General features: G+C 43.2%; 2 protein-coding genes across 3 annotated transcripts; both read right to left on the bottom strand.

Annotated features, from left to right (window-relative positions):
• Positions 1-19114: 19114 nt before the first annotated feature.
• On the bottom strand, positions 19115-155583 carry ADAMTS14 (ADAM metallopeptidase with thrombospondin type 1 motif 14). Of its 2 annotated transcripts, none has more exons than XM_075610750.1 (22): positions 155022-155583; positions 153460-153857; positions 123845-124004; positions 119572-119768; positions 98841-98924; positions 91091-91247; positions 81382-81487; positions 72686-72829; positions 69483-69615; positions 67187-67300; positions 65502-65650; positions 49760-49935; positions 48500-48633; positions 44718-44841; positions 36428-36511; positions 35343-35506; positions 32117-32282; positions 29647-29779; positions 28067-28274; positions 25425-25554; positions 21695-21808; positions 19115-19829 (listed from the first exon to the last, which is right to left on the bottom strand). In XM_075610750.1, the coding sequence occupies exons 1-22, from the start codon at positions 155104-155106 to the stop codon at positions 19240-19242; spliced, it is 3750 nt and encodes a 1249-aa protein (XP_075466865.1). In that variant the 5' UTR covers positions 155107-155583; the 3' UTR covers positions 19115-19239. The 2 variants fall into 2 exon arrangements, with proteins under 2 accessions (XP_075466865.1, XP_075466866.1); XM_075610751.1 differs by having other exon boundaries at positions 91100-91247.
• Positions 155584-223341: 67758 nt separating this feature from the next.
• LOC142501201 (paladin-like) lies at positions 223342-245869 on the bottom strand. The gene is made up of 2 exons (XM_075610749.1): positions 245648-245869; positions 223342-223674 (listed from the first exon to the last, which is right to left on the bottom strand). Exons 1-2 carry the CDS (start codon positions 245852-245854, stop codon positions 223522-223524), a joined length of 360 nt encoding a protein of 119 aa, XP_075466864.1. The 5' UTR covers positions 245855-245869; the 3' UTR covers positions 223342-223521.
• Between the last annotated feature and the right edge of the window lie 2133 nt (positions 245870-248002).

Genomic DNA, 248002 nt, shown 5'->3' with positions numbered 1-248002 from the left:
CCCCCCTCAGCACCCTTGATTCTCCCCTCCCCCTCAGCACCCTTGATTCCCCCTCCACCCCCCCTCAGCACCCTTGATTCCCCCTCCACCCCCCCTCGGCACCTTGATTCTCCCCCCCCCCTCGGCACCCTTGATTCTCCCCCCAGGACCCTTGATTCTCTTCCCAGCACCCTTTCTGCAGTCGCCCTCATCAAGCACCCCATCCCCAATGCCTACCAGATTGCGGCACGCTGCCGATGGAAGAAGCGGTGGCGGCAGTGGTGGCGGGCTGGCATTTTTGGATGGCGGGCGGCGCGGGTGGCTGGCTGGCAGGCGTGCAGCACATCACGCAGGAGCGAGCTGTAGGGGGTGTGTGCATCAGCGCGTCACGCTGGAGGAGCGAGCTCAGAGGGGAGGGAGCACAGATTGGAGCAGGCGGGGGTGTGGGAGGGAGGAGAGCGTGTTACACAGCGGGAGCGCGCTCCTTCCCTACCAAGGAAGGGGAGAGGGGGCTGAGGGGGCCGTCGCGGGCCGCAGAGAGAGTCAAGGCAGCCCCATTCGCCACACTTTCCCTGCCAATTCGCCACAAGTGGCGAATGGCGATAGGGTTGCCCACCCTGGGCATAGACGATCTGGAGAAGAGGGAGCGGAAGGCAGAATCTCCAAATCCGTCATGTCCCCTGAGTCGGTGTCAGCAGAAGCCCTCCAGTCATATCTTAAGAGACTGTTTACGTCAATTGACCCCCAGCTACAAGATGGCGATCTTTTGATGGATAGAGCTTATAGGGCCTTGGGACCGAGATTTGATGACCCTAAAAGAAGCAGATACTGTATGTGGTTCTAACACTCCACCAATATGCAACCAAGGAAAGGATTATAAAAGGCTGCAGAAACAGAGGCTCCATTCAATTTGAAAACAACTCCATCCAGATCTTCCAGGATCTGTCCAGGGTGACAATTGAGAGGAGAGAGTTGCGACCTGTGACGGCGGTACTCCAAGAAAAGGGTATTCGCTACCGGTGGGCCTTTCCATTCCGCCTGGTGGTGAACCATGATGGCAGAAGGCTCTCGCTCCGCTACCCAGAGGAATCAGCATCTTTTGTGTTGGCATTGGGTGTGACCCCCAGAGATGGATCGAGCCAGCACCGAAGACCCCGAGAAGACAACACAGATGACGATCGATCAGCTGAGGGTGCGGTTGCCCGGAGATAAAAGATTCAAGACCGACTGTGACTTTGATGGACTCTCATCGGGTTCTCCTTGACCGGCGATTCGGCAACCCAGGGAAAGATATCCCGGATGTGTAGCTACATTTATTTTCTCTTTCCTCTCCGCCTTTCCCTCTCTCCCTCTGTACTTTTTCCAATCTATTATAGGGTCTGTCGACTACAGCTGATCGGTGGATGAAACCGGTGAACACACGGATAGCACGCCCTGGCGACGGGTGAGGGTGCCTTGACCCAAAGACTTAGAAAGGCTGGGTTTTTTGTTTACAGATATAAGGGACACTAAGCCTCATGGAGAAGCAAAGAGCAATTACTGCACAAAAATGTAATGTTAATAGACATTGAACCCTGTCACGGTAGCTTATGACAAGATATAATGAACACCAAATATCTGGGTTGAACTGAACGAGGCTTAGATATAATAAAATATATTTATTCCTTAAAAAAGGTGAACACAGCAATATAGTACAATTAACAGACACGAAGGTAACACTTACTTAGGGTTGGGGGATGGAGAAGTATCAGCTAGCAATTCTCCAGCAATCCGGTGACATTCAAGATGGTATCAGAAGAAGAACTAAAAACTGTAGGGTTGACACAGTTTATATACCTGTGCAACCCTATTCTTAACATTGAATACAGACCATTGGTGAACAATTATCTGTATCCAATCCCTAACGTGGAGACACAGATTAACCCATGCCCCCCAGCTAATTAGCCCATGTGTACTGGGACTCTATGGGTAGCCCCATAATTAAATCAGGGGCTAAGACCAGTCTACCAAATGAAGTATCTGCATTATTTGTAGGTGTAGACATAACACTTACAAACCACTCCAGTTTGATGATTCTCCACCCTCAGGTAACAATTAGAGTGGCAGAGTTTGTTGATTAATACTTAGTCTCTAGACATTGGGTCGCCCCTCTGACCATCTGCTTCCCTTTGGGCAAAGGAATCTCTGCAGGATTTTATCCCTGCCTTGGGAAACGACATTAAAGGTGAAACATGGGAACAGGGGAACATACATTTTCAAGGTATAACAAGGTGCAAACCACATTCCTGAACCGCAGTCCAGTTAACCCCTTGCCTCCCTGGTGTGGTCAGGGGGTGGCCATATGGGGTGCAACCCCTTTAATACCGGGCCAACCCCCTCTCCCTCTACAAACCCTTAAAGAAAAAATAGGAAACGGAGTATATATATATATATATATATATATATATATATATATATATATATACACACACACATATATATATATATATATATATATATATATATATATATATATATATATATATATATATATATATATATATTTAATATATATATATATATCCCTATCCGGGAAGCCTATCCCTATAACTGCACGCTAACACGAAAAGTTTTATATGTTTATAATTTTCAAAAAGACTGGTCGCTATGGTTGACAGAGACAAACATCCAGGGTGTGAGCAATGCCACGGTTTGGCTCTGATAGGTTTAGGTGCGTTCTCGTTTGATGGTTAGCAGTAAACCTAGGAATCGGATGGAATGTCTCGTCTAAAAATCACGCAGAAACGAGTGATTGGTCACCCCACAGAGTTAGATAATGGATAATCAAATTTCATGATGCGCAGAGGAACTGCTGGTCTGAAGTTGGCACATAGCAGAGTCCTTATGGAGACCAAGATCTAAATTCAGCGGCTCATCTCCTCCCCCCTCCTCGTCTCCCTTTCTCCCCACACGTGGTGTTGTTTTGTGTGTTTTGTGTGTCATGAGGTATGGTGTTGACACTTATGCTATGAGAACTCAGGAGACAAAATGTATAATTGTCTGTTATGCCTTATGAAAAACTCAATAAAATTCTAAGTTGAAAAAAAAAGAAAGAATAATAATAAAAATAAACAAATCATGTATGATATGTAATGTGATTGTTGTCAATTGTAAGAATTCTGATACAAAATGGTTGTTTCCCTCCCATCACACTTATGTTTGAAAATCTTAATAAAAGTATAAGTTTAAAAAAAGTGTATGTTTGAATTTTTATATATATATATATATATATAAAATAAATTACAGCTAGTGATATATATATATATATATATATATATATATATATATCACTAGTGTAATTTATTTACTTTAAACCATTACGCTATTGGTATGACACCACGACTAGCAAGTTATATATTTATCCTAATCACACATCACATTGGGGAGGGCACTGAAGGAGGAATTGATTTTTCTTTTCAGCAACTTATGTAAATATGCATCCTGCAGGTGGTTCCTCACTCGTGATATTACAGGCACTATCACCAACTCAAAATAGCTTCCAATACTCTTTTTATTAAAGGTGGTTTTTAGTATGAGTAATTAATACATAATATTGAAGGCGTTTAACATCATGTGATGTATGTTACGATAAAGAGCAGTTCTAGAAAACATTATCTTACAGTGGTAAAACTGCTTGTCATTCTTTAGACCAGGGCTGGGCAACTCCAGTCCTCACGGGCCACCAACAGGTCAGGTTTTCAGGATATCCCTGCTTTGGCACAGGTGGCTCAATCAGTGGCTCAGTTACTGATTGAGCCACCTGTGCTGAAGGGATATCCTAAAACCTGACCTGTTGGTGGCTCATGAAGACTGGAGTTGCCCACCCCTGCCTTAGATATTTAAACACAACTATATTAAAATGTTTGTGAATAAACTACACTAGTATGTCAAAAGGATGCAGCTGAGTTTGTGCAGTTCAGCATTTGGTTATTTGCAGAATGCTTCTGCCACCTGCTGGCCAATGTGATAATAGCAGCCATGAAATACACATTAAACTCAGCTAAAATGTGAGCAAATGTTACCACCAGACACACAGAAAGTTATGGTGAGTTAGAAAGTGACAAAACCGTGCAGCGTACACTGGCGACACACTTTATTCGAGAATGGCTAGTCCCACGAATTCGGGTATACCCGGGTGTATTGAGGTTTGTGACTGTTTTCTGCCCGAGTGCATTGAGGTATTTTCCAAGCAGGGATTGAAGCATTTTATTCCCGCTGGCTGCAATAATGCACAGTATATATATATATACTGCATTACAATTCATGAATTTATGCCATCTGGTAGACACGCGAAGCATTGCAGCCTATTAAATCCTAATCATTATCATTTAACAGATCAGCCGCCCATCAGCCAGGCATGAACCCAGGCTGGGAAGGCAAATGCAACGGGGCTTGTCAGAGGTGAGGAGTGGCGCATTCCAGGTATCTGCCAGGTACATACCGGGTATTTGCTCGAATAAAGTGTGTCGGTGCAGTACAGTCAATAAAAATACCACAGCGAGCAAATTCACATGTCTCAGACAGGTCCACAAATCTGCCTTTCCCCATTATCTCTTAGAATACAATTTTTCAACTGCAGGTAGGGATTCTGGGTAATGACATGCAAATGAGCACTCACTGTGTGCTCCTTTTTGATTCTAATCCATTTTAACATGGATCCCAATAAGCCTATGCCTGCCACATTACACAGCTTTTTCAGCAGAGCCTGGGTTAAAGAAGATTAGATTGTAAGCTCTTCGGGCCAGGGACTCCTCTTCCGAAATGTTACTTTTAGGTCTGAAGCCCTTATTCCCATGATCTATTATTTGTTATTGATATGATTGTCACGTGTATTACTGCTGTGAAACGCTATGTACACTAATGGCGCTATATAAATAAAGACATACACACAGGACATACATACAAGTGCATAGCCCATTTCCAACTGATGCGATCGAAAAGGTCAAAACAGCTTTCTGTGGGTAGGTGTCCTCGCTTTGCACTTTTTTTAACCCATGCTGTGCAGGAAAAGCTGTGTAATATGAATAAATATAAATATTCATCCCTTTTGCGCTGAGGGAGTTCTCTAGTTATTAAAGGTGTGAGCTAATGTTCCTGTAAGTAAATGCTGCAGGATTTACAAGTTGCAGGCTGACCCGGTTAGGGCTCGGTTAGAATGAGAAGGGGGAAGTTACATATGTGACTAAGAACAGCATTATTGTCCTAATAACTGGTCTAGGATATTTGGTCGTGGCCATTTCGCAGAGACCAAGTCGCCGCTGGTTTTTAGCCACCAATCACCTCCTCACAGAGACATCTTGCCGCCGGCCGTGTCGCCGCCAAGGTATGTCCCTAACCTTAGCCCTTACCTAAAAAACGTACCCTGGTCCCTACCCTAAAAAGCCCTCAGCCTATAAATCTTACCCGACCCATTACCCTAAAAAAACCCTTACCCTAATGACCCACCTTGGGGCCGAAATGGCCAGCGGCGAAAGGCGGCGGTGAAGTGTCCCTTGTTGGCTATACAGCAATGGCTAAAAGTCTGCGGCAAAACAGCCATGTCTACTTGTCCTATCCCCCCTAATAAACTCCCTGCCGGAGGAGTTTGAGGACAACAAATGAGGTATGCCTGAAATCTAACGGGCACTGCCAGTGTGCATAAGCTTGTTATCCACTGTCCCCCAGAGGAAATAGTGCCCCCTCTGGTTTGAGGTCTGGAGAATAACAAAAGAAGAAGATAATGATATTGACATTGCCTGTGTTGAAGAACGCCCTGTTTGTTTCATCTAAAGCAGGGGGCTCAAACTCCATCCTCACGGGTCAGTCTGATTGAGCTACCTGTGCTGAAACAGGGATATCCATAAAACCTGGCCTGTTGGTGGCCGTTGAGGAATGAGTTTCAGGCCCCTCATCTAAAGACTATTTAATAAATGTTATTAATTTCTAATGAAAAAAAGCTGGCTCCCAATATGTTTGGTTCTCTGTGTTCTCACTGGCCCCTGCCTCCACAGAACCCAAGGTAGAGTCAGATAGCATCCCTGAGGTACACATGCAGGGCACCTGATATTACCACCAGTGTTTGGATCCTTGGCCGGGAGAAAGTGGGCTACCCCCCAACCACCCCAAGCTCATAAACTGTCCTGAATGGACATGCCAGAGTGATCAGGTAACAGCTAGCAAACAGTAATGTAACATTCAGGGAATAAATTAACTTTAGTGTAAAAAAAATGACAGTTAAAATAAAAAGTCATCATACATGTATCTCACTTGGAAAGGTTCAGATTTACCATTGGCTATATATGGCACCTGTATGACATCTCTAGTGCCTTGTACAAACGAATAACATTTCCAGCGTGTGTAGAGGTTGCTAATTCATGGCATATCTCGTATGTGGATAGTGCAAACATTGTGTTAAAAATGATCAACTGCGCTAGATTATGGATCAAAACATTATTTGTTGAAAGGTTTCAATGTCAAATAGCGCTATGATAAATTCAATTATCCAGGACCTGACATCAGCAGAGCAGTGGTTCTCAAACATTTCTGTGTAGCAGACCACGTCAAATGTTAATAATTGTTTGGGGGGGCCGCCGTACTTAAACTTTGCTCGGTTTATCAACATCTTTATATATAATCCTAAAACATACTAAGGAAATACTGGACATGCATCACAAAGACGGCCTTAGTGGCGATTCTTCAGGGACCACAAGTAGTCCACAGGCCACAGTTTAAGAACTAATGCAGAAGAGCAGGGGTGGGCAACTTCAGTTCCCCAGGGACGCCAACAGGTCAGGTTTTCAGGTGGCACAGTCAGTGGCACAATCGAAAAAAGACCTGTTGTTAACCCTTGAGGAGTAGCGTTGCCCACCCTTGCAGTAGAGGGTCCTTTAAAATAATTTGTTGTGCTAGATACCAAAAGTGAAAGAAATAAAATATGCAGGGGGTGTAGAAATCTTTTAGTGAATTTTGTGCATATCATTGAATTTGGAACCTTGTGCTGTTTTTGACTAGCAACTTTTACAATAAAATAACCTATTCTGTATTTTAATTTGGTTAGTGTAACTCACCTCTTCTGTGATCCGAGTATTTCAGGCGGGATTCCTGCGTGTTGGGAGGCTGGAGTAAAGACATGCTGTTAGCATGCACTATCAAAAGTTATTTTAAAACCGCAGATGTAGTGAAGGAAAAATAAAATAAACACCTGACAAACTAAGTATATCTGTGACATGTAACATGAACTTCCGGATTGTTTGTGGGCGAATGTAATGTTGTATGATATGTTGGCAGTAAGAATAGAGGTTCAGTGTATCTATGACAACAGGCTGTGCCAATCAGAATGCTCCATGTCTCATGATACTATGGAACTCCGGAGTTGGCTACTGTGAGGCAATAATATTCTGAAAAACCAAATGTACTGTTGTTAAAGCCAGTCTATCCAATACGTTTACTGTCCACTGAGAGTGACAAGCATGGTCACCACGTGAATCACACAGACATGTTATATCCGCCAAGTTTTAACATTGGAACCAGCAGTTAAAGATGCTGGAAATAAAAATACCACTTGTGGTGCATTCCCATGTCTCAGACAGGTCTGCAACCCTGTCTTCCCCCATTATCGCTTTGCAAACAGTGCTTTCAGAAGTGGCAGCCCCTTTAACGGACCTCACAAAAAAGTGTGCCCCTACACAGGTGGTATGGTCAAGGGATTGTCAGAGAGCCTTTGAGGACATAAAAAGGTGTCTATCAGAGGGTCCCATCCTTAGAAGCCCGGACTTCAACTGCCCTTTTATAGTGCAAACAGATGCATCAGAGATAGGGCTAGGGGCAGTGTTGTCACAACAGTTTGAGGGAGTTGAACACCCTATCCTTTTCCTGAGTAGGAAATTGTTCCCGAGGGAAAAAAACTACTCAGTGATTGAAAAAGAGTGCCTCGCAGTAAAGTGGGCAATCGAGGCTTTGAGGCATTACCTGGCAGGAGTCCATTTCTTTGGTGACGGATCATGCTCCACTGAAGTGGTTAGATAGTATGAAGGATTCCAATGCTAGGTTGACTAGGTGGTATATGGCCCTCCAACCCTTCTCATTTGAGATTCAGCACAGGCCGGGAAAAGAGAACGCAAATGCTAATTTCTTTTCTAGAGAAGGGGTGGATGGTCGGGCTTCAGCCGTGCGTAGCCCCAGCCACACACTAACAGGGGAGGAATGTGACAGGGTAAATAAAAGTCACCAGCTATATGCCTGGAAAACCTATGTCTAGTCTGCAGTGCAGCACTGACTAGGTTAACTTCAGCTGGAAACCTCAGGACAATTAGTGGATCCCAGCTGCCTAATCAAGGTGTGTTAAATACCCAGGCTGTAGACACATGGTGCTGGCTGTTGAGGAGAGAGGAGCTGCTGGAGAGATTACTGAAACAAGGTCTGTTATCAAAGTACATGAATTATGAACTGTCTGTCTCCTGCATAGAAGAGGGTAGCTGCCTGATGTTTACACTGTCTGCTAAAGAGAAACTGTATGGTTTTGTCTGCTGAAGAAAAAGCCAGTTTTCTTTTTGTTTGCTGATGAAAAGCTATTTTTGTTTTTGTGTGCTGTATATCTTTTAAGGCTGAATAAATAAGCCTTGTCAAGAAACCCACGTGTGTCGTTACATGTACCCTGCAACATGGCCATTTCACAGAGACCAAGTCGCCGCTGGTTTTTAGCCACCAATCACCTCCTCACAGAGACATCTTGCCGCCGGCCATGACGCCGCCAAGGTATGTCCCTAACCTTAGCCCTAACCTAAAAACCTTACCCTGTTCCCTACCCTAAAAAGCCCTCAGCCTATAAATCTTACCCGACCCCTTACCCTAAAAAAACCCTTACCCTAATGACCCACCTTGGGGCCGAAATGGCCAGCGGCGAAAAGGCGGCGGTGAAGTGTCCCTTGTTGGCTAAACAGCAGTGGCTAAAAGTCTGTGGCAAAACAGCCATGTCTACTTGTCCTATTCCCCCTAATAAACTCCCTGCCGGAGGAGTTTGAGGACAACAAATGAGGTATGCCTGAAATCTAACGGGCACTGCCAGTGTGCATAAGCTTGTTATCCACTGTCCCCCAGAGGAAATAGTGCCCCCTCTGGTTTGAGGTCTGGAGAATAACAAAGGAAGAAGATAATGATATTGACATTGCCTGTGTTGAAGAACGCCCTGTTTGTTTCATCTAAAGCAGGGGGCTCAAACTCCATCCTCACGGGTCAGTCTGATTGAGCCACCTGTGCTGAAACAGGGATATCCATAAAACCTGGCCTGTTGGTGGCCGTGGGGGATTAAGTTTCAGGCCCCTCATCTAAAGACTATTTAATAAATGTTATTAATTTCTAATGAAAAAAAGCTGGCTCCCAATATGTTTGGTTCTCTGTGTTCTCACTGGCCCCTGCCTCCACAGAACCCAAGGTAGAGTCAGATAGCATCCCTGAGGTACACATGCAGGGCACCTGATATTACCACCAGTGTTTGGATCCTTGGCCGGGAGAAAGTGGGCTACCCCCCAACCACCCCAAGCTCATAAACTGTCCTGAATGGACATGTCAGAGTGATCAGGTAACAGCTAGCAAACAGTAATGTAACATTCAGGGAATAAATTAACTTTAGTGTAAAAAAAATGACAGTTAAAATAAAAAGTCATCATACATGTATCTCACTTGGAAACGTTCAGATTTACCATTGGCTATATATGGCACCTGTATGACATCTCTAGTGCCTTGTACAAACGAATAACATTTCCAGCGTGTGTAGAGGTTGCTAATTCATGGCATATCTCGTATTTGGATAGTGCAAACATTGTGTTAAAAATGATCAACTGCGCTAGATTATGGATCAAAACATTATTTGTTGAAAGGTTTCAATGTCTAACAAGCGCTATGATAAATTCAATTATCCAGGACCTGACATCAGCAGAGCAGTGGTTCTCAAACATTTCTGTGTAGCAGACCACGTCAAATGTTAATAATTGTTTGGGGGGGCCGCCGTACTTAAACTTTGCTCGGTTTATCAACATCTTTATATATAATCTCTGTATAATAAGCAGGTACAGTAAGTATAATATATATAATCCTAAAACATACTAAGGAAATACTGGACATACATCACAAAAACGGCCATTAGTGGCGATTCTTCAGGGACCACAAGTAGTCCACAGGCCACAGTTTAAGAACTAATGCAGAAGAGCAGGGGTGGGTAACTTCAGTTCCCCAGGGACGCCAACAGGTCAGGTTTTCAGGTGGCCCAGTCAGTGGCACAGTCGAAAAAAGAGCTGTTGTTAACCCTTGAGGAGTAGAGTTGCCCACCCTTGCAGTAGAGGGTCCTTTAAAATAATTTGTAGTGCTAGATACCAAAAGTGAAAGAAATAAAATATGCAGGGGGTGTAGAAATCTTTTTGTGCATATCATTGAATTTGGAACCCTGTGCTGTTTTTGACTTGCAACTTTTACAATAAAATAACCTATTCTGTATTTTAATTTGGTTAGTGTAACTCACCTCTTCTGTGATCCGAGTATTTCAGGCGCGGGATTCCTGCGTGTTGGGAGGCTGGAGTAAAGACATGCTGTTAGTATGCACTATCAAAAGTTATTTTAAAACCGCAGATGTAGTGAAGGAAAAATAAAATAAACACCTGACAAACTAAGTATATCTGTGACCTGTAACATGAACTTCCGGATTGTTTGTGGGCGAATGTAATGTTGTATGATATGTTGGCAGTAAGAATAGAGGTTCAGTGTATCTATGACAACAGGCTGTGCCAATCAGAATGCTCCATGTCTCATGACACTATGGAACTCCGGAGTTGGCTACTGTGAGGCAATAATATTCTGAAAAGCCAAATGTACTGTTGTTAAAGCCAGTCTAACCAATACGTTTACTGTCCACTGAGAGTGACAAGCATGGTCACCACGTGAATCACACAGACATGTTATATTAGCCAAGTTTTAACATTGGAATCAGCAGTTAAAGATGCTGGAAATAAAAATACCCCTTGTGGTGCATTCCCATGTCTCAGACAGGTCTGCAACTCTGTCTTTCCCCATTATCGCTTTGCAAACAGTGCTTTCACTGCAGCCAGGGATTCTGGGTAATGACATGCAAATGAGCACAGTGTCTCTCTCTGTACTTCTTATCTATTTTAACATGGACCCCTATACGCTTATGCCTGCCGTATTACACAGCTTTTCAGCACAGCAAGGGGAAAAGAAGTGCAGAGCCTGTAACCCTACTCACAGATAGCTGGTACATGGGTATAACCAGACAAAAAGATACTGAACGTTTGGGTTTTTACATGAATCAACCCAATTTGAGAACCTGGTGTGGATAGACCTCTTAGGATATTATTCAACACAACTTTGGACTTTACTGAATAAGGCACGTAGGAAGGGGGTTCACAAAGCTCCAATAACAGTTATTGAAACCCGATCGGCATTAACTGGCCTTGATTTGAATGGCAGTTATAGGCCGATCAATACACGTTTCCGTACCTGCGTGAGAATCTCCTTAGGAGGGATTAAGAGTGAACTGGGGGCAAACTAAATGGAAGAATTAAGGAGTTACGTTACCTTTAACAACAAAATGTAAATGTCACGGTAGACCAGGTCTCTTTATATTCATATATATTCATTTATATTTTTGGGATCAGTCAACAGGCAAAACAAGGCAGTGAAATAAAATGGGGGTTATTTGGATAAAACCTTGGAAATACCACAAAATACAGAAATATACATACTTACTGGGCTCATGTGCAAATGAGCACACCGTGTCACCTTTTGCCTGAAAAACCATTGTTACATGGAGCCCATATGATGATTCACGAACCGCCGTACCATCATCCACAGCATTATCTTATTGCCCAAGCAAGTCATTTTGGCATCATTTATTAGTCCTCTTTGAAAGTTGAACATCTAGTAGTAGTAGTGTCCCAAACAAGCCAGCCCCTGTCACAGTAGCCCAGGTCTTTTAACATATTTATAATTTAGGGATCATTCAATAGGCAAAATAAGGCAGTGAAATAAAATGGGGTTTATTTGGATAAAAACTCAGAAATACAACAAAACACAAAATACAGGAATATACACACTTACTGGGGTCTGGGGGTTCAGATCTAGCCTTTCCTAAGTGCAGAGCGCCCGCTTGCAAGGGCTTAGCCTGACCGGAACCTTGTTCCGGACGTCTTGGACTGAGATTCCGCAGAAACTCCTGACCGGGACCTAGCACGACCACTACGTTCTCAGGTGAGAACTTGGTCCTCGCGCCTGACTTAGTCTCTGCAGGGCAGACCTTCCTAGTTTCAAAACTAAGCCGGTTGCTCTGCTATTTGGAACAGACCAACTTTGAAAAGCCCGCCCAAGCTTCATCGACTCAAGCCACAAAAATCATCTGGTTCTCTGACTGGGGCTTCTCCTTACATACCCTCCGCTGAGCTATGTTCAGCATGGAGGAAGGAGGAGCGACCAATCAGAGCGTGGGAATTACTCCCAGCAAGCCAATAGAAACACGGGCTCATCTCTAGGTTGATGTCAGAGGAGGAGGCGTGCCAAGCCGGCTCGAAAAGCCAGGTGGGCGGGAAATATGGATTAGCCAATGAGGAAAGCGCCTACGCTCGCCATCTTTCCCCAGCTAACCCAATGCCACCCACTGGGCAGGCTCCACCAAGCCTGGCAGACACAAAAGGTGTCCCCACAGGGTGCCCTTTATTCCCCGGACTTGGCAATCCATCCTTCCTCGCCCAACAACCGGTTTTCTGACCTCTGGACATCCTCTCCTCTTTGAACTGCGGACTCTATACAGACATGCCGGCGTCTATGCTGATGCCCTGGCTGACGGTATAGAGCCTTATAGTAATTGTAAAACATCTTATAAAGTACACTTTAATAAAGAATATACTTTGGAGAACCTTATACTTATAAGGGAAATGGATTGGGAATATTTGGGCTCGAAATCCAGGAGTCTGGGGGACACTGGGTAGCCCCGGTGTAATTCACTCCGCGTACCGGCAAATCATGCCTGCTCACCGGGGAGAATTAAACGACTACCGGTAACTTCGGCCCCCGAACTCCTGCAAACAAAATAATTGCATTTCCACCCAAATATCCCACCTAAAACTGACACACAAGAAATCTCACAGTTCTAGGGCTAAGGGAACATGAAAACAGAAAAAAGCCGGGGTCACTTTATTTTCCACGTGTATTATCCCTGGTCCCTGGCTTATGGATCTACCAGGGACCCCACGGTGTCAGGAGTAACCAGAGGGGTTAACTTTTATTGTATAGACTGGTTACCCCCTATTGTCACAGTAAACAATGCACGTCTCCTCTCTATGCAATAGATTCATATATCAGCCATATATGGATGCAGGTGAGTCATTCCTAGCACCAATATATCTATGGCCTGTACGATAACAGATATAGATTGTGACAACAGCTGAAAAATGGTAATGTTCTTCTGTCCGAATACCTTTGTGATGAGCACACCTTAAATGCTCATGAGCACACCTTAAATGCTCATGAACACTTCACTGACGCTCACAGGAGCTCTAGCCAAGCATGACATGTCATTCAAAGGTGCAAATGATTCAGCACTTTTCTCTTACATAAAGTGGACATGTTTTGTTTTGTTAATGAAGTGGATAATATTTAATTAACATGAGCTTTAATAAGTGGAATTTATGCTGTCACTTTGTTTTATTTCACTTGTTTCTAGTTCACAGGCAATAGATTAAAAAAAAAAAAAAAACACTAAAAAAAACGGTGGCTTCTATTTAATATGCAGTGAAACCATCCTCCCCAGGCTGGAAAAGATTTCAGTCCTATTTATTTAAACGGAGATGCAGTCTTCTCTAGCAGTATGCTTCACCGTATTCTCACAGTATTTTTGAATAGTGGACTTATAACTTCAAGCAGTTTTGTGGCATCATGATATAAGAACTTGATATCATCAAAGTGCAAAGTGCAGTCACTAATTCATCATTAGACGTTGGGAAAGTTCTATGTCAGCAGCCAGGAGAACGCATTACCCCAGAGGTTCTCAACTCCAGTCCTCAGGAATCCCCCCCTTCCCTCCTACAGGTCAGGTTTTCAGGATATCCCTGCTTCAGCACAGGTGGCTCAATCGGTGGCCCAGACTTTTTGACTGAGCCACTGATTTAGCCACCTGTGCTGAAGCAGGGACATCCTTAAAACCGGACCTGTTGGTGACCCTTGAGGACTGGAGTTGCCCACCCCTGGCAACATGAGAACTGAGGTGAGAACCCCTGCATTACCCAATTTTGATAAATACATTTCTATATGTCAATATTATCGTGGGGTAACACAAACAGCAACATTCTAATAATTATAAATGTATAGAGACATAACCGCCCAAATGCAGACAGGGACACCATGCTACTTACTGTACCTGCTTATTATACAGAGATTATACAGAACAGTTCGTTTGCTGTCGCATATGTAAAAAATGCATTAGGAAGTCTTCAATAACACAACACTTGACAAATTCTTTATTTGGGATGATTGAGAGATGTGCCAGAGATGAGGTGTATTCACTTTCAATAGCAATAATGACAACATACAATAACTACGACAATAGTATTAACATTAACAAACATCGGTTCCATTACTCATATGATAAATTCTTGTTTTGTTGTTTTTTCACACAAAAAAATTAACAGAAAAAAAGCTTTTTACATGGTTAAGTTTAAAAAAAAAAAAACCCATCAAAATTAATAAATATTACAAATTAAAAACTCTGAATTTTGTATGTACAAAACTATACAATCCATAACACTGGACACGGCTAATGCACAGGAATGAGTAATTATATGAGTAACATAAGGGCAGATTTAGATTTACTCCAGAGCTTCAATGAGCCTTTTTCTTTACATGCTGCTATAATAGCCAAAGTGATACTGAGGGCATTTGCTTTAGTAAAGATGGAACAAGAACTGACCTTCCCAAAAGATAGAAACCTATTGTATAATTACTAACAATCTAGGATGCTTGTATCTTCTTACATTTGAAACTATTGCTATACAGAACATGATTAGTTTCTGGCATTAGAGGCAGTTTAGAACAGGGGTGGGCAACTCCAGTCCTCAAGGGCCACAAACAGGTCAGGTGTTCACGATATCCCTGCTTCAGCACAGGTGGCTAAATCAGTGGCTCAGTCAAAGCCTGGGCCACTGATTGAGCCACCTGTGCTGAAGCAGGGATATCCTGAAAACCTGACTTGTTGGTGGCCTTTCAGGACTGGAGGTTGCCACCCCTGAACATGCTGTATCAAAACAAATTGCTAGCTACTTTTTTTCTAGATGGTTCACATTTGTTTAATCATGAAAAACTTGGGCTATAACTAAAATGATGTATAGAATCAAATGTCTGACGTATAATTGTACAGAATACCACTGCTTGTTTGCTTTCTAACCTACAACTTGACTTCGAAATGTACATGTATTAAAAAAAGGCTTTTTCTTCTTCAATAGTCGGTTCTAATTGTGTGTGAACTGTCATTTAGCGTTTGTCTGTATACTGGACTCGCAATAAAGTGAAACAATGTAACACCTTTTAAAGTTTTTTTTTTTAAATACAATTTAGGATATTTTTAATAGGTCAGTGCTACAAAAGTGCTACTATTTAATGGCAAAAATACAGTATAATTTCCATTATCAGTGCTATAAAGTCACCGGAAGAATTCTATCTGAATTCTAAAAAAAAAAAAAAAATAAACAAATATGTTAAAAAAGGATGTAAGTAGGATTTGGAATGCCAGCTTTGTAGCAGAAATAAACTGTTATACTTTTGAAAAATTCTGTTTTTATAGACGTTTTCGGCTCATTTTGCTGTCACTATTAGCTCTACCTTATTCTGCACAGTGATAATCTTCTGCTTTTTTCATCAACACATTAAAATACATACAGATACAACGAATCTCATTTTAGTTGCTTTGCAGGATGTACATATTGAACTTACAGTTTGTATTCATTTTCAAAGTTACAACATAGGCAACTATAAAAAAAAAAAACATTTAAATATAATGTGTGATGATAGCACCCTAGACACATTTTCATCAACTCAAAGTCATACCTAAACGTTTCACCTTGTCTTCTGTATACAAAAGAATAATGGTGTTTTATTTAGTCATTATACTATAAGTATATAGCAATACATTGTCATCAGCAATAATGGCAGAAAGATTGGAAATTTCATACGCTTGTGGGTCACTTTGACACCTATTCAATATGCTGTGAAACCGCTTCCCTGTGCAAGAGAACAGTCCCCCTCCATTCAAATGAGTGAAACAAAATTCTTCTCCAGCCCGGGGAAGACGGCTTCAATACATATGGGACAAGAGCCTTTGATATCAAGAAAACTGCAGGAACACCCTGCACTTTGCCAGTAATTTACTACCCCTGGCCATAACTGGAGGAATAATAAACTAATACAAAATGAGGGAAACTGTGGCGACACGCTAAAATTGGTAATAGCATAATAACACGTGCGTCAATGAATCAACCCAACTCATAAAACACTCTGACACGAGCACGGTATAATCCGTGCAAAACATCTTGCTGGTGGTGAGAGATGCATATTCCAAATGCCTCGCTTAAGGTCATTTCAAAACCGAAAAGCCCATCCTGGGAGCTCAATACATAGCACCCATTTGCCCTGCTGTACACAGGAGGTAGCGAGTAGGGCCATGTGTAATACCAAACTAAGCACGCATACATTGTTCTGCAGACTGAGAATCCCTGGTATTAGATATTCCACATCAGCTCACTTACTACCGAGTTTAAGATAAATGGTTTAAATGCCCATCTAAATAGCTCTCTGATGACTTGGTTCCCATAGCTATTAAATCAGTGTTTGTATATTTGTAAATCAGTGATCTATCGCAGGGGTGCTGAACTCCAGTCCTCAAGACACCCCCCCTAACAGGTTGGGTTTTAAGGATAGCCCAACTTCAGCACAGGTGGCTCAAGTCGAAGACTGAGCTGCTGATTGAGCCACCTGTGCTGGAGCAGGGATATCCTGAAAACCTGACCAGTTGGTAGCTCTTGAGGACTGAAGTTGCCCAGCCCTGGTCTAGTCATACAGTACATAAAGATCTCTCTACAAGTAGAATCGTAACGCTATGCAACAAGAATGATTAATCATTTCAATTCACTCGTGTGAACAAAAATGGCCGCCCTCCCGTTACTATTCCCTGGTAATACTACATAGATTATACAAGTGCTTTGACCCAGTTACCCCTTTTGCTGCCAAGGTTTAAAGTTTAATAAAAAATGATTGAAAAATAAAAGGCGTTAAATTGATTCAAAGGGGAACACAGTCTTGCATACATATGCTAAACGTCATTTTGAAACATTCTACCCACCTTATAAAAACTTGTTCTTCGCTTTTGCTTCCTAATATGTAGGACCATCCATATCAGGGGGCTCAACTCCAGCCCTCAAGATTCCCAAACAGGTCAAGTTTTCAGGATATCCCAGCTTCTTCGACTGAGCCACTGATTGAGCCTCCTGTGCTGAAGCAGGGATATCCTGAAAACCTGACCTGTTGGGGGGCCAGGAGGACTGGAATTGAGAACCACTGAACCATATACATTTTGCAAGCCTATTCACATAAGGTGTCTTATGGCTTAACACTTTTTAGTCAATCTGGGACAGAGGGCTCTGTGAATCAAAGGGCAAAGTTAGGCGCAAAATCATAATTTTGCACCATTTTTGGGTATGTCTGCGACCAGATGAGGGATTTATGGAGTAAGAGGGAGGAGTTAGGGCGGAGTCACAGTTCCAAAATGGCGCAGGTCTACGTAATAAAAAAATGTGCGGCTTGCGTTACTTTTCGGGATGGGTTTCTGCATTGGTTTAATTGTCTGTTTAGCGTAGAATACTAGCGCAGAACGCGCCAAATTCTAAAACCAACAAAATACAATTCATAAGTGTGTCACGTTTCAGACACAAAAAGGGCGATTTTCTTTTCACGCAAGTGTGTCAGCGCACACTCACCTCCTGATACATACAGCCCAGAGTCTTTCAGAACAGGTTCCTAACCTTTCAATGAAGGCATCTTTGGATGCAGCCCCATAATCCATTCCATCCCTCTCATGCATGGTAGTGTTTATTTTCATGATCACATGACACTACGGTCTATCTGTTTGTCTGCATCACATTCATCATGCAGGCGGCCATCATAAATGTGACTCAGAAAATGCAGCTTGTTTACTTGACATAACATCAACCCTTTTTCTTAAAGGGACAGTAACGCATCTAATACAATGGAAATGTTCTCCACGCATTCTTTTTTTACAACAAGACATAATGAATGACCCTTTCAAACTCTTCAGTAAGGCTGTAAGGGGTTAATCTACTAGCAGCAGCAGATATACTATGCTTGGTAAGGCCACCAATATAAGGCTCGAATGTGTGGAATACTGCTAAAGCAATGAAAGAGGTCATTCTATATCTGCAGAATTGGCCATTTGAGCTGTTTTCAGACACAAATACTCCTAGATTGGAGATTTGCAGCTGAATACAGCCCGAATGGCCGCTTTGACAGATAAAAGTAAGATAAAGTGAATTAAACCCGATGGTTGGGCACAGGTTGAAATATCTAGCATGTGCTAATGGATTGATCCTTAGGAGAGCTGTCTTACAGCGTGGAGAGTTGGAAAAGGCTTTGCAGGCCTCGGCCTTTCAAAACCAAAATATTTCACTGCAAAATGAGCGGACTTCATTGAGGTACGGAAAACTAAAAAAAGGTACAAAATACAGCACCACTTGCATCTAGAATTAAGCCAATTCTAAACTCGAGAAAGCACCACGTTTTACGTTCTTCATTGTCTTTTATAGCTCAAATAAAGGCCTAGTTGGTTAGAAGAACTGAGGTGAGATGTACAGAAATATTTTCCTTTTTTTGTTATAAATCCAGTTGGTAGCACCCTTATGACAACATAAAGTGCATTCAAGAGGCACTGTGAGGTAACGGTCCCTGGGCTATATTGTCTTAATGCCCAGAAGTTTTGTAATTATTTTAGCATTTTAAACTTATGTCATATATTTCTTAATGACTGAAAAAGTGCTACAGGCAAAATGCAAAAAGCCTTTCTTTCTTTCTTTCTTTCTTTCTTTCTTTCTTTCTTTCTTTCTTTCTTTCAACAGAAAATTGTCTCTTCCCAGAGATGCCACACAGCTCCTCTAAATCTTGACTGTTACTGTATCTTAGGACTCATGTAGCCACAGGAGTGGTTTGCGTGCTGGAGTCAGCCGGGGGATTCTCATCACCTTCCCTTCTTCGCCTTATTGCATCAGAAGATGCCAATGAACTGACCCTGCTTTGTCTGCCAACGGAAGTTTTATTCCACCGTATAGCAGGCTTATCCACAAGTCCGCTGTGATTTTGCCCAGCTTCCCCCGGCAATCTTTGGTTCCCTAGATCTGTTGCAGAAGTACTATTGTCTGGCAAATGCATGGTGGACTCCCTCACAGTGGTATCATTGGCTTCTGGTGCCTCAATGGCATGTTGGGATCCATGAGCAGACAAGGGGACATCCATCTGGGTATTACCTGCTGCTGCTTCAGTCAACTTGATCATAGCTGTTGGAACAAAGGTTACTGGTGGAATGAGACTGGGTAGGACTGCTCCTTCAGGGGTTCGGAGCTCCAATGCTGCATGCTCTGAATTTGGGGTCAGGCTGGTAGTGGCAACCTTTTTACCACACGACTCACAACACAGCTTATTGTACCCAGGTATGGAACAGTAACGTGCTAGGACTTCCATCTGACAGAATATGGATTTGTCTCCTTGGCACGACTCCTCTGTGGAAGGAAATGTGCAAACATAAGATGTTTTAATTAATCTTCCTGTGAGAAACTCATTCTGAAGATGCCTACTTCAAGAATGGCTAATTCCTGAGCTAGGATGCCATAATGACTCATGGGTGTCTATGTATCAAGGCAATCTAGTTGTTGAATTGATACTAAGAAAGTATGTCTTGTCATGAATGTACAGTATTGTGCTCCTATCACCTTGAAATGTGAGTGTCTGTGGCAGAATTGTAGTGAAGCTACATTTTATGATGAGACGCATCAAACTTCAATCACATTAGATAAAAATATATAATATCATAAAGTATGTATCCCACCACATGCCACCAAAAGGGAACAATGAAGCCTTATAAAGCCGTGTGAAACTTGATGAAGAATCTTCTTACATATGATGTAGCCATAAGCAGAGCATTCAAGAAACAATTCCCGTACACCAAAGCAAACGTTTCTTTGCTCGCATGTACAGCTTGAAATGCCATAAGGGCCTCTTGTCATATTTCAATTAAACAAAGAGATGTGGCTTAAATACAACTTCAAACTTTCAATACGAAAAGGATCAGCATTGAAAATCATAAGGTTTGCCAACTACTAGGAGTTGCTTCCCAAAGAGAGCTCAGATAGGACACTTTAGCAACTCAAGGTGTGTTATGGCTCCATTAATTGTTTCATGGTTTATCAATGTGGCCCTTAATCTCTTCAATGCTGTGTAGAGCAGTGTTTTTCAACCAGGGTTTCTAGGAACCCCTGGGTTCCCCGGGCAGCCCTTAAGGGTTCCCTGCAATTCTCTGCTCATTTGAACATTGTATCGAATGCAGAAGAATGTACAATGCATCTGATCACAGAGTTGCTATTAGAGCTGGTTGGGGGTTCCTCAGAATGTCACCTAGGGTTCCTTAACCAAAAACGGTTGAAACCACTGGTGTAGAGGCTAAATATGTATGACAAGTGTGCGGCCACCAGGTGGCAGTGTAGCAGCAATTCTAGAAAACTTATACAGTAGTTCACATTTCTAGCAGCCAAGCAGTTCCTGTAGATTCTAGAAGGTTTATCATTTATATATTTGCATAGCTTTCTGGAACTTCACAAGTCTCTTCTTCGTATGTACTGTGTTTTCACCATCACAAATGTTGATCTTTCATGTAATCAATCCTAACAAAAATACCTATACTTCAATTTTCTCATCACACTTGCTCTGAAAACATGATTTTAAAATATGAGCATGCGATGTATAAAAACAGAAATTCTGTTACTCGGGTGTTGGAACAACAGCCCATATAATGGGGGGTATTAATTGTATTTTCTTTGTTGTCTTTGCGTATAAGGCCCATCAAAAATAGCTATCCTATAGAAATTACAAAGCTCCTCATTGCTGAATATATATTTAAGGTTATCAACTTACAGAGGTGGGGTAGGGACACTTCAGATCGCCTGGGTTAACCCAGTGGTAGTAGGTGACTAGCAAACCTTTTGTATACAGCAGGGGCGGCAACTCCAATCCTCAAGGGTAACCAACAGGTCTTAGATAGAGCCATTGATTGAGCCACCTGTGCTGAAGCAGGGATATCCTGAAAACCTGACCTGTTGGTGGCCCTTGAGGACAATTTTGCAACCTCTCTGTGTAGAACTGACCAGGCAATTTGCTTTTCCCGCCTGTTGTTTCCCTCTTCTTACTATCTCTGTACATCTCACATTCCCACCTGCTCATTACTAAATCCAGTTAAAAGCGTAGAACAACACGCAGTCTACAAATTCATAACCCTTTGCTGCTCTCACCACCTTGAGTTGGGATAGCAGGCGGCTGGCACACTGTGTATATTGGCTGTGATTAGCAAGCTATGGATTTTTGTACAACTTACTTGAAGATATCTTGTTGACTGGGTTCCTAGGTGAATTTTGAGGCAGGCTCCATGGTACCTTAGGGGTTATTGGGTCACTGTTTTCTGCATGTGGTGTGAGTCCTGGTGATTTTCCTGGAAATGAATGGAAACAAGATGGTAACATTCTGTCAACTGAGGACAAGCTGGCACGTTCATGGCAAAGTTCCAAAGTGCGGGGAAACAGGGTTCAGGCAAGGAGAGTCCTGCTTGTGCAGCCAACACAACATAGACAAACAGATTCTTCAATGTGCAGGTCTCCTCTGGGACAGAGGTACAAAGTAGAGCTCTACTCACAAGTTCATAAGGCAATTCTCCATTTAATGTGACAGCCAAGAACAGAGGAGAAACAACATTTCAGGTCCCATATGGACCTTTCACCTGATGAAAGGTCCATCAAGGACCTGAAACGTCTTTTCACTGTTCTTAGCTGTCACATTAAATGGAGATTTGCATTATGAACTTGTGAGTAGAGCTCTACTTTGTACCTCTGTCTCAGAGGAGACCTGCACATTCATGGCCAAAACAGAAAAATGTGGGATGTCAAAATTGCAGCTCAACATAATGTAGGAATCGAAAATTACTCGGCCATATAATATTTTCTCTGCTTTTTAAACATTTGCATAATTGAAGTCCTTTGTTGCTAGATGAGATTGCATTGCGGGCTTCACTCGTGAAGAAGTTAAAATACAGTATCTTGCTAATGTAGACGTGGGTCATACTTAATATACTTCTTGTGTTTCCTTTACAGTAGACAAATGTTAAGAAGTGTGAAACTCAATACTTAATAGCTGTACACATGATATTTCTACCCAGAAGCTCAAAACACTTTCCTTTTTTGAAGAATCCCTAACAATGAAGAGGTTACTGTTATTTTTCTTTTTGTTTAGCATCTGTGATTTTCACAACAATACCAAGCAGCCTTTTTAATCCATTTTGGAGCCCTGATTTTTTTCTGGGCTCAGTATCACAGGCATGGCACACATAGAAACATAGAAATTGAAGACAGATAAAGGATTGACCACTAAGTGTGCCCATTGCCATATCTATTGTGAATCCACAAACTCTATTAGATCCTCCCCTTTCTCTCATATTTAGGAGGCATAAGACATTTTGGAGAGAATCCCCACAACGCATCAAGACAAAAAGGTAAGTAAACGATGTTGCTTTAAAAAATTGATAGCTATGTAGACTGTGTTACAATGTTATATTATCTACGGATATTACATATGGACATTATATTTTTGGGGACTCCTTGCTATGCTCTGTGAGTTCCCATTACTGCTATTTTTGGAGCTGAGAGTAGTTTTTTGTTTTTTTGTGTTACAATGTATCTGCACTGTGAATGCTGGTACAAAGTATCCCAGTGAATACAAAAAAGAATGGGGGAGCACAGTTATAGGAAACGGGCAGTGTAATATATCTAGTGATTGATATGGATAGAGCAGTTAACACATCTATTAAAGTGATGGTTCACGGGGCGGATACCAAACTCAAAAGGTATACATACATTGATGTGTATGTGTGGGTGAAAAGGTAAAAGAATATGTAACTTACACGGCCTTGTGTAAGTTCAGTCACATCAAGGTTTCTTTGGGTTTCCCGTCGCCTTGGAGTGATGAGTTCTTCTGCGATTTAGACTTTTCTTCTTGGTGTGTATTCAGCTTTCTTCGTTCATTCGGTGTACCCCTCCAGGGGGATTTCCTCTCATGTAAACAAAAAAGAGGGTTAGATTAAGTCACATATATATAGAGGCGACAATATGGGGAAGGATGGTATAGTGGTAGACCATTAAAATGTAATGGTATGATCAAGCACTCACACGGGCTAATGTGAGTCTTCTCCTATCTTGGTATCTTATTGTTGCCCGTTAGGGATAACTTTCAATTGGTTGTAGGTGGTGATGAAGGGGGGAATAATAAGATATAACACAATACTCACACGGGCCAGTGTGAGTACACACTCCTAGTGGTTTCTTTACACTTTTGTTCCTGGTCTCTATGTGCCCCTAAAGCTGATGATGGGGTGAACACAGATTAAATGATACTATGGTCTGCAGGATAAAAACTTTATTTTAAATAAAAAACATGAATATAAAAACATGAATATATAAAAAAACACAGAAACCAAAGGCTTCTATGGGGAAATAAAAAAGCAAGGGGAGTAGTGTGGTGTATAGTGGTAGGGGGTCTCTCCTTCCGCGTCCGGATGGGGAGCTACGACTGCACCTCTGCCTCCTCTGAGATATGCTAAAAAATGTCCCAACTACTCCCCTTGCTTTTTTATTTCCCCATAGAAGCCTTTGGTTTCTGTGTTTTTTTATATATTCATGTTTTTATATTCATGTTTTTTATTTAAAATAAAGTTTTTATCCTGCAGACCATAGTGTCATTTAATCTGTGTTCACCCCATCATCAGCTTTAGGGGCACATAAAGACCAGGAACAAAAGTGTAAAGAAACCACTAGGAGTGTGTACTCACACTGGCCCGTGTGAGTATTGTGTTATATCTTATTATTCCCCCCTTCATCACCACCTACAACCAATTGAAAGTTATCCCTAACGGGCTACAATAAGATACCAAGATAGGAGAAGACTCACATTAGCCCGTGTGAGTGCTTGATCATACCATTACATTTTAATGGTCTACCACTATACCATCCTTCCCCATATTGTCGCCTCTATATATATATGTGACTTAATCTAACCCTCTTTTTTGTTTACATGAGAGGAAATCCCCCTGGAGGGGTACACCGAATGAACGAAGAAAGCTGAATATACACCAGGAAGAAAAGTCTAAATCGCAGAAGAACTCATCACTCCAAGGCGACGGGAAACCCAAAGAAACCTTGATGTGACTGAACTTACACAAGGCCGTGTAAGTTACATATTCTTTTACCTTTTCACCCACACATACACATCAATGTATGTATACCTTTTGAGTTTGGTATCCGCCCCGTGAACCATCACTTTAATAGATGTGTTAACTGCTCTATCCAGATCAATCACTAGATATATTACACTGCCCGTTTCCTATAACTGTGCTCCCCCATTCTTTTTTGTATTCATTGCCAACAAGGGTCCTGGATAGATCCTGCTGGGGTTCCGAGTCACAGGAGGACATCAAACGAATACTATTTTCAGGCAGTATCACCCCCCCCCCCCTTTTTTACATCTCTACATTTGTAACAAGCCATATAGAGATAGCGCCCGGGTACCTTTTCAAACAAACAAAGTATCCCAGTGTCCGTATTGAAATAGGATCATTTCTACGGAGTGAATCCTTGTGAACTAGATATAAAATGTTAGCTGTAAGCTGCTTTCAGGGCTGCTATCAGAGCAACAAGTTTCATGCATCGAGGTTTTACCTGTCATATTTAGGAGGCACTCAATATACCCCAAAGCACCCTGACCTAAGTAGTTTTTGCCACGATAGGCCACTTTGGACTATATTGAATTACCATCTGAGGATAACCTTGAGTCCACCCCAAACATTTTTGAATTTCCACCTCTGTTGGGAGACGTCTCCCGTGACAATGGAGCAGAGACACTAATTACGAGGCCACAAAGACTAGGACAGGCAATGTCAAACGATAACCAAAAAGAAATAAAGAAAATCTACTCGTCAGTCAAGAAGGCCGATTGCAGCTTTAATAAAGCAATGGTGTAAGTCCCATTCTCCTGCCTCCGGGGGAGAGGTTTCATTTACACACCTGGGCAGGCCGCCATCTTGCAGACCTGAATGGTTTCCGGCTTCTCGCCATCGCACTGCCCGATGACATTATCACTCGCCTTGCACACCACTTGGCGCTGTTGAATGCCCTCACTGCAGCTGGATGAGCACTGCGTAAGCCAACGAGACACATCAATCAACGCAGCGATACATAACACGCAACGTAAGTGGATGCTATGTGGAAGTGTAGCTCACAGTGAGATTTCCTTATTTGAATGCAGGATATAAGTATCTTCCAAGTCATTATTTTGTTGCAAACAGATAACAGATGCACACAAGTTCCTTTGAGTCTCATAAATAAAAACAGATATAAGTGAAAAAGCATGTCCTTACAGCACGCCATTTTTCCAATTTACTTCTGGCAGTGCATGTTAAGCAAAGTATTTACACGTTGTTGCACTTAAATGCATTAGAACAGCTGTGAGGGCAGAGAAAATCCCCAATCTGTAATTGACAGTAAGGAGGAATCTGTCTTTTAATTCTTTATCATTAAAATGAGCTTTATAATGAATGAAAGGTTTTGCTTGGGGACTGTACCAGGCCTGGCATATATATGAAACATGAGTTCAATGATAGTCTGTCACTGAGAAAAGCCAGCAAACTGAAGGTGTAGCTTAGTGCAGGGGTGCTCAACTACAGTCCTCAAGGCACACCATCAGGTCAGGGTTTAAGGATATCCCTGCTTCAGCACAGGTGGCTCAATCCGTCCCTGCTTCAGCACAGGTGGCTCAATCCGTCCCTGCTTCAGCACAGGTGGCTCAATCCGTCCCTGCTTCAGCACAGGTGGCTCAAACAGTGGCTCAGTCTTTGACACTTAATATACTTCTTGTGTTTCCTTTACAGTAGACAAATGTTAAGAAGTGTGAAACTCAATACAGTACTTAATAGCTGTACACATGATATTTCTACCCAGAAGCTCAAAACACTTTCCTTTTTTGTAAGAATCCCTAACAATGAAGAGGTTACTGTTATTTTCTTTTTGTTTAGCATCTGTGATTTTCAAAACAATACCAAGCAGCCTTTTGAATCCATTTTGGAGCCCTGTTTTTTCTGGGCTCAGTATCACAGGCATGGCTCTTTGACTGAGCCACTGATTGAGTCACCTGTGCTGAAGCTGGGATATCCTTAAAACCTGACCTGATGGTGGGTCTTGAGGACTGGAGTTGAGCACCCCCTGGCTTAGAGGTAAGAAGAACATGGTCTATGAAGCAGGTGAACCCGGTTTGCATGCCAGTGTCACCTTTTCTTTGTGACCTTGGCCAAGTCACTTTATCTCCCTGTGCCAAAAGCACCACAATGAGATATTCGGGCCAGGGACTGCCTGTGCCTGCAAAATTCTATATCAGCAAAATATTACTGCGCTACTTTTTCTTTATTAATTAGACAGCCTCAAAATGCAAGTGAGACGATCCCTCTCTGCCTTTAGCACTAACACTGGATTGTAAGCTCTGCGGAGAAAGGATTTGTGGACATGTGTACGAAGCAGTGCTACTTACTTGAATCCATACACAGGGCTTTGTCAATGCAAATTCTTATATATTCGTGGCAGAAAAAAAGATAAGGGGAAAAAAACTTCAATAGGGGAAAAAAAATGTTTGGTCAACACAGTATGTATACAAAAATAGCAAAGATAGGCAATTCTCACCCAAAATATCACATGATGAAAGGTCCTGTGTGGACCTGAAACTATTTTGCCCTCCTTCGTTCCCAAAATAAATTGAAACTGATGTCTAATGAACTGCAAGAAAAGCTTTAGGAATTGCCTATCTTCCCTATTTTTGTATGTATTCGTGGAAAAATCACATTGTGGTGATAATTAGTGTAAAGCGCTAGTTAGCACATACTGTATAAAAATGATCAATACCAAAAGATAATCATTCAATGTCCAGTGACAAAAGATAGGTCCTTGAGCTGCCTAAAAAGTGAACCGATTTTCTAGGAATATAAGAAAATAATGAACGGGAGAAAAACGACTTTTTATGGCGCTATACAAATGATGTATCACAAAACTGATGTGTGAATTGAAACCCAACGTGAGCTGGTATTCTTGGAAATCTGCTCTGCTGTGGGGATCTCCTCCCATGGATCGTGATGGAGTCACACAGGCAGGGAAACAGACAAAAGGGCAGACATAGTGCATTATCCCAGATGATTACACATTTACATTACTTGGGATGATAGTATCCAATTTGGGAAATTTTTGTGTGGACTAGAATTCCCTGAAATTCCCCAAATTGGATACTACAACAATGGATAATAGTAACAATAGACCAGCAAGTAGTTGATATGTTGCAAGCGTTCAAACCTCTCAGTTTCCTTCATGTGGGTCCTTTCTGTGTAGTGCATTTTAAATAGTGTTCCTTTGCCCTCTTCCAAGATGGCAGCTTTGCAGTTTCCTGCTGTCAAACCAATCAGCAAAGGCAATTATTATTTGCCCTTACTGATTTCCTTGCCAGCAGCTTCCTGTATATCAAACTTGGGGATGCCCAAATGGCAAATTTAGTTTCTGAAGCTTCTTGTGTAGGATCCTTCACTTGTACTTTAAGTGCATGGCTATAACACAACATTGTAGTGTATCCAGCAGCAGACCACTGATTTGTGCACATCCATGTAATCACTAACCTGTGACCAGGCCCCTGTTCTCCACTGCGCTGGGCATGGCGATCGGTTGCATGGCCTCCGTGTCTCTGGGCGCTCGGCAGGGCAGTATTTAGTGTGAACAGTCCTGTTTGTGCCATTTTGCAGGTGCTGGATACACTGCACCAGCCTTGTGTGCACACCCAACTTGCCACAGGTTTTGCTGCAAGATCCCCACTCCTCAGCCACCCAACTGCAAGCAACAAAAGGCAAACACACAAAAAAAACCTCAGAGACTCTTAGCTACAATATAAGTATATTCTTAAAGGCGACAGGTATCAGGAGGTAGCAGTCTTTGATTTGTGATTAGGCTGCAAGTAGCAAAGATAATGTACTGTAGTACAACCAGAGCTATAACTAATCCTTCTGTCTTCTGCTTCTTCTGGAACAGCACAAACATCTCCTTAGCCCCAGATATTCTTTACCAGGTGGTTTGTGCCTTCTTTCCAGGAAAAAAACATAAATCTGGAGGATTAGTAAAGATATCCGACTCCTGCAAAGGAATTAAGAAAATCTAAACCATGTTATAAATCGATTTCAGTATTTACAGCTCCAATAGTAATATGGAAGGCTGATAAAAAATAAAAATTCTGCGCAAGGTCCATTTTCTGAGCAAAAGGAACATATCACAATGCATTTTTTCCTAAGAAGGTGATATATATATATATATATATAGAGAGTGTTCGACAAACCTATACATTTGCTCGCCCCGGGCGAGTGGATTTAACCCCCGGGCGAGTAAATATTGGCCCAAGCAGCACACGTTTGGTACTAGGTGGCGAGTAGATTTTTCTGTGTGGCGAGTAGATTTTATGGTGATTTGTCAACCACTGTATATAGATATAGATATATATCTATATATCTATATAGATATATAGATATATATCTATATATATATACCACAATTATTAAGGTTATGGTGGGTAAAAAAAGTGACAAAAACCCTCCACAGTAAAGCATAAAACAACTGTAAATATTACTGTATGTTCATTTGCATGTCTTAGACATGTCTGCAACCCTGTCTTTCCCCATTATTGCCCAGCATAGAGCGCTTCCACTGCAGCAAGGGATTCTGGGAAATGACATGCAAATGAGCACTCAGTGCCACCTTTTGTCTCAAGCTCGTATTACACAAGCAAATCCTCAAGCCAATGCATGCTGTTTTAAACACAGCTTTTAGACAGAGGCTGGGATGAGATGCAAAGCCATAAAACCCACTCACAGACATGTTTCAACCTTCATGGGTATCATCAGTGTGAGGTTGGTCTTAATGGCTAAGCAGGTTTGAGACTAGACTAGGTAATCACCACAGTTATTAAGGTTATGGTGTGTAAAAAAAGTGACAAAAACCCTCCACAGTAAAGCATAAAGCAACTGTAAATATTACTGTATGTTCATTTGCATGTCTTAGACAGGTCTGCAACATACAGTAATATATACATAAAAGCACAGCTAACTGCATTCAAATATTATGATTACACTGTCGCATACTTGGCAGCCAGAATTGGGAACAGCAGCCTTTACATCTTACAGTAATGAAATAGCAGAATGTCACTGCCTCATACCCTGGCAGGGAGCATTCCTGTAGGTTACAGCGTCTACGGATGGGCTTCGGTTTTTTGCTGTTGTCGCAAAAGTTGCGGTGTACCATTCTGTTATCGCCTTTTCGACGGCAGCCATACTTGGTGTACTGAATGCCTGCATTGGAATAAAGGATAGTTAAATGAACCAAGGATAACAATCTATAATTCTGAGCTGCAGGAAAGGGAAGAACTCAAAATGTTACTGATACCCAATGTGGTAAGAGGTAATCGCCAGGATTCACTGACCTCCGGTACGGGTCATCGCATTGAATGGCAGTGAATGTGGAATGGCAGTGCGATAACCCGTATCGGAGGTTGGTTAACCCTCACTGAAAGTCATATGACCAAGCCTTTAGCAGAAATTTATAAAGCGTATGGTGCTCATGTTAATTGCAGCACATATGGCACTGTACAGCACAGTACTTTGTCAGCTCTATGTGTAAGGGGGGAAACGTGTTTGTATTCAGGTGGCTGGTTCTGTACCCCCCTTACACAGAGCAAAAATAATGATTTCATTTTACTTTTTAATCAGTTACATTTTGAAAATGTAAAAAAAAATTCATTTTCTTTTAATAAGTAATCTGCTATTAAATATAGTACAACATATAACTTAACTTTCTCTTACCCTATTGCTCCCATCAAGGTAAATTATCTCACGCAGTGTTAGTCGGTGACAGTCCTGCTGTTTCTATCCTTTACTTGTCCATATAACTCTGCCTCTGTGTGTAGGACTCTCTCTGTGTCCTTATAACTTTGCCTCTATACGCAGGACTCTCTCTCTGTCTCTATAAATCTGCGTCTGTGCGCAGACTCTCTGTGTCCATATAACTGCGTCTGTGCGCAGGACTCTCTGTGCCCATATAACTCTGCTGTCATGATAATATCATGAGATATTATGTATTTTAATCAATCTGGTGCTTCAGGGGTTAATGTAGGTACAGTTTGGGTTTACAAATACAATATATTGGGTTTATGTCAGGTCAAGACTTTTCCTGGGTTTGTGCTGGTCTTCAAAGAGGACTTAATTGGGGGGGGGGTCTATCATGGTAACACTTGTTGTTTAGAATGTCATAAACGCTAACCAGAGATGACTGTCAGCCTCAAAGAAAACTAAACGTTAATGAATAATTGCTGGTGCATTCCAGAGAGAGGTGACACACAGGTTATGCTTTTGTTGGAGGACTTTATTAAAAATGAGAATATCATGTGACGTCATCTACTGTACATACTAGTTACATGTGTGTAATCATGGCAAAGAGTGGCACGAAATGAGAGGACACACGGCATGGGTAAGAGGTGCCAAGGACAGATATCCATTTGTATCTCAAAGTTAGGATCAACACGGTCTTGATTAGTCTCGTTGCGTCCGTTATGACCGTCTTAATCTATTGATGCAACTCATGTGTGTCTAGGTATTAGAAAGGGTTAGTTAAGGTTAGTTAAAAAAACATGTTTTTTCTTGTTTTAGTTATGACTGCATTTATATACTGAGGCAAAACTTAATCGTCGTTTGGTAGAAGTTTTTTTGGTCATAAAACCATCAATTTCACAGCTGATTTAGGACAGGGGTGGGCTTATGTTGTTTCAATGGGGAAAGAATAGTACATAAGACTTAGCAAGGTATTGTGAAAATCAGATTTCAACAGAGGTGTGTTTTGGACCAAACACGTGACGTCTTATTTCTGCGCCAATGACCTCTCTGGGAAAAAATCCTGATATATGGTAACGTAATATATAGGGATTTATGTTTTATGTTTTATCCTGTTATTTTAATAAACTGTCCTGCATTTACTGTAATTGTATGTTCTTGTAATCCTTTTTTCTGTAATCGAAGCACTGTGTTTTTATGTATATTAAAACATTTAATACGTGATACTTTGGGCTCTGAATGAACTGTTACATGCTCTGGAGAGAGTATTTACATTTCAGGACACATGTTGCTACATCAGATTTTTGTATGTTGTGCATAGTTTTTCTATTATAAACAGGGATCTGAGACCTTACCAGATATTAATTTTACATATGTTTATTTGCATACTTCTTGGGTGATGGCAGTGGATAGATTTTGTTGCAATTGAGTAAGGGGTTAATAGTAACTCCCGTCGCAAACGTTCCCTCAGACCGCAGTGTAGCGCTGTGCATGCGCCGCCCCCCTCCCGCCGGGCGCGCGTGCCACAGTGCTGACTGGGGACTCAACCTAACTCCTCCTATTGTTTTCCTCTCTAAATTGCAAGAAAATACAAGATCAGCTTTAGAGGAACGCTGGGCTTCATACATAGCCCCAGCATCTTGGAAAACTGATCCCTGTCTACTACACAGCGCGACTCAAGACAAACACTGTTGGACCTACATCACTTTCATAATTTGACACATACTACATCACTTTCAGTCATTTTGATTGAGCCACCAGGTCTGAGTTTGGCCACCACTGGACTAGGAGAAAGAGACATACCTCCTCCACATGCTTTGGAGCACTGGGACCAGCTTTTTAAAGCCCACTCATAGGAATCCATCTCCTCCAGAAGAACATTATTGTTGCCAATCATTGGTAAGAGGTCTTCATGGATGATATATTTGTACATCAGGCTGCTCTTTCCTTCCTCCTCCTGGGGGACAACCTGCAACACAGCAAAATGAAACCACAAGATCAGATGGACTACAAGAAACCCCAGAGCAAAATAACTATATTACTAGAAAAAATAATGCAACATCTTAAAAGCTCATGTATAGAGATGTGCGAAACATTCGCATTAGGTCATGAACCATGCAAAATGTGCCTTTTTGATGCACAAAAAAAGCCGTGGCTAAGTCAGAGTTCGCAAGCAATTGACACACAAAGCGAATGTATATTCTTTGAATATACTAATTTTCTACAATCGCAAGATTTGCTTAATGAGACTGTAAAACGAGAACACGTCATGTTCCGCTCACTGTCTGGCGGTATTTTGCTTAAAGTTTGCGAAATTCCAACATTATTAGCCCACTGAGGCTTGGCAAAATGATTCATAAAGGAATAGAACGTGGGGGGACGGGATGCAAGAGTTTGCCAATGCGTTTTGGATACTTGCGCACACCTCTATGCATATATAACTACATCAATAAAGTCTCGTATTCATATGATTAAATTAGTAATAGTGTTACTAGTGGACACAACCTGTGCCATCCCATTATAACTACAGAGCATTATTTCCTGCCGTAAAGAACCCACAGTCCAGATTTGGTTCCTAAGTCACAAGTAGGTGAACGTTGCTAGAAATCTATAGCAAAGGCATACAAACCCCAACATCCCAGCCAAAGATATAACACAAAAGTACAGAACAGTCACAGAGATACAAACTTCCTGCAGCACTGTTATCAAGATAGTTTGTCTGCAAAGGTACTTAATTGCAGATATTGATTGCATGACATGATAATTACAAGAGTTGGTCTGTGCCAGATGCTTTTTGTAACGTTACGTCACCTCTGATTTAAACAAGATTGCATTTTTGTGAATATAACTGGATATGCCTCAGGCATCCTGAAAGATTCAATAGTAGGAAGCAACACAATTCACCTATGCTGTAGAAAGCAGGGAACTGGATTTATATGTACAACAACTATAGTAGGTGAACGATTTCTGTCCCTTTTGTGGTTAAGATGGTAGTGATCAAAAGACATCAGCATGCAACAGCCTATAAAAAAATATGCCTATTGTTGGGGACCGATACTGAGCTGTGCCAAGTTCTGAGAACACCAATGTATTACAATGGGTCAATAAGGCCAAATAAATACCAAGCACCATTTTTGGGTACAATGCTTCCAGCAACCTCGATAAATTCAAGCTAATACCTCATCCCTAAGGTGTAGCAATATAGGAAAGAAATAATGCAGCAAGATTTAACACATCTGAAATGAACAAAAAATGGGATTTCTGAAGCAGTATAATGGATGGCACCTTTAAGTGAATACCAATTGATTCAGGTAACAGTAGATTATACATCAAGATACCTTTAAAGGACCAACAAGAGAGTTCTGGTTTGATGAAATAATGTCCAGAGTTTTTGAAGCCTCACAGGAGTGTTCTTAATGAGATCGTTTCATCTATGACGAGCTCCCACGGTTGGTCCTCTAAAGGTACAATTAGTCTACACGTCTTCAGGACTAAAACAGCTACTAGAACTAGGCACACACATGAAAAGTAAAACCGAAACCAACATGATATCCAAAATCCTATATAGGGAATTCTAGAATTTTTATTTCACGGGAATTACATTTTGACTCCACGCACATGTTAGCTCACAGGTCACACATTGTGAAGCAGAGGTGCAAGTTGGTCTTAGGCTGCAATTATAATGGGCATGTGTGTGTGACGGAGCGCATGGCATCGCGTGCGCCTGTCGCCCGAGCGATGGGTGAACTAAGCTGGAGGCGAATGGGAAGGCGCGGCGGACACGTCACCAGGCTCTCTGCCCTTATTGGCTGAACCGCTTACATGACATGGCGGCCACACAAAAAACCCTAAATATTTTGTCTTATGAAAAATCTGTCGCGCGGTCGCTCTGCATCACGCCCGCGCTCGCGTGCACTATGGCTGGCCCATAACAGCTGCTGCGCTTTGTTCTCGCAGCACGTGAAATCGCACGCACCGTCGCGTCTACTATAATCGCAGCCTTACAGAGACCCCTTCCATCTGCAGATTGTGCAGGGCACAAAATACTATAAATTCACACATTTATGTGTGGGTTATATTTACCAATCTTGGCTGGATGTATTCCAAATAATTTTGTCATATGACCTAATGGTTTAAGAACTGAGCTGGTCTGCATGTTTCTTTGACATTGCAAACATTGAGTGATGAATGATCTACAATGTTCAGAAAGGTGTGAATCTAACGAGAGGCAAAAGATATCACGTGTGATTTACCTTTCAGTGATCATTTTCAGAATTCCCTATATTTTTTCTCTCCATGGATTCTAACGTGTGTTTAAAATTCAGTATAAATGCCAATAGACACCAGCATTATACTGATTTTGTAGCTACCAAAATTAGATTGTAAGCTCTTCGGAGCAGGGACTCCTTTTCCTAAATGTTACTTTTATGTCTGAAGCACTTATTCCCATGATCTGTTATTTGTATTATTTGTTATTTATATGATTGTCACGTGTATTACTGCTGTGAAGCGCTATGTACATTAATGGCGCTATATAACTAAAGACATACATACAGTACATACAGTACATACATAAAGATGGTTAAGGAGGAAAAGATGTTGAAACTGACAGTACATTAAAGGTGCATTCACTCTTCAATCAAAATATTATTTTTAAACAAAACAAGTGCTGATTTGTGTAAATCTGTAAAATAGCTATATTCGCTTGATGCAATATAGGGCCCATACACCATGTTTCACCCATGTTTATGAAAAATTCCAGAAATGCAAAATCCAAAATCCAAAATCCAAGACTAATTTCACAAGATTATTAACACTTTGCGGATTGGCTAAACGTTTGCAAGAAGTAAAATTAGAAATAAAAAATGGTAACGCTAAAACAAAACGGTAAAAAAAGAGACTGCATTTAGCTATTGTGTTCCGGTTGTACACAATAGCGACGACTTTTACCTTAATTTTGATCTAAAAGTAAATACAGCTTGAAAAGTGAAACAATTACTGCATCAATGTGAGAAGAGACCCAGCTTACCAAAATGACCACAGACTCATGCAGAGGACCACATGTCTTCACACTCTCCTTGCCATCTTCAATGATGTACTCCCATTCTAGACCCAATTCTATAAAGGTTTTCGATTTGGTTTCCTTGCCCTTTACATTCAGGATAAAGTTCCCACTGACTTGATTTTTAATAGCTGCAAAGATATAACAAGGAAAAATATATTATTCTTAACTTCATTTAAAAATATAACAGTGTAAACACCGTACAAATCTCAGACACATCTGTGGTGAGGTATAATGCTTACTGTATCTCTGTGCTTTCTGCTCATTTAAAAAAATCACAATTTTACATGGGCGATGCGTGGTGGAGCAGGAAGCACAATGGTTGGATTCCACTTCAACCATTAAATAACGTCAAGTATCCGGCCAAGGAGCACAGAAAGATGTCCAACCATCAGGCTTCGATCAAAATACACAACCAAATAACTCCTTTGTTACACAAACTTACGTTCTAAATGTAAAAAAGTCACTAGTATACAGTATTTTAGCCTAATTGGAAGGAGTGCAGGAATTGTTCTTTGTTTTCCATAAATGTGAGGCCAATCCTTTTACCCGCTGCATGCTTCACAAAGGGAGGAGTGCAGGTAATATGCACCGTATTTGTTTTCCATCTCTGTATTATGGCAAATCACAACATTCTCTGTATTAAGCTTCCAAGTGGGTTTTTACGTGGAGCCGTATCCTAATACGATGTACAGTACCAAATTCTCCAACTCACCTTTTATTTTCTATATCCACATATCAACAATCTGTGTCAAATATCAAAACCTTGTTAACAAGCTTCTTACATTTGAAGCAGGTGTAAATAAAACCAGATTGTATATCGGGATCTTTATAAATCCACATTTGTATTTATGTAATCGTCTTCTATTCGGGGGTGAGGGGGACGGGGTTTACAATAATATAGAAGTGACATTACAGGATGTAAATGCATGTTCCTGATTGATCAATAGATTGTTTTTCAATTCCGGAAGCTGTAAGTTGCACCACATGTAGTATTTTTAATTCAAACTATTCTGCATCTGTTGTCCTGCGTATTCTTTATTTGGTCTTACCAAGGTTGTTAGTGGATGGCTCTGTTTCCTCTATATGAATGTGTCTGGCTCCTGCTGGAATCTCGAACATTTTCAGAACCCCGGCTGAAAAATCGAATGAAAATGTCATCAAGCCTCTATTGGATAGATCAGCAGTGCACAATGTGATACTTCGAGAGCTTCAAAGTGACTTCAGGAAGAGAATTCCCCTCTCACATTCAATATACCGTGAAACTGCTTCCCTGTGCTGGGGAAGAGTTCATCCCCATTCATAAGAATGGGACTGAAATCTTCTCCAAAGGACCACAGCCTAATGAGTAGGGTACATTGCTTCCATGTACAGTATGAGTGTATTATCGTTGCACACCCTCAGATAAGTAATATTTTGTTACATTTTGAAAAGCACTCAGTAGTGCCCACGCTATGTACAAATAAAGGATAATAATACATATTCCTGCAAGAAGCTGAGAAGAAAGAGATAACAGGGAAAAAAAGAAAGCAGTAAGAAGGAGCTTTAGTATCTCTGGGAGCAGGGGGTCCCAGAGCTGAAATTAACACAGTTCAGCTCTGGAGACCCCCTGCTTCAATCCTGTACTAATAATAATAATAATATATAATGAGCATACAGTAATATTTCCATTTGCTATGGAGGGTTTTTGTCACTTTTTTTACCCACTATATATATATATATATATATATATATATATAGTGGGTAAAAAAAGTGACAAAAACCCTCCATAGCAAATGGAAATATTACTGTATGCTCATTATATATTATTATTATTATTAGTACAGGATTGAAGCAGGGGGTCTCCAGAGCTGAACTGTGTTAATTTCAGCTCTGGGACCCCCTGCTCCCAGAGATACTAAAGCTCTATACTATACTATATATATATACTTAGTTATACCCTTAGTTATACCCTTAGTTTTTTACCCATATATATAAATATATATATATACTTAGTTATAAGTTATGGTGGGTAAAAAAAGTGACAAAAAACCTCCACAGCAAAGCATATAGCAAATGGAAATATTACTGTATGCTCATTTCCATGTCTTAGACAGGTCTGCAACCATGCCTTTCACCATTATCACCCAGCACACAGCAATTCCACTGCAGCAAGGGATTCTGGGAAATGACATGCAAATAGACACACAGTGTCACCTTTTGCTTCAAAACCATTTTTAACATGGTTCCCTATAGGCTTAAGCTTGCTGCATGGTCACAGCTTTGAGCACAGCCAGGGTTAAGATGCATACCCAGAAAACCCACCCACAGACAGCCAACCGTTTCGACCTTAATGGGTCTCATCAGTGTGGGGTTGGTTAACTGGCTATGCAATAAAGCAATGAGGATGGAGTTTACCATACTTAGTTAAGTTATGGTGGGTACAAAAAGTGACAAAAACCCTCCACAGCAAAGCATATAGCAAATGGAAATATTACTGTATGCTCATCTGCATGTCTTAGGCAGGTCTGCAACCCCGCCTTTCACTATTATCACCCAGCACAAATAATGGTGCAGTGTGACGGAGTGATGGGAATTACAGACACACACAGCACTATCATTATTCCAATAATGTGAAGCGCTATGTACACTAATGGCGCTATATAAATAAAGACATACATACATACATACAATGATAGGTCACAATATGGAAGAGAGCCTAGTGGGTGTGCGAGATATACAGACCAGGGCACACAACAGAAGCATCACTGACGTGATAGGGACACTAGATCACCTAGGAGAGAACAGGGGGAAAGATATAGATACCAATCAGATAGATTTAGATCAAGAGAGAACAGTCCAGTTCCCCACAGGAGTCCGACATGGGAGATGACAGGCGGGAATAGATCCACTGCCACTTTTTTAGACCGTGCCTACCCCCCCACTCTCTCCCCCCCTGCCCCATGTCCAGATGCACAACAGATTTTTCAGTTTAGGGGATCCAAGGGAAATCAGAGGTGAAAGGAAAACCAAGACAACTAGAGGACAGAGAGGAAGAATAAAGTCTGCGGCCAAAAAGACAAATGCAGTGAAAAGTGTTTTTAATATAAGCAAACAAGAACTAACACCCATTCAAAATCAATTGATAACAAGGGGATCAAACTTTTCTCCGACAGTTGGACCGAGTGGTTTCAGCTTATTTATTGATGCCAATAAATTTATTAGGCAACTGACCCTCAAAAGGTTCTTCTTGAGCAAAGATGCAGTCAGCAGAGAAAGTACAATTTCCCCGAATGTATCAAGCGGCCCATAGGGTTTAGAAGAAGCTCAGAATAGGACAATATCAGATACCTTTTTACACACAGATCTGAAAGAGAAGTCAAAGTTTTATCCTGGTGGGAGCAAGGGACACTTTTTAGAAGATTTTAACCAATCAGTAATAGAGGACTTTGATAAACTTATCAAAAACACAAATGAGGTTCACAGATAACCTTACCAAACTTGAAAAATTGGCTTTGGAAGCATTAATGGAAGATAATAACATAACGATAAAACAAGCAGATAAGGGGGTGGAGTAGTAGTTATGGACACCGAATACTACCACAAGGAGGCCGACAGAATCCCAAGTGATCAAGTGACTTATGAAAGACTGATTAATGACCCCACAACTAAATTCAAAAGTGAGCTGTCACTTATACTTAATAGAGGGAATTCGCTAGGGATACTAAGAGATAAGGAATATGACTATTTAATGAGACACAAACCAAGCATGGCGGTACAGTAATTTATTTCTTACCCAAGGTTCCCAAGAACCTAGAGAAACCGCCCGGAATACCAATCATCTTAGGGATACGGTCACTGACAAAATATTTGGATACATCGATTTTTATTTACAGAAGTATGTAGTCGAGTCCAGATCGCACTTGCCTGACACTACACAAGTACTAAACTTACTCTCAGGTACCAAATATCAGGAAGAATATTTTTTAGTGACATTCTGGATCTATAAGCTTAAGACTCTTGTCCCCAATAGACTCAATGTAGACATTGACATTGGGGCTTTCATCTGAATAGACTCCACTATGAGATTATTACATTTTATCGAGAAGATCTCTTGGTCTGGCCACAAACTCAACAGATTATTTTAGGATTTTTTTCAATCATTTAAAATCAGCGGGGTCCTTTAGAATGGCCATTTTATTAATACCTGTATAGCGTGTCTATAACGAGGATTCATTAGTATCTATTGATGCCTACCCTTATGAAACGTCTTGCATTATGATCAATGATGCAGTTTTTTTAATTTTGCACATTTTATCTTGTAAAATGTATATTATATGATTCTTGATCTTTCACAGATCACCACCACCATAGTCAGGAGCTACGTCTCCCTGTATATTGTTTTAATGCCATATATGAAATACTTTGGACATATTGACGTACATTTTATTAATTTAGACGATGCTACAGTATGGGACAAAATTGGCTATTGTTTCCGCCAGTGCTCAGTAAGTTTATTTATTTATTTATAAAATATTTTACCAGGAAGTAATACATTGAGAGTTACCTCTCCTTTTCAAGTATGTCCTGGGCACAGAGTAAAACAAAATACATGGTTACAAATACAGTTACATAAATGAACAAGGTATACATTATATACAAGACATTGCATGCACAGTTAAAGAAAATATATATTATGAGCGTATGAAACAGTTACAGACCAGATTAAAGTGTGAGACAGCCTTAGATTTGAAAGAACTTAAGCTGGTGGTGGATATGAGAGTCTCTGGTAGGTTGTTCCAGTTTTGGGGTGCACGGAAGGAGAAGGAGGAACGTCCGGATACTTTGTTGAGTCTTGGGACCATGAATAGTCTTTTGGAGTCTGATCTCAGGTGATAGGTACTGCATGTGGTAGGGGTGAGGAGCTTGTTCAGGTAGCTGGGTAGCTTGCCCAGAAAGTATTTGAGGGTGAGACTGGAAAGGTTAAATTTTGCGCCTAGACTCTAGTGATTACCAATCTAGTTCTTTGAGCATTTCGCAGTGATGTGTGTTGTAGTTGGAGAACAAAACGACAAATTGAATTGTAGAGGGTGTCAAGTTTGCTAAGGTGGGTTTGAGGAGCCGAGCCATATACTATGTCTCCATAGTCAATAATTGGCATTAGCATCTGCTGTGCAATACGCTTTCTGACCAGGAGACTTAGGGAGGATTTGTTCCTGTAAAGTACCCCTAGTTTGGCATAGGTCTTGGTTGTCAGGGTATCAATGTGCATCCCGAATGTTAAGTGGGAGTCAAACCATAAGCCCAGGTATTTAAAACTAGTGACAGGTGTTAGGGTGGTTTTAGCATTGGTTCTAATCAGGAGCTCAGTCACTGGAAGCTTTACAAATTTAGTCTTGGTCCCAAATACCATTGTTACAGTCTTGTCAGTGTTTAAAAACAGTTTGTTTTGGGAAATCCAGTTTTCGAGTCTCAAAAAGTCAGACTGAAGTATGTGTTGAAGGTCAGAGAGGCTATGGCTGTGTGCATACAGGATTGTGTCATCTGCATACATGTGTATTGAGGCTTCCTTACAAGCTGTGGGAAGATCATTAATGAACACTGAGAAGAGTAGGGCCCCCAGAACAGAGCCTTGCGGGACACCACAGGTGATATCCAGGGGGTTGGAGTTAGAGCCTGAGATGGACACATGTTGGGATCTTCCTGATAGGTAGGACTGAAACCAGTTTAAAGCATGTTTCCCTATTCCAGAGCTCTGGAGTTTGTTAAGCAGGATAACATGATCAACTGTGTCAAAAGCCTTTGCAAAATCTAGGAATACTGCACCAGTGAGTTGTCCCAGTTCCATTCCACACTGAATTCCATTGCAAACTTTTAGCAGGGTAGTTACGGTGGAGTGTTTGGGACGAAACCCAGACTGGAATTGGCTAGGGAAGTGCTGAATAATAGGTCTTAATTTTGTGAAGATAGAGGGCCCCCAAAGCATATTCTTGCTTTCCCCCTTTCCCCTCTATATATTCAAATGAGTATATATTTTATGATTTTTAACGAGTTATGTAGTTTAATATGTTTTAATACTGTATAAATGGTGCATCACGCTTTTAATTTTATTAACACTTTTAATCTTATGAACATGGTACAGTTTTAAAGAGTTACTATTATTTAGAACCAAGTAAGGTTGCAATTATGGGTCCACTATAGTCCACTGCTGTTTTATGGACATCTGTGTCATTTATTCCACTTTGAAAACGGATCCAATAACTGACAGAGCGGAAACGCTTTGGACAGCAGCTAAACAGCATTAGCTAATTTTGCACAGCAATGTAGCTTGCCAGCAATCAACTTGGAGGTATTTAAACCTCAAGAGGGACCACATGCAGATTCATTGAGCCTGAGGAAACAGAGAATTCTGGGAAACGCGTTGCTCTCATCTGCGTGGACTTTTGATACCTGACGGCCACCGTAGCTCTCTGGTTGAGCTGCGTTCCAGCTGCGTTCCGCCATTCAATACCGGACGCGGTATTGGGGACCCATCTGCGCCGCAGTGATCCTGGATTCTACTGTCGCCGCCGGGAATAAGCTTTTACAGTATGTGAGTTCTTGAATACTTTTGTGCAATAAATATATCTGCTTTTTCTTAAAAAAAACAAAAAAAAAAAACGTATTCTCTGTGCACATTGCCTGGTTCTGTGGGACTTCCCCCGTGACTGGGAGAACTTACAGCCTTCATATACGGAAGCTACCAGCTGCAGACTTATCTGAGGACTCAGCTGTTAGAGGAACACTGTAAAGATACCATTTAGGATTTCCATGCTTACACATGGCCGTGTAAGTAGCAACAATATAACTATTATTTATACTATCACCATCATCTGAATCATAGCACTGTTGCTTTCATAGCATATGTGTGTTCATCTCACTATCTGTGATTGTTTCCTGATTCTTATCTAACCGATTAATCATTGGTTATATATTCTATTCTGCGCTCCCCTTATCTCTTCTCTCTTTTTCGAGATATATTTAAGTAAGTATTATTTATACAAAAATATGCTACCAATATACAATAAATATACAATAAATATACAGTATGCGACAATATACTAATATATGCCTACATGATTCTTATTTCAATAATACCTCACCTTTCTCTCTCCTCCTATACCCCATTTAACTTGTGAAGAAATCCCATTACCGTATCATTAGGAAGAAACTTTCAAAAATGATGCACAAATACTTATGCTGGTCTAATATTTTTTTTTTTTTTTTTAGGCAACAATCACCTAATTTCATTAGCTTCATTTGGTCCTACTCTGTTATAGTATCACAACAACACTAAATTAGGCAAAAATTGTCATGGCAGCACGTTGCCATGGCATGCCGCTGTGTCATGTGATGTGTCGCCATGACAACGCAGCATCACATGATGCCGCAACGTCAATGGAGCAGGTCTGCTCTCTTAGGCTGAGTCCCCGCTGGCGCTGAGCGCGCTCATGCTCGGAGAGCGCTCCAAGCATGAGCGCCGGGTATCCTGTCATTTTCGTGCGCTCGGGGTGGGGGGGGGGGGGCATTGAGCGCATTGGAAAGTTAGATTTTTTTGTTTACATAAGCGCCAAGCACCGGTGAGCGTGTGCGCCCACGCACGAGCGCACCGCGTGAGCGGGGACTTACATATATCTATATATGTAAGTAACCGCGGCCAGCACCGCCCACTCAGCGCTAGCGGGGACGCAGCCTTACAGAGGCCCAGTTTTCTCCCCCAGCAATGAGTTTAATTGCTGTGGGGGAGAGCGCAGGGCCTCTGTAACTGCATGGGGGGTTCATCACAAGTCAGGAGGGAAGGTCCCGACTCCAGTTACCCCCCCACTCCACGAGCTGGGATCCCCTTGGACGTGCCCAGGCATCCCGGGCGACAGTAACGCTGCTGCTTTGTAGAAAGATGGCATCTGTAACCCATGGTTTGCTCAGCAAGATACTTAGTGGCCTTCCCTGTGCTGCTTCTCAACTTCAGTTTCAAAGGCCCAGTCTCCTATTAGTTGCTTCTTAACAGCTAACCTGGAAGGCATCGTATGTGTTCAGCATCTGGAGCTCCGTTGAATTCCCCCGTTGCAGATTGCTCATGGAAGTGCCATTATTGGCTCAGAGCTGCAACTACTGAACCTTAAACATCAGCCAAAAAGCAGTGGAGCCCATAATGCACTGGGAAATATCACTGGCGATATATATTGCAGTATACTGAAGTATAAGTTGGGGTTAAAAGCATGCAGTGTTAGCATTATAGGGTAATTATCCTCAATCATTAATAATGTGACTACGGCTTGATTAGATTCAGGTTAAAAAAAATCTTTTCAATATCTTCTATTTACATACAATCATCTGTCATGTGTTTGACACAAAAAATAGTGGAACTAGAGGAGGTATTTGCTGACAAACAAATGGAACAAAAAAAAAGCAAAGAAGCCGGTTATTATACTAAGCTTTTTGTTTGTCTAGTGACTTATTAGAAATGTTTTTAAATGCGAGCCCACTTTCACAGTACTATTTTTGTGGTTGTGTGCAAGGAACGTTATTTTGCTTATTATTGGTGGAGTAAAGGGTTGCTTTCTCTTCACTGAGCATCTATAATATTTTCGTTTCTGGATTAGTATTTTTTATTGCTTTAGGTTTAGATATCACATGGTTTGCTGCAGTTTGGCTGAAGGATCAGTGCACTTTCCTCACACCCAGCAGGCCAACGAGAAGCCGTGATGTCATCAGGTGCGGCTTCCTATTGGCCCGCGTGACGCAGGGGGTTTAAACGTTGCCGAAATACCGGCACCCCCTTTGGAAGTCTGTATGTCGGGAAGCAGGGGGTCCCTGCAGCTGAAATACATGGGGTTCAGATCCGGAAAGCCCCTGCTGCAAACCTATATTAAAAAATAATACATGAAAAAAGCTCATGAATTGCTCCTTTAAGAACACTAAATCCCAGAGTCCCAGTGTCACCTCCTTGTGATCATGGGCCAGTTACATTATTCTGCCTCCAGGGACTTATTGTAAATTGCCAGAGCTACATAAGAAAAATATATTATTGTAGTTTACGCCAGTCTCAGGACTACATAGAAGTGGCTATGTTCCATCTCTTTTCGTAGTTTCCCCTTTTCAGCGCTTCCGTCTTCAATCTGTTTATAACCTATGCCCCTCTTCTTTCTCTACCTTTCATTTCTGGGAATTAACAACCCTAATTGTCACCCACAATCATAGCACACTGCTGCAACCACCATAGAGTATTCTAACCCCACGGACTCTGTCCTTTGTGTATCTTCTTACAGGAGAACCACAACATGTAAAGATTCCCCGGGATAACTCGTATATCATTGTTCTCACCGGACTGTTTTGGAGACTTGATTAGCGTTCCTTTCACTGTTCGACAGTGAGAATTATCTCCACCGCAAACTCCACACTTGTCGTCTTCTTTTAGAGAGCTGATTTCCTTGTCACAGCCGATGTGCTATCGTGCAGGGAACAAAAGAAAGAGTTACATGATACATTCATGTTAGAGTAGGGGGTGGCCAACTCCATTCCTCAAGGGCCACCAAGAGGTCTGGTTTTAAGGATATCCCTGCTTCAGCATAGATGGCTCAATCAGTGGCTCAGTCAAAGACCTGTGCTGAAGCAGGGACATCCTTAAAACCTGACCTGTTGGTGGCCCTTGAGGACTGGAGTTGGTTATTCTTGTGTTAGAGAGAAGGGAAGCTCTCTAAATATACATCAACCAATACATTGTAGAGTGGAATATGTATTCAATAGGGCAGATGTATCGATGCAAAGAAAAGTGTAGTTTGGGGCAATTGCTTCCCTTTTATGCTGTCTGTCGCATCCTATGTAAGCATGTTAATGCAGATTTTTGAACATAGAGGCTCCACAAAAAATCAAAAGGAACAAAATGGATAGGTGCAAAACGTAATAAATAGTTTTATAACGTGTGCACCAGGAAACTCTTCCATTTTGCCCACCCCAAATTGCACAACTGGAGCAAACTGCTATGCTCAACCGCAAAATGAAGATTTCTCTCTTTACCCCCTTTTCATCACCGAAATCTCCGCCAATGGGTTCGAATCAAATGGTTATGGACGGACGGAGGATGTCTCATTTTGCTGAATTGTCACACAACTGGGCCATTTTTGGAGATGCCCAGACAGTCCTAATGGAACATCTAAATCTCGAAATAGGGTAGTTGGATTGAGCTGTGTTTGTTATATATTTGTTTAATATGTGCTGACATGTTATGGAATTTTACTGGAATAATTCAATACTGGGTCATTGGTAAACACACAAATAAAATGGTAACATAAGGTATTATCAGCTAATAAGATACTGCATAGGTCTCTGTAACTGAAAATCCTATCAATAATACATTGAACACTTTGACCCATTTACTGCTTAGGTTCTCGTGCAATTAGGATTTAAGTATACATATATCTCAATAAGGTATTTCTTTGTAAATTGTGAAATTTAGTTTGGTGACTTGTCCAAGGTCTCAGGGACCCAGTACTGGCAGTTAAACCAGCTTCACCCACTCCAAAGATTGTGTTTTTCTCAATAGCGCAAATTATAGGTACAGCTGAAGGAACCTTGTTTATGATATGTTACACTCTACAGCTGTCATGATCATAAGAGATAATCTGGTTCCAATAATTCTGTAAGAAGTGTATGTGCCCATACACTGCACCATTATTTATACACCTCTCTCCCAACAAATTCTTTACCCCCCAATAAAAAGCCCCCACACAATTCCTCTATTCACACTCTATCTACTCCTTCCTGCTGCTGGGGATCTCCCCTAAGCCTGAACCCAGACACACACACCTGCTCCCACCCAGGCCTCCCTGCCATCTCTTCCCCTATAAATTGTGTTAGCCTTCTGATTTAATACTGACTAACCTTAAAACTTGCCCCACAAATCAAGCATCCCAATAGCCTGCACTCATGGCTATTGTCCCACACCCACAGTAACTCCTACCTCCCATTGTGGCCAAGCACTGCCATCTACAGCACTCATTCCCTCACCTGCTGTAAATCTCCCATCATACCACTTAGATAGTAAGCGTTTCAAGGCAGGGATTTCCTTTCCTATTGTCTGATTTTTCTGCGCTTATTGTATTATTATACTATATTTCTTGTTCTGTATTCTTTGTGAAGCGCTGAGTACACTTTTGGCGCTATTTAAATAAAGACATACAATACGTAGCACTTTCACCATATCTGTTAAAAATATAATTTGAAGCCTGTTGTTGTAGAACCTGAGTCAAAAGATGCATTAGATGTTTCCACTGACAGTCCTGTAATAATTATTGTATTCATTAGAACAATTGTGTTAAGAAAAGTCTGTAACCTTAATATGACCCATAATTCTGCTGTCCCTTTTTGCACTGTTAATTGTTTCGACCCTTAGACTCTACTAAAATATTCATGTATACATAATTAAACAATGACACTGAGTTAGGCTTTGGCCCCGCTGTCTGCGCTGCACGCGTGCCTGCCAGCCTGGCGATGTGTGCAGCCGAGTTCCCCGGTGTGCAGAGAGCTGCAGGGGGAAAGACAGGGGGCATGATGGGGGCGCGGCCATGACGTCACCCGGCAGGTTCGCCCTCATTGGCTGAACCGCCGGGGGCGTGGCCTAGCGCTCCGTCGCTACAACTGATCACAATTTTCCTGTCTACCCGAAAAACTCGCAGCGCGGCAGCTCCCCCTCGCAGTGGGCCCGGCCCCATTGAGGGGCGGCTCTTGTCCCTGCAGCGCCCGCCATAGCGAGCGCTGCAGCAGCCAGCGGGGACCAAGCCTTAGAAACAGGGGAAACTGGTTCATAATCCCTGTGTGAGCTCCTTGTGACCTTGGGCGAGTTACTTTATCTCCCTGTGCCTCTGGCACCAAAATCCTAGATTGTAAACTCATCTGAGCAGGAACTGTGTCTGTAAAAGTTCCTATTTGCTGCACACCATGTGCTATACCGTAACTGTGAAGTGCTTTGAGTTCTATTGGGAGAAAAGCCCTATATGAAATAAAATTATTATTTTATTATTATTATTCCATTAGGCTTCAGTTTGGCAACAATTATTTAGGCACTAGGTGTCACTGTTGAGTTAAAAAAGGATGCTGCTGGGATTATGATTAGGGGTCATATCTATATACATAATATGGATAATGAAATGAGACATTGTCTGTGCAGAACATAAGCACAAGAATAAATGCACATCATGCAAAACTGTTCAAAGAAAGGTTCCTGCTGGAAATAGGATATACCCTTTTAACCCAGAGTTTTACGGAGTTGACTGCAGATGAAATTGCATAGGTCACCTAATTAAAGGCACATGTGTGGTTATTTGAATATTTAACAATATGTTACCAATCGCTAGCAATGAATAACTTATCATGAGTTACAGCAAAGAGATTTATTACAGCTGCGTTATTTTCACGTCACTGTCCTACCTTGTGTTTATATCTGGTGACCAGGACGCAGTGTGATGGGCCAAAACCTCAAGCATAATAAAGAATGGCTCATCGTTAGCTTCCGGTGCTTAAATACAACACTTCAATCTACATGCAAACTAAAGAAAGCCCTCAACCTGTAAGGGGAGGTGCGGCATGATTTAAGGCTGAGACTCAAGAAAAAAGGCTTTCCCACAAAAATAGCACTGAATGTTTGTATATTTATAGTGTTTTGAAGGGCCGTGTAATGTGCCCGGACTTCAAACAATGGTAAACCATGACCATACATACCAAACAGAAGCAATGTTGCCTTGAAACATGGAGGAACTAATAGTATAGATTTACTAAAGAGCAATTGTTAATGGCCATTAATTAATGTATGGCTGAAGTGCAGGGAAGGTCAACTCTCAGGGGCCACCAACAGGCCAGGTTTTCAGGATATCTCTGCTTCAGCACAGGTGGCTAAATCAGTGGCTCGGTCATCATGACTGAGTCAGTGATTGAACCACCTGTGCTGAAGCAGGGATATCCTGAAAACCTGGCCTGCTGGTGGCCCTTGAGGACTGGAGTTGACCACCCCTGCTCTAGTGATTCTACTGATGGAGCCCAATATCTTTGTGTGTGTTAGTTCATTGCTCTTAGTAACAAGGTTGCTACATTTCTAAGATCTGAGCTCTTACCACACAGTCCCCTCTGGCACAGACGCTGTAATGATCTTTGTAGCTGCATCTTGTGCCATCATGTACCACCTGGTTCATGAAAACCACATCTCCTGTTTCCTTGGACTGGCAAATAAGTTCACACTTCTGGGCATCTGCAGTGGAAAACAAACTTGTAGTCAGGGAAATAAAATCAGCTAGAAACCTGCATGAATTCACGATACACTGCACAGTACGTATATTCTGTGCAGAAGTGTTGGGCACAGTAGGAATGGGATTTTTCTAAATGTTCCTCTTTACGCTCATGTATATACATATTAATATGGAAAGGGCTTCAGCCACGAGGCTTACTAGTCCTACTAAGGGAATGACGTATGCATTGTAAATTGCCAAAGGGGCTGAATGCAAAGCATCAAAGGGTTAAGTGCACATATCGCTCACACTGATCACTCATACAACTATGGCAAAGCCACAAATATCTTCCCAGGAACTACCCCTTCTTCTTATGGATGCACCATTGATGCTTATAAGGACATGTAAGAAAATCCCGTCTGACACATCCCAAGGTTTCTTTTCACAGCAATAAGCAATTCTCGGCTATTATTTCAAACTGGTTTCACAGGCATGATCCCTATCCAGCTTTAAATGACCTCTCACTGTGTTGTAAAGTACAGTACATGGAGCCCAGAGGTATGTTGCTTCAAAAAGCTTTTAGTGGTGGCAGAGAATGCACAATGAAAGGAAATATCCTTTTGCTATTCCACACGTTCTGATTGAACTTTTTAACAGGATAAAGCAGGTAAGGGGTACAGTAGATAAAGTAAAATTTTACAGAAAAGGATACAAAATTACAATGCCATTTACAGTACAGTGGGCACATTTTCATTCTGCTTCTATATAGCAATGCTGCACACTGTACCTACTGTGTCTTGATTATAATCAGCTCACTATCAAATCCACCTGTTTAGCAATGAAACGTATCTGGTACTGAGGTGTCTAATATTGTGCATCACGTGCAAAAACAAAACATAACAAACGAGTGTATTACATTTCACGCAGCCACAAAGAAATGAAAATAAATTGCATTGCACACAGCACACTTTTCTTTGAATGGATGCACATACCCCTGTGTGTTTATGTGTATGGTTGGTGGATGAACCCATTTACTGCTGGTAACACTGGTTTGATGCTTTGCAATACATCACTAAACCCTGCAGCAGCAAAGCGGTTGAAGCAACTATGTTGGTAACAAAGAACTCTGCCAGGTAAACTAGTCTGTACCATCATGATGCTCATAAGGAAGCCAGGTGTGCTTGGCATTCTGGTGCGTGTAGTATGAGTTGCGCTGTGAACACTGCTGGGCATGGAAGTCTTCAAACGGTCCTCTGCACTCCTCGCTGTTGCAGATCTGATATTCATAGGTAGCCCCATGGCACTCACGACCGCCATACGCTGGTCTGCAACAACCAAAAAAATCACACAGGCATAAAAAGATTTGGACTGGGTAACTGGAGCGCTCCCTAAATAATACAAAGTGCATTGTGTTGCCAGAAAACTGATAACAATACAATAATGGACAAATCAGGCTAAAAATAACAGAAAATAGGGAAGATATACTAGCCCTTATTGTCGCACTGCTGCTCGACCAAAAAAAGAGGATAGAAAGATGTGGGGATCCTAATACCAAAGCAACTTTGAATTTAAATGAATGCCAAGTGAGGCAATTTCTTCAGGTGTCTCCAAGTGTCAATGTATCAAGGTACTTTGCACTGATGTGTGATTTGAGGAGTACATACAGAAGGAGTTGGGTAGGAGTTAATGGACACATGCAATATTATCAGCAGCTGTTTTAAATTCTGCCTCTGTCCATAATTGTCCCCTTTTAGCATCCCGCTCTGCCAGATATCAGCTGGGCTAACGCCCTTTGTTGATGTGCGTTAAACATAGGAAAATCCATCAACAAACATTTCAGATTTGTTGCATCTGCCGGCAGAAACTATTTTCTTTTCACTGATATCGATACTGTATTTTCTAGTAAAGGGGTTGTGTAGCTGGAGGCATTAAAGCATCATTCAGACTCTTTCTTGTTACTTGATTTTCCAGTCTATATTTGCAGTTTATCTACCTGTTAGTTAACTTTCGTAAAAGGTTGTTACTTTTGTGTTTCAGTAAAGGCTACAGATAAGGCTTCTTCTCAGGCATACTGTATCACTGTTTCATTTTTGATTGGGCAGATGAGCTAAACCAGGAGTGGCCAACTGCAGTTCTCAAGGGTCACCAACAGGACAGGTTTCCAGGATATCCCTGCTTCCGCACAGGTGGCTCAGTCAGAAAGAGCCACCTGTGCTGAAGTAGATATATCCCTAATACCTGGCCTGTTGGTGGCCCTTGAGGACTGGAGTCAGCCACCCCTGAGCTATACCTTACATTCTGTTTCTTATGCCAACATTTTGCTTCCTATGCAGCAAGTAAATATCGGAAAAGAACTGACTGAATGAAAGGGATTTGCATCTCGGGTCTCTGAATCAATGTACTTTGCTTAAACACTTCCCCATGTGCAACATCTTGTACTTTGGCGAACGTGAATAGGAGACAGACAGGAGTTAAATGATGTGAACATTATAATGGGGTGTATCAAATTCTGCATCCCCGTGCACCATTTTCTCATTTTTTCTATATCAAAAAGCTTTTTAAGCTAACAACCTGAGGCAGGTGTAAAAATACCTTAATTAACAAATCTCTTATATTTGAGGCACCTGTGACCACAAATGAGTTCAGGGCAACTAAACATCATTTTATTGGTCTGAAAACATACACCACTAAGAGCCTCATGCAGAGAGCAGCGCTATTTAAAATCTCGCCATTTTCCGGAGAAAATCGCGCAAAAAACAGCTGAAAATGGAGAGGTAGGAAAAACACGCCATTTTTTTTTTCTATTTGAAAATCTCGCTGCGCGGCTGGCGAGAAACTACATCTCGCCAGTCTGAAAAATATCCGAATTCAGAAAGGCGCGCTCGCCATCTAGCGGCTGTTTTTGGCACGATTTTCTTCAATTTTCTCCGCCAATTAAAGTTGGCAAGAAGCAGGAGCTCGCCGGCTATAGGGAAAAAAAAAATAATGCGCGATTTTTTTTTTTTTCCCTTTCAGCTGCGCGCATCTCCTCATTTACAATTCTCCACATGCAGTAATGCTACAAATAGCGGATTTCGCCCATTTCTGCATATGGAGAATAAAACTCTCCATTAAACCTACTTTTATTCCCCTCTCCAATTTTAAATAGCGCTGCTCTCTGCATGAGGCCCTAAATCTCATGATGGCTTTTGACTAGAGATGGGCAAATGTTTGGGGCGAATTTGGATCCGCAGCGGATCGTCCGGTTCCTTTGTTCCGCGGATTTCAGCGGCTCAATCTCACAAAAAGCGGTTCACGTTTTGCGGATTTCAATTTTTTATTTTTATTACCAATTCACTCTGCGGATTCCGCAACCCGTGGACGGATTTGTAGAATACAATCCGTGGATTCAGCAAATCTGGTGCCGGATTCTTAAGAGCTCACCAACGGATTGCTGAATCCGCGGATTGGATTCTACAAATCCGTCCACGGGTTGTATCCATCGGTCTTTTTTTTAATGAATCCACGAGGATTAAAACTGACCAAATCCGTTGGCGGGTTTTTATACCGCGAAACAGATTTGGGGGGCAAATGGCGAGAAAATCCGAGAATCGGATTTGGGCAGATTCGGCCATCTCTCCTTTTCACACAAAAAAATGGTTTACCAATCAAATATAGACTGGGAAAGCATTGGCAAATTCAGCAGCAACTGAAAGCCTTGAGCAATATTCACATTTGACTTAAATAAGTCCAAACCTCTGCAACTTTATTGTTTTGCTACTTCCCCTGTGCCAAGTCTGTGTTTACGTAATACTGCTATGTGGTGGAGAAAGAACTGAAGGAGCACACAGCTGTGGAGCATGTAGACAAGAAAGAGCCACCAGAAGCATAACACGTGTTTACATTTCCAGGAGTCAGAATTTGAAGGATTGCTCACAAGTGTCGGGGATACAAGGCAGAGATCTGACTCTTTGCAATTCCTGCGCACACAAATATGGACTCCCCCTGCTGCCAACTAGACTCCATTAATTTAATATGGTTAATGCTTACTTCATATTTGTTTGCAGTATTCATGGCTCACTTTTATGTCCTTAGTGTCTCACTGAATGTGCCTGGAAATGTTGGCATAGCAACGGAACGCAACAAATAAGGAGTTGGATAAGATTTGATGCAAAAACTCTTGTTATGATGATATGGGGACAAATGGTATGCTTAAAAGAAATATACGGTGCCTCTCCGCAGAATGGATATATAAATGTGTGTCATTGCCAAACACGGCTTAATATGCAATAAATCATTCTTGATATATTGATACTCATGCAGATTCCGGTATGCGCTTGAACTGGTTGATGTTGCTGGCTGGCTATTCAACAACTGGCTTATCTTCAGCCATTGACATGCTGAAGTGTTTACCAATGGCAGTCAGAACTGCTTCACCGAATCCTCTGTCAGTGTTCTACTTCTTAAATAGCACGAGACCTTGGCGAGGGGAAGGGTGCAAATTCTAAGCATGGCACATAGTTCATAAAGCACAGGTCTAAGTGCTGACTGGTTATACAACAAAAAGTCACAACAGGTGCACAGCCTCACATGTAGTCTAGACACAGAATACACCACACATGAGCAGTATCAGCAGGTGGTAGTTAGTGAAAAGTTTACTTTATAAACATCTGTAGATCTTAAACCATTAAACAGACACCGATGCTACTGACATAAATAATTTCACAGGTCAACATGTGATATCTGCTATTTCCTCCAATCCTAAAGTTTACTGGGAATGCTATCGGTGTAGCATTTTCAAAAGCAGTTCATTCTTCTTGTGAATTCCATAGCAAAACCTATGGAGGATAAATGGAATCTAGCATTATCCCACTCATAGTACTTTGGGGCTGTCGATGTTAAACATCACAATTGTTTTGGCTCCAGAGTGATGTGGTAGCTATTACAGAGACCATACGACCTTGGGCCCCCTTTGCCCTGAGAGTGATGTACTTCTCTTCCATTCAGATGACTGTGGCTACTTTGTCAGTGACAATAATTCTATACTATGCCCAGAATGGCACAGAGGCAATGTGAGTGCTACCTTTAGTGCCATTATAGGAAAAGCACAAGGTTATAGTCGTCATGATGATCATTGCTGACTTCCCAATGCCAATTCACAACGTGAGACCCTACTTAAAATTTCCCACATCCAAATTGGCCATTGGCGGTATTCTGTTGAACACCACGGGGCTACAGTATATTTTGTACGATCAGGCTCAATACCGGCGTAATACTGAAAGCAGATTTAGTTCAATATCAAGATGCAAAATCAGAAAGGAAACATAGGGGATTATGTAGCAAACCAACTTTGGAGCTGAATTGACACAGAGACACATGGGTACTATTCATCAATGTATCAAGAGACAATTTTGCTGTGCATGTGTCAGCTTGCAACTTGTAAGGTGTAACAGGAGATAGATGATACATACATTATAAAGGACTGCATTAAATTCTGTATTTAAAGAGGCAGTCCTGGTGACACTTCTATTTTTGTGGGGGAGGGGCTTACATTAGGGTTGAAGCAGGGGGTCTCTGAAGCTGAACCATATTAATTTCAGCTCGGGGGACCCCTGCTTTATGAGATACAGCTCAACCCCATTATAGCGCGATATGCTACAATGTGGATCCGCTTTTAACGCGGTCTGAGCATGGCTCCCGATTTAGAACATCTCCAAGGATTTTTTTTTTAACATATCTATTCAATGCTTTATTGGTAACAGACACACATGGACACAAACACACACACACACACACACACACACACACACACAAGCAAATTGTGTAATTTTGGCTGAGTCACTTCACGTCATTATATCAAGGGTGTTTGGGAAGGGCATAATCAGCGCCATATTATAATGAGTTGCATCAAAATTGGACCTGGTGCAGTTTTTCTGTCCCCTTTGCATAAAAGAAACACTAACCAGCTCTGAGGCGCTGTTACCCTCTGCTCCTGTGCAATGCAAATGTAGTAAAGGGGATTGACCCGCCTCATGCATGTGTGTCATGGGAGACTCCTGTGGCGGGTAGGATCTCGGTGGCCGGAACAGCAGGAAGCGTAGTAGGGGTCACAAGCAGGGGTCCAAGGCAGGCGGCAGACAGCGCAGTCAGGAAACAAGCAGAGGTCCAAGGCAGGCGGCAGGTAGCGACGTCAGGTAACAAGCAGAGGTCCGAGGCAGGCGGCAGGTAGCGAAGTCAGGTAACAAGCAGAGGTCAGCAACGAGGAGACTGGAACAGGACAGGGGAGCAAGGACAGGTCTGGGGCAGGGACTGAGAACAGGAACAAACAGGGACAAGCCAGATTACCAGCAAGGGCTTTTACTGTGAACAGACTTCTATGGTACAGGTACAGAAAACAGATCAGGATATCAGAAGCATGTGCATCAGGAATCTGACTTCAAGCAAAGGCAAAACCAACAGACACGAAGCAAGCTATAAGGACAGAGACAGGAGCAACAAGAAGACAGACAGACAGAGGAACCCAGAGCCAACAGAAGGCAGCAGCACACCCAGTGGACAAGGAAGCTATGGCTAGGCAGGAGGTCTAGGCGACCCTGACATTACTCCCCCCCTCTCGAGAGTGTTCTCCGGACAATCCTCCAGGCTCTTCCCGGAGGCCTTGATGAAAAGTGGACTCAAGGTTACCCACCTCTGGTGGTTTGTCAGCAGGCAGAGGGTACTCCACAGGTACATTGTGTGCTGCAAGGAACCTCCGAATGGGTGCGTTCAACCCAAATGCAGGGGCAGAGACATCAGAAACGTGGGCATCAAAGACGGGTGCAGCCTTTCTACATGAGTCAGTGGGGACACAGAGTTCACTCTCCATGGTCTCTTTTTGTGACCAATATATCTCTTTTAGTTTTGGAATCTGGAACTTCCCAATGGATACGTTCAAATCCATTGCAGAGGCATGGACATCAGGAATGTGGGCATCAAGGACGGGTGCAGACTTTTCACATGGGTAAGTGGGAACGTAGAATTCACGCTCCATGGTCTCCTTTTGTGACTGCCGTTTCGTGGTATCACCTAAAATCTCATTAAGACAAGCTATTTGATTTTTCAGCTCTTGAAGCCGTCCTTCTGCACTTCTTTTCACACTCAATGCAGTTGTCAGTTCGGCTTCTTTGGAGTTGAGTCGCGACTCCATATCTCCCAGCTGACTCAGAGTAAAGCTTAAATCTTCTTCATTTCTGATCTGCAGCTGCCGGTACTCCTCCCGGGCATTGTCCAGCTCCAGCTGCAGCCGGACCTTATCACGGGCTGTGTGGTCCAATAATTTGCAGGCATCGGCCATTTTGACCTCATAGCGCTGTGTCAGGCCAGCCACTTGACAGACGGACACCTTCTCTCTCTCCTCCTTTTTGGCAAGCTGTGTCTTAAGCTCAGCGATCTGCGCCTGCAGCGCTGTGAGTTGCTGAGATGTGTGTTCAGCTGCTAGCTTTAGCTCTTCCTCAAGCGAGGCTCTGGTTATGCTCAGTGTGGCCTTCAGCTCCTCATGCTGTTCTGTGGGGACACACTGGGTACTCAAATAATCTTGCAGCATCTTTATTTTGTAGGCAGTCTGGAAACTTTCTTCCTGCAGAACTCGCTGCTTTTCTTCAGCATTCACCCATTTCTCATTGGTGTCCTGCAGATGTGTACGCAGTTCTCGCAGCTGACTGCAGCATATTTTATGCTTGTGTGCGCCGCTCCAGGGAGACACGTTCTTCTTGCAGCACTTTCTCTTCATTCTGCAGTGCTGTATGCACATCTAACTTTTCCTGGGCCAACTTTTTCTTCTCCTCTCCTAATTTATGGAGTTTCTTATCTCCTTCACTGACTTGGACATAGAGATTCTTGCACTCTTGGGTTACAGTTTCAAAACTGATATTTAACCCTTCGAAGATTTCTCTCAATGAACATAGTTCTGTGTTGAAGTGGCAACTATTCTCCTTAGAGGCTTCCAGCTCTGTAGTAAGCGTGTGAACCTCTTTCTGAGATGCTTCCAGTGCTGCGTCAACTTGAGCCATGAAAGTCTGGTACTGGGCAGAATCAGCGTAGGCCTTCTCCAGCTTACTTGACAAGATCAACCTGTCATTCTCCAACTGATATTTTTCTCTTTCCCAGTCACCCTCTGCTTTTTCCAGCGCTAATTGCATCCTTGACTTTTCTTCTATCAATAGTCTGTTCTCCTCTTCTGATTCATGGAGTCTTTTATCTCCTTCACTGGCTTGGACAGAGAAGTTCTTACTCATTTGGTTTATAGTTTCAAACCTACTATTTAACTCTTCGGAGGCGTCCCTCATTGAACGTATCTCTGTTTTCAAGTAGCATCTCTCCTCCCGATCGACTTCCATCTCTTTTTTGAAGTAACAAATGTCCTCCTGGGAGACTTTAAGCTCTGTATTTAGCCTGTCAATTTCCTTCATAGAACTTTCCAGGAATTCGTTACTTTTAGAAGCGAGGCGCCGATTTTCAGCAGCATCAGCATATGCCTTCTCCAGCTCACCTGACATGACATCCAGGTCACTCTCCAACTGGTGCTTTTCTTTTTCCTGGAGAACACACTTAGCAATTGCTGAGGATAGACAGCTCTGTAGTGCAGAATTAGTTTCTTGTTCCTTATCTAAACGTCCATAAAGACAATCAATCGCTTTCTGTGCAGCTTGAAGCGTCTGAGTAGGGGCATCTTTCTTCTCTTCCACTATTCTTGGGATACGTCTGTGAGTTGCCTTAAGCTGCAGCATATCTCTTTCATCAAATGCAGACTCTGAGGTTAAATGTTCATTCTTAATTCCTTCTGCAACTTTCACAGTAATGCCTCCCTTCTTTTTCTTCTTCTTCCTTGCTTTGAGAAGTTCTGAAGAATCAGTGGTACTGTGTTCACATTTACTGCTCAAGACTGTTTGCGTGGGAGCCATCATTTCAGACATGGGGAAACCACACTTCCCAAGAAACCAGTAAAGAGGAAATGTGTTTTTAAAACAGAAGCATTAGAATGAACAACAGGAATATTAGACACAGAGAGACACAAGATAGGAAAGCTGATTTTTTGACACTTTAGCATCAGTCACAGAGATTTATAAATGCAAGGAAAAAACATAGACAGAGAAACCTGTAGTTATATCTGAAACTTTAGAAATCAGGCGTAGGGATATCATACAGACAGAGAGAACCTGCAGTTACATCTGAATCTTTAGGCATCAGGCGTAGGGATATCATATAGACAAAGAAAACCTGCAGTTGAATCTGAAACTTTAGATATCAGGCATAGAAATATCATAGACAGCAGGAAACTAATACAGAGAAAACTTGTAGTTAGATCTGAAACTTTTGACATCGGACATAGGAATATCAGACAGAGAACCCTGCAGTCAAATCTGAAACCTTTGATATCAGGCGTAGGGATATCATATGTTGCAGAGAAACAAACTTTAGGGGAACTTGCAGGTAAACCTGAAACCTTAGAACCAATCATATGAAAAACTATAGATGCAAGAAAATCAAAGCATGCAGCAACAAAGTAATGGGAGCACTTTTGTCTTTTGAAATGGGGACCCTGTGAACAGCAGTGGTCCAACCAGGGAAAGCAGTAAATCAAGGTAACCGTCTTAAATAGAAATGTGAGTCTGAAAATCTGCAGTGGCCCACCCACAATGCAGAGACAATTCTTGTCCAGGTAATGAAAGTCTGATAATGGCAAAAACAGGTACTGCAGGGAGTGTTTTTTTTTTTTTTTTGTAAAAGGGAATTCTTCTCAGGGAGAAAGTGGCACAAAAAACCCTGCAGAAACCTTTGCAGCAACAAAACCTTCAGGATCCCAACGGGGATTTCAAAAAACAAAAACAAGTACTTATCTTCAACCATGCGGATGTGGTCTGCTGCAGCAGGCAGGAAAGGGTGCAGGCAGAAGAAGAATCTGTTCCAGCGAGATCCAGAAGTGGCCTTTGCTTTCTGTCACGGGAGACTCCTGTGGCGGGTAGGATCTCGGTGGCCGGAACAGCAGGAAGCGTAGTAGGGGTCACAAGCAGGGGTCCAAGGCAGGCGGCAGACAGCGCAGTCAGGAAACAAGCAGAGGTCCGAGGCAGGCGGCAGGTAGCGACGTCAGGTAACAAGCAGAGGTCCGAGGCAGGCGGCAGGTAGCGAAGTCAGGTAACAAGCAGAGGTGAGCAACGAGGAGACTGGAACAGGACAGGGGAGCAAGGACAGGTCTGGGGGCAGGGACTGAGAACAGGAACAAACAGGGACAAGCCAGATTACCAGCAAGGGCTTTTACTGTGAACAGACTTCTATGGTACAGGTACAGAAAACAGATCAGGATATCAGAAGCATGTGCATCAGGAATCTGACTTCAAGCAAAGGCAAAACCAACAGACAGGAAGCAAGCTATAAGGACAGAGACAGGAGCAACAAGAAGACAGACAGACAGAGTAACCCAGAGCCAACAGAAGGCAGCAGCACACCCAGTGGTCAAGGAAGCTATGGCTAGGCAGGAGGTCTAGGCGACCCTGACAATGTGCTGCTGGCGCAGATAACAGTGTGAGCTCCGTGTTGTGGGGGATGATATAGATCCCTGTGTGTGTCCTGTCACTCTGCTCCCCGCTGTGTGACCCTTCTCTGCTCTCTCCCACCTACTGTTACTACAGACTCTATTGCACAGCGAGGACCCACCGCACTGCAACGAGGGCCCCTGATTGGCCAACTCACGCTACCTAGCAACCGCAGACACAGTGATGTCTCTGGCCACGCCTCTCTGTCTGTCAATGTGGTCCCTGCAGCGTGTTGAAACAGGGAGTCGCTAAGGAGCCTGTGGCAAATGGTGGACATCTTTGATTTGGGCAGAAGGCCGCCAGAACACCGTGGAGAAAAATACAGGAGCTGTGATTCAATTTAAAAAAATGACGCATCCGAAGTCCTAGTGGAGTGTCAGTATGGCAGTGATGCTTGATCCACGGGATCCTCTTGGGAGGCGCCTTGTCTGTCAGTCCATGGGAGATGGTGGAGGTGAATGTGAAGCAGGAGGGTGAGGAGCCGACGGAGACAGAGAACAGGTGTGCGGTGGTACCTTAATTAATACGTGTAGACCGACTTCAATAGGTGCAGTTCTTTACATGTTATATACACAAACAGGGAATAGTGTCACTACCTCAGAAAAAGTTGCCCAGTTATAGTGGGCATCACTCAAAAAAAGTAATAGACAATATACGTCACCCAGAACACAGGTTGTGAGGGATGGATGGAGGGACACACACACCCAGTTATCCCAGCTCTCCCCCTCCGGCGGACACGGAACCCCTGATCGCGGTGGCCATTTAAAAAAAAATTATTAAGTCGCAATCTCGGTTATAACGCAGTCTCATTATGTGGACCCCAAGCACCGCGTTATAACGGGGTTTAGCTGTACTTATCTCAGAAAGGGGTGCCAACAGCAGCCGAGACAGGGCTAGTAGGAGCTTTCGAAATGGCGGCTTTAAATGTCCTGCTTTCTGCCAGCTAATAAGAAGCTGTGACGTCATCCCTTGTGACTTCCTATTGGCCTACGTGACACAGGACATTTAAACTATGGAGGGATACCGGCACCTCCTTCCGAGCTAAGTATCCTGGGAAGCAGCGTTTCTTCGGAGCTGAAATCAATGTGGTTCAGTTTCGGAAAACCCCTGCTTCAAACTTTTTTTTTTTTAAACAAAAAACATAATAACTTCTTTAAGTGCATAATTGAGCTAGGCACAATCACCCCTAGCTAACAATTTAAAACCTAAGAATGTTGATTAAAACATTTTACTTTAGATACAGCTGCAAGTAGCAAAATAGTGCAGTTCATCAAACTTTTCTTAGCTTAATACAAAGACCCTAAAGTTTGATGAAAGAATGAGATCTAAACACATACCGTATGTACTTCATGCAGCCACTGCTGATACGTGATCAACAGCTACATTAAACAACGCTGAAAACTATAGATGCAGGGAAATAAGGTATGGATAGCGGAAAATAGAACATATGAAATCAATCTAAGTGATCATAAGGAGGGAAATTTAAACTTCATAGAGACCCCTGTCTCCCAAAAACACCAGGTCTTACAATGTGGATTGGATTATGTTACTAGCTGTAATGTTAATCTTTTTAAACTTTAAACAGAGTTTTGTTAGGAAACAAACTTATTGAAGTTGTATTTGTTGGATCCCAATGTATTAACTATGTGTGCGTCTTGTGGATATAACAGAAAAAGGCATTGATGGGTGAGGAACGCATAGGAGGTCTCAGTAACTATGTGTGCGTCTTGTGGATATAACAAAAAAAGACTGAAGAGTGAGGAATGCATAGGATATCTCTGTAACTGTGTGTGCGACTTGTGGATAGTTACATAGTTACATAGTAGATGAGGTTGAAAAAAGACTTCTGTCCATCAAGTTCAACCTATGCTAAATTTAGACAACAGATATTTTATCATATATCTATTCTTATTGATCCAAAGGAAGGCAAAAAAAAACCCCAGAGTCATATCATCCAATGATATCTCATAAGGGGAAAAATAAATTTCCTTCCTGATTCTAAGAATTGTCAATCGGATTAATCCCTGGATCAACATCCTTCCCATGTACACTTATTTGGTATATCCCTGTATACCTTTCCTATCTAAGAAGACGTCCAACCTTTTTTTGAACAAATCTATTGTATCTGCCATCACAGTCTCCATGGGTAATGAATTCCACATTTTAACTGCACTTACTGTAAAGAACCCTTTCCTTTGTTGCTGGTGAAATCTCCTTTCCTCCAACCTTAAGGGATGCCCCCGAGTCCTTTGTACTGCCCTTGGGATGAATAGTTCTTTTAAAAGCTCATTGTATTGTCCCCGAATATATTTGTATATAGTGATCATATAAAGGCACAGAAAGGTGAGAAACGCATAAGAGGTCTCTGTAACTATGTGTGTGTCTTGTGGCTATAACAGTAAAAGGCAACAAAGGGTGAGGAACGCGAACGAGGTCTCGGTAACTATGTGTGCATCTTGTAGATATACAGTAACAGAAAAAGGCACCGAAGAGTGAGGAACAAGTAGGAGGTCTCTGTAACTATGTGTGTGTCTTGTGGATATAACAGAAAAAGGCACTGAAGGGTGAGAAACGCGTAGGAGAACTCTGTAATTATTTTTGACCTTGTTGTTGTTCTTGTAATAAATCTGAACTTGGGTCTCTTCAAGTTTTATTGAAGTGCAATCCCGCTGGGAACTTTCACTTTTGTGATTATCTTGGAAGCACGTACCAGGAAACCGCTGACTGGAGGCACTGAACCACACTACTGAACAAACAGAAGCATGGATGTCCGGAGCCCACAATCTGAGCAGGTAATCAGATAAAAGTATGTTTATATACTATATGACAGGGGTGGCCAACTCCAGTTCTCAAGGGCCCTCGACGGGTCAGGTTTTCAGGATATCCCTGCTTCGGCTCAATTAGAGGCTCAGTCAAAGACTGCACCACCTGTGCTGAAGCAGGGATAGAGTACGGTGAAAGGTCACAGCAGTGACCTAAAAGATTCCTATTTGCACTCGCTAGACCAGAAATGCTAGGCTAGGAAAAATTCAATCCTCGGAGTTACCTCCATAGCCTTACATAAACAATTTAAAATCATATTTATTGAACATATATACAACAACTTATATATAAAATACCACTATGTGGCTTATAAGAGAAAGCAAAGGGGTGTAGGGGATAAGTATTGGTGTAGTTTCTGGAGCAGAATGAGACTCAAATATGTGATCAGGACAGTATATATCGTGTAATTCTCAGAGAGTTTCCCCTAGCGAGTGCAAATAGGAATCTTTTAGGTCACTGCTGTGACCTTTCACCGTACTCTAGAATATATTCTTCCCGTATGCACCCTATTTAAAAGTGTACACCAGCACATGTACAGTATACTATAGGTGAGTGGCAGCCATCTCTCTTACCCTACTGAAGCAGGGATATCCTGAAAACCTGGGGTGTCGTGGCTCTTGAAGACTGTAGTTATCCAGCCCTGCTATATGAGATAAGAGACTGACCTCACAAGAGACCTGGGTATAATTGCTCTATATAATTGAAGATGAAGAACACAGTATTCAGTGCCCAGCATTATTTTTGATGAATTTCTAACATATTTGAAATGACCCAGTACCACTATTTTTTCTTTTTACTTACAACAGAAAAGCCTTTTTAAACGATGAAGGTAAAACACCTATAAACATTCAGGAGATTGAATAGAAACATTTTGGGGGAAGTGGTACAAAGCACAATGTCTCAGACAGGTCGGCAGCCCTGCCTTTCCCCATTATCTCTTAGCATACAATGCTTGCACTGCAACCAGGGATTCTGGGTAATAACATGCAAATGAGCACTCAGTGTGCCACCTTTTGCTTCTTATCCATTTTAACATGGAACTCTATAAGCCTGCTGTATTACACAGCGTTTCAGCACACTTTGGATTAAAGAAGTGCATAGTCAGTCAGACAGCTGTTTCGACCTTTTGGGTCTTATCAGTGTGAAGATGGGTATACTGGCCTTGCAATATGAAGTGACCAAAACAAAGTACTATGGAAGTTAGTAATATGATAAGAAAAAGGAACAAGATGGATTACATCAACTGATCTGCATTCTGCAATAAATGTTGATCGCCAGTTGCATGAATTGGATGGGGCAGAGACTGCTGTAATGTAGTACAGTGCTGACAGTAATAGGAGACCTCGTGACCAGCGCTGTTTTCATGGGCTGGATTCACTAAGCTCTGTTAGCCTTCTTAACCTGACCCTAACCTAAGTAAATGCATGTTAATAGTAGCACTGTAATCTCACCAGGTTTTACTTCTGTAAAAAGGTTGGTGTTATTTTTAACAACCGTTATTCCAGATAACATGAAAATGAGCTCATTACAGGTTAAAGTGTATTCATCCAAGATTCACTGAGCTCCGTTAAGGTTGAGTCATAACTAATTCTGGCCGTACACCCAGCCACACAGACTGAAGGGCTTTCGCTGGAGAGTAGAGAGAGGGCACCTCCTCTATTTGCAGGTATATAAGTCAATATGCCTGCTCCTAAATTAGTTTCTCTCACCTATCTTCCAAAATCTCCTACGTCCCAGTCTGGCTGGTAGTAATGCGAAGACTTCCAAAAACAGTGCGCTATTTGAAGATAATACCGCGTTATTTCGAGAGAGAAAAAAACCATTGCGTGAATCCTATGCTAATGAGCTGAATCACGGTTATTTGTGCAAATTATAACTTTAGTGAATACGGCATTAACTCAGGGAAAACGAGGTCTGGTTCTGTTTTAGGTAATGTCATGTTATTTTCCCTGATTTAGCGGTGCTTAGAGAATCTAGGTCATAAGTCTACTTAAAGCGACCTTCTTTTTCTCCTAACTATACATTGTGGGCTGACCGATTGCTAACGTTTTTAATAAAGCAATTGGGTGAACAGGGAAGGACAACGTAAGAAGCCATTCCCCCTTTCAGGCTTTGCATCTCGATTTCTTAGCTCTAAAAGAAGGCAGATGAAAGAATTAGTTTAACCTTTTCACTCCCAAAGGGGCCCCCAACATTCCATCCTGTTTGTGGTCTGCTCTTTGACACGTGGCATTTGGTATTATTCTCAATATATAAACACATTCTAAAATCTGGTAATTTAGCAACAGTGGAGAAAAAAAAGAAATGCTGTTTCTTTATGATATTATTGTGTAAATCTTTCCTATACCTGGTCTGTGGACTTTTCCCACGTTGCTAAATGGTGCCTAGCTGAATTCAAGCTAAGTAGCGCTACTGTTTTCTGATACTTTGAGAACTGGTCATGTATTGGGTTGTTCTAAAACAGGGGTGCTCAACTCCAGTCCTCATGCCCCCCCAACAGGTAAGGTTTTCAGGATATCACAGCGGTGGCTCAGTCGAAGACTCTGATTGAGCTGCCTGTGCTGAAGCAGGGACTCATTGAGCCACCTGTGCTGAAGCTAGGACTGATTGAGCCACCTGTACTGACACAGGGATATACTGAACACCTGACATGTTGTGGGGCTTGAGGACTGGACTTCCGCACTCCTGCTCTAACAGACACTTATTTCAATGGTACATAATATACATATCAAGACATGTGACAGGGAAAGACACTCTGTCCCACCCTCAGACTGCCTCTGTCTGAGCCGTTCTGGGTTTCCGGTGTATCTGGAGCTGCAAAGCTCATTTCTCAGCTCCAGGTGCACTGGATTAATTAACAAGACTGGTAGCTCTATACCATGGCTGAGCGGGAGAGAGCTCAGGCGGATTGCAGTATAAGGGGGTAGCTGCACTATGTGTGTGTCTGCTGGATTGCCTGTTTGTAAGCTGACTTACTGTGAGCCTTAGACCGCATCCATACTCCCTGTGACGGTCGAGCGCGACGCGTGAACAAAAGGCTAAACCTCTATAAGGCCTGCCATAGAGCGCGCGACCGCACGCGCAATGAAACGCGACTGCGCGCAATTCAGCGCAACCGCGCGCGTTTCCCGGGCAGACAAAATAATTTGATTTTGTCACTTGACCCACTTGACGTCACGGGTACGCCTCCAACACGCCTCCCTGTCGCGTCCCACCCTCCCCATCCCATAAACCACGGATCATCTCTGGGGCAGGTGCGTGCGACGGCACGCGCTCAGTCTCGGGCACCTACTATATCCACGGCTTTAGAACCTGGTTGCTGAAAGACTGCTCTGTGCATCATGTGACTGGGAGTAAAAGACTGTGATGCTAACAGTCTGGATATACTGTATAAGGACCAGAGACTGCCTATCTCTGTACTGTATGGACTGTTTGTTGTTTTCCTTATTGCAGTAAAGCTCTTCTGATTTGATCCAAGCATGGTGTCCAGCCTCTGATTACCCTCCTATAATAACACTCACGGGGGGTTATTGCACTGTCTGCTACGGGAACGCACTCCTCCTCCACATGTCCGCGAACAAGACCCAAATCTTGACCAGGAGCTCCAGCCTCCGTCCTGGCTGTAAGATTGCTCGGGAGTTTTCCAAATGCAGTGACCTTTAAAACACCACTTGGGATAAAAACAAAAAGATAAATAAGACGACCATCTAGGGAAAAAGTAACAACAAAGTATCATGAATGCACGGTGCATTGAAGTAAGTAACCAATAACACAACAAAGCTAAATCATGTCAAGTCATCAGGAAGGCTGAATTATTAAACCATGTTCGTAGTCCAAGCAATATCCTACAGCTGTATTCTTTTAAAATAAATAAGTTCTGTAGTATTGGCTAATACTTACTACTTTTTTAAAACTTTTTATTCAACTATTAATGCCATTTTTAATGAGTTTTAAAATACCGATAATCAGTTGATTCCTATAGGTTTTAAACCCTTTCCCAGCAGATCCTGTGTGTGATAATTTGTTGCCAATATTCCCAGCAGTTTGAGCTGCAAACTGTAACAATAGATAATGTTACCGTAGTAATATAAGAACACGTTGTAGCTGCTGAGTTACACTGACTGAATGATTGATTTGAAACTGTAAGGCAGCCATTTAGTGAATCCTGGGAAGCAGGATTTGGCTGACCGATCACGGGAGAATGAATTGATCGGCACCGGATGATGTCACGGCTTCCTATTGGCCCGGGTGACGCGGGACATTTAAAGCTGCCATTAGATTAGGGAACACAGTTTCTCTACCTGCAGTGATAACAACAATACTATAGAGGTAAGTATCTCTGGAAGAAGGGGTTCCCCAGAGATGAAATAAACACAGTTCAGCTCTGGAGACTCCTTGCTTCAAACCTGTAATAATACACACACACACACACACACACACAGACACACACACACACACACACACACACACACATATATATTGTTTTTGAAGTTAACTGTATTGCTGCTTTAATTATATGGAATAATATCCATTAGCATTATCATGGTGCATTAGGTCATTTAAATAATTGTATTTGTAATAAGTGAAGACATTTTCATACAGTATTACAGTGGTGTTCATTATTCACCACAAACTGCAATCCCTACAGTTTAAACCTTATTTGGCGGAGTGTACAATGCAGTTATTGCTTCACATAGTCAGTGAGAACTGTCAAATACATGTAACTGAATGTATTATAATATTGTTAAAGATGCAGATCCACATACCCCCCCCTTCCCCCCCACCCCCACCTTTTTTAAATCGATGAGGGTCTGAGGGTCTCCGAAGCTAATCCGTGTTAATTTCAGCTAATTCCCAGGGATACTTACTGGGTTAGCTTCTGGCTGTCGGAGCAAGCCTGATCCCACAGTCATTTTGTGTGCACAGTGAAAGTATTCTTGCCTTGAGATCAGAACCCTTTACAGTTCAGGAATGAGGGGTTCCCCACAGGTCGGGGCACCATGGATCAGCTCATGGGAACGCCTCAGTCCAGGTATGTAAAATACATTTTCCCCAAAAAGGTGGGACTGCTGCTTTAATGTCAGTGTTCCAGCCAAACAAAGCAGGTCACCTAATCTCCGTGTGAAGTGTGATGAGTACTGTAGTTTAAAAATGAATATAAACGTATATAACATAAAGGCAAGGTTAATATTAAGAGCTGAAGTACCTTTCCAGGAGAACACTCTGTCCCATCAAGTGGAGGGCCCTTTTTAGTTTTGCAGAAGTAGGGATTATCTGGATGGCTGCACCACAGCTGCTTGCACGGATCAAATGTCCTAAACTAAATGTAATGAGTATGGCAGAAATTATTAAGTATTTTAATCAATCTGACACACGAGAGGTTAAAGTTGGTTCAAAATTGTCTTAAAAATACAACGATTGTTGTTTTATGGCCATTTCAACCCCGGCCAGGCCTGTGTTTTATAGGACTGGTGATATTTCAAGTCAGCACCTGGTTTTGCAAGTGGTGGGATTGAAATATGGTTTCCCTAAGACCAGAATAAACAGGACCCTTTTAAATGTACCTTAAAAGGCATTCTTTGGGAAGCTCTGCAGAGTATCAGGAGGTGTGGCTAAGAAGGTATTCCAAAATGAGTAAATGTATTAAATACTGCACCGACACACTTTATTCGAGCAAATACCCAGTATGTACCTGGCAGATACCTGGAATGCGCCGCTCCCCACCTCTGACAAGCCCCGTTGCGTTTGCCTTCCCAGCCTGGGTTCATGCCTGGCTGACGGGCGGCTGATCTGTTAAATGATAATGATTAGGATTTAATAGGCTGCAATGCTTCGCGTGTCTACCAGATGGCATAAATTCATGAATTGTAATGCAGCATATATATATATACTGTGCAGTATTGCAGCCAGCAGGAATAAAATGCTTCAATCCCTGCTTGGAAAATACCTCAATGCACTCGGGCAGAAAACAGTTACAAACCTCAATACACCCGGGTATACCCGAATTCGTGGGACTAGCCGAGCTCGAATAAAGTGTGTCGCCAGTGTATGAAGATATCACGGGTCTGACACCTATTCTTAAGAATAACAAATAGATATTTGTAACAGTTGCAATGAGACGGGTCAAAAAAGGGCAAGCCCTTCATGTTTATGAGGTGGCATGGGGCAGATATCCATTTGTCACCCAAACTTAGGAGCAAGACGGTCAAAATAAGTCTGGTTACATTCAGCAAACTCACCCGAACCTATTGATATGAATCACGTTATTACAAGTATTATAGAAATAAAGTTAGGAGCGTGTTTCTATATTCAGCCAACATTTACAGAGTCAAAGGAACGTTTTTTTTTCTTTCAAGTCGTAAAACCGTCAAGCTGTTTGCTGTAATCGGTGAGTTACCTGAGTATTTTTATTTATAAAAATGTTTTACCAGGAAGTAATACAATGAGAGTTACCTCTTGTTTTCAAGTATGTCCTGGGCACAGAGTGATAACAATACATGGTTACTGTAACAGGGACATATCCCTGTTTAAATAAAGCAGCCTCAGAGCTCTGAGAATCCAGCAGAGAGACAGTTAATTGAAGCCACTCAATTAACTAGTCTCCATCTGGACTAATGAGAGCTCTATAAAAAGCCTCATATGAGACACAGGAGAGAGATTCCTTATCTCACATTTGGGCTGACAGAAGGAGAGCAGAGAAGCCTGCACACAGAAACTGTCTTGAGCACAAAGGCAGTGCTTTGATCAAGACATCCAGACACCCAGAGCCCTACTGTATATTTCCTGGACACAGATGACCCAGGAATCTGCCAGAGACTGACATGGAGGGCCATCTGCTTAAGGTACCTCCTGAGACTTTGGGGTGATAGACTGGTAATGGGAATATCCCTACAGTCCTGCAGATGGGGTCTGGGGAAGTAAGTTAGCCCTTACAAAAGGATAGGGGTTTGTTATTTTGTTGTTTTTGTATGTTTTGCCTGGATAAAGGAACAGGCTCAATAAAGCCAAGATATAATTGCACTCAAATCGGTCTCCATTATATGTACCTCTGCACACGTCTCTTACAGTTACATTAAAAGAACAGAGGTTATACAGTCAATTCACAGAAATTTCATGGATAGTTAGAGTTGGAAAATTGGGCACAGGGGATAAAAGGACTGGTGAATTTCAGATTGAAATAGAGAAGCTTTAACATCAGCGTACGGCAGCAAACGACTCACACCCTTTAGCTTCTTAAGTAGACTTCTTAATAGATTCAATAGATAAAATATTCTTTCATTTATCAGAGCTCACTGATTCAACAAAGACTGGAATATGAGACAGAGTTGCTACTGCAAAGCAAATGTCAAAATAGACCTTTTTTATATTGGATGTGAAAAAATTGTTTTTAAACTTAAACCATAACATGTGATGGAGATGACTAACAAGTACTATCGCCCTCTTGTAATGTCTTCAACACATGATACATGTAATATTCTGAGCCATGCTGGATTCATACTTACAGCGGTGCACATTTTGTAGCCTACTCCAAAATCAAATCTGCATTGTTCATCCATAGAGTAGTTGATTCCTGGAAGTTCAGGGAGTTTTGGCCACTTGTGCTCAAAAGGGTCATCCAGCAGACAGTCGTAGGAGCTACATCAGCACGAAACAAAAAGGACACAGGTGGATGTGGGTTAAAATCATTAAATGTTTTAACATTTCTAAGGTTTACTATATTCTGGGGAAACAAAGACTTATGTGCCAAATAATTAAGATTATTGGTATTCTGCAGAGGAAATAAAAATGTCCCCATATGGTAAAACCATTAAAGAAGCTCTGCAGAGAATGCACTCCTTCGGTAATATGGTTTATACAGTGTTGCATGGTGTTGAGTCCGTCTTTTTAAAAATAACTTTCAACCTAATTGTTTTAGGAATGAGCCGCATCATCATCACTTTAAAAGGATTCTTCAAGATTAGGACAACGGAAGGTTACCACTATTTAGTTCAACAATACTACCTTGTCCTAGAATGTCTTCTTCCTCCTACATACATTTAGGGGATCATGTACTATGGTCACTTTGGAACAAAAGTGAGGCAAAGATACATTATCATTATGTGCCTCTGCATCAATGTATCAAGTGCTTCAACGTTGGCTCTCGTACATCAGTGAGGATTAGGGGGTTAGTTTACCTGGCACACATGTTATTGAACTATATAAAATGTTGCCTCTAATCTTGCTCCATTTATTCCCTTTTATGTGTTCCATAAAAATCTGCCAGGTCTGTGGTAGCATAAATCTCTGTACACAACAATGTGTACCCAGTGTGAGACGTTTTGCAAACAAGCTTTGTACATATGTATGAAACACCAAGAGCACACAATGGAGCAAGTGCGCAGAACACACTTTTCCTTGCGTTGATGCATCTCCCATATATACACAATAAGAATTTCAGACTATACAAACTTTACACACACAATATGTGTGAGAAACAAAAAGAAGCTTGATCTTAAGTTTATTAAAAAATGTCTACAGGATTTATATATTGCAAAAGCAGGTAACACATTGCATAACAATATTGCATTTTACGTGACTCTCCTCGTGAAGTATTTAGGATACTGATGGAGTACACTGATGTGAAGATATACATAACACAGAAACACGTTCTCAGGGATCCACAAGGTTCCAAATAGGGATTGTACCAAGAACATGTTTAATAAATTGTGGCCACACTACAAAAGGCCATGTCTAGACTTACACTGTGGCAAATGACTCATTATTATTCCCAGGTTATATAAACAGATGTCCAGATTACGCTGTTGGGAATACAGTCTTTAGTGCAGTGCAAACATAGTTCAGCATAAAGAAGTGCAACTTCTCTAGCTGATTAAACACCCTATCCGTGTGAATCTGGCTGCAAATTCCTCCTTCAAGGGGAAGTCTAAGTGGGTTACTTTTACTTGGTCATGCTCCTGTGCTCTACTTGCTTATGGAGAGACACTGCTCGTTGAACAAATTATCCACTGTAGGGCCGATCCACTGCAATCTTATACAGTTTTCTTGTTTTTGAATCTCCTATTCTGGTAACCCTTATACAAACAGATATGGAGAGGTAATAGTTAATATTAACAGATTGATCCCAAAGGATCAAAAGAAGACCCTCCAAAGATGCACTCTATGATAAGTGTACTGATATATGGTTTGATCAGCCAACTATTGTATTCTCCTAGGAATAGGGTCTGTATAAAATCCAAAAATAATAACATTTTATTACATCAAAAATAATGTGACATAATGAAAAAAATATAAAATAACTTAAAATCCCCGTAGCGGAGTAGTAGAAATTCTCTTTGATACAGAGAATTAGGGGCAAATATGGAAATGTTTTAACCTTATAGGTTTTCAGCCCAATTTCTTCAACGACATCCAGATAAATATACAAATATATTTACCATCAAGCATATACACTGTAGTTGATTAACTGTTAGTGACACTAGGTATCTTTCTCCGATTGTAAGTCCAGAAACCATAAGTTTTCTATTTTGACACACAAAAACTGCTTTCATAGATAAGACATATTAGTACAATATATTAGCCCATCATGCTTGTACATATGTGTCTGAATAAATGGTTAAAATAAGGACATATAGGGTCACTAGTGTCTAGGCTGATGGTACATAGATTCTACCACAATGTGTAAAAATGAACCTAGTACAGATTAGCCTATTTATAGCAAGCAGTGTCTCTATTTTGAGGACTACTGAGAGATATAACAATGTTTACGTTTGCAAGTAAATATTTGTGACATTTAGACCTGTTAAAACATATCATGTATTCTATGTGTCTAGTTCCAAGGCACAGAATTCTAATCATAATACATGTTGTGAACAGATCCTTTAGTCTCTTAAGTAAGAGTATTCTGCCTCGGCGGGTCAGAATAAGCAAAGGCTAATAATACAATGTTAAATGCACAATGTTAAAGTATAAATATCTTACCCGTAGGGTCTGATTGCCAGACTCCTCCCCACCTGAAGAAGCGAGTTGATCTCGCGAAACGTGCGTCGATGAAGTAGCACGTCACAATGTGTGACGTAATCGGAGAGCGACACCGACCCCTGGACTCCCGGAGACACGGCTTGTTATATCTCTCATTAGTCCTCAAAATAGAGACGCTGCTTGCTATAAATAGGCTAATCTGTACTTACAATCAGAGAAAGATACCTAGTGTCACTAACAGTTAATCAACTATATGCTTCATGGTAAATATATTTGTATATTTATCTGGATGTCGCAGTAGAAATTGGGCTGAAAACCTATAAGGTTAAAACATTTCCATATTTGCCCCTAATTCTCTATATCAAAGAGAATTTCTACTACTCCGCTACGGGGATTTTAAGTTATTTTATATTTTTTTCACTATGTCACATTATTTTTGATGTAGTAAAATTTTATTATTTTTGGATTTTATACAGACCCTATTCCTAGGAGAATACAATAGTTGGCTGATCAAACCATATATCAGTACACTTATCATAGAGTGCATCTTTGGAGGGTCTTCTTTTGATCCTTTGGGATCAATCTGTTAATATATGCTATTTACCTCTATTGCACCATGATTACCATTTACTAACAAACTTAATAGGAGAGCAGAATAGAACGCAACCTTTGAGGTAATAGTTAACCCAGCATTTTGGATGCATATGACACTATGCCAATAACCTACTGTATGTATCTGTTAAGCTCTTGCTTGCTGCATCTGGACCAGTGATATCGGTGGAAGGCAGCCTGCACCAAAGGTGCCATGATGCTCCCCATGCTGGTTTCATCTGCACACCGATTTCCTTGTCCATCGTGTTCCATACCTAAGCTGGAAAAGAAGAATATAAATGTAAAATTTCGATAACAAAAGCCTCTTTTTATGTGGTTATTTACCAATGTCCCCTGGCTTCTAAACATTTCTGTTGCTCTGTTTTCCTTGATTGGAATATATGTGGATATTAAATACTAATATAATAATATAATATAATATATATATATATATTTATATATCACCAACTTTATTCTATAGTAAACTTTTACGGTTCCTCTGGTACTGCAATTTGTTTAGGTAGCAATGTATTTATTTATTTCTCATGGTTACTGCATGCACTGTTTATTTTTGGTCACTTAATTCATGTATAATAAGACTTGTCAAGCTACATTAGGAATTTGTTTGCGTGTTTGCGTGTTTGCGTGTTTCCGTGGACGGCATCAAATTGAGAGGTGTAAAAGTAGAATAAAAGTAGTTGAAATGTCAGCATAAAAATATTTGATCCTTCAAACGGTTTCGTCCCCCCCCCCCCCCCCACACACACACACAGTTTGCAGATGTAAACACTTATCATGAAACACGCAATACTTCTGAATGTCCCAAACCTAATACACAATGGTAATAGTGCCATTAAAGTGTTGCCATTAAAAAGTAGTGGTTCTTTGCCTGGGTTCTAGAGAGCTGAAATCAGTTAAATAACAGGACAATGCTTGTTTTGGTTTCCAAAAGACTTCTGCTATCTAGCAAAGATATTAAAGGGCAAATTCACAAGAATAGCCATTAATGATTGATAATAACTACCATACTTTAGTTAATATATCCCTTAGAGAAATCACTTTTAATACTGTGTGTATATATATATATATATATATATATATATATATATATACACACAGTATTAAAAGTGATTTCTCTAAGGGATATATTAACTAAAGTATGGTAGTTATTATCAATCACATATATATAGTGAATAGATGAGAACAAGGCACTCCGTCAGGTAGATATAGGTGGGTGCTAATCCTATATAAATCAAATAGGCTATACGATACCGTGTAAGCAGATATCAGAGGCAGCACTCCAGTAGATAGTCAAAAAAAAAGGTGTTTAATGTGACATATAAACCAACGTTTCGGTCCTCCACACGGGACCTTTCTCAAGGTGATGAACGTTCATCACCTTGAGAAAGGTCCCGTGTGGAGGACCGAAACGTTGGTTTATATGTCACATTAAACACCTTTTTTTTGACTATCTACTGGAGTGCTGCCTCTGATATCTGCTTACACGGTATCGTATAGCCTATATATATATATATATATATATACACACACACATGTAGAGGTATCAGTACCGTGTTAGCCGAGCTTCAATAATCAAAAAATAAATAGATCTCTCTTTCGGTGTTTTAAGATTACCTTTGAGTATGGCAACCCTCAGATCATTCATCTTATGGCCAGAGTCAGAGAAATGTTCGCCGACAGGACTGTCTCTTGTTCCGCGTGTGATGCTGTGGCAATGCAGGTTCATTCTCTTGTTTAGCCTCTGCCCCGTCTCACCAATGTAGTAGCAGCCTCCTGGGCATTTCATGCACATGATGAGGTACACGACATTGCTGGAGGAACAGGTGAACCTTCCTCTGATTTTATACTCCCGATTCCTGTGTGGTATTTGTATTGTGTCCGCTGTGTAGAGCATTGCGCAGGTTTTGCATCTTGGGTCCTGGCATGGTTTCGTCCCGCATTCAGTTGTACTGCTGAATACTTTACTCCTCACCATAATATTCTTGAGATTATGAGGTTGTCTGTATGATAATAAGGGTGCTTCAGGGAAGACCTGTTGCAGTCTTGTATCTTCCTGGAGGATGGGTTGTAGTTCCCTGGCGATCTTGCGTAGGGCTCCTAGGTGTGGGTTATATGTGAGCACCAAAGGTACCCTGTCGCTTGTCTCCTTCTGTTTTTATTCAAGGAGATTACTTCTTGGTATTCTGGTGGCTTTGTGAATTTGCTGGTCTACAATTCTGTGGTTATATCCATGGTTTATGAAATCTGATCTCAAGGCTTTAATCCGCTGGTCTCTGTCTGCTGTGTCGGAGCATATCCGGTTGTAGCGTATGGCTTGACTGTAGATGGTTGCATGTTTGGTGTGTGTCGGGTGGAAGCTGTTGTCCCTCAAATAGCTGGCTCTGTCTGTAGGTTTGCGGTATACAGAAGTCTGTAGTTGGTTGAGCTTTATAGTAATGGTGGTGTCAGGAAATGTACTTCATCCGGGGAATGGGTGAGTTTGAGGTTGATGGTCGGGTGGAACGTATTGAAGTTGTCATAGAACTGTAGGAGGTCCTGTTTGCCAGAGGTCCAAATCAGGAGGATGTCATCGATGTAGCGAAGGTATGTAAGGGGTTTCAAGTGACAGGTGGAAAGAAAGTCACTTTCCAGTTTTGCGCAGAACAGATTGGCATACTGTGGCGCCATCTAAGTACCCATAGCGGTCCCGGTTGTCTGGAGGTATGTGTCATTTCCAAATGTGAAGTAGTTATGGGTCAGAATAAATTCGATGCATTTAGTCACTGTCTCTGTGAGTGGTTCCTGCGGTCCCAGAAAGTATCTGCAGGCTGAAATCCCATCCTCGTGGGGGATGTTTGTATAAAGTGACTCTGCATCCATGGTTGCTAGTAGTGTTCCTGTTGGGAGGGGGCCAATGGCATTCAGTTTGTTTAGCAGGTCGGTGGTATCCTGGATATAGCTGGGTGTGTTCCTGACAAGTGGTTTTAGAATGCCCTCAACCCAGCCAGAAATATTCTCGGTAAGTGTGCCAGATCCAGAGATAATAGGGCGACCAGGGTACCACACAGGAATCGGGAATACAAAATCAGAGGAAGGTTCACCTGTTCCTCCAGCAATGTCGTGTACCTCATCATGGGCATGAAATGCCCAGAAGGCTGCTACTACATAGGTGAGACGGGGCAGGGGCTAAACAAGAGAATGAACCTGCATCGCCACAGCATCACACGTGGAACAAGAGACAGTCCTGTCGGCGAACATTTCTCTGACTCTGGCCATAAGATGAACGATCTGAGGGTTGCCATACTCAAAGGTAATCTTAAAACACCGAAAGAGAGATGGTTGCATGAATACAAATTTATGCAACTGTTCGGGACACTTAACGGTGACCTAAACAGAGATCGAAATTTTATGAGTCATTACTGACACAAGTGAACTCTCTCCCCATGAGCGCTTAAGACCATGTCTGTACATACTGTGCTATATGTATGCACACACAGCTGTCTCTTACACAGAGTGGGAGTCTTGCTGAGGGGGGCCCCTACCTTTCCTATCTACAACATGGAGTATTGACTATTTTATTTGTGACAATCACCTGCTGAGTGGTAACGTATCTTTGCAACCTGTTACCTTTTATTCCTGTGTACCCTTATCATGTAATTACTGCACCAAATTATATGGCAAATACTCTTTACATGTGGTCACAAGGTCTCAGTATAGGTAGATTGTCACGCAGGTGTGCTTAGATATAGCCACCTACACCCTGTATGTGTCTTGATTTTTTATCTTTACTTGACTCTTGCCTCTATGCCTCATATGCTTAGGTAGTGCTGAGCCCCCCTCTCCTTTTAATTTTCATCCCCTGTTTTAAATCACTTGAATAAAAACCATTTTTGTTACACCTTCATTTATGTCCGTGTGATATTTAAAGGTTGCTTTTCCCTTGTTGTTTGCATATATATATATATATATATATATGCAAATACAACTGTATGCTCATCTGCATGTCTTAGGCAGGTCTGCAACCCCGCCTTTCCCCATCATCACCCAGCATACAGCACTTCCACTGCAGCAAGGGATTCTGGGAAATGACATGCAAATGAGCACACAGTGTCACTTTTTGCCTCAAAAACCATTTTTAACATGGTTCCCTATAGGCTTAAGCTTGCTGCATGGTCACAGCTTTGAGCACAGCCAGGGTTAAGGTGCATACCCAGAAAACCACCCACAGACAGCTGTTTCGACCTTGATGGATCTCATCAGTGTGGGGTTGATTTTAACTGGGTATGCATGAGAGGCTATGGGATAGGCTATACCATAATACTGAGTTAAGTTATGGTGAGTAAAAAAAGTGACAAAAACCCTCCACAGGAAAGCAAATATGCAAATACAACTGTATGCTCATCTGCATGTCTTAGGCAGGTCTGCAACCCCGCCTTTCCCCATCATCACCCAGCATACAGCACTTCCACTGCAGCAAGGGATTCTGGGAAATGACATGCAAACGAGCACACAGTGTCACCTTTTGCCTCAAAAACCATTTTTAACATGGTTCCCTATAGGCTTAAGCTTTCTGCATGGTCACAGCTTTGAGCACAGCCAGGGTTAAGGTGCATACCCAGAATCCCTTGCTGCAGTGGAAGTGCTGTATGCTGGGTGATGATGGGGAAAGGCGGGGTTGCAGACCTGCCTAAGACATGCAGATGAGCATACAGTTGTATTTGCATATTTGCTTTCCTGTGGAGGGTTTTTGTCACTTTTTTTACTCACCATAACTTAACTCAGTATTATGGTATATATATATATATATATATATATATATATATATATATATATATATATATATAAATAAAATCCCTTATCTTAAACTTGGAGGTGGCAAGATCAAGGCGAGATGAGTGCTCCTCTCGACCTGCACAGCTATGACCAAATGCAGTACTATCCTACATGGGGCTCCAGTAGGAAAGGTCTGTGGCAAGCATTTGGCCCTTTAGCTCGTTGAGAGGTGGTGTCCAGGCCCCGGACCACAGAACCCCTGAGCCTTCGGGCTAAGGGGGGATGGCATTCGAACAACCAGCCCTTCGGGGCTGGGGTGCACCCGCACAACCCTCGAAAGAGGGGATATGATGTGAACTCCCTTGCGGGCCTCGGGCCAGAGGGAGGAAGAGACGGATGTCCTGAATCCTAACGGAGGAAGGCATCAATGTCCCTGGAGACCTAGGCTTTCGGGCTGAAACCTCCAGGGAAACTGGGCACTGAGGGCGGGTCTGACTTCGGTTGGACAGTCCAAGGGCAAGCTCCCTATCCACTGAAGTGGACTGGGATCCGATGAGCGAGAGAATGTACCCTCTCGTGAGGAAAAAAAAAAAAAAAAGTAGTATAAAGTGGTATTCTGTACTCCCTAGCAGTATCACACCTTGGACACTGAATTGTTCCATAGATAGTACACCTTTTTGGATGTTTTTCCATGTAGGTAAGGAAAACAAAAGGGTAACAACCTTGAATTGCATGCTTTGTTAGCCCTCAGCTCCGAGTTCTAACATGATAGATTAAGTCAACTTGTGAAATCAGCATCCTAAATCAACACCCTTCTCCAGTCACTCAAAACCACCTGAATTCATTGTAAATAACGTAATGTGGACTGACGTGTAACAAGAAAAAGCCACAGTTACTAAAATATTAAAGAGAAGATGCATGAGCTGACTCTTCCAAAACCTACACAATATTCATTAGAGGGTGCCGTAAAGTGAAACACAGCTTTGCTTATTCGAGCAACAGCCAGGACTTTTTTCTAAGACATTTGTCTTTTCACATACTTTGTTTTATTCCAATCTAACAGTTTTGTTGATATCATTTAAGTCTTAAATAACCAAACTGAAAATTGATTGTGTCTAGTGCACTGTATAAGTTAGTGTATATAATACAGAGAATACTATTATTTGCAAGTTGTGATAATTAATATAAAAGATTTCGTTAGAGGTTGCTGAATTTAGTTTCAAATGCCGTGTTGGTCTCTTCTCTACATGTAACTTCAGATGTTGAATAAATAGTATTGTGTTTAATCACACTTTTATAAATCATCTTTGTTTGTGTGGTTGCGGGTGAGCTAATGTCTCAGGCTAACCTCACTATTTATCAAAGGTAGACTAGTTGTTTAAGTCAAAAGAAATAAAGAAATATTATACATACTCTAAAAATGCTACACAAAACCAAAGGTCAAACCATTTAATTCCCCAAATATGTTTCTAATTGCAAACTCCAGGTGGCCATAGAAATTCAGTTCAATATGTCATCACATGCTCTTTGTTCCCTTTTCTTCCAGATGTGTATAGAATCTAGTTATCCTCAGCATTGCTCTGCAATAAGTTGCCTGCACTTCCAACATTAAATCGGTTTGCTTCCCCTCTTCCCCCCCCCCCACCCCCGCCCTACTCACAAAGGGTAATGTAGGTGAAATTCTTGAATATTTAGTCCTGGCCAAGATCGCATCCCAATAGAGAGAAAAACAAGGGGTCAATGTAGAGTTGGCTACTGGCATGGGAGTCACAGCGCAAACTGTCATTTTGCAACTCATATCAATAAGACCCCAATTTATCAATTGAGCAAAAGACCGTTTGCGTGGGGGTCATCAGTATACCGACTCAACAGGTGGAGCACAGGCGCGTATATTATTATTGTTAAATAGCACCTGTCTTTTTTTAGCTTCCTATTTAAAGTTGCATTAGACCAAGACCCTGGACAAAAAAGGGAAAGAATTCATAGGGCTAGAGTTAATGTATTTGGCATGCCTGATTAGGGACTCCAGAGGTACCGCCTATCACCTCACATTATCGTGGACATTTTAGAGTTTAATCAGGCTGATCTAGACCCCAAAATACATATTAGAACAGCTACCGCTCCAATAATCAAACTTTTGCTGGCAAAGCTTCCTTCTGCTAGGCTCAGTTGTTGCACACTGAATCCGCCAAAAGTCCCATTTGTTTCCGGGCATGTGCCGAAAATAAGTGAAAACGTTACACAGAAGTACATTTTCCGTACAATTGCGCTAGACGTAAAAAGGATGCGTAGACCAGTGGTGCTCAACTCCAGTCCTCAAGACTCCCCTACAGGTCAGGTTTTAAGTCGAAGACTGAGCCACTGATTGAGCCACCTGTGCTGAAGCTGGGATATCCGGAAAACCTTACCTGTTGAGGGGTCTTGAGGGCTGGAGTTGAGAACCCCTGGCATAGCCAATGGCGCTATTCTAAGACCTCATTCAAATAATTTAAGACCGGTTGCTTGAGCCCAACTCCAAACCAGGGTCTTATTTCAGAGATAGTTATGGTGCAGGGATAGCTTCATTATGTCAGCGCTAGTTTTGCAATTATGGCTAAACTCTACATCCAACCCTCAGTGTCAGTCAAACATGTCGTTTGTGCTCTTGAGTTGGATTATCTAGCACCGTGGCTGAGTACTGAAATAACAGAGGCAGTGGAAAGACTGACGTTTTGTACTAAGAAGGAGTGTTTTGAATAATGTCCCAAATTCAGCCACCTACTATATTACTTATATTAAAATAGCCACGCAAATAGCTGTGCTCCTTTAATCACGGATATTATTTTGTCAGAGAAAGTGACTGAGAGGGCTGTGTGTCATAGTTGGCAAAACTGGCACAAAGAAACTAAATGTACCAAACCAAAACAAAATGATATCGCTTCACATGCGATTTATTATTTGATAATTCTGGTGCTGTTTTTTTGTCCCAGTTTTTCCCTGGTTTTGCAACTGGGAGACTTTGATCCATAGGGGTATATTCTCTAAGCTGCGAGATCGCCGATCCCTGCGACCTGACTCGGAAACCTCATTGACTTCAATGGGGCTTCTGGGTCAGATCGCACGGATCAGCGATCTCGAAGCTTAGAGAATATACCCCAAATCCCTGTAATTGTTTAAAGAACAGACTACTAGATTTTTTTGTTTTGTAGCACAAACATGGTAGTAGCCTGTGCTTCATTTTGACTGCATATATGATAATAGTTACAAACAATAGACAAAGGCTATTTCTCAACGCACACGCTTTTTCATGTTTCCTACAGGTTTGCTAAACCTGGAAATTTCCGCCCCACCTTAGAACTGGCTGAATTTATGACCCAGGGAAAGTGGGGAAAAAAAACTGACGCCCAAAGGCGCAGAATTGAATACATCACATTGTAATCTGTGCATCATTTAAACTCAAAACACATGGGTTACGTCAAAAAGAACACTTCCTATAAACAGAAATCTCTTTACTGGTGCACAACAGACCACACAGTGTGTAAGTCTTGTGATGCAGACAAGAGGACTTTTAAAACATAAACTTTAGTAAGATATAATATTAAAAAGTGAATAAAAATGAATCCCTCAACCACACAGTATTCACTACCATACAAACTATAGAAACTATAGAACCATATAAATATAAACCACGAATGACCCGGCTGGGTTCTTAAGTGGATATACAAGTATATGGCTTCTGTGGGATGGGGGGGGGGGGGGGGGGGGGAGGGTGCATCATTTAAACTCCCCTTATAGACATTCCTAAAATTGCAAGATGGTGGCACAGAGGCACCAATTGGAGCGAAGACCTTATTACATTGAAGCACAGTGGAGCAAAATTAAAATGACGCCTTTAACGCCTGTTTTGCTCAAAAATGAACCCCAAATGTTTTCCAACACATAACAAAATATTCGATGTACCATACTTTCATTTCATTCTGTTCATTAATATGAATAATTGTATGTGTCCAGCCCTGTTTCCTCATGTCAAGTCCTACAAAACCTCCAGTGCACTCAGACAATGAACAGATGCATACTTACACGTGACCTGTTTCATGGGCAACCACGAATGCGGAGGAGAATCCGTCTTCGTGGTTCAGGGTGCAGCTGCGTAGTGGGTGGCACATGCCCGTCACAGGAGCGTAACCTAATGGGTATAAAGAGAAGTGGGAAAATGAAAGCGTCCATGGGGAAAATATTGTTGCTGTCTCAATCATATTACAGTACATGTCCAGATCCCTTAATGAAGGAAGTGTGGGCGTCACAGAGATGTGCGAAAGTATCCAAAATCAGTCGCAACATTGTTAGCATTTTCTCCCCCAATGTTGCTTCCTTGCAAAACGTTTTTGAGTCCCCTGTGCCGCTGACCGCGCTGACCGTGCGGTGCTTGGCGAGATTGCTTCTGGGTATTTATATTTTGATGTCCCTGCTCATGCGGATCGCTTGTGCACAGACGCTCACCCACGCTTGTCACAAAAAAAACTGTCTTTGAACCACACCCAGCTTGCCTGCAACGCCCCCCCCTCCACCCCTCCCCCCGCGCACACTTGTGAAATAGCGCGGACACCCGTCGCTCATGCTTGGAGAGTTGGTGACATCACCGCTCTCCAAGCATGAGCGCGGTGGTCAGCGGCACAGGGGACTCAGACTAATAATGCTGCAAAATTAGTCTTAGGTTCTGCAATTTCACAAGCTTTCCGCAAAGTAGTCTGGTAAAACATAGAATAACCAGCAGTAATTTAACCAATAGCATGACTAGCTCAAAAACAAAGCCAGATAAGTATTTCTTGTTAACCACTTAAGAAAAAAATATTATATTAGGATAACAATACAGGCAATAATGATACCCAGCAGGGGTCAAGAAAGTCCCTAATGAATTGCACACTTGGAAGCTACAGAGAGTAGATTAATGTCTGTCTAGGGATACCGATATTCCCGTGGCCATCACTATTGATTACACCCCAGTAACACATTACTGGGGAGACCCCTGGCAAGCGGTCTCTAAGAGCACAAGGTAGAAAATAAAAAATATTTATTACATCAAAAATACTTAGGCATGAACAGTAGTGAAAGTTATATACAGTGAAAAAGATAATACTATTAAAACCCCTGGTGGGGAGGTGGCTATCTGGCTGATATAAGGAGCGTAAATCATACTGTATGTTCCATATGCTGAAATTGTACTATCACCTTATAATCATAACACTCCTCTATTGGAATTGTATCAATAATTGGGAGCGGGTCATCCCAAATACAGGTATTGTGCTCAGCTATGTGTCGTTTCCATTAGGATAACAACTAATTTATTTACTCAGGTGGTTTCTTCATTTTAATCCAAGGAGCTATTTGTATTATGCACAAATAAATATGGTTACATTATCCATTTATGGGATTTTACTGTGAGCACCAGTACTGAATTGAATCACGCCCCAAGTATATTTAATTGAGTGAAAACACCATACAGGATGAGGGATCGGCGTTTGAAGATGCAGGAAATTGCCTGTTTAGATTTAAACAGTCCAGTATGTTACTTCCTTGTATTGTGCCGGCACTAGATTAGTATTGAGCTTCACACCAATGACTAACAGGCGATCACTTAAAAACAGTACATGCTGGCATTTTCATTTAACTAAATCTAAATGAAAAAGTCCACACTAAACAAAAACAAGTCTACGTCGGGTGTCAACCATTGTGAAAAGATGTTCTTCACGCAGCAGTTCTTACCATGATTATTAATATCATGTAATATAGTCACCTTACCATCAGAGTGAGAAAACATATAGCAGGCTGTCACCCTAGTAAGTGTGACTAGATGTGTCGAGCTACAAAAACGCCCTTCATCAAGACTTTTGATAAATAATATTTTTGCTTACTCTGATGGTAAGGTGATTATGTTGTATTTGGCTCTAAACTCAATTGGCCCTGAGGAAGCTGGACACCGGTGAAACGTGTAGCGTGAGCTGCGTTTTCTGTTTGATGAGCCATTGGAGAGCCCGTCCAGCCTGAAGCCTGCATCCTTGGAGATCCACATAATCCATTCTTCTCACCTGGAGGACGCTAAGCAGAAGGACTGCCTGGACATGGATTGTTGGAGCCAGTGAGCTCACAACACTTTTGTTCAATGCACAATATGAGTGCATTGATTTTATCTCCTTCACCATTAAATGTTTTAACAATATTACACTATGTTGGCATTCTATCTCTTTTCATACCTAACTCACTCTGGAATCATTGCCTGATCCTTGCATATATCATCTCCTGGATATCCTTAATTGGTTGCTGACCTACTTGTTTTCCAGATCATTTTTTATGTACCGTGTTGCACGATTTTTTGTTATTTTTTCTTCACAGGTCCCATGAGAGCTGCACTCCTTTTCTGTGTATATCGCAATATGAATGTGCTTGACCAAGGGAACTACTATGGAGAAATGTATTAACACACATATTCCCAGCAAGCTCAAACCCCAACACCCACCACATCATTTATAGCTATATATATGTGTGTGTGTGTGTGTCAAAAGGAGTGCTACTGAGTGTGGCAAATGTATACAACAAAAGACCGGGGAGCCCAATGGTACATCCAATTGGCATAACATATATGCCAGTCTAACTGGCAACAGTTGTTTGGAGGTAGGATGCCCCTCCTCCCAGAGTTCACCCCTCCCCACCTTTTTAACTTGGGAGTTTTTTTCATTTTGCTGTATGGACAGGACCTACTATGGTTGTTCCCCCTCACACAGAGGTAAAAGGAAAGGTTCACAGTGTAGTGTTAGGACCTGCAAATTTGGTTATGCCTTGACGTTGATATGCAAGCTTATGACACTTTGGCCAAAGGGTATAACTAAATGACCAAGAAAATATTATTGAAGTATTTAACTTTATACTTATTACCATATATGTTTTGTCAATTGGATGTAGCATTGGGTTCCCCTGTCTTTTGCTGTATGGAGAAATGTAACCTTGCAAAAAAGCTAAACTGGTAGCATACGGAGGTTGGGTGGTTGCCAATACGACATGGACTTCCTCACCGGTTAGATCATCATGCTCTCATATGCCAAGAATCTGTCACACAGGAAAAGACTCCTGACTAAATATTTTTCTAATTGTAGCAGCTTCTGGGTCTTGTGCATTGTATGAGACATGGCAATATCTCAGCCTAAAATGTTAATTGGCAAACAGAGAAACTGAGAATCCAGATTATGTCTTGGAGGCTTGTGATTTCTTTCTAATGAGCTCATCCCCTACCCTCACATGAGCTGCTTCTTTACTTATTTGGTCTTTGAAGGAGCAGCTCAGTGAGTAAAGACACTGACTGGCACTGAGGTTGAAGCAGGGGAACCTGGTTCAATTACTGATGCCAGCTCCTTGTGACCTTGGGCAAGTTACTTTATCTCCCTGTGCCTCTGGCACCAAAAATATAGATTGTAAGCTCCACGGGGCAGGGTCCCGTGCCTGCAAAATGTCTCTGTAAAGCGCTACGTAAAACTAGCAGCTATAGAAAAACAAACAATTATTATTATTAATTATTTGACATATACTATATACTTTAAGGATTACTCTTAGGGATGTGTAGAAGGCTTAACATCCTTCTCCCTGTAGCAAATATGTTCTATGCTGGTCTGCCTAAATGTTCCTTCAGACAAAACACACCATAGAGAACAAGATGAGTGGCACTGAATATCGGTTGAGAGGCTAAACTCTGATTATCATCAGTTATAGCTGATGAGTGCAATAAGGTCAGAACTCAAAACCACCACACCATATATGTGTGTGTCAAATATTGTATCTCAGTAGCACTCCTTTCTGACACAAATATATATTTAATGTGCGGGTTTGGGTTCTGAGTTTACAGGGTTTGTGTGTGTCTGTACATTTCTATTGGTAAACAATTTGGAGGTCAGTGACCCCTCCTCCCTGGTATCAAGCTCGCCCTTCCCACCTTTTAATGGCCGTTCTTGCTCTCCACCTGTGAGTGACCAGTCTACTAAGACAGTTCTCCTTCCATTAGAGAGATTATTATAGCTTTTTGCTGGTACAGTAGTATTAGGACTTGCCTTGGCGTGGTTTGCAAGCTTAACATGTTTTGGCCACAGAATGTCACTAAATGACCCTCACTTGTGCAAATAAAAACAGATAAGTATTTAACTACTGTATATCATTTGTCATATTGGATGTAGCACCGAGGCTTTCTGTCTCTTGTTATACTGTATCTCCTATTGGTAGTCCCAACATTACAAGTTGATGCAACCAGGGCAAAAATTGACGTTGATACTGTATTCCCACCAGGTGGCTTAATATACTTCAATAAAGTACAACATTAGAAGTTTAAAAGTGCCTAAATACATTAAAGGACTTTTCCATTTACAAAACAAATGTTTACCTAATAATATTGATGCAAAAATATTTTTGCAAGCCCCACCCTAATCACTACAACTTTTAAATGCAGCCCTTTTTAACTCTGTAAAGAAACTTTCAACCAGAATAAGCCTATTTCTCAATATATGCGGTTATGCACAGCAAAACGAAGCTTTTGGGAATTCACCTTACAAGCTTCGTAAAAGATCTTGCATTATGGACACCTAATTAAACTGCAGAGAAGCCGCAGGCTAGTGCTGGAAAAGTGTTCAGCTCTAATCATTTTAATGGGACTGAAATATTTTTAACAATGGGAAGCAGTTTAACAGCATATTGAATAAGGGCTAAGAAGAGGAGTAGGTTTAATACAGTTTATTACAATTCCAATGCATATTGCTCCTTTGCAGTAGGCAAATTACAAAGGCTGGTAGAATTAGATTAATTCACCATCCTGTTATGAAACAAACTTGGTAACCCTCTCTGCTATGTTGTACTGCCCACTCTGCGTGCCAGCCAAATCCATATCTCCCAATTATAACGAGGGGGCTACTTTGATCCCCTATTTCTCTTGGCGTGCTGGAACATTTTAGTCACAGAAAGAAAGGAGGAATAAAGAGATAGTTTCAGAGAAGTGAGTGAGATCAGAGGGTGTCTTTGTATATACTGTAGAGGTGTAGCATAGCAGGGCAAAGTCAGGTGGCTTAGTGGCAAAGAACTCAATACATTCTGAATGGTGCTAATCCATGACTCCCGTGGGATGGCTAAAAGTACAGCAATGACACACTATAAAAATATTCTCTTTGTCTACTGATGAAAGGAAAAAGCACATCCAGCTACATGTATGGCAAGCTTCAGGCCCTGCTGTTCTGAATACTACCCCTATGGAAAACAAGCTATATTGTATTTTCTCTACGTTTCATCCTTTTTAATATCTTAAACATATGAGATAAAAGTAGGTTGTGTTGGTGAATCACTTACATCAGCTACACATTAAACATCAGATCAATTACAATACAGTTTTTTACATCCGTAATTATTTATCTATCTAATAAATAAGGTTTTTTTTATTAGACTGCACATTAATAAGTCTTTCTTTCCCTCTCCTCTCTTTCTCTAGTCCAGTTGTGATAGTGCAGAGTACATGAGTAACACAGCTGATGTATATATGGTCCTACATGCTCCCCACATTTCTCAGTAACCCTTTCATCCATTTATTGCCCTGTATGTTTATTTACAATCCCCCTTTGCAATTAATTCTCCACATCCCCTGTTTTAGACAATCTTGTTTTTTTACAGCTGTGTTCTACTCACGGAATCTCTGTAAATCAGTATTGTTTGACCTGAGGAACAGGGAGAACCCTCGAAAACTTGTCTTATAATATCTATTGTTAGTCCAAATAAAAAATAATACTGAAGTACTTATGAGAAAACTGTAATTTTCCCATGGAAATGTCATAATCACACTGTAATGAATACACATACTTTAAATGACAAAGCTTTTTTTTTGTACACTGTACTATACCAAACATATAAAACTTCTAATTCAATTAACATTTCTAATGTGCATGGCAAGGGTGCTCAACTCCAGTCCTCAAGCCCTCCCAAAAAGTCAGGTTTTTAGGATATCCCAGCTTCAGCACAGGTGGCTCAATCAGTCCCTGCTTCAGCACAGGTGTCTGAGCTTCTGATTGAGCTACCTGTGCTGAAGCTGAGATATCCTGAAAACCTGACCTGTTGGGGGGTGGGGGGGGGGGTGGTGGCTTGAGGACTGGAGTTGAGATCCTCTGTTCTAAGACACTCAAACAGTTTTGTGTTCACAATCACTGAGTAAATGGCTTTTTTTTAATCAACCGACTAGTCAAAGAATGTTTCCCCATATTTATTTCACGGAGATTCCTCATCCAAGTAAAACATCACTGGGATTAAAATCAGAGACCACTTTGAAATGCTGATTTTCCTAATGACACAAACAATGCAAATCATGGCCTATGACCCATGAACCAATGTGGGATTTTTGGAATGTGTAAAGATTTCCATTCAAGACAATCACAGCAGCCCATAAGTCAAAGGTTAAGCACACCACTGCAGTGTGTTTGGGAAGTGGCAGCTATACTGTATTGTCTTTAGGAAGATGTTATGTCTTACTTCTGTCTCATCATCGTTATTCTCACCATGTGGCTACAGCCAAAGTAAGTGTTTGGGTCTGGCACTTAATCCTCTCACATTCAACCCCACATTTTTCACCACGCTGCACTTGTGTATTTGCTGCAGAGCTGGGACACATGTTCCTGTGAGTTCCATGTCAGTTTGTTTTTGTATTTAGACTGTATTAATATCGTACTCCCCCGAACGGCAGAATACTACAACATAGATTGTTGCTCATAGATTGTAAGGTTTTGGGAGCTATACGGAGATTGGAATAGGACATTTGGTTGGGGACGTTCCTGCCCAGACCAAGTCACCATCGGTGTTTTGCCACAGGGGGACCCTCCATCACAGCCGCTCCGACGCTGGACCCTCTGCCGCTTGCCGCTTCTACGATAAGGTAACTTTTAGGGTAGGGGGTTAACTTTAGGGGTTTTAGCAGTTAGGGCAGGGGGTTAACTTTAGGGGTTTTAGCGGTTAGGGTAGGGGGTTAACTTTAGGGGTTTTAGCGGTTAGGGTAGGGGGTTCACTTTAAGTGTTTTAGCGGGTAGGAGGTTAACTTTAGGCGTTTTAGTGGTTAAGGCGTTTTTGGGTAAGGGGTTAACATTTTTAGGATAGGGGTAGCGTTAGTATTAGGGGTTAAGATTAGGGGGGTTTAGGGTAAAGGCTAAGGTTAGGGACTTACCTTGGTGGCAAAGTGGCCGGCGGGTGAGTGTCCCTGCGATGAGGCCACTTGTGGCTAAAAGCCAATGGTCACGGCGAAACAGCCGCAACCAAAATGTCCTAGACATACGGAGATATGTTTGGTATTTGACTAAAAGGCTCTCCTATGGTGTGATGTGCTGCAGTGAGAGGGGGAGACAGATAAGCAAGAGGTGGTAGCATTGGAAGGATTGTGGAGCAGACAGGACAGCTGTTTTTCTTCTACTAAAATTGGGCGTGATTGTCACGTTATCTCTCTGCAGTTCAGTTTAACCCAACTTTAATAGAGTGAGAAGCATAATAGGTACCAGAAATATGCTATTAGGTTTCCATCTGAGATATCTAACCAAACAATTTACTTTGTGCTCACTTGCATGTCATTACCCAGAACCCCCGGCGGCAGTGGAAGCACTGTTTAGCGATAATAGGGAAAGGCAGGGTGGCAGACCTTTCTGAGACATGCTAATGCCCCACAAGTGATATTTTTATTTGCTGTACTTTGTGTTCTTGGAATGTACTATACAAATGCAATATATTATTATTGACATCTTGGTTGTTTTTTTTAATCTCACGGCATGTGGACATTTTTACTACCATTTTTCCCAAAATGAAACATGGACTTTCACACAACGGGGGTGAGACAAGGAAGGAGAGCATTTAGTTAAGGGTCATTAGGAGATTCTTTACAGACACAGCTCCTTTGATTGAGGTGCCTGAACATCTGTATAACATGCCTGCTTTAACATACAGAAAACCATAACCAAATGTCTCAAAGTTTTTTTTTTTTAGGATCCCAGCTAATTAAACAAGCCTGCAGCAACATCATGAGTGACTGGACAAAGAGTTTAGCCTATGGGTATTTCATAACATGGAGTGTTTGGAACAATTCAACAGCAATAGGTGATGCATTTTTGTTTTGACTAACTCAATGTAGTTTTAGTACAAGCTTTCAGGAGCAATGCCACCCAGTCTACGTTCATCTCTATATGGTTTACAACACGTATACCGCTATAAGATATCAAGATCCACCCTATTCAATATGCTGGGATACTGCTTAACCATGCTGGAGATGAGACCAGTTCCATTCAAATGGATGAGACCAGTTCCATTCAAATGAATGGGACTAACGCTCTGAAATGGGGAGTGGCTTTACAGTATATTGAATAAGATTTCAGACTTGTCAGCCGCTGGTAAGGGTCAGCGACCCCGATCTGACGTTAACTCCTCTTCAAGTCAATGGAAGGCAACGCAGGAATTGGATGCGCTAACCCATATGATGAATTTGCTCCTAAGAGGAGCTTTTGGGGATATGAACAACATCATTGTATCCGGATCCTTTGTTCTACTTTTGCTCCGCATCAATAAGTGAACGGCTTAAATTGGTGGGTGAATGGAAATGTGGAACTTGAGAAGGGGGAGTTATTAAACACACAAAAGATAAAAGGTGTATGGATGTCTGCATCTCTTGGTCCCTGTTTCTACTTCGAGGGCATTATTTAAACTGCCAGTTCTCGTGGAATCCTCATCGAAGAAACTTGTGTCAAGTGTTAAAAAAAAAAGGGATTCTCATGCAAGTTATTTAGCATTTATGATGATATGAGCCTTTAAACCTAAATAATCTAAGTTATCACATATTGAAGATGTTTTATTTGATGCAATCCAGGTGAGTACAGTGTATATTTTACTATATATTTCCACTCTACAAATTCAATATCACTAAATACGTTTTGACTATTTATTTTTTTATAATTTTGAATAGCTACAACCTGAACAGATGCAGAAACCAGGAATAATGCAATCGCAAAAAGGATGCATAACTTGAAAGTGTATCCATTCTTAGGCCGAGTCCATAGCAGGGGAGGCCGCGCTGAGCCGTGCGGACGCTCCGCGCTGAGCCCCTGCATCCTCCATGAGGATGTCTTTAGTGGGGGCTCACGCGAGCGTCCACAGGCGTGCTGAGGCGCTGGATTTTTCAGCCGACAGCCAAGCTGTTTTTCAGAGCACTGTCGGCTGAAAACATCCAATCAGCGCGGAGCAGCGTTAACGTCACGGCGCCGTGACATCGGCACCGTGACGTTGACGTCGGTGCGTCGCGGGCGATTGGCCCAGCGACGTCCCTGCCCCGCCTCCCGATCGCCCCCGCTGGCTCGCCTGCATGGGCATGAAATCGCGCAGATTTCAGCAGGTGAGCCTCAGCGTCAGCGCGCCTCAGCGTCAGCGTGCCTCAGCCCTGCTACCCATTCTATGGCCCCAGCCTTAGGCTACCACTTTTAAGAGGCAACATTTGCACATTAAGGGGTGTGTATTGACTCCTCACCCATTCTTCATAACTTCTGTCCTTCCCTTGCTATCTTCTTACTTACTATAAAACCCTACAACTTATTTTTTTCTCTCTAACGCCTCCAATCTCTGTTACCAAATAACAATGCTGGAACCACGTGAGTAATATGAGATTGTTTGGAAATGATTGATGCTCTTTCCTTTGCCCATGTCTACTCCCAACCAGCATGCTGCACATACCTGGTTGTTATTATACATAATACAGTACCTTGCATACCTGCAGGACCAAAATCTTGCCTGGTGAGGAACACGGCATGGTCATGGTGCTCCGCGTGGTCTGGGTCGGAACGCTGCTGGGAATGGGCCCAGCGGCACACTTGCTCAAGGCTCCTCGACGGGTTTCCTCGTTCTATCAGACTGATTGACTACAACAGAAACATAAGAACATGTCTGTAATGTGCATCCATACAATGGCTACTCATAAAGTCACTCTTCATTGTATTGTGTGTGTGTGTGTGTGTGTGTGTGTGTGTGTGTGTACGTGTGTGTGTGTGGGTATATATCACTTATGAGCACATTCACATGTCTTAGACAGGTCTGCAATCCTGCCTTTCAACCATTATCACCTTGCATACAGTGCTTCCACTGCAGCAAGGGATTCTGGGAAATTGCATTCTCCTTGAGAAAGAGCAGTTGTTGCTTGAAACGCGTGGGAGGAGGTTTCTTTTTTGTCTGTGGATCAGTATCGGTTTTATGTAGTCCAATAAAGGTTTTTTTTTTTATCAATTTTTGCTGGTGAGTTTTAGTTTTTGTCAGATGTAGTCTGTTTAATCTTCCCCACTACCTCGGCAGAGAAAGTGTTCTGAGGCAGTTCTGCAATCGTAACACAACGTTAGGCCACTTCATGTTCCCAAGGCTTGCCGGAAAATCAGGGCCGAAGTTGAATGTGAATTCAGGAGAAGCTAAACTGGCTGCACCAGTAGGTATCTATTTATGAAGATGCACAAATAACCATTGTGTTGCTAAAATGACACTAATCCAGCATTTGAAGTTGGTATAGTGCGTGCTTACTGTATGTCAGCAAGTCTAGTAGTGTCAATAGGAGCAGTTAGCCAATGCAGAAAAATACAGTTGCATGTATCAATATCTGTGCAGTGGGCCATTCTTTTCTGAAACTGTTTAGCACGAAACATTTGCTGCATAAATAGAGTTATAGGGGGTTACTCATTAAACGGTGATAGTGCTGAATGCAGATCATGGCTCTATTGCATGGAAATTCCTATCGACTTCAATAGGATTTGCATAAGTATCCAAGCGGCACTATTGCAGTTCCATTAATTACCCCTTTAAAAGGTAGACAGACACCTTAAAGTTTCCAGATGTGATCTCTGGCTCAGGTAGACTTTAAGATGAATGGTATAAATGCTGAAGGTCTTGCTTGGGGGCATCATGTGTCCATAGCTAAGGATACATTTAATAAAAAGTCTCATGATTGCAAAACTGGGGGAAAACCTGTGCAAAAAAAACGCACCGTATTTATCAAAGAAAAGGAATCCCCAAAAAGTGAGTACAGTTTTTCCTTTGATAAATCTGGTGCAATTTTTTTTGCACTAGATGTGACCCACTTTTGTAGCCAGGAAACGTTAGCAAATAACCCCTTATGTGTCAAGAGGAACTCAAAATGTACAGTACAGATGTAGACGATATTACTGTTTCCAACGCCACAACCGAAACTCTGGAAAAAAAAACTGCGGCGTTGGGGGAGGTGGCTGCCGCTACAGCACTGGGCGGATTCATTCCTTTCAGTGGGACTTCCTGCAGCGTTAGGCCCCGCTCACACAGTGCGCTACACGACGTGCGCGCGTTCGTCACAGATGCTTGGCAGCCAATGGTAGTGTTCAGTATTGAAACTACCATTGGCTGCAAAGTACGGCGTTGACGCTGCTGTAGCAGCTGGAGTCTTTTGAAACTGCGATCTCCGGCTGCAGCAGCGTGACGTCAATTTCAGCAGCCAATCAATGTTGTTAACATTGATAGACCCAACCCACGTCTGGGTAAATATTTCATTTTTCTACTTAATAAAATGATAGAAATAAAGAAAATAAGAAAATAATCATTAAAGTGCTGCTATGTAATAACGTAAGCACAAATGAGTTTACATTTTGAACGAAACTTGTGCACATGTGATTAGACAACATTACCAGGGCACTAGGAATTTTGGATACAAGGCACATAAAGTTGATTCAAGTCGACTCTGGACGTACAAATGGGTTTTTCTTTTAGAATGTTATCGGCTGTATTGGATCGGGAGGTCGCCCTGGGTCGGATCATTCCGTCTGCTGGGGATGATCACACATCGCCCAGCAGACGGAGGCCCGCGCTCGCAGCGTCGCGAAGCCCCCCGTGTGAACGCAGCCTTGATCTTCCCAGGCTGCCATCGGCGAAGTCACGGGATAGCATGTGATGGTGGCACCGGGAACAATAAGATCGGCTACACTGGTACATTCTACATCTACAGTGAGGATTCCAACTGCTCGGTGATTATATCAGCCAGAGGATCCTACTCTCAAATCTGCACTGGACTTTTTTGTTGTTCTTGTAAACCTTTGTTTCTCTTTGAACCGTGCAATTTCACGCCCTCTTAGAGTTTCCATAGAACACCAGTGTTCTCTATGGAGTGGGCTTGCCACGGCTGAAAAGACATCCGTAATGTATTGTCCAGGTTTTTTATTTTTTATTTCTATTTATCTACATTTTTCTCATTTTATATGGAACATAACCTCTTAACTGGAATGTAATTTGGAATGATATGAGGCTTTTAATGGTGTTTTGAACATAAAATAAAAACAACTACAATTTCTGAACGTTTCTGACCTTTCCATCTGTTAGAGATAACCGAGCAGTGTTAATCCACGCATCGTTTCTGAACCCACTTGTTGGCTTTAAAAATGGAAAAATCAATATAGCTAATTTAATTTAAGACTTGCAAGATGGACACATTAATCATTCCAAAAACCAGCAAGCCGAGCTCAAGCGGCAGACAGAAGATATGAAACACATGACTGTCTAACCCTCATGGGGTATTTGTATCATGCGCCATAATCACTAACTGCTAACCCCAGATTCATCCCGCTCCGTTGTGGGTTAACACACCTGAATGGGAGTTAAAGCTTGTTGGTGTGTGTTACACTGTAACGGAACTTGATGAATCTGGGGGCTAGAGCAGGGGTGCTCAACTCCAGTCCTCAAGGCCCCCTGCCCCCCACAACAGGTCAGGTTTTCAGGATATCCCTGCTTCAGCATAGGTGGCTCAATCAGTCCCTGCTTCAGCACAGGAGGCTCAGTCAAAGACTGAGACTCTGATTGAGTCACCTGTGCTGAAGCTGGGATAAACCTGACCTGTTGGGGGCTTGAGGATTGCAAATTGAGCAAATGATTATAGAAGAACACCTTTAAAAGGTTTTTGCTAAAAAAAAAAAAATTATTATTAAGAAAATACATAAAATCGAAGAACTCTAAAAAGGATAATTCCAGATTGCATTTATTTTTTGTAGCTGCCAATCGATCCGTTCTCCTGTGATCAATCGGCAAATATCAGTTTCCCTGGGTTCACATTATGGCTGACTTTGAATATATCCTGCAGTCAGTGGAACGCAACAACTACAATATAACCTTTTATAACTATGGGTAACATTGTGGCTGAGTTGAAAGCTGTAACAATAGACAGCCTGCAATAGACAGTGCAGGGAACGCGTCGTAAGAGATCTGTTTGTGATCATTTGTTGCCAAAGCTCTTCCATTGATGGGGAATGGGCAGGGCCCCAAAAGAGGTGTGCTACAGCCAGCTATAGCAACCAGAGGATGCTCACTACATTAAAACGCGTAGGAAATTCGTAAAAGAAAATGCAGTAAGTATTATTTAATACTACAGAATTGATGCTGTGGTGATCAGATCAAAGCAATTTTCATCTTGTGTCTCTTCACATGAATATATCGAGACACTTTGTTCCACATTTTCCATCACGCGTGTCCGCTTGTGAATTGGGGAATGGAAATAGTGAGTAAGGTAGTGTGTGCATGAAGCCTGTATTTTAATAGGATGCAATAAAAATGCTTCTGTTTTTTTTAACCTTTACCACAAATTGCAATATGTAAACTGCACTGGTTATCAATATGAGCATCAAGTATGAGAATCTTTCTTACTTTTGATGCAGAGAAACATACTGTATGCAGAGCATAAAAAATACATGGAATTCACTAGGCTGTTACGGGCTAATTTTATAATATAAGAGGAAAAGCAGCAGTTATTTTATGCACGCCTCAAAAACCTACAAATGAAAACAATGTATCCCACATATGAAACAAATCAAGATAAATAATAATTAAATAGAATACAATAATCCCAGTGCTTTGTCTGCTTGTACTGCTAATAGCTGTCCAAGTAATACTTATGCTTTGTCTTGGTCAGGAAGTAAAGTGGGATTTGTGCAATTGTATTGTATGTCTTTATTTATATAGCACCATAAATGTACATAGCCCTTTGACCTTCACCTCACAGAGGGGACCATACAGTTTGTTGTAAGTAGCTCTGTGAGCTTTCAACAAATGTAGAAATAGATAGGAGAAAAACAAACCACTTGTCAAGTCCCTTTTTGTGATGGCAGCTTTCATCGGGCTGTGCCCATATACTGTGCAAAGTGAGATTTAAGCCAGGGGTTCTCAATACCCCCCCCACCCAACAGGTCAGGTTTTAAGGATATCCTTGCTTCAGCACAGGTGGCTCAATCAGGAGTCACTGATTGAGCCACCTGTACTGAACCAGGGTTGTCCTGAAAACCTGAACGGTTAGGGGAGACTTGACAACTGGAGTTACGAACCCCTGATTTAAGCAGTAATGCGAAAACTGGAGTAGCAATTGTACAGCTTTTGTCTGGAAGCCTAAAAGCAAAAGACACAAGCTACTGTAACACAAATGGCAAACTATATACAGATTGTACTGTTTGCATTGTGGATTAATTCGGAGCTCATCTCATCTAATTGGGGGGGGGGGGGGAAATACAGAATTGATTCCAAATAGAGATGAGCGAGTTCGGATTCTTGGAATCAGACACACCCAAAACTCAGGAATCTGAGCAAAGTTTGGGGCAGAGGTGGGGGGGGGGGGGGGGGGGATTCAGCTCATCTTGTATAGTGTAATATGTCACCCCCCTTTCTTATAACATTGCCAGTTTGTAGCGGCATTGGCAGGTGAAGGTGGGAGACAGCAGAGAGAGGTAGAAGGCATGAAATAATAAAAAAATTATAATTTCATTATATATACAAATAAAAAATAATTTGACTGGTTAGATTACTGGACTTAGTGTTAGGCAGAAACAAGTCTCCCACCATCAGACTTGTCTCTGTCAATACGTCCAGACTAGTAATAAAATATATATACATACAATATTCAGATTCTATTATTTATTTCTGTTCTCAACACCATCTCACAACCATCTCACCTGTCTATCTGTAAACCGTTCAGTCAGTTCCAGCTAGAAGAACAGCAACTGAACTAATGACTAGCTCATCCTGATCTGTGTTGGTAGTTTTATAAAATATATATATATATATATATATTTTAACATGTCTTTCACTCTAGGCATAGAAAGCGGAACTGCCATAGGCCTATCTTCTACTTCCTCAGAAATCAGAAGAATACATATACTGTAGTTAGCTTGTCTCACAGTGCCGTAAGTAAGTTAATAGTTATTACTTGAAAACAACCTTATCAGTTAGCTTATAATATTATATATTAATTATACTACCATAGTCCATCATTTTACCTGTCTCTACTCTACCATTATAGACCAGTCAGTATACAGAATATATATATTTATTTATCAATCATCTTCAGCCTTTATTGACCCACTGCTGGATGAAAGTCTCCCCAATGATATTCCAGGTGTTGCAGTTACAAGCCTCTCTTCTTACATTGCTGACACACATTTTCTGATTTCAACCTCCCATCTTACTTTTGGTCTTCTAGTCGAGTAACGTCTTTGTCTCAGAACAGTAATTTCCTCTTGTGATATGTCCAGCCCAATGTCATTTTAATTTCTTCAACCTTGTTATGATGTCACATACTTTGGCTTGGTTTCTTAAACACATTCATTCTTTTCCCTGTCTCTTCGTGTAATACCCAGCATGCATTTCTCCATACTGTTAGGAGCTGTCTGAAGCTTTTGAATTATCTTTGCATTTAGGGTCCAAGTTTCACATCCATACGTGAGCACTGGAAGAATACATTATTCAAAAACGTTCCTCTTGAGGCACAGTGGTAGGCTCCCTTGAAAGATTGTCTTGTTTCTTCCCATTGCGCTCCATCCCATCTTCATTCTCCTGTTGATTTCATTCCAAAGGTTCCCACCCATTGTTACTTGCCGCCCAAGGTAGACATAGTCTTCGATTTCTTCTAGTTCTATTTCATTTCTTTCAATCTTTGCAGACTTGACATGTTTGTTGAACATCACTTTGGTCTTGCAGAGATATATGGAGGCCCACTTTCTAACTTGCTTTGGCAAGTTCTCTGATTTGTTGCTAGAGGTCTTCTGAACCGTGGCAAAAATAACAATTGTCATCTGCAAATCATAGTATTCACTGCTGAGTTTATTTATTTATTTATAAAATATTTTACCAGGAAGTAATACATTGAGAGTTACCTCTCGTTTTCAAGTATGTCCTGGGCACAGAGTAAAACAAATAATACATGGTTACAAGTACAGTTACATAAATGAACAAGGTATACATTATATACAAGACATTGCGTGCACAGTTAAAGAAAATATATATTATGAGCGTATGAATCAGTTACAGACCAGATTAAAGTGTGAGACAGCCTTAGATTTGAAAGAACTTAAGCTGGTGGTGGATATGAGAGTCTCTGGTAGGTTGTTCCAGTTTTGGTTTGATTCCTTATATCTTCATGTAATCTAATGGCTGATGTGGCATTGTTGTAAATATTCTTTATAATATCAATGAACGCTTCTTCAACACTTTATCTTCTTAATGCATTTAGAACCGCTGAGGTGTAGACAGAATCAAATGCTCTACCATAATCAAGAAATCCTAAACTGAGAGGCAGATCGTATCCATTACTTCGGAAAATCACTTCTTGTACAGTACAAACTGGATGTGGTCCATTGTGTTGTATCCACTGCTAAATCCCACTTGTTCTGTAGGTTGGGCAAAGTCCAGCGTCTATTGCAGCCGATTAGTGTGTATCTGTGTAAAAATCTTGTAAGTGATTGGAAGTAGACTGATTGGTCTGTAGTTCTTAAGGTTTTCTTTGTCTCCTTTCTTGTGGATGAGGATAACTATGGCATTGCTCCTTTGCGCTGACATTTTCATGTTCTTCAAGCAGCATGTAAAGAGTTTTGCAAGAAATATATATACATTTATTATTATTATTATTATTATTATTAGTCAACCATTTGCAGTTGGGTTAACTAGAAGTACAAATACATCCTTCCTTAGTCAACCTGTAGTTACTCAATAAGTAACCAACAGGTGATCAGAAATATACCACCCTCTGTCCTATCTCCAGTCCTATAAGAATATATAACTTAACTGTACCAGTCAGCCAATGATTTCCAGTTGCGTTAAACTTACCACCCTTATCTGTTGACTTAAATAATAGATATAAATGTGCTTATCTATATTTTATATAGGCAGGCTTAGAGAATGAGATACACTAGCACCACCTGACCTGTCTCTACTCTACCAGTATACACCAGTCAATCAGTTCCATTTTTTTGTTTAATACCCTTTTCTGTTTGTTATATTTTCATTTTTAAGCAGTTTTACCACAGTTCACCATCTTACCTATCTCTACTCGCTCTACCAATATACAGAATATATATATATGTGTGTGTGTGTGTGTGTGTGTGTGTGTGTGTGTGTATATGTGCATTCATTTAATAGCTTGATACATTGACATATACACACATGTGACCATCAATTCTGCTTGCTCTTTCCTTTACCTGTCTGTATCCCACCATAATCATTCGGACGAGCACTATGTTGATATGTATTCCCAATGACTCATCATGGTAAATTTCATCCACCTGAAACGAAAATACAAAATATACAACATTTGAGAAGAGTCCGAAGATTCCTATAGAAACCTGAGAAATTAAGAAACTGCATTCAACCAAAACCAATTGAACTACAGTACATCAACTCAACACCATCTTCTCAATAAAATGGAGTATGCTTGAAGTATGCTTTTTACAGTATTAGCAAAAGTAGGGATATATATACACACACATTAAATATGCGCCATATTAAAAAAAGTCTACAATCAAAGAAAACAACTTAATGTAAATGTAACTTAAATGCAATATTTAAGTCCATAGGTGTGAGATATTATATTTATATATCATAACCCTGAAGTATTTAGAAGCAGTGTTACATTATGGTTTTTTGTCGGTCATACTTAAAGATGAAAAAATGTAAAAAGCTAGCAAATGGATATTTTTCTTTTTTTATTAAAGCAGTACATTGCACCGGCAGAGAAAGAGTTAATCAAAACGAAGCTGGCCGTGAGCTTTGAAGACTGAAGGCAAAGCAGTGAAAGAAAAGAGAGCTAGCGACTGGAACCCCCTGTCCTTCCGGATTCTGGTATCACATATCCCTATGACTCTGCCTTTTCATTGCTAGAACATAGTGCCAATTGTGCTCTTGGTGGATGGGAGATGAAGTCGCCTTGAAAGATGTTAACGCCAAATAAAGAAACATATATCAGAAGTTGGACTGTTTGAAGAGTCTCCATAGAAACACACACACATACAAACCTACAGTCGCCTTACTTTTCTCTGACTTGTTGTAACAGAGCCCTGCTAACTTTCTGCAGTCCTTACTTGCAGGAAAGTCAAAAAGAAATGAAACAGAAAAGCCCGGTGAAATATAAAGCCAGAGAGGGCTTAAGGTAAGTGCCAGCGGAAAGGAGAAGACACAATATTCTGTATATTGAAAAAAGACTTTTCAGTTCATTGGGGGCGAGGAGGGATGGGGGGGGGGGAATACAGCAACCCAGCATATTAAATAATCTTTGGCTTTTACTGTATGCCAATCATTTGCCAGTGCTATTAAGAAGGCCACAATATACATTACAAAAAGAAGGTACTACAGTATTAAAGGAGAAATTCATGCACTTTTTAAAAATAATTGTGTAACGTGTTTGAAGCAGGAGGTCTCCGGAGCTGATCCCCATTCATTTCAGCTCCAGGGACCCCCCGTTTCCCAAAATACTCACCTCCAAAGGGGGCGCCGGTATCTCGGTAAAGTTTAAAGCTCCCGCGTCACACGGGTCATTGGGAAGCCAAATCTGATGACATCACGGCTTCCCATTGGCCGCGGGAGCTTTGAAACTCTGCCAGTACGTGATCCCTGATGGCCGCGCGGAGAAGCTACCGGCACCCCCTACAGAGGTAAGTATCTCCGGAAGCTGGGGGTCGCAGAAGCTGAAATGAATGGGGTTCAGCTCCAGAAAACCCCGGGGGAAGACCGCGGGGCCAGGGGGTGGGGGGGTCGCACCCCCCAGTTTGCGCACCCATGCTCTATACAAGCGGTGTGCAAACTGGGGGGCGTGATCCCCAGGGGGGCGTGAGACTGACTGCGGGTGGAGCGGGGTTTACAAATTAAGTGCCGGGGAAGCGGCAAAGGCCTCTGTAAACCTCACTTACCTTGGCTCTGGCAGCTTCTTAGACGTGTCGCCATGGCAACGCGGCATCCAATGACGCCGCAAGCTCATGTGACATCACGTTGCCATGGCAACGTGACGTTATGATGCAGACACCGGAGCCGAGGTAAGAGGGGGGGGGGGCGAAGAGAGGGGGACTGCCGGCAGGGGTGGGCAGGGAAAAAAGTTTGCGCTGGGGGGGCTCCTGGCGCTAAGATGAGCAATGTGTATTGCTGGCTTTATATAGTCAGCTTTTGACATAATATAGGCCCCACAGTGCCAAGAACAACTGCAGATTGAAGTGCCTTCTGTCAACAGTTAAAATGTATGGGAGCAGTAGCTAAGAAAAATAGGAAATATATCACTGTAACAGACACGCCACTGTTCATTTCTCCTCCTCTTCTTATCTGCTTAGCTGAGGCATTTGTAAAGTTTCCCTGCAAGGACCTCTATCCAGCAAAACCCCCCGAAATAAAACAACCTTTGTATCTTGATGAGAAAAACACCTGCAGGTTCCAGTTTCCCAGAGGGAATATCAAATATAAGGAATAATAAAAATGTTCTTATTCCTGCTCCAGAGCACAACAGTGATGGGTTATTGCTTTCCCTTGTAACCGAGCCCAAATCCCTGCGAGAAGGTCTATCACAAGTCGGTACTAACACAATAAACATACCAGCTCCCACACTGGAGCCACGCTGCAGAAATTACTGGCACCGTTTCAAGTGCAGACGGAGCCAGCTGTTGTGGAACCTGACACGGTTCTGACCTGAAACGCCTTAAGAACCCTTTGTTACCTCTATCCAATCACAGTATGTGGGAGATGAAACAAAAGGAGAATGAGAGGAACAGAAACAAAATGGGCTGTGCCCACCAAATTAGAGGTATCAAAAGATTTATGAAGGTGAAGTATAAATGGAAAGGGAAAAATGACAATCGTTATGCTCGTTTAACAGAAATAATCCATCATTCAGTAGCCTTGCAGTTATCCCCTGACAGTAATCCTTAGATTTGCCTCCACAAACCAGAGGGATTATTCTTTCCACACTCAACTCCTCATTTTTTTAAACATTTTTATTTAGTCAGAGGTGCAAAGGAAAGAGAAAGCTACAGAAACTTGGCTTTGTTCCCTTTGCTCGACATCTCAGATACTTTCTAAGAAAAAGCTGCAGGATGAGATATTATGAGAACTTCAACCATATAATAGCAAGTCGGCTGACGCGAGCCAAGCTTCATTCTAGGGATCCTTACGTTATACCGTTTTAAATTTCTTTGGCTTTTCGAATCCGAAATAGATACAAGTAACACGTGGAAATGCCCTGTTTTGGGTCTCTAATTAATAAACCTGGCTTCTCAGTTGGTTGCAAGTAACATTGTTCAATAGTTACTATACTATAGAGCAGGGTGGCCAACTGCAGTCTCCAAGAGCTACCAACAGGGGAGGTTTTCAGGCTATTCTTGCTGCAGTTCAGGTGGCTCAATCAGTGGCTAAGCCGAAGACTGCATCACCAGTGCTGGAGCAGGGATATCCTGACAACCTGACCTGTTGGTAGCCCTTGATGACTAGAGTTGGCTACCCCTGGTATAGTGTATACTGTATGTGGAAATACAATGTATAGGATTACAATGGTGAAACATATGGGCATTTTCCATATAAAGATCTGAGAGAAGTTTTGTAATATTTGTGACTTTATATGTAACACAAGAGAGTTTTGCTACATAATGTAGAAGTCCCACAACAGAATGTGTGTGTGATATTCTGAGGCCTGCATGGGTATATTGCGGTATCTGGGGAACACACTCTATATCTAATGGAGGTGACTCTTACTGGTTTTATGTGCCATTAAAGCATTTTTGTACGTGAAGAGAGCAGTCAGGTTCACACTTCTTCCCAAGGCAGCTGCTCCGCCTCATTACTCCGTTCCTCTGTTGATTTCGTTTGGTAGGAGCACGCCGACAGTACCCGAATACCCACGGCATATTAAGTGAGTAATCTTCTCTTTTGCATATACTCACTGCATCATTCAAACACCGGTTACAACGTTCATTATTGCAGGCTCATACAAGACCATACAAGGCTATTGAGCATGCATACATGTTTGTGTTTTTAAAAGTTGGTTAGACTACAGATCCAGTGTAAATCACTGACTATGTGGGACAATCTCAACGGGCTTATTACACTTACAGAACCCAGTGTTACCCTCAATCGGCGCTTAGATCAAATATGTGCTTAGTATGCTTAGTATCCTGAGGAAACCGGGGGCTCTGGTGAAATGCATAGAGTGGTACTATCCTGACTGAACGTAGGACGCAATACGCAGCGCTACCTACCTAATCGCCCACCCCAGATCAAGCCAGGAGATTCAAACCGGAAGTGCGGGACGCGAGACCGAGCAGAGCAGAGGGAGGCAGAGAGAACGCCAAGAGACCTCAAGCGGCTGTGCTCCAGATATTACTTAAACGCTGTTTTGTCTTTGAAACCATGTGAGTGCATTCCTACCACTTTTTTTTTGTTTCAAAATTTTTATTAGGGTCAAGGATAGACACTTTTCACATAATACACTGAAGCATACAGGAGCACCTCTATACATGCAGTTACTTTAAACATTCCAAATGTACATAAGACATTGAGTATCCATCCAAAGCTCCCCCGTTTTGTAGAGGGAACAGTTCAAGGTCTCTTACTTTGTAGGTGGGTATTTGATCTATCTGTAATCCCCCCTTTTTTTTCCCAATTCATTTGACCAGTAAGAAAGTGGGGAGATGAAGGGAACAGATAGCGAGTCCAATAGGAGGACAAGAAGAGGAGAAAAGGGAGAAGGAAGAGGAAGAGACAGGGTGGGGGGAAGGTAGGGGAGACACTAGGAGTGGGGGGGGGGGTTGGGGTTTGCGTGGGGGGTGAACCGAGGCAGAAGGACTTGAACACATCGAGATTTTCCTAGTTCAGTTATCTGTTCGCTTCCTTTGGCTTTCTCTGGGGCTTTTCTTTTAGGAGTCCAGGCTCCAACGTATTTCTAGTCGTAGGGCCAAGGCTCTCAAATCTTATAGAAATGTTCCAGTTTCTGGTTTATTTGGGCTGTTAATCTCTCCATTAATTTAACCTCATTCATTCTTTTTATAACTGTGCGCTTAAAAGGGGCCTTTACCTTCTTCCAGGCTGCCGCAGTGGAGCAGCGTGCGGCTGTTAAAAGGGAAGAGATCAGCGTTTTCATAGGTGTCTGAAGCTCCTCAATTGGTTTAGCGAGGAGATACAGTAGGTCAGAGCGTCTATCGGGACTCTCAGTTCCGTTATTTCCTCGATCATGGATTGTACCATGGTCCAATATCTTTGGACCTCTGGACACGTCCACCATATATGGGACATATCCCCCTTCATGCCACATCCTCTCCAGCATAGATCTGATGAGCCTGGGAAGATTTGGCTCAGTCTACTCGGGGTTAAGTACCATTGAAATAAAATTTTGTATATATTCTCCTTTGTGGTTGTGGGAGATCTGATCCAGGAGCAGAGGGAACAATGAATTGACCACTAAACCATCTTTGCTAACCCCGATAGTGAACAATCCAGTGTTCCCAGTAGGCTAAGGCCCCGCTCCCTCAGTCAGCGCGCCCACACTGCAGACAGGCGGCGTGCTGACAGGCAATTGACCGCGATATGCGGTCTGTAGGGAGCCGGGAGCGGGAGGGGGGCGGGAGTGGGAGGGGGGGGGCGTGGTAAAACTTTGCCAGGTCTGAGATCGTGGTGCCGTCCACCCCCCCACCACCACAACACACACACACACACACACATACACACACACATACATACACACATACATATACACTCACACATTTTTCCCCGCAGCTCCTTCCCTGCTCCCCTCCCAAGCCGCCTCCCATCCGTAGCTCCTTCCCTCCCCTCCTTCCCTCATTGGCTGACTGCCGCACCACGTGACGCGTCAGAGCTGCAAATCACTAGGAGCTTGCAGCATCGGCCGGCTGACGCGTCACAGCACGCAGTCAGCCACATCGGAAGGAGCCAGCAGGGACCTCCACACTAGAGGAAAGAGGCTGGTGGTCCGCAGCCGCGCGGGCCGCCGGACGCAGCGGGACCAAAGCCTTAGGCTGCTCACAAAAATACGCTAAGAAACTTAGACAAATGGGCATAACAAGAGCAGAGGATCTAGTAGCTAAGGGTACAATTATTTCGTTCCAAGAAGCAACCCAAAAAGAACAAATGCAGGACCTTCACATTTTTGGGTACCTCCAGATTAGACACCTACTGCAGACAATCTCGAAAAATGTAGATTTTCAGAGTTTAACAAAATTTGCGAGACTGTGTGGGGAGGGCAGATGCCAAAGGGGACTCATTTCAGGAATATACACGGGATTAGCATCTCATGCAACTACCCAAGAACACAATTATATGCTGAAGTGGGCTGAAGATCTCAATTTAGAAATAGACATGGACGACTGGAGGGATATCTGGGAATCAGAAGCCAAAACCTCAATTCCTACCACTTTTAATAGTAAAAATTATTTTATATACAAGTACTGTACACACTATGTTGGGTCCTTTACTTATACAGCTGAAGTGACCAGACCTGGGGGGCTCAAGAGATCACCTGAGACAGACAGATTCCACCAATTACCACTGTTGTGAAAACACATATAAAGAATGAGTAATTTGTGAGTACACATCTCGTAGGATACAGACTGAATGATCACACTATTGTTTATACATATTGCACTATATTTTGTATTTTTATTTTATATATACACATGTGCTCCCCAAACAACTTGGACTACGGGCTTATTACACTGTCTGGGAGTTCATATATTTTATATATTGAATGCGCATCTGACTAGCATCACTGGGGGGAGGGAGGTTTACTCCCATCACCTCTCTCACTATATCTATACAGTCAGTACACTTATATATATTATGATAAGATAGCATCTCTCCAACTACATCAGTTTGCTTGGTGCACAGGTAATAAAGGACATACGCGCACGCACACTAATAATAGTTTGTTCTTGTATAGCGCTGCTAGTTTTATGTAGCGCTTTACACAGGGACACAGTCCCTGCCCCCATAGAGTTTATAATCTATGTTTTAATGTTTTTTAATAATGTGACTTGCCCACGGTCTCAAGGAGATGACACCAGGAATTGAACCAGGTTCCCCTGCTTCAAACTCAGTGCCAGTCAGGGTCTTTACTCACTGAGCTGCTCCTTCTCTGTATATATATACACACATTCTATAGAAACAAAAAGAAAACAGAGAGCGCACGCCCAATATTGTGATCCTGTACATTTAATGATAGGAAGGGGTTGGTGGGGGGGGGGGATTAAAAACACTTACAAAGTATAAGTGATAAACAAACAATTTGTGACAAAATTATCACCACCGATGCAGGAACCGTCCCGTGACGTGTTAGCAGTCCAACTGGAACCCTTAGGCAATGCATCCGACAGTGTCCGTCCTTTGCGCGATCAAATGAAGTCCTCCACGCAATGTGACATCAGAGTAGGCCTCAATACAGCTCCTGCACGCTCCGGCCGTAAAGCATGCAGACAACGTAATGTCGTAATTTACGTCCCTGACGCGTTTCGTCACAATAATGCAACTTTATCAAAGGGATTTTTTTTTTTTTATTATATTTATAATTTTTATGCATATGGAATAGTGTGTGTATTTTAGTTTTTCGGTATTCATTTTACATTTTACTCACTATAGGATTGTTTTGTATTTTGAATAGAGCACTTTGTAGGGTTTTTTTATTTTTCACTGGTTTATGAGTGGCGCTACTATAATCACTTCTTTTTTTGATATATACACATGTATAAACTTAGGATTGTCTATGTGTGTACATCAAATTTAATACAGATACATGTGAGGTTATACATTTGGGAAACAAGAATAAACAAGCAATTTACAAATTAAATGGGATACATTAGGAGAGTCATTGATGGAGAAGGATTTAGGAGTGGTTGTAGACAGCAGGCTTAGCAATAGTGCCCAAAGTCATGCAGTACCAGCAAAGGCAAACAAGATCTTATCTTGCATTAAACAGGGAATGGATGGAAGGGAAGTAAACATAATTAGCTGAATTTATAAAGCATTAGTAAGACCACACCTTGAATATGGAGTACAATTTTGGGCACCACTCCTTAGAAAATACATTATGGAGCTATAGAGAGTGCAGAGAAGAGCCACCAAATAAATAAAGGGGATCAATCTAACTTATGAGGAGAGGCTAGCTAAATTAGATTTATTTACATTAGAAAGAGGCGTGTAAGAGGGAATATGATAACTATATACAAATATATTCGGGGACAGTACAAGGAGCTTTCAAAAGAAATATTCATCCCAAGGCAGTGGGGGATTTCCCATTAGACCTGGGCGACAACATTTTGGGGCGGCAAAAATGTCCACCCTCATATACATTTGCCGCGCTTTCGGGTCAATCGGGCCTAATGGGAAGGCACTTACGGTAGCTGTGGTGGATGCCTCCTTGCTGCCGCCCTCCTTCTCCTTTCAAATCGCAACATCAAATGATGCCGCGAATGCACCGACGGGACGTCATACCTCATTGACATGGCAGCGCGGCATCAAATGACGTCATGTCGTTACGTTACCATGGCAAAGCGACCTCGTGCAACGTCAATTTGGTGAGTTTGCGGCATCATTTGACACTGAAATTCAGAAGGAGAAGGAGGGCAGCAGCAAGGAGGCGCCTGCCACAGCTAAGTGCCCCTGTCCCAAGGGCAGTGCAAAGGACTCGGGTCATCCCTTAAGGTTGGCGGAAAGGACATTTAACCAGAAGGAAAGCAATCTTTACAGTAAGGGCAGTTACAATGTGGAATTCATTACCCATGGAGACTGTGATGGCAGATACAATAGATATCTCCAAAAAAAAGGTTGGGCATCTTTTTAGAAAGGAAAGGTATACATGGATATTATATACCAAATAAATAACCATGGGAAGGATGTTGATCCAGGGAGTAATATTTGGAGTCTGGAAGGAATTTCTTTTCCCCCTTATGAGATATCTTTAGATGATGTATCACTGGGGTTTTTTGTTTGCCTTCCTCTGGATCAATATATTGTGAGTACAAATATAGGATAAAGTATCTGTCGTCTAAATTTAGCATAGATTGAATTTGATGACACATGTCTTTTTTCAACCTCATCTACTATGTAACTATGTATATATACGCACATATATGACTATATTTTTACACACATACAAAGCCACTTACTACTGTATATCACACAGTACATAAAGCTCATTTACTTTAATGGTGTTTAATTTACATTATTGGAATCTGAACAAAAATTCTCATCTACTAGATTTATCCCCTGAAATGCAGATGGTAGTGCGCTACGCGGCTTTTATTTAGCCACATAAAAGGAAATAAGCTATAAAACTGACATTGCGACGTTGTGGCTCACTGAAGGTAATGAAGCAATTATCTGTCTCCCTGCTCAGTGATGAGTTACAGGAGCATATCCACGGTAATCATAGTATTAGAGAGAATACTATCCCTGGCTGGTTTCCCCTCCATGACTAGTGATGTGTGAAACTCTCCACAATGCAAACATTTCTAGCATTTGTTTTTTTTCTAATTTCGCTTCCTTGCAAAACGTTGCCCCAAGCTTCACAGGGCTGCGAAAATTAGTCTTAGACTTTGCAAGCTTTTAGCGAAATATCGCCAGGCAGCGAGTGAAATAGGGCGTGTATGCCCTATTTATAGTCTCAGCCTTAAACTCCTTGAGGAAGCGCCTGAGTGGTGTGAAAAACGTGGGCGATTTTGGAGACTTTTTTGTTTTTGCTTTTGGTTATGTGATTTAATAAAATATTTGTTCTTTTTTTATCGGGTTCCCATGTCACTTTCCCTCAGCAGTTGCTCCGCATTTTCCAGTTCCTTCTTTTTTTCAGTTTTAAACTAATTTGGAGATTTAAGAGGATTTCACAAATTAAATGGCAATGCACGTTGACAATGTTTGGCGAATCGCTTGCAAACTCACACGGTCGCTAATTTTTTTAGATGGCCGAAAAGGGCAAATTTTGCCTCGGTCATGACCTCGGGTGAAACTTTTGCACATCGAATTACTCCCATTCAAAGAAACAGTAAATGTAGCTACAATTACAAAGTAATTACAATAACTCAAGAGACTTCTCAAAAACTTCAAAAGTGATCTCATATTTTAATGGAACTGGTATGTATATAATTTGTATATGGCAAATTATCTGTCTGCACAGAAAGTAACAATCCCACTACCAGAAAAAACGGTATAATAATAGCAAGTTCTTGTATAGCGCTGCTAGTTTTACTTAGTGCTTTACAGAGACATTTTACAGGCACAGTCCCTGCCCAGTGGAGCTTCCAATCTATGTTTTGGAGCCCGAGGCACAGGGAGATAAAATGACTTGCCCAAGGTCACCAGGAGACAAAACCAGGAATTGAACCAGGTGCCCCTGCTACAAACTCTGTGCCAGTCAGTGTCTTTACTCACTGGGCCACTCCTTATCCCTAGTATAGTGTCTTATCTGCACAACATACAGTGTAGGCTAATATCAACAACTATATAACAACTACCCTGCTAAAAGTTTGCAATGAAATCGAGTGTGGAATGGAACGGGGACAACTCACTGGTGCAGTATTCCTAGATTTTGCAAAGGCTTTTGACACAGTTGATCATGCTATCCTGCTTGACAAGCTCCAGAGCTCTGGAATAGGGAAGCATGCTTTAAACTGGTTTCAGTCCTACCTATCAGGAAGATCCCAACATGTGTCCATCTCAGGCTCTAACTCCAACCCCCTGGATATCACCTGTGGTGTCCCGCAAGGCTCTGTTCTGGGGCCCCTACTGTTCTCAGTGTTCATTAATGATCTTCCCACAGCTTGTAAGGAAGCCTCAATACACATGTATGCAGATGACACAATCCTATATGCACACAGCCATAGCCTCTCTGACCTTCAACACATATTTCAGTCTGACTTTTTGAGACTCGAAAACTGGATTTCCCAAAACAAACTGTTTTTAAACATTGACAAGACTGTAACAATGGTATTTGGGACCAAGACTAAATTTTTAAAGCTTCCAGCGACTGAGCTCCATATTAGAACCAACGCTAACACCACCCTAACCGCTGTCACTAGTTTTAAATACCTGGGCTTATGGTTTGACTCCCACTTAACATTCGGAATGCACATTGATACCCTGACAACCAAGACCTATGCCAAACTAGGGGTACTTTACAGGAACAAATCCTCCCTAAGTCTCCTGGTCAGAAAGCGTATCGCACAGCAGATGCTAATGCCAATTATTGACTATGGAGACATAGTATATGGCACGGCAGCTCAAACCCACCTTAGCAAACTTGACACCCTCTACAATTCAATTTGTCGTTTTGTTCTCCAATGCAACTACAACACACATCACTGCGAAATGCTCAAAGAACTAGATTGGTCATCACTAGAGTCTAGGCGCAAAGTTCACCTTTCCTGTCTTGCCTTTAAATTCTTTATGGGCAAGCTACCCAGCTACCTGAAAAAGCTCCTCACCCCTACCACATGCAGCACTTATCATCTGAGATGTGACTCCAAAAGACTGTTCATGGTCCCAAGGCTCAACAAAGTATCCGGCCGTTCCTCCTTCTCTTACCGTGCACCCCAAAACTGGAACAACCTACCAGAGACTCTCACATCCACCACCAGTTTAAGTTCTTTCAAATCCAAGGCTGTCTCACATTTTAATCTGGTCTGTAACTGTTTCATTCGCCCATAACATATATTTTCTTTAACTGTGCATGCAATGTCTTGTATGTAATGTATACCCTGTTCATTTATGTAACTGTATTTGTAACCATGTATTATTTGTCTTAACTCTGTGCCCAGGACATACTTGAAAACGAGAGGTAACTCTCAATGTATTACTTCCTGGTAAAATATTTTATAAATAAATAAATATACTCATCAGAATAGTCACTCTTCCTACTTTCATTGATGTGATAAAAATACAGAAATATATAATACACTGCGAACTGACCCAGGATTAGACATATTACTTAATTAAAAGTATTTTCCTGTCTAGAGACAAAGATGTATCTAGCTGTGTACAAAGATTGTGCTGATACTCGTTCAAGTAACACTTCTCAATAATAAGTTTTAGCACATACATAAAACATATTTTGACCATTACACACATTCTTGCACCTATCTATAAGAAGGAACATTTCTGAGTGTTTATTACATTTGAAGAAGCAACCTACATGTATGTGGTCTTTCAAGCTAATTTCGGCATACCTTTCATGTTGTTTGAACAAATAGGTATCACAAACTTCAAAGAATTATTGAGAGGGCTCTCAAGATGACCTAACTCAGTGTTACTATAGCAACTCAGTCACCATGTCTCACTTGTAATAAGGCTACAGGAGATTTTTCAGCTTTATTATACAGCTCAACCCCGTTATAACACGATCCGTTACAACGCGAATCCGCTTATATCGCGATGCAAGCGTGGCTCCCAATTTTCGTATGTATGAATACTTTGCAACACGATTATTGGTGTCTTAAATACTTTATTGTACAATGCATACAATTGCACATTATTTCTAATGCGATCCGCTTATAGCGCGATGTGATTCTTTGGACCCCAAGTGCAGCGTTATATGGGGTTGAGCTGTACTTATATGCAGGGCAAATATGCTCGACAAATTCTAAAAAAAAAAAAAAACACTCGCCCAAAACAAAAAGTCACTCGCCCCCCAAAAAACTCACCCCCCCCTCACAAGTTTTACCTGTGGCAGGGTGCGGTGGCGGCATGGTGCGGCGTCTCCCGCCATTTTCCTATTTCTCCCTTGCAACCAGCAGCTCCTGTGAAAATGGTCAAATGACGCCGCGTTGATATAACATCAGGAAGCTACGTGACGTCAAGTTGTCATGGCAACTTGACGCCACGTGATGTCGTGACATCATGTAGCGTTCCATTGTCATGGCAACGCTGCACAATTTGACGCCGCACAGCCATTTTCACAGGAGCTGCAGGGGAGAAAGTCGCAAGTTGCAGGGGAGAAGCAGGAGAATGCCGAGAGACGCCGCCACCCGCCGCACCCCGCTGCAGGTAACATACGGCAGCGAGCAAAATGCACTTGCCCCAGGCAAGTGGGCCAGTGCATTTGTCGAGCCCTGCTTATATTACCCTATCGCTGCGCTACAACTACTTGGTAGAGCTATACTGAGCTATACTGGAATAGACGCAGATTAAAACAGCAATCCCCCTACTCATCTTTTTTTAACCATTTTTATTTTACACAATAGGAAACGAAGGGTCGCCAGTGCTGAGATATTCACCGGAGGGGTCACCAGAGGTGTTATTTAGCTCCGACGAACCCCCTCGGTTCCCGAGATAATTACCAGTAAAGTTACTGGGTTTAAATCTCCCTCCAGGGGAAACAAAATAAAACTGCCAAATCTTGGGCCAATAGGAAGCTGCAACATCATCAGTTGCATCTTCCTATTGGACTGCTATTTAAATCCCCTTTAAATACCAGGAAGTAATACAGGTAACTTCAATGGTATTTCATGTACTAATGGGATCCAGGGATCTGAAAAAAACACAGTTTAGCTTTAAAGGCCCCCCAGGTCCAAACTTGTAGGGAAAAAAGGGGATGAAGGGCATAGTTTGCAGGGGGTTGCTGCATTATTATATATACACATGCACTCATTAATATATAAATATATTTTTTCACTGAGTGAGACTCAGTATGCAGGAACAGAGCGGGGCTGACCGGGCATTAGCAGACATACTTGAAAACGAGAAGTAACTCTCAATGTATTACTTCCTAGTAAAACATTTTTATAAATAAATAAATATTCTGTCAAGAAACCAAGAGAAAAACTGCAAAAGTTCTATAGAATTTTTAAACCCCAAAAATATTTTGAAACATAGATTCTCTGGAGAAATCTGCGTTCAAAAATGAACTGTGGCAAAATCAAACATTTTTTTTTCCATTTTGCCTTTTTTCAAACTTTTTCTCAAAATGTTATGTTTTTTTTAAATCTCCATTTTCTTTGAAAGTAAATATCGGATTTTTTTCAAGGCCATTTTTTTTTTGCGTTGCGAATTTGAACTAGAAAACAATGGTGACTGGTGAAATATATATTTCATTAGGTTCGCCCAAACAGTTAGGTAGCCTTTTTACTACCGTGAAGGGCTTGCATGATATTGCTTTGCTAAATACACTGTCCCTTGAACAGATACTGCCGAACAGTGTGAGACTCTAATAGTCATTTAAGATAAGTGAGGCAGTGGTTGACGGTTATTAAAATTGGGAAAGCAAGTTAGTTAGACAGTTAAAATATATTACTAATGACCCATGCTTGGGTTACCAACTCAGCACACATATATAAAGTTACATACAAGGACATTGAAGTTACACATGATCAAGAACCACTTCCCATTGCTACATTGTAGAAAGTGAGCTCTGTGACTTGGTGACAGACACAGAGGGTTTAATTCGTTGCATGGTATTCACAGTTCTGCATTCTTCCATAGGGGAGTACATTCAGTAGTAGAATACCAGCCCACCCACTAATGCCAAATCGTAACTGTTACAGATTAAAGTTGACCGGCTGTGCAAATCTGACAGGAGGATTTTTCACACTCTAATCTGATTAAGGTGGCAGGAACTGGTGGCACTTCTAAAAAAAAACATACCAGCCAGGACCAACAGAAAAGCCCAAAGCCTATAAGTAGATGAGGACATGGGAACAGTCTTGGTATGCTAAGAAAGTTGGAATTTCTTTTCTGTAAGTGCAATGCTTCATACTGCCCAGGAAAAGCAGAATCTAGTCTGTTTCTACATAATTGTTACAATTAGGAAAAGGTTAGGGTTGGGTACAAATGTAACAATTACCATACACTACTCAAAGAAACACTAGAGTCCACCCACATGCTCCATACACGTATCTTATTTCAGCCTCTCAAATCATTGTACCATGTTTCCATCACAGATATTAATTAAGATTATGCGCGCAAACAAGGAAAATATTATTTTGTATATACTTCTAATGTCGACAAGCAATAATTACATTATTATTCCAAAGCATCACAGCTTGTGCGACCAAAAGGCAACAATTAATCAGACTTGTCTTCCACACTTTGTTCCACATATCGAGTTTCTTAGATAATTATGTAGATACAATTGTGTCGTAGGATATATGGTCTCATGCACTATACTAATATCCTGATTAACATTAAAAATAGTACTTTTAAACAACATGTTTTTCATTGACCCACCAATATTTATTTAATGTACAATTGAGGTACCGCAGGGAAACTTGGATAAAAACACAGGTATTGTATTAATTATATAAAGCAAGTAACATGTTCGTGGGAGAAATATTATGGCTTACTAGGATGAAGAATCTGCAATTTGTTATAATGTTTGAGCATACACCCTTTATATAAAGTAGTCTCACAATGTGTGTATGTGTACAGTATATGTGCTCAAATATGAATACTGTATATATGATTGGATTATGTCACTGGTAATTGAGGAAGGATCAGTGAGGATGCAACATCCATGTTGCTGTTTAAATTCCCCCACTGGTCCCTCTGGGTCCTAAAATATTGGGAATAAATGTGCCCTGTTCCTCAATGCTGCAGTATTAAGCACTAGGAACTGAAGGAGAGGGATAAGGGGCATGTCTGTGCTATTCCAAAATCAGAACCCAGACAGATTAGTGAGGAAATAGCATAGCAGCTGCAAGAATAACTTCACTTTGTTGGTACTGTCTATGAACTAGGCTCTCCCAAGGCTAAAGGGCTTACCCACCACTCCTAGCTATCCTCTCCTATAGGGTTCTTTGTCTGCCGCTGCTGTGCGAAGCCCTCCCCAGCCCGCCCACCATTGCAGGCCTGCATCCGGGCACTGCCCTTTTTTGGAAATCTTAGGTCCAGATCCACACAGTTCCGTTCTAGACCTAAAGAGGCGTTAACATCTCGTTAAGTGCTAACGGGGATCTTCAAAGCTCACTAAGTGCTGTCTTCAGCCGTAACGAGAACTTGCGTTACTGTAACGAACGTTAGTACTAATGATATGCAGAAGAGGTGTTCCCTCTAACAACGCACATCCACAGAGCTCCGTTATAGGACTGAACGTTACGTTAGTTAGGTCAGAGCTAGACGTGGCGATACGCCCATCCGGATCCTGAAATAGGGCTGTTACAGGGTGGGTATGGATAAGTGTAAGAGGAGTTGGCTGAGTGCCATTTTTTTCGCATATGTCACGAGTGACGTCAGACGTCGTGATGCGGCTGTGAAAGGAGAACCCAGGAAGCGCGTAGGGGAGTAGGGAAGCCGAGAGCCCGCTGGTTACCAGCATCAACAGAGCACTACATGCGCCTTTCCCAACGGGACTCCAAAGGATTTATCCACAGTCGCGACAGGCTGCCTCCAGAATTCCATTGCACCCTCTGATGTTGATGAATCATATCTTGTATGTATGTTCGAATTGGGTCTTGTGGCCCACAATATATTTATATATTTTTTTACTACAACCGGAATTGTGCCTTTCTGCGTTCTCTTTTTCTTACATATGTTGTTGGGGTCCCCTAGTTGGGTCCTGAAGAGCTGAGGGACCCGGCCTTAAGCAGGACTGAGCACGCTACTTTGCGTTTAAGGAACCTGATGAAGCATTACTTGCGAAACGCGTAGTTCCCTGCCGGGGCTCATTGTGTGTAGGACCCAGGCAGCCGCCGGACTTCCGGCAAGATCCTCCGACACCGGTCCCGCTGTCGGACGCGCTAGTGGGAGCTCATCGGGAAGGAAAGGGTCTACCGGACAGACCTACGGCTGGCTCTGGGCTGTTTTTCGTTGTGTGTGAGGGCTCCTAAGTTTTATCTTTATTGCTGGAATAAATTATATATTGTTATTAATCCAGGCTCTGCCCATTTCTTGTTATATGGGCACCTGGGAGAGGAGTTATCCACACCTGGTCTCCACTGTGAGATACTGAGAAAGGAGACGTGACTGATCTTAGAAAGACTGACAGCACTTATTCACTGAGGGATGGGGCTCACACAAGGCCGTGTGAGTTGTTCTTTTATTTATATCCCCCACTGCTGGAGCATTTATATGCAGTGATTTATTCTTTTTTCCATCTGCTTCTGAGGGAAGGGTCTCACATAAGGTCGTGTGAGTCACTGAAACATGATTATTGTTCCATTATTTTATTATTATCAAATATCTTTACTCCATTCCCTCTTCCCTCCATCCACTTCCTTCCCCTTCCCTTTCCTTTCCCCTCCCCCCTCCCTCTTCCACCATTGTTACGCAAGGACAGACTGCGTCCATTCAATACATGCATTAATTTTATGTGTTTTCACTATCTCTTTATTTTCTGAGATCAACATCTTGCGCTGACCGCCACACCGTATCCATCGCCGCTATAAGAAGATCCTGGGTTGCATCTTCTTCTTGGTCAAGCTGCAGAACTGCGACAAGGGCTAGTATATACTCACTTCTTTGGTTTCTACACTAACCCATAGGCGTTATACTTTTATACGCCATACAAGGTAGGGAGCGCCCCATTTTTTCTTTTTGTTTAAGTATATATACTGTATATTTTTTATTTTTTTTTATTTTTAAGGGTACTTAATTTTTAAGAGTAGAGCACGGTATTTTTGTGTTTGTTCGCTAGGAGGAGTTGGGGAGGGGAAGTTACAGGGTGCACAGATTATAATAAGATGTATCACATTTTGTGTCTCTCTGCCCAAGCTTGCACCTTGGGGAGAGTCAGTAGGAGGAGTTGGGGAGGAGTTACAAGGTGCACAGATTATAATGAGATATATCACATACTGTGCAAGTCTAAAATTCTGCATCAGATGGAAGAAACGATCCGTGCCTATGCCACAACACAACTGAGCACGGTGTCTAAAACACACTTTCTTTACGTTCAAACATGGACTCTGTGTTTGTGCCTTGACGCAGGGCCCAGAGTCTAAACATTTAGAAGATTTCATGCACTATTTTAGGCAAACCCATTTACTTTAGCCATTTAAAGCTCCTAGTTATTTAGCATTTTACCACCTAAAATAAAATACCAGTCCGCTTCATAACTTGTCACAAAATCAGCAGTAGTTACAACCATCTCAGCTATGTCCTGACTAATAGGATAAGGATTAGTGTTAGTTGTGTGGTCTTGTTCAAGGTTTGATTTATCGTAGCTGGCATGCATTTCTAACTCCTTTCTGAGCGAACTCTAGCTTACCCTCTCATCCCCATGGGTCTTTCAGACCACAAAGTACAGGTTGCTTTGCTGAGGTTTTTCAGAGATTGTTAACATATTTTAAGTACGAAGACTCAACAATGGTATAATTCTCTCTGCACAGCACAGTTTGGTTTAACTGATCTATGCACAAGTCTCTAACTTGTAACTGTGGCAACGTTATTACTATTATGAAACTGTCAATCTTTTACAATGCAGGGAGGATAAGCATATTTAAAGTGTGAGGTTTTAGGAAACAAACATCTATAGAAAACAGCAATGCTTTGTAATTGTATTCATTTATGTGAATATAGGTTGTATGAAAATTGAGGGGTGAGCACAGTTCACTATACTCTAGTGTTGTGTCCAAACCCTGTTTTGCTGGTCAATGTCTTTAGGACGTTCCAACTCTCGTTCCTTCACCCCAGACAAATCCATTAATGTTCCCTAACATGATGTTTTTTTGGCCACTGTGAAACCAGTTCTTTTTCATACTGCATATTTTAACAAAAATGGAGCCTGGCAGATGGAGCTAATGGAGGAGAGTATTGTTCTGAGTGATACTTGGGTAAGGGCTGGAAGAGGACCTATCCCAGGAAGGTTGAAAATGAAATGATCCCAAATGATCAAATGGGTGGTCAAGGACTGACTTGTATTTATGGTAATTGTGTCAGTGACCTACAGTCACCCCAACAATTGCTGGCTTTAGTCTTACAACTAGTATTACCATGGCAACCCAATGGCTAAAGGTTTCCATCGCTAGTGATAGTTCTTTGGATGCTTTTTGTATTCTTCATGCTGCAGGTGAGCTCAGTGGTGCACTACAGAATTCGAATGTAATCTTTGGTCAAGAGACACACAAGAAGTATAAGCACTTACCCTAGTTAATATAATGCAGAAGTGTGACTTTTACAAGAGATGTGGGACATAGCTCTATGAAAGCCTATTCAGAAGGATGCACATCATTCCCCAGTAGTAACAAGATGTCCAAAATAACCCCTACACTCTGCAGATACCCCTCATGCTCGTGGTGAAACTCAAACTATTACTCAAAGGCCTCTTGATAGCGATGATGAGCGTATCCCACAGGGCCTCTTTCTGTCACCCAGTGTTAGAACAGAGTTCCACTTCTGAGGTGTGAGAGGTCTCACTTATCTAAAAGTGATTGTGCCGGCTGCACTGTTGCTTTAGCTCCCAATTTTTACTGCTCTATCATTCACAGCACCTTTTTTCTTTCTGATCATTGTTATCAATTGTAATTCTTCACGTGCCTCAATGTTGGCAGAGGGTGAGATAACAAATAACTTCTTCCAAAGCCATAGCATTTCTTATCGGGAGTTTGGGGGCAGTTTCTGTCTTACGGAGAATGTTGCGTAGTAATGTTTAGCTTTGCTTCAAAGCTTACAAAAAATCCATTATTAATGCATTCTTGGAATTGTTTATCAAATCTGACGGCTGCACTTCGTTTGTGACCATGACCCCCACATGCAAGTGTAATCTGATGGGACGGAGAAACAACAGAGCGAATATAAACATACAGGTGCTGAAGAAACGCTTTGCCATAAAAACAATAATGTCGCGTCTCAGCTGTGTCGGACAAGAGAATCAATGTTTGGTTTCTGCATACTGTAAGATCACAAGCAACCAATAAAAGAGCAGGAAGGACAATGGAACGGGAAGAATTTCTCTAAAGGCAGCATCTGGGGCCCAGATAACTGCAATATCTAAACTTCAAGACGTCCATAAGGCATTTGGCATTGTAAGAAAAACTGGAACCTACATACCGAAAGAGGAAAATACTGAGTGTACTGAAGCGCTGAAAACCATTGGAACGATAAATGCTAAAATAAATCTTGTTTTTAACTTTTACCAGCTCTTTTGGGAAAAGGGTATTTATTAAAGTAAATATGAGAGAGAAAATATCTGTATCGCATAAAGGGAGTAATGAAACAGTAGCCTTTTCGGAAAAATAGGATAAAAAAAATATATCAGTTTATTAACTGAAAAAGGGTCATTCGCCAGTTATTTTTAAAATCCTGGTCAACATAATATCTTGGAAATAAATGTATTGGTATAAATTTGTATTAAAAATTGCTCACCAGCCTTACTATATTTAAAAAGGTTAACATGATGCACAATTATCCAACTAAACCTGGCCAATTCCCATCAACCTGTTTTAACATTGGTCTTCTTATTGTATAACAATATAGATTTATGTATCAGTGTTTCCTGGCTCTAAAACTAGTTCAAAAATAGCACCAGATTTATATAATAAAATGCATGTTTCCACCCCTTTTGGCACTAGTTTGGAGCCTGGAGACATAACAGAGACATAATATATAACCTCTGTTTTGTGCGTTACAAAAGCTTTTACCCAATATGCTTTAAAGCAGGGGTGGCCAACTCCAGTCCTCAAGAGCCACCTTAAAACATGGAGGTACTAAAGATTTACTGCAGTGCAATTGTTAATGGCCGTTAATTAGTTTTTTGGCTCTAGTGTAGGGTTGGCCAACTCCAGTCCTCAAGGGCCCCCAGCAGGCCACCCCTGCTTTCAAGCTACATATCCATATCAGGGAAGCTTTTGAACCTCACTCATGAGATAAGAGGCCGGACATAATGAATAAGGGCAAAGAGAAGCAAACTAGGTGCATTTTGGACACTAGCTTTAGCTCAGCTTATTTCACTCAAATGATTCCACTGCCCTTCGCTAGACATTACACACCAAAGAAAAAGGTGAAAACCTGAAATAAAGAAGTTCTGAAAAACCTCACTATGTTCATGAGGGTGAGGACGTAGTTTTGTACGTGTTCCTTCCCATGGAAACGCACAACGGAGTCATCCACAGCCAGGAGGACCTCGATGTTATAGTCATCCTTCTTGGCGTGTCGTTTCTTCCGCTCATTTTCTTGTATCCTGTCCTGTATCAGGCCAAGTGAGTGCGGAAGATCACCCAATCTGCTCCTGGCAACTGAAAGGATACAGGCACAGGAAGCGTTAGGTCACCAACCCTGAGGTTCATGATAATAATTGTATTAACTAATTTAAAGCAGCAATCTACACTTTCACACAGTTCTTTTTTCATTCAGCATGTTTTAAGAGAAATTGAGCCCTACGGATGGAGGAACATATGGAGTTAATTGAGGAAAGCATTGGTCTGGGCAACAGTTGGGTAAGGTCTGGAAGAGGGCCTTGGAAAGTTGAAAATGAAATGGTCACAAATGATCAAATGGGCAGGGGAGAAGGACTGACTTGTATTTCATGTAATTGTGTCAGTGACCTACAGCCACGCCAACAATTGCTGGCTTTAGTCTGACCGTTAGTATATTTGTACTTTCTGCAAACTTTATTGGAGACAAAATGACTGCTGGGTTCAGCCTCACTCTGGCGGCCAATAGAGAGTTTCAACCTGATTAGAAGATGATGTCACAACTTTCTATGTTTGACCCCGTGGGCACAAAAAATAGAACTACAAAAAATCTCAGAAAATAGAGGGTCTCCAGAGGTCAGGGGAATGCAGATCAGCTCGAGGGGGTCATCCAGATCAGATAAAAAGCAAAACACAATACTCCCATTTTGTTGGTTTATGGATAAGAGTGACACATTTAATGATATTATTTTGTTAGCCTTGCAAACTCCTCTCAGTAACTCACTATCCCTCTTGTTTTTGCTAATCACCCAGAATGCATCACAGCATACCAAATAAACAGTACAACGGAGAGCAAGATGCAGACTTTCCTCCTAGATGTTTTTGCTGGGGAATGGTTATATGAGTGAGCAAACACAATAAGAATCACTGTAATATTGTACATATGCCAGCTTATATGTAAATAATTAGTGTGCCTGGAATTCATTTTAAACTATCCTGGGGCTGAGTGAATTTCTATTTGGAACAGTTACCAACTGTATAATTGCATTTTCAAAACAATATTACTAATATGCTGGTGTGCAGTTTCTCATCCTCTGTTCTTTGATAGAACTGTGTGTGTGTGCAGTTCTACTTGCACTGGTACGAAGAATGAGCTCTAGGGCTTAGAAGTGTAAAACCTTCCCTGTGCAATGCTTTATGGCATGTTCATTTTCGTAGGTGGTCAGGCAATTTAGGCTTGGAACATAAGCTGCTGCTTTAGAGTAACTAAAAAATAAGAAGTGCTTCCTTACATTCATCTTTGCCATCTCTTTGAATTAAGAATGAACTTCTTTGAACTGAGCTAATTTGTAACATGCGTGTCTTCCCCAAAAAGCAAAACTTAGCCTGTTAACAAATAAACATTTAACACAAATTTGAATGTAGCATGATAGATTTCAGAGCCAATCATGATTGGCACATGTCACCCAGTACCGAATATGATATCTGTGATCTGTAACACAACCATAATCAATAGAATAGATATTGCATTACAACGTTGTTGGGAAATTATACCTGGTTGACATTGTATATTTATTATTGATATAATATTTCTTCTGTATTTATTCCTATAGGTTATATGTAATGGAAATGACACATGTTCCTGCCAGTTCTAGTACCCAATTTCTTGTATTACATGTTATGGTTACATTTTAATTGTTGTTCTTTTGGGTACCATCCTTTTGTTGTACTTACATGGCAGCTTGCAAATCTTTATCTGCTTCCTGACATCGGAAGGCCTAGCACCTACGGTTTTTAATGCCAGGAAATAGCAGAACATGATTATATATGTTCTGTATATTTAGAGACAGAAAAGGTGACTGTCCTGTAACAGTCTGCCAGGTACTGTATCTGTTCCAAGCTTTAATATAACTGATACTAGTTATATTATAGTTACAGTCGGAACCCCTGTCCAGGGCTCGTGAATCAGGGGGCCCGGGCCCCTGCCGGCCAATGAGTCCGTAAGAGAAACAGAAACGTGTTTACATTTTCTCGGCTGTGCAACTGCTTATTCCTACTCCTAAACCAACCCAGGGCCTGCTGCCACCATGTACTCTCTGTCCACTCTCGACCCCACATTAACCACCCCCCTCCAGCCCATAGCATCCCCCCCCCCAGTCCATAACATACCCCTGTCCAAAGAAACCTCCCACTGGCCCATAACATACCCTCCCCTCTGGACCATAACATCCACCTCCCCTCTGGACCATAACATCCCCCCCCCCCTCTGGCCCATAACAAATCGACCCCCCTACCTATTTGAGGAGCATCCCCAACCTTCACAGGGCCCCTTTGTGGGCCATCTCAAGGCCTCTTCGTAGGTCCACTCTAGGCTGTCTCAAGGCCCCTCCCTGGGCCATTGCAGTTGCCTTCACAGCCCCATCCTTGAGCCTCCACGGGCCATCGCAGGCTCACCACACATCTGTTCCTGCCTCCTCCTTCAGCCTTCCACTCTATACCAAGGAAAACTCCCCTCAGCCAATACCTCTTTCCCTTCCACCCCCATAACCCATACCTTCCCCCCTTACCCTATGCCTTCCCTCCCCTTACCCCATACCTTCCCCCCTTACCCCATACCTCCACCCTTCCCCCATACTTTTCCACCCCTTAACCCATACCTTCCTCCTCTTATCCCTCACCACATACCCCATACCTTCCACCCCTTGCCCCATACTTTTTTCCACCCCCCTCCTTACCCATCTTACCCCCCTTACCTCATACCTTCCCCCCTTACCCCATACCTTTTTCCCCTTTACCCCATACCTATTTCCCATGACACCCTATATCTTCTCCCCCGCTTACCCCATACCTTTCCCCCTTACCCTATACCCCATAACCCATATCTCCCACCCCATACCTATTTTCCCATTACCCTATACCTATTTCCCCATTACCCCATATCTATTTCCCCATTACCCCATGCCTCCCTCCTCACCCCATACGTTTTTCCCTCCTCACCCAAGACAATACATTCCCCCCATTTCCCCATACTTACTTCCCCCCTTACCTTATACCTATTCCCCCCTTTACCTCATACCTTTTTCACCCTTTCCCTCTTTACCCATACCTATTCCCCCCTTACCATATAACTATCCCCCCTACCCCTTACCTTTTCCCTTATCCAAGACCTAATTCCCTCCTTTACCCCATACCTAATCCCCCCCTTTACCCCATACCTTTTGTATGCCAAAAGCCTTGCGGCTTTCAAGAAAAAAAACCCTAACCCTAAACCTAACCCCCCCCCCCCCCGCCGGGCGCGCATGCACTGGGACCGCAGCCTAAGAGAGGGAGGGGGACGGGGGAGTGTGAGAAGATGGAGATAAATAGAGGGGGTTTGAGAGCGAGGGGGGAAGTGTAAGAGAAGAGGGGGGATTCGCAAGGCTGCTGACACGGGGGGGCCCAGTTTCTTATCCACATCCATGTGTTTCTCCTATCATCTCTGGGTTTATGTGATAAAGGCTACTGCTGAAACAGCTGAGCTGACTGCTTTGAAAGACCAACATAATTCTACCACTTCAAGATGACTTGTTTCTCTTAAAGGTGCAATTCAAGCAATATCTTACGTGTGTTTTTTTATATTTTAAATAAATCAGTTTTGTAGTATTATCTAATATTTCCTACATTTTTTTTTAAACCCAACTCTTAATACCATTTTTAATGAGCTGTAATATACTGAGGATTCTCTGATTTCTATAGCAGGCTTTAGCCCACCTCCCCAGCAGTGCAAGATATTTGCAACACTTTCTTGTCTTGTGATAATTTGTTGCCAATGTTCCCAGCAGTTTAAGCTGTAAACTAACAATAGATAATGTTACCTCAGTAATATAAGGATACATTGTAGCTGCTGAGTTACACTCACTGAAGGATTGATTGAAACGGAAAGGCAGCCATTTAGTGAACCCACTAGCAGGATCGTTGCTTGTCATAGGGGAATGAATCAGCAGCGTAGGTAATTCATATTCAATAAAGATAACCTGCATATTTTTTTTTATTTGTTTTTTAAAGTGTCGTTTGGATCGCCTCTAACTTTGAGGTGGTATTATGACTACAGTATTCAGAGACAGCAGAGTAAAACCTAATAAAATAACATGCAACGCTAAGAAAAGTCAAAGGAGAAACATGTTTTTCACGTGAGATACCTTCTTCATTCAGCATTTCCCCTTGGTTTCCAGGTTTAGCCTGTTGAACAGCTGATCTCCTATAGACCACGTGTGCACGTCCATCCCCCTCCTCGTCCTGTCGTCCTCTCTCCAGGGGCTCAATAAAAAACTCGCTGATGTTTGTCCTTATCAAACCAGCCTGGAACAAACAACAACGGACATCAGTAAAGCTAGTGGGAAATCGACAAACCAATGTTAATAGAAACCCAGGTGACAGCAGTGACGGCCAGGAGTGATAAGAAGCTAAAACAGGGGTGGCCAACGCCAGTCCTCAAGGGTCACCAACTGGCCAGGTATTAGAGATAACCCTGCTTCAGCACAGGTGGCTCAATCAGTCTTCGACTGAGCCACCTGTGCTGAAGCAGGGATATCCTGAAAACCTGACCTGTTGGTGGCCCTTGAGGATTGGAGTTGGCCACCTCTAAGTGAAAGGATCATGGCCTGGAATGTTTCAACAAGTTTTTTTTTTTAATGCGCAATTCTGAAATAAGACTGTGGTATTTACAACGACACACTTTTTTATTAGTTACAATAATGCGCGTCATATATATTAAAAATAAATTAATTAATCATATGCCACATGTAAAGCTAATTTAATTCTGCTTGGTTATACAGTTCAGTAAGTTAGTTTCAGAGGGTAAGTGAATATGAACCTACTTTTTAAATCATAAACATTCATATTTTTGGGGGAGGGGAGGGGTTAAGTTTTGTTTTCTCAGGCAACGTATATAAAAGTGTTATAAGTAGGTGAGTACATGTGAGAATGTACCAAACCAACCTTATTTCCCCACAACACTGCAAGTGACATACAGTACAGTAATGGCACAAAGATTTATGTAACAAGAACATTTTCGAGCTAAACTGGAGCAATGCATTCCTCTCTGCGTGAATGTATCAACTCACTTTGCATCAATTTTGCCCTCCGGTGTTCCAGATGGAGGTTTGGTGAACGTCAATAGGAGGAGCTATGGAAGAGTTATTCTGGGTCTACATGCACCATCATTTTCAAGTAGAAAAAAAACTTGCCAGGCCTACAGTAAGGTGGTGGAAACTTTCCTGGCCAAGAATGTGTTCCAGATGTGAGACACCTGGTTAACAGGTCTCCTACGTTAGATGCAATTGTAAGAAAGAAATGTTACAATGCATTAAAATAAACTTGTCTTTGCTTTAATTAGGTTTTCCATTGTTCTCTAAAAGCTTTAGAAGAACAGCTACAATGAAATGCAAATGTAGTATCAGATTTGGAGAAAGTGCTAGCAAAGTGGAATGGTCTTTGATGTAGAAAAACATGGCTAGAGACCATTTAATAATAATCTTTAACAAGTTCACCCCCCTCTGTGTTTCTGGCACCCAAATGCATTGAAAGGTCCTCGGAGCAAGTTTTGCTATGTCTGTAAATCCTGTGTGTAACGTGTTGGTCCTAGTCAGTCCTACAGAAATAATACGGGATGTATACTTATGGGAGGAACATATACCACTCAATTGAGAGTTTTTGACCCGAAATTAAAAATATCTAGAATTATACAAACCAGATTGAGAGAATATATGAGGTTCAACGAAAACTATCTAGAAAATTATTATTAATTCATTGTGGGAATGTTCAACTAGCGTTATTGTTACCGTGAAATTGACCTGACACCATTTGATAGTATACTGCAAGGTCGCTCAACTCCAGCCCTTAAGCTCCCTTCCCCCTACCCCCCCCCCACGCCCCCCAAAAAATGCCAGGTTTTAAGGATATCCCAGCTTCAGCACACCTGTGCTGAAGCAGGGACTGATTGAGCCACCTGTGCTGAAGCGGAGATATCCTGACAACCTGAGCTGTTGGGGGGGAGGAGGGACTTGAGCACAGGAGTCGAGCACTCCTGGTATACTGTATACTTTCCCCTTACATACATGACAAATAGTGCACTAAATGATTCAACAAGTGGGTCTTATGGCAGAAGCCGGCTCACTAAATAAGGCCCATAGCATCTCGCCATACTGCATACTGCCACAAAGGGCTTCATTCAGTAAAGTGCGATAGTGCAGATTAAGCACTGCTGCACATAAAGACGCATTGAGTGGGACTTTCCGTGCGGCGGTGCCCAACCCGCACTATCGCACTGTGAGGCCTATGCAGAGAACTGCGAGAATGGCCATTCACCAGACTTAGAACTCTCCATGTTTTTGGCGGATTCCCCTCGCAGTATGCAGGAAAGTGCGCATATCTGGGAGAGGAATCCGGCAGAGAGATGGCGAGAAGGGCTCCGCTGGCGAGATCTGTCAGCAGAGAGCGAGATCCGCCTCTCTCTGCACAAATCTCGGCGGCAAATAATTTTTTTTTACATAACAAATCTATTACTATTGTAGATGTGCAGGGGGTCTCCGGAGATGAACAGCTTTGGTTTTATGTCCGGGGACCCCCTGCTTCCCGAGATACAAGCCCCGTTTAGAGGTGCCGGTATCTCCTATGCATGGAGATAGCCCGATCACGTGACGCGGGACATATCCATTCATAGGAGATACCGGCACCCCATAAAGGTGCCTGTATCTCGGGAAGCAGAGATTTACCGGCGAGATTTGTGCTGAGAGAGGCGGATCTCGCTCTCTGCTGACAGATCTCGCCAGCGGAGCCCTTCTCGCCATCTCTCTGCCGGATTCCTCTCCCAGATATGTGCACTTTCATGCATAATGCGAGGGGAATCCGCCAAAAACATGGAGAGTTCTAAGTCTGGCGAATGGCCATTCTCGCAGTTCTCTGCATCGGCCCCACAGTGAACGGGTTAAGTCAACCCGCAACCCCCCCGCAAGCCTTAAACAGCCACCAAGGGCCAAATACCCCCTTCACCCACCCCCGCTACCCACAATAAACCTGGCACTGCTGGTTAACCCCTTCATTGCCTTAGCGGTTAGCTGCTAAGGTAATGAAGTGGCCTTTAAATGCATTTTTCCTGCCTCGGATGCATGCCGGGGGCGTCCGGTGCTGGTATTAATGGGTATCAGCTCCGGAGAACCCCGGCATCAATCCGAGTCAGGAAAAGGGCCAGATTTTTTCTATGTATCGCCGCTCAGCACTAGATTTTTGCCAACTTTTGCTGGCGGAGCAAATTGGAGAAAATGTCTCCATTGTAGACCGCCGATCAGCGCCAAGATGCTGATCGGCGCTACTAGAATACGGCGGGTTTTAAAACTGGCAAAATATTGATTCTCACCACCCGCGCGGCGAGTTTTTTTTGGGGGAAAAAAAAACCGGCGGATTTTTCTCATCTCGCCAGTTTTCCGGCATTTACTGAATTGCTGCAGGCATATTTGCCAAAAAACTGGCGAGATAGGGCTTCTCGCAGGTTTCTGCATAGGCCCCTGTATCGGATAAGCCGCAAAGTATCTTGATAAATTAATTTGAAGAGAAAACATGATGTCTGGGAGCTTAACACATAGAGCCCACTGTTAAAATCTTTTAATAATAGTTTTTTTTTTAAATTTAAACAGCTCTTTAAAAAACAAAAGGGTTTTGTTTCTGACCCGGTACCACATGAAAACTGCCAGTATTACAGATAATATATACAGTATATACAGATTTGGGTAGCCAATTGGCAGTGAATAGAAAAACATGCAAAAAGCTGTGTACCTGAAAAATTATAATATATATAGATAGGTGAGCTATACACATTTAGACATATAGAAGCAAACATTACAAATGAAACAGTGTTCTAACAATTAACAAACTGTTCTACAACAGCAAAACTGGTTAACAGTAGAATGTATTTTAATTTAAGTAGTTTAATGGGAAACATTGCTGTAAATGAAAGCATTGTGAAATATTCCATTTTGATTACATATTCTATTTTTAGTAAACTTGAATAATACTCTCCCTGTTCATAAAATGATGCATTTCAATGCTTTTATCTAACCCTAAACCACAAGTAGTAATACAAAATGAAATACACTTCAAATTTCTCCCATCCAATCCAGGCTTAGTCAAGTTTACTCTCTAAACTGAACCCATACTTACGAACAGCTCAGGTTACTAATGTATATTTATTGTGTAATCAATCGCGCTCATCATTTAACCTCATTTCACCATACTACTTTATGACCAACTCAACATATAATGGGCATGGGTTACTTACGTCCTGGAGTTAATATAGAACAGGATGAAATATTTTAGATCTGGGTATACATGTTAACTACTGTAATCAGAAAAATAAAATGTTCACGTCTCAGAGACCTCGCTGGCTCACCTAAATAGGCTGCACACAAGTATTCACTCAATCTGTTATTATGGATACGTCTAAAAATTCTCTTTCAGTATATCTGTGGATAAACTACACTTCACGTCAACAAATACTAGCAAACTGAAAAACAGGAGTTCCAGGACTCAAGGTTGAATGATCACCTGTCCTATACAACAACTTCTACTGAGTATCCACAGCTCGTAAAACGTAAACTTCAGGATCAGAAATACACATTTTCTTACCAATTCAATCCTAAAATGGAAATTGTGTTGACCGAACACACAAATAATGTTAGATGGCAAAATATTAGCAGAGCTGGAGAGTATGGCAGTATATACGAGAATTCTTGCTTCCTAGAGAAACCTTCCTAGTAAGTATGTTCTAATTTGTTTTATTTACTGTTGCAGTGTATTGTTGAGACTGATTATTCTGTAAGCACTCCGAGCTCTGAGCATAAACAGAACAGACACTGTCATTCATTTTAATCCCAGCTCAGCTATGCAGTTGCATGCTGACTGAGAATCTTGCATTTGTTGAGTCAACATCTTCTGCACTCACTGTCATCAATTACTGCATGTGTGCCAATTCTCAGCTGTAATGGCCAAAGGTGCCTTTTAATCCATACAAGCACGTTGCAATCATTCTCTAGCTCTCCCTGGGAAAACTCCCCAGCCACGGCCTTGACACCAAATTGGAAAATGTACAGGCTACCATTTTGATGATGATTTAATTTAGCATTTGTGCATTAGTGTGTAAATGCATGTTATATTGTGGAACTTGTGACATCATACAAAGTAGTTAATTAGGGAATCCCATTTCTGCCTGATCATTCAATCATAGCAACATTATCATTATTCCAATGTATGAATATGGCATCTGTATTTCAAATCAATGTATTATGCATTAGACTGTGTCTGCAAAAGCGGGGACTGTGTTTGCAAAATGTATCTGCAAAGCGCTACGTAATACTAGCTGCGCTATACAAGAACAAACAATTATTATTAATAGGTTTTGGTCTATAATCATGAATTTTCAAAATGTAAGATATTTCATGAGCGATACATTTAAATACAGAACACTAGAGGCCCAACATTTAATGCAAAAACATTAGGAGCCCAACACACCTGAAACCAAACTATGAGAAAATAATGTTTTTTATGGAATAAACTGACAACTGGAAGACAAGGTTGAACAGACAGAACTGAGATGCTTGCTGTTGAATATATTCTTGGAATGTAACAGTTTAGGCGCAGTGTAGGTAGGTAACGTTTTCAGTATTGTACAAGATGGGATAATGGATTTATATCCACAACATCGTTCTGAGTTTGCAAACATTGGGTCATTTAGCGGGAGCCAAAAAGCCAGGGATATGTTAATTTAACAAGACAGCAGTTGATTGGTGGGACAGCGAAACCCAAGAAAAAAATCGAAAAAAAACTCACCGGGTTGGTAGAAAAATAAAAAAAAAGGTTTATTAACACATACTAAAAGCACAACACATGAATACAAACACAAAAAAAACTCCTCCCACGTGTTTCACGCCCTACAGGTGCTTTTTCAAGGAGTTAGTTTCAGTAACTTTTGTTACTTTACTATTGACCTCATGGTTAACAGTCCTAATTTAAATATGTAAAAATGTCAAAAAAAGCTCTTTGCCAGTTGCCGAATAAATGGGCTTTAATAGATGAATTGCCATCCAAAATGCTAGTGTCTATTTACAGCTCTTTATATTGGTCGCATATCCGATTCCTGTAGGACAGGGTTTCCCAAACTTTTTTTCCGTGACCCGGTTATTTTTGAACTTCTCCTTCGTGACCCACTAAAATTTTTATCGCCTATACTGGCCTATAGGGCCTGCACAGACACACACACAGCCACTGATACACACACACACACAGCCACTGATACACACACACACACACAGCCACTGACACACGCAGCCAGACACACACACTGATACACACACAGCCACTGATACACACACACGCAGCCACTGACACACACACACACACGCAGCCACACAGAGACACGGCTACACACACACACACACACACACTGCTACACACACAGAGACACTGCTACACACACACACAGACACTGATACACACACACACAGACACTGATACACACACACACAGACACTGATACACACACACTGATACACAGACACTAATACACACACACAGACACTGATACAGATACACACACACACACACACACACACACACACACTCGCTCTCCCCTATATGCACACTGACACAAACAGTGAATTACAGGCAATGACGGATGTGAGTGACTGGAGGGGGGGCCAGGGACTGGGTGGGTGGGAGGAGGGGGGGACTGGGTGGGTGGGGGGACTGGGAGGGGGGACTGGGTGGGTGGGGGGAGGGGGGACTGGGTGGGTGGGGGGAGGTGGGACTGGGGGGACTGGGAGGGGGGACTGGGACACTTGGGTGGGAGGCAGTGACTGGGTGGGTGTGTGGGAGACGGTGGGTGAGTGACTGGGTGGGTGGGAGACAGTGGGTGGGTGGGTGACAGTGACTGGGTGGGTGACAGTGACTGGGTGGGTGACAGTGACTGGGTGGGTGACAGTGACTTTGACAGTGACTGGGTGGGTGGGTGACAGTGACTGGGTGGGTGGGTGACAGTGACTGGGTTTGACAGTGACTGGGTGGGTGAGTGCTTGATAGTGACTTGACAGTGACTGGGTGGGTGGGTGACAGTGACTGGGTGGGTGGGTGACAGTGACTGGGTGACAATGACTGGGTGGGTGACAGTGACTGGGTGGGTGACAGTGACTGGGTGGGTGACAGTGACTGGGTGGGTGGGTGACATTGACTGGGTGACAGTGACTTTGGGTGACAGTAACTGGGGGTTGACAGTGACTGGGTGGGTGACAGTGACTGGGTGGGTGACAGTGACTGGGTGGGTGACAGTGACTGGGTGGGTGACAGTGACTTTGACAGTGACTGGGTGGGGTGACTTACCTTGCCGCCGGACGCTTTCCCCTGCTGCCCCCGATATCCCCTGCTGCCCGGGACGGGAGGTGGGCTTGGGGGCACGGGAGGTGGGCTCGGGAGGGGGTGCCACGGGAGGTGAGCTCGGGAGGGGGTGCCACAGGAGGTGAGCTCGGGAGGGGGTGGCACGGGAGGTGAGCTCGGGAGGGGGTGCCATGGGAGGTGAGCTCGGGAGGGGGTGCCACGGGAGGTGAGCTCGGGAGGGGGTGCCACGGGAGGTGAGCTCGGGAGGGTGTGGCACGGAAGGTGAGCTCGGGAGAGGGTGGCACGGGAGGTGAGCTCGGGAGGGGGTGCCACGGGAGGTGAGCTCGGGAGGGGGTGCCACGGGAGGTGAGCTCGGGAGGGGGTGCCACGGGAGGTGAGCTCGGGAGGGTGTGGCACGGGAGGTGAGCTCGGGAGGGGGTGGCACGGGAGGTGGGCTCGGGAGGGGGTGCCACGGGAGGTGGGCTCGGGAGGAGGTGCCAAGGGAGGTGAGCTCTGGAAGCGGGTCGCGGGAGGAAGCGGGCCGCAGAGGACTTCCTCCTCCATCCCACGTTGGGAGCGGGGGGGAGGAAGGGAGCGGGCCCTGCTTGTCGTGCGCATGCGCGCGGGACCGCAGGGGGAATCGCTGCAATTTTTTTTAACTCGAGCGGGGGGGGGGGGGGGAGGCGGACGGGAGACACCGTGCGGCCAGCCTCGCTGCAACCCGGCAATTTTGGTGCCGTGGCCCGCTGCCGGGTCGCGACCCACCATTTGGGAAACGCTGCTGTAGGACATGCTGATCCAGCCATGTTTTATCTGCTTTTCCTTAATCAGACCAGAGAGTCTATAACGCTTTTGCCAAATGTTTTTTTATCAATGCGTCCTTCAGAGTCACATCTATTTGCCAGAGGACTTAGATTTGTTGTAGGTGGTGGACCAACATCAGAGCTCTTCATGAATGAAATGACAATGTACAGAGCTTTTGAAACCTCATAGGTCTTTTCTTCAAATGTGAAAAAAAAACTCATGTCACTTAAAGATTAAACCTGTTAGGCATTGAAAGCTCCTTACACTATAATTCATCTATTAAAAAAACTCTCATGTTGGTTTCCTAAAAGCCTTACTACTGTACCTACCTGTACAACAAATCTACACTTCTCCAGAACTGATATATGGCTACTACAGCTTAGAACTAAACCATCGGACATTCAGCTAAGGCTTGCAAATTCACATCTCCAGTAGGCTAAAGCTGGACAGATTTTTATCAGCCAGCAATATATTCGAGACAGCGAACTATTCCAAAAAGATGATCTGTAATACTTTATTTTACAGAAAATGTTGTTTCTGTAATTTTAATAAGCATTTCATGCTACTATATCTACAGTAATTCATTGTCTATTTCTCCTGTTCCACAAGGACTGTTCTCGGTAAACCAAAACAATTGGGGCAATATTTAATATCCAGCGCTATTCCGTAAGACACTTTTGGTGCCAGAGCTTCTCAGAAGACATCTTATGGCCCATTCACTTGAACATGTTGTAAATAGTTTTCTTGTGCAGGAAGATGTCTTATGCAGTAGCACTGCTTAGTAAATATGACCCTTGATAGCTTTGTATACAACAGAAAAAAACCCAGATTGCCATGTTTCATTTGAAAATCAAATACTCAAAGGTTTTGGCATGACAATTCCCACAATCCTTTGCACCATCATATGTCTCTTATTGTGATGTTCAATGCTTGTAAAAAGCTTGTATATGGCATCTAACTGAGCATTGTAGACTTCGTGGAGCACATATTGCATTTATACATGAATTACTCACTAGGTTCAGATGGCCTGTATTAAAGTAAAAGATTGCCTGAAGTGCTTAGTGTTTTAAAATAACTGTTGCTAGCTGCAGTAAAGTGAGCACCGAGCACCGAGCCAAACTAGCTGAGTCTTCAGTTTGAGTTTTCTAATGTAACTTTCAAAGTGAGCATCTGCTGAGGTATATTTTCTATTCTAAAGAACCACATGTATAAATTATGATGGTCTAATATTTTTTATTATTATAGGGTCAGTATAAGCAGAACAGCAAAAAAGAGGCAGCACTCACTTGTAAGTATTCAAAAAAGTGTATTGAACAGACACAGACAGAACCAATGTTTCGATCCCAACGATCCCAGTATGTTCTGCTGAATGGTAATGTCCTGTAACAGGGGACTTATCCCTGTTCACAAATGTGCCCTAATCCAGCAGTGTGGTGGTTAACTGCTGGTAGCAAATTAACTAACACCACCTGCCTGATTAGAAGTGGTAGAAAAAGCCTGCCTTTGAGACAGGAAGTAACTCCTTAGCTGTGACTGAGAGCTGAACTTGGGAGAGAGAGCAGAGATTGTCTTTGACTCTCACAACAGTCTTGAGCCCTGCCAGAAGAAACATCAGAGCTGCTTACAAGACACAGGGAAAACTTCTGAACCTGAATGCTGACACACCCTGAGGGAAGGGAGCTGAACCAGAGAAGATTTTCCCTCCAAGGAGCAGATAAGACTTTCATTATTAAGAGACTGCTTATTTCATGCTATATGTTTTGGGGCTGCGAGACATGCTTGACTTAGGGAGTTGTGAATTAATTGCATTGTATTTTCACTAGAAATACTCCCAAGTAAATAGAAGATTTGTTCCCCCCCCCTGTGTTTGTTTCTCTCTCTCTCTTTTTTTTATATATATATATATATATATATATATATAACACAATTTGGATCAAGAGAACTCACTCTGTGACGCCGGAGCAAGGGAAAGGCAGCGTCCCTCATGGATTTCGGTCCCTGCAAGAACACAGAGGGGCTACCGCAGCAGGACTTACCAGGGACACTACTACGAAGTCCTGCATACCGGGTTCCTGCGTCTGACGGGCTGAGTTTTTACTCAAAAATGCTTTATATTCAGCTATGTTTGTGAGTGTGTATTTTTAAATCCTTCTATCCATAAACTTATTGTTATACTTTTTTACGCTATGAGTGCGCCTGTTTTTTTTTTTTGTGTTTTTATAGATTATATATATATATATATATATATAATCAAAGGCTCCTTACCAGGCAGACCAGAGAATCCAGGGAATCCAAAGCAGGCACAGCAAGGAAGAGACAGCACACTTGTTAGCAAAAAGAATTGTATTAGTGAAGCAGGCACAAAACACCAACGTTTCGGTCCTAAAAACAGGACCTTTATCAAGCACTCCCTTGATAAAGGTCCTGTTTTTAGGACCGAAACGTTGGTGTTTTGTGCCTGCTTCACTAATACAATTCTTTTTGCTAACAAGTGTGCTGTCTCTTCCTTGCTGTGCCTGCTTTGGATTCCCTGGATTCTCTGGTCTGCCTGGTAAGGAGCCTTTGATTGTATTCATTCATATGGGACTAAGCACCTGTCCTCATCTGTATTTGTGTGCCATCTGCTCTGTTACCTATATATATATATATATATATATATATGAAAAAAACACTGTATAAAACAAAAAATCCAAAAGATCCGCAGCACTCACTGGTTAGTATAAAAAATACAACACTTTAATTTATATCACAAGCATCAGGGGTACATACAAGCCAGGACAGAGCGACGTTTCAGACCTCCCTGTCCTTTCTCAAGCTTATATATATAGTTTTATATGAGACTAGCTGAGAGACCCGGCGTTGCCCGGGATGTAATGTTCCCGTTCCTCTCTCTCCTCCCCCCTCTCTCTGTTTGTCCCCCATTCACATCAATCCAGTCCTCCCCCTCCCTCCCTCCTTTACAGCTTCATGTAGCGTGTGTGCGTCAGTCACTGTGTGTTTGCTCGCGCGTCAGTGAGTCTGAGGCAGAAACACAAACACACACAGACTGACTGACGCACACACAGTCAGTGTGTGCCTCAGTCAGTGTGTGCGTGCGTCAGTCAGGCTTTGTGTGCGCGTCAGTCAGTGTGTGCGTGCGTGCGGCAGTCAGTCAGTGTGTGCGCGCGGGGCGTCAAAGGCAGGGGGGGGCGTCAAAGGCAGGGGGGGGCGTCAAAGGGAGGGGGGGGGCGTCAAAGGGAGGGGGGGGCGTCAAAGGGAGGGGGGGGGGCATCAAAGGGAGGGGGGGGGGCGTCAAAGGGAGGGGGGGGCGTCAAAGGGAGGGGGGGGGGGCGTCAAAGGGAGGGGGGGGCGTCAAAGGGAGGGGGGGGCGTCAAAGGGAGGGGGGGGGCGTCAAAGGGAGGGGGGGGGCGTCAAAGGGAGGGGGGGGCGTCAAAGGGAGGGGGGGGCGTCAAAGGGAGGGGGGGGGCGTCAAAGGGAGGGGGGGGGCGTCAAAGGGAGGGGGGGGCGTCAAAGGGAGGGGGGGGCGTCAAAGGGAGGGGGGGGGCGTCAAAGGGAGGGGGGGCGTCAAAGGGAGGGGGGGGGCGTCAAAGGGAGGGGGGGGGCGTCAAAGGGAGAGGGGGGGCGTCAAAGGGAGAGGGGGGGGCGTCAAAGGGAGGGGGGGGGGGCGTCAAAGGGAGGGGGGGGGGGCGTCAAAGGGAGGGGGGGCGTCAAAGGGAGGGGGGGGCGTCAAAGGGAGGGGGGGGGCGTCAAAGGGAGGGGGGGGCGCCTCAAAGGCATGGATTCCTCCCCCTGCATTTCCTGCAGTGGACAGGAGGGGGGGGCAGTGGACAGGAGGGGGGGGGGCAGTGGACAGGAGGGGGGGGGCAGTGGACAGGAGGGGGGGGCAGTGGACAGGAGGGGGGGGCAGTGGACAGGAGGGAGGGGGCAGTGGACAGGAGGGGGGGGGCAGTGGACAGGAGGGGGAGGGCAGTGGACAGGAGGGGGGGGGGCAGTGGACAGGAGGGGGGGGGCAGTGGACAGGAGGGGGGGGGGCAGTGGACAGGAGGGGGGGGGGCAGTGGACAGGAGGGGGGGGGGCAGTGGACAGGAGGGGGGGGGCAGTGGACAGGAGGGGGGGGCAGTGGACAGGAGGGGGGGGCAGTGGACAGGAGGGGGGGGGCAGTGGACAGGAGGGGGGGGCAGTGGACAGGAGGGGGGGGCAGTGGACAGGAGGGGGGGGGCAGTGGACAGGAGGGGGGGGCAGTGGACAGGAGGGAGGGGGCAGTGGACAGGAGGGGGGGGGGCAGTGGACAGGAGGGGGGGGCAGTGGACAGGAGGGGGGGCAGTGGACAGGAGGGGGGGGCAGTGGACAGGAGGGGGGGGCAGTGGACAGGAGGGGGGGCAGTGGACAGGAGGGGGGGGGCAGTGGACAGGAGGGGGACGCAGTGGACAGGAGGGGGGACGCAGTGGACAGGAGGGGGGGGCAGTGGACAGGAGGGGGGGGGCAGTGGACAGGAGGGGGGGGGCAGTGGACAGGAGGGGGGGGGCAGTGGACAGGAGGGGGGGGCAGTGGATAGGAGGGGGGAGCAGTGGACAGTGACACACACACACACACACACACACACCTCAGTTGATGCGCCCTTTCTCAGTTCCGTTTGGCGCCGGAGGTGGGGAGCGACACCTACCTGTACTTCCGGGCGCCGCCACCGTCTGACTCGGCGCCGCGAGGGAGGAAGGGGGTCCGCCATCTTACGCGCCGCGTGGCAGCTGCGGGAAGCGAGGTGATTTGGAGCGGGGAGGGGGGAGAGGTGATTTGGAGCGGGGAGAGGTGATTTGGAGCGGGGAGAGGTGATTTGGAGCGGGGAGAGGTGATGCCGCTGGGGAGGGGGAAGAGGTGATGCCGCTGGGGAGGGGGAAGAGGTGATGCCGCTGGGGAGGGGGAAGAGGTGATGCCGCTGGGGAGGGGGAAGAGGTGATGCCGCTGGGGAGGGGGAAGAGGTGATGCCGCTGGGGAGGGGGAAGAGGTGATGCCGCTGGGGAGGGGGAAGAGGTGATGCCGCTGGGGAGGGGGAAGAGGTGATGCCGCTGGGGAGGGGGAAAAGGTGATTTGGAGAGGGGAGAGAGGTGTGTGTGTGTGTGTGTGTGTTTTATTTATTTTTTTGGACCTTTGGCCCGTCACTCCGCCTCAGGCCAATGAGAGGTGTGGGGGGCGGGCCAAGGGGGTGGTGTGAGTGTGTGAGGCCAATGAGAGGTGTGCGGGGGCGGGCGGGCCAAGGGACCAATGAGATTGCCGCTAGGGACACCGGACATCCAGCAGGCAGGCATGCATGCAGGCAGGCAGGCAGGCAGGCAAACATACAGTGCTTTCACTAATATAGTATAAGATGGGATAATTGATTTATATCCACAACATTCTTCTAAGTTTGCAAACATTGGGTCATTTTGCAGGAGCCAAAAAGCCAGGGATATGTTAATTTAACAAGACAGCAGTTGATAAGACAGATATATATACATACACAAACCAAGAATGTCAGGGCACTCAAATTGGTAAAAATAGGTCAAATCACTTATCTTATCAGTCAGGGTGTTTGCAGTGCAGCCAGGAACACCATCCAGCAACAAAAATACAGTAGATCAATCAAAAATCCAAAAGATCCGCAGCACTCACTGGTTAGTATCAAAAGTGTATGCATAACTACAGTGTATATATATATATATATATATATATATATATATATATATATATATATATATATATATATATAGAAATAAAGAAATAAAGACAGAAATAAAGACAGAAATAAAGACAGAAATAAAGACAGAAATAAAGACAGAAATAAAGACAGAAATAAAGAAAAAAAAGCGCAAACCTCTGATAGTAAATGTCAATATGGGCAAGTGTAATAAAAAACAGGGATAGCAAAGTTCCTACTTTTTTTTTCAGTATTCATATACTGTACACCTCGAATAGGGAAGTGTTTTCTTGGAAGACACAATAGAAACGTGTTCTTCTAACAAGTGACTTTGTAACTTAAACAGTATATACTGTATATATAACAGTAAGTTAACAAAATGAACAGTTTCCCCAATTTATACCATGAAGAACTTACAATCTACATTTTAATGCTTGAAACACAGAATGACAAATTTACTTGCCCAAAGCTACATATAGTTGTCTTTTGGTTTGGTCTTCCAGTTGGTCTTCCAGTTCCAAGCAGTGGTAGACCAAGAGCCACTTTCCCTACGCCGGCAAATAGATATATTAAAGGAGAAAGCGGAGGACGCAGAGAACAAATCACGTCGCAACAATGTGCGAATCATACTGGACTCGGTGGAGGCGACACAAATGGAGGGCTACCTAACCTGCCTATTCTCCATGCTGCTACCAAACATCGACAAGGCCCAGCTAAACATTGATTGCGCAAATAGGGCCTTAAAATCGAGGTACGAAGACCCCGAAAAAAACACGTCATGTAATAGACAAGACTACATTACTAGGGCTGCTTTAGTCGAGGCCTCAATGGAAATGGAGAATGATAGTCTGCAAATAATTCCCAACCTAGCCCCTGCTACGCCACAAAAGTTACGTAACCTGAGTGAGATCACAGCTAACTTAAGAGAACAACAGGTGGGGCGGGCGGCGGATAAATAAATAATATAATAAAAATAATGTAACATAATGTAAATAATGTAATAATGAGACTAAATAATAAATTAAATAATAAACCCGTCCCCCCATCACCCGTCCCCCAGCAATTTCAGCAGCGAATCAATGAAAACATCTGTATATTGATTGGCTGCTGAAACCGACGTCGCGCTGCTGCAGCCTGGAATCACACTTTTGAAAGACTCCAGCTACAGCAGCGACGACGCCGGGCTCCGCAGCCAATGGTAGTTTCAACAGTGAACACTACCATTGGCCGCCAGGGGTCGGTGACGGACGCGCGCGCACAAAAGCGAGAGCACGTCGCGTAGCGCTGTGTGTGCTCCAGCCTTTAGAGTTTGGGATCCTCTTCTGTGATTACATTACATTGTAGAACACACACTGAAGCGGTAAATAAGGAATTTCGATTTAATGGATATATAACGAAAAAAACATTTGGAAAACTGTCATGGTTCAACTGGTCTTTATTATGCAATGAAAATGTACTACCAGTGCCATTTTCCACTCCCTCTGCCCCAATGTGAGGTCCTGTAGACTCTGCTTACAACAAGCAGGGACTTATTGAAATGGGGCCCATGTGTGCATAATTACAAAACAACTGTCTAAGAAATGTGACTCTCATTCAGCCAAGCTTACTCTGCCTGTGTTATTCATCCCCAACTACATCTCAAATTACATTTCTCATACTATGAAATAGGTTCTTGTAGTCATGTCAGTCCAGTTGAAACTACAACACCTGAGTACTTCAGTAGTAGGTGATAGGTGAAATAGAATGTATTTTATAGTAAGGATTCAAGAGAAATGCTCTCTTCCTCGAGTCATGCCATGCAGTATCAGAACGGACGGAGCAGGTGAATAATACAATGTGCTTCCTCTGACATATCATGAGGTACTCCACTGGAAATTACTGTGTAGAGTGTACATAATGGTAAGTTATTAGTATTACCTACTACTAAAATACTCCTTCTCTTTTGCTACCGAAAGCGAACATTTGCTTACAATAATTCAATGATGGAAAAGACAGACAGTCAGTTGAGTACTTGTCATTATATAATGACTACATTAATAATCAGGACTAGACATATATACATATATATACATGGTGTGCTCATTTGCATGTTATTTCCCAGAATCCTTTGCTGCAGTGGAAGCACTGTATGTAAGGTGATAATGGTGAAAGGCAGGTTGCAGACCTGTCTAAGGCCGTGCCTCTAGTGCCGTCGATGGCGATGGCGACACGACGGTGACATCACCCGTCGCCGGCGCCACCGGCGAAAGTTATATTTCGCCGCGGGCGGCGGCGTCGCATGTTTCCGGCAATTTGATTGGTTCAAGGGCTGTCGCAAAATCAAATTTTGCCGGCTACCAGTTTTCATGACGGCGACGTCGCTCCGTCGCTTTGTCCCCGTCGCGCGCACTATAAGCGCATCCAGCGGCGGCAATCCATTTGATTCAGTCGCGTCGCCGGCACACTATAAGCGCGGCCTAAGACACGTGCTCACATGAGCTCACAAGTTATATTTTTTATTGGATATATATATATATATATATGATACCCATCAAGGTTGAAACATGTATGTGAGTAGGTCTAATGGCTTTGCATCTCATCCCAGCCTCTGTTTAAAAGCTGTGTTTAAAACAGCATGCATTGGCTTGAGGATTGGCTTGTGTAATACGAGCTTGAGACAAAAGGTGGCACTGAGTGCTCATTTGCATGTCATTTCCCAGAATCCCTTGCTGCAGTGGAAGTGCTGTAAGCTGGGTGACAATGGGGAAAGACAGGGTTGCAGACCTGTCTAAGACATGCAAATGAACATACAGTAATATTTACAGTTGCTTTATGCTTTACTGTGGAGGGGTTTTGTCACTTTTTTTACCCACCATAACCTTAATGACAGTGGTGATTACCTAGTCTAGTCTCAAACCTGCTAGCCATTAAGACCAGCCTCACACTGATGATACCCATCAAGGTTGAAACATGTATGTGGGTAGGTATTCTAATGGCTTTGCATCTCATCCCAGCCTCTGTTTAAAAGCTGTGTTTAAAACAGCATGCATTGGCTTGAGGATTGGCTTGTGTAATACGAGCTTGAGACAAAAGGTGGCACTGAGTGCTCATTTGCATGTCATTTCCCAGAATCCCTTGCTGCAGTGGAAGTGCTGTAAGCTGGGTGACAATGGGGAAAGACAGGGTTGCAGACCTGTCTAAGACATGCAAATGAACATACAGTAATATTTACAGTTGCTATATATATATATATATATATAGACATGTGGTAACCAGGGGGATCCTGATGACAAAAGACAGCACACCGCAGTAATAATCCAAAAAGTGTGTATTGTGAACACAGGGCCACCAACGTTTCGGTCCTCGTAGAGGGACCTTCCTCATATATATATATACACATATACAGATATATATACACACATATATATATATATATATATATATATATATATATATATATATATATATATATATATACATACACACACACACATATATATATATATATATATATATATATATATATATATACATATATATATATATATATATATATATATATATACATATACATATACCTATATATACATATATATATATACACACATATATATATATATATACATATACATATACATATATATATATACATACATATATATATATATATATGTATGTATATATATATATATGTATATATAGGTATATGTATATGTGTATATATATATATATATATATATATATATATATATATATATATGTATATGTGTGTATATATATATATATATATATATATATATATATATATATGTGTGTGTGTGTATGTATATATATATATATATATATATATATATATATATATATGTGTGTATATATATCCAAAAGCGGTCACTGGCACTCCTAGGTGTGTAGGTATAAGAGCGGTGCTTAGCCCTAAAGATGAATAATGCATGAAATCACCAGCAAGGTGATAAAAGAAGACAGCTCTCAGCAGGTAAAGTCCGCTGTGAAATCTCAGACTTATTAGATCCCCTAGTTCCTTTCATATTATGTCTATGCCAAGTAGCTTTGAATTTTCTCACTGCATTTATCTCCATAAATCTACGAACATTTATGTGAAGTAATTCCTCAGATTTCCCCTGATCATCCCACCCCCAGTTTAGAAGCGTGATCTTTTGTTCTATCACTTCTCTTTTTCGAAAATATGCTTCGCTCCTGTACCTTGTTGAAAGCCATTATATATTTGAACGTTTCTATTACCTCCCCCTCTCCCTTCACTGTGCATGTTGACATACTTTAGTCTTTACAATGGTGATCAAGTAATCTACAAATGAACTAAACAAGCTAATCTCAACATACGTGTGTGTGTGTGTGTGTGTATATAGTGTGCAGTATATAGTATATTACACCTCAGCAGTTCTAAAGGCATTAAGAAGACAAAGCATTGAAGAAACATACACTGATATTCTAAGTTCCATTTATGATAATGCCACATCAACCATTAGATTACACAAAGATACAAGTAAGATAAGGATCAGCAAGGGAGTGTTAAAGGGAGACATCATGTCACCAAAGCTTCACAACAACACTTGAACAATTGTTCAAGTAATTAAATTGGGAACATACGGGAATCAAAATGAATGGTGAATGCTTGAGTCACTGGAAATGACATTGTTATTTTTGACCAAAGTCCAGAAGACCTGAAATCAACAAATCAGATAACTCACCAAAGAAAGTATGAAGGTGGGCCTCCATATGATTCTCAGCAAGACCAAAGTGATGTTCAACAAATGTGTCAACTCTACAAAGATCGAAATAAATGAAAAATAACTAAAAGTCCTTGACCAGCAAGTATAAATAGATGGGAAACTCTAGAATGAAATCAATAGGGGAATGAAGATGCGATGAAGCACAAAAACAAGACAATCTTACAAGGGAACCTTCCACTGTGCCTCAAAAGGAAAGTGTTTAACAAGCGTATTGAGCCTGTGCTTACGTATGGAAGTGAAACTTGGGCCCTAAATGCAAAGCTTCAGACAACTTAAAGAAGTGGGGAGAAATGTATGCAGGGTATTACCCAAAGAGACAGGGAAAAGAATGAATGGGTTTGAAACAAAACAAAAGTCTTACAAAGGTGAAGAAATTAAAATGGCAGTAGGCCAGACATATCGCAAGAATAAATGATCATCTTTGGACAGGGACGGTACTCGACTGAATTCGAAGGGTTATGAAAAGACAATGACCAGTAAGATGGAAGGATGAAATAAGAAAATGTGTTGAAATAACATGGAGAAGAGATGCTTGGAACAGCAGTACTTATTATTGATGAAGCTTCATCCAGCAGTGGATCAACAAGGGATAGTGATGATGATGAAGATGATGATGATGATGATGATGATGATGATGATGATGATGATGATGATGATGATGATGATGTGAAAACATATGTAGCCACATAAGCTAGTATTTCCAATGTTAACAGTATCTGTCTCTTAAGTACTTCTCATTATATTCCTACCTTTAAAGACATTCTAAAAATTGAGACTATGTGTAAATTAAATATAAAAAATAACATGCAAAAGGACAGTTAATCATTTTAAACTACTGCAACTTGTGACTATGGCTCTTACATTTTTATCCTTTTAAATGTTAGTTATTATATATTTTTCCTCACAATAAAAGTCATCATGGACCAACAATGCTTAGATCAGTGTTTCCCAACTGTTCAGCTGCACTCTGGGGTTTCCGGAGAGGGTCAAAATCAGGGCAGTTGCTAGGGGGCTCGGTAGTTTCCTCCACCCTGATTGGGTGCTGCTAGGTAATGCAGCCAATCAGGAGGTTGTGTCATGAGCTGGGGGGTTGGGGGGGTGGCCAATCAGAGGAGAAGGAAGAAGCAACATAGGCAGGAGAGAGGTGAGGCTTGGCGTCTCTGTCTGTCCTGTGTGTATTTGTTCTGTCCTGTTTGGGGTGTGTGTGTGGGGGGGGGGGGGAAGGGTATTTGTTTTGTCCTGTTTTGTGTGTGTGTATTTGATCTGTCCTGATGTGTGTGGGTGTATTTGTTCTTTCCTGTTGTGTGTGTCTCCTGTGACTCTGCCCCCTCTGTCTCCTGTGACTCTCTGTCCCCTCTGTCTCCTGTGACTCTCTGTCCCCTTTTTCTCCTGTGACACTCTGCCCCCTCTGCCTCCTGTGACTCTGCCCCCTCTGACTCCCTGCCTCCTCTGGCTCTCTGCCCCCTCTGTTTCCTGTGACTCTCTGCCCCTCTGTCTTCTGTGACTCTGCCCCATCTGCCTCCTGTGACTCTCTGCCCCCTCTGTTTTCTGTCACTGACTGTTCTGTTGTTGGGGTGCCTCAGCAACTGAGCACTGTAATTAGGGGTGCCCGAGAGAAAGAAAAAAAGGGTGAAAACCACTGGCTTAGATTCTTCCTCAAACATATAATTTCAACTTGGCAAGTCAAATATTCAGGGAGAGTTTGCATGGCATTTATTTTTGTGCACTGAAAATGTGTTAGTTTTGCATAGTTTTCACACATGAGTGTAGAATGACATGTTTCAATAGAGATTACTTTAGAAGTAGAAAGTGACAGATAGGTCCATATGCATCATTATAGCTCTCGCTCAAAAGTCAATGGGGGCTATGCACTAAGCAGTGATAAGTCGTTTTAAGAACGCAAAGTGCTCTTAGAACGTGATGTTCCGCCGAACTCGATTCACTAAGCCACGAAAACAGGCACTTTGCGTTCTTAAAGTGGCTTTTTTCAGGAAATTTTTCAAAGTCCAACTTTGCTCGTACGATAACCTGTTTGCATTCAATTCTGCCCTTCTCCGGGATTCACTAAGCTACGCAAAGTTATCGTACGCGAAAGTTGCGTTCAACAAAGCTCGCCAGCTAAAGGTAGGTGATAAAAAAGCTGGACTTTGAACAATGTCTTTGTTTACATTTTTGCATGCGCAACACCCATACAACAGGCCGGCGGGTGTCCCGGAGGGAGGCCGGGGGTCCCGTGGGTGTCCCCGGCTGACCCTGCGGGGGTCCCCGCAGGAGTCCCGGGGTATCCGCGGGCCTGCGGTACCAATGTTGTGCCTCCAAAAAAAATAAACAATATTTATAACTAATTACACCACCCTAACACATACAATACAGTAATGGGCAAACTAACTATTATCCAGATATGCATCTATTATATAAATATAAATTATATAAAACATGCATAAATAAAAACATGAAATCTTAATCTGAAAATCACCACATTGCATTTTACAATTAAACCAGCAGCTAGACAAATGTATATCAAATGTCACACAATTGCATTGAGTGTGTACATGATGCAATTAATCTGTGCATCATGTAACACTATGCAAAATCAATTTAAAAATAAAATACACTATGAACAATGTCCCCTAACCACCAATGCCACCCACAAAATCAAATAGAAACTAAGCAACATAAATACATTTACCATCAATCAATCAATCAATTTCCTAAACCTATTACAATACAATCCAAATAAATTATACAATTCACTGTTGAATTCCTAACGCCAAACCATTGGCAAAAAAATTCTAATTCAAAGTAACCACCATCATTCAAATCTAACTACCAGAAATAAACCATTAAAAATATCATGTAACTAAATAATAAAAATTACATTACACACACCAATGTATAAATAAAGCTGCTAAATACATTAGAAATACACGAGATACATAAACATTAGCGAAACAATCATTTATTATCCCTGTATGTATATCCATATAGATATACATAACATACAGGGGCAATAAAAGTGCATAATAAAAAATGCATTTACATCCAAAATCACATACAATACACCCATTCAGTGTCCCTGAATGTATGTATAGCCATAGAGACATATATCATTTCAGGGGCATTAAATGGAAATTAAAAAAAATACACTTTTGAAAAAATCAAAAACCTGTAAAAATTAAAATAATATACTTTTCTTTTGTTTACTTACCATTAGATGCCCACTCACCGAAATCCAGGGGAACCAGAAGCTCTCAAACCAATCCACAGGTAACCATAAAATAATAAACCATTACAATCCACGTCTGTGTCTTCTTTCTTCTATTTGTAATCCTTTGCGTCAGTCTTGGGGTCTTCTTTTCTTCTTTGGGGTCTTCTAAGTCTTCTTCCGTTTTCTTCCATCTCCTTACGCCACGCCCTTCTTCTCTTCTTAGGAGGGGAGGTCTTCCCTCCTCGGCGTCTGCCTTAAAAATGAGACGACATAGGCTTTTATAGGCCTATGACGTCACATTTTTGTCAAATTGTTAATCAGGGCCGTGAAAACCATGTGATTTGGGGGGGGGGGGAACTTTTTTTGATGACGTCATTTAAAGGCAATGACGCCAGCCAATCAGAATGGCTGAGCTTCAATTGCCTTTAAGATGACGTCATCAAAACAAAGATGGCCGGCGACACATGGTACGGTAGCCAATCAGAGCATGGGAACGTAATCCCAACTCTGATTGGCTGAAGCAAAGCTTCTGTCACATGGTCTACCAGAGCCAATCAGAGTTGGGATTTCGTTCCCACGCTCTGATTGGCTACCGTACCATGTGTCGCCGGCCATCTTTGTTTTGATGACGTCATCTTAAAGGCAATTGAAGCTCAGCCATTCTGATTGGCTGGCGTCATTGCCTTTAAATTACATCATCAAAACCCCCCCCCCCCCCCAAATCACATGGTTTTCACGGCCCAATTAGGGCCGTGGGAACAATTTGATGAAAATGTGACGTCATAGGCCTATAAAAGCCTATGTCGTCTCATTTTGAAGGCAGACGCCGAGGAGGGAAGACCTCCCCTCCTAAGAAGAGAAGAAGGGCGTGGCGTAAAAAGATGGAAGAAGACGGAGAAGACCCCAAAGAAGAAAAGAAGACTCCAAGACTGACGCAAAGGATTACAAATAGAAGAAAGAAGACACAGACATGGATTGTAATGGTTTATTAATTTTTCTTGTGGATTGGTTCGAGAACTTCCGGTTCCCCTGGATTTCGGTGAGTGGGAATCTAATGGTAAGTAAACAAAAGAAAAGTATATTATTTTAATTTTTACAGGTTTTTTGATTTTTTCAAAAGTGTATTTTTTTTTTATTTCCATTGAATGCCCCTGAATTGATCTATGTCCCTAGGGATATACATACATTCAGGGACACTAAATGGGTGTATTGTATGTGATTTTGGGATGTAAATGCATTGTTTATTATGCTCTTTTATTGCCCCTGTATGTTATGTATATCTATATGGATATACATACAGGGATAATAAATGATTGTTTTGCTAATGTTTATGTATCTCATGCATTTCTAATGTATTTAGCAGCTTTATTTATACATTGGCGTGTGTAATGTAATTTTTATTTAGTTACATGATATTTGTAATGATTTATTTCTGGTCGTTAGATTTTAATGATGGTGGTTACGAATTTTTTTGCCAATGGTTTGGCTTTAGGAATTGAATAGTGAATTGTATAATTGATTTGGATTGTACAGTATTGTAATTGGTTTAGGAAATTGATTAATTGATGATAAATGTATTTATGTTGCTTAGTTTCTGTTTGATTTTGTGGATGGCATTGGTGGTTAGGGGACATTGTTCATAGTGTATTTTATTTTGAAATTGATTTTTCATAGTGTTACATGATGCACAGATTAATTGCATCATGTACACACTCAATGCAATTGTGTAACATTTGATATACATTTGTCTAGCTGCTGGTTTAATTGTAAGATGCAATGTGGTGATTTTCAGATTAAGATTTCATGTTTTTATTTATGTATGTTTTATGTGTTTCATAATGAGCAAATAATCTATTATCCATATGTGGATAATAGTAATTTTGCCCATTACTGTATTGTATGTGTTAGGGGGGGTGTGTGTGTGTTGTATATTGCAATGTTTATTGGGGGCAATTGTCCCCAATAAACATGCTATTGTGCCTTAACCCCTTCATTGCCTTAGCGGATAGCCGCTAAGGTAATGAAGCTGCTTTAATGTATTTTTACTAATAGTGTGTGGGAACAGGGGGTCCCCTGAGCTGAACCGCATTGATTTCTGCCTCAGGGACCCCCTACTTCCCGAGTTACAGGCCCCGGTTTGGGGCATCGGTGCCAGTGTCGCCGCCATCTTTATAGCGCCCACGTGGCGTCTTGGACGCTATAAATATGGCGGCAACATTGGCCTCCGATGCCCCATTCCAGGGCCTGTAACTCGGGAAGCAGGGGGTCTCTGAGGTAGAAATCAATGCGGTTCAGCTCAGAGGACCCCCTGCTCCTGCACACTATTATTAAAATGTACATTAATGCAGCTTCATTACCATAGCGGATAGCCGCTAAGGTAAGGAATTATTGTTTATTGATATGTGTGTTTTGTGTAGATGTGTAGGGGGTCTCCGGAGCTGAACCGCATTGGTTACAGGTCCGGGGACCTCCTACTTCAGGAGATACAGGCCCCGTTATGGGGTGCCAGTATCCCCTGCAGAATGTAAATGTCCCGGTCACGTGACGCGGAAGCTTTCAAAGTACAGGGGATACCGGCACCCCATAACGGGGCCTGTATCTCCTGAAGTAGGGGGTCCCCGGACCTGGAACCAATGCGGTTCAGCTCCGGAGACCCCCTGCTCATGTACACTATTATTAAAATGATTTTATTTTGTGTACGATCGCCTGTAACAGCCTTGCATGGAGATGCCAAATCTCCATGCAAATGTTACATGCAGCTTTTTTTTCTATCAGCTAGCGTACGTAAAGTTTAAGAATGCTAGCTGAGGGAAAAACCAACACGTACGATGTGGCTGTTTTGAGCATGTACGATAGAAAATAGGCTCAAGGCCTTAGTGAATCGCGTCCCCGGCTTCACTTTTTATCGGACGTGCTTTTTTTCCCCAGCCAGATGCAAAAGCACGGAGCTTAGTGCATAGCCCCCATAGAATCCAAGTTGTTCCGGTTTATATAAAGAAGTTCTTCTTATGCAATAATAGTTTCCCCATCATGCCACACAGTTGTTTAAATGTAATTGATACCCTTTTTACCTGAGAAATGGGATGGGCCATAGTGAAAACGGATATGATCAGGCTCAGGTATGAAATACCAAGTTTAACGGTCTCGACAATACTAAAAGTGAACTTGACCAGTTGGATAATTCACTGTGAATCTACCAGGTGAATATGGTCCACTGCCACAACAGCAACTATACCTACTATGAATTCTGTCTATTTAAACTGCTGATTAAAACCAGAGACATAACATAAAACACAGACAAAGCTCAGTGCATATCCAGAAAAACCTATATACGGTACAGTGCCTAAATATACATGTCTAAATAACTAATAAATAAAATGGTCTTTTAGTTTAACATTTTGGCCAAATTGTTGTAAACCCTTGAGCCATTCTCTTGAGTCATTCTTGAGTCATTCTCAGTTGGCTCAAGGGCTTACAACAATTTGGCCAAAATGTTAAACTAAAAGACCATTTTATTTATTAGTTATTTAGACATGTATATTTAGGCATTGTACCGTATATAAGTTTTTCTGGATGTGCACTGAGCTTTGTCTGTGTTTTATGTTATGTCTCTGGTTTTAAATATATATATTGCCATGCTCAGTAGCACTCCTCTGTGAAACTTATATGCTTATATATATATGTTGAGGGTATTTTGGGGGTTCAATATGAGCTTGTAGGTGTTCTGTATGTTTTATAATTCTTGTTCAGCTAGTCTTAGCTGATTAGAGGGTGGCAACCTCCTACCTAATTGAAGCTCACTCCCTCCCACATTTAAATGGTTAAAAGCTCACTCCATGGCATCTCCCACTCTCAGGGGAACTTGCCTGCTCACAGTCTGATTGTGACAAATCTATTACAGAGTGCTTTTCCTGGTAATGTACAGGTTAATAAAAGCTTCAATCAGACTTAGAACTTTTGCAACTAATATTGACAGATGTATTATAAATCATTCTTCCTGGCAATGCACAGGTTATTAAGAATCTATATTAGTGTAGGGACCCTCGAAACGTGGTCTGCCGTGCGTTTTGCTCAAGGGCTTACAACAATTTGGCCAAAATGTTAAACTAAAAGACCATTTTATCTATTAGTTATTTAGACATGTATATTTAGGCATTGTACCGTATATAAGGTTTTCTGGATGTGCACTGAGCTTTGTCTGTTTTTTATGTTATGTCTCTGGTTTGAAATATATATATTGCCATGCTCAGTAGCACTCCTCTGTGAAACTTATATGCTTATATATATGTTGTGGGTATTTTGGGGCTTCAATATGAGCTTGTAGGTGTTCTGTATGTTATTTAAACTGCTGCACAGAGGATCGTAAACCCTGTAGAGACTATTAATGTGGGTGTTGATAGCATGTTCTCTTGCAATGGGAAACAGAAAAGTGAGTGGAATGTCATATTTGTACATTGCATTGAGTTGTAGTTAAATTACTGCGAGGCACGACACTGTGCTGTGCACATTATTTAAAATTGAATAGAGAGACATCCTCACACAGTTTTATGCACGAGTTCTGTAGATATATGCAGACACAAGCAGGCCATACGAGAGACGTTGCAGTGACAACATGTTTGTCCTAAGTTTCATGCTATTGTAAAATCAAATGAGGAAAGTTAAACAAGTCCACTTAGATACTATCTTCTCGACTGAGACTACCCAAGTGGCGCAGCGAGGTACCCTGCAGAAGAGAATGGCATGAGTTACCTGTGTATTCAGCCAGCCAAGCTTCCTTTCAGATCTAGCCTTCTACTTAACTGGGCCAAGTACACACTGTGAGGGATAAAAATGTCAAATGCCTATTTCTCCCTGGGATTAGAATGTCCGTAATATCTAAACACTGGGCCATTGATTTAAAAATAGTAAAATCTATATCAATATATTGTACGTGCCATTTTGTGAAATATGTTGACATTTTAAATGAGCCATTTGTGAGCTGTTTCAATATAAATGTGAAAATTGCTTGAATTTAAAAAGCAGGTAGGAATGTGCTTTTAAAACTGTGTCTGGACTAAATAGTTTCTTCTGCATACGGGTGACATCTACAAACGAAGTGCTGGGTACCTCGGACCTACCAGCATCATAATCATGTCATCCTGGACACATTTCTCTCCTAGAGATAAGCAAAAAAGTGATGATGTCCTCTAAGAGTCACATTGGCCACCAGTAGGGTTGTCAGGTGTCCTGTATTGAACGGACTGTCCTGGATTTGGACACTGTCCAGTAAAAAGTTAGAGGTAATACTGAACACGTATTTGTCTGGTATTACCTCTCTGGGCATAGTGACCCGACCGGATTTCCCCGAGCAGGGAGAAAGCAGAGCGGTTGCTATGGGGCTGGTCAACTAGATAATGCAGCCAATCAGGAGGAGGTGTCAGGAGCCAGGGGGTGGGGCCAAGGAGAGGCGGAAAACATGTGCAGGAGAAAGGTGAAAGGGGTGTGTGTGTGTTTGGTCTGTCCTGTTGTGTGTGTTTTCTGTGGCTGTCCTGTGTGTATTTGTTCTATTTTGTCCTGTGAGAGAGGATGAGGAGAGGCAGGTGAGAGAGGAAGAGGGGAGACAGGAAGATGGGATGGAGGGTGAGAGAGGGTCAGGGAGGTGAGGGTGAGAGGATGAGGAGAGGGGTGAGAAGATGAAGAGGGGTGCAACAATCTTGTAATTTGTGGGGGAGGAGCATTAAGGTCAGTACTGCTCGCTATGGGCCAGTATGACTGCAGGTACTCTATGTTATTTATAAATGATTGGACCATTACGTCATTTTTTCAAAATTCCCAAGTATGCACCAATTTGTACCACTTCATATTCTGGTTTGTTAAAAAAATTCTGGGGAGGGCGCTATTTTATTTTTTACGAATTAGAATATGAAATAGTAGAAATTGATGCATACAGTATTGGTGCATACTTGGAGTGAAATTTTGACAGTCAGATCATTTATAAATAACATACCTTCCCACCGACTTTGAGCGCGTCACACCTTTCACCATTGTGTCCAGTATTTTTGGAGAAGCCACCTGGACCAATCTCCATGCTATCTCACACCCCCTAACATCCACACCCTCCAACCTTAATGGGATCAGCTGTGCGGCTTAAACATACTCCATCCCACAATGAGTAACCACTTTACCTTTTGTTTCAACATTGTCGCTCATTCACTCTAGAGTGTAAGCTCCCAGACTCCGGGCCCTCATTCCCTTCTGTATCTGTGCTTGTTTGTCCTTATTTGGTATGTAACTCTGTTTGCGTAATTGACATCTCTCTGTACCCCCATTGTACCTGTACTGTAGAATATGTTGGCACTTGACAAATAAACAATAATAATATAAAGGTGGAACCAACATAGGCGCTCCATTGATGTAGTTTGTAGATGAGCTTTTCCCATCACAAATATCTACTTCAAACGTCTTGAAATAATTCTTGTATTGGATCATTAAAAGTGTCAGGAAATGAACTTGCTCGATCAATAGCATGATTTTTTTTTTTTTTTTTAAATAAGGTATGACCCGGTGGAAATAGCAAAGCAACTTGTAACATATACATGGCGAACAAGAAGTCACAAAACAGGAACAAACTGAATGGTGAATCTGTTTAATATTGAAGATGTAATTAAAATGGATAGATGCAAAAATGTTGACAGGATATATTTCAAGTGTAGTTTCTCCATGTATGATGGTTTACAAATTTCAATATTTCCATTGATGTGTTTTCAATGCATAAGTAAAATGCTAAGCATTTGAATGTGGAGGTGTGGTTAGAACTCTGAGTCAAGAATTAGTCAGCTCAGAATTCCTATGGTGCTGGAACTCATTCAAAAGAAAAATAGCACATGGCTAATTTGCATATAAGACTTTGATCAATGCTAGCTCAGAAAAGTGCTGCATGGAAATATTTTAAGGTAAAAGCCAGGTGATTACCATGTTGACATGAATTTCTTTTTCAGACATAGAAATTCTGCCAACCCTTCCTTGAATAGTAGATCAGTAATATCTTTCAAAATATACAAAATCTTGGCATGTCACCACTAACTAAAATCTGTTATAGTTTAAAATAGAGGTGTACTAGTTTATATCTCAATTGTACTTTAGTTCTCAAAAACATTGTCCAATAGAATTCAGTGTATGAATTAGAAAAGAAACACATAGAACAAGAAGGGCTACAGCCAAAAGATGTGTAGGTCTTGAGCCAGCAGACTGATTCTAAATAACATCATGGCACTATTTACAGAAACAGACTTGGCGTTGGAAGAACCAGTAACTTCACACATGGAAAACACCAACACTTAGACCTTCCTAACTCTCCCAGCGTTGGAAATAACTTCAGATGAGAGTTGACTTGAGTATATTTTTGGCATCTGCCGAGCTGACAGTAGTTAAAGTAGTTACATGAGTTATAATAGTCATTGGAAATCTGCAATGTAGAACTGTGTGTACATATGTCAGACTATTAAAAGCCTGGGGATTTTTTTTTTGTCACACTAATAACCCCCCCTCCCCCCACTAATAAAATAAAGTGTAAACGGTGGTGATGGTGCATAGTACTATTTTATAATTTGCTAACCTTTACTTTTAGCTTTTTCTTAAAGAAAAAAAGGATTTGTTATTTAATAAGAGCTTATTTGTTTAGACAACTTAATGATATAGTAAATGTGTTGAAATGCCAAATTATTGGAAAGGGTGAGTGCTCTCCTATTATAAAGCATAATACAACTACTTTCTTAGGGAATTTCCACTACTGGTGAACAATGGGGACTGTATTATCTGAGCAATTACAGTCAGGCTATAAATCAGCATTAAGCGAGACACTGACATTATGCAACTATGATAGAAAATGACTCCCAACAATTTAATCTCTTCTGACAATAAACATGTACAGTATGGAAAAGCACTAATATAAAGCAGCAAGGTGCCATATATATCCGCTCATCTTACCAGTCCATCACAGTTGCTGATTGCCACAGTTGCTCCTGGCATGTCTGTGATGCCCCCAGTGTATACACACCCGGCATCGACTGACCCTTGCGAGATCTCTTTGAAATCCTCCTGCCACTCCACAGTAGCCCCGTGAGAAACCAGACGTCTGTTGGGCTTCAGACGCAGATGCAGCTCCTTCCCAAAGAGGGTGACATTGAAGTACAACCACCTATCATCTGATTGAGTTCCACTTGGGTCCGGGACACTGCGGGCCACCCTTTGCCCAGGGTGTTGTGAGGTCAGCTCACCTCTGCTACTGCCGGCTGCTGACACCACGTGGGAAAGATACCGTCCCCGGCGATCTGTACTGAACGGGACAATCACACCATATTCACTTAGCTTTCCAGAGAGGGGTTCTATTGGAAATAAATAAATAAGAGCTTTTTTTAAGGTTTTAAAAACACGTACTTAAAAAATTGAGCAGTGTTCATTATACAAGCAAACGTATCTTGTTTGCTTTGAATTTTTGGCTTGGGAATTTTCTAAAAAAAAAAATCCGTCTGGAAAACATCAAACAGCATGTCCAGTCTGCAGCAAACACATCTGTATTTATCAAATCTACAATACTTTCAACCGATTACTCTTTTCTGGCAGAAATGTAATGTGTTTTGCATAACAGAATGAAAGCAGTATTGTAATGTACAATCACATGCGAAATGGATCACAAATGTTAAGTATTGACCTTCTACTGTACTGTACTTTAAAAATACAACTCTCCCAGCTGCATATTTCTATTACCCCTTCCATGCCAGAGAGGGAGGAGAATCACAGCCATAACTTGCAGCCCCATCTGGCAGGGACAGGGTTAATGACACCTGTCAAAACAAACGCACCTAGGTAATAATTCATAAATAACACAGTAAGAGCAACTTGGACTTCAAATGAATACATCTGTGTTGTCTTTCATCATGGTGACCCGTTTAAGAACTAGTTTTGAACAATCAATGCAAGTTCACACACAGATCATACTGTATCATGGGCGATGGCCATTTAAATAACACCAAACACTGTAAATAGTAACAGTAGATGTGTGAATGAGCCCTGCTTCGGCACACTAGAAGTCCCATCCCTTACTCCCCTAAGAAAACTAGCAACCAAGATTAGGTTACACGCATTTAAAAAGGGAATGACTGTGGTTATTTAAAAACACAAGGTTAGAAATCCTGAATGGTTTTCTTCATGGTAGATGGGACTCAGTGTGTTCTGTGCCAAGTAAATCAGTGTTACTGCTTATGAAATCAGGTATACATGACACACACACATATAGCAAAGTTCACCTTCAGTTGTAGCTTAATGGAAAACAACAACAACAACAACAGCAGCAAAAACAACAACTAAAGTGACATATCTCACCCACAACTCTCAAATAACTCAAAGAAAAACTTTTTAAAGTACTATATTCACATACTCAAATGCTTATTAAAATGACATAACTAAATTCTACGTTCCTTCCGTTTGAATGAAAGACTGCAACATATTTAAGTAATGATGGCAAATCCTTAATGTTGATTAATTCATACCTTCTGTAATAACTGAATCCACAGGCAGCCAGCAGCTAAATGTTAGAAAGCAAGAAAAGATTCCATACATGCAGATAAAATCCATTGGGTGTAGCTTGGAAAGGAAAGTGTGTATCTTTTTCCAGGACAAGAAGCAGAATGATTAAGATATCCAATAGGTGAGGTGCTTGAGTTGCCTTTCCTTCTTTTGAGATTTCTCCTACTTTACTCTCTGGAAGCAGTGCAATTAGAAAGAGAGAGAGGGAGAGATCTTTCAGGATTTTTTAAAGTCAGCCAGGCGTTTAACAATCTGCTCTCCTCCTGTTGGAGTGCTGCAAACTGACAGATCAGGAGAGGCACACTCTGGAGGGGTGGGGGAGAAACTTAAAGAGGCTTTGATACAGTCTTTTTGGACCCTTGTGAACTGTGCCTATCCAGGACAAACCCCATCCATTTAGGAAGGCAAAGGAAAGGAGGGAGGAGGAGAGAAAGAGAGTGGAAAAGGGAGGGAAGTCTGTGTAGGCAGAAATCATTGCAGCTCCCAACCAGAGGATGCAGGCACTGACATCATCTGGGTAACATTGTAGTGTATGCAGCCTGCTGTACCTCCTCTGGGAAGAGGAGTCTCCCACATCTGACATGGGAAGCTGCGCGTTCCCCGGGGCTATGTGGAAAAATAAATAACAGTGCAAGGGGGGGGGGGGGAAACGTATTAGTCCACATGGCTTACCCTTGTCGCAAATCATGCAATCAAAGTCGTCGGCAAAAACAGCACCAGAATTAATAAAGAATATTGCAGTCCTCTGCTTTTAATTTCTTTTTGTATCTTCTTTTTATTGCCAGACTTGGCATCTTTAAATAAAAACAGCCCCTCTAGATTTAATTGAGGGAACCGTGTGGCATTTCTACACGCTCATTTGTTCAAAATATATTTATCTATGCGGGTGTGTACAAACATCTATGTTTGCTGTTGTGAATCCATCTGTTAGTGTTCTTAATAATGTGATATAATTTTCTAATCATTTTGCCAACTGGGAACTTTAAACAGTCACTTGTACTCACACAGACTAAGCAAATAGAGGTTACCATGGTAAGTCCTAATACAAGTGATATCAAATTGGGGTGAAAACACATAAAAAAAAACATTTCAGGGAAAAAGAAAATTAGAAAGCAGCTAATCATAGTGTTACTGTGTTGATACGAGTTTAAAAAAAAGATCTCAGGAGACTTCCGGTGACGTCACCGCCGATGGTTTGCTAGTGGAGGAGCTCCCGGCACCCTCGCATAAAAAGCTACTAGAATAGGCACTTTCCCCCACCCCAAACTCCCCGAATTTGGCTCCCACCCCGACATCTAGCACCGGAGAGATGACAGGGAAGGCGCAAAAGAAGAACCCAAACCCTGTCACCAAGTTCCTTGCTCCGGCACAGCGCCTGGTAGACATCAGCCCTGCAGGGCAAGATGGCGCCGAGGAGGAACCGGAGCACGAGGCGCGCAGCGGCCGACATAGCCCGATCGAGACGGACCCCCCCCGTCCTAAATAAAGATTTTTTTGACTCCCTCACAGTCAAAATGAGGAGGGGGGTCCAGGAGGACACGGAGAAAGCCCTCCAAACCATACGAGCCGAGGTGGGAGCGCGGACGGAGGACCTTGAGGCAAAAATCGAGGGAGTAACTAACGAGCAGGCCGAGACCCATGAGGAGGTCTTGAGATGTGGGGAGGCGATCCGCGACCTGCAAAGTGCGCTCGAGGACCTTGAAAATAGGGAACGGAGGCAGAACATCCGCCTCAGAAATATCCCTGAAGCTATTACCCACGAGGAACTGCAGCCCTATCTCCGCAGACTCTTCTTGCAGCTTGTGCCCGACCTGTCTGAGCACGACCTGCATACCGACCGAGCCCACAGAGCCCTAGGACCGAAGCCATCAGACCCCAACCGGCACAGAGATGTGGTGCTCAGAATGCACGCTTACTCTGCAAAAGAACGAATCATGGCGGCTGCCAGGGATCTGCGCTCCGTGACGATGGACGGAGTGGCAATCCAGCTCTTCAATGACCTCTCCCGCATAACAATAAACAAAAGAAACGCGATGCGACCACTTACCTCCCACCTCAGAGACCAAGGGGTTAAATACCGCTGGGGATTCCCCTTTAAGTTAGTGGTGCTCCGCAATGGCTGCCACTACACGGTGTCTGCCCCTGAAGATGTGAAAGACTTTCTAAAAGCATTAGGAATCCCCCCTCCCCAGAAGAACAACCGTCCCCCCACTGATGCGACGACGGAGACGGGCCCCCAGGAAACCCCCCGAGCATCGGAGAGGCTGGCCAGCCAACGACTTCGCTGAACCCTGACGTTCCCGCTGCCTTCCGGAGCTGAAGGAGCCACAGGACGCCCTCGCAAGCACCCCGCACAAACCGTGCCCCAGCTGCTACAACGACCGCAGCAGACGGCTGCCACTAAAGAGCCCAGCGGCTAAGAGACCCCACAGGCCCTGCAGGCCCCAACATAACAGCCCGCGAGCCTTCCCCCCCCTCCACACCCCACCCCCCCTCCACACCCCCTCTCTCCCCCCCTTCCTCCCCTCTCCCTCCTCACCCCCCTTCCCCCCCCACCCCACCCCCCCCCCTCTCTGTCTCTGCCCCTGCCCCCACACTCCCCACCCCTGCCCCCTCTCTCCCGGCCCCTCCCCCCACTTTCCTCCCCCTCCCCCCCTCCCCCCCTGTCCCCCACTCTCCCCCCAAACCCGAGTAACCTTCCCACTTACCTTCCCGTACCCCCCCGATGCAAGGGGAACCAACGCTGTACCCATGGAGGCCCGGACACCAACGGAGGAGAGCAACATCCACGCGCTGCTCCTCCTGCCCAGCAGAGGTCGTCTTCTTGCGATCCCGACGGACGAGACCAGCACCAGGCCCCCAACCTGGGGAGGCCCAACTCCAGAAGCGGAGAACCAGGGACTCGGCAGACAGACGCTCCCTTTCAGGGACAGCCGCCGGAGGCCCCCCTTCCCCCCCGATCCGCAGGGGACAGGTTGTATGCGCAAACATTGGCCCCACTCCCAGCTCCACCCTGCCTCCCCCCCAAAGATAGGCCTGCTTCCTCCTTGGCCCCCACCGCGAGGGGCCTATGCTCCCCTCCCCTTCCGCTCCCTCCCCACCCCGAAGGTGCGCACCCCACTCCCCAACTCCCCCTACCCCCGAAGGGTACCCCCCCCTCTTCCCAGTCAAACCAAGGCCCGCGCTGGGTGGCCCCCCCCCCAAAATGACTTTGCTGTCCCCCAATATACCCCAATGATACTCCCACCTCCCAGGACTATAATGAGCTATGTGCAACCATTCCCTACCGCTATGATTAATGTATGAACCAGTAATGTCTGAATAAGAGCTAATAACAATGTTTGAACGCTGTGTGGGTTTAGGAAAGGGCCCTATTCAAGGGTGCCCTCCAGAAATGCATAGCCACCAACTCAACTTATAAATGCAATGTGCCCCCCCCCCTCCCCCTCCTCCCTCCTCCTCCTCCCCCTCCCTCCCCCTTCCCCATCTCTCCCTCTACCTCCTCCCCCCTCCCCCCTCCCCCCCTTCCCCCTCGCCCCCCTCCTCCCAATCAACCCACGGACCACGCTGGTTGGCCCCCCAAAGGACTTTGACAACCCCCATCTAACCCCAAGGTGTCCCCCCCCCCCAGGTATGAACTGAACTATGCATAACCACCCTTTTTCGCTCTGTATCAATGTGCAAACCATTACTGTCTGAACAAGAGATAACTACAATGTTTGAGCGCTATCTGGGTCTAGGAAAGGGCTCCACCCAAGAGTAATGTCTAACCACCAAATAAAGTTGTAAATATCATGTGCCCCCGCCCCCCCTCCCCTTTCCCTTCCCCCCCCCCACTCCCCTCCCCCCCACTCCCCCCCACTCCCCCCCTCCCCCCTCCCTTCCCCCCCTATTTCTCGGCGGCACTGCCCGCTCAGGACCTACAAAGAGTGTTTAGAGAAATGTCTAGTATAAGGATAATAATGCCAACACTGAGCGGATCCTTCCCGCAGATCAGCTCTTTGGGCTCTCCGCATTGAAATGTTATATATTCCTGTGTATGTACCAAATGCAGCCTCACACCCAAGTTTCCCCCCCCCCCCCTCTTCCTGCTACACAGCGGGGGTGTCTGACCTCGTTCGCTGGCTCCACTCTGTGAGTGACGCCCCGAAAAGGTCTCCCAGGGGTCTTTTTTGTACCCCGCTCCCTTGACACCATGATGTCAAGATGAATCTTTTTTGGGCTCCCGGTTAGCCCACCCTCTTTCTTGCCCTTTTGTGTCCTCCCCCCCTCCTGCCCCACCCCCTGCCCCCCCCCCACAGCCCTATCCCAGTGCCTCCCTCTGGGACAACCTGAACCTCCCCCCGCCCTTGTGTTCCAAGGTTCAATCCAACCCTGACATGGGAATAACTCAGGGACAGGGGTTCACCCCTGAGACCCCCCCCCCCCCACTAATGGCGTCGATCAAAATTATCTCCCTTAATGTCAAGGGTCTCAATTCGGTCCGCAAACGCAAATTAGCCCTCCAAGAGCTCAAAAAAACTAAAGGTGATATAATCTGCATCCAAGAAACCCACTTTAATTCCACAGATCCGCCCAACACATTTAAACACACGTTCCCCCAAGCGTTCTACGCATCCTCCCCCAATAAAAAACGAGGGGTGGCCATACTGATTAAGAACAACACCCCATTCGCCCCAACAAAAGTAACCAAGGACCCTGAGGGACGCTATATACTACTCCAAGGCACGCTGTCAGGCTCTCCCATAGCCATCCTTAACATTTACACCCCTAACGCAAACCAAACCCAATTCCTCCAGAATCTCCTCAGTACCTTAGACCAACCGACGCTCTCTTCCCTTCTCGTCGGTGACGCAAATATGGTCCTAAACCTGGACCAGGATAGATCTGGTCAGATTGCGGCCCCATACTCTGCCCAATTACAGAAAAAAGCCCAAAAATTCCGAGACATCCTTAAAGATTTCTCGCTGTCAGATATCTGGCGGACCCAGCACGTGGGCCAGAGAGACTACTCCTTCTCAGCCCCCCATCAGTCCTACTCGCGGATCGATTATTTTCTAGGCACCAATAATGTACTCCAGGCATCCTCCCACTTCGACATAGGCCCAATTACGTGGTCCGACCATGCCCCTATCGCACTCACCCTCTCTCTACCATTCGTCAAGTCATCAGTGTACAACTGGAAACTCAACGACTCGCTCCTCAATGACCCTCAGGTGGTCAAGACGATCAAGCAAAAACTAAGCACCTTTTCCAACTAAACAAAGGCTCGGTCCCAGCAGCAGCAATGCTCTGGGAAGCGCACAAAGCCACCATTAGAGGGGAACTCATCTCGTTGGCCTCCTATAAGAAAAAACTAAAGCAAAAAGCCCAGAAAGAACTCACTGAAAAAATCAGAGCGCTAGAGCGCTTACACAAACAATCCCTCTCGAAAAAGGTGCTTAGAACCCTTGATAAGGCAAGATCGGAACTAAAAGTGCTCCAACTTGACGAGGTAGAGAGAGCGCTGAAATGGACCAACCAGCGGTTCTACGATAGGGGTAACAAAGCGGAAAAGCTTCTGGCCTCGAAACTAAGAGGCATTAAGACAAAGGCACAGATTACAAAAATCAGGACCAAGAACGGCCAAATCTCGTATAACGAGAAAGACATCGCGCGTGAGTTTGCGGAGTTCTACACAGACCTCTACAATCTCCACCCCACCAATCAGCTAAATGATAACGCCAGGAGGACCTCCGAGTACTTAACCCAGTGTAACCTCCCGTCCCTCACACAAGAAGAACTCGAGTTCTTAAATCAGAAGATAACCCGAGAAGAGCTAGATAACGCCATTTCCTCACTTAAAATAGCTAAGACACCTGGGCCGGACGGATTCTCCAACGGCTTTTATTAGAAACTAGCAGCTCCCCTAGCCCCGCACCTCCTGGAAATGTTCAACTCCTTCCTACAAGGAGAACAGATCCCAGGCAGTATGTCAGCAGCCAATCTGGCTATCATACATAAAGAGGGCAGAGACCCGCTTCAGTGCGGTAGTTATCGCCCAATATCCCTATTTAACACTGACCTCAAGCTTTTCAGTAAAATCCTAGCAAACAGGCTGAACCCTATTCTCCCAAGGCTAATTCATATAGACCAGGTGGGATTTGTGTCAGGAAGACAGGCCTCTGACAACACCTGCAAAATTATTGATATTATAGACCACGTGCACCTCAAACAATCCCAGGCCCTGATCCTCAGCCTCGACGCGGAGAAGGCCTTCGACCGAATCAAATGGTCCTTCCTTGACCAGACGATGCGCCAGTTCAGCTTTTCTGGCCCATTCCTTGAAGGGGTCCGAGCCCTCTATACTAACCCCACGGCCCTGTTAAAACTACCAGGTGGTAGCCCCAACCCAATAAAGATCCAAAACGGTGCCAGGCAAGGCTGCCCCCTATCCCCCCTACTCTTCGCCCTGTCCATAGAGCCCCTAGCCGCTCGCATCAGAGTTGAACCCACGGTAAAGGGCATCTTAGTCGCAGACAGGGAATATAAAATCTCCCTGTTCGCCGATGACATTATTCTTACCCTATCGGAACCGCTCACCTCCCTCCCCAACCTAGAGAAACTCCTAGACCAATTCGGCCGCCTATCAGACTATAAAGTCAACACAGACAAATCAGAGGCCCTCAATATTTCCCTCCCAGATCCCATATGGAAAACCCTACAAAAGAATTTCAAATATAAGTGGAATAGTTCCCACATCAAGTATCTAGGGATAAAAATAGCGAGCTCATACGGCTCACTGTACCAAGCCAACTACCCCCCCCCCCTCTTCCGACAGATCAGGAGAGATCTTGAGGCCTGGCAGACCCACCAGATCTCCTGGTTCGGCAGAATAGTATCCACCAAAATGAATGTCCTCCCCCGCCTGCTCTATTACTTTCAGACCCTCCCTGTCCCACTAGCAGAACTAAGGAATATCCAGGCCCATATTCTGCGCTTCATCTGGCAGCAACGGAGAGCCAGAGTCCCATGGTCGGTACTCCTGGCATCGAGGACGAGGCGGGGCTTGGGGGCGCCGGATGTAGTCCGATATTACCAGTCAGCCCAGTTGAGGCAGGCGGTGGTGTGGAACAACCTCCCGACCTCTAATTGCTGGTTAGAAATAGAGACGCACCACGCATCCCCCACCCCCCTCTCAGCCCTACTATGGACCCAGGCCCACAAAAGTAGGAAGCCTCTGAGACTCAGCCTGGGGGCGATGAGATGCACGTGGTCGACATGGTTAAAAACCAAAGGGAAATATGGCCTAGCTTCAACCCCCTCTCAACTGATCCCCTTATTCGGGAACCCGGATTTCCCGCCCGGTTGTTCCCGAACCCAATTCCGCCAATTCCAAGGCCTAAATATCAGAGTGGTTGCAGACTTACTGGAAGACGATGAGGTCATGCCCCTCCAGGAACTGCGAGTTAAATTATCGTCCCCTGATCTCCCTATATTCCAATACCTGCAAATTAGGCACTTCCTGAGAACCCAATCCCCTAGTCTAAAATTCCCACCGCGCTCCAGATTCGAGACCCTATGCCTCAGAGGCGAGTACCAAAGGGGCCTTATCTCGGAGATATACAAAACATTGGAGGCAGCTCAGCCCCCCCCCCCCCCCCAACCACTCATATGTGCAAAGGTGGAGCGAAGACCTGAACACCACCATAGACCTTGAGGACTGGGAGGATATCTGGGAGGCAGCTACCAAAACATCAATCTGTACCGTCACAAAAGAAAACATCTACAAAATACTATTTCACTGGTACCTGACCCCGAGTAGACTGAGCCAGATCTACCCAGGCACCCCCGACGAGTGCTGGAGGGGATGTCGTCAAAGGGGGGACATGTCCCACATTTGGTGGACATGCCCGGAGATCCAAAGATTTTGGACCCGGATCCAGAGCCTCCTGACCGAGACTCTGGATGTAGAAATCCCACTGGACCCCCTGACCTATGTGCTGGGAAAACCAGTCGATGACCTCCCTACCCCCATAGCTAGACTCACAGCAGCGATCCTAACGGCCGCCAGATGCTGCGTAGCAGCGGCCTGGAAGAAAGTCAAAGCCCCTTCCAGGAGAACGGTAATCACTAGGATAGATGGAATTATGAGTATGGAGAGACTGACGGCCATGCTGAGGCAAAAAATGCCCCAATTCTATAGAACCTGGGAACCTTGGCCGGGGACGGAAACCCCGATTCTGGCACAAACCTTATTGCAGCCCTAGATCCCAGACCTCCGAACCCCAAAACATCCCACCTCTGCTATATTCCCCCCCACCCTCCCCTTTCCCCCCCCCCTCTCTCTTCCCAAGTCGTTCCCAACTATCCACCCGCCCTTCGTCACCCCCTCTCTTTTTCACCACTGTAAATGGGAAAATGGCTTATTGTGTGTCATCAACTGCCCCCCTGCCATGTACATGTAATGTGCCTCGTTGCCAAGATGGCTTGATTACCAATGCTTGTAAACATGTACCAATACGCTGATTGACACCAATAAAGGAAAAATATTTTAAAAAAAAGATCTCAGAGCTCATTGAATACTTACTGGTGAAGTTAGTGGGTTTAAATCTCTCTCCGGGAGACAGAAAATGGCTGCCAAGTCTCAGGCCAATAGGAAGCTGCAACATCATCAATGATGTGGTAGTTTCCTGTTGGACATCCATTTAAATGGTCTTTAAAAAAACAGGGAGTATCTTGGGAACTGGGGTGTCCCTGTAGCTGAAGGGAGCCCCAGGTTACCATCCTATAAAATGAGCGTTAGTAAGAGTGGATTGCTGCTTTAAGTAGTCAATTCAGTTTCTGTCATTACATTCAATTAGTTTGCAGTACAGGCAGTTCTCGGTTATCCGACACAATGTGTTACTCAAAATGGCGTTGGATAGCGAAACGTTGTAAAGCGAAACACGTTTCCCCACAGGAACACTGTTTAAATGAAAGGTTCCGTTCCTGAAGGCATTTTTAACACTAAAATAGACCAAATATTTTATGCAGGCAATAAGATATGCAGCACACACATAAATTATATAGTGTATATACTGTATTATATATATATATATATATATATATATAATATAATATATTATATAGTATAATATAATATTATATAGTACAATATTATATATATATATACGCTCTTACGACTCTTTGCAACGTTGTTTGTGTGTGTGTATATATATATATGCATATACAACGTTGCAAAGTGTCGTAAGAGCGTTGGATAAGCCGTTTTGGCGTTGTAAAAATGAACATAGGTATGCATTGCATAGCGTTGGATAAGCCATTCCTTGTAAAGCGAAGCGTTGTAAAACGAGGACTGCCTGTATATACAATGAAATCATACCAACAAATGGCAACTTCATAGTCATGGGGACATCTGGTACAAGATCCAAAGAAAATCTCTAACATAAATCCTATTCATATAAATGGTCAGCTATGCAAGAAACCAATTGAAGAGCTTGAATTTATGAGAAGTAACAAATAAATATCTTCTAGATAAAATAATGAAGGGGAAATGGTTCATCTATTCAAACAAAAATAAACATGATGTATATCCAGTTGGTGTACCAAAGCTCCTATACAAGGGAAGGGATGACCAACTCCAGCCCCCAAGGGCCACCAACAGGCTAGGTATTAGGGATATGCTTGCTTCAGCGCAGATGGCTCATTCAGTGGCTCTGTCATAATGACCACCTGTGCTGAAGGAGGGATATCCATAATACCTGGCCTGTCGGTGGCCCTTGAGGGCTGGAGTTGTCCCCCCTGACCTACAAGTTCACTTAATGTGGTACTGAGGGTTTTTTAACGTTTGAGTCACTGACTTAAGCCTCGGATATAGTACAGGAGCGCGCATGACATCACACACGCCTGTACTAGAAGCGATACGTGGCCTGTAGGATTGCGTGACAGGGGGCACGGCGAGGGCGTGCCAGAGGCGTGCCTGTGACGTCACGTGAGCAGTTCACCCTCATTGGCTGAACCGCGCACGCGACCCGGGCCAAAATCAAAAATGTTTGTCTCGCTAATGATTGGCCACTCGCATTGCCTTCTGGCATTTTGTTTTCGGCGTGCGCGACTTCGCTCTTACTATGGACGCGGGCTTGCATAAATAAGTATCTCAGGACAGCGTGTAGATACTGTATCATTGTCAGAGTCACAGGTCTTTGAGTGCTCCTCATGTGATACACTCCTGACGAAGCAAGACCCCAGCTTGCGAAACGCGTTGAGTGGAGAAGGAGGGAGGGGGAGGAATCTTTGAACCGGGAAGTAGTGACGTCAACGCCCTGCAGTCAGCCCAGGGACAACCCCAGCGGCCGCTTTCGGGGACCACAGACGGAGGACTCAGGCTACACAGACTCACACCGGGCAGCAACTGCTGAACTAAAGAAACCTTTACGTGCCCTGAGTGGCAGTACGAAAATGTGAGTGCGCCCTCAGGAGGGATTTTATTTGTTTGTGTTGTGCATTAAAGTCTGTTTTTAAGCATACTGCACAATCAGTCCCTTTCCCTCCCCCCCCCTCCCAACTCTACCCTACCTACTGTTACCAGCTGTACTGTAGTGACCAGATATCACTAGGAAGCTGCAGGCAATTAGGGACCTACCGTCTACGACGCACTCCCTCATCCCCTGTACACCTTTGTGTGCTCCTGCCTGTGTGTGGATCTGCAAAGGTGCCTCCTCAAATCATTTAATTACAATGGCAGCTGTCCCAACACGGGAAAGCGCTCAATGATGATTTGCACAAAACTGTCCATTGTTTTATCCCATTTCTCTTGTATTTGATGTTTTGAAAGTCTGTAGTGTTCACTTGAGGGAGTAATTAAGACTAAAGAGACTGCTCCATTTTAATTCAAATCTACTGTACAAGGGGCTTACAGAATTTGAAAATGTTAAATATATCTTTGCTTCTGATCTTATACAGTGGTGATATTTACCTGCCCTATATCTGACCAGTGGATCAGTAATATTGGACCCTCATGAGTGGTCTTACGATGTAAAGCATTGATCCTTTTATCTTTTCTGTCTGCACATTCATTTTAATAGAACAGAAGATTATACAACTATATTGGACTGCGATACATCAGTGTAATACCTATCGTCTGTTAGGAGAATCCAAGCTGCTTGCTGCATGACAAGCAGCCTTAAAGAACACACCAACCTCTTTTCTACCACTGTACATCATGTTTCCACTCACCTATTGCTTTGGATTGCAAGCTCCTTGGTGCAGTGACCTCTTTACGTACGGTGGCAGTGTATGTCAATGTTGTAATTTGTTTGTTATTGTCTTCTGTTTCCATTCTCTTTTACTGAGCTGCAGAATATTGTAAATATAATATAAATAAGTTATAATCTTCATTATTTTTCTTTGTACAATATATGCCTATACTGGGAGGAAGGACCGGGACACGTACTTATTACTTAATTCCCTATTGGTACATGGGGATCGGTCTGATTGCTGAATTCCTCAATTTATCTTAACAGAAGCTGTCCCCACCCAACACCATAATAACCAGTCAGACAAGTATTTGGATGAAAACGGCCACATCATTTTATTAAAACCAGCATAGTCCTTGCCATCCATAACTATTTAATACATTTTAACATATGCTAGCCACTGGCTCTTCAAGGTAAATGGGCATGTATCAACTTTATTAACCCAAAGGTTAGCGCATCCCAAGCTGCAAAGCTTAAGGCATTGTGCCACCTCCCCAAGGCCATATATGGCCAACAAAACCCATCAACCTTTAACCTCATACAATTGGTAAGGACATACCACCACTAGTGAGTCCACGATACACCTGGAATGGACACAACGTTCACACATAGCTAATGCCCTGTCAATAACATCCTGTAGACCAGTGTCATTCAGATAGTCCCCATCGCTCCTTAAAAGATTTCCATTCTCTCTTTCTAACTTCCTGTGTCTGATTACTACACCACCTACTTTGCGTAAAAGATGCGATATTGTAGCGTTGACCTTCCATCGAGATGTTTCTAAAACGAACCAGTCCCGCGCATTCTGCCAAAAAAAACTCTCAGAACAATGTCTGACCACACTCAAACAATTCTGCCGCGAATCTTGCTAGGTCATGTCTGATTATATTAATTAACTCCACTGTCTTGAATTAACCCAAATCATTTCCCCCAGCATGAATAACTAAAATCACCAGACCCTTGACTAACCATCTAATACCCAGGACCTCAGAGAATACCTGAAACCAACGTAAACCCCTAATTCCTCTCCATCTTATTTAAAACCAGAGACAGAACATAAAACACAGACAGGGCTCAGTTTTAGCACATCCAGTGAAACTCATACACGGTACAGTGCCTAAATATATATGTATAAATATCTAATAAGTAAAATGGTCTTTTAGTTTGACATTTTTGGCCAAAATTGTTGTAAGCCCCTGAGCCATTTCAGGGGTCCCAAACGCTAATATAAATTCTTAATAACCTGTGTAATAACAGGAAGAATGATTTATAGTAAATCTGTCAATATTAGTTGCAAAGTTCTTAGCATCTTCCACTCAGGGGAACTTGCTTGCTTGCAGGATGGTTGTGACAACTCTAATACAGAGTACTTTTCCTGGTAATGTACAGGTTAATATAAGCTTCAATCAGACTTAGAACTTTGCAACTAATATTGACAGATTTACTATAAATCATTCTTCCTGTTATTACACAGGTTATTAAGTATTTATATTAGCGTTAGGGACCCCTGAAATGTGGTCTGCCGTGCCGTTGGCTCAGGGGCTTACAACAATTTTGGCCAAAAATGTCAAACTAAAAGACCATTTTACTTATTAGATATTTATACATATATATTTAGGCACTGTACCGTGTATGAGTTTCACTGGATGTGCTAAAACTGAGCCCTGTCTGTGTTTTATATTCTGTCTCTGGTTTTAAATATATATTGCCATGCTCAGTAGCACTCCTCTGTGACACTCATATGCTTATATATATGTTGTGGTTATTTTGGGGGTTCAATAGGAGCTTGTTAGGTGTCCAGTATGTTGCCTCTCCATCTTACCCTTGCTTCACCTATACCAAGATTGATACCATATGGTCGTTTTGTGCTCCGTAGTAAACGTAGGAATGCCCGATAAGCCATACCGAGACTCCCTTCCTAAATGAAAAATAATTTAATCAATACAAAATTATAAAACTATTACATCAAATGTGTTCGGACATAAAACTCTTATACCTCTTTGATTTCCATCTTCCCAATTTCATAACCTTCCGCTCTTGCATATCCATTCTCCCACCTTCTGTTGCTGGGCCACTCCTAAAGGAATGAGTGGCGAAATCCTCCGGACACACTCCCAATGCTTTTAAATAAAATCTAAAAACTCTCTGGAACTGATATTTTGTTAACAAAAATGTAATAAGAAAGAACCTTCCCACAGAGGCCTGTGTTCTTGAAACTCCTTTACCATATATACAGGACAACATTTACCCCCTGTAAGAGGCATGTGCAGACGTACACTCAAGGAGACAGATTTGGGGAAATTAAAACATGGCTTTATTTAGCCTGTTCCTTTAACAAGGCAAAGCATACAAAAAGAAACAAAATAAACAAACATCTATCCCCGTGTAATGGCTAACTCACTTCCTTGTCCCTCTCTGCAAGGCTGGGAGGAAACGCCCCATACCAGTCTATCACCCCAAAGTCTCAAAGGGTACCTCAATGCAGGTGGCCTTTCATGTCAGTCTCCGGAGTCTGGATAGTTGTCTGCTTGAGGGTCCTGCCTCTGGCAGGGTCCTGCGTTCTCTGTGTCCAGGTATAGACTGGTCCCCTCATGTCTTGCTGTCAACACACTGTCCTCCTGTGTGCTCAAGACTCCCTGGGTGCAGTTTCAGCAGGAGTTTTTAAACCTGTTTGATTACCGGGTGCAGACTGGTTAATTGTTTCGCTGCAATTAACCAGCTCCCTGCTGGTTTCTCGGACCACTGAGGCTTTCTATTGCAGCCTCATTGAGACAGGGTTGCTTCCCTGTTGCACCCCCCAAAGCAAATAATAATACCCATACACCTTTTCCCAATGTACCGTATCTGTTTTTGATTTTCTACTTTAAAATGTTACCTTCATTTCTGAGATCAACCCATACTCATTTTTAATACCGCCTCCTTTCTTTGCGCTTAATGCAACCAAGTCGCTTATTCTAAGGGCCCTGAAAAAAGCTAAAGCAAATACTGCCCTGAAAAGCACTACTTCATACTCTGAAAAACAATTATCCACTAAGACCTCTACTAACTTTCCAAATATCTCAATGGACACTGGCTTATGCTTATATAACCTAAATGAAACCTTTTCCATCCTTTTAACCTCCATCTCACCAAAAACTCTTTTGTAATAGCCTTCTATTCCAACAGCTTAAAGAAGAAAGCCAGGCCCGCTAACTTCCTTTCTACCGTACCCCAGAAACCCCTGTCTCACGCACCTGACACAAATACGTAAGCATTATTCTCATTCTTGCTTCCTCACTCTCCAAGCTTTCATGCCCTTTAGCCATAGCTGACCATTCCTCCCATACTCTTACGTTGCCGGTGACAAGGATTCCCTTATTAAATAGACAATTCCACTGAAACCAAGCTCCATAAGGAGTTCGGGAATTCCCAGCCCTCCATCGCTGCATCTGGCACCAATTTCCGAAATTCTTCCCCCTGGAAATGAGACAGGGAATCTGCTACAGAGTTTTTTTTACACCTGGCACACGGCTTGCCCTGGCCCACATATTCAATTCCAGGCCACGTAGCACTAGATGCCTGAGCAAACTAAGCACCGGCAGAGAATTTGCACAAATGTTGTTAATCGTTTGTACCACCCCCAAATTGTCACACCAAAATGTGACCCTTTTATCCTGAAAGCGATCATCCCAAATTTCAACTACAACAATTGGAAATAGCTCCAGCAACATAAAATTCTTGGTCAAACCAAACTCCTCCCAAACTGCTGGTTATAAGTGTCTCTTACTACTTCTGACAGTGAATGGCAGACTTGATTTCCCTTTGAATGCTGTACACATTCCCGGTCACCAACCTGAATGGTTCGTTTAGCAGACACATTGATGTTGTACAGTACTGTATGTGGATCTTACTAAACCAGTTCATCTAATCCTGTGTCTTGCATTTTAATCTCTTCAAAGGTATCCCCACACGTTTAAACCCTTGAGTGCCGGAGGAGCCATGCTTTGCAATGCCTTGCTGGAACTTCTAGCACTGAAGTAATTAATTCTACAATTTACAACAACCAATTTCATGGCTATGTAATATAAAGCAATAGGATTGCTGCAGTGAATTCAAGGATGGAGTGATTTGATGTGTTAATTAACCATAGTTGCAGCTGTATTTCAGAGAGTTGATTATGTTGTGCTTTCGGATTCCTCTGGAACAACTACCACCATAACTCAGCTTTTATTAACATAACATTACAGCAGCAGCCCCCCACTCCTTTAATATGTGCATCAATACAATCCACACAATGATAAGTAATTAGCTAAGTTGCCGATCAATCCGTTCTCCTGTGATCGATCGGCGAAGATTCAGCTCGGGTGTTCACAACATTTCTGTCAGTGCAGCAGAAGAGGACCAAAGATGCAAAGTTCTGTGGGGAAGATGTGACCATTACCAGTCACAGATAAAATTGGTGCACTGCTAGAGAGAGCGAGTAGGGCTCAAAAATGGGTGTGTCAGAGCCTGTTTCAGAAGAGGAAGGGGATGTGACTTTGTAAATGGTTGCTTTTGAAACAAAAAATGCTTGTTAGATTATAATACATAGAAAATGTCAGTCAGAGTTGTTGTTGCTTTTTTTTTTAAATGCTACAAGTATTTTCTCATAGTATAGAAATGATTTATTAAAAAAAAAACACACACACGTAGGATATTGCTTGGATTGCAGCTTTCAAATATGTGTGGCACTCTGTTTTGTTTTTCTTACCTTCCGGTAACCCTTCTCCCCCATGATATTTCTGATCTTAACTACCGGGGCAAGTACAAATGACAAATGTACAAACGTATTCTAGTTAACTAATTACAATTGTCAGCACACATTAGTGGGTGGGGGGAAGCACATGAAATGAGGGCTCTCCCACTGTGCTTGGACATTTCGAAAAACAAGAAATAGATTTAGGTGTGGAGCTACATTCCCAGTTAAGATCATTTGTCAAATATTTTCTGTTAAACTTGGACAATTACCAGTATTACCAATAGCACTCTTCAATATTGCCTATTTTTATATATGTATAGCTACATCACTAAAAAATGATCCTATATGGCTGAAGCCAAGTCACTGTTGTAATTACTATTGTAATATTTTAGTAGGCAGCACGCTTTATGTATAGACAAACTTGTCCTATGGATCCATTGGTCCTGCAAACAAACCATCCAATGCTGCAGACGCATAGGGAGAACCAGCACGTAAGCATTGCAAAAATCCAGTACAGTCTATGAACTTGTACAAAACAATGTATTGATTCTAGAAGTCTGTAAGAAGGTTCCCCAGGGGACAACATGATTGATTTTGTTTAATACAGGTTAACACTTCAGTTGCACTTGACCACTCACTATGGATCCACATGGTGTATATTCATTTCCACCATTACCTATAACCAACTTATATTAATAGTCATAGATACTATCTCTATTGACACTAATGTGTTGTCAGTTTAATTTTCAGGATCTTTTAGTGTGTAAGTGTGAAACAATGAATCTTTATGTGAGCCTGCAGGTGTTAGCCTTATTTCTGTGTAGGCTGGTGCCAAATCGTATTCACATGTATTCATACTATAATAAAAATAATATTTTGTAGAGTCTAACCTTGACCCCCCGTCACTGTAAAAATACAAACACAATTCATACACACAAGGTGATGCAGTGGGGGTGATTTATTCTGTTGTTGCAGATTGTTTTATGATTTGGTTGTTAATCGTTTCAGTTGAGTGACGCTTAAATGAATATGAGATGTTAGCATCAAATTGGTAAGACCTCACTTTTTACAATACTGTTCTCCATTCCATTATGTTTTCTAAACTCCTACTCAATTAGGTGAAAAGCAGGATAACACACCGTGAACAATGCATTGACTTACAGCTGCAGTTCAAGCAATATCCTACGTGTGTTTAAAAAAAAAATTAAATCAGTTCTGTACTATGAGAAAATACTTGAGACATTTAAAAAAAAAATTAAGACTTTTTAATGTATTATAATGTTAAAAGCATTTTTTGTTTCTATAGCAACCATGTACAAAGTCACATCCCCTTCCTCTTCTGAAACAGGCTCTGGCACACGCCTGTTTGAGCCCTCTCTCTAGCAGTGCACCAATTGTATCTAGTGACTGCCTGGTCACATGATCTTCCCCACAGAGCTTTGCATCTTTGGTCCTCTTCTGCTGCACTGACCGGGATTTAGTGAACCCCCGAGCTGAATCTTCTCCGATCGATCACAAGAGAACGGATCGATCTGCAGCTTAGCTAATTATTTACCAGTGTGCAGATTGTATTGATGCTCATATTGAATGTTTTTTTTTTTTTTTTTTTAAACAGCAGCTCTAATTGTTTCTTTAAATGGGCGTTAACTCTGGTTTAACAAGGCCAGTTTTGTAGAAATGTTTGTTTCCATTGATACTGTAAAACCGCCATTAAGTTAATCATATTATTGAATATATTTTATATACAAACGATTGTGATTGCTAAAATTAACTTTTAATCCACAATCCTATATTTCTACAAGTATACCTTTAACAGCTTTGCACACATGTGAATGACATTTTAACTTGCTAAGGAATTTTCTTAGCTCGGTGTTCCATTTAGAAGGACACAGAACACATTGGACACAACTGTTTATCTAAACTCTCTCTGTATCTCTCGTCTCTGGAGCCCACGCGCGTGCTTTTCTAGACAGTGTCATTTCAATAAAACTAGCCAAAAGCATATGTCAGTACTTCTCAGAGCATTACCTCACACCACAAGCCAGCTGGCCCATGATGGATTTAGTATGATAATACGTAATGCTGCACCATGACTTGGAGAATTAATTCTTCAACGATTTAAACACAAGGGGGTCGTGCATAAAGGTTTTGTTACAAGCTTGCACCCTGTAAAAATGATTCACCAGATTCATCATAACAGTCCCCCGTTTCACCCTTTGAGTGCCGGAGGGGTCGGGGTGCCCGAGTGCCATGCCACCACTGGCACAGTGCGGTCACAGGGTGGGGGAGACATTTCTGGGACATAGAAGAGGAGTCGTTGTCCTCCTCCGTTTCCTCACTGGGCAGATCACGTTCTGCACTCCATGGGAACAGAGGACGCGATCTGAGCTGCAAAAAACCTTTGTAGAGCATGGGGGTCCAGAGGTCCAGTTCCCAGGACATACTGACTATGTCCCGATGGCAATACAGTTTGCATTTTCTTTTTGCTTTTATAGATGCAGCAGTTGCTAAGTTTTAAGGAAGTGTAATTACCTGAGCTGCCGATCGATCTGGAAAGATCCGACTTCTCTGGGTTTACAATATGGTTGCGTGTTTCAAAAGAGGAAGTGCTGAGCATCTATAAATTGAACCCTACATTAAAACACATTAGAAAGGGCAACAGTGGGGGGGGGGGGAGGAGGGAGGGGAATAGATGTAGCCCCCCTCTGGGGACTACTAAGTAATATAAGTGGTAAACAGCCTTACTGAGTAAACCATGTGGGAGCACCCTGGTATTGCCCCTCCCCATCATGTTATGTAGGATGACTGTGCAGAAAGGATTGCCACTCACTTGTATGTTTTGCGACTAGTGATGTCACCATGGGGAGATAGAATGGTATATATAGCTCCACCCAATGTTCTACAAGGTTTCTCTGAGTTAAAGGTAGAGGCCCTCACTGTGAATTCCGTGTGTGTGTGTGTATATATATATATATATATACACACATACATATGTTTAAGTATATAGTTACGTGTATTAAGGATGTCCTATCCAGAGCCACCAACAGATTTCCTGGGGCCCAGACAGGTACTCCGCCCAGGCGCCCGCCCACCCCCTCTCTACCGGCGCCCCCTCCCCAAGTTGGCGGTCTTGCAAGCCCTCCCCTTTCACACCTGTATTTCTCTCCCAGCTCTGTCTCTCACTCTTCCCCCCCTTACTCTCCACCCTCCTTCTCTTACACCGCCTCTCTCCCCCCTCCTCTGCTATCACTCAATTACCCCCTCACTCAATCCTGGTCCCTCAATCCCCCCCTCCTCACACTCATTTCCCCTTCTTCTCTTGTCACACACAATTCCCCCAACACCCATAGAATTCCCCCTCCCACACTGCCCACACAACCCCCCCCCCCCCAATACTCCCATCCAATACAAAACTACCCTCCAAATACAGACATCTCTACCGCCCCAAATACAAACACCACTATGCTCCCCAAATACAGAAACCACTATGGCCCCCAAATACAGACACCACTATACCCCCCCAGATACAAATACCACTACACACGCCCCAAGATGCAAACACCCCCCCAGATACAATTACCACTACCCCACCAATACAATTACCACTACCCCCCAGATGTACGTACCTCCCCCCACAAATACAATTACCATCCCCCATAAATACAATTACCACTTACCTCTGGTTTCTGCCGCAGAGCCCCAGCTCTCTCCTGCTGCTGCCTGCCTCTTCCTCTCTCCACGCCAGGCCTTCCTCTCTCTCTCTCTCTCTCGTTGGTGCGCGCCTGAAGCTGGGCCTGACTTCCGGGTGCACCCAGCTTCTGCTGAGCACCGGCGGGAGACAGAGGAGGAGGCAGCAGTTGGGGATAGCCCGGCAGCAGGACGATGAAGGCCGGGCCAACTTTCAGCGCCGGCCATGCCCCCCACAGCCACAGGGCCCGCAATACTTGTCCAGGCTCTCCCCTCCTGTCAGCAGCCCTGGTCCTATAACCATTTATTGTTTTCAGTCAAGGTACATGCCTTATATAGTTAGCACCCTTAGTAATGGCCCAAGATTTCTTTCATGCAGGAAGAGTAGTGAGCATCTGCTCCGCAGGAGTTCTCACATAAGTGGATCGGCCCAACCTGAAGGTCCTTAGTAAACTCCCGATCCAAGGTATATGGACTAGGTATGCTGTACACAGCAAAGGGATACTGATCCCAGAGAGAGCAGTGTGTATCCCCAACATGGACCCACCTGAGATGGAGCATTATTGACGCTATGCAGGAGATTGCCAATCTAACCAAATACTAATGGAAAAAAGCATAAGTACCTCCCCAGCATAGGACTGAGCGCTACATGGCAAAGAAGCACAGGGTAATCATATTGTCTGCCACCAGTTAATGTCAGGGGAACCTGGTTCAATTCCCGGTGTCAGCTCCTTGTGACCTTGGGCATGTCACTTTATGCCCTTGTGCCTCAGGCACCAAAATCATAGATTGTAAGCTCATCTGGACAGGGACTGTCTGTAACAATTCCTATGTGCCACGCACTATGCAGTAATTGCGAAGCGCTTTGAGTCCCATTGGGAGAAAAGCACGAATGAAAGAAAGTTATTATTATTTCAAGGTGATGAGGTGTCTGAAATTTGTTTAAAGGTCCCTTCTCACGCGGACCAATAGGAAGCCGCAAGGGATGACACGGTGGCTTCCTATTGGCCTGCAAGACCTTTAAACAGACATTTTCCGTGCTGGGCTGCTACCGGAAGTCCTTTCAGAGGTAAGTATCTTGCCACACTTTAAATCTGCCTTTTCTGTTTTAACTCCCCAACACAAACCATCCATTTTTCTTCTTTTCAGGTATCTTGCATATTTGCATGCAGTGTCTATTATTTATTAATGACTGCATGGAATAAAAGATGACATTACACAGTGGTATTAAATTGTTCCTGGATGCTGTTCAATTTGGAACCCTGGAGTAAATGGTGAATTTAATACCGTTTAGGCCATGTTCCTCCAGTATGATACACTAACCAACAGCCAACCACATTAAACTTTAGGCTACATCCGAGCTTCAGATCTAAGAGATGGTATTATATGACACATACCAATCATGTCTACTCACATGGAGTGGGAGAAGAAGTGATTATTGTGGAAAAGCTGAGGGCTTGTGAGACTACGGGTACTCCTTAATGCAGCTGTATAAATAGAATGAAAATATGCTGGGAAAAAAAATATCTTAGGGTTTTCATCTTAATTATACTCTTGAGCTTAATTGAATTGTGTCCAGGATTGTCTAATCTTGGAACCACCTTGAGATCGCTGTGTTACAAAAGTAGTTTCTGGAATTATTAAATGCACTTTTAACATTTCACGGTGGCCTATACATGGGCCATAATTAGCAGATCGGTGGGAAGCAGAATCAAAAGGGAAGCATTAGTAATATTTTCACTCGAGGACAGCTGGAAATACAAATCTTGAGTGGATGATTAATAGATGTTAGTTCATCTAAAGTTTTCATTTGAGACTAATACAGAAACAGTTATTTGGGTACTTACAAGATGGGCGTGAAACCAATTGTATGTTATCTACGTACAGTATTCGGCTTTCAATTTGTTAATTGGATCACAAGACCAGTCAACGCTCAGTTTTTCTGTGAGTCCTTGGGCTAACTACTAAGATCATTTTGGAGCAGAGAAAGAGTGTTTTGATACATTGCAGCATTTTTAGTGCGCAGTTGTCAAATGAAAAAACAGTTCTTACAACTTTACTTACTGACTATAAGTTCTACCTACTGTACATGCCACTTAGATTATAAACTCTTTGGGGCAGGGTGCTCCTTTTGCTGATGTTTTCTTTTACGTTTGCAGTGCTTATTCCTATTATGTAACATCAGGTTTGGATACTGGTGGTGATATGACATCTTTTTATTCACTCCTCTTTGCTACATTTCCTGATATGGAGTCCAACAAAGCTATGGATTTCCCATGACTTGGACAGTTCCAGTAGATTTCTTTTCTTGGGTACTTCACTCATCTACAAATAAGTTGGAACTTTTAACTTTTTTTTAAAAAGTTTGTGGGCTTCTCCTTTTGCAAACTCAAAAATCAGCCTATTTATTTAAAAAAAAAAATAAACCATGAAAAAAATATACTTTAAGAATGAGCCTTTCTTGGGTTTTGGATTGATTTTGCTCGGATAAGAGAGTTCCCCCCCCCCCCGAAGTTTGACTTGAACTTCTGAACGAGCTTCAAGGTTCACCAAGTTTGGATTTTGAACCCACAAACCAGCACCTTATTAGGACCTAGTCACCTTGGAGTCAGACTCACTGATATTACACTTCAGTAGTCTTGTTTCAGTATATATAATGCTATTTATTTTGGCCTACAGCATCCAAATCGCAACTGAAGGTTATGTCACCGTGTGCATGGCTCATTATGTGGTGACATGATAGAAAGTAGACACCTTCGCAATTCTCCTCGATTTCAAAGGGTTAAACTACTCGAGTAGTTCTGCATAACTATGGAAGTTGCTTTATCTCAATAGAAGTAGGTCTCAGCCACAACGTAATATAAACGTTGAGTAATTATGATGGGTCACACATGCGTTAGACCTCTCCTTACCTCCAGAGCAGGTGATTTGTGACTGAAAAGGTAGGAGGGGAGCGTCAACCAGGGGTGAGGTCCGTTACGGAGTAATAACGTTTGTGGGTGTAATAGGGCCATAAGAAGAGGGTATAAATTAGTTAAGGTGGTGGGGCAGTGATGTAAGGTGGAGGAGTAATTATGACAGGGGGCGTGGTAATGGCATAAGGTATTGAGTAATGACAGAGGTGGTGGGGTTAGGACTGTGTCTCATGCTCTCCCAGCAGGCTTGAGATTTACCTCACTCTGCTTAAGACTCTGACATACAGTAAAGTCATAGGCCCTTATCCTATAAGGCAGGGGTGCGCAATCGTTTGAGTCTGCTCTCCCCCTGTGGGTTACAGAGGCCTCACGTGCGCTCCACGGCATTTAATTTAAATACCATGGGGAAGAGCGCGGGGACTCTGTAACCGCCACGCCCCCCTTGAAAATCTCGGGGGGCGCGCCCCTCAGTTTGCACACCCCTGCTGTAAGGTGTGATAAGCACCGATGACGTGCTAACACATGAAAAGCCCCATTAAAGTCATGGGGACTTTTTATGCGATAGCACATCATCTGTGTTTATCACACCTTACAGAATAAGGGTCATAATGCGTGAAACTCCTGCAAAGGGTGTGGGAGGGCTGGTAATTTCATGGTAGAGAGCTGCAGAATCTTGTTCCCACTAATAATATGTCATTAATTGCTGTATGTTAATGGGAAAGTCAGAGGTTTGGCCACAGCGTTGCACTTCCATGGGAATTAGTGCTAGAATATGATTTTTACCAGGCCTTTGGTAGAACTGAGAGCTACAGTTATAATATTTCCAGCGACGCAAATAAATATTGACCGAGAATAAGATTGGAGTGCAGGCTGGTACAAGGCATAAACCCCATGGCTGCAAGAGGGACCTGGCACAGATTGCTTTGCAATGCAATCCATACCCCTCTGGGAGCCAATGAGATGAAGGTTAGACGGGTGTGGGGGGGTTTCGATTTTTTCGTGTTTGACACAAAACTGCAACAGTTTATAACACTTTTCATTTTGGAATGTGGGACATCACTGGGGTAAAGGTGGGAATAAGAAAAAAAATGAAGTACATGTAATGATGAGCAGAAACAGGGATTATAAGAACATGTATTTTACAGACGCATTTGATGTCACAAACTCCAGCTTCCTTCGTATTGTTTCTGATCTTTGAAATACATTGGTAGTGCTGATTGGATGTAAGTTTTTGGCCATAATCTTGAAAACATATGAAAGAAACGTGGGGGCCAATCTCCTAAGGCAGGGGTGCGCAAACTGGGGGGGGTGAAAGTGTTTTTTAGGGGGGGAGGGGGAGTGCAGCGGTTACAGAGGCCCCGCGCTCTTTAGTGCGAGGCCTCTGTAAACTCACTTACCAGGCTTCGGTCCACGCGTCTCCATGTCGACAGGCGTCAAATGATACCACGGGGTCATGTGACGTGATATCACATGATCACGCGGAATCACTGGACGCCACATTAAAGGTAAGGGGGGGGTGCGACCCAGGGGGAGAGCACGTAGGGAGGCGCAGCGCAGGAGGTTTGCACACCCCTGTCCTAATGCAACCTCAGTGCAGAATTGACACAAAGACACAGATCCACAAAGGTCCGTTAAGTGACTTAACATAACGTTAACCCAACATAACGTCAGGTTAAACATCACCGCCTGTCTTCAAAGGAAAATAATGTAACGCTAATTCAGATTTCTCCCGTGACGAGCATTGTGTTAACTACAATGACAATTATTGTTAATGACATTCCAATGAGGCATCCCAATAGCGATACTTTAATCGTATCTATACTTGGCTTTTATTGGCATTATTGGTGTAATGCTGCAGCTAGGCATGAGTTAACAGTGTCAGGGGTGCGCAAACTTTTTTTGCAGCGTCTCCTCCCCCGCCTGCTCTCCTCTGATGTTGCGCCCCCCCCTTACCTCCATGGCGTCACATGACGCCGCAGGGTCGTGTGACGCTACGTGACCCACTGCGTCATTTGACGCCGCGTTGCCATGGTCACGCGTCCTGAAGCTGGCTCAATCTCGGTAAGTAGAGGTGGCGGAGGCCTCGTGCGGTCCCCCGGCATTTCCTTTAAATGATTTGGGGAAGAACGCGGGACCTCTGCAACCACCCGCGCCCCCCCCAAAAATCTCCCGCCCCCTAGTTTGCGCATCGCTGAGTTAACTAGTTAGTTCCCTCTCCCCTCCTCTTACAGTCAGCACGTATTTCAGTGTCTGGACCGAACTAAAGCCAACACATACTAAACGTCATGTTACTGGAAGACAACTCAATGCTGTGATTAAGCAACGGGACTTTAATTTAAGCCTATGCGGATGAGATATAGAATGGAGATTGTTTTTGTATGCAATTAGCTTTGAAGCTACGCCTTAACCTCAGGGAAAATAACGTCTGTTCCTCCTTTAGGTAACGTCACATTATGAGCAGCGATTTAACGGAGTCTTATGGATCTAATCCTCAGAGGGTCAGTTTTATTTTGCATCTCTTCCGATGTTTTTTATTTGTGCGTCCCCCCCCCCTTCCCTTCAATCTCTGTCATTAAACCAGTAAAGTAGAGCAGGGGTCGGCAACACCAGTCCTTAAGGGCCACCAACAAGTCAGCTTTTCAGGATATCCCTGCTTCAGCACAGGTGGCTCAATCATTTCATTGAGCCACCTGTGCTAAAGCAGGGATATCCTGAAAAGCTGACTTGTTGGTGGCCCTTGAGCACTGGAGTTGCGCACCCCTGAAGTAGGGCATCGCTGCACTTTAAAGACAAGAACAAATCCATCCTTTGAATAACACAAGGGTTTCCAACTGAAACCCAAGCTGCATCATTATTGGCCCTAACATCTAATACAACTGTCTGAGAACCCCCTGCTCAGTGCTGGATAATAGAATAACAAACAGTGGATGTAAACCTTCCAATGGTAGAAGTGCAGCAACGTACTTACAAAAGCAGTCATGGTAAATGTCCATTAAAATACTATATCTAAAAGTCCTTTACACTAGAAATAAGGAAATGTGTAGGCCCTGCCCTACATACTGTAGGAAGACTAAGACATATTTGATATGGCTGTCCTATCATTTTCAGTGTTGAAGATGACGGTAATTCATCGGCAATATTGGAAAGAAATGTAGAGCAAAGGAGCAAAATTGTGAGCCGTAATTACTAAGCAGACTTGTGCCATAAGGCACCTTCCAGCGCTGGAAGACTGGACTCGAGCAGTAAGGGGTCTTACGGCAGAGCGTTGCTTAATAAATATGCACCTCTGCGGTATATGACTGCTGGGCTGTTAGGGGGCACTACACATCTTAACGCTTTGGTCAAAGGGTTTAAGTAAATGACCCTTACTCACGAGAATACTAACATTGAAGTATTTAACTATGTATTTTGTCACATTGGATGTAGCATTGGGTATATTTTATATATGATGTGGTGGGCTCTGGGGTTAGAGCTGGCTGGGATTGTGTGTTCCTTTGCAGTATATGATTGCTAGGTTATTAGGGGGCACTACACATGTTAAATCCCTGCATGGGGCAGTGGTGGCGTGTCCTGTTGACTAAAGAAGGCAAAATACATGTCACATCAGTATATTGTATGTATTGTATCTATCAAATACATTTGACCCACATGCTAACAACACTCATGTTAACAGATTCACTTCCTTAAAAACATGTCTTGCTATAAAAACACAAACTTGAAAAAAAAAAATGTATATTTTATGCTACACCTCTTTCTATTCACCCACCCGAATATTCCGGGTTATTCTCCTATCCCCGGTTTTGGGCAATCAAAGCAAAGTTATGTAATCTTAAAAGGCAAGTCAGAACGGTACCCAGTTACCCCGCCTATCCCCCCTCGGTTTCCTACAATAATTTAATTCCTGTTGCTGCCTAGCAGTGAATCCAATTAATAGCATATGTATTTCAGTTTATCCTGTTTAAAAAGCCACGTGTAAAGGAAAGAACAGATTTCTCCAGCTGATTTCTTTTTTACAGACATGTAAAAGCTCTGACGTATGCTGCCCTTAGAGTGAGGGTTCTTCAGGCTCGTTGCCAACACTTTGCATCAGCTGTGTATAACTGTAATCAGAATTAAATGTAGCACAAGTTATGACGTCTTAATACAGGCTGCTTCTCATCTAGAAGAGACATACAGGTGGGTGCTGTCTCCCGCCAGACTATTTATCGTTTTCCGTCAATAGTGTTTTATCAGAAGATCCAACCGCACTGATAACAAGCTCGCTGTATATTGTAGGAGTCGCACGCTGCTCATTTTGTGCTTGCTGCAAAGTATTCTACCACTTATGAAAAGGGCTTAACCTTCCCCAACCCACAGAAGGGAACTATATCTTAAATAGCTGCATCAAACGGGCAGCGGAATGCGAGAGCGACACTTGAAATAAAAGAGAATCTGTACCGGATTGTGTTTCTGGAAACCAGAAAATGTCCATTTGAAATCTTCAAAGAAGGAAGTTCAGCCACCGGTTATCTATTAATAAATAGCTTGGAAATGTTAACTTGTTTATTTGCACTAACAAAGCCATACAAGGTGAAATATGCAATACAATTATTGAAAATACACTTATTCACTCCATAAATGGCAGATTAGAGAGGATTCTTTTTCTCTTTGTGTATTAGACAAAACACACATTGCTAAAAGTAAATCATCGGCTGAAATACATATGTCACTTTAAAGACTAGTGCTAGGCAGCCCTTGTATAGGGTGAGAACGACTGCGTTAACAAATGAGCAGTAAGCGACCACAATGTTTTTGAACTTGCATAGCATTCCAAATCATTTTGAGTTGTTAGCACTGCAATCCTTAAGTGACCCTCAGAGTCTTTCCATACACAACTGTAAATTAAGTGTTGCAGTTTACAGTAGACATATCTATATCTATGTGGTAACATTGTGTAGTAAACCATATATATGCATTATTCACACTCCTCATATCTGTTATGAAATGTCTTTGCTTGAGCCATTCAAGTGTTATGGGTTGCAGATGGTTGTGCTGTTACTTGAGTGGCTGCATTCACAAGAAGAACGTAGTAAAGAACTTGAGTTTATTTTCTATGAGCATGGCAGCATATGGGCTGAATTACTGTAGGCATGATTCAGACCATCCTGTATTCCAGGATGAGACCTCTGCTTCCTTTATAGAGTTTAGCAACATGTTTCATAGGGTTCACGATAAGCGCACAGAGAGAGAGAGAGAGTGAGCCTATAAAGTACAACAAATATTTCCAGTTAGCCAATTCCTGTAACTTGGTGACTTTGGTGATACAGGCCAGTCCTCAGTTATCCAACACAATGCGTTACTCAAAATGGCGTTGGATAGCGAAACGTCTTAAAGCGAAACACGTTTTCCCATAGGAACACTGTTTAAATGAAAGGTTCCGTTCTTGAAGGCATTTTTAACACTAAAATAAACCAAATATTTTACACAGGCAATAAGATATGCAGCACACACATAAATTATATAGTATATATAATGTATTATATATATAACTAGCTGAGAGACCCGGCGTTGCCCGGAATTTAAATAGATAAAATAAATTTCCCGCTAGGAGGGGGAGGGGGGGGACGACAGTGGTGGGGGGGGACCTTGCTCGCTCATGCCACACTGATTTGTTATGGCTATTCCCAGAATGCTCCGCTCACCTCCCCTTCTCAGAAGCCTCCGCGCCATTAACCCCCTCGGTGCGTGTTTTCTGGTCTTGGCCCCCGGCCTTTTCCCGCCTTTAACCCCGGCCTTTTCCCAGACTCCTCTGCTTCGCCATCCTTTGCCGTTACCCGGCTCTCCCCGGGCGTGTACCTGCAGGTGACGGGCGCTCCACCCCCCCCCTTCCTGCTCAGGGATCAGCCAATGACGCGGCAGGGCTGCTTGCCTGTTCCGTGAGGTTGCCGGCCGGCAGCCAATCAGCTTGTAGTTACGCTACCCGGGGCCGCTGACTAAAGGAGGGAGGGAGGGAGGTAGAAGCCTGAGCTGTGTCAGACGGGAGGAGCGGCGCGGAGACCGAGACACACCGGGAGACAGGAGGCTGAGGTAAGGGGAACACGGGGGAGGCCTCGGGCAGTGTGTGCGCGTCCACCCGCAGCGGGAGCCACTGTCACATACCAGGCTGAGGTGAGTGAGCGCCGGGGAGGGAGGTTATGTCTGCGGAGCACATAGAGAGATTGCCGTGCGGAGCGCAGAGGGAGATGGTGATGGTAATGTATGTAGTTGATGCGTGAATGAGGGTGAATGTATGAATGTAATGTGTGTGTTGATGTTGTGTGAATGAAGGTATAAATGTGTAGAGTTTATGAAGAAATTTATTGAATAGTGTATGAATGTTGAAGGTAAATGAAATGATGATGTATATTTTTTTCAGAGGATCGTGAACATAGAGAAAGCCGGAGATGTTGTGAACGTGGTAGTGGTAATGTAAATGCAAATTAGTATAGCGGCGATTGAATAAAGTAACGAAATAAAATAATTGTAAGAATGGAAAGAATTGAAAATTGGCAAAGCGGGACATAGTGTAATGTACATGTTGTAATTGTGTGTCGGCCATTTTAGAAAGTGAATTTACAGTGCGTAGGTGCAGGCTGGCGGTTATTTGCAAAGCGTCACATTGAAGATGTAAGTTATTTTGTCGGCCATTTTACAAAGTTAATAAAGAGTGCGTAGGTGAATGTACGGGCGGGAATTTTAGTAATAGAAATTTAAACGCACGCCATTGTTTTCATAGATATTTATTTGAATTGTAAGTTCCTTTGTCGGCCATTTTAGAAACTTAATAAAGAGTGCGTAGGTGAATGTACGGGCGGCAATTGTAGTAATAGAAATGTAAACGCACGCCATTTTTTTCATATATATGTATTTGTAGTAAGGCATAAAGGGAGAGTGCAGGGCTACAGGGAGTGTTGTTCGTAGTGTCGTCGTGTGTGTGTGCGTAGGCCATATGGTTGGCCATGTGCACAGGGAGTGTCGGCCGGCCGTTGCGGAGGGAGAATGTGTGTTGAATGTGCGCAGGTAGTGTCGTGGTGCGCGGCGGCCATGTGCACAGGGACTGTCGGTCGGCCGTTGAAGAGGGAGAATGAAGGTACGGGCGGCCATTGTTTTTATAGAAATGTAAAGGCACGCCATAGCATGAGTGTGCGCAGGGAGTGTCGCGGTGCGCGGCGGCCATGTGCACAGATACTGTTGGGCGGCCGTTGCGGAGGGAGAATGAAGGTAGGTGCGGGCATTTTTGTAATAGAAATTGAAAGGCACGCCATAGCATGAGTGTGCGCAGGGAGTGTCGCGGAGCGGCCATGTGCACAGATACTGTTGGGCGAGACCCGGCGTTGGCCGGAATTTAAATAGATAAAATAAATTGATGTTGTTTAAAATAAGAAGTATAATTTTTAGTAGTTCCAGTTGGAGCAAACATATAAAAACAAACCCACAACTGCACTGCGTGAGTAATAAATGTAGGCCAACTACACACTGACTGAGAAACTTCTGATCTGATGTCAATAAGGGGCGGAGGCAAAATGATAGTAGGCATGAAATGACAGTGAGGAGATTCTCACAGCAGCCATTTTGTGTAAGGACAGATTCATTTCTACATACATAATAATAGCATGTGAAAGCAAATAAATAACAATATGTTTAGGCATTAAATGACAGTTAGTGAGGAGATACTCACAGTAGCCACTTAATATTGTAAAATGTAGATTCCAACTTATTCCTTTAAGAAGAGTAAAGAAGGGGGGATCCTCCGGCGCGATGTCTTACTCCAGTCTCCAGGACATATGTAATATAAACAGACAGAGGGACCACAATCAGGAAGGGTTAAAACACAATAGTATGCTAGAGATAAGGTATTGAGGAAGCACACTTACATTAAACCTCTATATCCACCTTGAGTATGGTGTGTGTTTCACAGAACAACATTAAACGCTGGGTGCCTTACGTCTATGCAGTGTAATTTTCTCAGTATTACCTCAGAAAATGGGAGAGAACAGAGAAAACATAGCATAACACTGTTTATTGAACAAAATTGATTAAAAAAGAGATTGTTAACTCACAAGCGACCATTAAAAAATGGCATAGAGGCAGAAGTTTCAGTCTCTGCCAGACTTCCTCCCAAGTGGTTAGGTGTCCGCGCCGAGTCTGTCCCAGTTGATGAGATGGTGGTGCAGGGATGTGGATGAGAATCGGGTGGTGCGCCCAGACTTGTGCACAGTCTGGTCTTTCTCCCGTCTGTCAGCCTCCTTGCAGTTGCGTCCACGTCCCGCGCATGCGCATGCGCTCTGGTGGTGGAATTCGTCAAAATGGGATTTCTGCCTCCCCTCTCTGTACGGTGGCTTGTAAGGACCAAAAGACCGTCAGACGCGTTTCGCTAAAAGCTTCCTCAGTGACGTAGAGACATGCAGGGTAACAGCACTCCTTATACTTGTCAGTTCATTGATTGTCCAATCCAACGCTGTTCCTCACTCTATTCATTTGCATAGGTAATTACATTGTTTCGATCGTTTTTATACACATAAATAAATACATAAAATGAACATTAAAACAATAATTATTAAAATGAATTGTTAAAAATGGTATAACTTTCTAACTGTGCTGTGTGATAAAATTTGAATGAGTTATCAAGGTCTTAATATTAAAGGAATGATGTCAGTTCTAACTCAAGATTTAACCCTTTTGGTGTGAGTGTTTGGAGTGAGAAGATCCAGAAAGATTCCCTTTGTGATATTTTTTGAATGAAATCTCCTCCTCTCCAATCTGCTTTTACCTGTTCAATTCCTATGAATTTTAAACAGGCAGGGTTTTTATTATGCTTGAGCCTATAGTGATTCGACACACTATGGGTTTCTAATCCGTTTTTAATATTCCTAATGTGTTCTCCAATGCGTGTTTTTAATTTCCTTATTGTTCTTCCTACATATTGGAGATTGCATCCACATTGCAGCACATATACTATGCCCTTGCTGTTACAATTAATATGCGACTTTATTGGATATTCAAGTGATGAAACATTGCTCTTAAAAGTAGTACTTTTTCTAATTAATTGAGTATTGTTCTTACATGCTATGCAGTTCAAGCAATGTGAGAACCCTTTAGACAATTTGTCCAACCAACATTGGTTCTGTTTGGGATGAAGGTAGCTGGAAACTAGTTTTTGTTTAAGGTTTGGGGCTTTTGAGTATATCACATCTGGCTTTTCACCTACGATCTCAGCAAGCCATTGATCCTGTTTTAAAATGTGCCAATGTTTCTTTAAAATCCCCCTAATTTTGTTGGACTGTGTACTAAAAGCTGTGATAAATGGGATAAAATTGTTTTTAAATTTATCAGCTGGTATTCTCTTATTATATGTTAGCAGTTCTGTTCTGTTTAAACCTTCTACTTTTTGCATAGCTGTTTCCACTGTCTGGACATTATAATCTTTCTCCAGAAATCTTTCCTTCATAGGTGCAATCTGAGTTTCGTAATCTTCTGGTTTTGTGCAGTTTCTTTTTAAGCGTCTGAATTCCCCATAGGGGACATTTTCAAGCCAGTTTTTCTTGTGGCAGCTATCTGCTTTAATAAAATTATTGCAATTGACAGATTTAAAATGTGTTTTTGTATTGATTTTATCCTTTTCTATAAAGATCTCTAAATCCAGAAATTCCCCTCCATATGATCACAATATCGTCAATATAGCGGCGATAGAGCACCAAATTTGCCAAATTTGCCACCAATTCAGTTGGACTTCATTATTGATGGGATTAAGTTTATCCTTGACCATAATGCCTTCTGGTTCGGGGATGAGTATTACTTGCAAACAAGAGGAACTGCGATGGGCACCAAATTTGCCCCCAGTTACGCAAATTTGTTTCTCGGTTGGTGGGAGGACCAAATCATTTGGCCCAACCAGACATGGGAGGCAAATTTGGTGCTCTATCGCCGCTATATTGACGATATTGTGATCATATGGAGGGGAGATATGATCTCCCTACAAAATTTCTTTGACACAATAAATCAGAACAATGTCAATCTGAACTTTACATATAACATCAGTCCCACAAAAGTGGAATTTCTGGATTTAGAGATCTTTATAGAAAAGGATAAAATCAATACAAAAACACATTTTAAATCTGTCAATTGCAATAATTTTATTAAAGCAGATAGCTGCCACAAGAAAAACTGGCTTGAAAATGTCCCCTATGGGGAATTCAGACGCTTAAAAAGAAACTGCACAAAACCAGAAGATTACGAAACTCAGATTGCACCTATGAAGGAAAGATTTCTGGAGAAAGATTATAATGTCCAGACAGTGGAAACAGCTATGCAAAAAGTAGAAGGTTTAAACAGAACAGAACTGCTAACATATAATAAGAGAATACCAGCTGATAAATTTAAAAACAATTTTATCCCATTTATCACAGCTTTTAGTACACAGTCCAACAAAATTAGGGGGATTTTAAAGAAACATTGGCACATTTTAAAACAGGATCAATGGCTTGCTGAGATCGTAGGTGAAAAGCCAGATGTGATATACTCAAAAGCCCCAAACCTTAAACAAAAACTAGTTTCCAGCTACCTTCATCCCAAACAGAACCAATGTTGGTTGGACAAATTGTCTAAAGGGTTCTCACATTGCTTGAACTGCATAGCATGTAAGAACAATACTCAATTAATTAGAAAAAGTACTACTTTTAAGAGCAATGTTTCATCACTTGAATATCCAATAAAGTCGCATATTAATTGTAACAGCAAGGGCATAGTATATGTGCTGCAATGTGGATGCAATCTCCAATATGTAGGAAGAACAATAAGGAAATTAAAAACACGCATTGGAGAACACATTAGGAATATTAAAAACGGATTAGAAACCCATAGTGTGTCGAATCACTATAGGCTCAAGCATAATAAAAACCCTGCCTGTTTAAAATTCATAGGAATTGAACAGGTAAAAGCAGATTGGAGAGGAGGAGATTTCATTCAAAAAATATCACAAAGGGAATCTTTCTGGATCTTCTCACTCCAAACACTCACACCAAAAGGGTTAAATCTTGAGTTAGAACTGACATCATTCCTTTAATATTAAGACCTTGATAACTCATTCAAATTTTATCACACAGCACAGTTAGAAAGTTATACCATTTTTAACAATTCATTTTAATAATTATTGTTTTAATGTTCATTTTATGTATTTATTTATGTGTATAAAAACGATCGAAACAATGTAATTACCTATGCAAATGAATAGAGTGAGGAACAGCGTTGGATTGGACAATCAATGAACTGACAAGTATAAGGAGTGCTGTTACCCTGCATGTCTCTACGTCACTGAGGAAGCTTTTAGCGAAACGCGTCTGACGGTCTTTTGGTCCTTACAAGCCACCGTACAGAGAGGGGAGGCAGAAATCCCATTTTGACGAATTCCACCACCAGAGCGCATGCGCATGCGCGGGACGTGGACGCAACTGCAAGGAGGCTGACAGACGGGAGAAAGACCAGACTGTGCACAAGTCTGGGCGCACCACCCGATTCTCATCCACATCCCTGCACCACCATCTCATCAACTGGGACAGACTCGGCGCGGACACCTAACCACTTGGGAGGAAGTCTGGCAGAGACTGAAACTTCTGCCTCTATGCCATTTTTTAATGGTCGCTTGTGAGTTAACAATCTCTTTTTTAATCAATTTTGTTCAATAAACAGTGTTATGCTATGTTTTCTCTGTTCTCTCCCATTTTCTGAGGTAATACTGAGAAAATTACACTGCATAGACGTAAGGCACCCAGCGTTTAATGTTGTTCTGTGAAACACACACCATACTCAAGGTGGATATAGAGGTTTAATGTAAGTGTGCTTCCTCAATACCTTATCTCTAGCATACTATTGTGTTTTAACCCTTCCTGATTGTGGTCCCTCTGTCTGTTTATATTACATATGTCCTGGAGACTGGAGTAAGACATCGCGCCGGAGGATCCCCCCTTCTTTACTCTTCTGTAACAATCAAGAGGTTGTTGAATCACCTCTTACAGAGACTCTGGCAGCAGGACTTTACTCCAAAAGGGACTGAACTCTGAACCCCATTTTACACGGTTGGCGCAGTTATTTTATTTTCTTTATTCCTTTAAGAGATGTAACATTCATCTAATATGGATCTCATGTGATATTAGGTGAAGAAGCATGGTCGTGTGTGTGTGTGTGTGTGTGTGTGTGTGTGTGTGTGTGTGTGTGTGTGTGTGTGTGTGTGTGTGTGTGTGTGTGTGTGTGTGTGTGTGTGTGTGTGTGTGTGTGTGTGTGTGTGTGTGTGTGTGTGGACACAGGGGTGAGAGTGTGAGATGAACTTACCAAGGACTCTGCAGGGGTTCTGTGGGGTGTGGGGGTATGCTGTCAGTGCAAGTGTGTGACAGTGAAGTAGGTGTGTGTCAGTGATGTCACTGTAAGTTTTGGCCAATGACAGTCGTGTGGGCGGTGTGTGTCACAGTGGGGCGTACCTCTTGACAATGACAGTTGGGGTGGCCACGGACCAATCACATTCACCGCAGCTAGTACCAACCTTTGATTATATATATTAAGATATAACATAATGTATAATATAATAATATCATATATTATATAGTATAATATAATATATATTATATACACAAACAACTTTGCAAAGCGTCGTAAGAGCGTTGGATAAGCCGTTTTGGCGTTGTAAAAATGAACATAGGTATGCATTGCATAGTGTTGGATAAGCCATTCGTTGTAAAACGAAGCGTTGTAAAACGAGGACTGCCTGTATTAGTTTGTCAACATTGCTCCCGTATATCAACCGGTTCCAGTCTCCCTCTGAGTTCTTTCAGTGCTAGACAAGCCTATCATGCATTGCTCTGGGGGATTGCACAATTGCAGAGGTCATCATTTTTAGCCTCTTCCCTACTAGAGAGGCACGCAGTGTTTTGTAATGTTTGCACAGCATTTCAACAGTGAAGATGTTTTTTCGGGAGATTAGACTAACCCACTTATGGGCTGGTAATAAACTCTGCTATAAAAGATTTAGGACTTATTTTATAAAGGCCAAATAGGATGTTTTCAGCCATTTGCGCTTAAAAATACTCTTTCAAGGCAAAAGGGGATTTTCAAATAAATAAATGCAAACTTACTAACAGCATTACGTATGACAACTACCAGTCCATATGGATTGCAATATCAATCATCCACTCTTGAAATCCTAAAGTGATACTTGTAGTTTAAAAAGAAAGTGGTTATATATCTATGAATATTGTTTCACATATTCTGTAAGATGTCAAATTTGAAAACCTAATAAAAAAGTTAAAAAAAAAAAAAAAGAAAGTGGTCAGAAAAGTTGTTTTGGTCGTAGATATATAAATAATATATATTATATAATATAATAAATTAGCAGCGCATCCATTTCTACTATTATTTAATTGTCATGCTTGTTTATTTATATTAGCAAACCAAAATAAAAGCTAAAGCAAGTGCAGCATAGCTTACAGCCAAGCACCCGAAAATATAAGTTTAGTCAGTCGTTGACTGAGCCACTGAATAATAAACTGTGAATAAGCTTGTGAAGTAGAGTAGGGGTGGCCAACTCCAGTCCTCAAGGGCCACCAACAGGCCAGGTTTTCAGGATATCCTTGCTTCCACACAGGTGGCTCAATCAGTTCCGGCTTCAGCACCGGTGGCTTAATCAGTCTTCAACTGAGCTCCTGATTGAGCCACCTGTGCTGAAGCAGGGATATCCTGAATACCTGACCTGTTGGTGGCCCTTGAGGACTGGAGTTGGCTACCTCTGACATAGACGCTGCCTCTCAAGTATTTTTCAGCAGAACTTGAGACATAAAAAAGCCTTTGTGCTGCATTTGAGTGTTTGATACATACGGGCACATGCATCAAGTGTCGGGACAGGTTATCGTACCCGTTTCACGTTAACTCTCATTGATTCGAATGGGAGGTAACGCTGGAATACGTGCAATATCCCGTCCCGGCAGTGGCTGCATCTGCCCCATAGACTGCTAAGTATCAAGGTTCTTTTTTTCATTCCTTACTCTAACTTGCTTTACTTGAGGATGTTGTGAGCAGCCGTAGAATGAGTTAGGAGAGGAGATGATCAGAGCAAGATTTGGCGCCTATAACCGACACCTTTTTTCTCTCTTTGCGTCAAATAATTCAGCCCGGTTCACGTGGGCCAGCAGGAAGCCGCAAGGGATGACGTCACGGCTTCCTATTGGACTTTTATAGCACCGTATTGTGAACCCAGCCAGGGTACGAAGCAGCGCCCCATATGGAGGTAAGTATCTCGGGAAGAAGAGGGTCCCCGGTAGAGATGGGCATTTTTTTTTGTGCAAATGTGGATCCGCAGCGGATCGGCCGGTCCCATTGGTCCGCGGATTGCGGAGGATCAATCTCAAAAAGGGCGATTCGCGTTTTTGCTGATTTTTTATTATTATTAGTGCACTCTGCGGAGTCCGCAACCCGTGGACGGATTTGTAGAATCCGATCCGCCGAATTGGCAATCTAGTGGCGGATTGTTAAGAATCAGCCAACGGATCACTGAATCTGCAGATTAGATTCTACAAATCCGTCCGCAGGTTGTATCCAATGGCATATTTTGATGGATCCGCGCGGATTAAAACTGACCAAAATCCGTTTGTGGATTTTACACCGTGCAAACGGATTTTTGGGGGTAAAATTACCAAAAAATCCGGGAAATGGATTTGAGCGGATTCGCCCATTTCTAGCCCCCAGAGCTGAAATCGACGCAGTTCAGCAGCAGGGAACCCCTGCTTCAAAACTATTTATTTAAAAAACAAACACAAAAAAAAGGCATAGCTGCAAGGACTGCTCCTTTAAGGGCTGTTATGTACAGCATGCGGCCGCGCGTGCCTATGCGAACGCGCGTGCATGTGCCGCATGCTTTTCGTAAGTATACTGTGTTGAGTAAGTATACCGTGTTGTGTGTTTGTGTGTTTGTGAGTTTATGTGTATGTATATGTGTGTGTGTGTGTGTGTGTGTGTGTGTGTGTGTGTGTGTGTGTGTGTGTGTGTGTGTGTGTGTGTGTGTGTGTGTGTGTGTGTGTGTGTGTGTGTGTGTGTGTGTGTGTGTGTGTGTGTGTGTGTGTGTGTGTGTGTGCGTGTGTTTATGTGTAATTTATTATTTATTAAAAAAAAAAATATTGGTAAAAATAAAAAATCTATTAGATTTGTGCAGACACACAAATACATACACACATACACATACATACACATGCATACATATATACACACACACACACATATACATACATTCAGCGGCGCGAAAAGATGATTTTCCTCATCTTCGCCGCTGTCTGTCAGCTCCCCTCTCCCTGCCGTGCGCGCGCGGCCCGTGTATAGAAAGGCTAACTGAAATTCCACGCGTGCGCGCACGCACGGCGTAACACGCGCCCGGCACTATAGAACGTGCCTAATGCTAAAATAGCTTTTAGGACACAGAACACTCCCCGACTCAGATAAGACGCTTGTAACAGAACTCCATCATCTGAATGCCCAATGAGAGATATAAAGCCGATCTAAGAATGTAAACATACTTAACTATCATGATGGTTATTCTTATAGATAGCAACTTTACAAGCCACAGGAAGTCCTTAAATACAACATATGTATGTTGTAGACTAAATCAAAGAAATGGCCAGTTATCCCATCCAAGGCTGTTGCCAGAGGCTTGTTGTTATCAGTGAAACCATTTCTCACAACACACAAATAAGTTTACTGGAACACACACACACACACACACACATACACGGATTCTGCAATTTATCTAGCTCAATGCAATGTAGGAAACCAGTATTACGTTATCAGGATATCTCGGCACCAGGAAAAGGGCCTTTTATGTAGGAGTTGAATAAATCCCTTTGATGCACTCTAGCTAGAGATACAAAGCAAACTGCTTTCATGATGAGGGACTAGCCTAACTCATTCACTTTTGGATTCTCACTAATGTCCAACAAAAAGTGGTAATCAATCTGAGGTCAGTCTTAAATCGGCAGTTCAAGCTGCTGTTTTTCTCCCATTCAATTTGTGCATCAATACAATCTGCACACTGACTAGTGATTAGCTAAATTGCCGATCGATCGGCGAAGATTCGGCTCGGGGTTCACTAAATCCCTGTCAGTGCTGCAGAAGGGTACCCAAGGTGCGAAGTCCTGTGTGGAAGATCATGTGACCAGGCAGGCACTAGATACAATTGGTGCACTGCTAGAGAGAGGGCAAAAGGGGTGTGCCAGAGCCTGTCTCAGAAGAGGAAGGGGATGTGACTTTGTAAATGGTTGCTATAGAAACAAAAAATGTTTGTTACATTATAATACATTAAAAATGTAATTCAGAGTTATTTTAAAAAAATGCTACAAATATTTTCTCATAGTACAGAACTGATTTGTTACAAAAAACACATGTTGGATATTGCTTTGTTTGCAGCTTTAAGGGGTTCATTATTAAACTGCAGTAGTACCGACCGGGGCGCTAACACAAACTACCATTGACTTGAATAGGAATTTCTGTGTAAAACTAGCCTGATCGGCACTATCACAGTTCAATGACTAACCCTTAGTGGCAATATGGATTTGGGTAGCACTTATTCTTACTGCATAGTCAAAGTATTGTGAAAGGTTAGATGTCTTGAACTTTTCTTGATCACTAACCACTTCAATATTAAGAAAGTCACCTGTGGCCATTGTATCTTTTCAAGACTATTTATACAACAGGGGCATCCTGGAAAAATAGGTGTGTGCTAATGTATCACAACATGTCTGTAATAATAATAATAATAATAATAATATTATTTTTGTCTTATATCGCGAGCGTGTATGCAGACCCTTACATATAATTTTGCAAGTACTATAAGTCTCAGCCACAAAGATCTTACATTCTAATTTTGGTGTCTGAGGAACAATGAGATAATAAAACTTGCCCAATGACAGAGTTGCATTTGTAGCAGGCTCACCTACTTCAAGGTCAGTGTGATTACCGTACTGTTACTGTACGTTACTCCTAATTGCAGCTTTTGCTCATGTAATGATGGCATTCTAAAAGTCCTACCTCTTACTGAACTCTTTTCTCTGTCTCTCACTCTGTTCTCTGGCTATTTCTGCTTTGCTTATTTTGCAGCGTTGTTGGATATTCATCATGGAATCAGATAGCGTGTCTATTAGTGTTTTGTAAAGTGGTTACTATGGTGTATAAACAGCTGTTGTAAAGATAACACAACTGTATTACAGCTGAATAATATAAAGATAAGAACACGGGTAAGAACAGCCTGCACAGAATGTACTGTAGATGCACAAATATTGGACGCAGCTATTATTGATGTGTACAGTATGTATGTATGTGTATATATATATATATATATATATATATATATATATATATCTGTATATATATATATATATATATATATATATATATATATTGTGACAAACGCCCCTCTTTTGTAGTGCTGACGTCTGTCTGGGTTCTTCCCGACACAGTCTTCTAGGGTTAATTATACAACAAACAGGATCATGCAAAGTATTATGCTGCTTAACTCAGGCTTCTGCCTGCTTTATTTTCATCCAAGTAAGGTACTGCAGCTTTAACATGTGAAGGTTAGAGGTACTCAGATACTTTCATTCAGCAGTTCACATATTTCAGTGTTACAATATTTCCCACACTTATTTCAAGAAATAAAACCAAAATCATATAAGCAAAATCCTATCCCTTTCAGGGATCTAACTACACATCAGAATCAGTCTCTCTAACAGCTGCTGGCCAACTAAACTGGTTCCCCAGCTTAAAACAATGCTCTCTCATTTAGGGTCACAAGATACAGCACAGTCTTTTAGCAACAGCAGTAACCATTTGTTTTGTCTTATCTGTTTGTGGTGTCCAGGCAAATCCTCTGGTACTGCGATACGTGGAGGGGCCGTCAACCCCGACACTGGAAACAGGGGAGCAGCGATACCCCCAGCCTCCAGGCTCTAAGGAGAGAGAGTGAAATGCAAAACCTCTCTGCTCTAAATACCTGTGCATGTGATTAGAAGAGCAGGTGATGGAGAACTAGAGCCATTGTAATCTGTGGTCTGGATTTTCCATCCAGCTGCCTGAGTTAATGTGAAGCTGTGGAATGGATCATTTTTAGCTATTCCTGCACTTTCTGCTCTAAAATGGGGCAGAAAGCTGCCTAACATCTTTGGACTATGTCACATATCCCCCTCCCCAGCTCACACCTACTGGGGTGAGCGGCCATGGACCTCACTGGGGTGAGCGTCCTACCTGAAATACTTGAGCTAACTCCTCAGTACAACATTAAGTATTCACATGATACGAATATGAACTTTTTCCACGGCAATTATGGACAATAGGTTTCGTCATAAGAGACTATACTTGGCAAACATATTTTGTTGCTCTCTATTAGGGAACTATTTTGAAAAATAAATGTCTAGCACACATTCTTACAACCCAGGATCTGCGAAATATATTCACAAAACCAGACAATTTCTATTACCTCCCTGGGTTTTTCTACTCTAGAATATGAACCTCATTATAAATTTACCAACCGAAAAGGGCATTTTTTTTTTTTTCCATATTGTAAGCTACCAATATTTTTTCTCTTATACTACAGCCTTGTAATCTTAAGGGCCATCAACCCTGTATATTAATTTGTAGTTTAGCTACATTTTCAACACCGAGAACCAATATAACATTGTAATATTGACAAAATGCTTATTTGCATAGTTAAGTGTCCGTGACATAGTCCACACGTGTAATAAAAAAAAATCGGTCAGTTCCCCCAAACATAATTTTTTTTTTTTTTGACTTCAAGTCTATTACATCCTTTGACTTTATTTCATAGCCCGCTGCAACCTGCAAATGACTGGACTGTTTCTTTAGCTTCTGATGAGACCCTTGGACCAGATTCTCCTTGGCTCCACAGTGTGGTCCAGATTGGTGAGATATGGAACTATTCAGGCGCCGTGTTGACCTTCGTTGTTTTTTCTTTTCAATCTTTGATTTCCCTTTTGTGGCCATTACCAGGCCTTTGGGTTTTGGAGACCTAGTTGCCTCTGTACAAACGTAGTCCATATTAACCACGTCATCAGGATCTGTCAACAAGTTTGTGTTTTCAGGAACTGCCACCCACTTGGCTAAAACATCTTCTGTGGTGTCCTGGGTGTGTCCACTAGTTTGATAATCTTCTGGACAACGTAAATGAAATTGAGGATCTGGATTTTTGAATTCCAGATCAGGGAGTATATTCTCAGGAGGGTGCCTATCTGTTTCTGGAATAACAGCAGCACAATCAAAGTCAATTCTTTCTCCTTCCTCTTTGTCATCAGTGAGGGCATTGAGTTTACTTTCCCTGGTCTCCTTTTGTGACCGTGTCTCTTTTAGCCTTGGAATCTCTTTCTCCAACTTCATCTTTATAGCAAATCGTAATATTGCAACAGCATTGAAGATACACGTATAGGAACGTACAGCTTGCTTGGTTAGGAGGTAGGATTGATAGCCCGACTGAACCACTTTAGCCGCTTCTCCCATGTCCGTCATCTGTTTCAGAGCGAGGTTTAACTCTGTTTCATTTTCTCTATTCTTGACCTGCAGCTGCAGGTGCTCCTTCCGGGTCTTGTCCAGCTCCAGCTGCAGCCGGGCCCCCTCATTTGCCGTGTGGTCCAGCTGCTTGTAGATATCGGCCATCTCGCTTTTATAGCGCAGTGTCAGGCAAACCACCTGACGGACGGACACCTCCTCTCTCTTGGCGCACTGTATCTCGCGCTCAGCCATCTGCTTCTGCAGCTCTTCAACCTGATCGTGCCAGACCTCCCTCAGGGTCTTCACCTCTTTCTGGTGCTTGCTCTGGGTTTGCATCAGCGCCTCCATTTTTTGGAGCTCTGCAGTTTGTGTCGCCTGGATCGCCGCTGATTCTGTATTCTGCAGTGCTTCCTGCATTTCTAACTTTTCCTGGATCAATTGCTTCTCCACTTTTTCTGCTTGGTGAAGCTTCTCATCACCTTCACTGATCTGGTCAGTCAAGTCTGAATTTTTCTGTGTCAGACTTACATTCTCTCTTTTTACAGTCTCTAAATTACTCAGGGTATTCTCATAGGTTTCCTTCAATGTACACAGCTCTGTGCTGCGAGCGTAGACCTCATGGCGTGAGAGTTCCAGCTCTGCTTTAAGCGCGCTAGCCTCTTGCCGAGAAACCCCCAACTCTGTGATGAAGTTTTGCACATCTTTCTGGGACATCTCATAGCATAGTTTCCAGTCAGTTCTTGTTTTCTTTGATTCGCTTGGCTCTCTGCCTATGATGGTAGCAGTAGCCTTTGTCATCTCTAGGCGTGTCGTCATTCCTGGGACGATTGCGCCAGGCCCTATGGGCTGTTGCTCATCTCGGCGCCTTTCTGACGCATGTCCTGACAGTGCAGTTTCAAGTGGCTCGGTCACTTCCCCTGTGACTTGAGGAACAGTTTTCTTTCTTTTTGCTTTATTAGCTCCAGAGATATCAGTGGTCCTGGGCACACACTCACTGTTATCAGCTTCCACATCTTGCTTACACTCACAGGGCGTTGCTTGCTTTTGCAGCTGTTTGTCTTTGAAAATTTTGGGGCACACATCTTCCATGTGACCTACTTCACGACAGGCCCAGCATACTAAATTCATCTGTGGGTACGGCTCTCCTCCAGGGTCGGGATCATAGTATGGCCTGAAGGGACACTGTTTTGTATGGTTACGTACATTACACAACAAACATTTCACGTCGGCCATTTTAGAAACCCGGCAGGGACAATTTGCTAGCTGCAATTTCACTCACTTCAGCAGCTTACATACAGCACTTGCTAGCTGCAAATTCACTCACTTCAGCAAAAGGCATTTTGGTTTTCTGTTTGGGTTCAGGGTGCTATTGCATCCACACTTCGCACCTCCTCTGTGTATGCTAGAAGCACAACTGATATACACAGTGGGACAGACTTCACTCATAGCATCTGTACTTTAGTTCAGCTGGGTGGCCATTTTAAGCCCCCGCATTTATTTGCAAACCCACAGACTTTTTAGTGTCGACCCGCATTCTCCACCATATGTGACAAACGCCCCTCTTTTGTAGTGCTGACGTCTGTCTGGGCACTTCCCGACACAGTCTTCTAGGGTTAATTATACAACAAACAGGATCATGCAAAGTATTATGCTGCTTAACTCAGGCTTCTGCCTGCTTTATTTTCATCCAAGTAAGGTACTGCAGCTTTAACATGTGAAGGTTAGAGGTACTCAGATACTTTCATTCAGCAGTTCACATATTTCAGTGTTACAATATTTCCCACACTTATTTCAAGAAATAAAACCAAAATCATATAAGCAAAATCCTATCCCTTTCAGGGATCTAACTACACATCAGAATCAGTCTCTCTAACAGCTGCTGGCCAACTAAACTGGTTCCCCAGCTTAAAACAATGCTCTCTCATTTAGGGTCACAAGATACAGCACAGTCTTTTAGCAACAGCAGTAACCATTTGTTTTGTCTTATCTGTTTGTGGTGTCCAGGCAAATCCTCTGGTACTGCGATACGTGGAGAGGCCGTCAACCCCGACACTGGAAACAGGGGAGCAGCGATACCCCCAGCCTCCAGGCTCTAAGGAGAGAGAGTGAAATGCAAAACCTCTCTGCTCTAAATACCTGTGCATGTGATTAGAAGAGCAGGTGAGGGAGAACTAGAGCCATTGTAATCTGTGGTCTGGATTTTCCATCCAGCTGCCTGAGTTAATGTGAAGCTGTGGAATGGATCATTTTTAGCTATTCCTGCACTTTCTGCTCTAAAATGGGGCAGAAAGCTGCCTAACATCTTTGGACTATGTCACAATCTTATATACTATATTAGTGAAAGCACTGTATGTTTGCCTGCCTGCCTGCTTGGATGTCCGGTGTCCCTAGGGGAAATCTCATTGGTCCCTTGGGCCGCCCCCGCACACCTCTCATTGGCCTGAGGCGGAGTGACGGGCCAAAGGGGACACACACACACACACACACCTCTCTGTCCTCTCCCCCCCCCCCATCACACACACCTCCCTCTCCACTCACCTCCCTCCACCTCCCGCTCCACTCACCTCCCTCCCGCTCAACTCCCTCCACCTCCCGCTCCATTCACCTCCCTCTCCATTCACCTCCCTCTCCATTCACCTCCCTCCCGCTCAACTCCCTCCCTGGCGCAGGGACAGGCAGTGGGCAGGGCAAAACGTGATATATCAAAAGTGGCGCTCTATTATAAGCTTTAAACACGTGTTAATCCAATATTAACATATAAACCATAAATTGAATAAATATAAGTGATACAAACAAATCCTTGAATGCTGCTGTGACCCAGTGCAGGACTGCTCTCTCAATCCCAGGTGAATATGGCGACGTGGTGATCAAAGGGAAGCGCAAACATGTGGAGATATAAAAAATAAAACTGATGGTGCAGTATTGTGACAAATAAATACGTATTCTTCTTTAAGTCTGCTGTTATTTATACTCACAAGTGTGAGGATGATACTGTGTACGTAAAGGTATCTTTGGGTATATGTCTGCAGTGATGATAAGCTGGCTGGAACCTCGGTGTGGGAATATATTTCTTAAATGGTTAAACACAGAAAAGCCAACATAGCGCGATCTGTTTAAAAACTGTATTCAAGTGGTTAAAAATATAACATTACACTCACATGATGTATGCTATTTAAAAGCATTTAGATACGCAATGCATCTCGCCTCCGGTATCTTGGTGCAGTTTTTCCTTCCCTCTTCTCGGCGTGCGTCTCACTCCTGCGTTCCAGCAGGGCGGATGTGACGTCAGTGAGACTTCGGGAGTTCCGGTTTGGAGGGCTGGCTGTGAATCACCTTCACTCTACGCGTTTCTTCCCTTAGGATTTCTTCAGGAGTGTTGGTGATGATACTATGGCTAGATTATATACCCTAACATGTGTACTGATAGGATCAACACTTAATTAGTGTCTTAAAGGGATATTCCTTTATTTCTGGCTAAAGTGCAAGCTGTGCTATTAAAAGTTTCAAGTATCAGACATTCTAATTAGTACTTGATTTAGATGTTATGCAAATTGTTATGAATAAATGTGTATATATTGTTACAACATATTTCAATTTTACATATACATTGATGTTATCTCCATATTACAACATATATGGAGTCCAAAACAGAAAAATATATAAACTACAATTTATTTAAAACTTAGAACTTGGCGTCGCAGTAAAATTAATTAGAATATAAAATGTGTAAAATTATGTATAAATCTATGATAACATTCTACATAGCTTTCTAAAATTTAAAAACCTTGGTATATTGAGGATGGTCTAAATGGAGACAAGAAATGTATAATTAAAATCATGATAAATGACAAATGATATAAATTAACAATATACATGAACTTTATAAAAAAGGCTTCACATCAAAGTCTAAATTTAAACCTAGAGGGGACATTGTTTGCAGTTCATACATCCAGTATGATTCTCTTTTTATTAATGCTAAATCTCTATTTCCCCCTCTCCAATGAGGCATAACTTGTTCAATGGCTTTATAGGTTAAACCTTGAGGATTGGAATTGTGAGCTATTAAAAAATGATTAGAGACACTGTGTGTGGTAAGTTTCCTTTTGATGATACCAATATGCTCTAATATCCGCTGCCTCCACTCACCTCCCGCTCCCTCCACCCACCTCCCGCTCCCTCCACTCACCTCCCCTCACCTCCCGCTCACCTCCCTGGCGCGGGGACAGGCATTGGCCAGGGCAGCCTACCGCTGCCACGCGGCACCTAACCTCCCTCCCGCTCAACTCCCCGGCGCGGGGACAGGCAGTGGGCAGGGCAGCCTGCCGCTGCCTCCACTCACCTCCCGCTGCCTCCACTCACCTCCCGCTCCCTCCACCCACCTCCCGCTCCCTCCACCCACCTCCCGCTCCCTCCACCCACCTCCCGCTCCCTCCACTCACCTCCCCTCACCTCACGCTCACCTCCCCTCACCTCCCGCTCACCTCCCTGGCGCGGGGACAGGCATTGGCCAGGGCAGCCTACCGCTGCCACGCGGCACCTAAGATGGCGGCGGAAGGACCCCTTCCTCCCTCGCGGACTAACTAACATGGCGGCGGCCAGAAGGAGAGGTGAGTGTGTGTGAGTGTGTGTGAGTGTGTGAGTGAGTGAGTGAGTGTGTGTCTGTGTCTATGTGTGTGTGTGTCACAGCGTGACAGTGTGTGTGTGGGACACTGTGTGTGTGTCTGTGTGCGTGTGTGTGTGTGTCTGTTACACTGTGTCTCAGACACTGTATAGTGGGGACCGGAGCTACACATGGGGGGTGGGGGTTGGGGGGGGGGGGTCGGGAGCGGAGAAAGATACAGGGGGAGTGGAGAGGAGGGACCCGTCAATTTAAACCAAACCAACCCCCCTCCTGTCCACTGCCCCCCCCTCCTGTCCACTGCCCCCCCTCCTGTCCACTGTCACCCCCCTCCTGTCCACTGTCACCCCCCTCCTGTCCACTGTCACCCCCCTCCTGTCCACTCTCCCCCCCCTCCTGTCCACTCTCCCCCCCCTCCTGTCCACTCTCCCCCCCTCCTGGCCACTGTCACCCCCCCTCCTGTCCACTGTCACCCCCCCTCCTGTCCACTCTCCCCCCCCCGTCCACTCTCCCCCCCCTCCTGTCCACTCTCCCCCCCCTCCTGTCCACTCTCCCCCCCCCTGTCCACTCTCCCTCCCTCCCATCCCCTCCAAATAGTCACCTATTGTTCCACCATTTATAAATAATACTACCTATTACGCATTTACATCCCGGGCAACGCCGGGTCTCTCAGCTAGTATATATATATAATCAAAAAATAAATAGATGATACCGTTCTGTGGTTAACGAAATGCTTTTATTTGTGCGAGATGAATGAAGCAAGCAAAAGCTATACTATAAACAGTGTAGACACTGTTTATAGTATAGCTTTTGCTTGCTTCATTCATTGTAACATCGCCGGAAGAAGAGATCAGTGTATCTCGAAAGCTCGCACAAATAAAAGCATTTCGTTACCCACAGAACGGTATCATCTATTTATTTTTTGATTATTGAAGCTCGGCTAACACGGTACTGATACATCTACATATATATATATATATATATATATATATATATATATATATATATATATATATATATATATATATATATATATATAGGCTGTTCACAACTCAATAAAACAGGTGCTGTTTCTTGTTTTAAAAAAATAAATAAAGTTAAAAAAAATGGCATTTTGCATTTTATTCTGACCTATCCAAGTACATTGGTCATCGGCTGAGAATATACCACACAGGAGTGGTAAGAAATGAACATACACGTATTTTCAAAGGCTAATACATGTTTTTTAAGCATAAAAGTAACCGTGAAGTACTGTCATTTGTTCTCACCATCTGCACGCTCTCTCCCTAAAACATTCAAATGCCTCTCGGTGTGCAGGGGTCCAGAAGGGACAGTGAATTGTGATTCCACAGTCCACAGGCATGCCTGGAATGCTCACACTGACTGCTGACTCAGAAGAGATTAGGGAGGATGGTGCTGCTAGATCATGGGCCAAACATACTATTTTGGGGAATAGTTAGAAAGGAAACCTTTCCCCACGGCCCTCTCGTCCCTATTTCAGCTTGGATGTATGCAGATTGGCTTAATTTTCAAAACCTTTTAGCTGTCTAATGTGTTGAACCAGTTTAGATCTGAGATATCATACATAACCAGGCCCGCTGACAGGTTTGACATGACCAGGTCTCCGACCAAGCCCTACGCCCGAGCACAAGGAAGGGGGGGGGGGGGTCACGGTAACTTATGACAAGATATAACAAACACCAAATATCTGGGTTGAACTGAACGAGGCTTAGATATAATAAAATATATTTATTCCTTAAAAAGGTGAACACAGCAATATAGTACAATTAACAGGCAAGAAGGTAACACTTACTTAGGGTTGGGGAATGGAGAAGTATCAGCTAGCAATTCTCCAGCAATCCGGTGACATTCAAGATGAAATCAAAAGAACAAGAACTGTAGGGTTGACACAGTTTATATACCTTTGCAACCCTATTCTTAACATTGAATACAGACTATTGGTGAACAATTATCTGTATCCAATCCCTAACGTGGAGACACAGTTTAACCCATGCCCCCCAGCTAGTTAGCCCATGCGTACTGGGACTCTTAGGGTCTTATTTCTGTAGCCCCATAATTAAATCAGGGGCGACGATCAGTCTACCGAATGAAGTATCTGGCAGGATCTTCATTGTTTGTAGGTGTAGATATAACACTTACAAACCACTCTAGTTTGATGCTTCTCCGCCCTCAGGTAAACAGTTAGAGTGGCAGAGTCTTTTGATCAGTACTTGGTTCATAGTGTAAACAATCAGGGCAGTTAACTTTTGATCACAGGGCTTATGCTAAATCATCCAGCTGCCCTTCCTGACCTATTAGCATAGCAGATGGAGTCTGCATTTTCAGAGCAGATTCAAAATACCATATACACTTTAATATCTTCACATATTAATACGTTCTGTTCTGGTGGGCCCAGTGGGTCGAAATTTTCCAGTTTTTAATGCCTACAGTGACTCTACATATTGGCCAAATTTCAACTCTCTGCGACCTCCAGAACCGGAGATACCGAAATGCACTTTAAAACATTTTTAAAATACAGGATTATAATGAAACATGGGAACAGGGAAACATACATTTTCCTGACATGACAAGGTGTAAGCCACATTCCTGGACCGCAGTCCAGTTAACCCCTTGCCTCCCTGGTGAGGTCAGGGGGTGGCCATATGGGGTGCAACCCCTTTAATACCGGGCCAACCCCCTCTCCCTCTACACCTCCCCTTCTTAATGGGTGACCTGTGGCCCAATGGCCCTAACGGGAAGTGGGGCACTGCTGGCATCCTTAACGAACTCAGTCTCAGAGGGATAGTCCTGATGTGAAAGTCCATCAGCATTGCTGTTTTCACTACCCTTTTTGTGCTGAATAGTAAACTCAAACTCTTGCAAGGCCAAGCTCCACATTAGCAACTTGGCATTCTCCCCTGATGCCCTCTCCAGCCAATTCAGGGGGTTGTGGTCTGTGAGGACCGTGAAAGCCCTTCCATACACATAGGGCTGGAGTTTTTTGAGTGCCCACACAATGGCCAAGCACTCTTTCTCAATGGTAGCATAGGCCACTTCTCTGGGGAGTAGTTTTCGGCTGAGGTACACCACAGGGTGCTCTCTGCCGTCGTCCCCCACTTGGCTCAACACAGCCCCAATGCCATAGTCCGAGGCATCAGTCTCTATAAGGAAATGTTTGGTATAGTCCGGGGCAGCCAGTATGGGGGCCCCAGCAAGCACAGTTTTCAGTGCCTGGAAAGCAGTTTCACAGGCAGGAGTCCAGGTGATAAGCACAGGCAGATGCTTCTTAGTCAAATCAGTCAGGGGTTTGGCCACGGCGCTGTACTGTTGGACAAACTTCCTATAGTACCCTGCGGTGCCCAAAAATGCCATGACCTGTTTCTTGGTTTTTGGAACAGGCCACTGAACTATGGTTCTACCTTAGCTGGCTCTGGTTTGAGGTGCCCTCCACCCACCCTGTGCCCTAAGTACAGGACCTCTGCCATCCCTACCATACACTTAGTGGGTTTCAAGGTAAGCCCAGCCTCCCTGATCCTATCCAGCACCGCAGCTACATGTCCTAAGTGGGAGTCCCAGGAATTACTGAAGATAGCGATGTCATCTAAGTAAGCCCTGGCATAGCTCTGCATCCCTTCCAGTAACCTATTGACCAGGCGTTGGAAGGTAGCCGGGGCATTCTTCATCCCAAATGGCATCACCAAAAACTCATAGTGGCCACGTGGAGTGATGAATGCTGACTTCTCCCTAGCCTCCAGGGTCAGGAGGATTTGCCAATAGCCTTTGCTCAAATCCATAGTGGTCAGATATTTTGCCCCTGCGAGTTCATCCAGTAACTCATCCATGCGGGGCATGGGGTAGGCATCTGACACCGTCCCAGCGTTGAGCAAGCGGTAGTCCACACAAAACCGGGTGGTCTTGTCCTTCTTATGGACTAGAACTACTGGGCTTGCCCAAGGACTCTGGGATGGAGTAATTACCCCTAGGTTCAGCATCTCCTCTATCTCCCTTTCCATACTGGTCTTGACCTCTGCTGACACTCTATAAGCGTGCTTATGCAGTGGCTGCAGATCCCCTATGTGCACTGGGTATTTTGTGAGATCTGTGGTCCCTGGCATGTCAGTGAAGAGGGCCCTAAACTTATCTAGCATGTCCCTGGCTTCTACCTGCTGCCTAGCACTCAATTGTGCCCCTATCTCTACCTGCTCCACAGTGTTTCCCTGCCTAGCCTCCCCTAGGAGATCAGGCAGAGCATTGCTCGCCGGATCCTCCAGCAGTGGGCTACAAATGGCCATTACTGCTCCCATACTCGGTGCTTTGTATTCTTTCAGCATATTGACGTGATATGTCTTATGCCTCTCAGGCTCTACCTGTACAACGTAGTTGTACTCATTCACCTTTCGGATAACCGGGTACGGTCCCGACCAGGCAGCCATCAACTTGTTCTCCCGAGTGGGTTTGAGAACAAGCACCTGCTGTCCTGGGATGAATTCCCTGCTACGGGCATTCCGGTCATACCATTGCTTTTGCTTGGTCTGAGCAGCCCTGAGGTGGTCCTGGGCCACCCCCATGAGCATCTGTAACCGGCCTCGGAGATCTACTACATACTGGATCACTGAAGCATCAGTAGCAGTAGCCTCCTCTTCCCATCCCTCACGGAATAGGTCCAGAGATCCACGTACCCTGTGGCCATATAGTAGCTCAGAGGGGGAGAAGCCTGTAGATTCCTGCGGTACCTCTCGGTAGGCAAACAGCAAGTGCTGTAAATGAATCTCCCAGTCTTTCCCCTCCGCCTCTATAAAGGTCCGAAGCATCTGCTTCAGGGTACCATTAAACCTCTCACATAATCCGTTTGTCTGGGGATGGTAAGGGGTAGTGTGCCGGTGCTGTACACCGCATGCATCCCAGAGACAATGTAACAGTTCACTCATGAACTGCGACCCCTGATCGGTTAGGATCTCACTAGGGAAACCTACCCTAGAAAAAATGTTCAGCAAAGCTGCTGCCACTGTCTTGGCATCTATGGTGTCAAGCGCTACCGCCTCAGGGTACCGGGTGGCAAAATCCACCACCGTGAGGATGTAGCGCTTCCCTGACCTGCTAGGAACCATAAGGGGTCCTACAAGATCCATCGCTACTTTCTGGATGGGTTCCCTTATTATCGGTAGGGGTTTCAGGGGTGCCTTCACACGGTCGCCCGCCTTACCCACTCGCTGGCAGGCATCACAAGAGTGGCAGAAATTGCCCACATCTCGAGATGCCCCCGGCCAGTAGTAACGCTGTAATAACCGGGCTCGCGTTCTGTTGACCCCCTGATGTCCCGCTAACGGAATAGTGAGCTACCCGTAACAGTTGCTGTCGGTACCCCTGGGGCACTACTAGCTGTCGCTTACCGGTCAATCCCTCCTCTATCCCTGGGTTCCCTTATTGTCTATACAGGAGTCCCTTATACCATAGGCAGTGCTCAGTGCCTTCCCCTGCCTGATATTCGGACGCCCGAAATCTCACGCCGGCCAGGGTAGGGTCTGTCTTCACTGCCTCCCTAAACTGGGCTCCTAATTCTGGCCACCCCCCAGTCATGTCATTGTCCGGAGAATGGGGAAGGGTGAGGGGAAACAGTAAGTCAGTCTGTGGTTGCACCTGATCCTGGATTACCTCCCCGGGCTCCTCTGCGCCCTCTGCTAACGTTGGTCCCAAAGGCTGGGGGACTGGCGCCGCCGCCATTGCCGCTGTCTGGCTCCGGGTAACTGCCACCACTGCAGCAAGTTTGGGCACTCAGTCGTAGGTGCAGGTCATCGGACCCAGATCGTTGCCAAGAAGAACTTCAGCATCCAAACCGGGTAAAACCCCCACCTCCCGCACACCCTGGCCCTCCCCCCAAGCCAAAAAGATTCTGGCCACTTGCAGGAGACGTGGCTCTCAGTCGGTCACAGTGATCTGTATCCCAGGGCCAGGGAGTAATTCCTCTGGCCGGACCATATCAGGTCGGACCAGGGTCACTGCAGCTCCTGAATCCATCAAACCGACTGCTTGCCGGTCACCGACTGTGATCGGGGTGAGATATCTGCTCCGGCCGTCCGTCTGCTGCAGGTCCGCGCTGAGATGTCCTCCGCTCCTGGCTGTAGGCACCGATGAAACCGGGACAGGTGCGGCATGGGACGTCTCGCTGGGAGTTGGTTCCATGACCGTTCCGAAGTCTTTGGTGGAAGCCACCCACACGCGGGCTACCGGCTTCGCAGCTGGGGTGCGTTGCCCCTTATGGGGTCCGCCGGAACGCAGGGGTTCCGGACAATCTGGTCTGATGTGACCAGGGTGGTTGCAGTTGTTGCACCGGCGCTCATGCCGGAGCTCCCCCGCCTTCGGTGGACTGCTGCCCGCAGGCAGCTTCTGAGTCCATTGAGGGGTATTGGCAGACTTTTTGGCCGGTGCCACCACCACCGCCGCCTTGGCTACTGCTTTGGCGGACATCAGGGCTCGGCAGGCCACATAGTCGTCTGCAAGCCTCGCCGCCTCCTGGTAAGTCTTGGGCTTCTTGTCGTACACCCAAGCCCTCACTGCCGACGGGCACTGCTGCATGAGCTGCTCCTGAAAGATGAGGTCCAGGAGGCGTTGGTAAGTCCGTGCCTCATAGCCCTCCACCCAGTGTATCCCGTACAAAGCCATGCGGGTCACGTAGGTAACATAGGACTCCAGGGGCTGCCTCTCTTCCTGCCGGAATTTTCCCCGGTAGGCTTCAGGGGTAAAACCGTACTGAAACAGTAACAGTTCTTTCAGGTGGTCATAGTCATCAGCATACTCATCTGGAAGCGCCATCATCGTCTGCTTAGCCAAGCCGGACAGTAAGGGGTCCAAACGTGCAGCCATATACTGGGGAAGCACTTTGTACCGCCGACACTGTGTCTCAAAGTTCTTTAGAAAACTGTCGTTCTGATCAGTACCTTCCACGAACTTGGTGAGACTGTGCTGGTCCAGTTTGAGTTCATCTTTGTTGGGTTGGACAGGGGGGCAATAAGCAGGTCTGTTCACTGCCATAGTGATAAACTGCAGCCACTCCTCCGGTGTCCCTCTGTCACCCCACGCAGTAATCAGTGCCAACATTTCAGGGGTGAACGGACTGGTAGCCGCAGAAACCAATACCCCTCCTGTTGCACTACTCCCAGGAGGTGCACTCGTTCCCTCCCCGAGATTCCGCCGCCCCGGCACTGGGTTTCTTCTCTGATCTCCGGGTGGCTGTATAAGGGCAAGCTGAGCCGTATCCTGAGGCTCTGCAAGCCGGGCTTCATAGTCACCGATTGCGTCAACCATGTCTGCGACCTCCTGGTTCTCATAGGGCAGTCCATATTCACGGCACTTGTCCTTCAGCTGAGCTCGGGTCCTCATGTTGGATGAGCCTTCAGCCTCGCTCATGGTTCACGGTCGCAGCAGTGAGGTGGTGTTACAACTTGTGTTAACTGTTGCACTACTGTGTGTTCAATATCTTTAGTCCCAGAAACTCGCAATTCCCTTCGAGTTCCCACTATATTACAGGGTCCCGCAGTACATGGTAATAAAGGTTCAGTTCAATCCCACCGCTGCCACCAGTTAATTATACGCTTGTCACGGTAACTTATGACAAGATATAACAAACACCAAATATCTGGTTTGAACTGAACGAGGCTTAAATATAATAAAATATATTTATTCCTTAAAAAGGTGAACACAGCAATATAGTACAATTAACAGGCAAGAAGGTAACACTTACTTAGGGTTGGGGGATGGAGAAGTATCAGCTAGCAATTCTCCAGCAATCCGGTGACATTTAAGATGAAATCAGAAGAACAAGAACTGTAGGGTTGACACAGTTTATATACCTTTGCAACCCTATTCGTAACATTGAATACAGACTATTGGTGAACAATTATCTGTATCCAATCCCTAACATGGAGGCACAGTTTAACCCATGCCCCCCAGCTAGTTAGCCCATGCGTACTGGGACTCTTAGGGTCTTATTTCTGTAGCCCCATAATTAAATCAGGGGCGACGACCAGCCTACCAAATGAAGTATCTGGCAGGATCTTCATTGTTTGTAGGTGTAGATATAACACTTACAAACCACTCCAGTTTGATGCTTCTCCGTCCTCAGGTAAACAGTTAGAGTGGCAGAGTATTTTGATCAGTACTTGGTCCCTAGTGTAAACAATCAGAGCAGTTAACTTTTGATCACAGGGCTTATGCTAAATCATCCATCTGCCCTTCCTGACCTATTAGCATAGCAGATGGAGTCTGCATTTTCAGAGCAGATCCAAAATACCATATACACTTTAATATCTACACATATTAATAAGTTCCGTTCTGGTGGGCCCAGTGGGTCGAAATTTGCCAGTTTTTAATGCCTACAGTGACTCTACATATTGGCCAAATTTCAACTCTCTGCGACCTCCAGAACCGGAGATACCGAAATGCACTTTAAAACATTTTTAAAATACAGGATTATAATGAAACATGAGAACAGGGGAACATACATTTTCCTGACATGACAAGGTGTAAGCCACATTCCTGGACCACAGTCCAGTTAACCCCTTGCCTCCCTGGTGAGGTCATGGGGTGGCCATATGGGGTGCAACCCCTTTAATACAGGGCCAACCCCCTCTCCCTCTACAGAGGGGTCGGAAAGAAGCCCATTACCAATTCTGTCATCGGTCCTAACTTCCGTGGCTCCATCTCTCCCGGGCCTGGGCCTGTCCTGGCTGCCCCCTCCCCCTCTGTCAATGACCCTGTACATTACATTGGCCATTATTCTGAATGCTATCATATGTTTGATATGTACAATTTTGTCTATATCTGGCAAATATGATTGAAGCACTTAGCTACTTCAGTGCCAAACTGGCAGGGATATTGTAAACCACAGGACTTGCCGGCTAACTCCAGGTCTATAATGATCCAGACCAGAGGTGGCCAACTCCAGTCCTCAAAAGCTACCAACAGTTCAGGTTGTCAGGATATCCCTTCCTCAGTACAGGTGTCTCAATCAGTGGCTCAGTCTTTGAATCAAGTATTTCAATTCCTCCTCATCATTAACTCTCAATAATGGTAAAGACATCATGGTAAAAGTGAAAAAGGAAACTTATCTAATAGTGGCGCTCTATATAAAAATACTAGCTATACATATAATCGTAGTGATAATAATAATCAAAAGGTGATACTTATGCAAACACATAAAACAGGTGCTGCTATGACCCGGTGAGGATTGCTCTGTCAGTCCTCGTGTTGAGAAGTAGGGATGAATCTCTGGGAAGCGCAGGGATATGTGAAAACAAAAATGTATATAGATAGTGCAATATTGCTGTGACAAATTAAATAAATTGGCTGATCTAATGCAGATGTACTCACAAGTGTGAGAAGGTTAAAGGCACGTAAAGGTATCTTTCCCAGAGTATGGATGTCACACTGTATTCAGGAAATCAATCTCAGCCCCATATAGAATCCAAGAGACCTTAGAAAAGAAGACTGGACATAGCGCAGACTGTATACCAAGAATTTATAAAAGGTAAGTGAAAGGTATTACACTCACATGATTTCAAAAGTTTAAAAGCATTTCGATCACACGCAGTGGATCTCAGCAGCCGGATAGATGGTGTATCTGGTTCCCCTCCTTCCGTGGCGTGCGTGTCACTGGTTTGCGTTCCAACTGCACAGGAAGTGATGTCATCGGCTTCCAGGGGTTCCGGCCAGTAGTGCAGACGTCACTCTACGCGTTTCATCTCATCGATTTCATCAGGAGTATGGTAAAAGTGAAACGCAGAGAGTAAACTAGACATTTCTCTTTAAATAAATGGTGGGCGATATCTACATTTTCTTCCCATTCCATTAAGTACAGTTGTGCAGCCGCACACACCATGTAACCTTTCACCACTAAATGTTCTTGCTCTTTAATTACTTTACCAATACTCCCCATAGCTTTGTAAATAGAACATCCCTAAGTGATACCTCCACTTTACGTCCCTCGGTTTATTTGCCTCAATCCTAATACTGTTTGGCAGCCCTCCTAGACTATGCTAGGAAGTGGTTTCACTTCCTCTCACTTTGGATTCATTTTCCAAGTAGACACAGTTCATGTTACCCACCACAAGTTCAAATACCTACTAACTTTCCAAGACACCTGGAGGTGCTAACTATGCAGCTATGCTACTTCAATCTTGTTTGATCGGATGAGTCAAAGCCACAAATCTACTCTCCTCATTTCTGTGGTTTGTAATATTATAAAAAAATTAATATTTAGTATTGTGTCTAGAGTGGTCATGGTAAAAGTTGAGTCATGCATGCAGTGTTAAACCCTTATTCACTAGCTTGTAATGTTGGATGGGGATGAAGCATGAGGATGGGATTTAAAGGAGCAATCCACCATAACTCACCCCTTACAGCAGAGATCCCCAACTCTAGTCCTCAAGGACCACTAACAGTGCAGGTTTTACGGATACCCCTGCTAGAGCACAGGTGGTTCAGTCAAAATGATTGGGCCACCTGTGCTAATGAGAGTCTATCCTTAAACCCTGCACTGTTAGCGGTCCTTGAGGACTGGAGTTGGGGACCTCTGCTTTACAGGATTAGAACCTGGGAGTCCTCCTGAGATTAGCCATGTTATTTTCCACTCCGGCTACTCCCTGGTTCCTGAGATACATACTGGTGAAGTTACCGGTATTACTTTTGAAATGGCCATCCAACAGGAAGCTACAACTGATGATGGGCTGAGCTTTGGCAGCTGTTTTGTTTCACACAACAAAAACCAGTAGCACTCAAAAACAGAACAAACGAATATTACTCAAAGGAGAACTATAACGGAGGATGGAGCTCACCCAGAAGATGAAAGAACTGAACACAAATAAAAATGGATCCCTCACCAAGTGGAGGGAAGAAACCTCCAAAAGTATGGCACAGAGGCAATACATCCACAAATGAGGTTAGGCTTATTGGTGCACACGGCATTTGTGCATACCTGGGTATATTGTGATTGCTTGGGAAGTTACTACCTAGACTGCCTGAAGTGACGAGGTTATCTAGTCATCTTCTGCGTTTCCCTTTGTTATGAATTTAGGCCGTTCAGCATTTCGGGAGTTCTACACCTGTTTTTAATTGTTGATAGTGACATGGGTCTATTTAGTAGTGTATTTTGATGTCTTTGTCAATTAATTGATATTTTGTGATGTATTGTCCCTGTGCCATACTTTAGGAGATGTCTTCCCTCCTTTTTCAGAGGGAACCTTTTTTGTTTTTGTTTCCCCTTAAGGACATTTCAACTTGATCTCTTCACCAGTAAGTATTTCGGGACACGGGAGTCCCCAGAGCTGAAAATAGTGGCATTACAAGAGGACCCCCAATTGCCACCGTGTAAAACAATGGGGTCTAAAAGGAGGAACTACTTCTTTAAGTCAATGTTGGCCTGAATATTTTCCCAACTTGTTTTAAGGCGAAATTCCTAAATAGGTTATGAAACAATAGGAATGAGATGTAGAACATGCTGTATACTTTATATTAGTCTTAATAGTCAATTAAATAATTTATTGTAAAGTTTCATGTAGTGTCCAACAATAACTTACCCACCTGCAAACTGCAAAAACAGGAGATGACACTACACAGCACAATGATCTGCACGAAATCATTTTACATACTAAAAAGAAATACAATTGAAAGAGTAACAGACACAACACCAGAGAGCTCAACTTGACATTTTGAATGTGAATATCACTTCTCTAGATGCTGTGTTGTCCGTCATAAAGTGCTAATTAGGTCCGCCCTCCCCCCTCCGGGCTAACCGAAGGATGGCATGGCTGCCTGGTGGGAAGCCATCTGGAGCCAGTCTGACTACCTGCAGGAGGCCCAGGTAATCTCAAGTGGCCTTCTGCATTTAGGCAGGTGTAAAAAGGAGATGGGGAAGAAGAAGGAGGCCAGGGTTTTATATAGGCCGGGGGGAGCAGGGACAGTAAGACTATTTTGAGGAAGCAGCCAGCAGCCACGCCATTCTTTCATTAGCCTGAAAGGGGCACCTGACCTAATTAGTACTTCGTGATGGCCCCAGGACCTATGGAGGTGTCAGCCCCATGCTGGGTTTCTGCCTCGTCTTAAAGGCTTGATGTGCCGATCCCATGTTCCATCCTACATAAAAACAATTGAGACACACACAGGATTAAGAAGTAGTTAAAAAAGATCACAGCTTTATTTAACAATCACAACATTTTCCCTCAGATACTACCCCCTTGCCAATTAACACGAACTCAGACCAACCATGGGGGGAGATCCTCAGCAGCTATTCCTTCATCTGACCTCCCAGTCAAGCTCAGGATGCTTAACTAACAGTCCTAACAGTCCCCTGTGGCTGGCTATGGTTATGCCCAACTGTACAGCTGGCAGCAAACGTTTTCCACCTGGTGTTTTGGGCAGAGCCAGCACCTCCAGAGTACCAATCTCTTCTTGGGGCTAACCACAGGCCCGACCATACTGCCTACTTTTTTGGATTGCTCCTGTATCCTTAAGTTGGCTGGCATGGCCACACCGAGGGCCTATTAAGTCCTCTTAAATGGGACTGTACACCCACCCAAACTGTGTTCCTATCTTCTAAAAGGTTAAAGCTTGTAAAATCTTTTGAATATTGAATTTAAACATATTGAGGCTGTAGTCAGAGAGGTGTACCCCGTCCCCTCTGTGTCAGTTGCCTCTTCGTGCTTCTATCTCCTAGTGCTTCAACACTTTGTCGCCACAAGAGAGGATGAACTCTGTTCTGTTTATTCTTTTTCTGGATTTCTCAATCCCCGCCCAACTGCTAGCTTTTCTCCAAGATACTCCTGGGTATGATATCAAACCAGCTTGGCTTGAAGAGGGGGCGGCATTGACACAAGGCTGGCAGAAGGTGGGATGGGGTCATGCCTGGCCATTATGGGTGGGACTGAGAGGTCCCCAGGCAGGCCCAAGAGCCTGGGGAAAGTTCAAGGGGGCCAAGGGATGAGCAGGGTGCTGCCTTACCAAGCCTGTTATTAGTTGGTAGGGTGACAACGGGGTTGACCAGGGGAAGATGGTGGGGCCAATCACGGACCAGGAGTCCTGACCGACTCAACTTGGGCATGAAGGAGAGGGACCCCAAGAATGGAGGGATTGGCCCCAGTGAGAGGAACCTTTATGCAGTTCCTGCAGTCAGATGTTGGATACTGAGGGGACATTATATATCTATAATGTTGAATAACACTTGCCTATGACACATTTTGATCTACTGTAAGTCAGCAAGGTAGGCTCTGGGTGCTCAAAAACTTACCTCATCCAGAGCTACGGGACGATATAAGGATCAGCTTGTGTTACCATGGTTAGCAAGCAGAAGACAACTTTAGGAGTTTGTTTATTGTAAAGATTAGAAGGAATATATGTCACATTAAAGCTGCAGTCCAAACAATATTCTACATGTGCGTTTTTTTTTTTAAAATAAATCAGTTCTGTTCTATGATAAAATACTTGTAGTATTAAAAAAAATAATAATTTAAAGACATTTTTAATGTATTCTAATGTAACAAGCATTTTTGTTTCTATAGCAACCAATTACAAAGTCACATCACCTTCCTCTTCTGAGACAGGCTCTGGCACACCCCTTTTTCTCTCTCTCTAGCAGTGCACCAATTGTATCTGGTGCCTGTCTGGTCACATGTTATTCCACGCAGAACTTTGCATCCTGGGTACCCTTCTGCAGCACTAACAGAGATTTAAAGAACCTCCGAGCCGAATCTTCAGCAATCGATTACAGGAGAACGGTTCGATCAGCAACTTAGCTAATCACTTGTCAGGGTGCAGATTGTATTGATGCACATATTGAATGGGGAAAAGAAGAACACATTTTAAAACGGCAGCTTTAACTTCAGCTTTATCAAAGCAAATGCTAAAATATTAGTTTCTCCTGTTTGATTTTCAGCATTTTAAGAAGCAAATTTGAATTAGGTGTTCGGGATTTAAATTGATAAAGTAACAGAAATGTAACAAATACTGTTGCAAATGTCTTATTCCCGTTACTTAATAAGCTGGAAATAGAAATGTATAGATGACCCGACTCCTACTGATCCTGATTTGTGTCCTTTTCAAAACAGGTTAAGTTATGATTTTTTGTAATTTAAACAATATAGTTTTTATTATTTATTTGTAAGCAGAAAGGTTTATGGCGTTTGCATTCATAAAAAGGATAAAATAATCTTTGTGTACTCCTATACAGATCCCTCATAAGTGCTGGGTCATGTAAGTCACGCAAGAAATTCCTCAGTGAGTAAAGTCACGGACTCTGGCACTGAGTTTGAAGCAGGGGATTCTGGTTCAATTCCCGGTGTTGGCTCTTTGTGACCTTGGGCAAGTCACTTTATCTCCCTGTGCCTCAGGCACCAAAAACATAGGGCAGGGACTGTGTCTGTGTCTGAAAAATGTCTCTGTCAAGCGCTACATAAAACTAGCAGCCCTATACAAGAACAAACTATTATTATTAGAGGCACTGTGACTTCAGATTGTACTTTAACACAGCGGTGCGCAAACTGGGGGGCGCGCCCCCCTGGGGGGGGCGCAAGATTGTTTAGGGGGGGCGCAGGAAGCAGCGGCAATTTTGCCAGGAGCAGAGGGAAAAAAGCCGTCTGCAGCTGCAATGTTTCTTTTGGCCATTAGGTGGCGCTGTGCTGCGCTGTGCTACAGTACACAGCAGCATCTCGTTGCTTCCTGCATCAGCGTGTGACATGGGGAGAGGGGGTGAGTGAGACTGGCACATGGGGGAGTGAGACTGGCACATGGGGGAGTGTGACATGGGGAGAGGGGGTGAGTGAGACTGGGATATGGGGGAGTGAGACTGGCACATGGGGGAGTGAGACTGGGACATGGGGGAGTGAGACTGGCACATGGGGGAGTGAGACTGGGACATGGGGGAGTGAGACTGGGACATGGGGGAGTGAGACTGGGACATGGGGGAGTGAGACTGGGACATGGGGGAGTGAGACTGGGACATGGGGGGGAGTGAGACTGGCACATGGGGGAGTGAGACTGGGACATGGGGGAGTGAGCCTGGGACATGGGGGAGTGAGCCTGGGACATGGGGGGGAGTGAGCCTGGGACATGGGGGGGAGTGAGACTGGGACATGGGGGGGAGTGAGACTGGGACATGGGGGGGAGTGAGACTGGGACATGGGGGGGAGTGAGACTGGGACATGGGGGGGAGTGAGACTGGGACATGGGGGGGTGAGACTGGGACATGGGGGAGTGAGACTGGGACATGGGGGGGAGTGAGACTGGGACATGGGGGGAGTGAGACTGGGACATGGGGGGGAGTGAGACTGGGACATGGGGGGGAGTGAGACTGGGACATGGGGGGGGAGTGAGACTGGGACATGGGGGGGAGTGAGACTGGGACATGGGGGGGAGTGAGACTAGGACATGGGGCGGGAGTAAGACTGGGACATGGAGCGGGAGTGAGACTGGGACATGTGGGGGGGGACTGGGACATGTGGGGGGAGTGAGACTGGGACATGGGGGGGGAGTGAGACTGGGACATGGGGGGGAGTGAGACTGGGACATGGGGGGGAGTGAGACTAGGACATGGGGCGGGAGTAAGACTGGGACATGGGGCGGGAGTGAGACTGGGACATGTGGGGGGGGACTGGGACATGTGGGGGGAGTGAGACTGGGACATGGGGGGGGAGTGAGACTGGGACATGGGGGGAGTGAGACTGGGACATGGGGGGGGAGTGAGACTGGGACATGGGGGGGTGGGAGAGTGAGACTGGGACATGGGGGAGTGAGTGTGAGACTGGGACATGGGGGAGTGAGTGTGAGACTGAGGCATGGGGAGGGTGTGAGTGACATGAGGGGGGTGAGAGTGTGAGATGGGGAGGGGGGGGTGAAAGAGCTACATGGGGATGGGGATGAGAGAGACATTGGTGGGAGGGAGGGAGACACTGGCAGGAGGGAGAGAGACACACAATGGCTGGAGGGAGAGTGTGAGAGAGACACCGGGTGGAGGGAGAAACAATAGCTGGTTGGAGAGTGCAAGAGAGACACTGGGGGGAGGGAGAGGCAATGGCTGGAAGGAGAGTGAGAGACAGTGGAGGGAGGGAGACACTAGGGGGAGGGAGAAAGAGAGAGAGACACACAGGGGGAGGGAAAGAGAGTTGGGGGAGACACTGAGGGGAGGGATAGAGAGGGACTGGAGGGGGAGTGAGAAATACAGGGAGTTGGAGAGATTGGAAGAGGAGTGTGAGACTGGAAGAGGGGAGAGAGTGAGAGACAATGGGGGGAGGGAGAAAGAGACACACACTGGGGGGAGGGAAAGAGAGTGGGGGGGGAGGGGGAGACACTGAGGGGAGGAATAGAGAGGGACTGGAGGGGGGGTGAGAAATACAGGGAGAGACTGGAAGAGGTTAGAGAGGTCCTGAGGTGTTCTAATGTGGCGGGAAGAGAGATTAATAATACAGTAGAAATGGGAACGCTATTAGACAAATATTATAATATTTATTTTTAAGTTATGTAATTTGTGCTATAAATACTTTTTTTGTAGACGCGTGGCGGGGGCGTTACAAAGCTGGTTCGCCCTCAATGGCTGAACCAGCTCACGTGCGCTGACGTCATGTGATTTTGATTACATCAGGCAGGGGGGGCCCGAGAAATTTCATGGATGAAAAGGGGGGCTCGGCATAAAAAGTTTGCTCACCCCTGCTTTAACAGACCACTGAGCCAAATCTGAAGGCAATAAAATACATACTCATGTTACAGTAGTTTTACTAATGAAGTGTCTGGGAAAGTTGCAATGTTGAATTCTAACATCCCACATGGTAATAAGGAATTATTCTATTGACTATTGAGAGCTCTATTGTTTTGCCACATCTTTAAGGACTCCATTATCTGACCAGGTTCTGTGTCTCCAGATTAAAGTTATTCTAGGGGGAGCTGTACAGTATCAAAGTAAATGAAGTCTGTTTTGTGCAGTGCTCCAGTTCTGCTCTGTTTAAAGGCATTTAAACTACATGTGTTTTCCTAGGATTGAAGACGGGGCTCTCCGGAGCCGAACCCCATTCATTTCAGCTCCAAGGACCACCTGCTTACAGGGATTCTTACTTCCATAGGGCTGCCGGTATCTCTGCAGCCATGGAGCTTGTGTGCCTAATGAAATGGCGGCTGTGACATCATCGCTTGCGGCTTCCTATTGGCCTGAGTAACCTAGACATTGAAACACCACAAATACCGGCACCCCTTACGGACGTATCTGTGGAAGCAGGGGGGTCACCGGAGCTGAAGTTAATGGGGTACAGCTCCGGAGACCCCCTGCTTCAATCCTGTAACAAAGAAAGGGGGGGGGGGGGGAGATGTAGTGGATGCTTTTTTGCTGCTTTAACCTTGAGAGACGTCCGTTAGTGAAGCTCATCCCTCCTGCTAACACTTCCCAAGTTGCAGCCTTAGGCCTGGGACATAGTACAGTAGGCCGTGCTGAGCCGCGCTGAGCAGATGCACTTACCCCCTGCATTTGTCATCAGCGCAGCTTTAGCAGCCGCTTCCGCACGCTTCCGCATGCGTGCGGAGGCTCAGGTATTTTGAATTTAAAATTTGCCGCTCAGGGGAGCGGAGGAGCGGTCACGTGACCGCTCACATCCAATGGGAGCGAGGGACTAGCCCCGCCTCCTGCCACACCTCCGTTCCGCCTCCGCCCCAAAGCGCGCTCACTGCCTCGCCTGCCAGGACACAAAAAAGCTCCAGTTTGAGCAGGCGAGGCAGAGCCGGAGCGCGGCCCGAGGCACCATGCCCGAGGCCTTATACACATGGAGTAAAAAGTGATGCAAACTCCTTGATATACTGGCACATTTGTAATGGGATGAAAAAGCTTCTTGTTGCATCACTTTAGCTGCAATATTGCCTTGACTAGTGTCTCCCTTGGTTTGATCACAATCTTGCGGCTTCCAGATAGGCATTTTACATAATAAATCAGTTCTGCACTATGAGAAAATACATGTATTATAATGTAACAAGCCTTTTTGTTTCTATAGCAACCATTTACAAAGTCACATCAGCTTCCTTTTCTGTGCCAGAATTGCTCGCTGTAATACCAAGGCAAAAAAATTAAATGACAAATGAAAATTCCCGGTCATTTTTAAAGAACACAAAGGAAAATAATATGCATTTTTTAAAATTGTCATTTAATACAAAAATGTAAATTATTAGAATGTACCCAACACACAACTGGCAGTAGATAAAAGCAGCGCTTTACAGATAATAATAATCAAAAAAATAAAAAAAAACATTTTGTTTTAAGAGCTTTTATCATAAGCTGGTCAATAAAGTTACAGAAGTAAAAGAAAGATTATTGAGCTATACATTCTGAAACGTGAGGTCCCCCTGCAGTTTAACTATGCTATTTTTAAGCTCATGGAACCCCTTTGAGATATTTATCGTTTTAGCTGACATGTTTTTTTTTCCTTTATGGGAATTTATTAAGGCTGCTAGGTCAGGCACACTCCCATGAGCCACTGAGGCTGAGGCTGAGCCGTGCGGACGCTCCGCGCTGAGCCCCTGCATCCTCAATGAGGATGCCTTGAGAGGGGGCTCACGCGAGCGTCCGCAGGCGTGCTGAGGCTTTGGAATTTTCAGCCACCAGCCAAGCTGTTTTTCAGCGCGCTGTCGGCTGAAAACATCCAATCAGCCTGAAGCAGCGTCAACGCCACGGCGTCGTGACGTTGACGTCAGTGCGTCGCGGGCGATTGGCCCAGCGACATCACTGCCCCGCCTCCAACCACCTCCCCCCGGCTCCCTTCGCGCACGCTGGCTCGCCTGCAAGTCCATGGAATCGCGCTGACTTCAGCAGGCGAGCCCCAACGTCAGCGCGCCTCCGCTCTGCTGAACCCTGTATGGCCCGGGCCTTAGGCTGCAACATACTGTTAACACTTCCTAATGGTTGAACAAAACTGTGGCAAACAAAATGTTGTTTCAAATGTATCTCTTTGCGTTAATGTATCAAGCTACTTTAATTCCCAATTTTCTGCACAAATTTGCCATTTGGGTGGTGTCAATACGATGTTACCTGCATTACATAATCCAATGGCATCCATCACATACTGCATCCTGGGTAATAAACTATTCCCAATGGAAGGAAGTTGACTAACAACCCTATTATATTTTATGGTGGGTGAGGGATATTCTCCCAAAATCGGGTCTCAGCTGTCCCAGGGATAGGTATATATAATGTAGTATAAGTCTTTGAACAAGGTATATAAGAGCAGTAATAAGTGCTATGGGAGACTCAAATTAGCAATGAATGCAGTGGTATATGAGTACTGGTAACGCTGTGTGGCTAGCTCAGATCTCCATATATACCATAAAGGTCCCAAACAAGCCCCAGCAAAACCAAAATGTACATACCATATTAGTCCATGATACTGAGATCTCCCTCTTACAGCACAGCTCTGTCCTTGTTGAGTGGGTGCATCACGTCCAGCGTAGTAGAAGGAAGGATGGTCCCAAGGGGGGCCTTGGCGGAGCACTACCGAAGAGAAGGAGGAGGCTGCAACCAGTAGTGAATAAAAACGCTTTATTGAGTGGTCAAACAAAAGTACATGGTCACTTTGACGCGTTTCGGGACCTGCGTCCCTTTATCAAAAAACGCGGCAAAGTGACCATGTACTTTTGTTTGACCACTCAATAAAGCGTTTTTATTCACTACTGGTTGCAGCCCTGTCCTTCTCTTCGGTAGGTCTCCGCCAAGGCCCCCCTTGGGACCATCCTTCCTCCTATTATATTTTATATTATATTTCACAATGGACAGCAAAACATGGAACATTGCATGGAACACACTGCCCTTGGTTTGGAGGCATATGGGGTTATTCATTATGCTGCTATGGGTGCACCATCATATGGAACCTCCTATTGAAGATAGTACATTAGTAAATAACCCCCCTAGACTGTCTTTTGAGGGTTTACTAAAAGTAAGGAGAATGGTTCCTATTTTCAGAGGCAGGGAAGATGGTAAGCAAAGTGCTGTACTAAAATAATCCTGCCGATGGCCAGTTTCTAGCTTTGGTACTAACCTCTCCCCACGTGTGTAAATTACAAAGAGCCGGGATATGAATGGCGAACAACTGAATCCGTGAAATCCTAACTAGGATATTTTTTTCCCGCTTAGACTAGTACTGAAACACAATATTTCAATATTAAACGTATTAAATAGTCTGCAGTAGGAGGTACTGAGATTTAAGCACTTGCGGTTTCGGAACTGTCTTTTGCTTATTAAAGGAGTCATCAGAAAGTAACGGATATAAGGCACTGCAGATATGGATTATAATCACAAGTTAAGTCACATTCCTGTTAAAGCACATATCAATAGATCTATAGTTTAAAAGTAATGCCACACGTGTGCCTTTCAGGCGTGGGCAGGTTTAATAATGCAGTTTTGTAAGTAAGCTGCATAATTTGCTATAATCAACACATTCACAGCTGTACACGTCGGATATACAGGTAGCATTAGTGTAGATATTCATCTTTTTTTTTTTTTTTTTTCATTAGAAAAACTTTGTTCTGCATAATAAATAGACAATTCAAGCATAGACAGAAGAGTCAGAATGCAGGTGTTCCCCATACCGGGTTATTGTAAAGGGGGGCGTCGGCGTCCTGCTAAATACCGACATCGCATTGCAGGCACTACAAAGGGTGATGTGACGATAGACTGAAAACTCCTAGGCCCCTATTTATTATGAGTTGAAGAGATCTTCCTTTTACTGAAGAAGGCTTTAGTCCCACTCATTTCAGAGGAGGTAAAACATTTCTCCAGCACGGGGAAGAGGTCTTCACTGGATATTGTAACCTGGAACAAGTAAGACCATTAGACATTTTCTTAGCGTGCAATGTGCTTCCAACACTCCCCATCAACACCTTCTACCACCAGTCTAACATAAAGTAACATGATACTTTCTTTAGGGAGTGTCGTAGCTGGATTTTTGTTCCTTTAAAGCTCGCACTGCTGCTGAAAATTAGTTTATACTTTCATAAAGATAGCATAAAAATCTCATAAACCTCCTCCGCGCAGAAGCAAATGTAATTACTACAATTCATTTGAAGCGGCTACCCCGGGGGTGGGCAACTCCAGTCCTCAAGGGCCACCAACAGGTCAGGTTTGCAAGATATCCCTGCTTCAGCACAGGTAACTACATTTCCTAGAGGCGGAGCTAATACTATCTCTAATACATCACTGCTAAGCAAACTCAGCATAAAATGCAGCCCCTTCCGTTACAATATACGCGTATCACATAAATAACATGATGGGCAGAAGAGATGCAGCACACTGAAACTATACACAAAGAAGTCTATTATGACGAAACTTATTTTATTTATATTTAGCCCTTTCATACGCCGTTTTTACCTTACATTAAAAACATTAACATATTCGATTTCCTTAATTTAGACGTAGCCTGCCTTAATCAATAACAATATAAAGAATTGGGGACGGGACGGGGGGATTTTACCCTGTAAGCACCAGACAGATGCCTCTGACAATGAAGGTAACGCTCTTTTCCAAACAACTGGACACCTTTTAAATTCTTACAGTTTACAGCATTTTTATTGTGGTCAAAACAACCCGGTAAAAAACGTCTCGAGTGGCAGTGTAAATGTTTTTTTTGTTGTTGCTGAAGTAAAACAAGTCCTTTAAGGCAGCCCCTCCCTCCTCGCTCCGCGAGCTACAAAGCAGCCAGTTGAGGACGGAGGAGAGTAGATGTTCCAAGGTTTCTGCTCGGCCTAAATAAACTCCCCTCGGAATGGAAGCAGGTGGGAGTTCTGCTGCTGCTGCCAGCGGTAGCGCAGCCGGCTCAGGGGCTGCTCTTCAAGGTTCTCAAATTCACTAAATCCCAGTTGATTCAGCACGTCATAAACTCCAGCTTTGGATGCCACCTAAAGACACAAAGGGGTGGAAAAGGAGAAGAATGAGAAATGCATGTAAATAGAGAAAACACAACTCATTCTTTAAATAGCACCTTTCATGATACTATGTACACAGTTGTGCGGTGTATTCAGCACTTTTTATAGACTTTTTCAGGCCTAGTAGACCTGGAACCATAGATCTTACAATATAATTTAATTACCAGTGGCAGAAGAGACTAAAAGTGATGTGCCCGAGATCAGTGGGGTCACCTGTTCCAAAAGCAGCAACATAACCAATAGGCCAGGAGTGGCCAACTCTAGTCCTCAGGGGCCACCGACAGGTCAAGTTTTCAGGATATCCCTGCTTCAGCACAGGTGGTTCACTCAGTGGCTCAGTCATCGACTGAAGCAGGGAAGCAGGGATATCCTTAAAACCTGACCTGACCTGTTGAGGACTAGAGTTGGCCACCCCTGCACTAGGCAATAACCTAACAATGTAAAAAAAAAAAAAAAACAAGTATTTTTTTTTCTACTCAGTGTGTGTATTGCAAAGGATTTAACAAATCAATCCCTCCAGAAAAAAAACACTACTTTCCCCTTCAAATACACATTCAGACTACTCAGGTGCATTGTTACTCAGTACGTTCGCCTTATTCATTCTCAAAACTCCCTCATTGTGAAATCTTACAAAAAATGTTCTGTCTCTGGAAGAAATACAGGTTGTTTTGCGGGGCTCTTAAAAGATGGCCTCCGTTGTGATTTTAAGAGGGGCCCCCTTGATCACTGCCTCATCCTTCTAATCAGTGAGATTAGCACTAACCAGCCTCTAATGACCACCATGTGTTTTTACATCATATCGTATTTGTCATTGTGCTATTAACAGAATGTGTGGAGCGAATAAAAAGTGTCAAAACATGAAACAACCACACTCATTCCTGAGAAAATGTTACATGGCCAAGTGCTTTTATTCTATTGCAACCGTACATCGATCTTCTTGTTGTCTGACTTTTTTGTGTGTGTACAAAAAACTGCTGCCATTTTTTTGTCAAAGAGAACACTAGCCATGATTAACCCTTAAATGTATTTAATTAAAAAAAAATACATAATTAAAAACACAATTAGAACGGCGAATATTTAGAAAAGCTTCAATTTCCGGTATTTCCCCCCCCCCCAAAATAAAAAAAAAAATAACATGCAAAATTCATCTTTAAAAAAAACAAACAAACAACAGCTTGTATTTTACCAAACGAATCTAGCCCAACCTCTAATACAAGACTTCTACAGGGCAACGAATATAAACTTATTTTCGGAGACCCATCAACAGCGCTCTTGTTTGCAGTAAAGGTTTGCTACCTTGAGCTGCAAAAGAAATGTGTGTACTGTGTAACCAGCCACTTTAAAACTGCAAGTGACGGGCGTCTGCGTGTTTGCAACAGCGCACATTCATCCTCCGTGCTATGAATGAGATGCCCTGTTCCATATCCTGAGAGTGCAACGATCTGCATAGCTCCAGCAGTAAGTCTCACTGTAGAACTGGGGTGTCACAGGGAGCACAGGGCGGGAAGCGCTGGCTGTTTGACAGAAACATGTTGGCAACCAGCCACAGTACAGTAATAGCTCTGTCTCCTTCACCTCTTTTCTGCCTCTTGCTCTCTCTCGGTTTGTGTCTCTATATCAGGGGTGCTCAACCCCAGTCCCAGGAACCCCCAACAGGTCAGGTTTACAGGGTATCCCAGCTTCAGCCCAGGTGGCTCAAACAGTGAATCCGTCCTTGACTGAGCCACCTGGGCTGCAGCAGGCATATCCTGAAAACCTGACCTGTTGGTGGCCCTTGAGGACTGGGGTTGAGCCCCCTGCTCTATAGCCATCCCTCTGTCTGTCCCTTTCTCTACCTGTGTCGCTTTTGCCCTCGCACCACTATTTAATATGCGGTGACGCCCAGTGCTGTAGAAGAGATCAGCTCGATTGAAATAAAACAGGGCTAAGATCTGGCGTGGAGAAGCTGCACTTCAATGGGAGCCTATTACGGGGGAGATGTATCAGAGCAAATAGTTATTTTCATCTTGCGTCTCTAGGAGTCAAGGTATCAAGGTCTTTGATCCAACTTTTACATCACCATGCGATTTGGGGAGTGACAATATGAGGCAGGGGTGCGCAATCTTTCCCTCCCTCCTCGTGCCCTCCCCCCCCCCCCCTTACCTTGGCTCCGGCATTTTGATGTCCTGACACCATGGCAACGTGGCATCATTTGACGCCGTGTTGCCATGCCGTCTGAGCCAAGGTAAGTGAAGTTACAGAGGCCTTCGCCGCTCCCCCTGCATTTAATTTAAATGCCTTCGGGAAGCGTGGGGGGCCTATGTAAACCCCGCGCTCCCCACAGAGAATCTAGTGCCCCCCAGTTGCGCACCCCCTGATATGGGGTAGGGGGGGTGACATTATGAGGGGTTAAGGGGGAGTGACATTATGAGGGGTTAGGGGGGGTGACATTATGAGGGGTTAGGGGGGAGTGACATTATGAGGGGTTAGGGGGGAGGGACATTATGAGGGGTTAGGGGGGAGGGACATTATGAGGGGTTAGGGGGGGGTGACATTATGAGGGGTTAGGGGGGGTGACATTATGAGGGGTTAGGGGGGAGTGACATTATGAGGGGTTAGGGGGGAGGGACATTATGAGGGGTTAGGGGGGAGTGACATTATGAGGGGTTAGGGGGGAGGGACATTATGAGGGGTTAGGGGGGAGTGACATTATGAGGGGTTAGGGGGGAGTGACATTAGGGGGGGTGACATTATGAAGGGTTAGGGGGGAGTGACACTATGAGGGGTTAGGAGGGAGTGACATTATGAGGGGTTAGGGGGAAGTGACATGGCGCACAGATTGCAATGACATGTAGAAGACTGCGTCTCAGTGCATTCACTTTTGTATCTTGTATTTGCATCAAAAGAATCTGCCAGGTCTGAGGTGGAGTAAACTTTTCAGGTCAACAATTTGGGTCAAACGTAAGAAGCCCATTTATACATTTGATGCAAATGTGAACAGAAAATGGGAGCAGTGTGTCAAAGCCAACTTGTATTGCACTTTCTTTACGTTGATACATCTTCCCCCGCATGTCTCTCGGCCCCCCTGCGTCTCTCTGCCCCCCTGATACTCTTGGCCCAACTCTTGCCATTCGTTGCGTTTTTGAAATTTGAAGTGTGATCTCCTGATCCCGATAAACGCATCCTAAATTATGAATCGAACATTACAATAGCAGAGTGTGTTATGCTGCTGAGAGTTTGCAGCGTGTTTTAATCTCAGCATATATTGCTACCCGGGACCGCCCAAGGTTGCAAAGCTGCTTAATATGAATTACAAAAAACAACCATTTACCATAAAATAGAAGACGATACGTGGCAGAGCGATTTCACTTTATTGTAATTGGCACATATATGAATAGCTAGGACCACATATTAAACTCCATTGCTGCCAGTAGGGTCCCTCTGTCATTTTTACCAAACTGTGCTATGCCAGAAGACACCATACAGCATAAGTGTTTTGGCGTTGGAGGATGTTTATATCATAGCACTGCTTAGTAAATATGGTCTTTTTGGGGTTATGTAAAGTTTAACAGGCTATTGGCCTCAGTAAGTGGCTCTAATATATAAACCATTTTGAAGCTTCATCAGGGCTTAGCATTAATTGTTCATATATACAAGTAGTAGTGACTAGCATGTCATAGTGTGTAGGATATGACCGGAAGAAGTTAGCAGCTCTTACTTTCCACCTTGTGGTGCTTTAGTAATTTTTAAGCTACTTTTGAATGGTTGGTTATATTTTGCGAGGTTTGTTAGCTTTGGCCCGATGCTGCACACGTTACAAGGTTTCCTTGTTGTCACAGAAAATGCAGAACTTTATTTGGTGGGCGAGACCGATAGGACCTCTGCCTAAACACCTCCTTTCATGCATAAGCCGCTGATTCTGCAGTGACGCCTTCAACGCTGGTTGCTGCAGACCAACTTGTTTCAGGAAGAGTGAATGGAATGGAACTAGCGCCAATAAGGGATACTGTGCACTCCCAGTTAGAAAACATGTGTATGAGTTGCAAGTTAAAGCTCTCAGGCGGGGAACACTTGTTGCCTCAGCTTTAAGCACATTCCTTTGCTAAGGCAATTTGTATATGTAATACCGAATAGCCAAGCTAAATGTTATTTATCATAAGGACACCCACTTTTGTAACGTGCGCACGCACGCGCGCGCACACACACACACACACACACACACACACACACAGTTACATATTTGTGCGCTCATAAATATGTTGTTGCTGAATAGAAAAGGATATATAATTATATGGTTCTACGAGGATATTTTGCAATAAATAATTGGTCCATATCTAATGCGTTAGTGTTTCAGCCACTTAAAAGAACTAGGTTTAGGAATCTCTGTAATAGGGTATGTCAACTTTAGTAGCTTTGAAGCCAGACGGTTTCTGAAATCTGAAAGTCACGTAGCATCCCGTTGTCATGGCAATAAGCCAGTCATTTGATGCCGCGCAGCCATGTTCACAGGAGTTGAAGGGGCTTTGCTATAACCGAGCCTTGGCTTACACAGTCTGACTGCACTGGATGCTGCCTTCTCTTATTGTGGCCTTGCTTTCTCACACACTCCCGCGCCCTGATGGCAGGGGTGGAGGTGTGGGGCTCCTCTCCTCTATCTGCCGTTACCTCTCTTTCCCCTCCTTTGAGGCTCACACTGTCCAGCTTTTTTCTCCTCTTAGTCTCTCTACGTGGCGGTCATCTATCGCCCACCTACCTCTACTCATCGCCCTTCTTTCTCTCTCTCAGTTTGAATCCTGGCTCTCCTTTTTCTCCTCAGGCTCCCCTGTTTTTCTCTTTGGGGACTGCAACTGCTATATTGATAACCCCTGTATCCCTTTGGCTTCCCGCTTTCTCACTCTAACCTCTTCTTTTGGCCTTCACCAATGACCTGCTGCCAGCACACACAAGGATGACCACTACCTAGACCTTGTTTTCACCCAAAACTTCTCTCCAATTTCGCCATTTCCCCCCTTTCCTTACATCTCATTTTCTCTCTCACTTCTCCCCTTCTCCATCTCCATCTACCCCTTATTTCTGCAGGGACCAGCGCTCTATTAACCTACCAGCTTTTGATTCCACTTTGCGCTCCTCCCTCTCCTCCAGACTCTGACAACCTGGGTAGGAACTACAACTCTCTTGATCTACATGCCCCTCTTTCTCTCTGCCATTCTCGCCCTTCTAACCCCAGACCCTGGTGAAATTCCCACACGCGCATGCTGCGTTCCTGCACTCGTTCCTCTGAATGCCTCTGGAAGAAATATCACACTCTCGCAGACTTCCTTCTCTAGAAATTTATCCTATCCTGTTTCAACTCTGCCCCCTCACAGGCTAAACAAACCTACTTTTCTTTACTAATCAACACGCACATGTCTAATCCATGCCGAGTCTTCTCTGTCTTTGACTCTTTTACCACCGTTTGTTACCTGTTTTTCTTCCTCCATTTCACCTCAAGACTTTGCTGACTATTTCAAAACAAAGATGGATTCCATACAAGATATCCCATCTGTATCCTCCTCCCATCCTTCACCTCTTCCTTACTCTCCTTAACTCCCTTTCCACTGGCACAGAGGATGAAATGTCACTACTGATCTCCTCTTCTCCCTCTACCATTTGCCCTCTTGACCCCATTCCCTCCCATCTCCTCAAACCTCTTGCTCCTACTCTAATCCCTACGCTCACACATTTTTTAACTCCCCCTCTACCTTTCGAACATGCAACAGTTATACCATTACTCAAAAACATCAAGCTTGACCCTACCTGTCTCTATCGTCCTGTCTCCCTACTGCCTTTTGCCTCTAAACTCCTTGAATGACTTGTATTCTCTCACTTGCTTTATTTTCTCACCTCCAATTCTCTCCTAGATCCTCTACAATTTGGCTTCCGCACTGCTCACTCCACAGATACAGCCCTCACTAAGATAACTAATTACCTCCATGATGCCAAAGATAAAGGTCAACCCTCTGTTCATATTGTTCAACCTCTCTGCAGGCCTTTTATACTGTGGGCCACCCTTTTCTCCTTCACATTCTCCATACTCTTGGTATCCATAACAGAGCTCTATCCTGGATTTCTTTTTACCTCTCGCATCGTAATTTCAGTGTCTCGTTTTCCAACACCACCTCCTCCTCTGTCGATCTCTTTGTGGGGGTACCCCAGGGGTCTGTCTGTCCTGTCTTCTATTTTCTCTTTACACACTTTCACTAGGTGACCTTATCACATCTCTTGGGTTCAACTATCACCTCTATGCTGACAACACAAATTTACTTTTCAACCCCGGACCTTACACCTGCTATATAGACCAAAGTCTTTGAATATCTCTCTGCTATATCTCCCGGATAGCCCTCCGCTAGTGTTGTACCAGGTAGCGATTAAAAAAAAAAAAAAAAAAAAACGGGTAACGGTACCCGGCTAAAATCAATGGTTCTACCCGGCTGGGTACCCGGCTACCCGGTTTGACACTTACCTGGCGACATCTAGGACAAGCAGCTGAGGTCCTGTGGCAGTGGCAGCATCGGAGGTGTCTTCAGCCGGCGGAGGACAGCAGGAATCCCTTACACAGCACCGCAGCAGGTAAGCAGTGTGTGTGGAAACAAAAGAAAACAGCGCACAACGCCAAATAGTGAAGCAAATTCAACAATATATTATAGAATTAAAAAGGGGGTAATATATCTGCGTACATGAAAAAAGTTGGTAAAAGGCATGTAGTGTGTATCACACTGTTTACCACTCGGCAGCTGTTAGCTGTAGATTCAGGTGCTTGCTTCCCTCTGCTGCTGCAGCTCAGTTGATTCTGGGGCAGGACGTCAGTCTTTTCACTCCCAAGGGGATTTCCCTTCATGCAGCCAGGTTCAGCAGCTGGTACTGGGGCTCGGTGAAATCGCTCCTGCTTCCTGGCCGATATGAAGCTGCTCCTGTACCTCGGCAGGTGTATCCTCTGCACAGAGGTTAAAACGCAGCTTGCTCGGGTGCCCTCAGCGTGCCACGGTGCCGCTCGGTCGCGGGACGCTGTGTAATGACGTAACCACAGCAGTGGTGGATTCAATAGGGAAGTTTGAACAGTCTTACAAAGTCTCTCACAAGTGTCCCTGAAGAAGTAGTTAATTCTACGAAACTAGTTGGATGTAACATTCTATTGCCTTATATCTGCTTACATTGGCCTTTGTCTATGTATTGGCCTGTCCTGTTTTTATTTCATCCTGTGTGCTGTTTTGGACACTTGTGAGAGACTTTGTAAGCCAATGTAAGCAGATATATTACCCCCTTTTTAATTCTATAATATATTGTTGAATTTGCTTCACTATTTGGCGTTGTGCGCTGTTTTCTTTTGTTTCCACACACACTGCTTACCTGCTGCGGTGCTGTGTAAGGGATTCCTGCTGTCCTCCGCCGGCTGAAGACACCTCCGATGCTGCCACTGCCACAGGACCTCAGCTGCTTGTCCTAGATGTCGCCAGGTAAGTGTCAAACCGGGTAGCCGGGTACCCAGCCGGGTAGAACCATTGATTTTAGCCGGGTACCGTTACCCGTTTTTTTTTTTACGCCATTATCCCCAACACGGTTATGTGGCACTTATTATTTAATGTATAATTATCTCACTGTGGGAGTTGTGGTTTAATTTTTTATAAATTTTTTATCACTAAATTGATGGTATAGTCACTGCACTGTATATATTTATACATTTAAACTTTATAGGTAGTTAGGTAGTAGCGCACAGTTTTGTTTTTTGTGTTTACAAGCAGTGTGTGTGTGTGAGCCGCCGGGGAACCACATGACCGGAGCAGGAGATGGAGCGTTCCTATTGGACACCCACCCCAACAGTGAGCCTCCGCTCTTCCTCCGCTCCCACCCGCCCCACCTCCACTCCTGCCCGCCCGACCGCTCCACCTCCGCACCTGCCCGCCCCACCGCTCCATCTCCGCTCCTCTTCCGCTCCCGCCCACACCACCTCCGCTCCCGCCGCCGCACCACCTCTGCTCCCGCCCGCCGCACAACCTCCGCTCCCACCCGCACCACCTCCGCTCCCACCCGCCCCACCTCCGCTCCGCTATAGAATCCTGCTGTCCCACAACGGCTGAAAGGTAAGTAATTAGAGTTTCAGCTACTCTGACATTACCCGGCGCCGGGCCCACTTCTCAGTTGCCGGGTCCGGGTAGCTGGAAATGTGCCGGGTAACGCCGGGTACCGGGTAATTCCGGGTACTCGGTACACCCCTACCCTCCGCTGCCTCAAACGTAACATGTCAAAAATGAAGCTCCTCATATTTTCTCCCAAGCCTGGCCCTACTACCCCTTCTACATTACTGTTGGCAGCACTATCAAACACCCAGTATCACAAGCACGCTGCCTAGGGGGTCACATTTGACTCCTCTCTCACATTCAAGATGTAGCTAAAACTTGTTATTTTCTCCTCTGCAACATTGCTCCAACTCTAATGCAGGCCCTCATTCTCTCCCATCGCTACTATTGTAACCTTCTGCTGTCCGGCCTTCCTGCCTCTCACTTGTCTCACCTTCAATCTATTCGAAACGCTGCTGCTAAAATCACTTTACGGTCTCCTAAATCTGTCTCAACGTCCCTCCTGCTGAAATCCCTCTCCTGGCTTCCTATCAAATCCTGTATTACATGCAAAATTCTCCTCCTCACTTTTAAGGTTATACACTCTTCTGCCCCTCCTTACATCTCAGCCCTAATTTCTCGATATACACCATCTCAACTCTTGCGTTCTGCTAAAAGATGTCTTCTCTCTACCCCTTTTGTATATAAAGCCCTCTCCTGTCTTAAACCTCTCACTGCCCGACTAGCCCCCTCGCTATCCACCTTTAAGACCCACCTTAAGACACAGCTGCTTAAAGAAGCATATGAGTAGCACTGGATAATCATGGACACATGACACAAAGCTTGGCCTCCTGCAGACGCACTTACTAGTATTCTCTCCTACTGTCTCTGTACGTTCTCCCTACCTACCAATTAGATTGTAAGCTCCTCGGAGCAGGGACTCCTTCCTTAATGTTACTTTTACAGTATGTCTGAAGCACTTATTCCCATGATGTGTTATTTATATTTGTTATTTATATGACATGTATTACTACTGTGAAGCGCTATGTACATTTTATGGCGCTATACAAATAAAGACATACATACATACATACATACATACTGCCCCACATCTCTGGAATGCCTTTCCCCCCCAATATCCGACTGCACCTCTCTATCTACCTTTAAGACCCATTTTAAAACACACCTCCTTAACGAAGCATATGGGTAGCTCTGTGGCTGATACTATATACACCTCATATATTGACCTTTGCCTCTTGCAGACGCATTTACCAGAACACATTCCTACTGTCTCTCTACGTTCTTCCTACTTACCAATTAGATTGTAAGCTCTTCGGGGCAGGGACTCCTTTTCATAATGATAATTTTATGGCTGAAGCGCTTATTCCCTTTATGTGTTATATTATTATGTCACATGTATTACTGCTGTGAAGCGCTATGTACATAAATGGTCTTATATAAATAAAGATACACACAAACACACACATACACGCAATAGGGGTCATGAATGTGATACAAACATTTCTCAGAAATTGTACAGCAAGTCAACAAAATGTACACACAGGGAGTACGGTATATCATCAAAATCCCCTGCTGCTACATACAAAGTCCTATTGCAAACTCAGGGTCTAAACAATATAATTTTCATCTGTCTTTATGACTTGTACTCTATAAATCACCGCTTGGAATATATTCCATGTCAGTGCGGGTTACTGCTGACCAGTTGCTTATACAATGGCTCACTATTAGTTATATAATAGTTTGCGGATTTCCTTTCTCAACAGCAACCGTTAGGTAACAGATCTGAAATTGCTTAAGAAAAGCCTGTGCCTGATAACGATTACATATATCATGTCATCACTTCTGAATGAAGTTGTTCTGATATCCAGCAGAGTATGGTAAGCATTAACTGGCTGCAGACACACTGAATGTTTTTGGCGACAGGACGTATATTAGAGCCAACTTGGTAGAGAACTGCACATAAGATCATTTTTATTCTTAAACTGGAAAATTGCTGTGCAAGGGTTATCCCTCCCAAATCTGACATGACAAAGCAGTTTCATTACTTGCAGTTCTAGCATTGATTAATCACAGCTATCACATTGAATTATACACTGGGGCAGATCTGTATATACCCTAGTATCACTGGGAAGGTGTGTCAGCAATGTAACTCTTTCAATGCCGATCGCAGAAGACTTTGGTATTGTGTGATATTCTTCTTAGCTTCGCGGTTTAATATATGTATGTATAACTTTATTTATATAGTGCCTTTCACGTGCATAGGGCTTCACAGCAGTAATACATGTGGCATCCTCATAGAAGTAACAAATAATACAAATAACACATAAAGGGGAAGAAGTGCTTCAGACATAAAAGTAACATTTAGGAAAAGGAGTTCTTGCCCTGAAGAGCTTACAATCTAATTGGTAAGTAGTAAGAACGTACAGAGACAGTAGGAGGGCGTTCTGGTAAGTGCGTCTGCAAGGGGCCAAGGTCGATGTATGAGGTGTAAAGTATCAGCAATGGAACTACTCATATGCTTTGTTAAGGAGCTGGGTTTTAAGATGGGTCTTAAAAGGTGGATAGCGAGGGTTAATGTAGGTTAATACATAAACACAATACATTCAGTCATTTATAAAGCAAATCCAGGCTAAACATACAAAATGCAGGACATCTGTATTCCCCTAGATACTCTTGGGAGGGTTTACGCCTGCTGGAGTTCAATGAGCTTGGCTGAGGAGTATTCAAACAACCACCGAGGAAGAATTCTTAAAAACAATTACTTTATTCTTCACAATAAATACATCTCTGACCGGTTTTGGCGTGGTTAGACACTATCATTACGAGGTATCGTATGCAGAATAAAGTAGTTAAGAAGCTATTGTTGCTATTGTAACTACACTCCTCACCCCAGCACATGGAATTCCAGTGGGTATGTCCTAACATTGTGGGTGCTTATCCAGGGCTTCCTTCATGAATGAAGGTATTGTGTTTATTAAGCCAAGGGCTCTCAAGACACCCCCCACCAGGTCAGGTTTTAGGGATATCCCTGCTTCAGCACACATGGCTCAACCAATGGCTCAGTCTTTGATTGAGCCACCTGTGCTGAAGCAGGGACAGCCTGAAAACCTGAGCGGTAGATGGGTTTTGAGAACTGGAAATGAGAACCCCTGTATTTTGCAATTTCATTATTGCAACAGTTTTAAGTTTAAACATATAATTATATTTCCAAATGTTGTCGCTTTCAGGAAATAACACATTTTCCGATGTAGATAAAGAAGGGACTGATGGAGCCCCCTGTGCTGAAGCTGGGACTGATGGAGCCGCCTGTGCTGAAGCTGGGACTGATTGAGCACCCTGTTCTAAAGCAGGAATTGATTGAGCCAGCTGTGCTGAAGCTGGGACATCATTAAAATCTGACCTGTTGGGGGGGCTTGAGGACTGGAGTTGAGCACCCGTGGGTTAGAACAACAGGACTAACCACAGAGATACCATTATAAACCTTGGAGTGCCACCAAAAAGCCTTCCGTGTCTACTCTGATACATTGATGCAAAGACGTGCAGATGAAAATGGCTCTTTTTGGACAACATTGCCCTCGATACACAGGGGGATGTGTGTCGTGTCACCATCTGAGCAGTACTCCAAAAACGGGAGCAATTGGGTCATTTTGACTTTGTGTCACTTTGCATCAATGTATCAGGGAGTGTCTTTGAGCGTGGTTATATTAAGGATTAACTGGAGGAGATTGCCAGTGCAATATGATAATGAAAAAAATCTTGGAAGTGGTGGTCACTGACATCGGAGTCTAGGAAGCAACCAAGCGCAGTATAATAAAAACTTAGTATTTATTCATCAAAGCGGAAGGACATACAACGAGTGTATACTCTAACGCATTTCGTCTCAAATGAGACTTTATCATTTGAGACTTTATCATTTGAGACGAAACGCGTTAGAGTATACACTCCTTGTATGTCCTTCCGCTTTGATGGATGAATAAATACTACGTTTTTATTATTCTGCGCTTGGTTGCTTCCTATACTCGGATGTCAGTGACCACCACTTCCAAGATTTTTTCTACAATTTCTATCGGCTGGAGCATGGCATGTGAGCGGTGTGTGTTGGGGGCTTTTTCATGTTTCAGCACAGACAGGCGGACACGGACAGCTCATCGCGAGTACCGGCCAGCTGACAGAAGGTGTGGGACACAGGGTGCGTCAAGGGAAGATATGAAGACGCGGTGAGTACTTTCCGACACGCTGTTTTGTATTCCTGTCTATCCTGGAACTTTTATGCTTATACAGTATAACCCCCACCCTGGCTGAGTCCACTACAAACACACCGGATGAATATATTCATATATCAGACTTCCCTCCCCCCCCCCCCCCAACACGCTCACCTAAACCGAAGAAACTAGAGACTGTTGTGGAAAAATATTTTTATTTCATTATTGCCATTGACGGAGCACCGGTTGTTCTTGAGGGTTTCCTCATGTATTTGGGGTGATCCTCCTTCTCCAATATGATAATTAAATGTACCAAAATGTGTGCCGATCCTGATGCAACGTATGGCTTTAATCAGGCACTGTAATCTGAGGAAGTTGCAATGAGCGGAAGGCCGAGTCCATTTTTAAGTGATCATTTTAAGTGTCTTAAAAAAATTACACATCTTAATCTTTGCTTATGGGAGGGTAGTGGCCCCTCCCCCCCAAGGTTTAAGCTTGCCCCACCCCACTTTCCAAGTTGGCAGGTCAGTTTCATTTTGCCAGGTTATGACAGATCCAATGTGATCATTCTTCCTGTAATTATACAGGTAAATAAGAATTTTAACCCAGGTGAGTGTTAGGACCTGCTAACGGTCATGCCTTGTAAGTGGCAGCAGGCTTAAGACACTTTGGCCAAAGGGTTAAACTAAATTACCCTTTTTACAAGCGATATATAGGTATTGCACTGTGTATTTTTGTCACAATGGAAGTAGCTTTGGGCATTTTTGTTTTTTGTTGTATAAATCTTAATCTTTTACAAAAATACTAGGTGAATTTAGCATGAAATATGTGGGGAAGATGGAAAAGGGAAAGGGGAAGGCAAACTGCATAATTTCCTTTTTTGCATTGGTTAAGTGGGACTGCACTCTTAAGACAAGTGGACTTTTACTATGGCCAGTCTGCTCTGATTAACTGGAGTTGGCAGATATGCCTTTCATCTCCCACTGTGGAGATCAGCCACATCACTATGAATTAGCAGGGCTAGCAGAGACAGAGGGCCAGGGGGTTTCCCACAACCCAAAATCAGCAAGTCTCCAGTACAGCTTGTGCAAAGTATGAAAGAAAAAGCACAACGGCACGCTGGTCGATTCCCAAGGCATTGTTTCATCTAGTCACTCCTTTTATTTAGAATAAAACGTGTTGACCAGCAAGGCCTTCAATATTCATAAAGTGAAATCAGATTTTATAAAGTGCGGGAAAAAAAAAATCAAGAGCAACTGCAAAATCAAAGCCACACAGAGTGTGAATGAATCTCTCTACACCCAGGCCTGGCCAGTTTTGTATAGCGCTTCCAAAATGGATTTAGGGATGGGGAGGAAGGATTTGTGACAAAGATTTTGTGTGTGGAATGTATAAAACATCAACAAACGGCTCTTCTTATAGCTGCAGACCAAGCAATATCCTACATGTTTTTTTAAAATTTGTATAAAATCAGGTCTGTACTATGAGAAAATACTTGTAGCATTTTTTTTTAATATAAAACAACTCTGAATAACATTTTTAATGTATTATAATATAACAAGCATTTTTTGTTTCTATATCAACCATTTACAAAGTCACATTCCCTTCCTCTATAACGGCAGGTTCTAACCGATACGTATAGAAATATATCCACACGCAGGAGGAGAGGCACAGAAGTTTAATAGCAGTGATCAAAGAGACTGCTGGGTATTATCACTAGAAAACGTGCCTACTGTTACGGGATATACTTTTAGTGGAAAGTTAGGTCTACGAACCCACTTTCTCAACTTTCTCTCTCCCAACAGTAACATTTATTGGAGTTTTTAGCATGTTTGCAGCAAACGGATAGATTACGGTTTAATAACATTAGTTTAAATACAAATTCCGATTTCAGTAGCGTATGTTGTTAGACAAAGCAAGAATGAAAACTGCTTTAAAGTCATTAAAAACAGTAAACTAATAAATACAAATAAAGACTCTAGTCTAGGCAAATATTCGATAGCAAGGAATATTACGGGCACTGGGTTTTTTTGTTGAAATGTGGAGGAAAGGTTGATTTCTGTGAAGTAAAGCCTTGGTTTGCGTGTGAGAGGGATCCTTGTTTTCCGAACCACAGTTATTCTGAGCTCAGACCTCAAGCAAGGCAGAAAAACAATCTATCCCAATATCCAAACATTGCAGTGCCACGTATGAGGGATATACTGTAGCAATTCAACATTTTATTGTTTGCCTCTCAGCATAAAGTGCAATACGGCTGCACCAAGTTCTGGTTCTTCGAGAGGAGTGTCGTAATCCGAGTGCATGGCATACATTGTTTGTATATGGAGGTATTGGAACAACTTGAAAAATTGTAGACAATTATTGGTAAATGAATTTGCTACTCTACTCAATAATTATAAGTGTTCCTTCATTTCTTGCATGGTATCTAGCATGCATTACTTGTTACCTGTGAAGATACAACACAGTAGTGTATCTTCACATCTGCCGCAGGTCCACAAACCTGCTTAAGGCCTGGTCCCCGCTGGCTACTGCAGCGCCCGCTGTGGCGGACGCTGCAGGAACGAGAGGCCTCCCCTCAATGGCGCCGGGCCCGCTGCGAGGGGGGGCCGCAGCGCTGTGGCGAGAGTTGCTCCTGCTCAATAGTGACGCGTCAGCCGGCCGATGCTGCAAGCTTCTGGTGAACACGCGTCACGTGGTGCAGCAGTCAGCCAATGAGGGGGGAGGAAGGAGAGGGGGGAGGAAGGAGAGGGGGAAGGAGTCGGCTAGGAGGGAAGTCAGTGAGGCAGCCGTGTCACTGATTTTTAGCCTCATAGACTTCAGTGAAGTTTCCCTGTTACAAATCAGCACTTCTTCTATTAAAATTTAATTTTCGTGCCCAGAACCCTCAAATCGCACAGATCTTGGTCCTTGGAGGTTGTCATCTGCACTGGAAACTTATTTACTCAGCTACTGTGCTGTGGGTGGGAGGCGGCTAGGAGGGAAGTCTGTGTGTTCAATGCATCTTTTCCTTCCCTAATAAAATGTGTACAATTCAAAATATATAAAAAAAAGATTGAGGCACACAAGGTGCAGTAGTTGCAATGCAATTGCTAATATTTTACTGCATGACAAGGGCAGAATATGGGCATATTCTCTGCCGTTGTCAAGCAGCAAAATATTAGCACTTGCATTGCAACTACAGTACATCTGTGCCTTCACCTTGTATATATTTTTGAATTGTACACACAGCTTCATTTGGAACATAGGGCTCTTTTGATGGAGCAGTGAGCACTTGGATCATACCCACAGAATACAGCTTCTAGGCTGAGGCAGTGCCTCTGGATAATCTATGCTACATTGATGAAGTGAGGAAAACTCAGCACATAGTAGTAAACTCCCAATAATCTTGGATATCAACATAAGGTTTAAATCCAGCAACACTACGCACTGGAGATGGGCAGATGTTTGGCAACATGTGCTGCTTTTTTCCGTGATCAAAACGGCAAGATTCGTCATCATAAAAAACCTTGCAAGGTCACCTAACCAGTGTACAGGTGGCATTGATCATGTGACCTTGGTATTTTTCATGTACCGTTTCAAGAAAAAAATACAACAAAAATGGTAACATTTTACCATTTTCAACAAAAAATTTGAACTATTGCCAAGCTTTTAGCAAACAAAACAAATCCTAGCGGAAGTTGGCAAAATAGCAGGACAAGTTAGCACATCTTTACTACACATATAATCAATAGTTAGAAATAATATTCATTGTGCTGTGTAAATATTTCTATGCCATATATATTAGTCAGAGATCATATCCAGAAGAGATGGATGTCACCGCCTTTTTAGGGGCCAGAGCATAAGCCCCTAGGATAGCACTATAACTGTATTTCCTGGAGAATAGTCATTTCAGGAACGCGTGAAAAACATGCCAACGTCTCTTCCTAAATGGGACGGGTTTCAAATGGAAACTCCAAATAAGGTAACCCATCTCCACCCCCCAAATGTAAAAACCTCACAAATAATAGCTTCTTTCTTTTGGTGGACAAACTGAAGAGTAGGTGTCTCCAAATAATTGCTCTGCTTGAAGATGACAATGATCTTCCTAAAGACCCCAATGCAACACTGGCTATTCATTAAATCTTGAGATTGGCCATGATAAAAATGTGTGAAATACTAGAGGGGTTTTAAAGGTTTAGAGCAGTAGCAGTCAAATCTGACAGCGTAAACCATAAATAACTGCTCATAACCAGTAGTAATTTAGAACCAAGACCCACCCTGTTGTTACATCTAGTAAAATCATGGTTTATTCCTAAAAAAAAAAACACTGTCAACTAGTGGCACTGAAAAAAAAATAATATTTAACTTTATCTCAAAGAACAGTAAAAACGTTCTTGACAACTGTAATAAATTTGTCTTACAGCATACATTGCAATTTAATAAAACAAGAATATAATGCAGTCACCAAGTTTTATGCCTGTCTTTTTCATACTACTGTATGCATCATATAATGCACAATTAATTTAAATTGGGACAGGCACCTTTCTTTTATTGCCTCTTGCAGTTAACTGGAAATCGAAAAATAGCAGGAAACCCAAGAGCACATTTGGGAATGAAGGGATTGCTGGCTAATGTATGTTATTTGTAAAGAATGCATATAAATTCCACCTTCTTCTGTTCGCAACCAGCTGACCAAACTGTACGGCCAGAGTGAATTCATCGACAAAAACCAGAAGGAAGCCAAACATTTTAGCGTTCAATATGCAGACGGCGTGGAGACAAAAGGAGACCTAATAAGCTTACAAATTCTTCTTGTAGAGCTGCAATGAAACTGCAAGTTACTGTTCGTTTTAATCACGCAGCTGTAGCAAGAACAGGGTGAAACAGTAACGGGAGAAGGGAGGGACGAGTGTGGTTCTCAGTTCACAGATTGCATTGTATGTGTGCTCAGTTCAGCTGTTTACATCTGACGGCAGCTGTCTACAACTGGGAAAATACCAACGGAAGCCGACGACAAAAGTAATGTAGATCCCTTATGGATGCATGAGCGGCTGGAATCCAACTCTCATTTACTTATCTAAACTAAAAGGAGGTCTTATATTGTTACATTTTCTGCCGTTGGATACCAAAGTGACAGCGCATAAATCTACAGTCTTTTTAGATCTTTACAACACAGTTTAAGGTTGTAAATCCACATTCTTTCTATTACAAACCAACACAATATTTATTACAAAAGTAAACGTATACTATAGCTATTCAAATGTGAAAAAACAAAACAAAAAAAACTACGTACTGTACACAGTGCATTAAAAGTAAAGCGAGTTGATGGGCATTTTATAATTTGGGTCCGTAGAAGTGTTCCAGTGGGTCTCAGAGATCTTGTTTGTAATGAGACAGGTGTACTCCCACTTCCCATCCTTCCCTCACTTCTCCTCAAGCCTGTCGACTACTTTAAAGGCAAGCTGGATGGTACCCACAATGAGATTCCTTTTGCCCCTTCCCCCTAAACCTCCTTCTTCCACTCTTGATTTATTTTCTCCTGTTGCAAAGTTTCTAAGCCGATTTTCTCTTCTCCCTCTACCACATGCCCCCTCTATCCTATCCCCTCACACCTTATCAAAGCTCTTACTCCTGTCCTAGTCCCCACTCACCCATATGTTTAATTCCTCCATCCTCTGGCACTTCCCCATCTCCTTTAAGCATGCAGTGGTCACACTTAAAAACACCCTAGACCCTACCTATCTTACTAACTACCACCATGTATCCTGCCGCCAAACTGCTAGAACGTCTTGTGTTCTCCCGTATGATCAACTTTCTTAATTCCCATGCCTCCCTGCACCTTTTACAATCTGCCTTTTTGTGCTCACTAAAGTAACCAATGATCTACATGAAGCAAAATAAATAATAAATAAAAAAACTATTTTGATCTTAGGTATTATCTCTATCCACCCCTTCCCTCATACCTGCAATCCAGTCCCAAGTCTCTGATTGTCTCTTGGGTATATCCTTGTAGATGGTGCTCCACCACCTTAAACTTAATATGTCTAAAATGAAGCTTCTCATATTTCTTAATATTCCCCTTTTCCAGCACAGTAAACGGTAGCACCATCTATCCTGTCAGCAAAGCATGTTGCCTAGGAGTAACATTTTGACTCCTCCCTTTCCTTCTCGTGTCACATTCACGGCATGGCTAAAACTTGACGCTTCTTCCGCCGTAATATTGCCAAGATCTGCCCTTTTCTCTGTCAAGTTACTGCAAAAAATCTAACGCATGCCTGTATCCTCTCCCATCTGGATTATTGTAAAATACTGCTAACAGGACTCCCCGCCTCACAACTTTCTCCTTTGCAATCTATCCCAAATTTCTGCTGCTAGAATAATAACACTTTCTCCCAAAACAGTGTCTGCTCAAATCCTTCTTACATCCCTCTTCTGGCTTCCCATGAAGTTTCCGATCACCTAAAAAGTTCTCCTTCTTACCTTCAAGGCTCTCCACTCATCTGCTCCTCCCTACATAACAGCATTGATCTCTCATTATGCCCATGCTCGTCACCTGCACCCTGCTAATAACGGTCTCCTTTCCACCCCTTTCATCTCTACTGCTCTCTCGTCTTAAACCTTTTCACTCCCTGCCCCTTACCTGTGGAACTCCCTCACACTCCGTATACGCCAAGCACCTTCTCTCCCCACCTTTAAATCAAACCCTAAAACTCACCTCTTAAATGAAGCATTTCAATAGCCTGGGCTCATGGGTACTGTCCCACACCCACAGTCGCTCCTACCAACCAATGTGGCCAAGCACTGTCATCTACTGCACTTATTCCCTCACCTGCCATCTCTGTAAGGCCTCGGACATGGTCAGTGCATCCGTGCTGAGGCGCGCTTACGCTCGGTACTTAGCCCCTGCAGCCGCAATGAGAGCGGCTTTAGCAGGGGCTCGCTTCCGCTTCCGCAAGCGCCGTGTATATATCAGCGCCGTGTGCGATATCCAGACGACAACGAAGTGCCCTCTACATGTGATTCCCAGATGACTTGGATGCTTGCTACAAGCTGCAGTCACCGTGAGAGACCCAGATGACATCTGGAAACTGTAGAGGACCACTCACCAGAGGGACCTCCTTCCACTGCCCACCCTGATGCCAGCTGTGTGGTAAAATCGTGTAATGTTACACGTATATGCAAATGTTCTTTTATATTGATGTACGCAGAATACTTACCCCCTTTTTAAATTAAACACGTCTTTTGAATTTACTTCACTATTTGCGTTTTGCGCTTTTTTCTTGTCTTTAATTTTTGAGCAAACCTGGGACATTTTCAATCTGCGTCAAATGTATCAAGGTACTTTGCTCTAATTGTGCTCCGTGTGCACTTGTGATTTGGGGAGTGTCAATAGGAGAAGTTGGGAAGCTATTTCATGACACACACAGTATAATGAGATTTTTCACATTGTGTCTATGAGCTCCATTCTTTTTCCCTTTCATTTGAACAAAAAACACCACCTGCTCTGAAGTTGCATACAATAAGTCTAACAATCTGTACCAGATGTAGGAAACAGTTATACAGTATGTAAATGGCCAAGTGCATCAAAACACACTTTGCTCTGCACGGAGACATATTAATCTATAGTCATTTAAAAAAAAAAAATGATTGCATTCTTGTAATTTCTGTTTTAAGCCTATCTAATCTTAATAAATTGAAATGAGTCACACCTTGGTATACTGTAGGTTTATTCATTCCCAGAATCAATGGATCTGTAATATTCCAGTGGTATCTCAGAGGCCAGAGTCAATGAAAACAGATATTAAATATTCATAATAATAATAATACTATTATTATTATTAATAATAATTTAAAAAAAACTATTTACAGTATATAGCGCTTTTCACCCAATGGGACTCCAAGCACTTCACAGTTACAAAAAGGGAAAAAGAAAACATTTACTGTTATAAAGGAGACTAAACACAAGGAAAGATACAATCCAGGATGGGGCGGTACTGTAGCTATTAAATGCCGGACAGCTTGGGGCTCATTAATTAAATGCCTGGGTAAACACTTGAGCCTATTTTTATATTGTTAATTTGCACCTTGCAGCTATCTCTGCAACTCTAATAGAAATTAAATGGAAGCCAAAAGGTACTAGAGAAAGGATTTGCAACATGGTGAGGGGCAGGTAAGTACAGTATTATGAAAATCCACAGCAGATGCATCCATTTCACCCCCAAATACCTCAATCCCGTTAAGTGCCAGAGAAACAAAAAATGCATTATGACCCCCTCCCCCGAGCTAAATCGATTGACGATGAAGGGGTAGGGGGGGGAATCATCTTTTATTCTCACATTACAACACTGCAAGTAGGCCCATTTTTACTAAGCTTTGCTATTACACTAGATCCTTTTTGTCACCGGAAGACTTATTCACTTTAGTAAGTGTGATTTCCAGTAACAGTAAGTGTCTTATGGAGTATCACAGCTTAGTAAATATGGATCATTCCTTTCGTCACTGTCCACTTTATGTATTCTTCATGACTACCAAGGGATATGCTCACCAACCTATTTTGGTGTCAATATTTCTATCAATGTCTTTCTTGCTACATACTGTACATAAGAAATCAAGAAAGACCCCACTATTCATGATATACCAGAATTCTCACAAGTCAGGAAATGTGGATAACTGTGCACTCCTAATGTAGAAACGGGTCTGTAATGGATTTTGGAAACCTTTTGCCATGTTGTAGATACATCCGAATTGGTCAAATTATGCATTGAAGTTCAGCGGAGCATTTACTGCATCTTATGTAGCAGGAGTGTAATATAGCACTACGTCCCTTCGTTATACTTTACACCTGAAGGACCTTGGACCCTTGAAACCGGACATGTGGTCTCGGCCGTCTTGCCGTGGCTAGGTCTCCACCGCCGTTGGGCCGCAGAGAGATCCCCGCCTCAGCTGCTCCGCCAAGGTAAATTAATTTGTGTTCATTTAGCGGGTAGGGGGTTAAGGGTAAGGGGATTAAGGCACAGATTTTTAGGGTAGGGGATTAGGGTAAGGAGTTTAGGTTAAAGTTTTTTTAGGGTCAAGTGTTAGGGTCATGGGTTAGGGTAAGGGTTTTGAGGGTAGGGGGTAGCGTTAGTATTTGGGGTTAAGATTAGGAGTTTTTAGGGTAAGGTTAGGGACTTACCTTGGCAGCGAAGCAGCCGACGGTGAGACGTCCCGCCGGCGAGTTGAGAAACAGCTAAACGCCGGTGGAGATTTGATCGCAGCAAAAACGGCCACGCCCAAATGTCCTAGACCCCCTGAAACATCGCGCTGTATTGCGTTTCCGCTGTAAAAAACGCAGTTCAATGCTCAGCTGAACTTCAGTGTATTGTGTGTGTGCGGCAGAGACCAATTACTCACACTTCTTATTGATATGATCCTAGAAGTACAGTACAGTAGTTACTCTCCTCACTAGAAACGGAAACATCCAATGTGACATATTATTTAATTAATAGCTATGTGTTTTTCTTGTCATATGTATGTGTCATTTAATTCAATCTTTTAGCCAAGACATACTGTCCTAAGCCTGCAACCACATCAATGAAATGGACCCCTCAGTGTAAAACAAAAGCCTATTTTCAGAACTATATTTGTGATAAACGGATCTGTGTTTCTATAATAAAACAAGCCCGTACTCACCTCATACATCCATGTGCTGAAGGGCCTTTGCCAAGATTGCTTCTTTTCTAAGTGTAGGTAGGCATTGAAAAGGATCAGGTAGATGTAGCGCTCCAAGTATTGAAGGCTTCTAAGCTGGAGCAACTGCATTTCCTTAACATTTTTGGCTGTTTTAATCTGCAGAGGAGAATGAATAAGCAGATCAGCTATAGAGAAAGTGACATTCATACCATCATGTACAACTTGATTTTCAAATGTGCTGTAGGTAATAACATTTTATCACACGTCAAATATGATGTACAGTGAAACATTTTATTTGAAAGCTTCCGGGTTTTTTTGTCCCATTGGGTCTAACTAAGGTTGAGCTCTTCTGTTTTATGAAAATCATCAATTGGTATTTTGATTTGCTGTACACTGTAAGGTGGAGGGTTTGTGTCCATTTTTTTAGCCACCATAACGTTAAGGTCCGGTAATACCCACTACCAGCTTTACATTGCATAGCCAGCAACTAACCTCGCACTGACGAGACCCAAAAAGTTGAAGCAGATGTCTGAGTAGGTTTTCTGGCTCCGCACTTCTTTAACCCCAATCGGGGAGAAAAAAAACCTGTGTAATATGGCAGGCAAAAACTTATAGGGTTCCATGTTAAAATAGATAGGAAGTAAAGAGACATGCTGGGTGCTCATTTGCATGTCATTACCCAGAATTCCTGGCTGCAGTGAAACCACTGTTTGCTAAGGGATAATGGGGAGACTTGCAGACCTGTCTGAGACATGCAAATGCACCACAAGTGGGATTTGTACTTGATGGAAATCACAATTTGTCAAGTAAAATGTAATTTTTCTGGGAAAATCTTACTGGGGGATTAAAGTTTTTAGATGTATAGTAAAGTAGGTAAAATGTCAGGTTGTTTTTGAACGCCATCATTTAGGTATCAATTCCAAGCCAGTGGCAAATTTCTGCCCCACACTTATTTTCATTATTGGTAAACAGTTGCAAACTGGGGAGGGGGGGAGGAAGGACCCCTTGAAAGTCAAAAGCACGCAAGTTTGAAACGTGGTCAGCACAGATATGGAAGGAGTTTTAAACGTGGTCAGCACAGACATGGAAGGAGTTTGAAATGTGGTCAGCACAGACATGGAAGGAGTTTGAAACGTGGTCAGCACAGACATGGAAGGAGTTTGAAACGTGGTCAGCACAGACATGGAAGGAGTTTGAAACTTGGTAAGCACAGTCATGGAAGGTGTTTGAAACGTGGTCAGCACAGACATGGAAGGAGTTTGAAACGTGGTCAGCACAGACACGGAAGGAGTTTGAAACGTGGTCAGCACAGACACGGAAGGAGTTTGAAACGTGGTCAGCACAGACATGGAAGGAGTTTGAAACATGGTCAGCACAGACATGGAAGGAGTTTGAAACGTGGTCAGCACAGACATGGAAGGAGTTTGAAACGTGGTCAGCACAGACATGGAAGGAGTTTGAAACGTGGTCAGCACAGGCATGGAAGGAGTTTGAAACGTGGTCAACACAGTCATGGAAGGAGTTTGAAACTTGGTAAGCACAGTCATGGAAGGAGTTTGAAACGTGGTCAGCACAGACATGGAAGGAGTTTGAAACGTGGTCAGCACAGACATGGAAGGAGTTTGAAACGTGGTCAGCACAGACATGGAAGGAGTTTGAAACGTGGTCAGCACAGACATGGAAGGAGTTTAAATTCCTCTGGCTACTCTTTTTTGTTAAATATCAATATTTGCTAAGCAGAAGTTTGCACAGACAAAGCCCCCTTCTCTCCCCACTCTTTATCTTTGTTGGTCCTGTAACAGTGCAGGGTGGGCTGGAGGTGGAGTAAACACTCACTTGAAAAGAACTTCCCCTCAGAGGCCCTGATGTAGATACAGTTCTTCCTCATTTTCCAAGAAACCAGAATAGTGAAATGTTTGCAAATTAAAAAAATATATATTATTTTGTTTCTTACTACTATTGTGAAGTCATTTTACTCCTGTGCCATGTCACCCTTTATACATTGTTTAGTGGCCTTCTGGTTATATGTCCTGAAAACTTGCCTCGCAGGGAAATTAAAAAGGTGACTGCTATCCACACACATTAAAACAACCGAGGTTGCAGTAGCTGCCAGTGAAATAATACACAGGTGAAAAGCCAGCAGAAACAGAAGAGAAAAAAGTAAGAAACGGGGCTGCAGAATAGAAGAAAACAGTTTATCTCATGACTTCATTTGTGGGGGGGGGGGTACGGCTTTATTTTTGGGGGGAGTTACTGCTTTTAAAGTTCAAACGGCACTTAAAATATATATATATATATATATATATATATTTTGGTTTTGTTTTAATATATGCAGCCTTGATCACCGTTATTGAA

This window comes from Ascaphus truei, chromosome 8, assembly GCF_040206685.1.
Source record: "Ascaphus truei isolate aAscTru1 chromosome 8, aAscTru1.hap1, whole genome shotgun sequence".
In the NCBI taxonomy this organism is placed as follows: Eukaryota; Metazoa; Chordata; class Amphibia; order Anura; family Ascaphidae; genus Ascaphus; species Ascaphus truei.
This window is presented reverse-complemented; position numbering and strand designations above follow the sequence as displayed.

Coding starts and splice junctions, on each gene's coding strand:
- ADAMTS14 (XM_075610750.1), bottom strand. CDS start 155,106: ATGGATTTTATCTGCATGTATGGAATCTTTTCTTGCTTTCTAACATTT. Junction 49,936..65,501: donor AGACAGTGCAATAACCCCCC/GTGAGTGTTATT, acceptor TGGTTGTTGCAG/ACCAGCGTATGGCGGTCGTG. Junction 36,512..44,717: donor CAAGTCTCCAAAACAGTCCG/GTGAGAACAATG, acceptor TCGATTTTTCAG/CCGGGGTTCTGAAAATGTTC.
- LOC142501201 (XM_075610749.1), bottom strand. CDS start 245,854: ATGAATGTCACTTTCTCTATAGCTGATCTGCTTATTCATTCTCCTCTG. Junction 223,675..245,647: donor TCAGCACATGGATGTATGAG/GTGAGTACGGGC, acceptor TTGTGTCTTTAG/GTGGCATCCAAAGCTGGAGT.